The following is a 288,358-nucleotide window of genomic DNA, read 5'->3' as shown; positions in this document are numbered from 1 at the left end:
TGGGCTCAGTATCTTCTAATGGTTTCATCAGTTAACATTAAATTGGTTTCAGATAGGAAAAAAGAATTTTCCTTGCACTGCACTAAATAATATGCCTTTATAGAGACTGCATAAACTACATTTCTGAAGAGGAACAACAATTATTGTTCCATTTCTATAAGTGACAGATTGACAGCTACATCCCATGCTGTCAGTAGTTTGCTGTCTAGTTGACTTTCACCATTCTGTTATTTCCTTACTGCTTACAAATGGAAAGACATTTCATGGTAAAAAGACAAAAGGATGGTGTTTTGTAGCACAAAGCTCTTGAATTAAGGTCTTCCCATCCTCATGACAGCAAGCCAGTCCCTTGTGTCAGGGTTAGAAATACCCATATACACAAAACCACCCATGTAACCTGGACAGTTGATGGGACAATGTGGCACACAATGTATGTGGGGTGGCAGTCAGGTGTCCCCACAGGCACTGTCAGTACCAGTTCTCACACAGCCTAAAACCAGCTCTGATACCCACCTAACCCCCTGTGCCTGTCACAAGGTGGCCGGGAACAACCACTGCTGGGAACTCTGCTCCCTTTGCTGGACAGAAAGGACATTGCTTTCCTGTTTCTTCAAGCCCCAGCTGCCAGAGCCACATCCTCATTTCTGGGGCCAGCCAGAGTGAAATCTTGCCCATCTGGTGCAGCTGCACCAACACAAACTGCAGGAAAGCCCAGGAGAACACTGCTTGCAGCATGTGCCTGCTCCTGGAATAAGCAAACCTTTGCTCTCTTCTCCAGGTCATTATTGTCAAATGGAGACATTGAAGTAACACCCAGCCTGTCCTGACCACGAGCACTCTCCACGGCAAGCAGTGGCTTTACCATGCCAGCTACAGCTTTCCAGGGAAATGACACTTTATCACTAAAAACCTTAGGATGCTGGCCTCATAAACCAATCACTACACCTTTGTTATTATTAACAATTGGATTAAAATTAATAATCACTATTAATGATTAATTAATTAATAATTAATGATTACTTATCCTCCTGTCTGTATTCACTACACAAGGGATGTGAAACCAAATGGACCAAAGAACAACTGCACATTTCTGACTTTTAGCATATTGTGTAATGATCCTCCAGAATTGCCAAAGCTTCCTGTTCTCTGAAGAACTTCAGTCTTTGGTTTAGCAGTGCAGCATCCACCCTTCTTACTTTGTATCCAAGGTAATTAGTACCTGTTAGGGAAGCTTCCCTGTCTGACCATCCAGGGGCCACCCCAGCAGTCCCTCTCACACCACCGGAGCAGGGACCGAGGCTCCTTCCCTGCTGCACGTCCCATACTCAGTCCCACCACACCTCCTCACCAGCTCAGCCCCAGCTGTCCATGGCAGAGCCTTAGACCTCCTCTTCCTGAAAATAATTCAATCATTGTGCAATAACTAAATAACAAAGTAACAGTGGAGCTGGTCCCTCTGAGAAGGGACCCTGAACAAAGGAGTGCCAGGGCTTTTATCCCCTTTTATCCTAAGGGCAGGAAAGTCTGGGGGCTGTGGGCTCCCACCATGTCTGAGTGTCCAGTCCCCAGCTGTGGCACAGGCCAAGTGCCCTTTGTGCTGCCAAGGGTCGGCAGTTCAGGCCCTTTTCCTGGGGTTGAGCTCACCCAGAACTCCCTGTACTGAATGTATTCCTCAGCATAACTTTGGAACAACTCACATCATGTTTGACCTTGAGTGGCGACCTGAGATTTACTGCAGGTTATTTGTTAACATACTAGTTCTTGCTCAAATGTTTCAACACATTCCAGCATCCCTTCTGGCTTTAACAGGAAAAAAAGAACAAAACAAAACCAAAAAGCACCCCTTACCTGTGCAGACAATAATCTCTCAAATACATGTGCACAACCCAAGAGGTATCGCTTCAGATTGCCACAAGCTATATTTTACCATGAAAGTAATCTTTTTCCAGACTGTTGTGGGTTTTCCTTGGGTTTGGTTTTGAAACTTACATGAATGAGACCTATAGATTTGTTAGAAGTTCTGCTACCCTTCATGGTATTCCAGAAGTATATTCCTTTTCTTTCTGCTGTCAGAAAGTTGGCATAAATGGAAACTCTTGCTGCTGGCTAAGAAAAGAAAAATTAAATCCTTATTACTATTCAAAAAATTCTGACTCCCCTTGCTGCTAATCTCAATGATCCCTGCAAAATACTGAATAACAGGAGGTATACTCACAACTTTCTGCTGTAGTTTATTAAACAGCAGTAGAAATTTTCTAATGCTTGTTGCAGTGCTTTAATGATCTGCTGTTAATAAGATATTTTTAGGGAGATGTAGCCCATTCCTACCTCAGATCCACAAGAAACCTAACAATTAAAATTTCTCTTAGAACTCTTTCACGTTCTACCTAAAGTAGGAAAACTTTTGCTGATAAACAATTACCTACAACTTATTAGTTTCAACTTAGTAATGAATTTCTAGGAAAAAATCCATAATTATATAAGTAAGAATCAATGTTTTTCCCCCTTTTTTCACAGCTTTTCATTGTCTCAGCTGCTGAAAACTACTCAGCTCTCAAAAACCAGTGTTCTCCAGTACTGAACAGCTTCATCCTCTACAATCACCACCTCCCTTTGGGAATGACTACACATTTTCAAATTTTGTTACCTTTTCTAATAGATTTGATCAGTTAAATAAGAGCCAGTACCAGAGCTCCTGTGGATATTACTGACAGTGTTACACAGTGAGTAGCCCAGCTTTCATGGCTGCTCAAAAGCTGAGACCCTAAAAATTGTCAGCATGCTGCCTGTGCTTCCAAGCTTTGCCTTTAGCTGTCCCCAGTCTCCCAGCACAAAAAACTCTTTAGTGCCAGCATCAGGCACTTCGGAGTAGAAAGACCCGTTCTCCTCTGCTGAGCACTAACATCAGCTTCTGCCAGAGCTCGCAGAGATGGCCACTCTGGACCAGTGGACAAGCTGGGGGACACCTTTATTCCCACTCTGCTTTATGACTCTTCTTCTTGTGATAAATGTGTTTGGTTTTTTTTTTCACAGCTCCAATATGTAAATTAACAGCTTCTCCAAAGATTTTATCTCTGTTCCCTTATTTGTTTTAAAAATCATTCCCCTTTCTTCAAAATTAGTCTGAAGGAAACCTGTAGCATCTTTTAGTATCATAAGAACAGAATTCATAGCAAGCAACTGCCATCTCCCTTCCAGCAGCTGCCTTCAAATACATTAAAAAATTAAAGGGAGTGGGGGAGACGAAATCTGGTGCAATGCTGGCAGAGAAGACACACATACTGTGCCAAGCACTGTACAGCCCAGGAACTCTGACTGACACCCTCACACCCAGCTGAGTGTGCAGCATTTGCATCCTTGTCAATGCAAGGGTAACCCTGAAGTTCTCCTTTGGCACACCAGCACCTCAGAAACATGACTTTCTTGATTTCTTGTAGCTATTCAAGAGGAGTGCTTTCTTTCCCTCCTGTTTTTGCTCTTATTAGATGTGCCTTGTCTAGTTCATACTTAAAAGCTGTTTCTTAATTCCATAGCAAATCCTTGATCCAGAATAGGTTTGCAGTACTTAAATCTTTTCATGCCACTGACCACCAGTATCACCCAAAAATCTTCTTAATTGATGTGGAACCAAAATACACCAGGTTCCCAAGACACCACGCACTATTTGAGCAAGGACCAGATGCAATCTCCATACCAGGTGTCTATAGTATCAGTGCAGAAAAAGTCTTGAAAAAATTAAACACTTACCTGTATCCTCTGATTCCACAAATAAGCAGAATCTTTTTTCCCCAGAAGTGATTTGTCAGCCCCCTTATCCCTTGCTTTCCAGAATGCCCAAATTTTGTAGAAAAATCTGCTCCTGTGAGCTGCTGGTCACCTCTTCCATCAATCTTGCCAACCGCTTGGAGCCACAACAGCCTGGTTTTCAAACCATGAGACTTTTGGAGTTTATTGCTTCTACAAAATCTCTGTCATTTCTGAGTCAATTGAGGACAATTTCTCAGAACTGCGTTAATTCCTTCATGGACAGCCTACAGCTCTTGAGTGAGGTTTGTCATTTCTATACTCGTGAAAGCTTCCACTACTTGTTCTCAGCTCTACACACTGCTTCTGCTAAAAAGAGAAAATTACAATGAAGATGCATATTTATTTGAGACATTTCTACTTCAAGCTTGGATACAGCTGAAACTTCTTTTGCTCATACTCCGAAACTTCTTGCCAGAGAGAAATCAATGCAAAAAACCCTTCCTTTTGGCTTCTTTGAGAGCCACATCACCAGTGTTTTTATTGCTGTCTGTTCCTTTCTAACACCTCCATTTCCACCAAATAAAAATCAGCCTCTGGCACAGCTCAAGCCATACAGCCCAGCACCTCACATGGACAGTGTTCTCACAAGCAACTCAGTTATTTTACTTCAAAAAAGAATGCTTTTTATTTTATCTTGACTGAAAGGCAGTCATAGCACCATCTCCCATAAAAATGTACCCTGCCTCTGTATACCACTACAGATGAGTGACTGAACAGAGACCAACAAAATCATTTTCAGTTGGTCTTTTTTCTAAGTACAACTAAAAACCAGTCAAAGTACATTGAGTTTACCACCTTCAGCCTTAAAATCATGGCACTGAATTTGCTGTGCAGTGTTCCCTGGGATTAGCACATGGGTAAATTTCAGTTTATTACCCTCCATGGCACTAACATAAAAGGAGTACCAGAGAGCTTTCCTGATGTAAAGCTCAGATCAGGCAGCAGCCAACCTTTCACCTTCTGCACTGGTGGAATTCACTCCAGTGATTCTCTACACCAAGTTCAAGGAATATCCAGCTAATCCCTTCAGTGGCCCTTAGATGGTGTCAAAAGTGGTCCCACAAAGGCGTGGAGAGCACCCTGCCTCCACCCAGCTGGCACTGAGATCTAGTGTAACACACTGGGTTGGCCTGTTAAGCTCAGCTCCACAAAACTCTGATCACTGGACAACCTCCCACAGCTGCAGGAACATAAAAGTTGACAATAGGAAAAGCAGCACCAAGTAGAGTCATTGTTCTCATGCAGAGACCTTTCGTAACAAGTCTCATCCTAAAATAATGCTTTACATTCAAATTATAATAGATAATAATGTATACATATAAATAATCGTAGATATTTACAATGGGAAATTGTAATAAAACATTGACCCAAATTCAATGATCAGCTATATTCTAACAAAGAATACAAACAGATTACTGGTATCACATTAAGAAACACAAAGAAAACTCAAAAGTGTAGCAGTTGCTACCTTATTAGCATGAAATTAAAGCATCTGAGTGCATAATTAACTCAAAACATTAAGGGATTCATCTTTAGAGTCCAAAGAATTCTTTAAATTAATGTCTTTTAGGCAAATTTTTCTGTCACCTTGAAGAGTTCTCTTCACTGCAGGTTAACACTTTGAAGTCAGACAACACAAACTAATATAAAAGCCAGTACATGAACACAGCACAGAACAATAGCTGCAAAATGCTATCAGCATATTTATATTCCAAGTTCCATTTATGTCTATAATTAAGAATATAAACAATCATAACTCTTGCCTAAGATAACAAAAAATTAAGTATACATACAAAATATAAAACCATAGCAGAGTGTTGCCAGCGTTGCATGTGTTATACACAAAAAGACAGGAAGATAATGCTTAGTACTACTGTAAGATATATTAAAGTTGATTCCAGCAATTGCACTATTTCATAATATAAGCAATTTCAGTCTCAAACTCTGGCAGAAATACAGTGAGTGCAACATTTCATCATCTTATTTCAAATGTACTATAGCAAGATTATGTTTGTATTTTCACAGACAAAGCTGAACAAATCAAAGGACACTAGGCTTTAAATCATCCATATGTAGGGTTTATTAAACTATTTTTAAAAGAAACAACATAAACAAAATATTTTTTCCACTATGAAGTTTCTTAAGGCTTATTACAGTACCTCTGCATGTAATTTATACTAATCTCAGTGGGTTTTGTGGGTCATTCACACCAGAAATAAGAGACAAATGCTCTTATTATAGGAAAATGAGATGCAACTACAAAGCCACAAAAATCAGCCTTATTCACAAAACAATCAAATCTACTTTCAGTTATTTTTAATTGATTGTGTCAAGGATTTTCATGTATGAGTTCTTACTGTGTCCTATCCTCCCTGTAACATCAAATAAATTCAGGGGTGGTGGAGGGAGGAATTATTGAGACTAAGTATGAAAAATAGATTAATTCCCAATACTGATGATGTCCCCCATTTATTTCCTTCATTTTGATTCTTCTTGTTTCCTCAACTACTTTTGTTTTCTTCATACTTAATAAGTCAAGGTATTCAAAAACACCAATCAAACCTCAGTTTTGCCCTAAAAAACTTGATTCTTCAAGTTGTCAGTCCTATTGCCGCATCTTTCATTTTAGCCTGATTCTTAAAGGAAACTAAGGTTATACATCTGTGCTGTTTGTACAGAAGCAAACATATTTATACTACAAAGTTTTCCTAGAAGTTTTGAATTTAGGTCATTTCAATTAAAATGAGAGGTTAATAACCTGAAAGAAACCAAGCATCTATAACTTTGATGAAAAAGTTAACAGGTGAAAAAATGCTATTCATACTTTCAAGATCTATGCAAGCAACAATCAATTTACACACAATCAATACCAGGCACAGGGGAATCCACCTGGGAGAATGCCATCAGGAATGTATTTCCTGCAGGGAAGGCTTCATGTGTGCTATAGCTTGGAAACTAGCAGGGCCACAGGAAACAAGGCTTTACTCACCATGCCATTTGAAGAACTATTTATAATACCATGCCCACAAGCAAGCTAGCTTCTAATTTGTTAAATCACCTTTAATTTGTGGATTTCTTCTTCCTTGCAACTGAATTGTCAGATTCCAATAGTTACATACACTTCACTAACTTTTTACCCACTAATGCGTTTTTTCCCTGCTTCTTGTTCTTCTGGATCTGTGCATTTTGCTCTTCTGTGTCTGCTTCAGGTCCCTTGGAAGGCAGAACATGCACCACAGGACCCATTCTGATTCTTGTGCCCCAGAGGCTCACAGGCCAGCTCATCTCTTTTACAATGAATGCAAACAAACCATCAGTTAACAGACAGCTGCAACATCCTTCCAAAAGAACAGCCTTTAAAAATATTGTTTACTTGTCTGAACAGAAGATATCCTCCTACCCTTCAAAGTAAGTTACTGATTGATAGGCAGGCAAAAGAATTTGCTTTAACAGAATCAGACTGACATCAGTTTTCATGTTCTCTGCTGTCTGAACTGTATCAAGCTGATCAGATTTGTAATTCTCCTGAAGCACATCAAACCAAGCTATAAACTCCAGTCCTTTCCTACAGTGAACTTGTGGATTTGTCCAGTGTCAGCTAGTGAATAACAAATTCAGTTATGGTAAAAATCCATTGTAAAAACTGCATTTTCCACCTCCTGAAACACAGCTTCTTTTAACAACTTCATTTGGCAGGAAAATGAGCACAGATCAGGACAGAGCTGCAATTCACCCCACTGTTCCTTTTTAATTGGCTCTTGCAGAATACCAGCTCTAGACACAGAGTTGACCAGGAAGGCATCAAGCAACAAAATTCAAAAAATACATGGGTTTATATTCAAGTGCAACTGGCAGCCACTCACACCACAAATGGCTTTTCTAGTAGGGAGGAAAAGGTTACTAAGTCTGCATCTAATCTTGCAAGAAAGATGATCACACCAACTTACACCTCAATTATTTTTGAAGTCACATGCATTTTGAGATCACACAAGTAGGTGTGCCATTCAACCTGATTCCTAAAATCAACAGACAATGCATCTGGCAAAATCTTACATTTAGTTTTGCAGAGAGATACTGATGATGTTTTCTTATGCTGTACATGCATAGGCCTTTCTTGAGTTTGATACTTGTCAGATCTGTCACACAGTGTAAGGAGAGACCCTCTGCAGCTTTTAAAAACTTTGTACTGCACCAACATACAAATTTTCAACAGATATTTTGGCTGAGAGCAGCTCAAATTCTGGAAACTGTAATTTAAAATACACGTTACTTTAGTATTTTAAAGATACTTCTGTTTTATTCTTCTTTGGAAAAGTAGGAATTCATCTTCACATGCACTTAAAATAATAGAAAATTAGATTTCCTGTCTCTCAGGAAGCCATTTCATAATAACACAGAACAGATTTGTAAAACCTGTTCAGCCCAGTCTCTTTGCTACTGTGCCTGAAGTACTGTATGTGGCAAACATGAAAGACTCATTAAAAAGAACTTTTTTACTATCTAAGTGAATTAGCATCAGTGCACAAAATAACATGCAACATACCTATTTGAGACACTCTACATTAGGGAAATCACCAAACTCCTGAAAAACTTCAGAAACTTTCAAACTATATACAACCTTTTATGCATCTGATATCTCAAACAGTAAAACATAAAATTCTTCCTTAAAAAAGTCTGCTTTAGTTGCTTTTCTAGAATATATAAAGAAAGAGGTATGATCTCATGGTCTGAGCATGAAACAGGAAATCAGATCTTACATAGTGATTTGCCAAACCACACTTTCAGAACTGAACAAATCGTACTGGTCTTCCCCCAATACAATGGAAATAAATTAGTTTATACTGAGTTGATCAAATCTGTTTAATTACAGAATACTTGAGACATTTAGCTTCAGAGACTGAATTTTAGAGAGCAGTAAAGCACATGTTTAGCTACATGCTAAAGCCATTCAAATGGCAAATGGCACTGCTAGTTACTAAGAAACTCATGATTGCAGAATTTTTATTAGTGGATAATTTATCTAGTCTTGTTAAGAGAATGGTTTCAGGTAAAACAGAAACCAAAGGACACACATTAATAATCATAATAAATAAGTATCTGATCCTCCTTAGGTAAACAGAACTTGCACAATTCATAAAATTATGCATGTATTTTGTAACAATATACAGATGTAAAACACAGACTATTGACTAAAAAAGAAATTACAGGTTGGCCAAGGCCAGTGACCAATCCAAAAAAACACAGATAAACAAACAAAAACAACTTGGCAGAAACCTTGAAAAATGGAAGACTGAAGTCTGTATATATACTGCTCCAACAGTTCAATTGAATCAAGATACCTAAAGCTGCACAGACAATAAAACCACATAAAGTGCAAAAAGACATCTGTAAACTATCAAAGAAAATATTAGAATTGGCTTTACTTCAGCTTTCTATCAATTTAAATCCTCCATGTGGCTGTTTTTATCAATTGTAGAATAAAAACTAATATTCAAAAAGACACTTCTAAGTTCTTTTAGGCCCCAAGTGACATGAGCTTTTTCTTCAAATCAACCATCTAGCATTTATAGTCAATTAAAGGGAGAATGAAAAATTAGCAGATTAACTCCTAAGGGATATTAAGTATATGCTGTCCTCACATATTCAAATGTGTGTTTGCTATGTTTTTTTACAGAAATATCTTCATACAGTCTTCCAAAGCTAAATTAATGATGCTTTCTAACAGGCCATTATCAACAAATTCTACCATGAGAGAGAAGAAACAGAACACTGAGAAACAGGGATGATAAAACAGAGTCTGACTAGGAGACTATTTTTTTAACATTGTTTCTTCCCAATCTCTCATGCTTGCCCTGCAATTATCACAGTCAACATCACAGTGGTTAGAAAAAGTTTTTAATACATAAACGTAAAAAAAAAAATCAGTTCTTAATGTATTAATTGCCTTCTTCTTGCAAAGGGATGACTACTACTGGTATTTTTTAACATTGTTTTGCTACATTAGTCCTTTTATCTTCCATCAGCATCTGCAGTCAACCACTGCTTTGGTCAAAAGTCCAGGGCTTTCTTTTAATTTTATTTTAGGAGAGGAGGCACAGACTCAGAGAAAAGAGTTGTAAGTCCTGCAGTTTCAAATTCCTTTTGTAGCTCCTCCGGTGTTGAATATTCTTTGACTTCAAACGTCTGAAACCTACATTGTAAAAGGGAAACTCATGAATATGCCTGGATTTGTCAGAATGTAATTATCGATTCTGTTACTTTTCTATCCACAACAGTATTAAATTATACCTTTTATGCTGTGACTGTACTTCTGTCTCACACAGTACTCTCATCATTTTCTCTTTGCATTTCTTTCCACTTGAGTCCACATCTACCTTAGAAGTTTTCTGAAGAATCAAGTACTCCTAAATGACAAAAAAATTCCCAAAATATTAAATGTCACCTAGTATTTCCAAAGTTTAGTAAAATGCAAAAGCTCACTCAAAATTTAATCTTTTTTCAGAACACTGCAATCAAACATTGAAAGTGCCCATCCCAAAACGCGCACAACTGCTTCTATTCATCACTTTTAAATTAAGTAGGCCTAACTGATTAAGAGAACGTGAGTTAGAAAAGCCAAAAAATTCTCCTCCAACATCATCACAAAAACCCACCTAAGGCAGTGGGAGTTTGTATGCACAGACAAGAATTTCAAAGCCCAGGCATGCACTAGGAGCACCATGTGGTTTTAAGTCAAGGAAAGAGACAGTTAGCAAGGAGTTAGAAATATGTTTGTTATAAATTCCTCATCAAAATATTTTCCACTTTCTGGGGCACTTGGAAAAATACAGGACACTGAATCTAGGCTTATTAAGGTCAGGAAACAAAGGGATATGGGGGCATAATTCCAGTGGGAAGCAAAGCAATACAGAGCACAAGTCTATAGGTATCACTGCAGACAGAACAGAACACTCCCTTTTTCTTAAATACAGAATAAAGTTGCTGGGTCTTCCTACTCCAATAATGATCAATTTGCTTCCAAAATTGTTAATCTTAGAAAAACACACATAAAATATTCAGACACAGAGGTTTCAGTGGTAAATCGATAGAACTAGTCAACATTCATTGTTCCTGCACCTTAATGCTGCTCCTGTCACCCTGAAGAAGAATCAATATTATCTTGCCCATGAACATCAGTCTTCCAGTCAGCCTTAGATTTGAAGCCCATTTTTCCACAGTTTTCACATATTTTGCCTTTGCTCTCATGTGATCTAAATGCAAAAGGAGCATCCAGATACCATCTTCTGTTCCTTTTGACAAAGTAGTTTTTTCATTGCAAACTGTTGCTGATTGCTTAATGACATCTTTAAGATGCTGCTGTACCCAAAGGATCAGATCGTGTACCATGGGTTCAGAAAGATGCTTCTTTGCCTGTTCAAGTAATTTCTCTTTCACATCCATACACTGAGCCCTTGTAAGCTGGTCTGAGTTAACAGAAATATCTGGTAGAGTTGATGGGTAACTGACTGGTAAATGAAATAACAGCTTTAAAAGTATATCCTTATCCAGCAGGTCTTTCACACTGATTTGAATTCTAAATGAGATTCCATGAGTCTCTGGAAAATACAGAAAAAAATAAATGTTAATAGTTTGAAGTTGAAATACATATATATCATTAAATCATGTTATTTTCTTTAACTCAAATAATTCAACTCAAATAACTGACATTTCCTATAAAATATGAGGGAATGATTTTTTTTTCTGCAGGGTGGGGGCTTGCAACCAATAGCTCAAGCTATACCTGCAGGGAATCCTGAAATGAAACACTTCTATAACATAGTAGAAGGAAAATTATTAACACATTTTAAAAAGTATTTGTATCTTTTAGCTCTTTCAAAGTCTAGACAAGCCAGTAATAAAGAACTGTCTCTCTCAAACACATAACTCAGCTTCCACAACTCAATAACAAAAGCAAGGAAAAGCAAGGACAACTGGAAGTAGAGACTTTTCTGGATGGATTCAGCACTGCCCTAAGTTTGCTTCTAAAGAAATCTGTAAGACTTCTAACATCAATACTAACGCAAGGCAAACAGACTTGCACAGGTATTTTTTAAGACAATCATTCAAAAGCAGTTCCACACTAAGCAGAGACTTTGGAAAGAAAGAAGTCAGATTCTTTGTCCCCTACAACTTGCAGAGAAAATACGCCTAATTTTTTTCTGCCAACTCTTCTACAACAGACTGACATGGGGAAAACATCTCTGTTGGACACCTGAATCTAAATACTACATATATAAATATGCATGTATTCATACTAATTTATGTTTATATAACTTCATATCGGCTCAAAATCTGTTGTAGGTCTACTTAAGAATAGAATTATTTTCAGAGTGAAAAGGATACAGTCAGTATGCAGCAGGAAAGGCTAAAGACTACATCATCCTGATAAATCATATAATCAAAGATGCTTTATATTAAACTTATGTATAGTACTTCATGAAATAAAACCTTCTTAACTAGAAGTTTCACAGAAAAACAATACAAAACTTGACAAATTGAAAAGCATGGACAAAGCCCTAACCTACTTTCACTCCTCTGCCATGAAGTAAGAGGGTATCAATCAGACAAAAGATGATCTTCTTCAGATGTTCTCTGCTTCACCCCTTTGATGCATTCTAAACACTTCAACCCTTTTCTTTCAAAAATTGCTAAAATGTCAGGTTGATTCACTCTATGAGGGCAGGAGAAGCCAGATTTGAAAGGCAGATTAGAGGAGAGCTGAGTTTCAGAGCAGGTCTTTTGAAGTGACTTGCACTCTTCCCCCTCTACCTTACCTTACCTTCCTTTACATGACAGTCAGATGAATTATGTTTGATTAGTATTGCTCATGCCAGTAACCAGCCTCTCACAGCGCCTCTCACATAAAATGTATGATTTTATATTTGAAATCTACTAAAAAGTGAAAGAACCTAAAAATGTCTTGGACAGACAGATGTACTTTATAGAGCTTATCTATAAGGGGCTTGTTTCCAAACCTCCTTCCTGGGTCATACAAAGAACTCTCAAGGTCAGAGAAGTCACAAAATAAAATCAGCAAACTCTCTAAACCCAGTAATCAAATTCTAGCAGTACTATAAAGAAGTCTCCAAACATCTACAGGCCATCACTACCTAAGAGTCAAATCTCGTGGTTAAAGCAGTAGGTGCAATTCCAGTGAATTTGACAAAATCACTCCCAACCATGCCTGTATTTATAGGCACCACATGTCAAAAGAGTCATTTCCCATCAATGGTTCCAGACTATTTTCAAGACCAATGTATTCCTCAGAAAAACCAGCCTTGGAAGAGACCCTTGCACATGGCCAGTAGCTACAGAGAACAACCTCAAGCCTTCCCAATCCTAATCTCTGTCTTCTGCTGCCCTGACAAATGTTTCCTCCTGGGCCCCAGCAGCAGCAGCTCCTCTGCCATTACGCCGGGCTCAGCACACAAAATCACAGACACAGCAGAAGACCTGCCCTGTGTGTCCTGGGGACCCAGCACCCTCCTGGCCACCCCGGAGGTGTCTGCACACACAGCCATCACACCACAGTGCTGCTGCCCCACGTCCCTCAGCTGCCCACCCAGGGCAGCCCCACCAGGTACACAGCCAGCAGGCATCCAGCTGAACCGGGTGAGCATTATTGTCCTCCTGCCTGTGAATCGCTTTGTTTTAAACTATGTTGCCAAAAGATTTTGAAATGCACAGACTATATAAGTTGAAAAACATACTCTATCATCAGCTTAATTACAGGGACAGAAAAACACGTTACCTTTCTGATAATCCTCCTAGGACTTTTTCACTAGCTTGTCACAACCGATCTCACCAACTCAGAAGTAACAGAGGGACAGTCAGGCCAACCCTGCCCCTTCGACAAGGGCCTCCTGCTGCAGTGATCTTATTCTTAAACCTGCAAAAATCTCCCACCTTTCCTTGTGATGAACTCATCTGAAGGAAGCAGAACAGCCTCGCATCCCAAGGTGTATCACCCTGAGCCATCAGGAAAAGCCCAGCTGTGCTCATTTACATCTGCATCAGACTGACTTTCTAAAAGAAGAATCAGTTCAGAACCTTTGCAGGGCCACAGCATCTAAAGTTTATTTAAACCTTGCAGCGTCCATTTTCTGCACCAGCGCTGCAGACGCTGGCAGAACAAAGAGCAAACCACCGGCGCCCTGCGCAACCTGGCTCCAAAGAAAGATTTCCTTTGTTTGCACATGCTACAAGGGCCGAGTTGTCTTCACAGCAACGTGGTGATTATTTCTGAAATAAAAGGTTGGGTATGACTGTTCTGCTGGCATTTAATGTGCTAATCAGACTAAACTCAATACATTTTAACTCATTTTCCCCCATAGCTGTATGCTTATCAGTATATTTAGCTCTAGCATACTTCAGATTTTTTCTTATGTTCCATGTCAACCAGACAGATATCCCCCTCCTCTCCTGCCCAAAGGCATTTTATGCAACACATGCAGTCTATTTTTAAATTCAGAAAATGGCACCTACTAACGTACAAGCTTAGAATATCTAAATATATTTTTGTAGCAAGCTTGGTGAACAGACCAAAAGAGAACAGATTAACAATTAAATTATGGATTTCTATCTGTAACACTAATCTTTGCAAATAGGTGTGTGAGGTAAAAAAGATATGCTGTAATTAGTTTATTTAAATTCATCCACACATTGATTTTGATAAAAACACATTTTACATTCTGAATACTTCATAGTTAAATTCCAAAAAGCCAAAGTTTTTACCATACCAAGAGACCTGTAAAAGCACTCTCTTACATTCCTCAAAACCATGAATCCCCAATGGCCTCCTTTTTGATCCCATGGATCTACACACAAATTACTCTTAATGTCTTAGAGATTGCATAACATAACAGTTTTCCTGGAAGTTATGTCCGTGCACCGTTTGTCAATGACGATTTACACGGTTTGAAGAGATAAAGCAAATGTAAGCTAATGACTGGACAAAAGTTAATTGTATACTGGCTAGAGATTCTGCAAGTAAATTCCAACAATTCTAAGAGTAAGAAAAATACCAATAATCATTACTGTAAAATAATCTTTTCAATTCCAGCAGAAAACTATGTAAACCAATCAAATGTACCTGATCCTACCATATCATGAACCCTGGTTAAAGGCCCTCCAAGATCACATAACATCAATATAAATATAAATAAGATAGCCTAATCCCATTGTGCATTTGTGGGACCCCACTTTATGTCCAGGAAGGTTTCTAAACCTTTTAGGTTCTGGTGACCTATAAACACAAAATCATTTTTTCCATATATGGAGCACAGAGAAGAATGTGCCTGTATTTCTCAACAGATTTGGAGGAACAGACGTATATATGCAATGTTCAGATATGCTCACGTTTTTTAAAATTAACATCTGATAAGCCTGGATACTGCTTTTTCAAACTATGCTCAAAATAACAGTCTTGAAATTTTTCACTTAAAAATAAACCTCAGTTGAAACATTTCATCAATCATATTTTAAAAATACAACTCTAAATATCAATTTAAAAAAAATTAAATGGCAGAATTACATGCCTGCACTGGAGCAGGAGGTGTGCCAGATGTATCTAGATACAAAATTCTGGTTTTAGATTACTGTGGTTAATTGTGCTGCCTGCAGACACTAATGCCTTCATTCAACCTCTCCCCTCAAGCACGGTCACCTAAAACAGGACAACTGCCCAGGATAATATCCAGATATCCTGAATATCTCCAGTGAGAGAGACTGCACAAGCTCTCCCAGCAGCCTCCAGCACTCAGTCACCCTCAAAGTAAAAGAAGTTTCCTTTCCAATCCCAGTTCTTTAGGGCTGAATATATATACATGTATATATACAGGGAGCAGCATTCCCCTGGACTTCACTGCAGTCCAGCCAGCAGAAGCTGCTCTCTGTCCACCGCTCTGCTGGGGAGCTGGGCAGAACTCTCCAATAGCTCCCAGACACCAGGGACCTGTGGTACACAACACAGGCATATTCTGTGTGTATACGTGCATGTGTATCTCTCTCTAAATATCTAAGAGCTGTCACATCTGTGGTAGGCATTAAGCAAAATTTACTAGTGGTCTGGATCTGAACAGACACCAACACTGACACATACCACACCTGACATTTAAGCCTGACAGAGCTGCCATTGTACACTGGAACTACTGAGATTTATTCTCCCTTGCTGAAGGGGCATCTTCACAGCACCATACAGCTCAGACTGATGAAAGGCATCTCTTAATACTGTGTTCTGATCAGTGGCCACCACGGCTGGTGCAGAAACCACGAAGGCATCTACACTCCCTGTACTCCTTGCCCACAGCATCCAGCAGCTGATGGGAGCAAGTACTACAGACCTGGTAATTCCACCCACGGCAGACAGACACATCAGCCTCAGTACCGTGTAAAACCTACAGCCGTACACATCTTGCTGAAGCAAGAAGCATCTGGCACATCACAGGGCCCAGGTCGTCAGCTTACCCCAGAAAAACACTGAGATGACCCAGCGGTTCCTATGCATTGCAATAGCTGTACCCCCGCTCAGTATTACCGGATAAACACCTGCTCTTTTTAACGCGTACAACATTCACCTGCTGGTTTACCTAGAGAACAGCCAGCCCGTTCCCTGCCCCTCGCTGGCTCCCAGGGCCTGCAGGGCCCTGAGAAGGTCCCTCACTATAACCGAGCAGGGCCCGCTGGGCTCCGTGCCCCAAGCGAGGCCGGCAGCCCAAATACCCGGCAGGGCAGGGACACGCGACAAGCGACAGCAGGGAGTGCCACAGCCCGCGCTGCCCCGGGGGCTGAGCCCCGCCCTCAGCGGCCCCGGAGCGCTTCCTCCCGGGGCTCTGCCGGGCCGGGCGGCCTCGGGCAGCCGGGGAGAGCGCGGGCTGCGGGCAGAGAGCGCGGCCGCGTCACCTGAGGCCGCCAGCACCTCGCAGGCGCCCGGCTCGCAGTAGATGGCGGCGAGCGCCGACAGCTCCTCCCGCGCCAGCTCCGACATGGCCGCCGCCGCGCGCCGCCGCGCCCCCTGCCGGCCGCGGGACCGGCGCCGTGCCCGCCAGGGGGCGCCGCCGGCCCGCACCGCGCCGCACTGAGGAGAAAATGGCCGCGCTGTGCGGCCAGCACGGTCCGCATGTCCATCCCTGTCCGTGTCCGGGCCTGTCCCGACGAGATGGCGCCCTGTCCATGTGTCCGGCCCTGTCCCGTGTCCGGCCCTGTCCCGTGTCCAGCCCTGTCCCGTGTCCAGCCCTGTCCCGAGGAGATGGCGCCCCGTCCCGTGTCCGGCCCTGTCTCAGGGTGCAGAGCATTGTGCGACGATCTGACCCACAGGGGAGGAGCCGGCTCGGCCTTGGGCTCGCTTCGAGGTTACCAGCCCTCACACCGAGGCTGTGCACTGCCAACAGCACTATTATGAATGATGCCCAAAAGACTGACTGGAAATAAATCCCCATGGACTGGTGTCTATAGAGTGGGTATTTGTTCATTGCAGTGCTGGTGGTGAGGGGGATATCTCCACCTCACTCACCCACCCTTGTCAAGTGCTGTGGTACATTTCTACAGTAAGTATTGCTTAGTATCACTATGTCACCACAACATCATCACATAGGAACCAGAACTAATTTACATTGTATGATCTCATGGATATTAGATAGCTCTTTTGCATTATGCTTGTGTCTTCGCAATTCAGGGATTGTCAGGAGTCTTGGATGAAGGCTTCCAAGGTCTTCACATCTGAACTTTTCAACTTTGGAGCATGCACAGTTACGATGTTCCTTGGTCTGTATGATCTTAACCGGTTTAAATTTTGTTTTGTGGCTAACTGGCTTTGCAGTTGTCAGTTTTTCATTAGTGCTATATCTATCTCTAAAGCTTTCCACCTGGTAAGTTTTTTCTCCTTTTTTTGTCTATTCAGCATTAAGCAACTAGTTAACCATATGCTAGGCATTACATTGCATAAAAACTTATTTATACCAAGTTATATTGGTGTAAAAGTTATGATTCAGGTTATATAGGTATAAAATGCTATGATTCAGGTTATATCGGTATCAGGTTATATAGATATATAAAAAGTCATGATTTAGTTTATATTGATATCAGGTTATATAGATACATCAAGTTATATTGATATCTGATAACTCAAACTATATAAGTACCTTGTAACTTTGATCTAAGGTATATAGGCATCAATTAACTCCCAGGCAAAATCCTCCAGTACCTTCTATTATTGCAAAATCACTTTTAAGAGCAAGGGCTGGGGGTGGTTACTTTTCAGGAGAGTGTATCCTTCTATTTCTAACCCCCTAACTTGTGTTGAAATAACACAAACTATGAGCAAGGGCTGAGCAGGGAAGGAGGAAAATGCAGGGAGAGAGCAGCATCGCCAGGCCACTGTCAGAAAGAAGGCTGTGATGGAAATTAGCCTTAGAAGTGCCTCCACTCTATTATTAAGAACTTCCTTGCCCTGGTCTTTCCCCCTTCTCCTCCGCCACTTTGCATATTCCATTTTACATGTTTAAATAAAAAAGTCGATGTAAATGTCTTTTGAATTGACACTATCACAAGACATGGAGGTCCCTATGAATAAGTTACTGCACTCTGACATTTGGAAGTCATCAAGTGAGACAGTATAATGTCAGCTTGATATTTTTTGCTCTATGAAAATATCAGCTTCATGTCAAAGATCTAAATTCCATCTTAATGTAATAAATTTTCGTGTATTCACAGACGACTGAAAATGCTAAATATTTAAATTTGAAATGAACATCTACAGTTACAATCTGGCTTTCATATTGCATTATTATGAAATTGAAAGTCAGGATCTTATTTCCCCTCTTTCTTTATTTCTTCAAGCACTGAAGGGTTTGATAGAATTTTAGGCATATTCTCTAAATGGATACTTCCCCATCAACACGTGGCAAATAAAGTTTAAAAAGTTTCGCTTTTTAGTCAGCCTATGTTAAACCAGGTCCAACATCCTGTCACAAAATGATTCTACCACCAGTATTTTCCACTCTACCTGACAAGGCAAGCAGAACACAACCCTTCATACATAGGTTAGATTAATCTTCCCAGTGTTATTTGCAAAAGCAGTATTCTTTGCCTTCCACTCACTATAATTACAGCCTCAATTAGGGTTTGTTTCAACAACCACTAGTAAATATATATAAAATGGTGTATTTAGACAAGTTTTACCCTAACCTGAGTGGCAAATCAGACGAGGAATAGACAGACATTTGGACAAAAAGTAAATTTGGAACATCCATCTGTATCTTTTTACCATCAATTCCATGCCAGCCCCTTTGCCACCTCCTCGATCATAACTGCAGGCGGTGCTAGAAGCACATCCTCCAGAAGGCATTAAAGGACAGTGGGAAGTCCAGAAGTCACTGCAGTTGCCCATGTGGGGCTCACAAGACCAACACTAATATGGAACTCATAACCGCAGCGAAGGTGACAGCTGACCAGTGCAGCACAAACCACCTCTGCCTTTTGGCACTGCTGCAGAAGAGCTGCAGTGCCCTGATTTTCCAATACAATAGTGCAGCCAGCTCTAATGCAGCCAGAAGAGCATTCTTACCTGTGAGAACTGTCCTTACCTGAGTTAAACAGCACCACTTGTTCAGACACCTGAGAAAAAGCCACCATTTCCCTAATAACAACTGTAAGTGTTACTGCAGTGGTAGAAGTCTTATTCAAAGTGGCTTGTACAAAAATGGCAGAGAGAAACCAACAGGAAACGTGTAAAAATATCTCCAAATAAATGAAGAGGCAAAAGCTTGAAGAAAACAGAGAGAGAAGCAACCCCAGTAATTGTGAAAATACATGATAAAACATGGCAGTATTTTTCCCCCAGTATTCTTAAGTACAGCTAGTGGAAATTTTTTTTCTGGTTTTTTTTTACAGTTGAAATAAACCCATTTAACAAAAAACTTACATTGCAAATTAAAGCTGTCAAAAGTTGCATGGTTTGCTGTAATGTTAAATTCAGCATTTTCATGAGGTTTTGTTTTTCAGTTTTTGAAAATGAGGTAACAAATTCTCATTGATATATAAAAAAAGACTTAATTTGAGGGAAAAACAAAGCAGAGAAAAAACCTTTTCTATTACTTTTTCTTGTAAGTATTTTAGAAGCAAATTTTTCAAGGATCTGTGATCTAGCGGTGCTTTTTAAAGGCACTTGCATTTATCCTCCATGCATCAAACTGCTCTAAGTCAATTCCCAGAGACACTTAATCTTTTGGCAGATGGAAACTCATTTTGAAAGTGTACTAATGATCAATTAAAGCATTAGCTATCTCTGCAGACAGTAGGTTTATGGGGTCATAGTCTTCAGAAGCTGGAGGCAAGAACAGCAGCGTATTAGCAAAACAGCTAAAATTTTATGTAGTTACCACAAAATTGGCAAAACATCGAAAAACAAAAAACATTATAGTCTTTTTTTTTTTGCCATAATATGTATTTTGCCAAACAGAAAACAAATGTGATGTTTTCTATTTCATGAGAGAGACCATAGTCCAACCTGAATGTCAACAAAATAATCTAATATTTTAAATTTTCTTCATGAAGCCTAATAACTGTCCTCATATTTCCAATAAATTTACATAATCCTTTGAAAATTGGATTCATTCTGACTAAAGTCAAAAATATGCACCCACACTGCAAATATGCAGACCTGTATTGTGGCTAAAGGCCCCACTAAAGGCCTCATGGAAAGGTTTGGAGTACTCTGCCCAGAAGTTTCTATGCCATGTGATGTACAAGGAGTATGACCAAACAGATGTAACTGTCACATTCATAAGAGAATATAAGATTCTTCCTTTAGGAGTTTGATAAGCTATTTTTTCTTGAAGGAGAAGCACGTAGAAGTGGTTAGCCATCTAGTGCAAACCAAAAAGGTTGCTTCTTATAACCTGACATGTCTAGTATGACCACAGATTCCTAATACTAACATTGATGAGAGAATCAATACTTACCTGATTCACTGCATAAAGATCTTTGCATGCAATTTACCTTGTACAAAGGTAGAATAATAAACAGAATATATTTTGTTTCAGTGAGAGTAAAAATGCATGTAGTTGCCTACTAAACATTTATAAAAAGCTGGCAATCCTGTGCATTTTTAAAAAGAATATATGTAAAGATACTTGTGGGCAAGGAAGGGTATAATACTGAAGAGATAAACACATCTAGCATTGAGTACTGTACTCTATCCTCAAAACGTTCAGCTTCCACATCAAGTACATTGGTTGTGGAACCTTACTACATGGATTCTTGTCCAGGGGTAAGCAAAGGAGACAGAGAATTAGCATGCCATATCATTTAGTAAGTATTGTGAACAGATGTCTTTAAAAAGTGATGGTTCTGAAACAGGCATTTATACCCTCTACAAAAAACAAACTTTAGTAAAAGTCCAAATATTAGGAAGTGCTTCTTAGTCTGCCGGTTCATTTTTAGCTGCTGAGCTACAGCAATATATCTGCCTTCATCTTTTGCAATTTGGCACATTAGCTACTCTTGCCCCACACTTTGATTCAAGAGCAGAACACAATGGGAGTGCATAAGATGACAGACTATTTATGACCATTTTCAGAGCACTGAGAGGATCTTTGCCACTCTCACACCTTTTGAGAACATAACAGTATTCATCAGCGCATTTGAGACTTCAAATTTACAGAGCACATTAAAGTCCTGATGGTAAATAAATTATGTAAACACTAGACAGAATTTCACACTAAACTAACATGCCTCTTCCACCTCATAATGTAAAAGTGGTAATCCAGAACACTTTGCTTTGGCAGGACAAAGTAGCAACAATCACAAAAAGACGCATCTTCTTACAGCAACAGAGTCTCTTTCTTCTACAGCAAAGCAGGGCAGAAATTCTAAGGCTTAGCTGAAAAATTCTTAGAGGGATTGAAGCTAGGACCATGAGCATAGTATAAAAGGAAGGAGCTAAAGTGTTTCTAGGGGACAGGGGAAAAAATAAATGAGCACAGAAGAGCTACAGCTTCCAAATTGCCTGCAAGGGCAAAATGTTACAGGATGACTCAAGAGTCAGGAACTCCAGGCACCCCAGGAAGATCAGCCTCTGAATTACTCCCCAGTTACAAGAGCACTCATGATGGCCAGATACTAACAGGACAAAAGGCAGAGAGCTGGTCCCTCCTGACTGAGCAGGGAGGGTGCTGGAGGCAGAGCACCCACTCTGGTGCCCCTGTAGAGTGGCAGCAGTGCCAGGCACCCCGAGCCACTGCAGCCTGAAGCGACACAACTGCAAGCAGCCAAAACCCGTATCTGAACGCAGAATGGCATCCTGCTCCAGGAAATAAAGGTCAGAACCACTCCTGACTGCATGTGCATGACCCAAGGCCTGATTACAGTTAGCAATGTTGTGCTGGAGTCCTTTTCCACCAGTCCCAGAGAGTGCAGCTTCTGGGCACTGCAGCATCCTTAAATACACACCTTCAGGGCAGGCCGGGAGGGCACCCCTAACTTGTTTCATCTGCAAGAGTCAAACACAACAGGTTAAGCAGGGCTTTGATACAGTAAAGAACACAGGTGAACTTTATATCTAAATACAGAACTAATTATAGAAGCAGCCTCTTTTTGTCAGTGTCTGCATTTTCCCTTTGATATGTGCACAAGGTTAACCTTGGTTTGAGATGTGGGGTTCCAAAACTGTTTCAGCCTGACCAGGATTGGGAACCTGATGTCACTGCAGAATTCCCTGAAAGGGCTTGATCAGGATACTTCTTCACTTTCTTGGGCTCCATGAACCCTCCATACCTTCCTATATTTACAAAGAAAAGATATAAAGGTATTTATTTATGCATATACACACATTTCTTTTAATTTGCCTGAACAATAGTTTTTCAGTTAAAACAGCCTTCCTAAGGATTAAACACCCCTAATTTAAATCACTGTTACTCAAATTTACACTGGAATTACAATTTTAACATCTGTGCATCATTCATCAAGAAACCTAAGCCTAAAGAAGAAACTCCATTTACTTTTTTAAGTCTTACTGCCTGTAGAAATTATTTTCATTTACTCTTCTAGGAATTTTTATTTTTTTTAATTTCATTGCATTTCTCTCAAGGTAGCCAGACTCAGGATGAACATATTTCTTGTGATATGCTCTTATTCTGAGAACTGCTGTTAGCAAACACTTGAATTTAGTCCTTGGATTTTGATTCTGTATTCACCTGAAAAATGAGTAGATGTGACAATAGTTAAGTTGTAGTAATATACAAAAATACATAGGAACAATATCCAATATATACTGTATAGCAAGATTTTAGTTGTAATAGACTAGAATCTTGTATGACACATGCAAAAGCTCATTGTAATAATTCTTACAGCTAAAAGCATGATCACCAAAATACTGAAGTTAAGAAAAGTATATTTATTTGATTCTCCTTTCAGTTTGATGACAAAGTAGTGCATTTCATTAACAGGAGCACAGAAAAGAACAATTTTGAATCTGTGGAAAATGGAACATAACAGGAGATAGTAAACACATGAAGTGGCTTGTGAGTTTCCCTAGATTTAGCAGCAATTACAATTCCCATGCTCTCAACATCACACTGCCAAAATCAACAAAGCCAACTCGTGCTTTTGAAGCTTCTGAAGTACTCCCTACAGTGGTGTAGCCTTTCAATATTTTGTTATGAAAAATACAGTGTAGCAAGTTGCCAAATGCATAAACCAACAACTACAAAAAAAATCTCAAACAAAACCAACTCGCCACCCCAAAAAGAGTACTCCTCAATCTTTACTGTTAGAACTGGGCAGTTCCTTCATGAGTCAGACATGCTTCATACAAACTCACTTTTTATTTATCTCACCCATACATTGCCTATTTAGACAGAATTTTTTTCTTCCCTGTTTATAATATACATACATACATATATATATATCTCACTGAAAAGGTGAAAAAGAAGTAAGAAAAGTGGATATGGCTAAGAGCATGGTTTTCCTCTTAGGATTCTGGATAATATTTATTGCTACCATGCACAACAGTTGTCTCTGAACTGGGAACTATTTATGATCATTAGAATTCTAAAGTAGGAAAGCGTCCCTAATTTTTCCCTAAATGGGAAGTGACTTTCCTGAAACATTAAGAGGGGCTTCCCATTTTGGGGGCAGGGGGGGAAGTTCCAATGTGAGTTAAACATAGGCCACTTTCAGAAAATGAAATGTACAGCTAGTTTCCCATTAAGGCTGGGGAGTTTCAAGAAGGCAGCTTCCCCCATTTGAGAAGCTGCAATGTGCTATTCTCATACTCCTTTCCATTCCCAAGTGTTTTGCACAGAGCCTGAAACTCACTGAGTCGTGCAAACTTAAAGCTATTAGTTAGTTTCCCTTACTAAGCACAAATATCAGATCTTTACGCCATGCATCACTCCTAGAAAACATTCCATGGCACCTTTGATACCCTTTTAGCCCTGTATACACCCGCAATGCACCTCGCTATACTCATGTGTGTGACTGTGTAGTCACACCCCCTTGTACAGCTCCTTATTATATAAAAAACCATGCTGTAATAAATATCATTAATGCAGCCAGGATGCTAAATACAGATGCACTGCAGGAGATTCTTTAGATGAGGCTTAGCTCCATCCTGAATTCATTAACATGACACACATTATAGACATGAAAATAATGCATTTTCTTACATCAGAAAACCACGTTTTGAATATTCAAATGAATAGCCATTAAATATCAATTTTATATCCTTTTAGAAATGCTGTTTTAAAAGTGACACTCATTTCCTGCTTTTAACAGATGTTCTTCTGTTCAAAGAAAAATTGCAAATTAAGGCATGAGTATATTCTCCTTTTCTGCATAACACACCTTTAAAATACTCATACCACACTACACCTCCCTTAACTGATTAACTAGGTTTTCTGAGGAAGTATGTATTTGAATAGGTAAAATGTCCATGTGAAAACAAATACATGGCTTCATAGTGTAAATAAAACACATAATTTGAAAGAGTCCAGATCTTTTACCCTTTATTCATCATGGTGGTATCCCAACACTTTAAATATGCAAAAAAATTTATGAAATTTCCAGTTTTCACTTATCAAGTAATACTCAAAACTCCAGTCAGAATCAGAATTATAATGTATTTGGAGCAGCACTTAAGTCATGAAATGAAAAGAAGGCGACCTTATGCAGAAACTGAAACAAAGAAAGGCTTCCCAGTTCTTAAGAAAATTAAGATACATGTTTTTGCCACTGTAACTTTATTATTCCATTTGAAACACCACAAAGCATCGGTGTACTCAGCAAGAGGTTTCCCTGTCCTCCCTTCCCACCCGCTAAGAGCAGCGGTGATGGTGAAAGCACTGCCAGCTGCAGCCAGCGTCCCTCTCGAGCCCTGATATTCCCAGTCCCCTGTCTAGGAGGAAAGCGGACACTTTGGAGTACACACCCCAGGAGCAGCTAGGACGTCCAGCGCCACCAGGCCACCTTGACCCTGTCCCAGACGGCCGAGAGCGAGTCGAGCGCAGGGCGCACGTCCAGGATGGTGAACTGGTAGTTCTTGTCCACGGCGCCGCCGTCGTAGTAGTCGATGACGTAGCGCACCTCCTTCCCGCAGCGGTCAACGATCCAGTCGTGCCGGTCGAAGGGCAGCTCGTACCTGCGGAGGACAGGGAACAGCCCAGGGAGACTTTTGAGTGGATATCATGAACCTGGAGAGGAAGTCCAGTTCAAGATTCATTTGTCCGTGAGATCCCACTACTACTTCTATCTTCTGGCAATACCTGTTCTGAAACATCTTTAAATTAAATCCACACCACGTTTCCAGACACATTTCTCTAGCCTCCCCCCTCACTGCAAGATCTTCCCTACCCACGTACCCCATCCATGAACGCATTCTGGCTCTTGGTGAGTACTCCTTGGCTTTGCCTCCAAACCGCATCAGTGACGGCCCACATGGACACTCCCTGTGCACACAATGTAAAAGGAAAACAGTTTTTACCTTTTAACACAGTCTTATTTTCAGTGCTTAAACCACTACAGTAATTTCTTTTAGTAGCAGACAAACTGAGTAGAAGAAAGCAACAGTAAAAAATTAATTACAAGCGATATAAACCAACTTTTTTTCCTTTCTTTAAAGCTTTGAAAAGTCACACAGTTTCTGCCAGCACTTACTGCTGGTATGATAAAGTATCTCTGATATGCTCCACACCAATACTCCAATTTGTCAACAAAGCAGTTCTCTGCAAATCTAATCCACAGATTTAATAGATTAAGAATACAAAACCATAATCCAAACTACTGTGTAAGAACCATCATGGAATTTCAGAGAAAAATTTATAATACCAAGTGCTTAAATAGCCTGTGTCTTGTAGGAACAGGGACTGTGCTGACCTAAAAAGTAACAGTTTTTAAGCAGTGCTTTACACCAGCCATGCTCAGGTTACAACTCATATCTTTGTCATTACAAATATTCCATATGCAACATTTCATAGGTACCTACATAGCATGCAGAGCTTCCCACTTCAAAATCTCCTTCCAAGCTTGCTCATTATTTTGATTATGAATCTTAATAATGTTGGTCATGTCTTCACTTGTTATGTCATCATCTTTCCACCTCCACCTAAAAAATAAGGACTTGAAAATAGTTTATAAACATTACAGTATAACTATTCCACCTTCCTAGGTTTATCTGATGAACTTTTCAATTGAGATTTAAGTTTGTATGCAAGACACAAGACAAGTACACAAACTTCTAGCTCATCTGCTTAATCATCTTGAGAACCACTTCATTTTCTGTGCAGAAGTGTGGTTATCCAACTTATCATCACAGAGATCCACAAATTCTACACAGCTAAATTAACAGCTTAACTGGATCAGAAAGTTATCAGGGTGTGCAAACATCACCACATCCACAGTATTCATAAAAATGCTTAGGAAAAATCCCACTTGTGCTCCTAATGCACAGAAGTCCTGTATTCAATACATTTTGCAAACACTTAGAAATACTTTTCATCTCTGTTGACACTGCACTTTGACTGCATGTGTGCTCCTTTTCAACTGGCATAACGCTAACACATTTCAGTGTTTACAGGACCAAAACTTGTATGCTCCATACAGGCTGCTTATATCATATTGTGTCATATCAACACACAGAAAAAAGAATTACTATTGCTCCAAAAGTGAACTACCTGCAAAGTTCACCTGTTCAAGAATGACAAATCATTACAAAAGAACAAGGCAACATCAGCACAGGAGGATATTTAGTCTTGCCTACACCAAATTTTTATAAATAGCAAAAATATCTATTTGCAAATTTCCCCATTTTTAGCAATTCTGCAAAGTTAGATGTTCTTACATAGAACTTCTACTGTCATTTTACAGTATAAGCATGAAACCAACTGAGTTTGAAACCTGGCAATCATGCAAACTTTGTCTACACCTGGGCATGGACTTTTAAGAAAATTTTCTGAGCCAGTAGCAGTTGTTTGATGTTTTTTACCATCCTCCTGATCACCAGAAGACCAGTTGGCCTTTGAGACCAACTCACCCTTTAAAATCAAGATGTTTATAAAAATAGTACTTTGTAAAAGAGCTTCTTTATTATTTACTGGTTAAAATCCACAAACTCTCAAAAAAAAAAGAAAGAACAGTAACTAGTGATACTAGTTCATGAATTCCAGGCTCACAGACACATCTGATAATTCACAGTGTATTTACCCTTTTCTTAGCATAGCATTCCAAAACATTTGCTCTGAAGGGTAGACCCATTTCTTGTCAGAATGTGCTCTAGGAATGGAAGACTCTTCTCTAACAGTTGACAATGGAAACGGTTGACCTGGGGATGGCTGCTGGTTGGGAGGAGGCATCTAGAGAACAAGGAGAACCAACAACAAACTAGAGCATTAGCATTTTTTTAAGTTACAGTGTTTAAGAAAAATCAAAGCATAATCAATTAACTCCTACAAAGATCAAGTTCAGCCTGTATTTAAGTCCACCAAAATTATCTTTTTTTTTTTACAGCAGAACTCTTTGCACAAGTTTGTCATCAGAAGACTACAGGAAAGCTTTCTGCCTAAACTTCAACTTTCAAGAGCAATGCTTTTTGTAAATCAGAGGAAATCCTGGGGATGCTAATCAGAACTCAACCATACTGCTACTACACAGAAACTAAAATCCACCAATTTATGTAACTAGTAATTACAGAGCAAAAGGTACTTAGAAACTGGAAAACCACCAGAGATATAAATTTTAACACAACATTAAATGAGATGCAAGTTGTTTTAAATAAAAATTTGCACAAAAAGGAGAAAAACTAGTCTTAAAAAATAATGGTTTTTCCCAGTTTCCAGCTTATTTAGTAACAATATTTAATTTTTGGGTGTAACACTTCAGAAAGAAGTGAGGTAAAGAAAACATGTGAAGTAAGCAAAAGTTACCATATTGCTGGGATCTATGTCATCTTTCATTTGAGATGCACCAGACTTCACAGGACATGCTACAAACTCATAAGCTCTTTCTTGATGTGCAGGAACATTATCTGTATTCTCCGTTCTGTGATCAGCAGTCTTCACGTGCATTGGACAACCTTAAACACAATAGGAGTATAAATTTTGCTACAAGATGAAAATGCTAACACATGAAATGGAAAAGTTCACTGAAGGCTCACGTAAATACAAATGGGTATTTCATTCTTTCTTCTGAGATTTTCCACAGTTTTAACCGCTCTCTCTCCTGCATTTCAGGACCCAAAATCACAATAAGATCAGAGTTTCCTGTGCAGTCCTATCCCCATGCTGGTCCCAGTACTGAACTCTCTACTTCAGATTTTCTCAGGGAAGCTGACCCAGTGTGTTGACTGAGTCAACAGAAGAGCTGACGTTCTTCCCCAGGCATTCATCTCATTCCCCCCTTCTGCCCTTTTCCAGATGCATGGTTTTACTGACAACCAGTCACCAGCTCCAGGGGCTCCCTGACCCTCTGTGGCTGTACCACATCAGGGAGCAGATTTGTAGGGGCCCTGTGAAATGGGACAACTGGGAGTGACCCACAGGTTCTACAGTAAGCACTCCTGTCTCTACAAACAAAGCAGCTGGCACAGTGTTCTGGTGAACAAGTGAGTCCTAAGTAAAATGTACTTGAGAATGACTTTTGTTTAAACAAACCCCTCAAGTTTATTTGAAGAATTTCTCACTTCCCCCCCCTAGATTTTTCAGTCTGGTTTGCAAGCAGAGTTTAGCTCGTTCCGGTTTCAAGCACGATTACCGCTCATCTCTTCCTGATGCATGGGGCATTCGGAAGATGCCGTCTGGTATTGCCTGGATGCCTTCGGTGACTGCTCCGCAGCAGGCGGGGCAGATGCGGACAAACCCATGGCCTCTGCACACCGCCCCTTTTAAGATCAAATTTCTAAAGAAAAAGAAAGCACGCATTCGTAACACAAAAACTGGTTATTTATTAAGGTGAACGCCACGTGCAGGTGCAATGCTGCACCACAAACTAAAAAATTAACTGAAAATTCGATTTAGGTAACAAGCTTCCAGCCCAAACAAAAACTCAAGGGCCCACCGGGGCTGCCCCGAGCTCCTCCCCAGCCGCTCCTCAGGTCCCTGGCACGGGCTGTGCCCGCACGCCCTGAAGGGCAGCGGCCCCGCCGCGCCCGGCCCGCAAGGTCAGGGCAGGCCCGCTCCCCTGCGCGGCCCGGCGCCGCCTCAGCGCCGCCTGCCAGCGCCGCGGGGCCCGGGGCTGCCGCTGCCATCCCCGCCATCGCACCGCACATCCCGCACCCTCCTCCTCCTGCTCACCTCGCCCGGCCCGGCCCGGCCCGGCCCGGCGCGCTCCTCCGCGGGCCCACACCGCCTCGCGAGACCGCGGCTCCGCTGCACGCCTGCGCCGCCGCCGAGGGGCGGCCACGGGCCCGCGGCCCGCCCGCGGCCCCGCCCGCCGCGGGGCACAGCGCTGGGTCCCACGGGCCCTGGGGCTACCCCGGCCTGGCACGGCAGGGACAGGGGCTGGCGCTAAAGCTGCCAAGGACAGCGAACTGTGCGAAGCGAGGCTGGCGGGGAGCCCCGGGCAGCTGCGCTAGGCAGAGCTGTGTGCTCGCCCCCCATGCTGTGGCTGATAATGTGAAATCAGAGTCCCTTACAAACCACATGATTGCTGTAGTACTGAAGGGACCCACGACGTACTAGCAGCACGCATTGATACCGTAAAGGTGTATGTATCGTTTTTAATATCAAGCTTGCGGAGATAGTAAAGTTATTTAAGATTATTTTTAAACAGCAACAAGCCAAGAAAAGTATGGCAGCACTTTTAAGATTTCCTAAGAATCTTACCTTATTTCCAAGCCAGAAGATGCAGTTTACCTCTCTGTGAAGTACAGTGCATAGCACACAGAAGATGGAGCTCAGTGTGCATCAGAGCACCCAACACTACCTTCATCACATCCCTTCTCGACCGACAAGTGATTAGACCTGGCTGTGCAGTAACAGCAGGTACACGGGAATATTTCAGTGTTCATCCCACCACGTGGACTCTAAAAGAGGCTGTCAAGTGCAAAAAGCGGGTGGGGAGCCCAGAAACATTCATTATAAATGTATAACAATTAGAACTGGTTTTAAAAATAACCGTAGTTTTCCCCAAATATTCTATTTCATTGTAGCAATTAAAAGTAAAAATGAAGTGGAAAGGAATTTAATCTTCAAGTGACACAGTTATTACAGTATCTTCGGATGAAGAAAATCCAAATTCTTATGTGTACATACAAAATGAGTGATTTTCTCCCATTTCTTTCAAAAAAGACAAATTCTAAACCACACTGAAATAGTTCTAAGCAGCAGTATTTCGAAATGTATAACTACCTGAATTTAAAAAGCTTTTATATATTCCTCTCAAGAGTGTTTTTAAGACAACATTTACATGCCGTCTTTTGAAGGCAGATCTTTCTTATTAACAAGGACATTCAGTGTGAACATGAAATAAGAATACAAGCATAAAGCAATACAAACTATTCACCCCTTCAGTCATTTTTGCCCTTTTATTGTCTTGATTACTTAAGAGGAAAATGTTTTCTAGCCTTTCTACATGCAGAAATTATTAGCACACCATATTGAGAACCTTAAAGATAGAAATTTAGCTTCATGTCAGTAATTGAATCTCTACTATATGGCCTAGAAAACATTCTGATTGCCTCCATCATTTCCCAATTTAGGCAGATCTGGCTTTGCTGCAGTATCTCAGACTGCACTCAGTAACTGGGTAAACACTAAACAATCATTTTAAGTCTTCACTTGCTACAAGTACAGAACTACAGAACAATTTGGGTTAGAAGGGACCCTAAAGATCCTGTCATTCCAACCCCTCTGCCACAGGCAGGGACATCTTCCCCTACGAAAGGAATGAGAAGGTGTCTTTACAAACTGTGGGCCTGATGGTAGGTAAGGCCAGATACAGAGAAGTGAATGAAGCAATGGGGGAATGCGGGGAACCATAAATTCCATTGGAATTCCACTAATTGACACAGACTGCTACTCACTCAAGACTGATAAATCTCTGGATTTAGAAGAAAAGAACAGGGACAAAAGGAAAAATGGGGAAGAGGGGGTATACATTAGAAGGGGGTCTTAGGTATTAGGCGTTTTGGGAAGTCTGTACCTCTCAAGTACCTCAGCCAATGGGGAAAGAGAGAGGGAAAATGCAACTGGAAAATTAGGATAAAAAGGAGGCTGCGTCCCCTAAAAATTTTGAGACACCCCATGGGGAATGAATGCCCCATGACTTCTCCCTTTCTTCAAATAAAGTTACAGGACTCCTCTGTCTCCTTTTTGGACATAAATCTCTGGTGTTAGTGGATTAATTTTCCTGACACATACACCAGGTAGCTCCAGCCTGGCCTTGAGCAGGGACATCCACAGCTTCTCTGGGCAACCTGTTCCAGTGCCTCACCACTCTCACAGGGAAGAATTTCTTCCTAATATCCAATCTAAACCTACGCTCTTTCCGTTTAAAGCCACTCCCCCTTGTCCTATCACTACATGCCTCTGTAAAAAATCCCTCTCCAGCTCTCTTGTAGCCCCTTTACATACTGGAAGAGGCTCTAGAGTGTCCACAGAGCCTTCTCTTCTCTAGGCTCAACAACCACAAGACACCCATCCTGTCTTCACTTAATGGCAGTGGTTAATAAGGTCCTCCCACAGAGCAACTGAAATCTCCCTCTAAATATTTCAAGTCAGTGGCAGAAAGACTCTATGGTAAAACAGATTTTCTCTCTCTGATTTTCTCAAATGGAAAATTGGTTCTACTCCAATAATACATAATACATAATAGTACATAATGCTATAGATGTGAGTATGCCATCTCCCTGCTTTCCACCATCACCCTCCAACCAGAAGCAACAACTACACTATTCGTCATGGTATAGATCCTAGTTTTCATCCTCTGTAAGATGAGCCAAGGAGCAAATATTTATTTTACTCAATGGAAAGCCTTCTTTACAAAGAACACCATGGTCCCAATCTCAATGAAGCACACAGTCTACCCATATATGCTACCCATAGGTATACTGCACTGTGAACTCCAGAAAAGCAGAGCAAAAGAAGATACCACAGTATCCCCACCTTCTAAAATATGACAGATATCCATTGCAAAGAATGAATTTCTTTTTTTCTAAATCTTAGTGCAAAATTATCACACCAATATGAGGAGAGCAGCAAAGGTTTTCAGCAAAAACACAAAGAGCAATAAAAAAAATTGGGAACAAAATGAAAACCAACTGCACACTCGAGTGTGACAAAAAAGAGGGTATACAAAATACTTCCTATACCCTACATCTAAGGAGGGATAATGTTTCTCACACTTGAAGCAAGATCTGTTGAATGCATCATTTTAAGAATGGCTCACTGAAAGGCATCCCTTGTTCCCAGCCATGCTCAGGCCTTTCCACCACTCACTGTTAAAAACTGCCTAGTGCCAATACCAAAGCCTCCCACCAAGCCCCATTGTCCTCCCTCAAGCAGTTGGAAATCTGACCTATATAGCATCTGACCCCAAAGAATGTCTGTTCCCAGAAACTCCCACTCACTTGCTAACAGACCAACTAGTTAATGAGTAGTTTACTACACTAACAGTGTAAAATCAGTACCTTAAGTATATCATTTACAAATGCAACTAAATACCCTTCAAAAGATGAGAGGGAAAAAAAACCCCAAAACACTGGACTGCTTTGTGGTTTCTTCTAGTAATGTAACCATTGCTTGACACATAAGAAAACACAAAGAAACATGAGTAATTCCTGTGCTTGGAAGTCAGCAGTTAAGATATCAAACAGCAGCAATTTTTAAGGATGCTCAAAGAAACCTGTGGGCTTTACCACACAAATCATGCTTGCATGCATCCATTCACTGCACATACAGAACCTAGGAATTGCCATACTGAGGAACCTAACTGCCCATCTTAGTATTCAGTAAGGGACTGGGTAGTGCATCATATTTATAATACGCTGACAACAGCAGCTCTTCATTGCCAGAGCCTTCAGACAATTGTCCAGCCTATGCCCTGGCACATGTGGCATTACAAGACAATGCAATAGAATTATACTACCAAATATGAAAGTTCTTCCCCAATACACAATAAAAATTCATAGGTTAAGTTACATTCCTGGCCCCAGTGATGTCCAAAATAGAATTTAATCATTCATAATTCCAGCCACCTGGGCAACAGTGGAGGTCAGACCTCATACACCCATCTTCACCTTCTTTAAAATAAATAAGATGCAGCATGAAATCTCAAGATACCATAAAAGCCAGTTGTTTCAGAATTGACCCCCCCCAGACTGTTCATGATGCACTTATTATAGGTACATAAGCTTTTACCATATTAAGAAAGAAAACTTCACAAAATAAGAAACTGTGTTCCTTTCCTTTATTATGAAGTACCAATACCTTGCATACAACATGCAATTTATTGCTTATTGACATTATTGCATATATCAAAGGGAAAAAAATCAGCCAATATCATTTTATGCAAGCTCCTAAATTGTTCAAACAAAATACAGAAATGCTTTACAATATCACTGAAATGCTAACAATTCAGATTCTTTCTCATAATCAAAAGTAAATTTAAGCCCATAATACTTAATAATTCACCTTACTATGACAGATTACTTTTATCACCAATCTTCAGAATTGTTATATTGCATTTTAAGTTCTTGTGCCGTGATAAGGATTGCTACTACAATCAGGCCACATTATTATTGAATTTAATAATGTGATCCTGACATTTTGTGACAGTATTAGAATTTACTGCAAACCAGATTGTCAAGATTTACCAGAAATCAGTCTAGCAGAATCTACAGTTTTTGTCCTTGCTCTGCACATAAGTTAGATAAACTCATCAAGTTTCTTCTTAGACAGAAGATTATATAAACATTTCGAATTACAGGCTCCATTACGTATGCCTAACTTGTAACTCATTTGTTCCAAACAGGTTTTCTAATTTGATTTTATAACAGGTTAGCTGTGCTTATTCTACATAAATAGGTATCTGCCAATATTGAAGAAAACACTGTTTGGTAAATGCATGCTAGAAACAAATCCAGGACATTTGGATGTGTGCATATTAAGTGTGCAAATTATATAGCCGAGCTCATGATTAGCCCTTTTCTTCCCTTCCCCCTACGATTTGATGGATTTTTCTCGTGAAACTGGAATAGGATTACTAAAAACAAAAGGACATTGCATTCAAAATTTTGTATTCTGTATTACAGCTTAGTATTCATATTTAAATGTTGCTTTCAAACCTAGCAAATTTTTAAAAATACCAAAATTTAAAAACTTAGAAGACAATTTACATGCAGTTTGTTCCATTTGGGTGCAGATTCTCATCTACTTAAATATTTATAGGCTCATAAAAGCATGTCCTGTCCACAAGACAAGTACAATATTTGACATCCCACACATAGATTAAAAATAAAGATACAATACAGAATATTTTATTTGCTTTGATGTTTTCAATTTCAGTAAGTAGGAAGTTATAAATAGCACACTGAATCATTATGTGGTTGATAGCAAGCCATGCTGATCACTTCATACTTCACTCTCTTAAAGACTTCTTTTACTTACAACAAGGATAAAAATGTATATACTTCGTATTAAACAGATGTCCTGTCAGTGCAGGACATCACACAATGAAACTGTTCTCAGAAGAAATTTTGCCAAAATATTTCTTATACCAAACAATACAATTTATTCTTCATAGCTACCTTCCATTCTTTACTGAGCTTATAAAGTGCTTGGTTATTATAAATAGAACAAGACTTTCAAAGGAGGTAGCTAGTAGGAATTTTTAATGGGTAGGAAACCTCACCAAGTGTTACCATCTAAAAGTATGACTTGGTGCTTTAACCCAGATCTCTAAACAACCCAGACAGCACATATTTCATCTTCTCTGCCATAAAAACAACCTTCAAGTTTCTTTTGGAAAATCCTATTACCTGTCTAACACAGATTTTATCCAGGTTTGGATGAATGTTAAAAGTTCATAAATATTATCACTATTTCCATCTGACTGCCATCAATCAGAATATCAGCAATGAAGAACTGTTCTTTTTCTGCCTGTATTCAATAGACAGAGAAATTTGACCAGGAACAAACCTTCCCTCGTGGAGCTCCTTGTTGCCAGATAATGCTGCTGTACAGTAGGCTACTAAAACTATGGAAGATGCTCGTGATACTTTTCAAAGTCTTCTACACTTGCACTTTTTCATCTGAAAATTCTAGTCCCTTTCTATTTGCTTAATCAATGGCTTTCAGCAGCAGCCAACACCACACCAGACCCTAAGCTGGAGTAATTGTCAAGCAGCCCTTTATTCTCCTCTGAATGGCCCAGCAGAAGCATCACAAAATGATTTTTCAAACTTCTCTATTAAATGGTCTTCGACAGAAAGCTTGTACATACATATGCTTAAACACACACAAGACCATGAGAAAAAGTCCTCTTCATACAGTAATCAACAACTGGTATTCCATTTTATACAGCTTGAAAATTTCAAAGAATAAAATTCATTTTTCATTGCAAATAGAGAAACAAACACCTAAATCTGTCTGCTACGTATCAGTCTGCTGTTGTCCCAACCACAGCAGCAGGAAGACATCTGGATCTCCATGTGTGTACTCAGTCTCCTCCTCCTCTCCTCTTTAAACCTGCCTGAATACACTTGCTCACTTGTGTAAGCTTTACCTTAGGTTGTTAGTTCTGCAATATGAGTGATCTTTTCCCACAATATTTTCAGTAAAGATGGAAGTCATTCTCTTCCTAACACTGTAACTAATTTAACTTTTAATAAACTTTAGTACAAAATTTGGAATTGTTAAGAATTTATATATGACGTCAGCTCCCTACATTTTCTTGTACATATATTTCATCATTCAATGGATTGTTTTTTAAGCAATTAAGTTATTAAATTATGGAGCTCACTCAAGATAGCATGTATTTATAGAGGTAGAGTAGGCTTCAGAGATGTAATTCTTACCACTGAATAATTCACACAGATAACCCATACAGCATCCCTGTTGTGTGACTCTCCACTGAAACCCACCAAAACCCTCTGAGAAAACGAGTATTTGAAGTTTACTTCCTCTCTGCAAGTACTGATTCCACAAATCAGTTACAGAACACCTGCCCTACCATTCTCCTATAGAGTTCTGAAAGTGGTATTTACTCAACTTCTGATGAAAAATTGAAGCCACAAAAACTGGAAACTTGCATTTCTACATACAGCCTAACTGGTACAAAGTCTCTCCCATGATCAGTAAGCTAATTTAATCAGCTGGTATTGAAGGATGGAAAAGAAAAGAAAAACATGCTATTTTATACGAGTCACTCCTTCCATTTGATATGCTCCCAGAAAAGACACCAGGTGACATGCCAAGAGTCTGCCTTTACAATGCATCTGTTAAAAATAGAGGTTTTAAGCCACTAATAAGATACTACATTCAAAAGCATTTTTAATGATGCTAATTATCATGCATTTACTTTTTTGCATAAAAAAGCAAAGACACGAGCTTACAACATTAAATTTTATCAATATTTTACCACATTTTTTAAATTATTAAAGTGCAATTAAAAAATGGGTGCAACAGCTATCTAATTTGCTGTATTATAAGCTTTTAAAGGCAGGTAAAATTGCCCTATATACACCACTGTGTTTAGTACATCACAACTTTGCTGCCTGTTTACTAAAGTCTTTGCTGAAGCCACAGCTGTTAATAGTTTTTTAGCAAGAAAATTTTCTTCTGATGCATCAGGACATAATTGCAATAACTTTAAAAAATTATAAAATTTAAAGCTAATGCATTGCAAAATAAACTTTTAGTTACACTAGTTTTGTGCAGCAATCCAAAATATTAGCTGTTCTAAAAGAATTATCCCACTGCCCTTCAATCCTGGATTGTTGGCCAAAGTGTAGTATGAAGAGTTTTGGATTGTTTTTTGTTTCTAAATCTAGTATTAACATCAATGTTATTATATCCTGACTTACTTTTCTCCCCCTATCAAACACAAGTTTATCTAAAATTGGAAGAAGTAGACCATTTTAATGAATGGCCTCCACTGAGAACAAAATATTTAAAACACTGAAAAATTAAAATCAATGTAAGAAATGATAGATTTCAGAAACTTTTCGGGAATTATCACCCTAAAGTTGCTCTGTATCGTCTTCTCAATTTTTTCATCCTACTTCCTTAAAAAGAAAAGCACACTTCCATTTTCAAGCATACTTCTCCAAAATGTTTGAATTGACTCAATTTTAGAAAGAAATAAGCTTTTACAAAACCATTAATCACAGGGATCTAGAGATTTAAAAAGCAGAGTATGTCATATACTTATGACATATGTACTTATACTTATGATCTTTAAATCATAAAGGTGATCCAAACACAACCTTTTTACAATTTTGGTACACTGTACCTAATTTTGTACAATTAGCTACACTGACATCACATTTCAAAAGATACCAGGTTCTGCAGAGTAGCATAAAAGAGTCTGTTGCTTTCAGCAAAGGAAGTCACAGGACACTCGAAGACTGTGGATTTACTGGTGCCCAAATGAGGCACTGTGCTCACTCAGGTCGCACAGCTCAACAGATTAATTGAGCAATTGATTAATTGCTGCCTCTCCCAAGGCACAAACTGAGGTTTTGTCCATAGGCCTGTGAAGTATTAACAACCATGGGATCCAAAAAACACAAGTACTAACAATCCTGCTACCTCCCTTAACAAGGCAGGATTGGGAAACTCTTAGAAAAAAGCCAGCCGAGCTGGGCAATGGAACTAGGCTTTCAAAAGTGCGTTTTACACAAGTCCCAACAATACTCCCTGACAGCCTTTTAACTGGGGAACTAAACTTACTGCAGCTGCCTTGGTTAGAAGGCACTTTAGCCTGTGCAGTCCTCTTGGGTGTGACATGCAACTTCTGGGAGAGAGGAATGGCAGAGTCCCTCACCAGGGAGGGCAGCACGGGGCACTCACACCTCTGACTGTGAAGGGGAGAGCTCCTGTCACCCAGCTTTGGCAGGGAACAGGACTAATCACCCAACATGGGCTAAATATGTTATCTTTCAGTTTAAAACCAAATTGCTTTAACAGATTGCTACAATAATTGGGAATGTGCACCCAAGTTTCAGTGAAAATGGACACTTTTAGCACAACTACACCAAGAAAAAAACCCAGAAGTTAATCAGTCACAATTCTGGTTAAAAGAAGCAAAACAAAACAAATTTACACATAAATATAGCTCTCAAAATAATTTAAAATAAAACATAACTCAGGATAGCCTCAAATTGTATTACAGATGAGATTTAGGACTATTCCTAGATGGTGAGATTCCTCTCTGATGACCTCCAAGCCTTCAAGTTCACAGAGTAACTGACTATCTATTGACAAATGTATGGTTTAAAACAAATTAAAAATTTGTGTCTACAGAGGTCAACTGTTCCTTCTACAGAATTACCATACAGCTTTAGAAGAGTTTGGCACAGTTAATTCAAGAGTGTTTTTAGTCACACCTCAGATTTCTGACTTGATTAACAAGGAAAATGTGACAAAAACCCTCAACGCCTCGTATCAAATAAGTCATTTTTGTGATAAAAGAAAAAGGTATTACTTAAAGTTACACATCACTTATACAGATTTTTCTTTGCAATTAAACTTTGAATTCAAATAGCCAATGGTTAAAAATACTCTGAGAAGAATTGCAGCACTCCTCAAAGGTAGTAGCAGCAAAGGAAAAAGCACTTCAGTAAGAACTATGCCATTTCCACACATTATCTACCATATTAACTTACAAAATAAGCCCCAAGGGGAATTTAGAAGATGTACTATTGCATGTAACCTAGCACAGCAAATGAGAATCCTTCCCATCAAAGTGAGAATTTTAACAGCTTTTAAGATATCATGTGGTCTTATAATACAGCATTTTAGATAAAATTATTTCATAAATTTCTCAAAATGGTTTGCATTCATATAAGGCAGAACAAAAAGCAGTAAAAGACTTCATAGAATCAAAGCCAAATTTTTAGCTTTTCTTGCAAAAATTAAAAAGTTGTCAAGAATGAAATCTTGATTGTTATTCCTAGAAGAAAACATAGAAACGTGCCTGGAAAATTGCACCATATCAGGAGTTCGGGGAATTTTTTATTTTCTAAAAAACCAGATATGTCAGTATTCACTGGATTTATAAAACATTTTAATCAGAGAAACCTGAGAGAAACACTTTGAACACACTGGTGGACAATAAGCAAGTAACCAGTCTGCTCCTTTCTAATTTCTGATGCTTGCAACTGCTTAGAACAGGCATGTGGACCTCATCTGTGTGAGCTTTTGCTTTTATTCCTCACTGGACAGGATCCGCAAAGCGTGGCCCTGGGAGTGCAGGCAGTGTGGCTAGGGAAAGAGTAAGGTCAGTACAGAGGTAATACCTTGTTTCCATAATAGGAGCATTCCATGGCAGAAATGTGCACTGTTTCAGTGAACCCAAATTATTTTCATAGCAGAAATTTCATTTTATGAATGATTTCTAGGCAGATTTTCCATTTCTATGAGTTTTTGCTTCCTCCTGTCCAATCAGACAAATGACCTTGTAGCATCCTTTTGCAATTTTGACCATCCACATCACATTCATAATATCCAAGACAACACTTGAGATAATCCAGGCGCTCTGGGCTGCAAATCCTAATCTCTGGAAACCTTCTGTTCCAAATGAGGAAATGACATGGCTGTAATATACAGGCATGACGGCAATCCTCACCACGAAGAACACAACTGTCATCAGCACACCATTGATGATGTTGGCCTTTGAAGATTTGGGATATCCCAGTACTTCAAAAAACCACCTGCAAAAGAAGCGTTCACAAATACCAGGGATACTTGAAGTCATCTCATTAAAAATTATTTTACTTAATGTTTATTTTTAATTCATCATGTATTAATTGCTTCTAATTGCTTTATAATTTCTAAATTATTGCACTTTGTCTTGGCTTAGTTACAAACCCTTCTGCTTGGCTGCACTTTTTCCCCACCACTTAAGCAGTGTATGATATCCAGTATACTGCAGAGTAACACAGAAAATCCTGACATGAATTGTGAACCAGTTGACAACCTGCGTGCATTTCAGTTACTACTGTATAATATACAATAATAAAATTATCTTTTAAAATCATAAACACATATTTATTACTGGCTATTACAGTTTATACCAACAGCAGCAGAAATTCTCTGTCTCACTGAAAGCAACTATAAAATTGCATTTGGATTTGGTGTCCAGATAGAGCTCTAATTTCTTGTAATTGGGATTTTCAGACTGCTTCTGTTCAGCCCAAAACCAGAACATCTTCAGAACCAGACACTGTGAACTCTTGATCATGTCACAACTTAGAACGTTATCCAATGAAAAAGATAAATCTAAAAACTGCCTCTCCATCTACTGCTGGGTCATAAATGGTCTTTAAAAAAGAATTCTTGCATATTTATTCCAGAGATAGTAGACATGCTTAACTTATCTATTGCTTAGCACACAGAACTTGAGGGTTGAAAAAGGAAAAACAAACTCCTCTAATCCTTTGTCATTCACACTTAAAGCAGAATAAACAAGTAAAATTTGGGCAGCAGTGGCAGGCAGGACCAGAGCAAAATAACTTACATCACTGTATTCATAATGGGGGATGGGGAAGAGAATGAAATAATCTGGTTTTTTCCAATATGATACAAGGCTAAAATGATTTAACAAAAACTGTTCTAAACCTAGTTTTAGGAGTAGTTTTTAATTTACAATTACAAATTACAATCTAATTACAAATGCACTAAAAAGATTTTCCAGACATCCAGCTCTAACAGAAATATTCTAGAAATTCATTAAGTATGCAACTAGGACAATTAAAATCCAGGCACTCGAGGTGGCAGTCCAGCCCGGAGGAAGGATGCCTCACCACAGAAATACTTACTGACATGATGAAGAAAAAGACCTGATATGTTTGGTCAGATTAACAATCAAAGCTTTTACTTTTAATTATATATACAATGCAAAATCAGAAAGTAATATAAAAAATGCTTTTCAAACATACTACAACATGCCAGTATAGGACATCGGTTTAGCAGCTTCCCTTTCCCAGCAAATTAAAAAATAAAAAGTCTGTAAATAACAGTTACCATTACAATTTCACCCATCACAACTCAGAATTAATTACATAAATGCTGATACTAACATTAAAAGTCAGATGCTTGGCATGGAGACAACCTCCAATTAGAGATCCCTAACAACAAATACAGGAAATACACAGACAGTTCTAAGATTAGAGTATCTTTTTATATTTTAATAAGAGCTCTATTGGTCGACTAAGAATGCAAACAAGAAACATAATGTAAGTCGTTATCATTATCCACTACTTACTCTCTTAAGGGTCTGATTCACTCCAAATTTAATGGAAAAAAATCATGCACTAATGAGATGACATCACTTAGTGCAAGAGACTTTATTATCTCCTGCAGCAGTTTCTGCTTTTCTGAGAGAGTGCTGAATGTCAGTATTCAAAAGCCCACAATCTCACCGCAGGCATTTTAAAAGTATAACACAAATTACTTTTAATAGCCAGATGTACCCAATTCTTTCTAAGGCCACAGTCTGAAAGGTAAGCACCAGTGCAGGAACCCACCTGAACCCAGGATGACATCCTGTCCTGGTAGAAGCTGGGACAACAGCCATTCACTAGGACATGAATATCAATAGGAACCGGGTTTTCTTCATTAAGTTTGAAGAAGTTTATTTAACCTTTAATTTCTCTGTGTACACAGAGCACAGGCTATAACTGACTGGTATCTCCCACTCAGCTACACTGGGGCAAAGGAGAGCAGCCTCGGGAGAACTCCATTATTCCACCCTGTCCTATTGCAAGTTTGAGTTTACCAAACTGATGTTCAAAAGGGACCACAGCAGAGTCTTTTTTATTCCTGAGAGCTCTGAGGAATGCTACAGTGTCATAAAACACTTCAGAGATTACAGTCACAGTGCAGTAATGGGCAATGTCTGCAGGAGGAATACAGTTTTTATTTGCCTTATCCTTTCTCTGCCTGACATCCGGAAAACAGATACCCCACATGTAGAAGCAGTAAAGCAGAAATACACCCCTAAAAGCATGGGTAAGAAAAAGGCATCTGATACACTGGAAGTTCTCATCCTACCTTGCAAAAAATTGGAGGAAGAGGAGAAGGCTGCAGCCCTGCTCTATACCAAAGCCCCTTACCTGAGGTGAAGCCTTGCTGGGGCAAATCCCTACTCCCAGCTGTGTCCTGGTGGCTACAGAGTAAGGGGAGAGGCCACCCTCCCCACAGCACCATGAAACTCCAATGACAGCTTCCCCTTGCTGCAAGATGTGGCATTATCAGCCTCCCTTTGTGGTACAGCAGCAAATAAGGTAAAAACACTTGAACCAGCAGCCAGGGCAGGCTCTGACTCTGAGCTCTGCAGGAGAAGCTTCTGTCCCTTTCTTCTCTCATCACAGGTGTGAAGATTAACCATTTCTGATATACTTAAGTGCTCAAAATAACTTGCAGAACTATTTTTTAAAGCAAACAAAGAATATGCATTTATATTATTCTAGATATTCCTATGCATATATTAATATTGATCTCTGTGTGTGTAATATTGGAAAATATACTTCAAATTATACAGGGCAATGCAATACCATTCTAGGATTCTGATGACAGTATTATCTTGCTTCTTTTCCTCGTCCATGATACCAAGAAAAAACACCCATATTGAAGATGGCTTTATTAAAAAAATTAAATGAATATACAAAAGTTAATAAAGAATATTTTATTTGTGTTTTTTTTAAATTTGGTATTTTCATAAAAAGCTGGCATTTCATAGAAAACCTAGTCTAATCTAAAAAGGAACTTGGGAATGAATACATTAGTTATACTGTTGCAGCTATAGCAGCAAAATGTTTTCATTGCAAAAAAGACTTTCTTATAATAATCCTTAGTTCAATATATGTAAATTCCTCCTCAGCAGACATTCAACAACTATAAAAAACTTCCTAAGTGACAGAAATAGTAATACAGATTAAATGTTAGAAGAACTATGGAAAACCTCCCTAACCACTTACCGCTGATTGACAAAAGGAGTGGAGAACTCTGCAAGGAGACGGAAGTTTCCAAAATAAGCCAGCAGACCTTTGCTCTGGTTAGCAAAACAAAACAGACATACAGAAATCAACAAGGTAGATGTGAAATCGCCATTTGAGTCTTTAAGTATACATAGAATAATACATTATCTCCACTTCTTTAATCAAATTGAGTTTGCCAGCTGTGGCCAACTTTCTTGCACTTTCAAAGCAAACTTTATCACAAAAGCTGCAACTGGCCTTCAGGCATTCCAATCAGTATCTTCTTACTTCAAATAAACCTTTATAAGACTACAGTTAAATGGCCATGGGAAGCTAACCAGAGAAGACTTGCACAAGTAGTCATAAATTATTAATTATCATGATAGCATTACCATCTGAAAGGGTTATAATATTTTTTGATTTTTCAGCGTTTAAACAATCCCAAACAGAAACACCGTATGCTGAAGAAAAATGTCCCTGCATTGTTTTAGGAACACATTTTGCCAAAGCAAAGAGGAATTCTGAGCTCTTACTGGCAGCAGGGAAGGGCACATGAAGCCCTTTCCTCCCCCTGCAGAGGGCAGGGGCAGCAGCTCTGCCAGGGTCCTGCCCTGCCCGGGGGTCCCTCTGCGGGCACAGCCCCTCCAGGGGCACATCCACAGCACAGCCCTCCAGCTGAGCCCCTCCTGCAGGTGGCACAGCACAGCCTTGGCTCTGCCTATCAACTGCCTGTGCTGGAAACAGCATCCACTCTCACCACTGCTGGGTAAGCAGCAGTTTGCAGAGGTAGAGATAAAAAGATTGAGGTTTTTTAATTTCCCTAAGTTTCCTGAACAACCTATGGAGTGTGTGTCATGATTCCTTCTTCCCCCACCAAGCAAGCAAATACCCACTGCTTCAAGCTTTTCATGCCAGTTTGCACTAAACAGAAAATCTGTGTGGTTAACCAAATTCTTTCCTATCCTCAAAAGGCAATTTGGAAATAACATATATGGGGGTAACATTGTCTGAAGACAACACACTGACATCCACAGGCAGAGCTATATCCACATAGTAATAAATGCTTTTAAAGAAATTCACACTAATATTATACTTTCTGTTTCCTCCAGAAACAACTAATGAATTTTCTGTGTGGGGGATTAGCCTTGGTAGTGATATTTTCATTTATCTAATATTCAGCTCTAATTCACTTTCATTCATGATAATATTAGTAAATTTAATTATCTTCTAGATACAGAGTATTTACTTGTCAGTGTACTTCAGCCGCCTTAGACCATTACATGGGAAATCTGACAGTAATCTGGCATCTCAACACTTTCAATATTATAAGCCTGGGATTCACACAGTGGGCAGGGAAAACATTATTAAGGTTGGAAAAGACCTTCAAGATCAAGTCCAATCATTAACTGTGCTCTGTGTTCACCACTAAACCACATCCACAAGCCTTTCCAACTTCCAGGGATGGTGATTCCACCACTTCCCTGAACATTTGCCTGATCACCCTTTCAGTGTAGAAATTCTTCCTGCTATCCAAACTAAACCTCCCCTGGCACAACTTGTGGCCATTTCCCCTCATCCTGTCACTTGTTACCTGGGAGACAGAAGCAGAACACAACCACTTCAAACCATTTCCTTCTAACTTCCCAACTAAATATTCAAGCTTGTGGTTTTATTTAAAACCCTGTTCTATAATCATATGAAAAGCCCTTCTGTCAAAGTCTCTTTACAGCAAAATCTGAGAGAAGTTTTTAAGTTCCACAAAGTTACACATTTTGGTTGGAGTGTGACATTGAAAAGGCATGCACTTACCACAAATAACAGATAAAAACATTTTAAAATAATGATTCAAAGTATAAGTATGCCTTTCATTAATCAGTGAATATTTTTTTCAACATTAAGTGAGGTCTATAAAAGCTGCTTCTTTAATCTCATCTGCTTATGTTACAAGAAAATACAGCACTTACCAGTACAAAATAATAAGCATACAGAGCTGTCAAGTGATGTATTACAAAAAATTTGTCACCAATTGCCTTCCAGTAGTAAATAATAAGCAACAGATCTATAAGAGAACAGAAATAACTATAAAGAACTGTTTATTACACAATCATTGACCTCAGAATAGTTTCTCTAAGTTTTAGAGATATACCAAGATATGGCATCAGTAGAAACTCTGAATTAATGCTCTCTTAAGAAAACATCTTTATCCTAAATATTTTGCTTCAGTCAAATCATTAGGCAACAGTATTCTCCCAACAATTTCCATAAATGATTACTTTCCACATCAGTGGAAATACAGATACAATAACTTTAGCCAAAGTATTTTGGGAGGAAAAGATGGATCCTGAATCTCATAGTGACTTCACACTTATGACCCCAAAAATCTGTCACAAATTACTTGGAAAAAAATTTTAAAAAGGCAAGTCTCCAGGGGCCATAGCAAACATACAAATACATGCAACAAATGCAAGGATCTATTACGGAGAACCTCTGAATCAAAAAGTAAAATATATCGGCAAATTTGGAATAGTTTACCAAAAATATTTTGTAAGAGGCATTTGGAATAAGAAGCATATTTGCTTTATTAAATCCCAATTTTCTAATTACTGCAAAAGTGACATAGCAGACCCAAGTTAGTGTTAAAAAGAAAGCTTTAACATAAACTCAAAAACAAAACAAAACAAAAATAACCCACAAAAAACTCACAAAAAAAGCACCAAACAAAAAAACCTTTCTTCTCCCATGATGGTCTGAGAATTCAGAAGATTTTGTTCTCTGTACTGAAACAAGCAATTTCTGTCCCTACTTTCTGCAAATTAATACTTTGGACTGGAATATTATTGACCAAGGTTCGAAATCAAAGACTACCCCTATGCCTCTCTTAAGTGCAGTGTGTGCCTTTATCTCTTTTATATTAGCTATCCTCAGGCAGGGCCCTACATCATCTGACACAGCTGCTCACTTCCTATTAATAATTAAACATCAGCTATATAGGGAAGTGAGAGAGAATGAGTGGTCAGGTTGAGATGCCTGTTCAAAGGCATTCATTAATTCATAATGAAAGTTTAATGTATAATTATTCAAAAATAGATAGTGATTAATTTTAACATGACAGTTGAAGCTATGAAAAAATCCAGACACTTAAAGTAATGCACAGTTTAACTGAGTATGCTGATCACCAGATTATCCTTCCCACTGGGTTGAGAAATCTAGTATGAGATAACCAAGTCTGTGGCCCAGTCTCTGACCAGAGACTTCATCCTAACATGAGAAGTTTTCACTGAAAATAGTGAAAAGCCACAACAAGTCTTTGCTTGATAAACCAGTATTATCCCCATACAACATAAAAGAAAGCTCCAAAGCATTTTATAGCAGAATTCCCGTGCCAATTTTAGTTGACAGCAAAATTAAGAACATAAAACATATGTAGGAATAAATAACATACAAAGTAAATAATTAAAATTTCCATGTTTTATACATGACTGAATTTTGGCTTAAAGTGAGACTAAGAGATGGGCAGGCAGGATCCTGTGGCATCATTTGCTTTAGCTTGTATTGAGGGTTACTAAAATTCTTCTGCCCGCATTCTGAGGTCACAGGAAAAACACAAGATAGAAGAGCTACGAGTTGTAGGCACAGTGAAGCGGATGAAGGGCACTGCTCTAACACCTCCTCAACTGGCCAAAGGACAAAAGGTGTTGGTGGTTGCACATCAAACCATCACAAAGCCACACACAGGCATTTCCTTAGTGCTTGGGGAGATATTCCATCTTTTACATCTGCTAGCAAGATCCTGTAATTTCACCACAAGCCACAAATCCATTAGCAATTTTAAAAGCCGCAGCAGAAACTGTATTGTATGCACATATCACATCCTCACCACAGTGGCTCAGGATAAACATACAGGTATAGTGACTCAATATAAATAAACAGGTCATGCATGTTATATACATGTTGCATAATTACCAGAAATGAGGTAGCCTGTGGTAATAGCAATATTCAGCTTCACAATTGAAGGGTCACCCCTGTAAACATACCAAAAATACATAGTTACAGCCTAATTTGCAAAGGACATACCCATCTCAAACACAATGCCCATCAGGACACATTATTCTTGGCCCATAAGTAAGAGATTATGCAATCTAATTAAGAAAGGTTCTAATCATAAAAGTGGATTCCTTTTCCACCCAGATAAAAGACACCTACTAACCACCCTAATCAGGATCAGCCCCTGCCTTGGCACAGACACTGCCCCAAGAGCCTTGCTAGAGATTTGAACTGAAACCCAGCAAGTACTCTGAGCTGGCTTCTCAGGAAACTGAGGAGAAAACAGAACAGCCCAGTTGCTGTCTCTTAGCTTTTTAACTGACAGTGTGTCTCCATTTTTGTTCTCTGCCAGTGCTAAAACTTTGGTAAGGATGACAAAAATATCTTGCTCAGCTGGTGCTTTTCATATTCATAATCAGATGGATGTTTATAGGGATAAACAGAGTAGAAGGACACAGGAAAGGAATTACTTGCCAGTTCTCTGGAGCCAAAGAACATTTGAGCAGAAATGCTTTTCAGAGTACACCTTCTATCCCTTCCCTTTTAGTGCCAAACATTCAGCAGGCAAAGGTCTTAGTAGCACACACACTACTTCAGTTCCTCTAGAATGTTCAACAAACCCAAACTTGTGAACACAGCTCAAGAAAGGGAAGCATCCACATTACAGCAAGCCATGTTTGTTCTTCCCTCCACTGTCCTCTGTGCATTCCTACTTCGAGGACTTTGGTAAGCAAGTCTTTTTTCCATGGCATAAGGATTAGTAACTTATTTTTTAAATTAAGTTGTGCAACTAATCTAGCTGTGTGTTACGTAAATATGAATTGAGCTTCAAGTGACAAGTCAAGAGATCCATAAAATGTGGACTGCTCAAGACAAGCTGTGAAAGCAATCCTTGTAACCCTTTCCAGAAAAAAAGGAACCTAACCGTGCGTACAGCCAACTGCAATACAAAGTCTGCCTCAGCCAGAAAACAGTAAAATGCTGTTACTTAACTATTTTTTCTTAATCCTATTGGAATGCAAGCAGTGGTAGAGATTTCCTGTATAATTACAATCTGATCACTAAATTGTAAAGCTTTCTTAGTGTCTAAAACTAACTGCTCCCCCCAGTGAGAGGGTAATTTACAGGAAAATAGGACTCACAAAACCAGAATTCTGCTGTTAGGCAAATAAAAATAATTACTGGGAGAGTCTGTAATTCACTCCATCTCTTAAGATCGGCCATTGAGGTTCTTTTAAATACAGCTTGAAATGGGAACATCTTTCCATGGCTTCAAAACTTGATTTCATGAGCTACATATGTTGTGGGCTGAGTGCTTCTTTAGGTTTAGACACATAGACAGATACGTTCTCATAAGTTTAGCAGAAACTCTTTACGTAGAGCCCTCATGTTAGAGCTCCCAGCTGCAGCAGCAGCGTCATAACTAAGCTTGTAAGGGGTCCCAACACACTTCAGCACATCACCACCAAGACTGAGCCTGCAGTCAAAAGCCTTTATATTCTCCAGAGAACATGCAAAGGACTGAGTATATGAAATTGGTTCCTTGATAATGGTAGACATGACTTAACTGGATGGGACAGAGAATGGTTCACTTCCCTACTTTTTTTACCCACAGAATGGTCTTTGCATCAAATCTTTTCTAGGCTTTCTAAACCAACACTTCAACAACATATATGGCTGCACTGTCCATCTGTCCCATCCCTTCAAGAAGAGCTCATGTGAGAATCCCAAATTATTCTCAATAAATGGAAAACCTAGGATTTAGTCTAAAATATTCCAGATTTCCTGACCTATCTCCTTGAATGGAAGGTGCAATGGAATTAATGAGCCCTGATGTTTGCAGGCCAGTTTTGATGCAAGTAACAGCCCAGAATGACAAACAGGGAGTGACTTGAATAAACAAATGGGAAGAAGTATCTCTTTGGTGATTGCTAAGGAGGTATGTGTGGCAAATGAACTACACATGAACATGCACGGGCAGATAGAACAAACAAAAGTCCATATGACTGACTTTCTTCAAACTTCTTTGCAGATAAAGAGTCATAAAAAATACTAATCCAACATCAAACTTGAAAAACTGTAATGACTGTGAAGTGAACAGTCATGGGAAGGACCCTGTTCTCCTATGAAGCTACAACTTAATCCACTTATTTACATCTTCTCCTTATCTGATCTCTACCACCTCCACATTTTCTACCATGTGATTCTCACCACTGCAAAAACAATTTCTACATCATCTATATTAGTCTCTAGTGCATACATAAAAAAGGAAAAGTTTTATGAGAAGTCCTAGACCATCACAAAAACACACAGCACTGATGCTTCCCTGGAGCCTACCAATGCTCCAGTCTTTGTTATGATCTACTGTATCTATTTTCAGGCATTACCTGACAGTAATACCACATTCTCTCTTCATTGAGCCCAAACCCTTTGCAGGGTTCAATGGAGAACTTTCACACAGATATACACTATCCAGTTCTGCTACAGCTTTTCAATTTCACTTTAAAATGATTACTGTAAATAGCAGAGTCTCAGTTATACTGACTTATAGTTACAGTTTATTCTTTAGTAATGTAATATGCTATTTCATATCAATTGCTTGTATTTTATGTATTCCACTTCATAGGGACACATTGAACAAAGACATTAATACTGACACAACAGTTACCAAATGTTCAAATAGTACAGACATAAAAATGAACACATCACAACTGTATATTCTAATGGAAAATGAAACAATCGTTCAGTACTTGATACACTGCAGGATTTTTTTTTCTTCCTAATTAGGTTATTTTATTATGTAAGCACAACATGTATGTAACGTGCCTTACCAGAGATGATCAGCATTAACAGCATCATCATACAATAAAATATATAGGCAAAACCCTCCAACCACCAAGGCGTGGAATGTGGACACTGTCCTGAAAAAGAGATCACAGTCACAAGGAGGTACTGCCATTCACGACTTCCCACAGTGTGCTTAAGGATGTTTCCAAAGGCATTCCCAACTGCATCCAGATACTTCTGTGTAAGACAATCACCTGTTCTCTATGCTTCATCCAACCACTTACACAATGACAGGTGGGAAAAAACAGTCAAAAAGAAGGAATCTATTAGATTAGAGTGGGATTGGTGATATTAGATAAAAAGTAGAGTCTTAAAAGTAACAGATCTAAATTTTCCTCCAGTTATCCCATATATTAATGAATCCTTAAAAACAGTGTGACATCTGTCTCTCTAACAAATGTTTTCTGTATTGTCCGATTTGCTGGGAAATGTGTATGCAACTTCATACTCAGATTAACCCAGAAGTCCTGCAACAGCAGGTTTCTCCTTTCAGGCACCATATTAAAAGACCCATAATAAGTCTAGTTTGGGTTTGGAAGGTAGCATTAAATGAAAAAGCCTCAAGATAGAATTTCTAGTGCATTTGAAGCAGATTCTGGTTTTCAAAGAGAAAGCTTGTATAACAATAGGTTGTAGCTGAGTACCCAAGGTATAACAGCTACAGGTTTATATAAATCAGCAGCTTTGCATCAAACGAGGGAAATATAAAATAAATGTCACAGTAATCAAAGTTGTCTTGTCCCTACCTGGGTACTAGACATTTTCTTCCCCAAAGACAACAGTCTCCAGCTTACAGGCTCCATGCACAGTGCAGATAAACTCTGCTTGTTAACAAGCATGCACTTCCAGAGAAACATCTCTTTCCAGAAGCCCCAGCAGGGTTTCTGCCAGCTGGGGCAGGGTCACTCCTGCCCTTTCAGTCCACACGGATTCTTGGAAGGTAGAACAATGCAATGGGCACAGGTCCAGAATGTGCAACCTTCCTGCTCTAGCCATGGGTTTAACACAACTATAAGCTGCACCTAACACTGTATAGCTACAGTCTGCTTCCTCACGTGTCAAGTATAACTAGAAAGAGAAAACAATGATGTGAAAAATATCCATAGGGAATCACAGTTTGAAAGATGAGAACTTAGTTCAGTGCTGTGTGATTACAAACACTTCACACCATATTCACAGCACCAACAATATACACACAAATGAACAGATCTGTTTGTTATTATTCTTGTCTTTGTACATATTGAATACATGTATTTGGAAGTCATTAATATTTTAGATGTCCTTAAGGCACTCTCTGGAGTCTAAGCTCTACCATGTAAGATTTGAAGAAAACATCTTATTTCCTGCAGAAGGCTTTGCAAAGAAAGAAGTTTTAATCCCTACTCCATTTCCAGAGGTTATATTATTATCTGTTGGCAATAAAAGATTCTGTAACTTTGCATAAAAGAGACCGTATTTACAATTTGTTTCAAGAGTGTCACTGTGCTATTTTCAGCAGCTTTTTCAATAGTGTTCCAGAAAATTAATGGAGATTAGTATAATATGAGTAGTAAAAAAATGGATGAGAACAATTAATAATCATTACAGCACAGGCTGCACTTCTGCCCTCTCTTCTTTTAACAAAGAAAGAAAATTTAATTATCAGAATTTTAATGATAATTAATAGTTTAAGTAAAAGGTCTACTCTTGTAACATAGGATTTAAAAAGATAGGAACTTTTCTTTCTTTAAAAACAAAGCACAGCATGCAATATTAAGTGTCTGAGAAATACTTGGAATTTTTGAACTTGAGGAGAGGATAATGCTGCAAGAAGGAAAATTTGTCCTAAAATATAGCTCATTAGTTTACAGTTGTAATTTGTCTTTGAAGATGTTGTTTATCTGAACCTTAGTGTTTAGAATACAAGCTATACATAAGTAGAACACTCGATCAAGGGGGAAAAGGGAAAAGGGAAAAGGGAAAAGGGAAAAGGGAAAAGGGAAAAGGGAAAAGGGAAAAGGGAAAAGGGAAAAGGGAAAAGGGAAAAGGGAAAAGGGAAAAGGGAAAAGGGAAAAGGGAAAAGGGAAAAGGGAAAAGGGAAAAGGGAAAAGGGAAAAGGGAAAAGGGAAAAGGGAAAAGGGAAAAGGGAAAAGGGAAAAGGGAAAAGGGAAAAGGGAAAAGGGAAAAGGGGCAGATTTCCTCCTTAACTCTGGACTTTGAAGCTTCTCCATAGAAGACGGGGCAGAAGAAGGGAAATACTACAACAGTCCATTTTAATAAGGAATCTAGGTCAAGCTATCAAGCTCTGTACATTTCCTTGAAATTTTTGTCAAAGCTTGCATCCTTTAACTCCGCATTAAGCTGCAAAAAGTTGCACTGCTAGGTTGCATACTTGCTCCTTTATTGTTGACACTATATATATGTATATTTTTACAACTACTTAATAGTGATATGAGCATGTATTATAGGAGAGGTGACAGGAATATATGCACAGCAATTTGAAGAGTTGTACTCCATCTATGTCAAAATATAGTTTTTAACTCAATTTGAGTGTCCACATACTTTAGATGCCAGAAGCAATTACTTTATTGCTTCATAATTCTTGGAAGGTCAGAATGAATAAACTGACAGCATGGAAAATACAGTCAAGAGCTGCAGCTCAAATGCTTGATTACAAAGCCCTCTAAACTGTAATAATATATTTTCAATGCTACAGCTCATTTCAGGCAGATGCCCTCTTCCAGACCCAGCTGAGCTGATAAAAATGCATAACCATCCTCTGTGCCAGTTTCCTTAGCACCGCCAACAGAATCATTTGTGTTTGCACTCCCTACACCAGTTCAATATAGGACAAAATAACAACCAGCTACTTTTAAATAATTTAAATGAAACCAACTTATTTTACTGGGACATAGTAACTGCCTCTACCTGCAGAGCTCTCTGCAGGATAAATACATACTCATCTGCATTCTCTGAACTTGCAAGCTACTCCTTGAGGCCTCTCTTCATTTTGGTGAAATACTGGAGTGACAGGGCAGTTTGGCAAAACACTGTGGTTAGCAGAGCTGAAGTAACACAAGCACAGCTCGCCTTTCTTTCCCTTCATGCCCTCCTCAGTTAGAACATCCACAAGCTGCTGATGAACCATGCTTTGTGTTTTGTGCTGTCTAACTCCTGAACTGGATGAAGCCTAGGATCACAACCCATCTGTGTGCTAATATCTACATCCTATCAACCCCAAGGGAAAAAAATGTGCAAAGAGGTAAAAAAAGACATAGTCTGGGGTACTGTATCAAGTTGAGCAGTTAAATACCTTATTACAAAGTAGCCCAAAGATTATGGAGCAGCTTATTTTCAGCACACTTGTGATGTGTAAAACAATTCATGTTATTATGCAAAGCACTACAGCAGCAGAGCGCTACCAGGCATGGGGTAAGTTCTCAAAGCCTATTATGCAATTCAAAGCCATTTGATGTGGCTTATAGACAATAGTTCAGCTTCACATGGGAACAGTTTAGTTTACTTTCCTTGTCTGCCTCTATTGTTAATTGTAACACAGACATAAACCTGAGGTGCACTGATACTGTGAACTGGCACCCTACACAGTTTTTCTGGCAGATAGGTAATTATTCAGAGATGGAACTGAAATCAAGATGATGCCTTTAAGAACACTGCAAGTGGACATCTGCCAAATGGAAGGGCAAGGGTATTTGAGTTGCTAATGCTGCCTAGAACAATGGAAACAACCTTAAAAGTATCCACCCGATACTAAACAGTACTGAGGAGGAATAGATATGCAACTAACGCATTTTGAATGCAGTGACAACCATACAGTACATATTTTTGAGCTCTAAATTTAGGAAACATCTGAAAAAAATTTTAAAGATGTAATAGGCTACTCAAAGTTATACTAATGAAATTCAGCTGGAGAATCTTGTGTACTATATATACCCTTTCAGAGTAGCATGTTGCAAATAAAACTTCACTGATCATCCCTTTTTTTCAACTACTATCTTATCCTTCCTTTATGGCTTAAAAGATTCACAAGTCAAACAAGTTTCTAGAAGTCCTGTATCTGAGGAGACAAGTGAAATGCAGGTGGATCCATCCCACTGATGGAAACATAAAGGGAGTGAGGAATGCTTTTGGACTGAGTTTCCACAACTCCTTCCTGCATGTGTATCCTGAGTCTGCTACAGCTTCCCCCTCCTCCTCCTCCTGTAGTCTCCTTCCCCAACAACACACACATGAAACCTGACTCTTCAACCCTACACCAAAGCTTCACAAAATTCCTTAGAAAACCTTAACCTATATAAAAAAAGTTTGTAGTGTAGTAGCACCAGGAGAACAGAGAGCAAACTGCTTTGCTGCCAAAAGCATGACCAGAGATATATTGGGATTTAGAATTAATTCGAAGAGTTTTGATTTTCATACATGTTTGGAAAGGAATTTTTTCTCTCTCCTCTTTACTAGAAGCATCACAGAGCATCCCTTCAACTTATTACCTCTCACCAGTCACTGTTTTATTTTTGTACCGATCTTCAGTTGGACATCATTGTCTAACAAAGCATTTAATGTACAAGTGTTAGTAATGCTGTGTTTCCATGAAGGGGCCTCAACATTTCACATTATTTGTTCAGCGCCTAGAGCCAGCCCTCTGATCCTTACAAACATTTAACTCATAGGGTTTTCTTCAGTCCTACACATACACACACAGGTGGTTCAGGTGTCCATGATTTCAGGCAGGTCAGTAACTGCTGTTGTTTTGAACACTCTACCTTGAATTCCATTCGATTTTCCTTTTTTGGCTGAGATTGTTAAAACCAGGTGTTATTTGTGTTGACACCCAAGAACTTAAAACGTGGAACAGGAGCTGAAATACAGTAAAACTGGCAACAGCAATGCCAATAGTCAGGTTGCTGAAGGGAGCCATTGTTCTTCAGCCTGTGAAGAGAAGAGAAGGAAATTTCACTCTATTCTCCATTTAACTATTTTAAGCAAACACAGAAATGTTTTTGACTGCAAACTTACCAACAGAAATATTATTCACTAAAAGTTTCTACCTGTTCAATGTTTCTACTTAAGCATTAACAGTATAAAAGCATGCTCAAACTTTTAGATACACAAGTTGCATTTTAGGTTTTTTTAACATTTGCATATTATACATTTTTGTGCCCTAAAACTGCATGTATTTTATCTACACAGAAAGGGCAGTGCAGACCACTGACCAGGGCAACTGCCAGCTCTGTAGCCTCCACTCCTGTTCCAAGAACCTCCAAAGTTAAAACTTGTTTCATTATTGCCAGATTGACTGCGGCCAAAAAAATTTTAACAGGCAACAATGAAATCAGATAAGCACAGCAGAGAGGTTTTTGGGTCAGGCCAGGGAAGCAGTAGCCTCTGCAGCTCTGTTTGTACACTTTCCAGAGACAACAGCTCTCAATTCACAGCACGGTCAGTCGAGAGCTCGTCCCTGGGACAGTCTGGAGGCTATCACATTCCAGCTTTCCACCTTCACACAACTCTAACCTTCCACATTTCCACACACAGTGGAAAGCTCCCTGTCAGCAGAGCTGATCCGCTTTTTGCTTGCTGGATTTTCAGCTATTTCATGAGGTCCCGATACCAAAACAATTGCAAACATAAGTGTTGGTCTCTAAATGCTCCAGTCATTTTTCCTGAGTCACCAGTATTTGCAATACAGAATGATATTTTCCCAGAAGCCACAAGCCGCTGACATGCATCTCCAATTTGACAGTGAAGTGGTTTACACTCCAAGACTGGCAGAAGTTCCAAACTCAAAAAATGTCAATTTATATTAAGTTGAACTGCAAAGGGGGAAAAAGCCAAATGGCTTAATTTCAAATATTTAAATAATTATTTAAATAACTATAAAAACACTGCTGTCACTTATTTTAGTTTTGCTTAATAAAATATCTAAAATAAATATGAAGACTTTTAGGACAGCATAATTTGATGATACTACAGCAACCTAACGGTCAGCAAAAGTGATAAAGTGATATAATACATTCATGTCCACTTTTATTTCACATGCATTACAGAATGAGTGAACATGCCTTAGATTTTTGAAATTGTATCTGCATTGCAGATGGTAAGAGACTTGAACTTCAGGAGGAAAAGACAGAGGAAAAAGTCCATCATAATAACAAAATAGTAACCTTTTAAAAAATTAAGTACAATATTCTCACTTTAGAGTGTAAATGATGAGTATATTGAAACACAAAGATCAGAAAAAACATATTTTCATCTTCAAAGATTTAGAAGTGGAAAGTTCAATGTCTCAAATTTTTCCCCCTCTACCCCTCTTTTCTATTTATTCTCCCAGAACTGAAGACAATAAAACTTCCTCTGACTGGTACCCACAGACCTACATATATAAAAACAGAATGCAGGACAAATAAGAGCAGATTTGCTGATTGAAACCTGCCTCATGTAGATTTCAAGTGCTTACTTCAGACCAGCTTTAATTCTGTCCTAGGGACTCCCACAATTCTTGGAACATATTTGATGTGCTCCTAGGGCCTATCTTCCTGCCCAGTTGAACCCAAAAGGAATCCAGTTTGCATGCTCTGGGACAGCTATGCAACACAAATCACAGGGGGTGATCAGAAAATTCAGTTCATAAATGCATTTTTAATCCAAACTAAAATTTTTATGCACACGCACTGCAGTGCATTGCATCAAACTAATTGATTCCAGTTGTTTTCTGATGACCTGTTCTAGTGCAGCAGCATACAAGTCCTGCATACTTTTTAATGTAACTCTCTCAAGACTTCCAATTTCAATTACAATCCTGAATATTCCGTATTCTTGATTCTCCACATACTTCTCCATTTGCCTCCGCTGATCAAGCAGACACAAAATACAAACCAAACTTTATATCCTTTTCACATACTGTAAAGTACCAGAGACAATTTAAGCTCAATTTTCTAAACCCTTACCATTTGAAGGAATAAAGCAATTTAATATCTACCAGTTTAAACCCACCTAGAAGCACCGAATAGTGTCCAGTTCCAGATTCTAACCCCAGGGACAAAACTTTGTTATTACATTATCTTATTTGTAGCAACAAAGTCTTCTCTTGGACCACATAAAGAAAAAAAAATCAGTTGGTTTAATTAATGCAGGAAGCCAAAATCCAGGTTAAGTACAATTATCTTCAGAAAAATAGCAAAACCACTGAGCATTAATCATACCTACTAAATCCTTTTGAGTGAAATATAGCCATTCTCATGATGCTACGTTTTCTTCATCTGCAGTGACTACACTAGTATCTCTGAGTTTCAAAGACACTGACATAATCTCTTGGACAAGAGAAAACCATGTTTTGTTTTGTCTCCTTAGTATCAGAAGATTACATTAGGTAAGTAATGTTTTGGCTTTTGACAGGTGTTCGTTTTAGTACAGATTATGGAATTAAACCTCGCAAACATCCCTTGAAAGAAATGCATTAGAAGACTAATCTTTCTCCTAAGGAGCCTGTGGAGGGAACGCATTTTTACTAAAGGTACTAGCATTGAAAGTGCATGACCTGGCTTTCAGCAAATGCAGAACCAGGATGCCCATGAAGGAGAAAGGTACAAAGGATGGTGTTAGAGAAGAAGAGAGGCAGACAAAAAATTAATCACTACGTCTCTGTGGTTGGTCTCACAGATGCTCAAGTTTTGCAAGCCTGATTTCATACATGCTTATCAAGAGGCTGTTCAAGTACAGTAACTACCAAGTCCAGAATAATTTCATGTTTTACCTCAGCAGTTACTAGTGTCATTTTTTAATTAATTCAAGAACCAGGTGTAAATACAGCCTTTCACATGTGTTCAGCTATAAATGTTGTCTCACATCTACAGGTTATTATTTTCTCTTATCTCTAGGTTGTTTTCAACTGTATCCTGTTTAACATGAAAATTTACTGAGTTTTTACCAGGTTTTCTTTTCATTTACAAGAAAAATTATTCATCTTGCTGAACCTAAACAGCTTGTTGACTTAAAACAAGCACAATTGGCTTCTGATTACCATTTTCCTTGACAGAGGCCATAGTAAGCCAGGCAGCTTCAACTACACTGGGGTTTTTTTTCCAAGTATCTTCTTGTAGCTGTACAGCAAAGTCTGATCAAGATACAGAAGTTCATGGATTATGTATGAGCAGACACTTTATCACCCAAACTGCATAGTCATTGATTACTGTTCTGTCAGCTGATACGGGGTTAGAGCTAATGGGAGGCTGGCTGGGGAGGAGGTTTAGTGTAACTACTTTGTAATGCAGGAAAAACAGTACCATAAACAGGTTGGGTCTTCACCATCAGAATTTGCCTTGCTTACCCAAAATTACTGTCTCAACCATTCAGGTAGACAGTAACTACACATGATCACTTCATGTAGTTACTGTAGTTGATGTGATCAGCTTCACTCTTGTAGCTTTTCAATGGAGTCTTTAGGTAAATAAATATTTGACAAACAAATATTGAAATGACAAACACTTGAAACTAATATTTTTCAGCAAGGTGTTCCTTACATGCCTAGAGTGATTTCAAATGACTCTACTGACCTAATAATTTTTAAAAGGTTAATAACACAAGCTTTTTCACCATACTCCGTAAGAGCTAAAAATATGTTGGTTTTCATTGCTATTAACATGCAGTGGTTTGCTGGCAATTTTGTTTCTACTCGAAATTTAGAAGAAAAAACAATATCCATTCATCCCCAACATGATGACACTATGAACTCCTGCTAGAAACTAGCCGGCACTTAACGAAACAGGATAAAGGAGCAGGAAGTTATCAAGTGTTGTACCATCAAAAGCATTTAGAATTTACATTCTCCTCATCTTACTGTTTCCACATCAGTTTTTTACATCATAAAAATAAGAAATTTAACAGCATAGCCACAAGACACGGTAAGAAGGTGCAGGGTGCCTTAAACCCACAGCCCTTACTTTCTTCCAGGCTGGATTTCAAGATGAGTTGGATCAATTTCCAAACAAGATTACATCGTAAAGCTGCTACTGATACCAGGACATCGCATGAAGTAAGTACTGTGCTCTCCTGATCCGCTTAAAACTGAAAGCCAAATCCAATAGCTGTAAAACTTGCATTCTGCAGAGAGCAACACTGGACTACTGACAGTTTCCACATTTTATAATAAGCCCAGTAATAAAACATCTGCAGTGCTGGAGCTTGGCTGTGCTCTTGGTCCTGAATTGTAATTCTATTCCTTTAATATCTTACTTAGCTCAGTAAGCAGCGTTAAGGAGAAACACAACAAAATTCAAGCTATTCACGCTTAAGTCTATTTAAGGCTATTCGCACCCTAAACTCCACTCAGCTTTCTGCTCTTAGAACACCAAAGCGACCGTCAGATGAAGCACGCTTCTTACAAAGCCAGGGTACTCGGGGTGAGGTGGCGGCTGCGGTAGCATTTACCGAATTTCCTCACACCCCGCAAGCAGTCTGCAGTCGCAAAGCCCCCGAGAGGGAACCCGCCCAGACGCGGTGGGCGCGGAGGGCCCCCAGGCTGACCCCGAGGGGCGCTGCCCCCGAGCCGGGCATTACCTCGCCGTCCCGGTCACCCGCCGTTCGCACCGCCCCGAGCCCGAGCGGCCGCCGGGCGGGCGGGCAGGAGCGCGGAGGCAGCGGGCAGGAGCGGCCAGGAGAGCGCGGCCGGGAGAGCAGGGCAGCGGGCGGGCAGCGCGCTCCCTCGGCGCTCGCTCCGGCCGCGGCCAGGCGCTGCCGCGGCGGCGGGAGGAGGCGGCCCCGCGCAGCCCTGCGCTGTCAGCGCGCCCCGCGCCGCCGCCTGCGGCCCTCGGCCCCCGGGGGCCGCCCCGCGCCGAGGGAGGGAAGGGGCCGCTCCGCGCAGCCCCGCGGGGCGGGGGAAAGGGGCTGCACCGCCCCCGCCCCGCCGGCCCCGGCCTCTCAGCGCCCCAGCGCCTTCCCTCCCCGCCCGCCGCACCTGGGAGCGGGGCTACGGGGGCTGCGGCGCCGCCTCCTCCTCCTCCATGCCTTCCCCGCGGCGTCGGGGACGGGACAGCCCTTCCCGGGCGCAGGATGCTCCGGCGGGGATCGGGTTACGGCAGCCGTAGCCTTAAAGGGGCCGAGCCGCAGCCGCCACCTGCCGCCGGGCTCCGCTCGCCTCCTCGGAGGGGCCGCGGCCGCCCCGGACCCTCCCTCCCGCCCGCCCCGCGCTGGAGGCCGCCGCCCCCTCTGGCAGCCGCGCCCGCGAAGGGCCGCGCACAGCGGGCTCGACAGCCCACGGGAACGGCCCGAGCACCCGCGGTGACAGCGACCGGCCGGGACCGCCCGCGGGGGCAGCGGGGCCCGCCGGCCACCCCTGCTGCCACCGCCGCCCCTGCGAGCTGCCACCGTGGGCGCACCGGGCTCTAGCGCTGCTGAATGTACGTGGGGTTTGTGCTGGGGCAGGATGAAGGCCAGGCAGGCACAGCACCTCACCTTCCAACAACATTTTAGTCACTGCGTCTTTCACTTACACAGCCCGGTTGTCTGAAATATGTCAAGGGAAAAATGCTGAGGTGACCGTTCGTGCCCTAGGACTCCATTTATGCAGCACTGTACAGCACAGAGTCATGGGGAACACACCCATCATAGAGAGAACAGGTATTGCTGATACTTTGCTATTTACTAAATCAAATGCGGTGATTAATGACAAATTATTTTTTATTTTACATTTTTGAACTGTTGTGTTGAAAAACAGAAGTAAACTTATACTGACAAAATTAGATATGATAGATAAACGTAGTCGTTCACGAACTAGATAATGTAATGGTCATGACTGTTCCTCTTGGCATCCTTCTCCTGTCATCCACATCCTAAACCACCTCAACTTTACATTTCCATTAATGGTTTCTGATCAATAAATTAAGAATTCTCCTCTAACAAAATAATGGTGAAGGTATTAATATCTATCTCACCCTACAGTTTAAGCTGCAGCTGACAAGTGATCTACCCCACTATGCGCACTGATCTCTCTTGCAAAACATCTCCCACAGCAGGAGTGCTGTGGCTTAAGCCTGAACAGAAACTGATGTTGGCTTGCCTTAGTGTGCCGACCTGCAAAATGCAGAAACCCAGGTGCTGATTAATGAGGCACTGAGCCATTCCTGCTGCAGAAGTGGGAACCTGTGGGAGGTGGGCAGGGCACGCCGCCAGCATCTCTAACTGTTTCCAGCCAGCTTGGCGTAATCCATTGCTGGGCATGAACCAACTACCAGGTGTTTGTGTAAACATCAGAACTACTGAGGTTTGATCTCCTGTGGACTTGTGTCTTATGACTGACCAGCTTTTGAATTGATTTTTGTTAACAAAATTTTACAACATGTCCTCAGACAAGTGAAGGGGATCCCGTTCCTGCTTCCAATCTCCTTCCATTTCAAAACCAAATGGACAAATAAAGACAGCAATACCATACCAACACAATATCAACACAGACACTTAATTTCTTAGTGAAATTAACTTTAAACCCTCATGTTTTACTCTGATGTCATATCATTCCTGATATAAATGATTATTTCAACCTATTTGCTACTAAATCTGCAATTTTTAGTGAATCAGAACAGCCACTAAATCCTAAGAACTCCATGGTAGGATCATAAACCACTTTGAAGATGACATAAAACATAAAAATTCCAAGAGAATTTTTTTCTTCATTAATTCACTTTCCAAAGAACAGCCCTCATTTTTTGCTTAATACAGTATGAGTGGCTTTGAAGTTTCTTTTTACATAATCCTTGCTCTTTTAAACTGTAACAGCTGTGACACCAGTAGTCCCTATGGACCAGCAGTGGACTTCTGGGGTGACAGAGGACCTGCAGTGGTAGTAAAGGCATGAATGGTTGTCCTCAGGCCTGCAGGCACTGGCAAGGACTCTTTCCTCTCATGGCTAAGAAGCAAAGGCCAAAGGCTCTGAACAACAAGCTCTGGCAGATTTAGCTGCTGTGTTTTAAGATGTCAACTGCCTGCAGTCATGATCATTCTAGGAGAGTACAACAATAAAAGTAGGTATTATTTTAACATGCCAGCCTGTGACCTGGAGTTTCCACCATAAGAGTGTGGTAATACCTAACAGCAGAGTAAAAAAGACACTTGAGAGTGGTAGTGTCTTAAACTGAACTGGTAACTCTGCCAAAGACCACTTATCAGGGCTCTAAGCCTCAAAACAACTCATCACTATTATGCACTTAGGTTAGGAAGCATCTAGAAGACAAACAAGGCTCTTCCCAAGCCTCTGTATCAGGCCTGTGTAGCACACAGCCTACCAAAGAATTCCTTTTGCCCAGCGTGCTGCGTGGGTGAAAGAAACGGGTTTGTCCTGCCTCGCTGCTCTCTGCTTGGCCTGAGATCAGCACGTTGTTGAGCACGCAGCAGATCATGACCAGAGGCAATGGCCTCTTTCAACAGCCCCAGAACATGTGCTGGGTTGAGAGCTGCTGACTGTGAAGCTGAGAATGGTGATGCACTGAGGATTCCTGACTGGCAACATGAGCATACAACAGGGTACCTCTCGCACTTTTGACAAAAAAAAATTGCAAATAAAAAAGAACAATCTGGCTTTCACAACTAATACACCTCTTCCTCCCTCCCTCGTGATGTGCAGCCACCACCTTCCAGCTGCTGCAAACAAAAGCTGGCCCTGCTAAATGGCAACTGTCAAGAACTTTCCTTGGGAACAGCTGCAACTTCTGAAGTCAAGCTCCAGAACAGAAGTACTGGCTTGCTAAGGTGAGCTGCAGAACAGAGATTTAGCAACACAAGGCAAAAAATAACAGTATATTCCATATCAATACATAGGCATAGCAAAGGTTGGGAGGTATCAGAGTAGCATGTGCAGGTAGCAGCATAATTCTGTTGGCTTCTGCTGAATCATCTTATTTGTACTATGTAAGAGAAAAATAGGCTGCGCTTTTCATCTATCCTTTAATTACAATAAAACTTCTTGATTATATTGATGATTTTCAACTTCATGTCAATTAGACCCACTAATTCCATTAATGAAGAGCAAATTTGGATAAAATGGATGGGATTTGTTATGACAGGGTAGTAACTGGAAGGCAGCCCAAGGTAAGTCAAAGTCTGCACTAATCTATCGTCAGCTGAGTTGCACACACCTGTTCTGTACCCTTTTCCTTCTGGAATTACTTTCAGAGTGGCACTTCAAGTATGGTAAAAATTTGTTGTCAGATGACTGCTCCCACTAAAATCTGCAAGAGGGATGTGACCATGAAAGAAAAATACACAGTAACCTTTCCAAAGTATGCCTGTAATTTCAGAATCATGCTTTCCCAGAGCTGAGCCTCCTTCTGCCAAGAATGAAGCCTTTATCATGGCTGCTGTACTGAAAAGAGAGACATGGGTCAGAAAGAAAAATGCTTTTAGAGCATTTGAAGATTATTTCAGTTGTGGTTTTAAATTTATGCAGGATGTAACTAACCTCTCTGTCTGAATTTACCCACTGTAGTAAGAATAGATCTTAATGAATGTTTAAAACCTCAACAGTTTATGAAAGAAATTATATAACATGGTATTGTAGAAGCAGTGAATTGAATTCAGTGACCTAAAAATTGCTTACATTTATTTCTGTCTTAGGAATTTCCAAGGTCTACCTGCCAGCAGCAGGATATATTCCCAGAAAATCAATTATACATATAAGCAAAAATATCATGGAGATTAAAGAACATATGAAAGAGCAAGCACAACTCTTTCACAACACTGTGAATCTAGAGTAACTTCACTGAAGCCAATGAGTTACAGTGGTGTGAGTGAGAAAAGAACCAGCTCCATTGTCTGAAAATTACTCGGGCCACCCATGGAGTCCAATCACAGGAACTGCAGGCAGCTAATATTGCAGCATTTAATTCAGAAGGCCCAAGACTGAAAAGAAGAGACTGAAAATAAAGGATCTGAATTTGGTTTCAGATAAAAAAACCCCACTGAAAAATAGCAGGAAAATGGTGAATGGAAAAGAAAAAAAAAACAAACCCTCAATTTCTAAAAAATCCTCCTTCTCCAAAAATAATTTGCATAGACCAAAGAATAGATCTGTATGCTTTGGGGTTTTTTTTAACACCCTGCAAGTACCCAGTTAACAGTGGCTGAGCTGTATGCTTCCCTGAAGGGAAAGTGTTATCTTGGCTTTCCAAACAGCAGACACATTTTGTGAGTTGGTGCATACTGTTCTACACCTACTCAGATGAGTGCTGCAGAACAAGGTGTCACACCTTTCTAGCACAGGTCACTCTAATATATCCTACCACATTTTTAGGTAGTAATGTACCTTCACTTTCCCTCCTTTAGTTTACTCCCTCTAAACACACACTCCATTTTTTGTCTGAGGTCAGTGAATTTAACTTTTCCAGCTCCTGTCACCTCCCACTTGAGAAAGCATTTCTGCCAGTAGTACTTACTGTCCATAAGAGAACAAAGGCTTGTTTCTGCAAAGCTGTCTGTTCACGAACCTCTTCCTGTCCCTTCTTCAGTTTTCTTCCAGTTTTTCTGTCTTCTCCATTTATGTCTCTCGTCACACGCTGTCTCTTTCATCTATTTACACCTCACCTGCAGCATTACCCTCTCCATTGGTATTATTGTCCTGATTATAGCTGTCCAGAAGCTACTGAGGACCTGTAAAACAGCACATTGTGAGCTTACCATGCTGCACTAGAAACCCCCACACTGATGCCCCACGTCAGCATTATGACAAGACATCAAACCACATTAAGACAGATGTGCTGAGTATTATCCACAGAATTTGCAGGAATGCCATCTCTTTTTCTTTTCCAGGTCATTCTATCTCCTCTGCTTTCCCCTCGTCTACTTTATATTCTATTTTACTATCACCTTTTCCTTTTCTGTCATTTTATTTTCTTCCTCCCCACAGTTATCCTCCTCTGGCTTTCTTCACTGTCCACCTCACATCCCTCCATGCATTTTCTTCCCTCTGATGTGCCTGCACAAAGGAGTGTAATGGAGGCAGTACTGCAGCTTTGTTAAATGTGTCCTTGGCTTTTTAGTAAACAAAGCTGCAACTGGGTGCATCTTTGGGCTCTGCAAACCAGAAAGGTCTAGAGAAAACATTTCATTCCCAAAGGCTTAAGCCAGAGAGCTCTGAGATTTAGAAAACTTCTTGGTTCCCTAATCTCTGACATGAAGCACACCACAAACAGCAGGAGGAATCTTGAAATAATACTGGATTCTTTTCTTCACATGCACATATTTCCTTTTGCTTTGTGAGTCGAGGCTCTTAGCAACAAGAGCACTGTAGAACAGGGTAGTGACTAGAATTTGATGATGTCAGAACAGCACAAAATGGAAGAAGATGTACTTTGTAATGGCATACAATTGGAAAGAATAAAATTGGTGCCAAGCAGTGCTAAAACCAAACAAAATGTTTCCCAATAATTCAACATCCAGAGGGTCAGAAAGTGATCTGGGTTTCAGCGTTCTGACTGGTAATTAAAATCAGCATAATTCAAGAGCAGAACAATACAGTGCTTGTTGATACAAGGCATTTTGTTTTATGTGATAGCATCAGAATTTCAGGTAAAAAGACAGAGCACGTGCTTAGGATGGCATTACTCATCTGTATGCTAAAGATAGCTCCTAAGCCTGGCTTAGCTCAGTCTAAACTTTGGCACACCCCATAGCAGCTGCACAGCGTGTCACTGTGCCTCTTTGAGCACTCACCACAGCGTGGAAAGAATGGATTGTACGGATATTTTAATGGCAGATGTATTAGCCGGAACAGGTCAAGCAGCTTCTTCAAACAATATCATTCCCTCCGAATGTTTGTTAATTTTTTCCAATTTTTCAAAAAACCTTTCTATTCGTGTTTAGTGATTTTTTGCTACCTCTGTTGATCTGTGAAAGCCTTGAGGAAACAAGGAAGGAAAAATTGCTTGATGATACAAGGAAACAATAAAACCTGGGCCATACACACTTTATATATATCTAAATGCTGTTGAAATCTATTTTTTGAAAGCTGAATAAGAAAGCAGGAAATTGTTTTCCACATAGTTCTTAAATGAGTAGTCAATAGTATTTGTAATAATTATATATTTTTCAGAGAACGTGACTTTAAAATTTATATTTCTTAAATATTAAAACTTTTTCATTTCATATTTGGGGATAGATATGAAAGCAGTGTCATACACAATTTCAAAAGTAAATATAATTTATGTCTTAATTTTATCAATTTAGGAGGTCTAGAATGCATTCTTCATTTTTCCTTTATTACTAATAATGAATTCTAGCAAAGGCTTGCTTTTAGCACTGCTATTTGTTAATATTCTGATTATTTTCTAATTTTGCATTGGCACTATTACAGATTCTTACCTAGGGCTTAATTGTTAGTAAGCAATGACATCAGGAGCTCTACTGATTCCCCTCCCAAGGCCTTGTTCTGTATATTGATTCATACAGACACATTTCTGTTCCTTTGTACAATTCTAGTCATAGGAAGGATATCACGCTCTACACTGTTCTTTCAAATCTAAGACAGCAGTCCTGGTAAAAAAATACAAAAAGACAAGAAACTACATCAAATATGGCAGTGCTAAAGTAGAGAAAGAAAGCTTGCCTTTCAAATCAAGTGAGGACTTCTGTTTAGGCTTCTACTTCCAATGACACTATTCAACACCATACTTTACTGATTAGACAAACAGTAGAAAAATATTGACTATAAAAACCAAGAATACCTAAAAATAAAGAAAATACAAAGTCCTAATTCAATATGTGAGATATATAGAGATAGACAGAGATTAAAAAATGCCAAGGTGGAAGAATTTCACCATGAAAATGTATCATGCAAACATTATAAGTGGATTTGAAAAGTCACTGTGAATTGCACCAAATATATTGTCTAACTGAATAAACTGCAGAAAAATTGCATTATGATATACACACAAATTAGAACATCTTGGTTGTGGGGTTTTTTTCAGTGTTGCCCATTTCCTTTTATTTTGTTGTAAACACATCTTTCTTTAATCTTTCTACTGGGACTGCTTGAAGAGCCACATTTCAGCACCTGTTAATCTGAATTGCTGAATAAGGGACATTACACATCTGGAGTGCCTCTGGCAATGTCCTCTTTTTCTGTTTGGAAACTGTGCTGCAGTGGAAACTCACCACTGAAAGTGGAAACTTTACAATTAAAGGTATATTGGACAACTGGAGCTGCACATACACAGAGAAAACATTCCAGTCCAATGCCACGTTGTGCAGTGCCAGGTCAGTGCTGGCCACACTGCACTCCACACGTATGCACCCTTCAGCTTCACTTGGAACAAACCTGTTCTTTCTTTTGTGTGTACAGTACTCTTTGAAGGTGATTGCAGTTAAAAACAATTCATCAATTAAATAATAGTAAGGATAATAATTATATTAATAATAATAATCATCGTCAAGACTTATACAAGCCCTTGGCTTGACTGTTAGCTACTTAACAATTGCTTGTATTTACAATTGTACCAGTCTTCAAACACAAACATACAGTCAAAAGGACAACATCTTTATTCTTCAGAGTATTCTAAAAAGAGTATGAAATCACATGTAAGGTGGGGTTTTTTAAAAATTATTTCTATTATTTATTTGTTTTAGTCAGTGTTAGTAAATTGGAAGTTGACATTGGAAGCTGACATAAAACTTGTGTTTCCACATGTGTAGAGTTTTTTGTTTCAGGTAATATATTAATCACAAGTCAGCTAAATAATTGATACCATAACTTAACTCTAAGCAATTGTCTCATTATCACTGTTTAATTCACAGGCACTGGAGTCGACCAAGTAACTCTCTTGACACCTTAACGATGCATTAAATTCACAGTAACTAATGCAAATGGTTTATAATTTCCTAACATTCATTAAAACTGTAATAAAGACAAGGACATTCTTTTCTTGCACTGTCAAACAGGGAGGGAACAGTGTTACACATCACCAGTGGCTGACGAAAAAAATGTGAGGGGTATCTGGTTTTAATTCTTATGTTATCACATAATTAAAGACAAAGTACAGTGCAGAGGACAAGTTATATTGGCAATAGCTGGACTTTAAACTGTGTCAGCTTTTTCTTAATTGGGTTTGCTGTACTTGACATCTTACATATTTTAACTGAACAGATAGAAGAAAAAATAATTTCATATTTTGAAATTGTAATATTTTGTCTTAATTGCAAGAATTATACACAGACATACAGAAATTAAACACTGAGATACCTTTGGCAGCCCTTGCAAACTCTGCAAAGAATTCAATTTATCTCCATTGAGAGCTAGTGGAGCCATTACATTCAATTGACTTAAATAGTACTTTATCAAATCCCCAAATCCACAGCCATACCTGGCAACATCCCCAAAACAACAGTCAATAAATGACGTATTTTTAAACACAACTGCATGAAGAAAAGATGGAAGAAAAATGGGACAAAAAAAATGAAAGACAGTATAGGCCAAACCAGAAACCATCTTCCCTTCTCTTTTAACATGACCAGTTATTTCCAGCTCCAGCATGGCATTAATTCAGTGCCAGACTTTTAGAAACCTAAACAGCTCAGAAGTCTGTCCTCACTTTCAACTGAATAGCGTTTCCTTACAGAGGAGGGTGTCAGTTCTGCAGCATTTTGAATTCTCCTAAGGACAGGAGGGAGAGAACGCAGAAGGATGAGACGCCCTTTCCTCAAGCCTAAGAATGCTGAGGGCTGAGCCCCCAAACCCAGAGCTGTGGCAGCAGCAGCCCCACAGCTGCCTGGGTTTCACTCTGAGAGAAAAGCTGTGCACACACAACAAGCTGATGGCCTAGTCCCATCTGTCTCCCTGCACCAACACTGGTCAAGTTTTCTGACAGCAGGATGCCAGGAAAGGCTAAAGCAATGTGCATTTCTCCTCACCCTCCTTACAGATGCCTGGGGAAACAAGAAACCTTGGGAAAATCCCAGTCAAAAAGCAGCAGTGAATAGGTAGAGAATCCTAAATCCTAACCCCAAGTATCCTGCAAGTTTAATTTAACATTACAGATCAGAAGACAAATTTCCAGGAGATTAAGAATAGACTTCAAATCTATTTTTAGGCATGTTTTTTAAAAAGGCCTTATTTTTACAGGCCAAGTGGCCCGAGGCACCCAGATGACCTCCAGGCCACTCAGTATTTTTAATAAGTGAAACAGCAGTCTCTTTCTCCTGGCCTTTTGAACAGACAGAGGAGCATTATTCTACATTATGTTACAGGGACTGCTCCCTGAACGCACTACCCAGTAATTACAAGAAGTTGAATTTTGTAATTTCAGTGCTGTCTACTACAAAAGTTTCTGCTTTATAAAAGCACACTCAGAATGCACCCAAATGGTTACGACACCTTGTGTCATCAAAGCCACACATAGCAGCTCTCCAGACAGGCTCTCAGATGCAGCAGGTTACAGAAACATCTGCTGGCAGCATGGCTCATGCCTGTTAGAGAAAAACAGTCTCCTTACAAATTGCTACTTTGATTCTAAATTCGTACCTGGTATTTAGACCCAAACAAATTTCTACAAACAACCTCCTCTCCCACTTCCAAAGACTATTTTCAGAAAACTTGACATTGCCAACAAGAGGGAAATGTTTAAACAGTAGGAGAGAAGGATACCTTATTTATTGAGCTGTTGTAAACTCACAACCACTTTGCTGTCTGTCACTGAAAATTAAAGTGTAAAGAAAAGCAAATGTAAAAGGGAAAAAATAAAATTTAAAAAAGTTTTTAATATGGAATAAGTCTCATTATTTGGGGAATTTGATTCCACTTTTTTTGGTATTTAGCATGAGCATTAAGTGTTTTCAAGTGCTGTATTTTTATACCTAAACAAAAGAGACTCAAATATATATGAGAAGTACCCTTATACCAGGAAGCACAGCACTAACTGTAATGTTAACATAAATATTACAGCTGTTATTGATTGCAAATACAAATCAGGACTTCTAAGATTACATTCCTTTAATTCTAATGACTCATAAGAACGTGAAACTGCACTTGGCCCAAAGCAATTGCAAGTAGCAGCTGTCTAAAGGGTCAAATTTTGCCACAGACTGGCTCTGGTAACATCCTAATTCTGCCTTCAAGTGAGAGCAGCCAGTAGCTTGTCTCCAGTTGATCCCAAATGGTCTACTCCACTGATTAATTTAAAAATATCTTTTCTTCCCAACCACAGAACTTGTTACAACACTTAGGACATTAGGACTCTTCTAGTCTTCCAGATGCAGTTTGCATTTCTAATATTAAAGAAGAACCATGAGAAACCCAGTTAGAAGCCTTCAAATTTTGTGCAAAACCACTTCTCACTTTCTAAAAACACCATAAAAACATAAAAAGAAATAATTGCTTCCTGCAAAAAAAAAAAGTTTACTTATGTAACATATCTGTTCTCACAAATCACTTCTATGAAAATATCATGCAGAAACTAAGAATAATATTTAGATACATTTAATAAATTACTGAGGCTTAACATGATAAATGGTTCCATATTACAATTTTTCCAGTAGCAAAGCCCAAGTGGTTCCTGTCCTTTTTCTCACCCAACTGCTTCTACCATTTTGCTAGTTTACTCATCAGTAGTGCTGATGCAACTGTTTGTGGAGCTGCACTCTAAACCAAAACAAGAAAAAAATGATCTCATTTTAGAAAACAACAGTACACTCACTCTTGTTCATAGATGTAATTTTAGAACCCATAATTAGAAGGAAAGAAAAACCCAAATATCACAAGTATTCAAAGTGCCAGTTAAGAAATCATGAATATAAGGTGTATTTCAGTTGAAAAGAACGATTCTTGTTTAGCAGTTAAGAGTGATCTAACTCTACAGGTGGAAACTCAGAAAGGGAATAACTGTCAGATAGCCAAAGCTGTCTGCATTTCATTTCAGGGAAAAAATAGTTTTATTTATATTCCAATTACAGCCTTTCCTGTTGGAGACAAAGGAACCTGAAACACAAAGAGCGAGCTTTGCTCAGTTCCCTTTAGCATCCAGCAGTGTAACTTTCAAAGGAAACATGCACCCCAGGTACCAGGAGGCTTCCACAGAGAATATTCACATACAAAAAGGAGAGCAGCATGTCCTTCTTTGGAACATTGTCTCACAAGCCATACACAGGAAAAATACTGTACCTATTTTTTCCTATTCAAGAGTTTCAGAGTTGGAAAAGTGAGCGATTATTTAGCACAAATATGGTTCATTTCTCCTTCAGTAAAGAAGTTCAAAGCTAACTTCCTGCATCAAGTAGCAGAGGTGTCAGAGGCAGCCTCTTCACCTGCATCACATTCTGTCAAATGCTTTGCAGACCAAGTGCACCACTTCCTCCCAGACATACAGGTCACTCACCCACTTGAAGACTGGACAGCAATATCCAGCACTAACAGAAATTCTATATTTCACTTGCTTCACATTACTTAGCTAACATGGCCATGTTGTGCTAAACTTTGCTTTTCATATTAACTTTTACTTGCACAGCTGATGCAGAGACAAAGATTTATCAAGGCATTTCCCAGATTGGCACCAAGCATTGTGCACACTCCTGGAGGAGTAGACAGCAACCTGCTTTCTTCAGGACTGTTACAGTTGTTGCACTGAAGTCTCCAGGTTCAGAACAAGGTATCAAGGGAGCAGGGAATTGCCATGATGAAAAACCATAAATACACCTATGTGCTACTGAGAAAAGGGACAATTAGCAGTGTTACACTGCAAAGGGGATCTTCATGAGGTCTGCTCAGTTTTCACAAAGGAAAAAAAAATCCACAAAACTTTATTGCAACTAGGTATCAGACTGTTACCTCAGTCTTTAGTTGTTTTAACCAGTCTTACCAAATTCTGAATCCTCTCTCAAGCCGTGCAAACTTCTGTGGATACTAGTTGAAAACTATATCCCTTACTCTTGCAAATTTAACAATGAGTTAGCAGACTTGAAGCAGTAGCTGTAGCAGTTTATGAGGCAAACTCACTGCTTAGCTTTTGAGACTCCTTGAAAATCAAAACCTTTGCTTTGCATCCAAGAAACTGTCTACACCAAAGAACAGGTCTGCATCAGTCTGATTTTTTCCTTATTTTTAAATGCCTTCCAAATTCCCTGCTTTTAGGTCAGTTTCTCATTAATTTCCCTTACAAAAGAATTCTGTATTAGAAGGGGAAGTATGTGCTTACAGAATAAATAACATGAAAAGGAGAAAAGAAGTTGAAGCTTTTTATATCAGTCTCTACTGCTGAGCTTCCAGGACTGTTTCTTGGAATAAAATGCCTAATAAAAAGAAGTTCTTAAACATTTACGGTAGGAAAAAAATAGGAGCAAAGATCTTGAGAAGTCTTGGAAAAAACCCACCTTAAATAAAACAATTCATAGCTACACCTGCTGTGGCAACCTCGATAAATTCTATGTCAATGACATTCATTTTCACTGAAGAGCCTACAAGTAGGGAAAAGATAACCATCGACAAAATTAGTATTTAAATTGTCTATAGAAGTTACTGTCTTGTTTGAACCTGGTAGTTCATGTCCTGAAAAGGTATTGTGGTACTTTCTTCTGTCATTGACTCGCATCTTATTGTCCCTACTTATTAGTTTTATGTAGTTCATTAAGTGGAAACCAAAATGAATTTTGGAAATTTATGCATCGTCAACAGAACTTTTGTTGCTTATGTCCATAATAACTAGGCAGTGAGATACTTTTCATGGGGTTACTCATTTGGGTGGAAGACAAGCTTACCATGGTAATACAGTTTTTAATACTCTCTGCTTAAAGCAACGGCAAAATTATATGTTACAGTGATGAACAGAAAAAACCCATAATCTGTAGAGCGTGAAGCATGAATCAGAAAGATTCACTTCAGATCCTAGGATGGCAAAGGATTGCTGGAGCTTGCATCTTTTACTTGTATGACATGCAATAACCACTGGAATCCACAACTGGCACATCTTTGTTAAAAATGACAAAGAAACATTAAGCTTCCAAAGCTGCTAGGGATACAAAAAGTCCCATTTGCTCAGAAAGAGTAAGAGGCAAAAATACAGCCAGAGAAACCATGGCAGGCAGATGCAGAATTGCAGTGTGTTTGATCTATTGTGTTGGTGCACTCGAGGTACAAGTGCACAGCCGGCACGTTTCATGTCTGACAACTCACCCCATAAAGCAGTGGCAACAAACCTCTCCACAAAGCTCCAGAGTTCATTGCTCCTGATTCACTGGCCAAGAGCAGGGCCTTGCTCCCTGGCAGATAATTTAAGGACAATGATGAACAAACTCTTTCCTAATCATAAAATGCAGTTATCTTACTCTTTCTAGCAAACACATGTCGCATCTGAGATTAGCCCAGGGGCTGAATCATCGCTCTCTCCCAACAAAGGCCGGACGCTGACAGAGGCAGAAAGAGTGCTGATCTGTTGCTCCATGCTTCTTACTGAAATAAAAAGCTGAAGTATTACCATGAATGAAAAAAGAACCACGACAGGCAGTGCAATGTTAATATTCTTTATTTTATGCATTGCTGTACTGTGTAACATTAGAGCCGCATGTAAGCAGACATACCTGGATCAGCATCGTGTGCCTGCAGCAGTCGCGCTCCCGCAGGGCTCTGTGCGCCTCACGGAGCCGCACGGCCCCCGCCGCAGCCCGTGCCACTGCAGCCCGTGCACAGCGGGCAGCCTCTCATTCACCCCGAGCTTACGGCGATATTTCGCAGCTCCGGGACGCCGGCTGGGGGCCAGCGGGCGCTCGGAGGCGCGGGAAGCACAGGGCGGGCACACGGAGAGCCCCTCATGCCGCATCGCCGCGCCCCGGGCCCGCCGAGCCCCGCCCGCCCGCGGCCCCTGCCAACGCCGGAGCCGCCACCGCGCTCAGAGCGTGCGGAGGTTTGAACCGCGCCGGCCGCCGTACGGGGGAGGTGCCACTGCCCTTCCGCGAGAGGTGGCGCCCGCCGCGGATGGAGGAGCTGGCCGTCGTTGTCCTCCTGCTCCTCCTCCTCTCCTTACTGTTTGTCCCGCTGGTGCTCCTGCATAGGAGACACCGCGGTCGGCGGACGCCTCCGTTCAGTCTCCTGGTGGTGGCCGGCTCTGGTGAGTGGGGGCTGCTGCCGGCGGGAGCGGGTGGCGCCGTGCAGCTCCTGTCCAGGTTCCTGGAACTGCGAGTCCCGGCATTCAGTGCGACGAATGCCGCGTAACGCCCCGATCTGCCCTGGTGCATGCCGGGAGTTGTAGTCGCGGTTGTGTGCCAGGGGCCGGTCCCGGGGCCTCGCCACGGCAGCTCCTGCGGTCCCCCGGGCCGGGCCGAGTGTCCTCGGCGCCGCCGCCTGCCTTTGGGCGTTTGGCTTCTTGATTTGAGTCATTGGTGCGCGTTTCACCAAAGTCACGCACGAAGGCATCGATAAACTGGTGCAGGACTGCCCTGTGCCGCTGCTGGGGCTGGTGGCTGAAGATCACTGCTGGCGGTGCCGGGCACGGCGTTCCGAAGGCGGCACGGCCCGAGCGTACGTGGCGTTTGCAATGTACCCAGAGCACGTTGCTGTGATTTACTCTCAAAAGTCGCTCCTGGATCCGTCAGGGACAGGAATGACACCCCTCGCTAGAGGCCGTGTACATACCTGCTGCTCCTTGTTATCAGAGTTGAAGGGTAATTAATTTACCTCCAAACAATGCATTTGAAAATTTGGAGTTGACAAATACAGGCCAGCTGTTGATTTCAGCACCTCATTATCCCTTTGGTTTGCACACCAACTAATTGAGTAATAATCCTGAAATCTTTCTGCATCTGAGTTTGACTGGCAGATCGTCTTTACTCCCACTAGGGCTGGAAATGTGTGTATTTTTCTTCAGTCCTTTGGAATCTCGTTTGTCCATATTATACTTCCACTATACATAAGCTTACCAGCTGAAATAATATATATCAGTTAAAATTCATGTAATGTTCAAGTGTATTCTTTGAGACTTTTAAGTAGAAAATTCCTGCTCTTCTCTGAGTGCTCAGCTGATTGCATTAAAATATGTGAAACCTTTAACAAACACCACTCAGGAGAAAATATCTCCAAACATATCTGAAAAATATGGCATGAAATTGTATGGAAAGGTGGCAAAGTCTAGTGCAATGCTGCAACATAGCTCTCCTTGTCAGTTGTACATCAGCTATGAGTGTTCAGCCTGTGCAGGAAAGGTCTCTTGGGAGCTGTGTAGTGACACAGAACAGCAGGAGGTAGTAGGAATACATTTAATTTACTGTTTTGGTCCACAACTTCCAGCAGAGTGAAAAGCAACCTACCCAGTAAACACTTAAATTGTGTATTTATGGGTGCGGTTTCATGTTGGTGTGATGCAGTCCAACAGATAAAAGGTGAGACTGTTACACTTTACCTACACACACAATCTTCCTTCTCCCCCCCTTCCACTCTTACAATATCCCTTTAACTGCTTTTCAGAAAACTCAGATGACAAAAAAAAATTAACCCAGCTCCCAAAAAGCACAGTGTGTACAGCCTCCCCTTCTCTCTGGTTCAGTGCCAGTTTAGCTCCAGGACACAGTGACCCTGGTTAGAGGGTTGTGAAGGCCCATTGAAGGGCAGTGCTCAGAGCAGAGGCTGGAGCAGGACTGTTTGTTCTGCACACCCAGAGGCTGACCCTGCTGTGGCTGCAGGGTGACCCTGCTGTGGCTGCAGGGTGGCACTGCTGTGGCTGCAGGGTGGCACTGCTGTGGCTGCAGGGTGGCACTGCTGTGGCTGCAGGGTGACACTGCTGTGGCTGCAGGGTGGCACTGCTGTGGCTGCATGGTTGCACTGCTGTGGCTCCAGGGTGACACTGCTGTGGCTGCAGGGTGACCCTGCTGTGGCTGCAGGGTGGCTCTGCTGTGGCTCCAGGGTGACACTGCTGTGGCTGCAGGGTGGCACTGCTGCCTGGCTGGTTTCAGTGTGATGGGCGGGGGTAGCACAGCCCCTGCTCTGGCAGGTGACAGCACTGGGCACAGGGCAGGGTCAGGGACAGTTCTGCTTCCCAGGTGCAGCTCTGAGGCAGATCCTGTCCAGCTGCATTTTGGCCATCGCCCCATGGGGTGGCCTTTGAGTGCAGACCAGAGTGTCACTCTTTGCCCGGTTGTTCTGCACCGTGTACAGGACATTAAACACAAACATCAGACTCCTGTGTGACCCTGGCTCAATCCCATTTCACTGGAAAACCTCTGTCAGTACCAACTTCCCTGGGAGCTGAGCTCCCTCCATGCTATTTAAAGTCTCAGCCATCCTCTAACTGAATCCTTTACTCAGAAGATGCTTTCTCACTGGTAGTAGTAATACTAATATGCTTTAAAGTGGAAAGTGACTGATTCAGCTGAACTAATGGAAAGTTATGAAATGTTTCACATACTAATTGCAGTTTATTTTGTTTTACAGGTGGGCACACAACAGAAATCCTGAGGTTACTTAGCTGTTTGTCAGAGTCATACTCTCCTAGACATTATGTTTTGGCAGACTCAGATAAGATGAGTGAAGCTAAAATACGTTCTTTTGAACAAAAAAGGGCTGAAACATTCTCCAAGTCCCAGGTAACTTGTTAAATAGTCATGTAAGAAAAATGATCTTGACATTCTAATTCAAGGCAATTTGGAAGTGATTCTTTGAAAGGCCATTTATACCAGCTAGCCCAGATAGTTGTAACTGAAATGTTACTTGCAGCTATAAGAATACTGGGGCAAAAATATTCCAGAGGGGATTTTTTTTTAGTTTGGCAATTCCCTCACATAGTATTTTTTTAAAATAAGTTATATATAAAAATATTTTATCTAAGAAAACCTTAATATAAATTGTATTGGCTTTGTGTGTTTCTAGACTGTACCTTAGTCGTATTTTTAAAATAAAGTATTAAATGTGTGTTTAAAAGGGATGCAAGGCCTCAATGTCAATTTTCTGGCTGATCACCTGAGCCAATGCTGAACTCCTAAAAATCATGAGAAAATCATTAAAATATCTTGCTTTTTTTTTCTCAGATGTTTGCTTGCTTTCAGCTAGTTTGCTGTATGATTAACAGACAGCAGCATAACTGCTGACCCAAAGTGTCATCTGACATCCCATGAAATTAGCAGAAAGTATTAGTAGAATAAGTAAAATGGAAATGAATGTTCTGACTACAAAAATTTGAAGTCCTTTTGAGCAAAACACAGTAAATTAATTATTTGCATGGTGTTGATTTCATATGGTGCACTTCCATTGTTTTCAGCACCACTGTTGGGACAAAAGACTGTTGGACCCAGTACCAATGATTTTCAGAATACACCTTTTTAGTGTAAGGCAGCTGCTGCTCAGGTGAACCACAGGTTCACTAAGGAATGGCATTTTTGAGTTTGTTTACTGCAACTTTCACATCTCATTGTGCACCAAGGATGAATGTTTAATAAAGTGACCAGAGGTATTTCCTGTTCAGAGACACCTTGTTGGGTAAATAGCTGTTTACAAGTCATATTCATTTACCTGAAGAATGTCCAACCCTAAATTAATAGATTTCTTAAAGATACATATTTTCACTATGAAAAGGTTATGTGGTTTTCATAGTTCACTTATTTTTGCTAAGCAGCTTCTCCTTTATAACCCCTCCAACTACTAACAGATCCTAACAGATATTTTCCCTCAATGCTGAAAGCCAGAGGAAGATTTTTGGCTGCATGTGAGTTTGATGTCTGGATAACAGATGCTTATTTTCCTTTGACCATTCTCTTTCTACTGAGCAAAAGTATTTAGAGTGAAAATGAAAGATAAATTTTGGAAAGTAAATATCACATATTTAATATAAATATCACCTGTAACATATATTTGCTAGATTTCAGAGTGTGCTTTCACACACACACAGTGTGTGTTTTGTTATTTGGGACACTGGACATCATCTAACATTTAAAAATTATGTCTCAGTAGCTTCTTAAAGCTTTGCATAAATGAAAGTGAGACATCTGAATGCTTCAACACATGGTCATTCCCTTCCTCATTCTGTTAAGGAAGTAGATTTTTCCAGAACTAGGGACCAGATGGAAGACAATTTACAATAATGATGTAACAGAAAACCAGTGATGTAAGAGAAAATTAAACACACACACAAGAAGAAAAATACTGCACCTCAATCCACTAAGTCTCTTTAAAAAGAAATAAAAAATGCCTCCTCTGAGAAGTCTCTGGTCCTGCTATCACTGGCCTCTTTGCTCTCTGTTGCCCCTCACCTGTAACCACAATTATTCCACACGGATGCCCCCAGAGCTGTTCCTTAGGGAACCTTCTGTGCTCACAGAGAACCTGTTTCAGCTGCTGGCAACACACTCTAGCAGCAGAGACAACTTGTAATTGTTGGCTGAAGAACATGAATTCCTATACCCCCATTGGTCATGTCTGAGATGAGCAACCAGATTAAATAGCCTTTACATAAACCTCTTCTGACCTTATGTTCTTTTCCATTTCATGAGAGGTACTATGCTAAGAAGTCTTGTTTCTCATCATGAAAACATATTTGTATGTTCAGCTGAGCATATTATAATAATACAGAGCAATTGCAGTTTTCCACCAGCTTTTCCTTGCATCCTTCCAAAACAACAATATTAACAAGGTAAAGGACTACATCACTGGTTTTGAAATTACATTACAGACTTGCCAGTTTGGAACACTTGTTTTCAAATTAGAAAAAAATTCTGAGTGCATTAAAGATGTAAAGAAAAAAGATGCAGCAATATGTCACCATAGTAGATAGGGTAGAAATCTTTTTCTGGTATCAGACATACTATGCAGTATTCCAGCAAAATATACAGGATGTACCTTTGGAACGTTGACAGTACTTCAGGAGATGAGAAGCTGGCATTACAGAAGCATCTGGCAGTGCCAGATTGTTTAAACAAACAAACAACAGCAAACCCCCCCAGTTTTGTTTTTCTCACTTTAATACTTAGGAGTTATTTGATGTCTGATGTCATCTGAATAGTTCCACTGGACCCTGCTCTGCCTAAAACCACCTTATCATACTCATATTTCTTGCAGGGCTGAGTGCTATGCAGGGGTCTAAACTCCACTTAGAGCGTTTTTTATCACCTGAACTCTTCCAAAGCTTTAAGAAACAGAGACAGTGATAACCAGAAGTCTATTGAATAGGGAGCAGGGGGCATGTTTGTTTTTCTGTATTCTGTTGTCAGAGTAATGCAATCTGAGTTTCAACACCTGCAAATAAAACATAAAAAAACCAGTTTGTAACATCTGTTAACGCCTTCCAGTATCACAGCTATTAAAGAAACGTATCACAGTGAAACAGGATAATCTCAGTCAAGAAGATTAACATTCTGCATTTACAGGTGTTGGGGTTTTTTTGATTCTTTCCACCTTATATGTTAATAATAGTCTTAGTTATTGCTATTCAAGACAGGTTTGTAGTTTGTGTTTACCATACAGCTTTTGTTAACATCCTCTTTTAGGGGCACAAATCACCAGGACTAAGCTATGACAGTTAGCAATGTGCACATGAGGTAATTGGGCAATTTTCAGTATTTAGAGTTTCTTACACTCCATATAAGTTCTTCCAGAGTGGTGGTGGTCTGGTGTCCCGTGTGAAGTGAGGTAACAACCACTATCCACATGTCAGCACCACTGAACACTGCACTGCAGCCACTACCTTTGTCTTTCATTTAAACAGTCAAAAATGTCATTGGCATCAGGAGTGCTGTCGGACGTAGCAATAATTCTTAGGTGCAGCTCCTCTCCATTGAGGGAAAGGCACTTGCAAGGAGGGCAGGCAGCCCAAACAACTGTTCTGTGCTCCCAGACGAAAGGAAAACATCCTTGCTTTATTAATTTGATACCTTTTACAACAGTGAATCATCTTCATTTAGGGAAAGAATGAAGACAGGTACTTCTTTACCTATTTTTTATGTAATGATGTTCTTTCCTGTTTCTTTACGCAAACATTTTGCATTTTGAATATGCGTCGTGCATATCTGTTGAATACTTACTGAGTACACGTTTAAAGGATGGTGATACCTGCGTTTACATTTTTGACGGCACTCGGGGGCAGCAGCCGAGCCAAGCGCTGATTTCCTGCAGGATGGGTTGGATGCCCGGGCAGTGCCGGGAGGCCGGAGCGGCTCCGAGCGCCGCCGCCGCCCGCCAGGGGCCGCCCTCGCCCCGCGCTCCCGGCACAGCGGCTGCGGGTAACCTGGGACAGACAACAGCTACAGAGTGCCGGTGTTTCTCTGTACTTTACACTTTACTGTGTGCTTTTTATACACAAACGTTTCCTGAACTACGCTAAGAAAAGTAAAGGAAAAGAAAGTTGGCAGACAGATTTAGTAAGAAAGAGCCACAACATTCTCAGCAAAGTCACAGCTCCGCTCCTCGTGCTCTTTTGCAGTTCAGCCTTGATCGTATTCCCAGGAGCCGGGAGGTCAGGCAGTCTTGGATCTCCTCTGTGGTAACAACACTCTACTCCATACTTTACTCTCTTCCGCTGACCTACAAACGGAAGCCAGATTTGGTAGGTAAAGAAACCCTCAATTTATTGAGAGCTTGCTAATCCGCATCACGAAAGCACTTGGAATATGCAGACTGCATCTCATTTGTATGCTTAGGTTTGCAATTCACAGGAAAACTATTTTTAATGTTAAATTAAATATTGTAGCAATACATCAAGAAAGAGAGAACAGGTTTCACTGCTGGTGAATTAGAATAGCAAGTACCACTTTTCCCTCTCAAAGTTTGCAAGTAACTTCAGAGAGTCACTCCCTTGTTATGCCGGTAGAGCTAGCAAAAACAAGATTGATGCTTCCTGATAATATCTTTTCAGGATTGCAGCAGCACAAACTATGCCTGAAAGCCTGGTTATCCTGTTGGCTGGACTTGCTTCTAAAATGGTATGACCAGTCTGGCACAGGCAGGTTCAGACCAGCACAAATATATACAGATTCAGTTCTTGTGCTTACATGGACTTTTGAGCTACAATGCATATTTATTTAGTCTTTGGCTGACTGACATTAATTATCTCATCTAATGACAAAAAGCATCACTGCTGAAGTAGCAACTCCTCAGCACTTCAGTAGCTTCTTCAAGCTGTTCAGAAAACTGCACTCTCATGCTAATTACATTTTTTTAAAAATATTCCACACAGTTAAACAAGTCAGAAGCATCCAGGGTTGTCAGATGGTAGAACTACAATGGATATATTCAATCAAGAAAGTTCTGTGTTAACATAAAAGGTAGGGCACTGGTCTTCTAGCTTTAAGTCTTACAATTTTGTGTAAGAAAAAATTTGGTTACAGCTGGCTTCTTGCTAGAGCTGTTGCCATCTTAAGGGTCAGTAATCTAAACTTGAGGGCTTTTTAAGAAGTATTAGTTTAACAGAACTTCAAATTAATACTTTAGGAGGTTTAAAATACTTAAATGAAACATGTAAAAACTAGTGCAGTTACGAGGTATGTTTCATAATTTAGTAGTAGCATCTATACACACAGATATTTGTAAAGAGACTTTAAAAATCCCTCTGTGAACTGTATGGCGAATTCTAAAGAGGCTTTTAAATGTTTGCAATATTTTGAATGCTTAGAGAGGCTGATGTGAGTAATGTGATCTCATTTGCTTCAATAGTACTGGTCAGTTCCTGTCAGATCAAAATCTTACTTGCTTGCTGGACTTTTCAAACAGTTTAGTGTGCAGAATAACAGGGGTAGGTTTTTTTGCAGTTACTGTTTTTCAAGCCTATTCTGAAAACTGGAGATAAAACTAGGAGAGGGGAGAAGGTGGCATGCTATTCTTTCTACAGTGGTTTTGATTGGGGCAGTGGTAATAGTCAAGTTTGTTTACATGAGCAGACAGAAAAATGTGAGTAACCTATTTAGTAATCACTTTGCTACACCACTGTGTTAGGTTAGTGTATATTTTTTTTACTTATTGCAAAAGAAATTGAGTGGAAAAATCTCACTGGGTAGCTTAATAAAGGAAGCAGAAAGGTACTAAACTAATTCCATGTTTTCTGTTTACCAAAGGAATTTAAAGTGACAGTGAGATTTACACAGAGTTATTGGAAATGGTGTTGGAGTTGATAAACTGTGATAAGCTATCAGAAGACTAATGTTTTGAAAAACACTTGTGCTTGTAAAATAAGGATGTGTTTTAGCAAGGTCTTTAAGCCCTTTGCCCCAGTCTCAAAATGAGATCCAAAGAGTCTTTATCCATGGTTAAAGAGCTGGAGGGGAAGGCAACCCCAATTACTTTTTGCCAGGTACTATTATCAACCAAAATAGCAGCTGGCAGAAGCATCCCTGGCATTATGGCAAATCATGTACCACGTGAAAGCTGCTTACATATTACTACTTGTATGTATATCTTAGTTTAAGAATTCTGTAAAATATAATAACTCAGAGAGCTGCAAAGATTTTAAAACACTTATCCAAGGAGACTGGTTCAGGGATTAAAATGCCTCACATTGCCAGTAAAAAGACTGAATGGTATGTGAAGCAACTGGGAGTATTTAATTGCCTTTCAACAAAAATGTTTGCAGTGAATTGAAACTCAGTCTATTCTTGGCAAAATGTAATGCTTACTAATGTAAAGACCTAGAAAGGCTGGGACAAATACTGGCATTCACAGGAGTCATCCATAACTTTTGGCATGGAAATCAACAACCGAGTTTAGAAACAAGCACAGTGTTACATCATGCTGAGAGCTTCATATTTTTAAACAGGAGAGCTTATGGGTGCTGTACATTTTCAGTCTAGACACTGTTTTGTTTAACTGCAGGAGGGAAAGACAACTTTGAGTTGCTTCTAAGTCATTTGTATGTATGAGAGATCCCCAAATCCTTACACTTGCTTTCAGAAATACATGTATGTATGAAGGTATGACTGAAGTCTTCTCTAGGCAGCCAAAAGCTGGAGAAACACAGAAGTGTTGCAGTTGTCAAGAAATGCAGGACAAGAAAAGTACTGCAAAGGGAGCCCAAAACCATTAGGTGCACAAAGGCAAGATTTGGAACAGATAGGCTGGTTATGCCAACCTAAGCCTGTCTGTGGAGTGCAAATATCTGCAAAATGGAAACAGCAAATCCAGCTGCACAGGAGTTACTTGATGAGCACTTGATATGTGCTTTACTTGATGAGCACTGTGTCCCTTTTGTGTCTGCCACTGATGTGTCAAAGCTTTGTGGTTTACTTTGCATGAGAAATCAGTTCCATCTAACCCTTCTTCAAGACAGTAAGTTCAGAAAGAACTGAACAACTTCCAGGAGATCTTTGCTGTCTTCCAGGACTTGACCCATGCTCGAAGAGGGCCTCCAGAAAGTTTAAGAAATGTAAAAGTTAGTTTAGTTGTTCAGCTTGAGATCATCTTCAGGAGGTACATTTCTGAGTTACGAACATCTGCACTCTGCAAAGTTAAATCTCTTTAGAGATATTAAGTCAAGTAACAATTAAGATGTCGGAAGTGATGATTGGCTTGTGTTTCTATAGCCGAGAATTGTAGAAATGTGTCAGAGTGTTTTGCAGGTGAATGTATGGTGGGCAGTTTTTACAACATCTGTCTGTTAGACAGGCTTCCTATACAGAGACCTAGAATTCGAGGGAAGGAAAAGCTTGTGCCAGCACACACTGCCAACACCCACCTTTCCCCAGAAAAGCTTTTAAAACCGTTCATCAGCTGCAGCCAGATTTAGCATGCAGTCTCAGAGATTGCAAATTCCTACCATGAAAACAGGCAGCTGGTCAGAGAAGAGAGACTTTTGTTGTCTTCAGTGAGAGAAAGGCTAAGAAGAAACATAAAACCAGAACAAGCTGTTATAAGATATGTTATCTAGAAAAGGATGCAAATCCTTATTTACAAAAAATTACACAAGCTGCTCAGACATTTTTTCCCAAATATAAAGAAAATTACTGCATCTTACTTAGATTATTTGATATACAAGAAAGACTAAAGTTACATCTTTCCTTTATGCTTGAATATGCTCGAAGTCAGTCAGTAGATACAAGTTCCAAGGGAACTGGTGTTCAGTTCTCTTGCTTACAGAACCATTGTCCTTGGGCCAGTTTGCCAACCCTGCAACTAAGTTTTCATGTGATCTAGTCTTTTGTCTGGATCATGATTACCCTGCTCATTCTGGCATACCTGAAATCTAAACTGAAAACAAAGGCTGTGCACCTACTACAAAGCAGAAGCTGCAAAATATTCTATCTAGTACTTGTCTTCAGCCATAGATGGGTTATGTAATTAGATCAGTGATTTGCTATCCTTCAATATAATTAAATTTCACCTACAACTGTGCAGAAATGCTGCATAAAGCTCTGTTCATTAGTAGATTACACATCCTGGACCCTTAGGACCAGATTTCCTTTTCTGGGGACACTTCTCAACAGTTCCTACTGCCTCAGGGCTCTACAGAGCCTGAGATAAGTAGATATTTTCAGATGACTGCTATTTGGAAAAACCTGGGTTAAATCAGGCTAGGGAAGCGGTCCTCCCACATTAGGGCCTCCTTCCTGTGGGAAGTCTGTAGTGAGTTTACATTTGCAGCGCAAGTACGTGCTCTGCTGTCTCTCCCTCCCCACCAGCTGTCAGTTGAATGAGTCTCTCCTTTTTAAACTTCTTTCTAGAAGCCTGAAACCTGCACAGCTCATCATGCTTGTAGCAATCACCTCTTCTTTTATGACTGCACATCCCACAGCCTGGTCCTCTGACTGGTTAAACTGACTAAGGCAGCTTCTGCTTACAGAAGTGTTTGCACAGTAAGCTAAATGAAAGGAGATCATTATTTCATTTAGCTAAGATTTTCCATTCTTTGTGCCCTGCCCAAAATGTTTAAAGTTCATAATACTCTCACAAACTACTGTGACAAATAGTAAGCTATTGTCCCTTATATCATGGTTCCAATTGGAACTTTTTGGAAAGCTACAAAATCTGGGCAGTGGCATTTTTTTCTTTATTCATTTTATAACAAGTGAACTTTGTATAATGCAATATTAGGACTATCTGGTGCATTCCTTTGAACACTGAATCTTTCCACAGTGTTTAGAATTCTTTTGGACCAGATTGACTGTATGTCTGATCTAATAATTTTCTTCTAGGATCAACACAGTCAAAATAAGCAAGAGGAAGAATATTGGATTAAGAACTTCAGCAATACAATTTTTTTTCATCTAAAAAGAAAATAAAGTGAAGGCATCAAAATTTAACTTCTCAGTGTTGATGAAAATGAGTCTTATTCACCCCTCCTACCTTGTGTACTGTGTACAGCTACCCTGCAGCCACAATGCAGAGTTGCCCCGTGGTGAGCACAGATAAACATCTGAAGCTGTTCCAGTCAGCTGGTTCAAAGCTGCATTGTAGCTCTGCCCTTTCTGTGACTGCTAAGTAGACTTGCCTATAGACACTGCATTTCAGACAGAGGACAGGAATAGCAGTAAAGATGAACTGAGATCTTAGCTTAGATGTAAGGAGGCATTTTTAGATGTAAAAATCAGGTTCATTATGAACGTAATGAACACCCTGGTCACACTTCCATGTATGTTATAAAGTATAACAGTCTTGCTAAATCTAACCACTGGTATGCAGATACAGACTGCCAACACCTCTAGGTTTTACACTATCAAGATATTTCAGGCAGGTATTTGATGCACATTCTTGCTATACCAACTTCAGTGATTAGGCAGTAGCCCAAGAGATGTTTTATGAACATTTAAATATCATGTTTAGTTAACCTAAAATACTGCTTTCAAGTTGAAGTTAAACAAATGCCTGATTATTGAAAAACACACTGAGATTTGTAATTAAAGGCTCATTTTAGGCCTCTAGTAGTAACATGTATGTTATGTATGAGTATATTTGAAAGTCCTTGGGTTTAATTTCTCCCTTCAAGTAGAAGCAGGCTACCAGAATAAGCAATACTTTTTATATGAGGAGATATAAAAATTATTTGTAAAGAGGGTTGGAGGGTATTTGTTATGGTGACTAAGAGACAGTGGTCAGGTTGAGATTCAGCCAAGGTGATGGTGAAAGCCATCTAGTACCTAGTGTTGTAGCTAGAGATGTAGTTCAGTAACTACCACTTAATTTACTTGGCAAAGGCTTTTTACTGAATTCTTTTACGACCATTTTTTTCATCTACACTAGGTCAAATTTCCTCTACTTCCTAGTAATTTGTCAGCAGCAATAAACCACATACCCACTCCATAGTAATGGAGGTAGGGAGTTAGTTATTCTCCACCCTGTATGTGCTTTGGTAATCTTCTTGGTTTTTAACCAACCTATCCATCTCCCACAATTTCTCAAAAGCCTCAATGGTTGTTTTGTTGGTCCCACTGACAGCCTGGGTGTTCATGTAATGTTTTAATAACCAACACTAACATTTTCACAGACTTGAGCCTTAGTACCAGTCTCACAGCTGTCATTTATTATTATTTTTAATTGATCATTCTATGTTTCTCATTTGACATTTGGAAACTAGGCTGGGAAGTATGCTGATGGAAACTGCCCCTCCAAAGGCCTTTCAGTCCCAATGACAGGGATTGATGACCATCACCTGGCATACAGGGGCAGTTAGGTGTGGTGCCTAAGGTTAGACTCCTTAGAAAAAAATAAAGCCTGCATGTTTCTTTAGGCATCCAAATGAAGATTCTCAAGCCTTCCTCACGAAGCTGTTGCCTAACTTTTGACACTCTTAGTGACCCCAGGCATATCTTTCTTTTCATCAGTAAGCCCTTGGGCATACCCACAAGCAGACCTGAGCTGTTTTAAGTCTACAATGTGAAACAACAACATGCACAGCTAAGCTCCTGTTCTCTGCTGAAATCCAGGAGCTTCCCTCGATGCTTTGTATTCAGAGGCTGATGCAAATCACATCAGCTGGGACTCTTCCCTTGTCTCTTTCCCCTGAGGTCAGTGGGTTGGTAACTCTGAGTCAAGCCTAGAAAAAGGGTGTGATAATGCCTAATGCTGTTACTATTAAATCCTTACATCTAGTTCTTAGTGGTTTTGCAGAAGCTCTCCTTTTCTCCCATAAAAAAATCCACTAGGTAGGACTTTTTTCTCTCTCTGCCTCCAAACGTTTAGAAAGTGAGAGCTGCATAAAAGGTGATGCTTCCCAATCTATTTTGTTCTATAATGAAAGTAATACTCAGAAACAAATTGAACCCCAGCTGTGTAGTGTACTAATTTAAGTCCTTTACTTCTCTCTTCCTCACTCTGGCATTCACTAATTTTATTTATCCTGGTTAGGTAATGTGCCTGTAGGACCACACATGTCTCAGCTTGTTTTGAAGAGCACCTCACTTCCCGGCTGTATTGTATGATAATAACAACAGCTACTGTACCAGTGAGATCCAGAGGTGAACAAGAAAGGTTTTCATGGCAGTGCTACAACCTACAGCTGCTGACCAGCCCCAACCCAAGCTGCTGCTGTAGGACACTGTAACTACCTTCTTGCAGCCCTGATGATTCAAGTGATTTAGACAGCAGAAGATAAAAGTGTACCCAGGCATAATTCAGTTCTACCTTAATTACCTGATTTACATCAGACTATACATGTAGTTTTTTGGCATGTTTTTGCCCTGCCTTGCATTCTGCAGGTAAGTTCAAACAGAAAATAGGGTGTGAAGTTTTAGCTGGTTTTAAATGCAGGTGGTGGAGGAAAGTGAACTGGATAAGATCTTCACTCTTCAAAAAGGATAAAGCAGTAGGTAGTTTAATGACCTTTCTATTGTGCAAGCTGAACCTGAAATTCTGCTTTCTCCTCATCAATAACACTAATAAAGAATTACTGAAAAAGGTTCCTGCCTTTTTTAAACCATAAAAAGTATTAACATTCTAAGCTAATTTTTCTCAATGTTCCAAACTTGAATTTCAGACGTCCTGAAGACCAAGAGCAAAAGCTTCCATAAGAACATTCCCTCTCAAAATGCTTAAGTATTTCAGTGTGAAGTTTTTGAAATAGCAGTATAATATTAAAAGCAAGCAAGCGCTGATGAACTCAGGAGGTGCTGTAATTTACATAGCAGAATACAAATTAATTCATTGAAGATTCTCTCTTCTTGTGCCACAGAAATAACCACCTCCCCCCATCAGAACAAAAAACACACCAAAAAAAAAAAAATCATTATTCCTATAACATAGAAATATCTAACAGTTTTTTTCCCACATTGTTAAAAAGTAGGTATTGCATAGCAGTTAAAAGGCAGGACTTGCATAGATATAGATAATTCAGTTAACCCAGCTTTGGTCCATTTTGTATCACTCCACTTGCCTTTGCCTCTTTCAGTAGCTGTCTATCACCATCACCTCCTATTCCCTTAGTCTTGTCTCCAGGTGTTCAGCACTGTGGAGTAGGGAGCATTGCCAGAACGAAGGAGGCCCAAGCAGTGTCCTAAAGGTACTCCAGAGGTAGCTCCATGCCTGGTAAGCAGCAAAACCTTCAGTTCACACATACACATCACCCCCACCAGCAAACATTCTCATACTGGGAATGTTGTCTCCTCTGGGAGCAGGGCAGTTTTTCTGCTCTTGACCAAGTGACAAAAGGCCAATCTCTGCAGAAGTGATTAAGGAGAACAGCAGGTGTTGCCAGTTTCCTATGCATAGCAAATTGCAAATTAGTTTTCCACTTCTTACTAAATTTAGGGGGACTTATGTTGTCCTCCTTTTGATTGTTGTAATTTGGGAACATTAGTAGTAAACACTTGTTCTTTAAAAGATACAGCAATTCTATTAAAAGGCACAGCAATTCTGTTTACATACATATGAGAAAAACTGCAAGTTTACTGCTTTACTCATTTTTGCTTTGACCAGTGACATTTAACCCCAGTGAAGCTGCAAGCTCTGTTTCAGTGTTTTCCCTGGTAAATGTCATTCTGCTACAGTGCTGCATTCACCAACTCAAAAGTAGCTTTTATCAGCAGTGGTACCATGTGCCAGTGTTCGTGGTGTTCCCAGACTGCTGGCTTAGCTTATTTTCTTTCAACAGCTGTGGAAAATATCTGAAACACAAAGGCAAAGCTATTCCATTTTTATATAAAAAAGTGGAATAGCTGTTTTAAATTTTATTTTCCAAGTAATTGGAAATTAGATTTACAGAGTTGCTGAAGGTAAATGTTGTATTCTGATCCTTTATTTTTAAACCACCATTAATATACAGACTGATTAGTTACTTGTACTGTTTAGAGTTTGGTTAGATTGAATTGGCAGAGAATTTTAGTATGTAGGACTTAGTTTATAGACCTAGCTGTGAGCCAATTTAACAGTGAGCTGGATATTTCCTTACATTAGAGGAATAGTGCATATAGTGCATTAGTGCATATAAATGGTGTAGGGAGACCTGTAGCACTGGCTTCTAGAACAATCTCTTACAGCTTCTTGGCAACTAAGTAAGGAACCCCCAGTGACCAGGAAAGTTCTTGGACAACTGCAGCTCAAGACGTCAAAAAAGTGACACAAAAATTGCCTTTGGACCCCTTTTTCCCCCGCTTTCTGCTGCCTCATTAGGAAGGCTGAACTCAGAGATTTTCAGAGACATATCTCATGCAACACAAATATTCTACAGGCAGCCTTGTAGCTAAAGTAAATAGATACTGAGGGAAACAGATAATTGTAAATAGACACTTGAGGGAAACACCCTCAATAGCTGCTTGACCTTGTAGAGGCCCTGGTCCCTTCTTGTCCTATAGATGCCTGCCTCTTCCCCAGAGCATACTGATGATTGCCATGGGCTTCCCTGGGAGATACTGGAACTCTGCTGGCAAGGCAAAGCAAAAGCCTTGGTCTTTTCAAGGTGTAAGACATCAATCATTCTCCAAAATTTATTTTTGAATAGCATTTTGAAATTCATGAGTAGGACTTCTCATCTTTAAGGAAGGCTGTAGGTGATTCAGTTCCTTTTCATCACCCTTTCCAGTTTGTGTACAGGCAGGAGCTGAACAGCAGCATTTCTACCTTACACCTTCTGCAATGGTTCCTATTCTTTGTAATGTAAGTATTTGTTTTCTCAGAAGATTCCCCTGTTTTCTTTGAAGAGTGTGTGATGTTGGACTCCTAGCAGAAGGCCACTGACCTCTCTTCCTGCTGGCAGTGTGAGAGGGAGTAAATAGGACTGGTCAGACCAGATTTTTAGAGGAGAATTTCCACTGCAATTGCAACTGCACCAGTTCTAAGCAGGACATGCCTGTAGACACGCACTGAAGGTTAACTGAAGGTTATTTTTTAGTTCTGACTTACCGATGACAGCCCCCAGTTCAGATAGGGATCTTTCTGTGGGCTTCAGCAGGTTTATAGCAGTCTCTTTCAGGGGCCAGTTCCTAAATCCAAGTATTTTGGGATAGGAACATCTATAATCAGAGTATTATATGAACATTTTGCATACAGAAATCCTATGGAGCCACTTCTGCTTTGTCCTGTCTGAACTCATATGTGTAGAAGGGAAAAGAGCAGAGGACATGAGTTACAATCAGACCGTGTTTTTTTAAAGATGCCAGGTTGTTTGTTTTCCTGATCCTTTTTCCTGCATGCAAGTACTTTTCCAAAGATCAAAGGGCATCTGAGAAGCACGTTACAAATTATGAACAGTCAGTAGAAAATACAAACTGAGCGCATCATATCAAAACCTGAATATAGGAGAGGTATTTTATTATGATTTTAATTTTGATTGCTGTCTTCCTGTTTTGCACCTCAGCAAAGTAATAACAGCAGCTCAGTGTGGCCTTCAGAGCTACAAAGAGGTTTACAAATAGACCCAGTTATTGTTATTTCATTACATGATCTTTTGTGAGTACACATACTTCGGAATTCAGTGTGGCATTTACCTCTGTGTGTGCATCCAGACACAAGAATACCAAAATACCAACAGGACTGGAGCTGCTGGCCAGGCTTAGTAAAAGGAAGAAGTAGCATGAAGTCTATGGCTTGATAAAGACCATGATTGTAAAAATTCAGCTTTTTCTAAAACCTCTTCGACAATTCTCAACTTCTGGGCTCAGTAGAATGTTAGGATGACTACCTGACCTAAATTATAGATAAGAGAATATGTGTACTCCAGGTATCTCTACTAAAGGAAAGGGAAAGTGGAGTTTCTGTTCAGCAGTGGTGCACATTTTTGTCTATTCCCTTAAAGCTGAATTTTGAATAACAAATCAGTAGTTGGACTGTATTTTCAACTCACAAAAATAGTAAATAGTAAATAATTTTGGGGGGCTTTGGGTGCTTCTTATGCACTTATCTGAAACAGCCCAGCTTCTGCAGGGATGCTGGTGGGTTTGTCTGCAGACATGGGAGAACATGTTGTTTCCTACACCAGTATTTACAATACAGGAACAAATGTTCCTACAAATAGAGATACCTAAACATGCCTTAAGTTACATATCAGTAGCCATGTACCAGTACTGCAGGCAACATTCATGCAAATTAATCAAACTTTCCAGGAAAAATGGCAAAATGCATTATTTAGTTTACAGATACAGAAAAGTTTCTCTGAAATGCAAAAAGGCAGCATGTGTGGTTGGCTTATGCCCTTACTCACCAAATGTATAAAAAACAGATCTTCATTCTCAGTAGATTGTAGAGTAGGATTTAAGGTCCCAGCGTGGATGTGCTTGAAATGTTCAGCAGGAGGTTTGAAACCACAGTATACTACTCTGATTTCAAAATTCTAGGATACAAAGATGATGTCTTCACCTTCGTAGCTATCTAATATAAAAATAATACAAAATAAGTACGTTGTTGCAAGTTTCAAAGTGAAGGATCTGTGGATGTTGATACCCTAAAATTTCAAGATTAAAACTGCATACAGCATACTACTTGTAAGGGACTCTGAGAAAACATCAGTGAAGTCTTGCATTAATAATAAACAGTTCACTTAAGATCAACAATAAAATCAGAACGATTTTAGAAACAGTATTAAAGTCTGTTGATTCTGGTCACAGAAAACACAACATTACAGTCATCACACCCCCAAGCTGGATTTCTGGGGCTATGATCAAGGCAAAGAATAGGTGAGAGAATTTGGAACTCCATAGCACCAAATCTGTTGCTGCTTTTAGCTAAGGCTAGGTGCTGCTAACCAGTTTATCAGTGGGATCTTACCATGAAGCAGGAAAGGAAATGTCCTGAAGCAGAAGTTCAGATTTTTCCTCTACCAGTATAATATCTTTCACAAGCTGGTGAGCTTGGAACCAAAAAAAAAAGTGAGTTTATGGGATATAGGGACATAATTTTATAAAAGAACTCTTTATTTCCATGTAACCCCAGCTGTGCAGAAAAGTGCTGATTACATGGTGGTATTTAAGTTTAGTAAGAAATTTCTTGCCTGAAATCAATTTTAACACCAAGCTGAGTGCCTAATATACCCTGGTTTAAACCTTTTACTTTTTAAAGCAATATGTTTTTCAGTTGAACAATGTATAATTTAGAAGAGTTAAAAGAGTTAAAAAATTAAAAGAGTCCTTTAACTGTTAACTTTTATAAGTGAATTTGAGCTCCTCTGCTCAAAGGACATGACATGTTTTTATCACACCTTCCTTCTGTATGCTTTTAACTATTTCCTAGTGTTTATTAAAAATAAAAAATAAAATCTAGTCACACATAGCTAATAGACTCTTGTGAAGGTCATAATTCATCAGCACATTTTTCATGAACTCTTAAGTGTTTTCTTGACTTAAGCCAAGGTTCAAGATGTTTATAAATGGATTCCAAGTTTAATCCTAATTAAATTTTGGGCTTCATTATGTGCACAGATTTTGTAACTGATACAACACAAAGCTGTGACTGAGAGTGGAAACTGTTTTGGTTATATACCCACGAGTCAAGGAATTGTAAACTTTTCCTTCATAGAAATAACTGTGCCATCTCAGAGGTCTTTTCCTCCTTCATGACATGCAAAGAAATGTGGTATTTTTTGACAGCTACTTTAAAATAATGTTTTTTGTTTCCCCCCCCTCTATTTTTTCATATTCACCTGCCTTTTCCATGTTTTTTAAATTATATTTTGAAATACATTCTTTGTGTAAATGTAATGTTAAATGAATGTACACTTAATTTTTTACTGTAAGAAAAAACTCATTACTTACTTTTGTAATGTGTTTCATTTCTTTTAGATATTGTGCAATGGACCAGGAACATGTGTTCCTGTCTGTTTATCTGCTTTTCTTCTTGGCCTTCTACGAATAAAGAGAACAATCATTGTGTATGTAGAGAGCATCTGCCGTGTGGAAACTTTATCACTGTCTGGAAAGATTCTTTACTACTTTTCAGATTATTTCATTGTTCAGTGGCCTGATCTAAAGAAAAAATATCCCAAGTCAGTATATCTTGGTCGAATAGTGTAACAACAGAAGATAAGCTAAGCTTTACTTGAAAAGCTCTGCAAGCTTCTCATTTGCATTCCTGTAGTAATTTATTTCCAAGAATTTCTGTTAATAAATTAGGCTGGTACTTTAAAATGAGACAATAAAGATTTCTTTACATTTAAGTAAAATTTTTGTGTATTTGTATTCATTGCTATCATGTAGGTCTGTTTGCCAATAACCCATAGTGCCTCTAAGTCTATGCTTTCTCTGTTTTCATCTAGCTTTCCTGCTATGTGAATGGTAATTTTTGTCTACAAATAAATATGGGAATTTGTATGAATGTAACATTTCCTGTAAGGAAACTTTGTGTCATTTTTAAAATTGTAAGCAACAAAGTCTTTTTCTAGCACAACAGACTTTATTTCCCTTATGCTAGCAGTGAAGTCCCTTGTGAATCCTTAGAGTATAAAGGAAACAGTTATATTAAGTTGGCTTCATGACAGTTTGTACTTTACAGTCTTCCAAAACCCCCAGAGCATTAAACCAGTATCATTTTTCCTCTGGTCTTGTCAAAGCTGTTATAATCTGTTGTGCACCCTTTGAAAATTGTTGCTTACTTCTTAAGATAAATAAAAAGGTGACAAGTGTCATGCTACAGGCGCAATACTTACCCGTGTAAGAAGACTTTCTTCAAAGCTTATGTGCAAAAGCCTTACGGAATCTACATCAAACAGAGCAAAACTGTCAGCTGGGAAAATTGAACTGGTTCAAGCTCTGAAATAGAGAAAAAAAAATCAGTAATAAGGGAAGGAACAGAGTTACCCTCTTTTCCTGATACGGTGAATTTGACTTCCAGTATATCCTCTTCTCTCATTTTAGCACCTTACTTTCAACAGTACAATATACACTTAAGACTTTGCCATGAAAAACGGTATCACGTACATTGGAACAACTTTTAAAAGGCATTTTGTTTGTGGTAAGTATGTGAAAGCATACTCCAGCATTTCACATTCATCTGGCAAAATGTAATTGTACAACTATCCCACCTATAAAGCAATATAAACACATCTGTCATCTGTACACACACAAAGCTGTGTGGCTGGCTGCAGAAATATAAACAAAGGAAAAAAGCTCGAAGGAGAATAGAAACGCCCTCCAGAGTGCACAGCCTGGCTCTGGTGGAGCCCAGAGCAGCTCATCCTGCGGCAGGAGGAGACTCTGGGAAGGCTTTTCCTCACATCAGATGTCAAAACATTGCAGCAGCTCTTCTGGTAGGGAATGGGGGTGGAATTTAGCTCAACAGAAACAATGGTTCCTGCTGTCAGGACACAAGGGCCCAGAGGAATAGGCTACTTTGTGCAGAAAGCCACTAGAAATCATCAGAAAACGCTGTGCAGAAAACTACTGTCACGATATTGCAGGGCCGTGCGGGGAGCCAGCTGTTACAACCTGTCCAACAGGCTTAATGATCCTCAGTGTAATGGAGCCCTTGATGTGGTCACATGTGAGAACAGGGAGTTTTTGTGGGTTTTAACCAAGATTATGTCTGAAATTAAAGTGCAGTTAATAGGTTAAGGCTATATGAGAAGGATTTTGTGCAGCACATACTGAGGTCCTTGAAAATGACTTGGTTGAAGTAAATCTGATGTGTCCAAGGGCTTTTATCCCTGAACCGGAGTGAGAGCTATCTTATCATGACTTTCTGCACAGTTGCAACTAGTTGGATAAGTTGGAGATACACTGGACTCTATTATGGCTAATGGTAGATTATTATTTTTATTTATTATGGCTAATGGTAGATTTATTTTAGATCAGTGCTTTCTCTGCTGAGTGTTGCTTTCTGCTTTGCAAGGGAACTAGAGCAGAGGGGAAGGGGACAGAGGCAGCCTGTCCCTCTGCCCTGGCTCAGGGGCAGCAGCAGAGGCTGAACGCGCGGTGGTTTGGGGAAGCCTGAGGGGAGCCCGGCGGTGAATGGCGCCGGTCTGGGGAAGCCTGAGGGGAGCCCGGCGGTGAATGCCGGTTTGGGGAAGCCTGAGGGGAGCCCGGCGGTGAATGCCGGTTTGGGGAAGCCCGAGAGGAGCCCGGCGGTGAATGCCGGTTTGGGGAAGCCCGAGGGGAGCCCGGCGGTGAATGCCGGTTTGGGGAAGCCTGAGGGGAGCCGGGCGGTGAATGCCGGTCTGGGAAGCCTGAGGGGAGCCCGGCGGTGAATGCCGGTTTGGGGAAGCCTGAGGGGAGCCGGGCGGTGAATGCCGGTCTGGGAAGCCTGAGGGGAGCCCGGCGGTGAATGCCGGTCTAGGAAGCCTGAGGGGAGCCGGGCGGTGAATGCCGGTCTGGGAAGCCTGAGGGGAGCCGGGCGGTGAATGGCGCCCTCGGCGCGGCACAGCCGGGCCTGCGGGAGGCCCGGGCCTGCCCCGCCTTGGCGCCATCACAGCCGGGCAGGGCGGGAGGACCGCGCCTCGTCCTGCTCGGGGTTTGTACCTCAGCGAAACCACCTCCGCTGCTGTGTTATGCCTCAGAGCCCTGCCCAGGGCAGGGTTTGGGGTTTTGGTGTGCTTCCCGACTGCGGGTTCATAAACTTTGTGAGTCTGCCTTTGAACGCTGTGGAGTTCCAGGAATTTTCTTTCACCTGTCACCTGCATGGCAATGACTACTGCTAAAAGAAAGAACTTGCCTGTTCAGACTTGTAACCTCCCATGTAAACACTCTGAAAGTAACAGTAGATTTCTTCACAAGAGGCTGTCCTGGAAAACTGAATTGCTCCAGGACATCTGGTGTGGCGAAGTCTCATTTTCAAGGATTTGCGAAGACTTTTCCCACTTTTCTTCACTGAGGGCCTTCTGGGGGAGCAGTCAAGAGTATCTCAGCCTACGTTTCCCCAACAGCATGTTCTTTACTCTGGTAAACCTGGGAAACACAGGTTAAAATAGCATATATAAAGTGGTTTTTAATGCAGATTGTTGGCTATGAGGGTGTGAGATGGTACCCATTCCCCGGGACTGCTATTTTCCTTACTGGCTCAAATGCCTACTTGAGTTAAGGGCATTTACTTTTCAGCAATTTATAATTAGTTCTAGCAAGTGAAAACTTGGATCAGAAATGACCCAGAAGTCTCTAGAGTTGAAGCAGGTAGAAATGAAATAGGAAGGAAGATCACAGCCTGACCAAAGCCTTCAACAAAACACTGCATCACAGTCATACTAGATAGTTCAGAAAAAAAGACTTCTGGCTCAAATTCTCCTAAAGGAAGTTTTGTTATCAACCTGAGTGACTTTTCCTTGAGAAGATTATCTCAAATAACTGCTAGTTCTCTCCAAAAGTACAGTGGAGCTGAAGTAAACTAGCACTTTGTTATTGAGAAGCTCTTTCTTATCTTTTGTTTTTAGAAAGTGGGTACAACCAAACAGTCTATTGTTCTAGGGGAAAACTGCATTCTTCCTCTCCCAGCACAGAACAGAAAACAGCCCTCTCAGGGTCTAGCTAAAGAGTTAAAGGTCACTGACTGGGCTCCTTAAGTTTAGATTCTTGGGGTTTGCTATGTCTCTTTTCTTTCTCTTAAATATTAATATTATGGCAAACACATTTGCATTACATGCAAGGAATGTTCAGTGTGAAATACATTTACCTCTTTTTCTCCATTTCCAAAAGAGGAAACTATAATATCTTATAGATTTGAAGCAAAATTGGGAAGAAATACATTCTTAAACAAATATGACTTTATGGAAATATCATCATCAAAATTGGCAAAGATTTTCAAAGAGAACAGAAGGTATCCAGAAATTCGTTGTCTGAATCGTAGCATGGAAGCCAAATTCTAAATTAATTTTCTTTATCAGATTGTTTTATCTAGATATGCATTAGCTGACAAATACTAAATATTCAAAACCTGATAAAACCTGATAAAATATAAAACCTGGTTTTCTCCTACTGGAGAGTATATAATGTACATCTAAAAATGGGTTAATTTTATTTTAATAAAGGAGGAAAGGAAGGTAGAAGAGGAGCACCAGTTAGAATGTAATAAAATAACTATATAAGAAAAAGGCGGACTCTTGCTAAAAACAGTTTAGGAGATTATTTCCAAGTTATACCAGAAGAAAGCTAAACAGACAGATCTACTTTCAGCCAGTGATTCAAATTTTTACAACTCAGCCATGACCATTCCAATAAAGTTAATGCTGTTCTGTTATGTTTTGCAAGATATTAAGGATTTCTGGGAAGAGTAGTCGAAGTCTCAAAAACAACTTCTGAAGTTGTACTCACACAATTCTTCAGACACCTGTTTTTCCGTGCAAAATCACCCTGTCATAACGTAGGACAGTAAATGCCGTGGATAAAAAGACTGCTGTATACAAATACTGCATAGATAATTTAAAACATACAAATGCAAGTCATGTTTGTAAAGCAAAAAGATCCACTTAAATCTGTGCAAGGGGCCCCAGAGCATATCCAGACCCAAAGTGATCACCTTTTCCATCCTCCTTTTCAGCTCCTAATGAGTGTGCCTTAGCCAATGAGCAGTGACAGAGTGCATCCTGCAGCGGGCAGTTCCCCGGGACAGGAGAGGAAGTAGGATGCCACAGGGAAGAGCAGCTCAGAGGCAGTTAGAGAGTGGCACTTGCACAGAAACCTTTATTTTGTTTAGTGCCAAGTGGCAGAATCCAGTTGAAGACATTTTTGCTCCACTCTTCAAGCAAAAAGCATAAAAGACTCGCTGTCACCATTTCTCTGTAGCAATGGTGTCTCTTACATCTCCTTAATGGAAATGAAGGGTTCTAGCAGACCCTTGGTAGATGTCTCCATGGCTGTTCAAACATCTTGCATACACAGTGCTTGTGTCTCCCTTAAACCACATTTGTGTTGCCTTTGCCCCTCCTCATCACGGCTGAAGCCAAATCACTGTGCTGGGCTGGGAGTTACTGCCACAGACACCAACTGCTGATCTGAGAACGGCTTCAGTTCTCTAAAGGAACTTCTGCTCTCCCAACAGGAGGCACTGGGAATGAGCATAAGCATACAAGGACTGTAGCCATGGCAATCCCACACTGTTTCTGGTAGCTGTGCACTTAGTAAAAGCCTGACACAGATGACTATTAGGTCATACATGTCATAAATGTTGGAGTTTTAAAAAGTCGCTTTAAAAATTTTAATTTATAACTTAACTGTGCAATTCAGAAACACATTTTTATCTAACACTGGCTATTTTAAGTCTATCACAGGCTTAAGTGGTAAAATTCTCATAATAAATGTTTCCTACAACAGATTACAACACCCCCTTTAACTTTGTATAGATAAGAGGAAAATTTATTTCACATATTTTCTTGGACACAGGTAGAGTCTTCTGTACCCGTCAAGCAAGGAGCATCAACAACCACAGTACACAAGAGCTTTGATCCTGGGGTATGTATCAGACCTAGCAGCATTGGGGATAGACCATACAACCCTAATCTATTATTTCCAGGCTGACTTCAGGAAACTATTTCACACAGGTAATAACTAGTTCCCCAAGGTTGTTGACTTTAGTGTTTAGGACAAATGTTACCTAGGACATTGGTTTTTAAGTTATATTTCAGCAAAAATAGTCTTCAATAATTTATTAATGAATGAAGGACAGCCTACATGTGAAGGACAGCAAACACACAATGATTCTTTAACTGAAGCTTACATAATTGGCCATAGGGTAATGTGGTGGGAGGAGGGTGTCTATATTACGGGACAGAAAACCAAAACAGCAGAGCCCTGGCAGCAGGGGGGTTGAGGAAGCTGCCTGGCTCTCAGTCAGTACTCTGATAGGCCTCTCCTTTGGCTGGCCATGCTGTGCCAACAAACTCCTGCTTGTTCCAGGAGCTGGATGAGCATCTAGGAAAGTAAGCATTGAGCCCTCAGGCTGCTCACAGCACAAACTGGACCCTAGACCTTTCTGAAACTTGAATTTGACTTTTTCCAAAGACCATACTTGCTGATAGCAAAATGGTAGTCTCATGACCAGTATTGTTGAAATCAATAGGAAGTACTCAGAGGCAGAGGTCATCTTGCATAAGCTGCTTGGCAAGACCCAGAATTTTGCACATGAATTCAAAAAAACCAGTAGCTCTCACACTAACAGCTTTGGACATTTTTCCTCTCATTGCTGTTTCATGCTGCAGTGGCAATGGAGAAAGAAATGAAAGTGGCATATGATACATGAAGATGGACCTTTGTTGACATACTTATTTTAACTAAGGTCACTATTCTGCAGAGTGTAAAATTTCCCATTTAGAATTTCTTGTATCTATTTTACTCCCCTGCCCAATTTTTTGTTAACGTTTTTTAATCCAGTTCATTAACTAGTCAGACATAAATATGCATGCAATAGAAATAAGCAATCTCACATCTAGCTGTGCCAAGAACAGGCTTTAACCATGCATGCATCTCTAAAAAATGCATTTTGATTGATAATGTGAGTTTTACACATACCTTGTCCTATCTTTGTGTGGACCTGAGGAACAAAGCTAAGCAAGATGTTTGGTGTGTTTGTTATTCTCTAACAAGAGACGGAGTAGGGGTAATAATACTTAACAGAAAATGGGGGAAATGGGGATCTCTCTGAGGATTTAAGAAAAACTTGTAACATTTTATCAATTAAGATATTATGCATAATAAACATGTGTATTTTGAATTGATGAATTAATGAACAGTAGCATAGACATGAGTCTACTGTTCCACCCAGAATGTTTCATTTGCAGGTTTGGGGTTTTTTGGGTTTTTTTTGAAGAGTGTTGGGGGTGTGGGTTCTCTTAATGCAAAAGTCAGGTATTGATGACTGTGCAGCTGTGCAGTGAGATAGCCTGGACTGTACTGGGTTTGAAAACTGCTCAAAGGGATTTTGTATAAATCAGAGGAAGAGAAAGAGAATATTCTTAGATGGATTAAACTGTCCTTGTATTATGCAGCAAATAATTTTTAAAGGAGTCTATAAAAAAGTGTTTTGCTTTTTTTTTAATATTGTGATTTAAGAAGTATTTTAGACCCTACAGTGAAGTTGCTGTGCGTAATCCTACCCCTTTTATGCATGGGTGCACAGTAGGTTCTTAAAATCAAAAAAGCCCTCTACTTGGTTTAAGAAAGAGTGGATATTTGTAATGCTATATCAACAGTCAGATCTGCTCAGTTAGCATTACGGTAAATTCTACTTTCAGCTGCCAGTAGCTTGGCAATTAGAGTTTCCTGCTTTATTGTTAAACACTGCAATTGAACTCTGCTGCTTTTCATTTGTGATCCAGCTTGGGATGTCAGCTGACACTGAAATGAATGTCCTAACCTCCAATACAGCGGCTTAAAGGATATCTCCCCAACATTCACTGCCAAGATGACATCCAGAAATTATTATTCAGCAGCAGTAAACAGGGTCTGTTTTTGCAGGCACCCATTTGTAAAAAAGCAAGCATGACAGCTGGGAATCATAGTTAAATGTGCTTTTTATATCCACATTGAAAAGGAGAATATTAAAAATAATGTAGCTCTATTTGTAACAAAGCACTTAAGTGATATCTTAGCAGCTCTGCATTAATACTTGCAATAATTCCTTTATAAAGTAACTTCATAACAAGGTACACTATGTTAGATACAAAATAAATACCTTCAAAAATTATTGGTGGAAGAATCTCCACTATTCTGTCACTTCGAGATAGAAGATGACCACTGACAAGCAAATCTCAGAGCACATCCCAGTTCTAAACACATTTTTCATTTAACTCCAGACTAGAGATAATTCATGAAAATCTTCATCTAACTTTTTCTTTGAATAACACTGGGGTTAGAATAGGAAGGCTGAGTAAATACAGAGAGCTGCTTCCATGTAAAGTATTACTTTGGAAAGGCTGAACAGGTGTTTCTGGGAGAGAAGCAATTATTACTGCTGCCTTGCTCCCCTAACACACCTCCCCCATGAAGTTGTTCCAGGCTGATTGAAGAATCAGGATCTATGACAAAGCAATTAAGGTTTTACACTGGTTAGACTGAATTTAACAGTTCAGCACTATGCTGTCACGTAATGAATATTTCTTTATGCTCCTTTGCCAAGCTTTTCCTCTGAAGAAAGTTTATTATAGACCACAGATATAACTTTATTTCACATCTGTTTACTTGCAGCTATAACTCCTGTGACCAGAATTTTCCTTTGTTTTTACAAGTAAACTGTAGCAGTACTTTCTACTCCATCCCACAGCCCCTTTTGGAGATGGGTCAGCACATGTGGGAACTGCAGATCCAGAACTGAACCATCCCAGTACTGCATTTACTACTGAGAAAGCACACCTAACATGCACTAAGTACATCATATTGATATCACTGGGTTTCAAAAAATAGGTATTGCTCGCACTAAAACTTGAGCAAATAATTATTTTAAATATTAAATCTTTGTTTCCGTTTGGAAGGAAAAAAATGACAAAGGAAAAAAGTACTTTTCCATAGCATCAAAAAACCACAAAGCCAAAATAAACAAGCAAAAAACCCCTAAACCATCAAAAACCCCCACACTCAACATCTTCTGGAAATTCTGAAGTTTTGTGGGATGCAAAGCGAGCATAAAATAGACAAGATTAATGATCTGGGATAAAGTGGCTAAAAACCTCAGCATTCTGTGTTCTGGTACAGTCTCAGTTATCTGAGCATCAGCTATTCCTAATTCCCTTCTCTCCCCCAAGTCTGAATCACATCCTCTGACATGTACTGAAGTACATTAACAGTGACATGGATTATTTGAAACCTCTCTTATTCAAACAGATTTGGGATCCAAACCATTGTAATAACTGAGTTTCCATGCCATGGTAGCCAGCCTCTGGCTAAATGCCACTGTATCTCAGCCAGTCACTCATGTGCAACACTCAGCATTCTTTGCTTCTTTGCACCAGTCCAGTCCCAAATAACCCTATAAAGCATTCTGACAATCACTTGCTATGTTTTGTTTTGCTCTTGAAATTATCTTAACTTCTAAGTATAACTTTATCATGACGTTTCACAAAAGGATAATGAATAAAGTTAACAGGCAAAACCCAGCACATTTTATCGAGCTTGTGAGAATACCTTGTCAGAAGTGGAAAATGTTTTTGACAAGGAATTAGTCTCATTTAGAAAATACTGCCTAGATAATTAAAATTGGAAGAAGTCATGGAATTAGGCAGCAAGAAGAAAGGTTTTATTCCTTTTTTCGATATTAACATTTTGATTATTAAGTGTGGATTAAGATTATTATTACTGGATAATTAACCAACCTTTTAAAATATCAGCACTGCTCAAGAATAGTCTTGTTCCAATAAGTGAGCATGAAGACTTTAACCATCAAATAACTGATCTGTTCACAGGTCAATTGTGATTATTTTGTGTTTGGCATCCAAATTAATAAATGTGAATAATGTAACATGAAGTTGCAAGAAAAAAGTTACCATGTACTATCTTGAATCAATCCTCTTGTGAGGTTATTATTGGGGAACACAATGGAGAATGAAGAAAAAAATTGGTATTAACACACCAGGCCTCAAAAGACATGAATTTGTCCAGACCTGTTAAGAGCTGCACTGAAATGAAAGCAAGGAGAACGTGCTCAAGTAGCGCAAAAATCAAGTTTGAAGGTTCAGGAAGGGCAATAAAGTGTTGAAATCAATCTTAGATCGTGCTGAGCAGGCTTCAGCCAGATAGTAAATGTAATAACTTCTTCTGCATCCTGGAGAGACAGAAATTGCTTCTTCAAAATATCTATGTGAAAATCTATATTTCGTATGTATATATGGAAAGTTAAAGTGCTAGCTAGAAACCAAGAATTACAGAAGCACAAAATACCACAAAGTTACAGTTTTGTCCCTTTCTCTGATTCCCTCATACAGTCACTTCCTCCAAAAGAGAGGGCAAAACTGACTCGTGAAGCTTCTTAAAAAAATAAGGAAAGTTTCAGGCTTCAAAGTCATTCTGCATTAGAATTAACCTGGTATATCATTAACTTTTGCATCCATTCAGAGCCTAAGAGTGGAACTTGTCCGTAATATTCAGTGTTTATAATTTTGAGGCAGCAGGCAGCAGCCCCTTCTCACCAGGGCAGAGGTGCCCGTGGCTCAGGGTGCTCCCTCAGCTCCCGGAGCAGCAGTTCCCATGAAGCTGCCAACAGCAGCAGCTCATGTGAGGACCACTTGGCCTTTCTCTCTGTCATCACAGGACTGCAGTGCAAATACAGCTGTGGCAGGTGTGTGTGTGCTCATCCTCTGCCGTGGGCAGGAGCAATTCTGGTGTGTGCTGTTGGTTGGTCCCAGCCTTGGCTCATCCAGGGCTGCCGAGGAAGTGGCCCGGCCAACCTCAGGAGCTACAGTGTGACTGATGGGAAGTTTTAAGAAAAGCCATCAGAAGCAAAATAATTAAAAAGGAAAAGGCCACTCTTAAGAGTTCTAATGTTTACAAGTGGCCCAAAGATACAGTGCCAAGTTATTTTCCTGCCAAAGTCTGCCTTGAGATATGAGAGCTGAGTTGGTTTTTTTCTTCATACACATGAAATAGAACAAAGAAGAAAAACACAAAAAGTCTTGTCTCCCTTGCAAGGAACAGTCTGGTAGCACATGCTGTCCCTGCAGGTATTTGCTTTTGTTATAGGTAAATATCACTGTGAATAAAACTGATAGCTGTTAACTGCGTCAAACACTTCAGCACCAGCATGCTGGTGACACAGTTTGGCTGCAAGTGTTTGGGTGCCAGTGATGGAGAAGTGAAGCCATCAAATGAGAGGGAGAAAGGGCACTCTGACAGACAGCTGTTCCTGTGCCTGAGGAACAGAATTGTAAAATATGTCAGGCATTTCAATTGCACAGCAAGCAATCTGAAGTCCTTTGTTGTCTCCTGCTTGTGTACTGGTTTTTGCAAGTTAAAAACCAACACCAGCAGCAAGCCTTTCACCCAGGTAGGGAGGGGCACATGACAACACAGGACTCCCAACAGTAATCAGGTTGCAGGTAAATTATATTTCATTTTTTCCCCTATATTACTATGGAATGTACTTCAGCATTCAACTGTTCTTGAGCTATACCTCCACTGATAAGAATGCAGCTCGCACATTTTAAGAGGAAGTCATGAGCCTAAAATAAAATTTAAAGAAGCAGGAAAGTCTGCCTTAAGCTTATTTATGAACAGCTAGCACAAGCAGGTAACAGCCTCCCTTCTCATAAAAGTATGGAGGACAGAAGATGACATCAGTGTTAGAATCAATGAAAAAGTAATGAACTAAGAAGCAAACGTTTAGATATGTTAACAGACTGAATATATTATTTTAGTTTAAATACAGCTTAATCTCTAAAAATACAAACACGTAGATAAGTCTTTCCCTTCAGCAAGTTATTTTATCATAAATATGAGTAACATTTATGTCCTTAAAAATTAGTCACAAAGGGGAGTCTTTCCCAAAGTTGAGACCTAGGCTCCCAGTATGACAACTGCCAGAACTGATGCTTAAGTTCCCTTCTCAAAAGAGGGATTTCAATAACACACTTTCAAGAAAAGTCTGTGTTTGAATTTGGGGTTTTTTTCTACTTCAGTATTTTAGTTTTGGTCCTATGCGATTCTCTGAGCATTTTGGCATCATGTGCATCTCAGAAAACATCTCCATATAAGGGAATTTACTCAAGCAACGTAGGGAAAACACAGAACAGAGATATCAGATAATAATTCCATCACGACTGAATTTAGCCCCATGATTCAGTTTGTGGTATTTGAAAGAAGTCTCTGTACTTCGTTTTTCCAGATGTTGATTTTAAGACATTTGCAAGCTACTTTTAGGTAGAATTAATGACTGTTGAGAAAATGCTGTCTTCTGTAGTCTGGTACACAGGAAAGAGGAGTGGGCTACGAACACCTCTTAGTGCCTGTAATTTTTATACAAGGCAAGAGGAACTCTCATGGGATGCAAATGGTCTGGTGAAGTAGTTGAGAGGCAATACAGCACACATACAGCACGACATGTTTAATCAAAGTACCAAGGGCAATGCTGCATACCCTCAGAATGTTCCAAAGTAAGTAGCAGTATGAGCACAGCAAGGTTTTAAAGGAGATATTTGAGATAACGTATGAATAAACATTACAACAACTTACCTAGGAACAGTTTTGGGTAGTACTTTGGATGTTCTGTAGAGTCCTTTCTTTGCAGTTTCAATGTTACTGCTAATGTTTGGTCTTGACCATCAGTAAGATTCAAGTCTTACTGGAGTCACAAGTTGTATTTATCCTACAGCAATTTTAATAACTTCAGTCACGTAAGTTAATTAGGCTAAAACATTACTGAGTGTTACTGTCACTACCCTGGGACAGGCCATTTCACAACACTGGGAGTAGTTAATACAACTGACATGGCAGCCTGAGAAAAACTCCCCCAAATTCAAGAGAATTGCACAAGGGCTTAGCTAGCTCCTTGCCTCAGCTGAGGCACATCAAAGGGGAAGCAAACAGCCCAGCCTGCCTTTGGCCTCACCAGGTCACCTCACTTACCCACTGGTATTTTTTCCTTAATCCTTAGAAGTAACTCAGAAATTCTAGAGTATCCTTGCCCTTCCTAAAGCACCAGGCTACTGGCCAGCACTGTCTTTAGCCAGCTCCCCCAGTTACCTGCAGGCCAGAGAGCTCCATCGATGGCAGAGCAGTGCAGGGCCCCTCTCCTCACAGTCACCTCCTGCCTGTACCAGGGCAGCACAGCTCCTGCTTTAATTCTTCCTGCACTCCTCTACTTCCAAGAGTAGCCCCCACCTCCACCCAGGAACCTACTCCTCTGCTCCAGGCAAAAATCACACCCATGACCACAAATATGTGGTGTATTTCTTCATGTGCTTCCACCCAGCCCCGTGGCTGGTACCACCATTCCCCAGTTCAGAACCCAATTCCTCTCCCTCAGACCAGCCACACCACGCAGCAGCGCATTCCTCCTTCCCTTATGGATCACCCTTTGGAGCTCATCCTGGCAAAGTATCTCCCTGTACACAGTTTAGCTCTCCCAAACTCCCTCCCTTTATCCCTTAGGGAAATCATCCCACTCCTCAGCTGAGCCAGCTGATAAAACCAAGGCCCTTTAGATCAGATGGGTAGGAAGGAGACAATGCTCCACCTCAGGGATGGCTGGGCTCGCCTCCCCTGTGCACATCTTCAGTCATTGAGTAGAACACAGAAATCAAATGTATTTTAGAAGTTTGATTGAGCCACATTAATTCTATAGATTATGGTGGAATTACACACAGGATAATTTAAACTCGGGGAGTTTACCAGGACTATACATGCTTGTAACGATTCATGTGCAAGACTAATTGTAAGATTATGGTCCATGTTTCCAAGAAAAAAGACTTGGTCTATTCAGAGCTCTTTTTCTCCTGTTTCCAGCTGAAGTCATCAGCGCGTGTTTATGATATTATGTGCAGTGGCTGAAGAAGTTATTACAATGTCACAGAGAGGATCAAGATTTCAGGTGGGGAATAATTCTTCTACAAATCCTCTTTCCATACAAACAGCCTTAGTAATAAGAAATGTGGAAAAATAGGGCAAAGATAAGAGATTTACCCATAATGAGCCAGATTGCCCAGTATGCTCCAGCTGCTTTGTAGTGCACTGAGGGGCTTAAATTTGCTTTGTGTTGTCAGAGCGATGCAAAACAGAATGTGTGTTTAACTACTCTCAAGTATTTCTTGTCCAACCTCTTCCCACAGGGTGTGAGCATATTCCTGGTCACAGAATAGAAGGCAGCAATCACCTCAAAAGATCGGTAATTTTGTTGTCAGATGTTCAGGATCAATATAAAAACAACAAATGGTATTTGTGCCCTGTTCAGATGAGGTAAAACCCCCACAAACTGCAGGATTTATTTGAGGATAATTTAAACCTAATTGTACAGCAAGAAAATGGTAGGGCGTATTTTTGTCTGCTACTAATCAGGACCATTTTATTCCAAAATTGATGAAACATATAATTTATGGAGCTGAGAAAATCATACCAATGGTATGTCTCAATGGTAAATGTCTCAAACTTCCCAAGCCACTGTGTATTGCAAGCAAAAATGATTGAGAGCTTTAACAAACAGTGTCCTGATCCAACATCACTCAAGTCAATGGAAACATTCCCAAGGACTTTGGAGGATGTTGAATCTGGCCCTAAATCACATGTTCTCTTAGGTCATGAAAGATGAGTTTATCCCAACATGAATGTCTAAAAATTAATGAACTTTCATTATGTTTATGTGAACTGCCATTTCCCTCACCCCATTCTTCAGCTTCCTGCTTCTCTTGCACAGTTTCCTTTTCCCAATGGGTTCTTGAGGCAGTTCTGCTTCCTTTAATTAGGAACAGCCCTGGCTCTTTTCCTTAGAGGCAGTGCAGTGGAGAAGCGGTTTGAGCTGAGCTGATCCACAGCACCGCAGTTCAAAACAACCTCGGGGCTGCCCTGCGAGTTCCTCAGGACTGTTACAGCCCCACCGCAAGTCTTTTGAAAGAGCCCCGCTGGTTTCAGCCCGAGTTAAGGTCACTTAGTCCTGGTATTTTGCTATGAAATCGAAGCACAGACCTGTTCTCTCTGTGGGATACCAAATAGGTGGCTAAGCGGGCTACAGCTCCAGCAGCCAGCCTTATAGCCTGCTGTGCCTTATACAACCAGTCCTACCAGTAGATCATCTTATAATTTTTGTTTTCAAATCTGTTAAAATTTAATTGTATCTGAAAAGTTACTTTGCATGCCTGGGGTTACTCCAACACTGAAGGAAACACACTGCTGTATTTTCGGGTCAGGACTTCACTCAATGGACCAAGTGTTCACTGTGTACTCGCTTTCCAGAGAGGCTTCAGTGCCGAAGCCAGCCGCGGCCCGCCCCTGGCACCCAGGAACGAGCGCGCCCTGCGCTGGCTGTGATCCCGCTGGTGTGCCCACCACGCAAACCTCGTGCGCGCCCTGTGCTTTCCACAGAGGGACAAGAGCGCTTTCCACTCCCGCGGCTCCCAAGGGCCGCTAACACCGCGCAGCGCTGTCCTTCGGTGCCTTAACGCCGCGGGGAAGGGGTGACCCGGACCAAACTGCGGAGGTGCCGGTCCCCGCAGATCCGTGCCCAGGACCACATGGTGCACACGAACCATGAGATCGAGACGAGCATGAGCCCGTCGTCCTGCTATACCTCAATCTCACTTCGCCAACTTGCACACGTCTTTGCTCCCTCTTGCTCCGTCTCCCAGGGTTGTTCCAAGTTTCGTGATAATCGCTAATCTTTTAAAGGAATTTCACAAGTAGCTCAGGCCACGGCACAGCGCAAGAGAGCGGTTCGCATGAGCGGCCGAGCGTTTCCCCCAGCATCCAGTCCTGCCCGCGGCCGGTCCGGCTCTGCCCGGGCTCCCCGAGCCCTCCTCTTCGGCGGCGGTCCCGCACCGCCCGGGAAAGGCCCGAGGGCAAGCACTGCCCCGAAGGCAGAGCCACCGCCGTCCTCCGGGCTTCCCTGTCCTCAGTGCCGTGATCCCGGTCCGGCGGGGACATCCCCCCGCGTGCGGCAGTTCGCTGAGGGCGGGAGGGCCCCGTGAGCAGCCGGGCAGCGCCGGACCGCGGCCGCCGCTCCCTCGCCGAGATCCCCCACCCCTTCCCCGGGGCCGCCGCGGGCCACAGCTATTCCGCGGCGGCGCATTCCGCGGCGGCGGCCCTCGGTGCCCGCGGATTCCTTCCCGCTGACGTCCCCCCGCTCCGCTGCGCTCCCCGCCCCGGCCGGACCCCCGGGCGGCGCCCGGCGGCGGCGGTAGCGGGCGGGGCGGGCGCCCCTCCCCGCGGCCCCGCGCCCCCTCCCCGGCCCCGCGCCCCGATTGGCGCACGGCGGCTCCGGCGGCCGCGGGGCCGGGCCGGGGGGGAGGGACTAGAACTTTCCGCGGCCGCGGGCGGACTCTCGTCTCAGCCCGGAGCCACCAGCGCCTGCGATCAGCGCCCCCGAACCGCGGGAGACCACCGACATGACCCACTTCAACAAGGGGCCCTCCTACGGGCTCTCCGCCGAGGTCAAGAACAAGGTAGGGGCGGCGCGGGGTTCGCCGGGCTTTGTCTGCACCGGGACGGCGGGGCGGGACGGGACGAGGCGCGACGCGGGGCTCCGCTGCCTCCGGCTGCCGGCGGGTCCCGCCCGCCCCGCGCGGTGATGGCGCGCACGGATGCGCCCGCCGCCGGCCCGGGACAGCGCTGCCCTTCGCGCACCGCTCACGAAACTCGCGGGCATCGAAGAGCTGTCAGCGCCGGGCGGCCCGTGTGCGGAACCGCGATTCGCGCCCTCGCCCGGGCTGCACCTGCCCGTGCCGGCTGCCCTGGCACGGGACATCCCGCTCGTGCCTTCTCCGCCCGCCGGGACCGGGCGGGGCGCGGCGCCGGGGCCCGCAGCCGTCCCACAGCCGGCGGAGCGGCGCGGCGGGGAGGCGTTCCCCGGCGGGGCAGAGCCGGGCACGGTGCTGGCGGGCCCTAAGAGCGGTGCGGAGCGGTGCGGAGCGCTGTGGTGCGGAGCGGAGCGCGGAGCGGAGGCCGGGGCGGTGCGCGGGGCGGTGCGGAGCGGGCGCTGCGCGGCGCGCGCCCCCCGCGCGGCGCATTCCAGCCGCATGACATCATGGGCACGAGCGGCGCGCGGCCAATCGGCGCGGGGCCCGCACAGACGCGCATTGTCCGCCCGCCCGCCCCGCCTCGCCCGCGGGGGCGCACAAAGGCGGCGCGGGCGGGCGGGACCCGCGCCCCGCGGGGAGCCCCGCCGGAGGGGCGGCCAGCCCGGAGAGCCCCGCCAGCCCCGAGAGCCCCGCCAGCCCCGCCAGCCCGGCCGCCAGCGCGGCCGCCAGCGCCGCACCGGGAGCTCCGCTTGAAAGCGGCAGAAAAGGCAGCGCTGACAGCAGCCGGCTGTGCGCGGCTTTGCTGGGGTTGTTCTCATACTCTCAGGAACAAAAGGTGTCTCACGTTGCCCTTGGTAGACTGGCTGCTGCCTTGCAGCGAACAATTACCTAATAAGAGGGAAAACCTTTACAATAAAATTACACCGCTAAACAAGCGGAGAGAAGTTGGTGCTCAGTGTCTTTTTTCACAGGCTTAAAATTGAAACGTGGTCTTTGATAACCGGCTGTTTCAAGTCTGGTTTCAGGCTTCAGCAGATCCCCAGATCCTGTTCTACTTGTAGCTGAGTAGAAAGGAGAGCAGGGAGAAAAATAGTTACTTTAAACACTATAATTTATGCTTTACCAAACATTTAGCTTTGTTTTCTCTTTATTGGCTTTCTCAGGATGGTTGAGGGTTCTGCTGCAAAGTCTGATGACATCATGTAACCAAATGTCTTCCAGAGTGGTTGCTTCCAGCATTTAAACTTAGTGATTTATCTACACCATTGGAGCCAGAAAAACCCCCAAAAACAACCCAAACCTAAAAAAAGACTAAAACGTGTTGTATATTATGGCATGTGAATTAGGAAGAAAGTAGATGATCTTCTACTTTGAAGATTATTGACAAAATGATGGAGGTTTAACCGTGATCCCTTAATGGGGACAAGATGGGAAGATGTTCTTTGTTCTTGCTTTCAGTTTCTTGTTGCCATCAGCTTCCTTAGGGCCTCCTCGGGAGCTGTTCCAAGCCTGTGCATTAGCAGAGGGTTTGAAACGGGTGCATTTCACACCTTTATGCAAAGGGCCTTCTGCTTCATCTTGCCGAGTTTTGTTTTGCTGACATTCTCTGCCTTCAATGCAAATATTGCAGAGGGGTGGATGTTTTGGGGCAGCTCCAGTTTACTTGTTTGCAAGTTTCCACTGCATTCTTTGAAAGTGTCAATGCAGCACTGCCATAGAAAACAATTCAAGTGCACCAAAGATGAATGAATTCATCCCCTTTCAAAAACCCCAAGCAAATAAAAAATACCTCCAATGAACAATAAAACTCCAGAAGAGATGTAGCTTTGAGCTTCTAGAATGTTGTTTTCTCTGTAAGAGATCAAGTTTGAAAGCAGTTGTGTTATATACAGTTATACTGTGTACCTCCAATCCAGTATGTTGCATGGGTTTGTGGGTTAGATGTGGGTTCATCTGTGTCATTCTGGAGGATCAGCAGATACTGTCTCTGCTGATCTTTTCCCAGATTTTTCTGTCTCATGAAGATTTGAAGAGTTAGTTTTCAACTCTTGGAGGATCAGGTTTTGCTGCCAATTATGATCACACCTTCTAAAGTATCAGCCTTTTTGCAAACTATTTTGTTATGGGTTTTAATGTGCTGTTGGGGTAATGTTTGTAAGTAGCTGTAGAACCTCCCTGCTTGAATGACAATTACTCCTAAATACCCTTGTTTGAAATTTTCAGTGCTGATCTCCAAGCAGTGTTCTTCTGCAGTAAACAGACAGCTTCACAGCTATGCTGCCTGAGGGTCCAGCTGTGCTGGATAAAAAAATCCCTTGGTTTTGGTTTTTATTCTTTATTTTTTCATTTGACATTTTGTTAGTGTTCAGAGAGACCTTTTGTTTGCTATGGTATTTGAATAGATGAGTATAACATGTCCTGATACTTTTAAAGAATTTAATTTATTTGAGGTTCAGGATTCAGTCTCTAAACTTAAAATCTATGTATAGTTTGGTGTTCAGGACTTTTTTTTTTCCTTTTGAGGCTCCACCCTTCTCTTGTTTTTCCCCTTACCTTAGTTCACACTAATATGGTGTCTGGTCTCTGTTAGGGATCTCTTTTCCTCATTCCTGCAAAGAGAGCATGGAGTTTGTGTACTGGTTCCCAGCTGTAAGGAAACTTGTCTGCATGAGAAATGTGTAGGTAGTCAAACTAGTGTAATCCCTTTGAAGCTGATTCCCTGTTTACTTGAGATCACAGAAGATAATTGATCCAAAACAAATATTCAGTGGGGAGCCCTTTAAACTGGTGGAAATGGGTGGTTTCTTCTGCAGGCAAGAAATAATTTTCTTCTTGAGCAATGGAGGAGTTTCTGCAGCCCGTGAAGTTGACATAGCCTGGGATGATGAGGCAATTAGATAAAGCTGCAAACTCGATTTTATATTTGTCTCTGATTTATGCTCCATTGTCTCGCTGCAGAAGGTGTGGAGCAAACAGGAACACTGGGCAGCAGGAGGAGAGGCTCCAGTCCATTCAGCTGCTTCCTCGTGACTCCACCCTTCCCATGGAAATGTTATTTGTGTTGGGCAGGCATTTATCTTCTCCCTCCTCTGGTGTTTGATGCAGTGCCAGTTTCATCTTCATAAGAAAGTGAGGGTGGGCAGGAGTCTGGTTTGTATGGGGAGCTGAATTTTGCATAGCATTTGGCTATTGCACGTCCCTGACTTTCCCTGTGAGCCATCCCTGGGTCAGGGAGCTCTCGCTGCTCAGTGCCATTTCCAGACTTTTTAAAGGCAGCAGAGAAACGAGGGGAGTTATCCCAGCCCTGCAGCTGCCACCTGAAAGGTCAAGCCCCAGCGAAATGGAAGAGGAAGGGAAACAAGCTTTTTAAAGTGAAAGGTCTTAAACAAATGAAGCCTGTAAACAAAATACCTCCCTATTTTGCAAGTGTGCAGGAGGGCAGTAGTGTTCCCTGCTTTCCTTCTTGAGGGCAAACAACAATTAATGAAAAAGAATTGAAGTCTGTGGTGACTAATGCAAACTAGTCCTAGGTATGATTATTGTGTTCCTCTTGAAACTGCTGAGGAGAAAATTCTTGTCATCTATTTGACCTGCTACAGGCCAAATACTCTGATTTAATTGCTTAGCCCAGAAATCACCTTTTTTTAAAAATAAATATTTTTATCTGGGAACCAGATTAAAATCACTAGCTTTCAAATTTTTTTATTTAGTGATTTAATAATAAGTGTTTGCTGTCTGTGGTTGAATGGAACCTCTCCTTCCTCTTTTTTACCCCTCCTTTCAAAATAGAAATAATACTCTTTTCCATTCTTACAGTGCATCTCTTCCTACAAAAATATATTTGCTTTACCATAGAAGTTTTACCATGCTTCCTCTAGACTATTTTCCTTTAACAAACCTTTAGGTTTGGTCACCAAATTTGTGAATCCTAGGTAAGAATGTTTGCTGCTGATAAAAAAGTGCATTTCAGTTAATGTTGTCTGAAATGATGTAATAACAACTGAGATTGTACTGGATAAAGGCAGTGAAAACTTAGGCTTTGAGAGCAGGGGAGAATAAATTCTGTCATCAGAAGTGCCAGTTTAAGATCTCTGAATTCCTATTCTCTTTTATGTAGACATCTATGTAACTTTTAAAGAAGTAATATCATTCATTTACAAGTTTTGAATTAAATTCAGATGTTTAGTTCAAAATAAAACCAGCCTGCATCACCATTTGCATTACACAAATCTTCATTTTGTTGCATGGGGAATAAATTAAAAAAACCCTAATATTTTGGTGTTCTTGGAAATATTTTAATAGAAATATATACTGAAAAGGAAATTTCAGAGGAAATGGCAGAAGAATATAGGAGTAAGCATTAAACTTCAGTTTGCTCCAGTTAATTCATGGTTTCTGATAGTTGATCATGGCTCTTGAAGTTAACATTTTCTAGCTACATATCAATTTCACTGTGGAAAGCACTAAAACTTTTCTCTTTGTGTCCAAATTTGGTATTTTTTTCAAAGAACTGTGAATTTCGTCCAGCTGGATCCAGGCATTGGTAACAGATCTGAAGTTCAAGTGAACTTCATAACTTTGTACTTAATGGCACAGTTTTGATAACTGAGTCCATAGCAAAACAGCCCATGAAACATAAACATGACTGTGGAATAGTTCCATAGCTAAACTTAGACTTGATGTTTGGCACAATAACTATGTGCATCACTAAAAACAAATTAGTGATATAAAAAATGAGACCATCTCTTTTATCAGTCTTAAGATGCTTTTTTAATGTATCAGCAACCAATTTATGAGAATTCTCCAATTTGTTTACAATTTTCTGCTGGTTACTTGTTTCTGATGCTTAGTTTCACTTTGACTGACAGTATTAAATTAGAGTTAATTGTGTTCAACAACACTTGCTTGACCATGGCCCTGCTGCCCTCTACTTCCAAATCACACCGTGTTCCTTTTCTGGGCAGACTCCTGTGCTTTTGAGAGTGTGTTTGCCACCTCAATTGCTGAAACATGAGTTTAGCCTCTTGCTGGAAATTTTGCAAAGGATTTTTTTTAAGAAGCCCAGTGAATCACTGGCTTTATTAAGCTGTAGTAACCTATTAATTTGTATTCTCCTAGTGTTAGGTCCTGTGTGTGAAGAGTTCTTATACTGACTGAGAATTGGTTTTAATGCAGATGAACTAGATTTTTTAGTTGTGTTAAACAAGGAAGGTAATCCAGCAGTGGAGAATCTTAACTACAGTGTTTCCACTTGTCTTCATCCTTTACTGCCTGTCTCAGCATGTCTGCTCTACCTTGATGTGTCTGATCCATTTACCACTTTCCCTGTTACAGTCTCAGGACAGGTCTGTTCTCTTAGGCATGATCAAGTACAGGTTTCCAGTTCTGTGGCTATTCAAGAGAAGTATTAACAGCACAGCAGTCGTGAGTAGCCCTTCTAAGAGGTACAGGCTGCTGGTGGTGGAACCCACGTAGCTTTGGGTTAGCAGTTCATAGCAAGGCTCTGTCTCTCAGCAGAGCAGAAGCTCCATGGAGCCCTCCTCCTGCAGCAGCTTGGACGTGAGCACCGTGCCTGCTCTGGAACCTGCCCGAGCCCACCAGCAGCGGGACTCGCCTCAGGAGCGCTCGCACAGCCCCAGCTGGACATGAGCCCTGTCCCCGTGTCACAGCCCAGCAGCCCCTGGGCACATCAAACACACGGGTGGAAGTGGCTGCCCCAGGGACACCTGGCAGTTGCTGTACACCCTGACACAGGAGCTGGCTTCCTCTGCCCGGGGGTTTCAGTCCCCAGTAAAGCCTGGCGCTTCCTTGCCCAGCTGACAGGTGTCTTTTGGAGGCCTCAGAGCTGAGGCCGTGCCTGAGCTGCAGGGCAGCTGTCACTGCCTGTGCTCAGGCTGAGTCAGGGCTGTCACTGCCGGTTCTGCCTCATCCTGCACCATCTTCTGCAGGAGGAAGGTGATGGATGGCACGGCACAGCCAGGATTAGCCACTGCTGCCTGTGAACATGAGGCAGAGGTGGAGCCCCTCTGCTCCAGTGTGTGGGGGCAGCACAGACCTGCCAGTGCTGCACAGCACGGGGCACAAGTGAATGAACAGTGAGGATGTTTGCTGAAACTTCTGTTGTGTCTGACCTTAGTAAGCACCCTGTGTCTGCTCTTTCAAATTTAAAGCATTTTCTGTCTGTGTATAAAGTGTATTACAGTGACCTTGTTTATGGTGGATTAATAAACTTTTAGTAAATCTTACACTGGTGATAGAAAATCATAAAACTTGCCAAGGTTAATTTTTAAGGACATGAGATAAGTGTTTTGCATTCTTTGAATGCAAGCTCACAGTGTACCTCCTATGACTAGAACACTTCTGAAGGAAGCAAATAGAGCTTGACAGTCATGACAATTAAATGGGATTAGCAGCCTCAGAAAATAAAAACTATGATTTGCATTACAGTAATGCTTGCTTGTTCAAAATTTACAAATGAATGTGCTCTTTGTGTGGTTTCAGAGTTAGACTTAGTTTAAAATTTGGATAAAAATACTTATTATAGTCCTGTTGCTGAGTCAATACCCATGAAAGATAGATAGATGGATGCACACATTTTTGTGGGACAGCAGCACATACTTGATTTTTGTCTCACCTTGTCTTTTTATGACAGATTAATTTGGATGTTTTTTCTTGCCTGCAAATAGTTTATAATTTGCCTCGGAGAATAAAGGATAGAAACTTCTTTGTATTTAGAATTGTTAGCTTCTGGAGCTGCATAACAGGGTGCACACTGGGCATCTGACACGTCCTTTTAAGGCAAACTTTGTAGAGATTCCCATCCCCTATGGAACTGTACAGGAAAGGCCTTCAGTAAAAATGGGCTGGAGGCCAGGACACGTAGGGCAATTTGAAACAGATTTTTTCTAAGTGAGATCATGTGAAAATCCTTCTTTTTTTCTTTAAGAGGGACTCTTTTGCTTAAAAATGCTTTTTGTAAGTATCTGATTCTAAACAACTGTTAACTTGTATAGCTGTGTTCAGCAGCAAATACTTTCTTTTGAGTAAATACATTTGGTTCTGCAGTAATGCCTCATACTAACTTATGTCATTGTTTCTATTTAGTGGGGTTGAATGACAGTGATTTTCTCAAAAACTGTTTTGACTTTCTTCAGGTTGGTGGTTCTGTGTTTGGGACTTTTTTTTTAAGCTGCAGTAACCCTTCCCTCTTCCCCCCAATCTTGACCCCCCCCTCCTTTTTCACCCCTCCTCTTCCTCAAACCAGTGCAGATTTTAGTAGATATTTAGAGGAGAAACATAATTAAACTTCTTGTTGCTTGTACAAAGCTCTCTCTTACCCAAAGTGGGCTCTGTTCTGGATGTGTAACAGCAAAGGCTGGCAGGCGCCGGTGCCCCCGGAGGAGCTGGCAGCAGGGGAAGGCCACCACAGCGAGGATGAAGTGCTGCTGTCACAGCCACCCTCTAGTGCCCTGCTTGGACTGTCCCCAAAGCCTTGCCCAGGCCCAGCAGCTGCACCAGCAGGCTTTAAGCCTTGGGAGCCTGAGCTTGCCCTGGTCACTGACACTCATGGAAACCAGACTTCAACCATTCAGTGCCTTTGCTGCTTCCCTTGCAAGACTCAGCCCCCTATTCTGGGGTCAACACAGGATTTTTCTTGAGGACTTCATTTAGGCAGACCTTTATTTAGACAACCTTTTGGTTACCAAGTAATCCCTAGGAGGTACAGAGAAGTGAAACGGTATGTGGCTTGTGCATACAGAAAGCACTAGAACACCAAGTATTTGCCTAAATATTTCTGCACTTTCTTGCTGTTCTGAAATGCTGGTATGAGAATGGAATCTGATCTATTGAAAATCCTAGCTGGCTGAATTATAGATGGATTCTAAACAAATATTCTTGCCCTGCTTTTGCATGTTTGTACCATGGCTCTTCCCAGGATAACACTGGACGTTACTATTGCAAAAACCTTACTTTGCTTTCCTGCTAAGAAAGCTCTCCTATTATATTGCTTTCCTGTTGATATTTCCACTGCTACAGCCTCTTTTTTACAGGCAGCATTATCTTAGTATCCCTGATTTTGCTTGAATAAGAATAATTTAATTTAAAAGTATTTTTCTGTTGTCCCTAATCTGTTGACTATATACTAGGAGTCTTCACAGAAAAGGGTAAGGCATCAAATACACATGCATTTGGGAAGGGATTTGGTTAAAGTTTAGTGTTGATGGTGAAAAGCAGCTCCTGCCTTGCTGCTGACATGGACCCCAGCAGAGCATTTCCCTTCTGTGTTGAGCATGGGCAGAACACAAGTCAGAGCTCAGGCCACAGCAGGATGTGGTGGAGCAGGACCTGTGCTGCAGCTGCTGCTGAGATTCCCATGCATGACCAGCCGGAGCTGCCACTGCTTTGGTTCACTTCATAACACTGCGGGGGATCAATTAGAAGTTCCATTATGTGTCATAATACATAATGTGTTAAGTGTTAAGTCATTGAAGCATGTGCAGTTCAGGCACGTATCTGGTGTGCTAAGATGAAATACTTTTTGCTTAATTTTGCAAGAAGCTGTTCCCTTACCTTACCTGACACTGTTGTATTAATCATGCCCTATACAAGTAAAAAGTACAAGAAACTTCTGAAGAAAATAAAGACTAACGCCTTTTTATTATGGTCTGTCTTGATGGCAGCCTTTATCACTAATAAATGATGGTATGAAAATGTCTTTGATACAGAAAGCTTCTTCTGTTTAAAAGAATCTAGCTGGTTTTAAGAAAAAAAAAGTAAACAAAGATGTTGAGATTAAATATCAGTGATAAAGCACTGGTGTTTGAATGGATGGAACAAAATTAGGACAAAATACAACTAACAAAGTTAAAGTTCAGTCAGCGCACCTGAGCATTTTGTTCTGCTGAACAATAATGGAACCTTAAATAACTGAGGATTGAGACCTCTCAGTCATTTGCAGCACGGCCTTGCCCACACCTTCTGCTGGGTGGGTATTTCAAACCTGCTCTCAGTTCAGGAGTGCAGCATAATGACACCACAACTTGCTGTGTGGCATCCTGAGTTGTGGATGCAGTGTGTACGTGCATCTCCTCCCCCCCAGCAGTGCCAGCTGTTCTTTCTGCTTGTGTTGAATTGCTGAAAAATAGTGCTCTGAATGTTTCTACAGGGTATTGAATCAGAACCTGTTACTTTGGGGTTTTACTGTCTTTTCTACTGTCACACTTATACTTTCTTCTTTACTCATAAACTCCAATGCAGCAGGCTTATGGCTTGCTTTGTATATTCCTAAAACTACATTTTCATTGAATAAATGGTTGAGGTTTCACTTTGCCTTACTTTCCTTAGACTTTCTTCATAGGGTGTATATTATTAGAAAATTAAATAAACATTTTCTAATGTGTTTATGGTCATCACCCTTTTTAAAAAAAGTATTGTTATAGCACTTCGTATGTGGTTAAAGCACAACTTGTCTGGGTGGCCAAATTCAAAATATTTTTGAATGTTTCGTGGATTATAATCAACCTTGTGCATCACCTACTGAACTTTAGTTGGTCAGAGATAAACGTGGGAGGGGGTGAGGTGGAGGGCTAGGAGGAGACTATCAGTGTCTTTCATTCTTTGTGCCAAGTTCATTCTTGCAATATTTCTGCTGGCAGTAAAGCAAAACAAGAGTATGAAGATGTTGATAGACAAGGTCTTCTAAGCTTAGGGTGTAAAATCTGCACTACTTGTGCTTCTGCTAAGAAAACTAGCAATGGGAAAAATTACCTCAACCAGAAAAATGTGCTATGCATGAATTGAAAGATTTTGATCTACTACTTTTATGAAAGATTAATCTAGGCAGCTCTTAGTACCTAGAGAAGCAGCTAAGGAAGTTCCCAAGAAATCGTCTTTCACCTCAATTACAAAAAAAAAAGAAGCCAGATTGAATCATTATGTGCAAGGATAGTAAGAATGAGAGGAATTTGTGTTTTCTTTATGAATCCCTGTCACAGTCAGCCTGTCCAGCTGCTGTGAGTCCATGCAGTTAAACCAGTGCAGGCTGACAGGGAACCACGTGCTATGAGTGCAGTGGTGGGAAACGCTGAGCGCTGTTACCTGGGAAATGCTGTCACCTCAGGACCTGCCATCCACTCATTTCCCAGTGCAGCCTGTGCCGGCCATCCCAGCTGGCAGCAAGGAATCAAGCACGTGAGCTTACTGCGTGGGGCAGACTAGAGGAATGAGTCTTGAGGTTTACCTTTGGAAAAGGTGCTGAGAAAATGCAGCATGGACTGTGCCTTTGCTGGAAAGGCAGAAGAAATGGGAGCTTTGAGTAACTTTTACTGCAACACTTGCAGTGACAGACTTCAGCTTTCTCTAGCCAGCTTTCCTGAGAGGTACCTTTGAGTTATCAGTTACCTGCTTCCTGCTGTAGAATGTAATTACTCTGGTTTGGGTAAGTGAAGAGGGTTTGGAGAGAAGAAAAAAGGTGTGGAGAGAAATGAAATAATCAGACTCTGCAGTCCTATTTGGAAGGTAAATTTGAAAGACTTGTCAACACAGTTGGGCCTTGGGGAAGGGCTACCGAGTCACAATACAGTTTGCTTATAAAATTACTTATTTGAAAGCCATTCTATAGGGAAGAAAAGTGAATAAACTTGAAAGAATATATAAGTTCCTGGGCTTCTTCAGTAGCAATAGATTAGAAAAGAATTTTGAGAAAGATTGAGTGATCATTGATGTTACTGTTTCTGTTTACAGATTCCTTCTGGGCTTTGAGAAGGACTGTTCCACCAGAGTTACAGTAACAGTTTCCTCAGGAGATGCTTCCTGGGTTACTACTGGAAAAACTAAATTGTTTTCAGATGCTTTGGAATCTTTTTTTCTGTTTATGCATCAGATTGTTCTGTATGATTTTTTTTTCCTTTCCCCCACAAAAGAAGATTAACCGAGGTCTGTCAGGTTACCAGGATTTTCCATGCAGTACTCAGTGTGTTGTCTCAGGAGACATTATTGCTCGTGATCTCAGCGCCTGTCCAGATCTGCTGTGTCATATCAGTCATACTGGAGGTGGGTTTCAAAGCAAGGAGAATTCCCTTCCCATCAAGGACTAGCAGGCTTTGTCCATTGGGTTGCATCAGCTGTGTCTTAGCTGAGAACAAATTTCATATCCCAGTGGTTTTTTGAAACAAAACCAGCAGTGGTTTAAAATAATAGTGGATATTACTGGAACCATGTTAAATAGTTCAGCAATATATGGACTAAAGAAACTAAGGAAAGAGCAAAGGAACTCGATACCAAGAAGTGTAAAGTACGGTGGCATGAGCAGAAGGTGCTGCAGTTGACAGTGGAAGCTGATGGCTGAGGAGAATTGGAGGTACCAGGAGAAAGTTGTGACTATGGCAAAACAGGATAAGAGCAAAAGGCACAAGAAGAACTGAGGCTGTGTTTGAGTGAGTGAGGGCGTTGCAGCAGCTGCTGAGAACAAGGGGGGAGCAGCGTTCAGTCCAAGGGCAGGCGTGTGTCCGAGCTGCTGGTGCACACTGGGGGCAGAGATGGCAGCACTGGCTCCTTGAATAGCTTGCAAAATGTCATAAAGTCCTGCTGGACAGCCAGGGAGGAGAACACCCAGTTCTTCCAGCCAGCTGATCTGGCAACATGCATGACTGCAGGTATCTGTCCTTGTAAGATGACTTGGAAACTTTGAGGCATGGTTTGTTCTCATTTCACAGAGTTTAAACTGTTGCCTATGGGAAGAGTGCCAGGAATTTTGGATTAATGCTCATCCATCTCTTCTTTAAAGATTGTAGCCGAAATTTTGATTTACAGAGGAAACAGTGAGATGTTGGCAGGGTATCAGCTACACATAAAAAAATACAGTTGAATATTAAGCAAAATGGATACAGCTGTAAAATTTTTGTGCTAAGTAGCATTTTGGGATATAGTGAGATCTTTCAGTAATGTTAATGCAGTCTTCTCTGCCGTTCTGTACAACAGTCCATAATGACAGAAAAAAAATGCATCTTCAAATACCAGCCATACTGAATGGTGGCTTTGAATTTTTGAAGTCCTTTCCTCTTTGGTTTTCATCTGGATTGTCACATTCTCATTTCATTTGGGGTTCTTGTGCACAAATATGCCTCCTCTGACACTTGCTTTTGCGTGTAATCCAGGTCAACATACATGAAATTAGCAGGGAATTCTAATTTGTCCTTATGATGAGAGCTCATTGGGCTGGTAGTTCAAATGGCAAGAAGCTCCCCTTGATAATCACCTTGGTACCCCGTCATTTCCCCTTCTTAACCACTTCCAGTAAACCCCAAAACTTTATATTTTTCCACTCTTGAGTTCTCTCTCTCAACTTACAGTGTGCTATTTATTTACACCATAACTAAATAATCAGTGATTATGTCCTTGCCACTCTGTCACCTCTGAAGCTGAAGATTAGATATGTACAGTAATCTATTTACACAACAGAATTTTAACCAGAAAGTTTTAGCTTGCTTGTATAATTTTAAAAAAAATTCTTCTCCCTCTTCTCTAATGAGAAGAATTTACTCTTTTATGCCTTTTTCTTGGTTATTCACATAGCCCCTAAGCTCTTAACACTTCTTCTCCTAGGTATTTTGCTGTGTAAATTTTAGATAGGTGATTCAAAAGTGTGTTCTGGAACAGCAGGTGATGAACAGGAATTCTGGATAACAATGCCTGACTCCCACTTCCAAGCAGTAAGAGCTGTCAAGAGCTTCTTCTGCCCTGATAGCAGGAGAGAATTTTGCTTTCATCTTTCCCCATACCATCATAAATCCTTAAAAAGGGGAGGAAAAAGATTTCATCACAAACTAGTGCCAAATAAAAAAGAAGTATCAGCATTGGTATCTTTGGCCTCTGCAGGACAAATCACTGCTGAAGGTAATGCTTATTTCAATGCAAAGGGTGTTTGCAAAGGCAGCACTGAAACCACAGCAATTCAGACAGTTCTGAATTAAAAAAGATTAAAAAGTTGAGATAGGAACAAATTGCTGCTTAAAATTGAAACTCTACAACCATAGGTCCTAAAACCTGGAGTTTTTCATGTGTGGTTTTTATTTGCTTTCAGTAGTTTATGATCTAAATGTATAAAAGTAAAATTAATATTAAACCCCCTGGCTAGACATGGATTAAATTCCATACAAGATGAATATGCTTCTAAACTTATTAAAAATTCAGTAAGCTTTCTCTGCTCAATCTTGTTTTTTAATTGGAAAGTTAGTAATTTTGTGTCACTATAAGCAAGAATATGCACCATACCAAATTTCTGCCTGTGAAGAACATTAAAATACAAAAGTTAGGGCTCTGTCTATTTTTTGTCCACTTTGGTGAAAAAGCATTTTATGTAATCTCTTCTAATGCCATTTTATCTTGGATTGAAGTCCTGGTTATTTCTCTTGCTGTACATGGCCATGTACTTTATTTACCTTGGAAAACCAAAATGTACAACCTACTTTGCTGCAGTTTTATATGTATATACATCCTAAGTTTTGTCGACAGACACAGTTCCTATAATAGAGTTCTTGATGTATTTTGATAAGCACGTGCTTTTCTGGTTGAAACTTACGACTAAAGAGCAGTTTTTTCAAATGCCTACTAGTAGTTTAAATTTAGCATGCTGCACCTTAAACTTCTGACTCCTGCTGGGGAGGGCAGGAAGCCTGCAGCTTTAATCAGAAATCTCATCAGAACTAAGAAGTGCAAGCTGTTATAACATGATGTTTAACTTTTATCTTTCATACCTGTTTTTTAACTTTGTAAGATTTGTGTTTGCTAGTCCAAGTGTAAAAAGAAGTGCAGTGTGCTTAAACTCTTCCTTGAGATCCTGTTACCGTATTTTTCCAGAGCAGCAGCAGTACAGCCAGCTGAACTCTCAAACTGCAGATCTGGCATACACACAGCCCTCAGCGTACAGTGCGTACTGTGGAATTTGGAAAAGATTAGTATAAAAGGACAACTCCAATCCATATGCTATCAGTTATGGTGTGAAGTACTGGTTAACATCATCACTCGGACTAAACATGCCACAGGCACACTGAGTAACTTCAAGGGACACACAGACAGATCATGAAAGTTGGCCAGCAGAACTCAGCTGGCTTCCAGGAATTTATGAGCTTGATAAAAACAGTGGTGATTGTTACTGTCCCTGTACTACACATGGAGGGAGGATTTTTACACTCTAAGCTCTCCCAAACAGGAAGGTCCTGCCTAAACAGAACTGGGTGTGAGGATCAGGTGTGAAGTTGGCAGAGGTATCAAGTTTAACCCAAGGATTCCAGCCTGAGGCATGCACTGGCATAAACACCTGTAGATCAGTTTGTCATAGCCAAGTAACACCCGGCCTTTTCCTTCCACAACCTTGGATCACCCATAATCTTGACCACTTGTATAAACATTAATTTCCTTTCAAAGGTATTTCTATTAAACCTGTACCTCTGAAGCATCAACAGAAAGAGCAACATTGACAACTTTATGTATCTTTCAACATTTGTCAGAAGAAATGAAAAGTTGGCTTCCTGCTATCTTATATTAAACTTCTGTAAAATTTTATATCCACTGCTACAACTGAATCATTTCTACAGTATTCTGAAGCTGTAGGCTTTTTTTCATGGCACTGATGGTACTTTGAATGAAGCTGCTTAGCTACTGTTTTCATCTTCAGTAGACAGTATTTTCTTTTGCTGTAGGCTTTTAAGATTTAAGTATCTTCCATGAAAGTTCAGTATTTATAAAGGATTAAATGTTGACATATTTTTGATTAATAGTAATGGAAAAAGACTTTTTTTTTACATTCATATCAAAGCCTCTGGCTTCACCTCATAGATAGCAATCAAATGAAAACTGGAACATCTCTGATATCCACATGTGGAAAATATGAAATATTCAGTAAGATCGTTACATAACTTCTGGTTGTGCCATTGGGAATAGAAGAGCTAAGGATTCAGAATAAATATAATGCCTTATTTCTGTTAGTATCTGACCTGTCACTCTCCCTGTTTAATCCCTTTTTCTCACATGTTTAAAGCCTGATTCTAAAGATTCCACATCTCTGGCTTTTCAGGTAGATTGAATATTATTTGCAGAGAAACTAGCACCAATTTTTACTTTTTGTAACTTAGTTTCCCACCAGCTCAAAAATCAGAACAGAAATAACATTTTTAGTGCTGTGAGAAGTCTCTTCATGTGTATAAACATTTTTTACTTCCTATCTCTAGATAACCACTATAGTGATACCCCAGGGCAATTTAAAACCTCTTGAAAAGCTCAAGATTTGAACACATGGTAAAGTACTCCAACATAAAGTAAATATTTTTCAGAACTGATAAAATTCCACCTGATTACTTCTAAGGTCCCCAAGCAATGGGGTCAGTATTTTAATATTCAGTTCAGTTGTAGTCTCACATAAGGAATGCACTTATTAATAAATGAGGAACATTTGTCTTTTTTTCTTTTATGTGCCTGTGAAGAAAGATTAAAATAGCCACACTTGCAGAAGTCTTTAGGGTTCTCACTCTTACTGGCTTCCATATTTACTTTTTTTTTTTTTTTTTAATTGGGAGAGAAAAGATTAATCTTTAAACCATGTCTCTTGGTGGTATGAACACAAACTTGATTTTCTTTTTTTTTTTTTAACCAGTGTTTAAAAATAATTTAAGTGGTAGAAACACAAGTCCAGTTCTATTCCAGAAGATTTCAACTGTAGGATGGCTAACACTGTCTTTAAGCTACACTGAAACTGCCTAAAATTTCAGAAAGCACAATGTTGATTATGTACATAACTAAAGGATTGTGGAGATGAGCTCAGCCCCTGCTTTGTACCCACATGAATGCTAGAATGGGGATTTTATCACAGTGTGAGCTGTCAGCATATGAATGACCAGCCCAGATTATCTGCTGTCTTCTGACTGGAGCATCAGAGTACAGAAAGTTCTGGCCTCTCTGTAAATCCTGTTCCTTCATTTGAAGTGGGGTACAGAAATAAATTATACACTGTACATCTTGCCTGTACACATAGCTTAAGGTTTTGTGAGTGAGGTCACTTTTGCAAGATTTTAATAGGTTCTCTAATGTGTGAGAAGAGTACGATGCTACAATTCGATGCTACAGTTCTTTTGGTATCTTTCTCCCTTGCACATATATTTATTTTCACACAAATCTGACTCAATTCTGTCCAAGACTGCTTCTTTTCTGTAATTTTGAACAAGCTAGTTGGGTTCTGCCAGATGTTGCTGGGGAGACAAATTATGGCTATGATCACATAAGCTTTGCTTCCATAGGAAATAAAAATATCCATGAAAAGTCATTTGTAAGCTAATCGCCAGGTTAGGAAGGAGAAAGATGACAGCTGACTTCTTCATACAGCATTTTCAAGATGTTACCCATCCCTTGCTGTTATTACCATCACTGGCAGTGAATGTGGTTCTGCTGCTGCTGGGCTAAACTTAAGGGAGGTGCAAGGGGGATATCTGGCACCCAAGAGACAAGACCATAGCCATGTCCTTTGGAGCTGTGACCTTTGGTTAGCTTTTCTAGTCTGCTTCTAGTCCTAGCTAGTATCCAAAAGGTGTGATTAAAAAATAAAGTCATGGCATTTTCCTTGTCATCTTGTACAGAATGCTGCACAGAATTTTACACCTTGTTCAAGATCTGAATGTAGGAATGGGTTAGTCCATTATCCTGGTCTGTAACTAAGGCACCAAAGCACTACTATTACAAATAGTCTAAGGAAAATAAGTATTACTCAGACAAGTTTCTGAAGTAAAGCCAGAGATACAGGAATTTTCCATTCCCCTCAGAAGAAAAATAGGGAACAGAGTACTGTAATTTGTAGTTTGGTCAGTTTGGAGTCAGGGATTACTAATGCTAGCCAAAATGTAGCAATTACCTCCATCCAAGTAATTCAGATATGTTGGAATTATAATCTCCTTCAGTATAAATATAGCTGCTAATCACCGGCCTTTCTTGGCTGAAGTCTTAAAACTGTATGTAAAAAGTCTCAAATGTACATTTTCATCTAATGTGAATCTAAAATGTACATTTTGATCTAATGTGCATGGCTGAGTTTCTTGTTAGGTGTTTGTAAGCAGCTGGTGTAGCTGAACTGACTTTCCACGGGTTAGAAATCCCACAGGGACATTCTGTGCCTGCCTGTCAGGTTTCCCACGGTAGCTCCCTCACTTCCCACCTTGTGCACTGACCCATGCAGGACAACTATTGAAGGTGGAAGTGTTGCCAGCCTCTGCCAGTGGAGGTTATTTATCCCTCACAATCTTGTGCTCAGATAACTTCTTTTGTTTGTGGAAAAGGTAGTGATGATTTCAGTGATAGAATCCATTTTGTCCAGCTTGCCAGTATTGAAAAGGATTGCAGAGGTGGCAGGTTCAGCCTGAAGGAAGTTGGAGCTGGTTTTTGGTGCATTCAGGGGAGGAGAGCAAAGGGCAGAGTGAAAGAACACGGATGCTGTTGACAGCTGGTGGTGTTGAAGTTCACTGCTTTTAAGCATTCCATCCACATGGATTGATTTCTAGTGACTGAAGCATAAATTTACACACAGAGTAGAGAAGTCTGAACATCTGGAAAATTAATTTTAAAGTCATCTTGCTAACAGCTCTGGGCCTCTGCTTGATTACTTAAACTTTAAAGATTTTTGCAGATTTTCTTCCTTTGCAATTAAAATATGAGATCAGAGTTTATTTCAAAAGAGTCTTCCAGGAAGGTCAAAGAGAAAAGAAATAGCAGGGATACAAAAGGTTAATGATAAACCAAGACATGCACACAGCCCCCAGAATCCCCAGCGAGATAATTCTTAATGTTGTAGCAACAAGGAAAAAACTTACTAGCTCATCTCCATTAATCATAAACTAGCTATAAAAGCAAACCCACTATAATCTTCAGATGAATAACTTCAAATCTGTTACATAAAATTTCTCATGTAGAAATCTACATGTGAGCAGTAGTACTGGTGGCATGGCAATTCAGAATTCTTGTGTTCATAATATACCATTTCCTTTCCTTACTTCCTGCAACCTGGGTCAAATATTTTTTCAAAAATCATTCCTCTGCAGCTGTCAAAAGACTTTTCAGGAGCTGCAGGAATTCTTACTCAAGGAAAAACTGCTACATGCTTAAAAGTGTTTTTTCCAAACAGACCTTGAGTAAAGCCATGAAAATTATAGTTAAAGGGATAAAGTACTTACATCTGTACTCTGATGTATAAAATAAAGTATAAAAATCCAGCAATGAATCTACAGGATGACAGCTGTAGCATACTCTGAAATGGAATTGGGGTGGGGAACAGTTGGAGATTTTTCTCCTGAAGTAACTTTATAACTGCTTGTGTTACAGATTGCCCTGAAATATGACCCCCAGATAGAAGAAGATCTCCGTAACTGGATAGAAGAGGTTACAGGGCTGAGTATTGGTGCAAACTTTCAACTGGGATTAAAAGATGGCATAATTTTATGCGAGTAAGCATTTATTAAGTAACCTTATTTTTAGGATTTTTCTACTTTCAAGGAACTAAGGGACTTTCTGAAGATTCCCCTTCAAAAGACATCATCAACTACAGTCAAAGATAGCTGACTGTAGGGTGGGAGACAATTTTTTGGAAACTGTTGAGAGAATGAACACTTAAATCTCCTTTATATGTCAGCTAAGATTTCTAAATTCAATGGCATGGCTCATTTCTACAGTAATCAAACGGCACGCAAAAATTTTCACAGTCTGTTAGACTTGTGAGACCTGAGAACTGAGCTAGCCCACTGTATGAACCAAGAAATTAACCATTTTGATGAAACTAATGCAACTAATAAAGCATGAGTGGAAGTATTATATAATGCCTGACAGTTGGTATAAGGATGAGATTTATTGTTTAAGCATTTCCCTTTTTTTCACCTCCCCAGGCTTATAAATAAGCTGCAGCCAGGATCAGTGAAGAAAATTAATCAATCAAAACTAAATTGGCACCAGGTAAAACAAAAAACCAACAATCCCAGAACTACACCTTTAACCCCTTGAACCCCTAAACAATACTTTTGTTCTGTATTAACAAATTTGCTGTAGTAGTGGTACAACTTAAATCTTAGTAGCACCGAGTTTACATATGATACATATGGAAGAGGATGCTGCAGACATGAACAGTGTTTAACAGAATGCAGCTACAGCTGAGGTGGTTCTTCAATGGCAGTTGAGTACCTGTATTTAATAGCAGTGCTTTAGCTGGTCAGGGAAGTGTCAGATGGAAGAATAACCTAGAGCCCTATGGCAAGGCCTTTTCCCAGTTTAAAAAAAGAAGAGGTTTTTTTTTAATTAAATCACAACTGAGTTTTCCATCCAGGCAGTGCTGCAAGGTATGCGGTCAGCTTGCGTGTACCTAGAACTCTCTGTATGAAGTATCCTCCTGAGGTGTCTGGAGAAGATGCAACAAGAATTTGGAACAAGCATTGGAAGGGTTGCTGCCTAGAGTTACTGCCTTTGTTCTTTCTGGGTCCAGCTTAATACTCTTATGTCAGCCTGCTTGTTTTCTTGGCTGAACACTTCTAAATATGGGCCAGGATTTTTTTTTTAAGTTTTAATACCTCTTAAGACTTCAGAAGGAAAGAAGAGCTTCAATCCTTACTCTTTGTATTCTGTATTGCTTTCCAATTTCTGCAGCACATAGTGCTGATAAGCCCCAAAGCTTATTTGTCTCAGGAGGTGAGCAAGATAATGCCTTCAGTCCATATAAGGATCTCATCCACATAATTATGGTTTTATTTTCTTCAAAATTATCAGTTGCTGCAGTCAAATAGCATGGATACTATGTCACATTTTCTAGTTTTGAAGCAGATTTTAGACTAGAATTTCTCTTGGAAGGGACAGACAGTTGAGAGAAGTTATCTTACCAAAGCCTACTCTAACAAAGTATATGGTACTCACTGATGGAGGGATGCCAGGCTGGATAACCTCTTAGTCTGATTTCTGAAATCAGTATTAAAACTAACAAAAAATAATCCCAGACTTCCCACCAGTTACTCTTAACCATGTCAACTGTATTGTGCAGTTTGCACAAGGCAGCAAACTTCAGTAAAACAAGCAAACCAACCAACACCAGAATGCTTTAAAATGATTTCATTTATGATTTGAAACACTGTGTAGAAAACTGGCTTTTTTGTTTCTGTTTAGCTGGAAAACATTGGGAATTTTATCAAAGCCATCCAAGTCTACGGCATGAAGCCACATGATATTTTTGAAGCAAATGATCTTTTTGAAAATGGAAATATGACTCAAGTACAGACTACTCTAGTGGCACTGGCAGGTCTGGTAAGTATTTGTACCCCTGGAGCTGGCCCAAATCCACATCCCAGTTCAGATGTACCCTTACAATCCATGGAAATATAGAAAACAGCATCCAGCCTGTCAGGAGAGGACAGACAGTACTGAGAATCTGAGATACTGCAGAGAGCTGTGTGCTTCCACATGCCCCAGGGAAGGCTTAGAGTTCAGACTGAGGGTTCCTGGCTGCTTCCATGTGCATACACAGAGCAGGGGAAGCTCACAGAACACTGATCCCTGCAGAATATCCTTTTGACTTGGGTAGTTTTGGAGTGCCACCTTCACATGGTGTAGGGAACCAGCACCTTCTCTCAGCCCTGAGACACATTCTCATGGAGATAGACCTGGTTGTGGCATCATTTCAGAGCCCAGGCTTAGGGGGTGGAGACAGAAAATACAGTTCAAACACTGAATATTCTATTTTCCCTCTCCCTAAATAGGCAAAAACTAAGGGTTTTCATACTACAATTGATATTGGTGTCAAATATGCAGAGAAACAAGCACGAAGTTTTGATGCAGGAAAACTAAAAGCTGGTCAAAGTGTAATTGGCCTGCAGGTAAGTATGAAATTCAAGTTGCAGTTAAATTGTTACTATTGAGAACAACTTTCTTGCTTTGATTAACTGATACATTGTTGATGCAAAACCAGGTACAGAATAACAATGTATTCTTATCAGGGAAGGAGGAATGAGGTTTTAATTCTTGTAAGTAGTTGATTGGCTTTATAAGCTCAAGTCACTGCCTGGAAGGTTAGTTTGTTTGTTTTAAATCTGCTGTAGGAGTGATAAGGAGGTAAGGAACATCTAATATTAGCAGCATCATCTCTGTCTTTTAAGGTGGTTTCAAAATTGGAGTCTTTGGATAGTTAAAGTTCTTGGTATGGTAGACACATTTTTCTCTCCTCTTTCCTTAGTAATCATAAAAGCCAAAGTAAAATCTTAACATTCTTTTGGTAGAGAAATTGTGGCAGTATAAATGAATCATTACTGTCCAAGGCAAAAGTTACTTTTTACATTTTGAGGCATACATCCATCCCAATTGCAATGCAGTTGAGCAAATGACAGTCAGTGAAATGCCTTAGGATGACAGTTGCCTTTACTTTTCCTTTTGAAACTCAGTAAGGAGAAGGGGTAATTTATTACAGGTAGTGGTCAAACTCTACATGAGGAAAACAAGCATTGAAATTACTGGTTTTTTGGTCAGCTATCAGAGTTACCAACCATATTTTTTTCCTTAGACTATGCTTAATGTACAACTAAAAATAATTTCTTCTGTCCACCTCTTCCTTTCCCAATGAAGATGGGCACCAACAAGTGTGCCAGTCAGGCAGGCATGACTGCTTATGGAACTAGAAGACACCTGTATGATCCAAAAATGCAGACTGATAAGCCATTTGACCAGACAACGATTAGCCTACAGATGGGCACTAACAAAGGAGCCAGTCAGGTAAGCAGGGCTGTGTGTGACGTGCAGGATGGACACAGCTCTCAGGCCAGTGGGACAGCAGAGCCTGCAGTGGGGCCCAGTAGCAGAGTCTGACAGGCAGCAGTGAGTGGGAACAGTTCAGCTGTGCTCTTCTGCAGTAATTGAGGAACTTGAATCTCTTATCATAACCAGTGTGTTCTGTGCTGAGTGTCTTAAGGCATAAAAATGTCCCAGTGCTTCTAGAATTTCCTGCTGGCAGTGTTATACCAGGAGAAAACAGTAACTTCATTTTAAGTATTAACTAGACAAAGGCAAAAAAGAAATTGCTTACTGGCACTACCTTGCTCAGTATTTAGTATAGTCTTTCCAAAGAGGAACATAAGTTGTGGACCTTTCTGCAAGGACTTTCTTCTGTGACTTATCTACTAGTGAACACGTGTTACTGTGCTGTGTTTAGTTATAATTTAATTCCTACTTTTCTGCATTTTCAGTGAGGCATACTAGTTGAAATCATAAATCTAGTAATCACAGCTCTCGACCTTCTTACTGAACCTCTACAATCCTGTTTTATTAGGCTGGTATGCTGGCACCAGGTACCAGGAGAGACATCTACGACCAGAAGCACATATTACAACCTGTGGATAACTCAACTATTTCGTTACAAATGGGTACCAACAAAGTAGCTTCACAGAAGGGCATGAGTGTGTATGGGCTTGGACGGCAAGTGTATGACCCCAAGTACTGTGCTGCCCCCACAGAACCTGTCATCCATAATGGCAGCCAAGGAACAGGAACGAACGGGTCCGAAATCAGCGATAGCGATTATCAGGCAGAATACCCAGATGACTACCACGGAGAGTACCAAGATGACTATCAAAGAGATTACCATGGGCAGTACAGTGACCAGGGCATTGATTACTAGCTTTGCATCGAAAGTTCAGTATTAGTCCATTATTTTATTCAGTAAGAACGAAACTAGCCTTGTGGAATTGTTACCTGTCCTTCCTACACACTACACTTAATGTACCTAAAGAAATACTGCCTTACATACATTCCTTTCTCCTTTTTCTGCCCTTTCCCTGTCTAGTTGCCTTTAGTGCTGTAACAGTTGTAGTCTACAGCATAAACAATAACTGCATATGAAGTAAAAGGAATACTGTGAAAGGGGGAGTGCTCTCATACAGCCAGGTTGTTTTATAAGGAGCTATGCATTCTCACAATCTCTACTTAAGTAGGTTTTTACATACCAAGTTAAGCCTTCATTTTACATATTTACAGCTTTTCTCCAGAGGAGATAAAAGAATCTCATGCTTAAAGTTATATGTGGTCTTTGCCAATTAAATTTAAGATATCTCATTAGTGATTTAATATCATTGCTATGTTTTTAAGGTATTGTTTGCTAATGGTAAGTCCTGCATTAGACATAAGTGTGCATTTGTGATTGTGTATTCATTCCATTATCAACACTGACCAAACTTAGAAATAGTTGTCTTACTAAAAAGGGAGCTTGTACAAAGTCTTGAGCCAACAGAAGTTCCATGATTGATGGTGCATTTACCTTTTATTGTGCCATAATATATCCATGTAGAAATGCTTTTTTCTTCCTTGAACTGTATTTATTGCCACACTTCTCAAACTGATCCCATTGTATTTTTATAAATAAATATTTTTTTCTTAAAGGTACGTAGATGATCTAGTCTCATTTGTTATGCTACAAGTCTTAAAGATGTCATAAGAATTATTCCCAGATAAGCATCACCTTTGCCTGTGTTAAGGGTAATGTAGAACTCCGGTCTATTGCAGTTTAGGTTCATTCTTTTCCATGGGATTTAATCTAACAATCTTGTAAAAATGTCACAGGAAAGAGTGACACTGACTTCATAGGAGAGAAATGTAGGTCCTTCACAGCCGGGTTCACTTCCCCTCTTCATGACTCTGAGGTTATGACCAGAGATCCTTAGCTGTTCACTAAATCCCTGCCATTTTCTCAAGGCAAACAAGGATTGCACATATTTATTGCTGCCTCTATTTATTGCCTATTCATTGTTCCCTCAATACCATCACTTGGAGAACTCAAAACACCCTTGCCTTAGATTATGTAAAGAGACACACAGTTCCTGCTGGTCTGCAATCCCAGGTACTCTGTTACTGATAGCAGAGCTCTATTCCTAAATGGAGGAGGCTTTCTTCCTCACCATGGAGTGCAGAGAAGGTACATTAATTTACCTGCACTGTTTTTAAAAGGAAAAAAAGAGCATGTGTCAATGGGGGCCAATGTTACAGTTTCTAATGTCTGTAAAATAATTCACTACAGTTTAAACTTACTGCATTCACATATGAAATGTTTTACAAGTTCTGGATCTATGAAGGATTTTTTCGTCAAGACTGGAAATTGTGTGTGCTCCATTAGTTTCTATCATCTTTGAATGTGATGTGGTGATCTGACTTTTAGCTGACCTATTTGTTATGTAAGTCTTAAGCTTATTTATTTTACAGAATTTAAATTAGAAAGGCTCTCTAGAGGTCACTGGTCCAAGCCCTGTATCTGAGGCAAGAGAATTATTAGCAACAGATCTGTAAAGACCTGCTCTTCCTGAATGATACAATTTCTCCCCCTTCAAAACAATAGTATTGAATTATTTAGAACTGTTGTATTGAATGCTGAAAAGCAGTTCTACAATCAACAGCAAAAGCTTTGTTGTTTTTATAGGTAGGGTGAAAACAATCTCTTTTTGAAAGCCTGACCATGCCTGCCTTCCTTCTGAATCCAAAACTTAGTCTTTAAACTACTTGCACACCCTTATTATGTACTTGAACAGAAAAAACAAACAACACACAAGCTGTCAATATGTGCATTTTCACAGAATCACAGAATGACTAGGTTGGAAGAGACCTCCAAGATCATCGAGTCCAACCCATGCCCTAACACCTCAACCAGACTATGGCACTGAGTGCCACATCAAGTCTTTTTTTAAACACATCTAGAGATGGTGACTCCACCACCTCCCCAGGCAGACCATTCCAGTACTTCATAATTCTTTCTGTGAAAAAAAAAATTCTAATATCCAACTTGTATTTCCCTCACCACAGCTTGAGACTGTGTCCTCTCCTTCTGCCAGTTGCTGCTTGGAGAAAGAGACCAACCCCATCTGACTACAGCCACCTTTCAGGACATCACAGAGAGTGATGAGGTCACTTCTGAGTCTCTTTTTCTCCAGGCTAAACAACCCCAGATCCCTCAGCTGTTCCTCACAGGGTTTGTGTCCCAAGCCCCTCTCCAGCCTTGTTGCCTCCTCTGGACGCGCTCAAGCGTCTCAATGTCCTTCCTGAACTGAGGGGCCAGAGCTGGACACAGCACTCGAGGTGTGGCCTCACCAGTGCCGGGTACAGGGGAAGAATGGCTTTCACCTACAGAGAGATCCAGTGGAATCGCAACTGCATTGAGAGTTTGAAGCAGACACCGTGCAAGACCGAAATCAAGCTGCCTTGCTTCAAACAACAGGCTGCCATACTATGCCATTTGCTGGTTAGCAGACACCAGTAGTCCCTGTCTCCTATTTTTGAGGAACATAGTTATAAAAGTACCTTTTGTTCTGCTGAATCTAATCTTCCATAGCTGCAGGAAAGATGAGTCCACACTTACTGGGCTGCACTGCAGGGCAGACCTCAAATCACTGGAAGTGGCTTAGCCCACCCTCAGAGCCAGCAGGAGCTGTATTCCCAGGAGCTGTGCCTACACACAGCCTCCTTCACAGTGCCTGACTACAGTACCCTGCAGGGGAAGGCAGCCCTGAGAAACAAGCACTACACAGCATCAGCTGCTGTAGGAGTGCCCTATCCCTAACTCAGGTGAAGGCTCCTGCCACACAGGAATGCTACGCCTTGAGGTTGTTGCTCGTGCAATGTTTGTAAGATTGGAAGGTCTTGAGTTCTAACTGAAAATTATAAAGCTATGCTTTCTTTACAAATCTAATCAAAAGCTATCTATTTGGAAGTCTTCTCTAAAAATACACAGATCTCAAAACTTATTTTATAATGTAATTTCTGGACATATGACAATACAGTATTCCTTAAACAGAATAGACTCAAATACTGCTTAAGTGGCATTTTTCAGTACCTTCCTTCTTTAAAGGTTAACCCAGAATTTGTAGGAAGTGTATGATTCCTTTCTCCACTCAAGCTGCAGTGAAGGCAGTGACACTGCATAAGAATTGCAATGAGCAGAACCACAGAGTTGTTGAGATTGTAACAGAAGTGTCAAGGTCATCGAGAGAAAACAAGGATATACTTAGATAAAAATTTCCCTCCCTTTTTTCCACCAGAGTTCCTGAGTCAAAGGCCAAAACTTGCAGTGTGAGTATCAAATACAATCAGGAAAAAAAACCCCGAATGTGTAATAAGAATTGGGAGTTTTTAACTTCAAAGCAAACCTCTTATGCTTTGTAAATTGGTAAATATCACGTCTACATTGTGAAGACACTGCCTCTTGGAAGCAATCTTGACAAACATTGCAGAGGAAAAGTTTTGTTTCTTCGTAATTTCCATAGCTGCACACTTCCTCAGGGTTAGAGAGCTATTCCTTATTCAGGACTTTTCAGAAGTTCCCACACCATCTACAAGCCGAGCACAAAAAGTATCCAAGGGTACAGATTTAAATAAGGAGAGGTGGTGAGTCACAGCCAGTACATTATCAGCTTCACCTGCCAGGCAGAAAGTAATTAATCTATTTCTTCCCTTTTTCATCATTTATCCTAGATTCTACTTCTTGAAGTGGCTCATATTAAGGTAGACTGAAGTTAATTAAATGATGGATAAAAAGCAAGTGTTTCTTAGTATTTCTAGATAACTAGTCTCCTTTCAACAGCAGGAGACCAGATACAGTATTTAAATAAAAATTCAGGCATCAATGAGCTTTCCTTACATCACTTCCAAGCTGTGACTAATCAAGGGTTTATCAATCTATTCATTAGGACAGCTCTGAGTCACTTACCTGCAGTGATGTCTCACTTCCTATATTGATACTTCACTGAAATCCCTGGTTGACATCATTTTCCCACCACAAACCTCTTCTCAAAATTTAAAGGAGCTTTTGAACAAAGAGAATAAAATGTGCCACCATGTAAAATCTAAAACTGCTCCATACTCAGAACAAGGTGGAGCCCATAAAGTGTATTATAGTCAGGATCCAGGTACAAAGTTTAAATAAGCTTTAAAATTGCTCACAAGAAACTCCTGGCAGACTGTTACCAAGTTAAGTTTTTTAAGTGTCTACACTTGTGTTCTTCTGACTAGAGCCCTGACAGTCGCTCCATTTCCTCCATTATATATTTCACACCCATGTTACAGCTAACATTTCTATAAAGTATTATTTATAACATTTTAATCTCATGTCTGTCCTGTTATCTCTGTCATCTGCTACTTTGTCAAGCTCTAAATCCAGATGCAAATTTTTCTGCTTCATATTTTCAATTGCAGAAAGAAGGAGGACTATTCCTCATCTGCCCTTTGGAGAGGAGCTGGACAGTTCATGATACTAACTTGTAAAAACCATTCCCAAAAGGGTATAATTAAAAGAAAGACACCTACCTCATAACCACTAATTATCTTGACTACAGAGAATTTTTATCAAGGGTAATTTCCATGAGTGAGCTCACTCTGTTCCTTAATTGGCTGTTCAGATATGCAGAATAAATCAGGACGGTCATCTCAAAGCGCCTCCCCTACAAATGTTTCTGCATTTGCTGTTCTAGGGATGACTGGCACAGCATTCCCAGAGAAGCCTGAAAAAATCATGTTAGCTCCATGACCTTTTTGATTTACTAATTTAGTCTGACAACATAGAAATTTACAAAGAGTGAGTTTATTACCAACTTTTAGACCATCATAAAAAGTGTACTAATACAAATCAGATGTGATGACACACTAAATATTTTATTCATACAAGCATATTGTGTGTCATTTTACCAGTGCATAAGATACAACAAATTTAAAGAACTAATACTTGTCCTGGGGTATTGGTAACCTTTACTGATAGGACTGTTTTTGCTATTGCTGCTCTGCTTCCAGACTTCCTGGTGTACTTCATGTTCAAGTCTACAAAGAGAGAAAAAAGGAGTCAAATAATGTGTAGAAGTATTTCTGTTTCTGCATTTAAATGTCATAAGAGTAAACTGGGAAAACAATTAAGGTTCTTTTGTATCTCCAATCCACAATCTTCTTGCAGGGAATAACACCCACCCAGCCTCTGGTCTCTGTGCTTGGCAAAAAATTGCTGAAGAATGCAATAACAGACCCAAACAATGAAAAAATTTAGTACAGCTATCTCACTGTAGTAATAAACTGGAGGAGTGTCCACAGGATAGTGTGAGGGCTCGCTAGAGCCTGGTACCTTTTGAAAGCAGATCAAAAAAAATCACTAACATCTTTTACACTTGCGTAGGTATCTGTGACAGCAGAGGACCTGTAGCAGAGCCCAGCAAGCATGGGTGCCAACGGAGCTGTTTCTGCAGAATCTTGCTCAAGCAGCCCTAGCTTGGTCCCCACAATGCTTGGGGAAAATCAGTCCTGATTCTAAACTTGCTGGGGCAGCTTCTCAGGTTGGGCAATTTGCAGTATTTTTTCAGATGTCAGTGAGTGAGTGTTGACTCTGTGGACTTTCCCAAGCCTGGGTGTGGGGAAACACTCCCTTCTGTCACCTCAGCTTTGTTACCCCATCACAAAACAGAGTAAATAAATATATATACTGATAAAAGAAAAAGAAAAAAAGAAAGAAAAAGAAAAAGAAGAAAAGGGGTGGGTGGGAGAGGAAGGGCCTCAAAGCTCTGATCTTAGAGGTCTGGAACTTCAGCAGTTCGGGCATGAAATTAAGCAGCCTACCACTCTTCTGACTTTGATACAGCAGGCACATGAAAGATTATCTGAATATGATTTATCTCCCATCACTTTGGCACTGTTCAAACTTTCTCTTCTTCTGCTGGGCACAATGGGGAATGTGAAGAAAAAGGAGAATAATTATTTGATTCACCCATTTTGCACTAGCAGAGGTTTCCTGAGGAGGGAAAGCAATAGAAGAAAAGAAGAGGATACTAGATACAGCATGTTGGTTGCTGTGAGACCTCAGGAGATACATGATAACCTCCATCCCTTCTTGGAACATAAAGGCAAACACATTAGCTGGCAGGTAAATACATATCCCACGTTCCTGTCTCACCATAGGCTGGAGCTCTGTCCCATCTTCATTATCCTGGAATGGTCTTGTGCTTCTGTGGTTTTGCCCTTCTGTTAACTTGGTACTCTGACTCATAAGGGTCTACAAGCAAAAAACCAGGGTGTGATAGTTTGTGAAAGGAAACCATTATGCTAATAAAATTACCTGGGAAAGGAAGATAATTAGCCCAGGGCTAAGAAACTGTAGCTGGTTCCTGGCTGGATGACACTAAGTGATACTCAGAGGGACTGCAGAGACAGCAAAAGTGATGAATGCAGCTGAAAAGGATGAATCAAAAATCTCTGTTACATCTCCTACTGCAGAACGATTCCGGCTGTATGAAATCCCTCCCCCGGCTCTCCGCCCACTGCTGTGTATTGTCCTGAGGGCCACAAAGCCTCCCTTCCACCCCCGGGATGTTTGTAACCTGATTGTAACACAGACAAGTCAAATGCCTTCATGTGTTGGGAAACTCCAAATTCTTGTCTGCGTTAGCAAACTTGCTCTTGATCATACAATGAGGAGGAGTTTGGATGTGCTGCCCACAGTTTTTCCATGGAAGGGTACAGAGCCTGTCCTGCTTGGAAGACTCCTTGTCCCTGTGGGAAATCCTCTCTTCACCCACACCTCTAGGGCACTGCTAATTACACAGAATTAACACCAGAGTTAAAGAGAAACTACCACAAAGTTTGGAAGTGGAGAAAGGAGAGCCTCTGTTTCACAAAGGAAAATTTGCTTAAGAAGTATTTTAGAATCTGGCAAAACAGAGAGGGAAGAAGAGGTCGAGGCTTCAGAGTTTTCCATTTGGTTTCATATTCCTAGCCAGGCGATGTGCTTAAGTACTATTCTGAGCCAAAGCCCGAGAATATAGATCTGCTTTCTTCTGTAAAAGGGTTAAGCTTATCTTTAGGCTGCCTTTTTGTTGAGCTGTTGTTTTTCTCCACAAAATTTTATGATTATTACTGCAACTCCAACAGCAACATTAAAGAAATAAATAAAAACCAAAACTCCAAAACAGTTCTGACATTGTCCTGAAGAAATCCATCCAGAACACTTGTATCATATGAGCTACTCTGGCTGCTGGTTATTCGTTTTCATAGATCACTAAGATGTTCTTTGTTGTGTAGTTTGTGAAAGGAAAGACAGAAGTGTCAAAAATAGCACAAAAAGGAAAAAATATCTGCATCTTCTAACATTGTCTTAATTAGAAAGGGCTGACATATATTCAAAGGCTTCAGTTACTGCACTACATCACTATTAGCTAAGTTCTGAAGGTAATACAATACAGTAGTTACAAGGGTAAATATACAGATAAATCTGTCCAGAGGCAGGAAAGTTTAATCAAGAGATAGAAGACAGTGTTTTGGCCAAGGAAGCTGTAAAGGTATGAAGCAGAGCAACTCAGATTTGCATGAAATTTGTTCAGAACTACCGCATCTGTAGGATGTGGAATGGATCCCTGATCTGCTACTTGTTGATTTTTTTCTCATTAGTGTACAGTGAATCACAAGAAATATAAGCATTAATCTTAGGGCACCCCATGGATCATTTTCTGCAGCTAGCTCATCTATTTATTTATATCTTTAATTACCAACAATAGTTTGAAGATATATCTAATTAAGCCTCAATAGTCAGCCATTACTTAGAGAATATGATGTAAAAGAAAGCAGCAGGTCGTAGCTAGCACATAGGAGTCAGAGGGAGACATTTACTTCAGTTTATAAATTAATGTACTTGTATCCCTGAGCCCATCCTGTTCTAAGGTGTTGGAAAGGAAATATAGGAAAGAAAGGAAATGAGTTGTGGGTTCAGATTACTAGGTCTTGGGGAAAGAAAATGTGCTTAAAAGCTTAGAATGTCCCAAATATCTTTGCTGTAATCAGTGGGGTTTACCAGCAGCTCCTGATCCACAAAGTATGGCTTCTCTGCAGTTCCATCATTTGTTTCCATGTCAATAGCAAAGCAAAGGAGCATGGCATCTGCTGTCACTTCAAACACAGACAGAAAGCTGTGGGACATCAGGTAGGCAAAAAATCCAACCAGCAACAGAGGAACAACCCAAGCTTGCAACTCCCGGTGGTAGTTAAATGCCATCAATCCTCCAAAAACAGTAAAGCACACAACAAACACCTGTAAAGGGCAGTGAGAGAGAAGTGCAGTCTCATTAATCAAGTAGAAATGTTTCTCATGAAAATCCCCCCAAACCCTGAGGCAAGTACATTACAGCCAGTATTTTAAGAGCACATCTGATCTGGGAGATAGCTAAACAGTTTCCAGCATCACACAGTTGTGACACTTTGTGTTCAATTCCATGTAAATGCCACAGGGCAGAGGAAATTTTTTGCCATGTATTTGCCAAAGACTTGATGCAACTGGAACTGCCAGAGTGGCTCCAAGGACACTGCTATCATACAACTAAATAACTCTGCAAAGTTACATTCCTCAAATATTCTTCTCTCCCAAGCTTATTTTATAGCATTGACAACACTGAATTTAACAAAGATAAATTTTATTTACTTTAGGTATGTGAAAAGATAATCAAACCTGATTTTTCACTTCAATTTTACAGAATAATTATTTTTATTTACTCTTACCTTTCCTAAAAATAGGAGAAAATCTCCAAAACAGCTAATGGATGCAAATTTAGCAGAATTCCTTGCCAAAATACAGACAGCATCCTTTGCTGATGTACAAAAATTTGTCCCATTTATGGCTGTAGTTGTGTATGCATGCTGAAATGATATAAGATAATAATGCAGTGAGATAGCAAAGACTCATAATCTAGATTTTACTTCAGCAAAATGCAAAGCCTTAAACTCTATTTGGCATTACTGACTTTATGAATATAAAGAGTTATTTTGCATAACATGGCAATTTTATTTAATTACTATAATAGCCATGCTTCTAAATTCAAAGAGTTTTTCTATATAATTTCCACCATTAGCAAACGCTACAATAGTGACTAAATAAATTCCTGAAGCCAGATTTATCCAGTTTATTTTAAAATACCAAAGTTCTCTACCCCCAAATTTGTGAATGAATATTACACAATTATCAGAGAACACCTGGAGTCACACTATCTGAACTTACTGGCTATCTCCAACACTGCTGGTAAAGTATATAAGTGGAAAAATTACTTATTTGCTGGGTCATTAAAGGTTGATGATTGAAAAGCTTTTATACATGGCTCTTTCAAACCCTTTAGTGAAAATCAAGCTTATGGTCATAGCCGTTAAACAAACCTTTTCATGAAGGATCCTGGACTAGAACAGTGACTGTAAGGTCACGTGCCCCACCCCACTCTGAAGAGAGAAAGAGAAAGAGAGGAAGAAAGAAAGAAAGAGAGAAAGAGAGAGAGAAAGAGAGAAAGAGAGAAAGAAAGAGAGAAAGAGAGAAAGAGAGAGAGAAAGAGAGAAAGAGAGAAAGAGAGAAAGAGAGAAAGAGAGAAAGAGAGAAAGAGAGAAAGAGAGAAAGAGAGAAAGAGAGAAAGAGAGAAAGAGAGAGAAAGAGAGAAAGAGAGAAAGAGAGAAAGAGAGAAAGAGAGAAAGAGAGAAAGAGAGAAAGAGAGAAAGAGAGAAAGAGAGAAAGACTAAATGCTAACGAAGATTTTCACCTCTTTATTGTGGATATTATTTATATAAAAAATAGTTATTTTTCCTCTGATAGTAAAGAAAAAAAGTGACATTCTGTAAATACTATACTTACATATTAGCAAATATATCCATAGATGGAAAAAGTATAAATAAAGACCATGGATTTATTGCCTACTTTATGAAAACATCAGAGATCCCAATGAACTCTACAGAAATTCGAAGAGTATCTGCATAAAAATATGTTTAAACAAGCAAGTTAACTTCATTCCTAAACAGGAAAAATGCTTTCTATGCTAACTTTCATTTATCCTGATGCCTTCTTGGCAGGATGCTGTGACACCAGAACATCCCAGGATGGGTGGCAGGAGAGCTGCCAGTGCCAGCCGTGCTGGCCCAGGACACAGGCAGAGGGGAGATGGCCTCACATCACACTCCCTCTGTCTTCCATGCCAGCTCTCACTGCCTATTTCAGACACGGACAGATTTCTCTTTAAAGCGAGCTGTGAGTTCAGTCTGTTTCGTCACTCCCATTAAACAGACGGGACTGAGACACAAAGTAGAAAAGTGGTTTCTAAGTTTGTTTTTGTCCCTTATGAACTAAATTCACAGAACAGTTCCTGTTTTGGTGAGGTCAGTAAAAATTTTGCCAATAAATTAAACAGAGATCCTGTATTCATTATAAATTGCAAAAAATGTGTTTTAAAAATGAAAAAGAATGTTGAAAAAGCACGTAATCTTGTACAAACATTGTTCCCAAACTCAAAATAAATACCCATTTGTTTGCACTCTTGAAGTAGCCACTTTGGTATTCAAAGAATGTGCAATGAAAAGAATTTCTGATATTTATTAACTAGAAAGGTTATCTTGGAAAGACTGAAAATGACGCTGGAGACAATACACTACCTGAACAGGCATTTGTTGCATTAGAAACCAGGTGATAAAAAATGGCAATTACAGCAGTTAAAACTTAAACAAATCATGTAAGTATTACCTAATGATAATACTCAAGTAATAAAGGCAGCCAGGTAATAATCTAACATTCTAGAATGAAGAAGAGAGAGACAGAAATTAATGAACTGCTAAGGCTACAAAACTCTTCAGACATATGCTTTAGCTACTGGAAGTTCATATGAGATCAACAGAGACAGGGAATTTCAGGGAAAAGGAATCTGCCAAGGGTTATTAAATACACAGAAAACACACAGCTCAAAAAGTCCCTTGGCTGAAAATAGATTCCAAAACAGCACAGAGGTAGGGAACTATCCTTTTGTTCTACCTTAGCATTTACTCACAGTCACTGCTGAAGGTGGGTTACTGAGCTAGAAAGAGATTCAGTCCTTATAAACACTCTTATATTTTTATCTTTGCGTAATGATCTTTTACAATGGTAGTCTCTGCTCTGGTGACAAGCAAGTAATGATGGCATTGATAGCACAGGGTTGGTCAGAAAGCATGGGAGACAGTGGGTTGGGATCAGCATTTATCCTTGGCCCAGCAAGTTGATCTCGTATTGCCACCTCTCTGAAGAACACAAGCCTCTTCTGGCTTGGGGCCTGGGAACTAGACACTGATTTCTCAGTGTCAGGATGAATAAATAGGGAATGGGAATGTTTACATATTTCCAAATACCACAGTATGCAAAAAACCCTATTTAAAGAATATATCCTTCTGTGCCTCACAACACAGAATGTCAAAGGTCTTGGAAAAAGTGACCTGGTAGTTTCATGAGAAAGGCGCTGTGGCTCAGATCCAGGCTGTAAGTTCCCCAATTGTTGAGAATAATTGCTACTTTGTGTAACAGCTGAATTCAGTCCTCCACTCTAGGGCTTGCTTTCATAAAATGAGCTTGGAGAAGAGAAAATTGCCATAGCAACAGAATCTTCTTAAAAAGGAAGAAGGAGACCATGCTGGTTTCTCATCCCAGTTCAGCTTTTTCTGCTCTGCTGGTAGTTTTAGCCCAATCTGATCTTATTGCTGCCAACTCTCTTGGGGGCTGCCCTGGTCAGCTGCCCCCAGTGCAGTGTGGTGCAGCTCAGGCTGGACCTTGAAGCTTCTTAGCCTGCAAGGGTCACTGATGCCAGTGGAAGCCCCTCAGAAAGCAAAATCAAGAGGCAATGAGTGTGGCTGCTGTGCAGCAGTTAATGGTCTGGTGAGAGAGTTGTATCGTGACTCTCAGATGGTGGGAAATGAGAGCAAGATGGGCCTTGGAAGGCCCCACTGAAGAGATGAGGACATACAAGACTGGAAGGGACTTTCAGCCACCCCAGTGCCTATTTCAGAGTAGCTTATTATACAAATCTTCTCTTAAGTGGAAAACCCCCTCTTTAAATCACTTAGGACTTCCCCTCTCTCAGAGCTTATGTTTGGAGCTGTTCCAGACAGTTGTCCCACTGGTCCTTAGGAACCTTCTTCCAACTTCTAGACAACATTTATTCATGAACTATTTACATCTACTCATTTTTCTGCTGATCTTGTCTGGCTTTTACCCCTCCCTGCTGTCTCATAGATGGCTAACAGGCTTGCTCTTACCCTTCATTTGTCACAGGATATTCCAGTCCCCACAGCGAGATAAGCCTGAGGACATAACAGCAATTTGTACAATGGCATTTATCCCCCTCTTTCCAGTGCAAGTGTTTCATCTCGATGCTTCCAGGAATGACTCTGTGCTTCCTGCATCCTTGTCAAAAAAAGGCTATTGTCCAATGGCTGATAAACACATGGAAAATATTCTCCTCCTGCACTTCTAATCAATAAGCACACAGTTAATACAAAAATGGTTGTTTTCTGTTCCTAGGCTAATTACTATCTGTAAGAAACCTTCAATAACCTGAATTTTCCCAAGCAGTCCAAAAACCACTGCTTTTATTTCTTTCCATTCCACCTTATATTTTCAGTCTGGACTTACTGGAGAAAATTTTCAAGTCTCCTTGCTCCCTACTCTCTGTGTCACCCACTCCTTCCATGGCTGTCATCCAGTGGGTGGGACCAACACAAGTTTCTCCTCAGAGGGTAGCTGGGTGTCCTTTCCTGCTGCGTCACAGTGTTACACCTGGGCTCCATTTCTATGACAGAGTTGGATCAAAATGGTCCTGCTTTCTGTGCCCATTGCATCATGATTACATCATTACTGGGGTTGCTTTCAGTGCTTCTGTATTCTGTGAGAAAATGTTCTTATTTGGGATTTCTGAAATAAAGCAAACTGAAGATCTCCGGAGAGTTGTTCAAAAATTTCTCTGCTTAAAAGAACAGAATTACTAGTTGCTTGCTTAATTGCCTTTAATTTTCTCTCTTCCTCTCTTTTTTTTCCCTTTTGGTTCTTCTTGATGGGATAGGGAAGAAGAGAAAGGTATCAAAGTAAGAATTAGTCAGCTTTATTTAACTATTCCCTACATGATTCATCCTAGAGAACAAGTAGACCTAAGAAATTTTATTTCCTGTTATCACATACAAAAAGTCTGTAGAGAAAAAATAACCATATTTAAAATATGATTTCACTGCAGAACACTTTATCCTTGTTTTTTCAAGAGGATTCAAAAATTAGCTCTATATCTAGAAGCAATTTTGCCAGTAACATTAAAATGCAGTATTGTTTTTGGGAGGAAAAAGAAGTACTTGATGGGGTGAGGCACAATGTGTTTGGCATGCAGAGAACTGTGCTTTACAATAGCATGCATTAATTTTGGTTTTATCTAGGTGAATTCTCCACAAGGCATTTAACTGAAACCTCTTGATAGGCTTCCATCCAAAGTCTGAGAGACAAGCAACTGCCATGGATATACAGCCATTATACAGACCTGCTTTTGGTTTATTACATCAGACAATCGCTGTCTTTCAGTCTCAGGGAAGGGTCTCTGTCCCGGGGAATGGGGCTCACACATTGCTGAATCCACTGACAGCCCAGAAGGCTACACTCAGCGAGCATGCTGATGAACACAGAAACCACACCCTGCTCAGCAAGCCCTTTAGAAACCCAGGCACTGCACTTTGGAGGAGTCACTTTGCCAATTGGCTGCAGATAAACCCAAAGCAGACACATGAAAGCAAAACTATCCAGTTGTATTGTTTTCAAAAAAGTCACTGCAACAAGGCTGTAAAGGGAGAACATGGGAGCACTTTGATCTGAAATTAAGACTACCATTACAGCTTTAAAAAGCAAGAGAAACACAGACTTGTAAATCCCAAACCACATTAAAAACCAGTATATTCTTTTAACAGAAGAAAAAATTCAGTCTCCTAGATTTTACTTGAGATGATTGGATATATTTATCTGGAACATACTGAAACCATCAGAGCCAGATGAAAAATCTGTGGTAATTCTGACAAGTGTTGGCAAACAGAACTGTCAAGTAAGGATAGTGACTTTATATTCACAAAGCACTTTTCAGCCACAGAACCCAGAGTGCTTTACAATTGTTGCTAATGGATTATACACACACATGAATCACTTTGCCCATGACTGAAGTGGAACAGCTTAAGCAGTGAACTGTTTAACAGCACATAGCAACACTACACCACAGTTTAGCACAGGATCCAGTTGCAAATCCAGGAGAAATTTAGGAAGGCTGAATGTAATTGTGCATTTTGCAATCTGCACAGGACACTGGGCTAACACTATCTCTTCTCCAACAACCACCCCTGCAAACATGACAACTGCCAGCATCGAGCACAGCTCTCTGTCATGACGGGAAGATGACAGGGTAATTCTTTGGCATGTTCCAGTTCACTTCCAGGAGAACTCAACAAAACTTAACTGAGCCTGCAGAGAATGAGTCACTTCAGGGATACGTGCAACTACTGAAGTCAGGATTACATCCCACATGCGGGACGGTACTGCAGCCTGAAAGGTACTCTCAGATAACATAGTGGAGCACTTGGGTGATTCTGCCTGGGAAGAAAGAAGCTTGCGTTCTGGCACCAGGGTTACTTCCTCCAGCACCTGTTTCTCATCTGCAAGTTCTCAGAGGGAAAACAAAGTACTCTGTTTAATCCTGATTAAGCTTGTGAATGAAGGAACAGAAAGAATTTAAATTACCTAAGTAGTTTAACAACAGGTTGAAGAAAATAGTGCACAAGTGATTGGATCTTTTTTTTTTTTTTCAAGAGCTTCAGGTAATTATATGCTTTTCATTATAGCGAAAGTAATACTATAATAAAAAGCAAGGAATGCTGATGTACACAATGATATTTCGACCAACTTTTACATCAGCTGTTCCACATTTTAGGTTACAAAAAAACCAAAATCTGAACTTAAAGAATACTTCTTTAAGAAAGCATTAGAAAAATAGGTAAAAATTTTAACCCCTCCCTCCCAAGTCCTACCCTCAAGTCCATTTCAACATCTGTGGGAAATTTCTAGGTTGCTCCCAGCAGCTTCTACCAATCTTAGTATGAGCTCTTAAGAGTTCACTAATTCTGTTAATCAAGAAATATGTCAAAGCTGCTTAAAACTGCAGATTTTTTCCTTCTTTTTTCTTTTCTCTTTTACATTTGGCCACAGATTTTACAGAATCAAAGACTAAGACTTTAAATCGTAGTCAATTTTTTTTTTTTTAAGAAATAGTCTTGAACAGATTAGTTATAGGGGGCAAAAAAGAGAAATTAATAATTAGACCCATGAATTATTGTATGAGATGCAATAACCCAAGACCAATGTTTAAATTTCATACAGATAAAAGTTCTATTAAAATCTTGCTGCCTGTTCTTGCTTTTTTCTTCTCTAACTGTTGCCCAAATTGCCCTGGATTTGGAATATGTGGACTACCATCACCTTTGCAAAAAAGATATTCAAAAAACAAAAGAAAAGCAAACACTGTATTATATAATTAGATTAAAAACCACAACTCATATAAAAACAGAAACTTGCCAACAATAGATTAGGAAACAGGAAATCTTTTAAGGGAACAAGAGCTACAATACAGCCTTCTGAAACAAAAGGAAGAACATTACAGTAATTAATTCTTTTAACAAACGCATAGCAGACAACAGCTGGAGAAAGTAAACACTAGGATGCTGGATATCTCTTTGAAAGGCAGGAAGCCAAGCCAAAGGGAAAGGGTGACTACAAATGGAAAGCCTGGAGGCAAAATGAACTCTGATATTCCTCACCAAGTCACTAACTATAAGACCTATCTGGAGAATGTAAGCCTGGAAATTTGAGATTTCACTGCACAAGCATTTAAACTAGGATGAACTAAATTGAAAACTTTCTCTTCCTAACTGTCCAAGATTAAACCTAATTTATGCGCCTACTTAAGAGGAGAAAGACCCTTTATCAGAATTGTCTTGTTTACTTCACTACTACCCTCAGCAACGAGAACAAAGAACTCAGCAGTCAGAGGGTGGAATCAGTGTGAACCTTTGACTCCCCTTCACATTAAGAATGTCACAGTCCCCAGAGATAAAAACAAGGCAATGACAAAGACAAAAACTAACTATTTACAATTATATATGTAAATCGGGAACACATTTGAAGAAAAGAATTGTGAAGGTAAAAAGAGGTGTCAGGTATCTGTAAAACTGCTGTATGTCAGAAATCATCCATTTCCAATTAAAACACCTTTTAAACACTCATCATGGTTTATATTCCCAGATCTACTGATACCGGCAATCACTAGGAATTTAAGTCTCTTTATTCAGGACTTCCAGGTGGAAAACACTGTAACTAGTTTAATGTCACATCTCCAGGTATGTTTCTTCATTGCTTCCTCCTACCTGGATTCTCTGTGTTTCAGCAGTCTGTCTGGCACAACTCAACAAAATGCCAAGTCTTCCCTACAGAAATAGCAAGTGGCCCTCTGGAAGAGCTGACCATCTCAAGCTGTATTAACAAGTTTCCTAAAATTTAGCACCTTGCATATTTGTCAATTCCCTGTTTCTTTGCACCAAGTTTCATCTATACATGGAGGCTTATTTGTTTAATTTAGGTGGCCAGCAGGAAATGTTGGCCTGCATGCACTGGCTGTGGCGTTTTAGCCATGCTAAGGGTCAGGCACCAACCAGACTGCACTGAGGGACAGGGATGACAGAGCATACCTGGTTGAAGCATCTTAGGCAACTTTTCTGGAAGCAAACCCAGCAGCAACAGCAGTTGAACAGGTGCTTTGCATTCTTCTGCAATAAAATGAAATGATTGGTTACTGGACACATAACTAGCCTCAAACAAAACCATAATTCTAAAAAACCCTTGCTTTATAGGTAACTGATTATTCTAAAAAATTTTTCACTTAGGCAGCAGATATTTCCATTAGGATTTTACGAATTGTTTTTAATTCAGACTCTTCAATATTAATGACTGAAGAGCTGTGCATTTTTTTCTTCCTGTGAGTGGAAGATTCTTCTCTGGGAAAAGAAGTGCTGCAAGCAGCTTTGTGAGCTAACAGCTGCCTAGGGAGAAAAACAGGCAGGCAAGTCAGTAATCCTTAAAGCACTTCACAGTGATCAGGGAGTACAGAGACAGATTTTTAACCTGATTATCAAAAACCTTTCAAAGTTCTGAAATGACCGGTATTCTAATGAACAAAAATAAAAGAATGGGTAGAAGGGCTTATATGAACATACATGTGTTTTGACTCAGAGCATTATATTCGTTTTGCAGGTCAGAATGAAAAATCTTCTATTAGAACAGGCTATTCATAGACCATTGACCTGTATTAATTTCACAGCAAAAATTCAGCACTAAAGCTTAAGGTTTGTTCCATGCTCTCCATCACATAATGAGCTCAGAACTTCTCATCACAGAGATGATGCAAGACAAAAACAAAACATTTTGGTATCCAGAGTAGCCTTCCAAATTTAAGTGGGTGTTTTTCTCAACAAAAGGAAATTCAATTCAGGGATACTTGGTCTTTTTAATCTTATTTTTCCAGAGGTCAGAATGTTTTTATCTTGTTTTGGAAAGCAGAGATCTTCCAGTCACTATAGAAAACTCAGGTCCCAACAACTACTACTATTTAAGCAGAAACCACAAACCTCCCAACTTTTTCCAAAAAGGTTCTTAAATCCAGACCACACTTTTCAAGTGTTTTATTACAAGGGGTTTTTATTTAAGCATTCATAACCTATACCCAGTACATCCCTCATAGGCACGATCAGTGTAAATACCCTGTCATAACTATACATAACATGTTCCAATGGACACCCTAGAGGAAAAGACCTACATTTAAAACCTTTGCTTAAATCTTCTCCTAAAATCAGAGCTGCACATTCCTAACAGTCCTCCCTCCTTGCAAAAGTGCCAGAATTTCCTACAGTGGTGTGCTTCCAGCAAAAGTAATAGATGTGGAGATGCATGAAAAGTTAAAAAAAGGCAAAAAACATTCAAACCCAGCCCAGATCTATGGTTTATGTATCTTAAAAGATGTGTCTTGGATACTACACAACTCCCAGGAACAGTTCTTATTCCACATATTCTTTCTATAAAAGCATATTACAAGGCAGAGGAAGTATTTTCTATAACAGATCTTAAACCTAACAACAGTATTCTTACTTTTGCTTCTTAAATACTTGTGATGCAAAAATTATCAATAGAGCAGTCTGACAATTTTTTCTTTATTCTTCACAAAAACCTATATATAAAAACACTAAATATAGGTGTGTTTAATACTGGTATTTTCTGCTTTTAAAAATATTGGACTTGAGGAAAAAATGAAGCATTTATATCTGAGTTGGGAGAGAAAAAGCTTTCCTAATGAAGAAAACATGAAAAAAGATAAAATATATCTATCAATACCAATATCATCTATTTTTAAGCAAGAAATACATTCTTCACGTCTTTGCCCCATAGTCTCATCTTTAAACTACTATTTTTATAGTATTACAGAAGTATTTACCTACCTTTTGGTTTAGAATATTGTAAAGGTACAGGAGAACAATCCTTGGTATTCTCAGTATTGTGATTAGAAATGAGCCTTTTACAGCAGTTCCTAGATGGTAGCAGAAAAGAACTGATATGGAAGACAGAACTGGGTGAGGTGGTGGGTTATTTTTATTTCTAGAAAGAAAAACAAACAATTCAAAAATGCTTTAGCACCTTATTTAAGATGATAAGCATTATGTCTTTTCAGTATTTGCAAATTTTAAGAATTAAGTTATCTCCTTTCCTAATTGAACTACTCCAGTTTTTCTGCTGACTTTATCTGAATGTTCACCTTCATCCAAAGAAAAGCAGCCGAATTTATAACTTCTGGGTTAGTTTAATTCTTAAGCAATTACTGTTTTCTGGAATGGAAAAATACTAGGAAAAAAGCTACAATGGAAAATAGAAGAAGTAAGTGAACAATAACTGAGAATACTCCTTGAACACCTCTCTCCAGTTTCTGTCACTTCTCTTATTCTCTGCAATCTTTTATTTGACTCTTGGCTCTGCAACATTTTAGTTTGAGGGAATGAATCCACTATTTCTTCTTTAGTGGTAAAATTAAAACTAGAAAATAAAATCACAAGTTCTCACATGTAAAATTGAGAGCTACTATCTACTTTTATAATTGCAATTTGGCCAAATTGGTTTTAAATATTGTTAAAATGATTAATGCTTTTTTTTCCCCCACAGAACAGGCTTTCTTTTAAAATGGAATACAGCAAAAAAGGAATATCATACTACATGTTTAGGATTATAATCTGAACAAAAAACTTGTAGTCCTAGTGCACACTAACTTGCATTGTTTTGGAAAAATAGTCTCTGCCAAAATCAGAAAGCAAAGACAAAAAATATGGCCTAAATACAAGTTTTTTTATTTTGCTTCCTTTATAAAGGTCAGTTTAATGTCAGTCATTTACAGACAGTAATATGACACAACTCTCAAGAATTTATATAAACCTCAGGAAATCCACTTAAAGACACTCCCTCACCCCTTGTCAAATGCTGTAGAAAATCAACTAGATTAACACTCTAAGTACCTTTAAAAATGTTTCATAGGATAAAAAACCCATGCTGATCAATAGTCATAATTAGACTTACCATAACGTAACTCTTAAGCAACTGGCCCAACCCTGAGTTATTTAGTTAGGCAACAGCACTAGCAGCAGTTTGACTAAGTAGCCACATAAAGATCAGACCTAATGTCACAAATAAAAAACCTTGTTTTCAGAACTGGTTTCTTCAAAACCTTTGTTATCTTGAAAAATCAGTAGTTTGCACAAGAAATTAAAAAATAAAAAGGCACCAATAAGAGAGTGACTGGTTTGGGTTAAGAAGCTCTAAAAATATACTTTTATAAAATCCTCATTTCAGCAAGGATTTAAGTAGTATACACTATATTCAAGAGAGAGATTAGAGTTCTGCAAGAATCCTGAAGGTATCACTGTAGTTCATTCAAAACACAAAAACTTTGCAGTGGAAAAGCTGTATTGAAATATGTGAATATCCCACATTATTTGAAATAGGAAATTCCAGTAAAGCAGTTGCTACATTTATTATTTTTGTCGTAAAATCAGGGGAGCAGCTTGGGGGATAGTGGAATTTTGTACTGAATAAGGCAGTTTGGGTTTTTTTAGAGTCGTCAGGTTTTTGTGTTAGAAACACATGCATTTAGTGTGGATGAAATATTCCACTCATATTGAGCTATTTTGTTTTTCTCCCCAAAACACTTCCTTGCATATGACAGTGTCAGTTTGATCTCAGAATACAAAATATTAAGTTTCTGCAAGTTTAAAGTTAACTAGTGATAAGAAACACAGAAAGGAAAAAGTTTATTCCTATGTAAATAATGTGCTTGTTACTGAAGGGAAAAATGAAGAAGGGTTTTGATATTTATAACATGACTAAATAGTGAGCAAGAATGTCAAAATTTAAAGCTTAGTTTAGACAATTTTTTACATATTTGGATGTTTTTCCACACCTCCTTTTCCTAGCAAAGGCATTAGCACAAGAACAGGGTCTGACAAGGATTTTGCTTTGCCTCCAAACAATTTAGAAAAAGAAGAGATTTTCCTTGTAATTCTGGTTCAGAGTAGGAAAGAGGCTAAACACAGCAACAGGTGATGCTTATGACTACAAACAAACTCAAGATTGGCTCAATCATCCACCTACTCCCATTGCTCTCAAGGCTCGAGTTTCACCCACCTTTGTGCACTATATGGCTGCAGTCCTGAAGTGACTTTAGCACAAGCATACAATCATTATGCAGTGCACTATCTTCTTTTAACACTAAGTTTTAACACTAAGTAATCAAATAATCAAACATGCATCTTGGCTTTCATTTTAAAAACATTTTTTTAAGAGGGAAAAAATGTCTTGACATGCCCAACAGACATAGACATTTGAATGGGAGAAAAGGATATCTCTTAATTTCTTTTAAATCCTCTTCTCTTAAGAGCTCTGCTTACAGTTTTCTTCACTCATGCCTTACCAATTTCAAAGTTTGTCTAAAAATAACTTTAATATAAAATAATTCAGAAATGTTAAGGAATGAATCTTCTATTCCTCAATTAAATATAAATCTCAATTTTTTAACAAATAAACTACAAGATTTGTAATAAAACAGACATTATGAGACTAACAGAGACTACATAGACTGTATTTCCAACTGCCCTTTTACCTTATCTCAAAGCCACACGGGACTGGTCTGACTGCATACATGCTGGTGGCTCTTTTAGGTCAAGTACGTAAGTAGGGCAAAGGATGTCCATAAATATTGCAGATACATTTGAAGAGGAAGCCTTTAAAAGTTTGTTCTAGTTCATCTCTCAATGACTTTGGTGCTCATCCATAAACCTTCACTTTTGACTTACTGGGAGATGTATTTCACTTCTCTTGGGAACTGTGGTACTGAACACCTTAGCCAGGTAGATAATCCCAATCCTTAATTTCAAATCTGTGCACTGATATATGTGCCCTGGAGCTACTAAAGAAGCTCAGACAAGGACAGGACAGTGGTGCCTGTGACATGGGTCGAGTTACCATATCACCTTCCTTTACTCCCAGAGAGGGGAAAGGCTCATCTCCCTGCAAAGGTAAATAAATACATAACACCAAAGCACACCAAGGTGAGAATAAACCCTCATGTAAAACAGCAGTTGTAACAAAGAAGGTTTCTTAAAAGACCAAGCCCTTTTCACCAGTTGTGAAATGTAATTATTAAGCAAAAATTCTAAATATTTATATTAAATTAATGAAATATTTTGTGAATTCATGTTTCATCTAAAATAAAAGAAGGCAAAATCCATTTTCAGTCGTGCTATTACAGGCCAAATATATGTAAGTTGTAAAGCTAATCCAGGTAAAATGACCCCCTGCCCACCCCATTTTCAACTCAGCTGTGGTTGTGGGTCATGCAGAGTGTGGCTGAGTGTGCTGTGGAAGGAGATTTCCGCTTGGAAAGGCCATGCCATTTCCTCAGAGCACTTACAGGACAAGAAGAAAGCCTGTCTGTAAGATCCCATAAACAAACTCTTGTGACATGCCTTTATGATGCTGCCCCAGGGAATACATTAAAAACACACAGCAGACAAGCTCAGAGTTGCTGGAACAGCTCAAGATAACCCTTGCCCTTGCTGGTGTGGCTGCTCCTGCAGCTAACCACGCTCTCCCCATTGCTGCACTGCTCTGCATCTCTGTGGATCTGTGCCTAAAGGCCAGGACAAGGGATTACCACCACAGAAAAGCTGCATCTGCCCTTGCAAACACAGCTCTCTCAACACAGTACAGGTCACCTGGCAAGCAAGAGGAGAGCTCAGTGGTATTGTACAAAATGATAGCAATACAATTGGGAGCAGGAACCTTCTGTACTTGGCAGCCAGTTCCTGCAATGGTAAAAAATAGCTGGAAGGCGGAAGCCCCTAGCAGAGCAGTAAATGTCATCACAGCAGTTTCTACAGGTGCTTCCCTGCTCTGTATGAACAAGATATGGACAGTGCCTTTGCCTTGGGGATTTATGTGGTGTACTGAACCAAAATGCACTGTAGCACACAGCCCAGGAACTCAGCAGAACTACCTTACTTCTCAGGAACTCAGCAGAACTACCTAACTGTCCTGTGCTTTCTCAAGCCAATTCAAACAAACCTTTACTGTCTCAGCATTCAGCTGCTAAAACTGAGGTGCATCAATGTGCTTACAAGAGAAGAGCAGCTTGCTATCCACAGCAGCACAGCTGTGGGAGCTCCAGAGCTTCAGTAGGAAAAAAAGAGATGACATCAGAAATGAGAGTTCTTCCCTTTTCAGGTCCTATTACAGCATGTAAAATAGAAGGGTGAGACTATGTCACTCTTTCAAAAAGATTGCAACCTTTATAAAAGCAACAATTTAGGTTTTATTTGCTCTTACCTAAGCACTATTTAAGTGGCACAGCTGTTGTGTAGTTAATTCTCTCAGGGTCAGGCTCCTGATACACGTGTTAAACCTTGTCCTGCCTTGGCTTTTAGCATGGGCTGATGAAACACTGCTCAAACCAGGGGTGGCCACTGGCAGTTCCCAGATCTTCCAGCTGTGCTTTGGCTGGAACAGCACAGCTCCATCGGCTGCTGCGGGAAAACCCCATGGAGCCCGTCCCACAAGCAGAGCCTGTGCTGGTGTCCCTGCTGGGCAGTGGGGACCTTCCAGCAGCAGCCTCTTGATCAGTAACACCCAAGGATGCATTCTGGAGACCATCCACAGAACCTGCTCCCTAAGCTTTGGAGAAGGACAAAGCCATCCTGGGCAGCCACCACCAGTGCTCCAAGGGCCCCAGGCTCCCCACCTCAGTCTCACATCTCCTTCCTCAAGGGTTAATCTTTCAATAAATTGAGGTTATTATGATATTCCTCTAATACAAAATGAAGAAATGCATTAAAATGACAGAGTTTTTCACACAAAATCTCATCACTGGCCATAGAAGAGCAGAGCACTGAGGATGACAGAGCTCATAAAATACTCATAAGGATTTTTTTATCAGGAAAATGCTCTCTCTCCATTGTCAAAAAACTCAACAACATATTTTGAGATTTAAATCTTCCCCTGCAATGAGTGCATAAACACAATTTAATTTCATTTTACTTTTCCTCACTTCCTCCACATTTACATTCCAGGGTATACAACATTCAAGGAAGTTTGTTTGCACATGTCTAAACACTTTACAGTGTTAGAACTTATAGTTTTTTTATGTTTATAGTTAACTGAAAATATCTGCTCAGAATGAAAAAAATGTATTAGACCAGCAGTTATGCAGGTTACTCCATAACAAATGGAATCCCAGAGCAGGGATGAACACTTACAAAGAGGTCAAACTGCCCATGAATACATGAAATTACCAAGGAACAATATGTTGCTTTTCATTTGGAGCTAATACAGTCTCCTGGAAAAGGGTGCAGTGCAGCCTGTGCCTTCAGAATGGTAATTCCCCCAGAGCCAACAGAGCTCTAATGGATTACATCAAGGCCCAGTTTGGCCCAGCATCTCCACCAGCAGGGGTGAGTCACATGATTATCATGCACATTGTAAAATCTTACTCAAAATCTTGCAACAAGCAACATTATTTTATAGTAAATTGTATTTCAGATATTGACATAAATAGCAGTCTAATTGAGATTACTTCTCCTAGAAAAATATTGAAAGTAAATGCTGGAAAATCCCCAAAACTATCAAGGGGAAATTCTGCACTCACCTGTTGAAATAACAAGTAACCACTGCCCCAGCAATCACCATCTGCTGACAGGCAAGAATGAATTCACTAGTCCAGATAAGGCCAATGAAATGATACCATGCCATGTAGCAAATTCCAGACAGAGCTCTGTATTCCACTTGTCCTCCTGAAGTGGACTGTGCAGTACCTGAGGTTGGGATTACACACACCATTGTATCATTATAACATGCCAGACAAGGGGGAAAGGGGAAGGGGGAACAGGGACATGTAAAGTACATGGAAGTGCTTCTGCTCATGTTCTCTTAACCTCTCTTCAGTAAAGTTACAAAAAAAAAAAAAAAAAAATTAGATGCTATTTTATTCTGTCCATTCTAACAAAGTTGGAGAAACAACATTTTATAATTCAAATTGGATTTTGAAAAATAAAATCTCACAAAAAGCAAAAGATTATGTTTAAATTGGGATTGAGACACAGCTACCAATAAAGGAAAAAGGAAAGCTACATATTAGTAAAGCTATCTGGGAACTTATTAAAGCTATTATAATTTAAGCTTTAGTACTTCATGTATTCATTTGGTGGCCTTGACAGTGTTAGGTTTACAGATGGACTTGATAATCTTAAAGGTTTTATCCAAGCTAAATGATTCTGTGCTCTCCTACAGGACAATACACCACCTTCAGGTTTAAAACCACCACATATACAAAGCTATCTAGGAAATGCTTCCTTTCTGGCCTGTTTTTCTACAGCCACAGAATTATTCCTCAACAATAACTAAAAATAGAAACAGTAAAGATTTGTTTCAGCAATACCATCAGGTTTAGACGAGCTTTATAAGTTTTCCAAAGCAAGGTCTTTTTGTCTGTAAATTAAGAAAAATATCCCTCTACCCCATAGTAGCACTGCAACATTATTTTAAAGTGCTTTGAAGGATAAAAAATGCTACATGGGTACACAATATACAAACATATGTTCTAGATATTTTCTTTTCTGACAGGTTAACAATATTGGCTGAACAGGCAAGCTCTCTCCAGTGCTGTATGGTTGGTCATGCATAGAAATACTATTGTACTTCCAATATATTCAAATGAATTTTAAGTCTGTGAAGTGCAAGATATTTGATGGTTTTAAAAAGCTACTGCTCAGATCTCTTCTTACAGACTCTCGCTCATTCCTCCCCATCCTGTGCCTCCCTGGTTTTAAGTTTACAAAAGTGAGGGGTTTTTTTATGGGGAGTTTTTCAGGATATAATAATTTACTTAAGTCATTAAAACAAGTGAGGCACTATATAACTCTGAATTTAAGAGATTTTTCATTTCCCATATTTCTTCCAGAGGCTCTAGACTGCCTTTTCCTGCAGCACACACAACTAGACAAATACACACATTATCCATGGCCTACAGCCCTCACTAAGGGAACTCAGGCAAACAAGATGTCAGTGAGATACAAGGTGTCCCACCTCTCCATTTTCATGCAAAGACATTATGCCATTTGGCAGCAGAATTAAGGACATTTTCCACCATACAATCCACCTGAACATTTCTTTTTCCAAAACAGACCTTTTCAGGCTTTGTTTCCGTAGTGTTGTCATGAGGACTGATAAATGTACATATGGCAAGTTAATTCTGTTTGCTTTTTATCAGCCTACTGAAATAACGACCTGCAGTAACAACAGTAATGGCTTTGTCTTTCCTGGACAGCCTTATATTTGTGCATGTGCACAGTGCTGTGCTCAGCTGCACAGAAATCAGGCAGAGCCACCTGTGAGTTCACCTTTGATCACCTTGCTGGTCAGGTATGGTAAACCAGTTTTGTTACTTCACAAAAGTCTGTTTAATGATATAAATGTCTCTATCTGATTCCCTGTCTTCTGGGCCTACCAGACATGCATAATTTTGTCAACAGAACTACATGCAAGGCTATTTTTCTATATCAGCATCTCAGATAAACTTTAAAGCTATCCTAGATGACCTGTCAAGAAAAGTGTATCATTTTCCTCATCACTGTACTATGATCTCTGTTCATACAAACTAAACTTTTTCAACAAGCCCTAAAATACAGTTTAATCTGTCAATAGAATATTTTTCTTCAACTACACAATCATGAATCTTCCCAGTGTACCATACACTCTTACTGATAACATTGACAACTCAGTAAAGAACTGAAGTGCCTACATCTGAATCACCAAATCTGGAAGCCTTTGATCAGTACAAGTGTTGATCTGCTGCCAATACTTCAAAAGAAGTGATGGTAACAATGCAAACAGGCACAAGTGTTTGCAGCAGAAGCCAGGAGAATTTCTCCGTGGGACTCACAGCCCAGTGCAGCTCTGGCAGCCAGCACAGCAGTGCAATGAGGCACCAGTCAGTGCTGGGGGTGTGCAGCACCTTCAGCTGCATTTTGGGACTGCCTGACTTAGGCCAGATGTCCTTACCCAGCAGCTGCTGCTGCTGTGAGGTTTTGCTGATGTCTGCAGCAACAGGCGGCTGCAAGAGACAAAAATTCCCGGGAAATGTAGTCCAGCAATTTCCTTATCACAAACAAAGAGCCACTGACAAGAAAATACTGACAGCCTGTTTATCAGTTCCTGTTAACATGAAAATATGTTGTGCTCCTCCCACTGCCAAGTGAGGAAAGGTTCTGGACTCATACACTGAATCTTAGTACTTCCTGCAACAGAATTTGTTTTGTTATCTTATATAGTGTTTTTTCGTGTAAAAGTATTTACAGGTAAGCTACCTGACTGTAATTGGAATGCCAAGGCCCCTGCAGGAAATACATTTTTATTGCTCATTTTGCTGCTGCACAGCTTTATGTGGCAGTTCTGTTGCTTGTAGGATGCACCTCATTACACAAAAAATCACACCACCTTCTCATCCTACATCCACAGTATTTACATCATATGGACCTCACAGTTCCTGCACTCTGGAAGGCTGAAAGTCATGCTCTGCTATGCCACACGGCAGGTTCAGCTCTGCAGTGAAATACCCACGAATTAGCAAGCAATAAAACTCAATAACCCTAAGACATATCAGCTTTTCCAAAGAACAGCTGAATTCCATTCCTAGCCAGCTAATGGTTCTAACTGGTGCCACTGCTTGTGCTACCTAAACTCTCATGAAGTCTTGGCATTTCTCCTAGTTTTCTAGGTCTGGAATTCGCTCAGGCTCTGCTGCTCTGGCAGATTCTGAATTATCAAGGTACTTAGGCAGGTGCCTACCCTAAAATGTGTAAGTAGTCCCACAGATTTTAATAGGATTATCCACATGTTTCAAATTAGTTGTGTGCATAAGCACCTTTCAAGTGCAGGCTATAGCTTTCTATAGCTCCCAAGAAGTTAGGGTTTTTTCTCGCAGTAACACTGACTTTTGGAGGAGATGTAAATAAGGTGCCTGTGTGGTCACATAATGATCAGGTGCACCACAGCTGAAGCGAGGATCAAGTGCTCCAGAACCACTGAGATGCAGAGACACCATAAATACTGTGTAACTAGAGCAGAGTCAAGGAAAATGTTAAAAGCAGGTGCAGCACAGCAGCAAGCCAATTTCATTTACCCATCTTTCTCTATTAGACAAAAGACTAGTGTCTTCGTAAACATTTCAATTTTTTAAGCTTTCTTGGTATATTTCCATTTAAAATACAGGCTGCACAGTCCCAGAAAATGTATTTGGGAGAAGAAAATGTCGAAGTGTCAAACCCAAGAAAATCACCACCTGTATTTTACAAGCTGAATCCTAGACAGGCAACAATTTGTCAATGAGGAAAACAAACTGCTCTGTAAAAGAAAGCATATCTTTGGAGATATTCGGAGAAGTACTCTCAAGTGGTGCAAAAAGTCCCCAAAACTCAAAATAAAAAGAAATGTCTTACAGGACAATTGTAGAAAACTAATTAATAATACAAAGGTGTCCTGTCAGTGCATTGTCAGCCGTACAGTACCACATGCACTTGTCATTACAGAAGTGTGGGTATGTGATCTTAGAACAGCAGAACAACCCCCAGCTCATCTGATGGCGAGCTGCTTCAACACACAGCATTTCAGAGGGCTCATACTTGGGTTGGAAACTTGAAAACCACCTAGCGGAATGTTCTCAATACCAAATCTCGTTGGTATCTCGTTTGAGCGTTCGTCGTCCAAGATCTGAACTACAGAACACATCTGAGGCAGAGCAGGGGGCTGGAAACGCAAGCAGCAGCGCTGCCGGCAGGCCCGTCACAGCCTGAGAGCCGCCAGGCCCCGCCAGGCCCAGCCGAGCAGCGCCGCTGCGGCCTTTGTGTGCTCGCCCCGCCCGCGGCCCCTGAGCGCTCCGCGGGCTGCCGCGGCCCCTGGCGGCGCCCCGCCACACTGCCGCCGTGGGCACGGCACCCACGGCACCCACAGCACCCACACAGCACCCACACAGCACCCAACCCAGCCAGAGACACCACCGGACACAGAGCGGCACTTCCCCCCGCCACACTGCCGCCGTGGGCACGGCACCCACAGCACCCACGGCACCCCCGGCACCCACGGCACTCACGGAACTCACGGCACCCACAGCACCCATAGCACCCACGGCACACACGGCACCCACACGGCACTCACGGCACCCACGGCACCCACGGCACACACGGCACTCACGGCACCCACGGCACTCACGGCACTCACGGAACCCAAGGCACACACGGCACACACGGCACCCACGGCGCACCCACAGCGCACCCACACGGCACCCACACGGCACCCACACGGCACCCACACGGCACCCACACGGCACCCACACGGCACCCACACGGCACCCACGGCACACACCGCACTCACGGCACACACAGCACCCAACCCAGCCAGAGACACCACCGCACACAGAGCGGCACCTTCCCGTCTGCATTCATGTTTAGTTTTAACTAATAAGTGGTTTGGGTTATTCACCAAAATGCATGCGTACTCTTCTAAACATTAACATGCTTCTAACAGGAGCATCTGATAAGGACTGACATCTGCACTAAAAATGCCTTGCCAGAATATCTTCATCAAAACCTATCTTTTACTAGATTGCTTATATAAGCAATATATTGACAGTTAAGTGCCTGGAAATGACCTTTTCTTCTTATGCTAAATCTGAGAAAAGTCAATACTTTCAAGTCTGAGACTTTATCATCACTCTGCTGTGCAGCAAGCTTATGCTGCCCTCTGTACTGTACTGTTTGCATCACTTGCTGGAAACATCAGCATTTCTATTAAACTAGAGAGAAGGCAAAATTTAAAATACCTTTGAGTCAGGAGTTGTGTGCTGCACTATGAATTTAACAGCAAGTCATAAACTGTTTGAATCCTACTCTCCAAGAAGGCAGAGGGGAAGGAAAAAAAAAAAAAGTTGAATGAAAATGCCTATCAGGAAACACAGAATATAACCAATGAAGAAACATGGAATAACATGGAAAAAAGCATGAAAAGCCTTTCAAAAGCAGTTTTCATTGAGTTTTACTCCCCTGTGAATATATGTGGAATTTGCTTTTGGTTTTAATGTGCAAGTCACTATTTTCCTGCAAAGTCGATAAAAGCACACAGACATTTGGCTATGTTAGGTCTGACCCTTTTGCAGGAAAAGCCAGTTAGCAGCTGCTTCAAGCAGCCACTCCTGACAGACAGGAGCTACTCAAGGCAGCAGAAACAGAGACTGGCAAATCTGCATGACTCTCCAATGAAAGCTGGAGGGAAGCAGTTCCCAGTCCAGTCTAAGCAGTGGGTGAGATTTGAATGCCAGCATGGACTCAGACAGCTTCTCATGTTAGAAGTGAATTGGTCTCTCTCTAAGAGCCAGAATCAACTGAGATGGAAGCGGTTGTGATGGAAGAGGAGTGAGGTACCTGATCCATAGAGGTAGGGAGCCATAGAGGGAGCCAGCTTTGCCAAATGGGCTCAGCTATGGAAAGGCTGGAGGCTTTCCCGGCCCAGCAGAGATCTCTAAGCCTGTCCTAAGAAGTTACTGCAGCCACCATCTCAAGCTGTGGTGGAAACACAAAGTAAAACCATAACAAACAAGCATTTGAAAAATTAGGCTGCATTTGGTTTCCCACACAGCAATCACTGTCAAGTTTCTGACAAGAGAAAACCCATAAACAACAGTCTTTGTCCACATTAATTCTTCATCAGCTTTAACCCAAAGAATAACAATTTGCTCCTGACAGTGGCCCTAGAAGTTTAAAATTAAAAAATACCAGTCCCCAAATCCTAATGCTTTCATGGACAGAGGCTGATGTGTACATGAGGAGTTATCCCCAGAGCTACACAGAGTTTAGCTTCACTTCTTTGGGTAATGTTCCACAGAAGGACTACATCTCTCACTTGGGTGGCATGGTGCTGGGCCAAGGGACAGCATCCAAATTACCCTGGTTCAATCAGTGACAGTGGTAAAACAGTAATACAGTTTCAGTAATACCATTTCCATACTAAAAATCTGTTCTGCCAGATCTTTCATAGTGCTTCACTCTTTCCACAGAGCACCTCCTCTGCAACTGCAAGAACCACTGGATTAATCTAAATACTCTTGGCAGTAGTCCAAATGATAGCAATTGTCACTGAACTACTGCTCTGAAGCAATGCTCTGCCTCTGTGACAATTTAACACTGTTTATAGTCAGAGGAGACTAATGCCCTCATTTTGTAACAATTGCACTAAAAGCTGTCTCCTCCTTCTTTTTACTTTCCTCATTTAAGTACACCAAACATATCTTGTACCTACCATCATCTCTGAGCAAATAAATGAGAAAGAACAAAACTCAAGTTCACATATGGAAGCAAAAGGGCAATGTAGAAGACTCCAACAAGTGGGAAATAAAATAAAAATAACAAGTAACTCAGCTGTGTAACAATGCTAGCCCACATTTTGTACACCATCACCAAGAGGTTCCATATTTAAGAAGAGAATTTAGGAAATGGATAGCACTCAGTCAAAACCACAAAAAGCATACACTTACCTGCAGTTCCTAAGCTAAGTAGTACAGCAACCCAAAATACCCAGAACACAATGAGAATCAGAAAGGTCCAGAGTGGTTGGAAGAGGAGGAAAGGAATTCTGCCAATGATTTTACCAACAATTCGAAAGAGTTGTACAGCAAACTGAAGCCTCTTTCTTAGTACAAATATAAGGGAGAGCAGAATAACCTGTTACAGGAAATAAAAAGACAAATTGTTGGGGGTTTTACCTCAAGAAAATTATCAGAGTTGTGAAATGTGGGATCAAAGGATACAGATTTCACAAAGACATGACAGCAAAGCAATTTATACAATCTTACTTCACATTAGAAAATCCTGCTGAAACACTGCCTATATTCTCAAAGAGCCTGTGGATTAAAATCTGGTTTCCTGCAGTAGTTGCTGCTGGTTTTTTAAACAAAATAGGATTCATAAAACTTTAATTCATCTAATGGAAACAGTCTGTTTTGCTTTATAGCAAACATAAATGTACATAGCACACTACACATTACTTTCACATAGCCTGCATGTCATGAACTTTTAAACTTTCTTTCTACTCAGGTCAGCTTGCCACTGTTCACTTTTAAAATGGTAGGAGAACCAATCCTTTCCTGCAGTCCACAACCAAACAAGTTTGAGAGATATGTATATATGGGAGCAAAGCAGACATAAAATGAAAACTTATTTAAATAAATTCTTGTCTTCCCAAAGTAAAAAACCCAACCTGCCAATAACAAAACCCCAAGTCAAAAAGCCCACAATATCCCCAGCTCTTTGTATGTGACAAGGAACTATGAACAGCAATTAAAAGAGAGGTTGATATCTTTAAAACAATAAATCCAACCAGTGACAGTTGCTTCACTAGTTTTCTTGCCGGCTCTAGAAAGAAGCCACCAGCTCTGAAGAGAAGCATAACCTGCAGCAGTGGATGTTCCCATAGTTCTGCAAACAACAAACAGTTGTACTGGAACACACAAGCATTCAAAGAAACTTTTTCTTACCTCTTTAGTATCAGCAGATGTAGAAAGATCATAACTTACAGAGGATACAAAAAAAATTTGATCTGTGACACATTTGTATTTGTCACTGTAACCTGTCAGACTGTTCATATCTGTCAAACTCCATATGGATCTTACTCATCTCTAAGACAACAGGACAATCACTTTGACAAATGTCTCATGAAGTACAAATTGACTGTACCCTCAAATTGAACAATGGCTCCTTCTAACATTGCAACATCAGAGTGAAAAAAATCACGTAAGAAGTTGCAAGCCACACTCAGATTTTCTGTTGTAAAACAAGGTCAGTGAGAGAAAAACAGAATTTAACCCCATAACTTGAGGTCTAGGCACCACTGTCTGTGTTTCACTGCCCCTTTCATTGTCTAAAAGAACTGCCACTCCTTTCTCTTGGGAAAGGAGTGGGGATATCTCAGTGGGATAAATCTGCAGATCTCATGTTCATTCTCAGCCAGGGCCCCTGTGTTTATTCAACATGATCTTCCAGTGAGCTGATGCAGAATAAAATGGGGATGGAACACAATCCTTGCATTTTTACACCAACAGCACTAACACTGTACAGGTTTGAAGTATGGCAAAGCTGACAAGTTTTACAATGAAGATACTAAATTATTTTCGTAGTTTTGATGGGAGCCTAAAAATGTAGTTGGAATTAGGGATCTTTAAGGGCCCTTCCAACCCAACCATCCTATGATTTTATGATTATATTTGAATGAGTGTAAGAAGATCTTAGAATTTATTCTCATTTTCCAATTTGAAAATAATTAGGAATTATTTTTACTGTTGCAGAATCACTGTAATTCAAGTTTTCAAGTTACAGCCTCTGCCATTAGGGTAAAATGCTACTTACAGTAACTATTGTTGAGAAGATGGCATATCCAAGAAGGAACTTCACATTTTCCTTTTCTGTTTCCAGTTCAGTGCTGGGATCATTCCTGTAGTCGTAGTGGAGCCACCAGAGAACACCTGAGACAACTGAGCAGAGCAGCGCAGCATGAGGCGGGCAGGGCGCGCTGCTGCTGGCAGGCTGATCCCTGCCTGCCTCCCTGCCCCTCTCCCGCCCTCCCCTAACCACACTCAGCTCGGGAATGCTGTCACTTAGCAAAGGGAGGCACAGCATCAGCGAGCACAGAGAAACTTCCCATGGCCTGTCAGTCTGAGGTAAAACCACAGCAGAACATTGGGATTTCTTGCAGTTATCCTAAGGCTCAGGCATGTAATTTCATTGTGGAGATACAAAGCTGACTTTCATGGAATGACAAGCTTTAGCCAGACACATTCCTATGGTTCTCCCTTCCTAAAGCAGGCAGCATAACAGTCCACTAAGCATTCTTTGAAACAGTAGCATTTTCATAACTGCATTCATCTGCCAAAAGAAGTGTTGTTTCTAGGCATCTATAAAACAATAAACATCACCATCATCCTAACACTCAGCAGCTGGAGCAGCACAGCCAGACCTCGACAGCAAAAGGCAGGCAGGCCTCAGCTTGGAAATGACTGTGGTTAGCTGAAGGTTTCTGAAGATGATCATAGAAACAAAGGATAGCTGCTTATTCAGCTGCTAATCCCTCAGTGAAACAGTAAATATACTTACACAACAACCCAAATACAACCAGTGCAATCAGAGTATGGACGAGGACGGTCTGAATGAATCTGAAGGCTAAAACCAGTACCAAAGAGAAGGCTGAAAAATACATAAAATAAGGTTCAGTGTTACAACCCTTTTTGTTTAAAATATAGATTTAGGGTTCTTGTAGAATTTTGGCTTTTATTTTTAAACAGTAATCTTAAAAGCAACAGCATTTAGTAAAGCTGGCAACCTTTTTAACATTTAAAGCACGCAGTTACCTCTAACTTAAATAATAAGGAACTTATAGCTGATAGATTTTCACCATGGGAAATACCAACTTTTTAATAACATTTTATGTAAGAGTTAAGTTCAAGTATTCATGCTGGTGTCATTTTTTGCATCAACAATTTCTTACAGTCCCCCCAAATGAGGTATATAACCAGGTCATGGAACACAGAATCTGATAGAGATCTGCATTTCACCAGTCTATTAAATGCCTCCTGATAAAACCCGATCATTCTTCCTTAAAAATAACTCTGCGCAGAAAATATGGGGAAAAGTCCACTTTTGAATTAAACATATAGACTTATAAGAAACATTTTAACCTTTTATTGAATATCATAATTCACTTTTTACTTATAACCTTACCTAGTGCAAGGACACTCAGTCCTATCACAGTATCTCTTCCTGCCAATATTCCACTCAGAATTCGGTGAAAAACATCCATTTCATTAACCATACTTATTAGGACAGATGAATATTTGGAATAGCATTCAGGATTTTGTGGAACACATCGATTAAACAATGGAAAGGACTTACTGAAAGGTTAAAAACAAAAGTGGTAAAAAATATTAATTACTGGACAAACAGTTTAAAATCTACAGTGATCCATCCTACCACCTACAGTGATGCTCCTACCACAGAGAGCATTCTGTTACAAAGAGTAGTTTTATGTCTCATCTCCAAAATAAACTCCTAATAGTGTCATGCCTGTGTCATTATACCAGAACAGATCCATTCAAGATCAGCCTGGGGAAAGAAATTAATAACTCTCATTAACTATCACCATCAGCACATGGCTCTTATTCCCATTCTAGTTTGGCTTCACCTGCTTTGCTCCCATGTGTTTATGTAAAAACAAAGTTCATGCTAACATAGCTGTAACCTATGCTGCTGTAGGTAATTCTAGATCACAAACACTTTGTATTGTTTTTATGATATTTAAACATTCTAAAAGACACACCAAATCAATGCTCACAAGGTACAAGTAACGGCACCAAATATTTATACAAAGTTATCTGGCACCCCCAGCCAAGCTTCTTGCATATATTTACTGTCCCACTTTGGCAGTGCTGCCTTAGAACAGTCAATGGCTTAGAACAGTTATATTCACACCTGAAAAGGACAGGTTTTGTTATCAACAATTAAAAATTTCACTAACTAGCTCTGCTTCTACTAGGTAATATTACTCTGCAAGATGAATAACTTTGCTGAGTTCCTTGACAAACTGAAAAAGGCCTGAAAAATAAAGTTGAGGAAATAAGTGAAACATGACATATTTTTCATCAATGTACATGCAGTCCTTTGATCTACTGTATGTAATACTTTTACATGTCTTCTGCTCTCCTCTCTTCACTTTGTTCTTCCATTTTCTGCTGTTCAGGAGACAAGTTAGCTCTGCAAACACAGAGATTCCAATTCTCTGCTGTATTTTCATGACAGTGGAAATAGTGTATTTTCACAGTGGAACTTAAAATCATGGATTTAAGAATTTTGACTCACAAATACCAGATTTGACAAAGACAGCAACATCCACAGATCTGTGCTTCGAGCCATCTGGCTATAAAATTACTCAGATGGAAATTTCTGGGCTCAGGAGAAGAAGCAAGGCTGAAGACCACATCCTTGGCATTGAGGGAGAAAGCAGAAGTCTGTGCAGGAGCTAAGTTGTTCCTCATGTGGAGTGCTTTTTCCTAATTTGGAGGGGGAAAATTCTCTAAAGAGTAGAGGAATGGAAGGAATGCAGTCTTTGTTTATTCTGTGGGACAGGACACTGGCATGGTCACAGGCACATAAAAGAACTTGTAAGGATACGTGGACAAAAATAAATAAACAAAGCAAAACCATCCTGACTGTGAAGCATCGAGCCAAATACGAAATCTGAGAAAGTAACAATCCATAAGAAGCTGTTTGGACTCAAGGAGGTTGTAAAGTACCCAGTCATTCTTACCTTGGTGGAACTGGCAGTGTGGGACACAGTTGAGCTGCCTTTGGATTTAGTGTGTAACTGGAAACATTCAGGTTGTAAACACAAAGAAAAGAACCTAAAAAATAAAATAAAAAAAAAAAGTAACTTAAGATTAGTAAAAAATGGAGAGAAAAAACAAACTAACACATTTGTTTGCACTTCTGATTTGATCCCTCAGCAGACCATTTTCATCCCTGATATTCCAGTGTGAATGTGAATAACAAATTAGGTAGTTGAGTAAATCTAAACCAATCTCTGCAGAATCTTTGCCTTCTAGACCTAGCTACAGTTACCACTTATGTTCCTGGAGGGCATGCAGAGTTTGTTCCACAGTGCCATACTTGGCTGTTAATCCTTCCTTACTAGGATAAGAGGAAAACCCGAAACGATGGAAGCCATAACAGAACTAGGCCCTCCTGAGGTAGAATAGAATATATATATATATATATATACACATATATATATATATATATATATATATATATATATATATATACCTCCAAAAACCTAACTTGTGCTGGGATCTAGGTGAAATATTACCAGGTACTCTGCCAACAACACTCTGCTCCATTAGACAGCACTTCAGGGAAATAAAGGCTGCATACATTCAAGCCATTCAAAATGCAAGACCTCTCCCTGCCTTGACAAAAACATGAAAGCAGTTTTAGCTGGAATTTGATGTAATTATGTTTAGTTAGACTGAAAATACTTATATAATCTTACAGGTATTTACGGCTTTCTGCACATACAAAATTATGTCAAAGGACACCAAAATTAAATCGAAACAAATATTGTCAATTCAAATAGCAATCTCTGCCAAATAAAACATCAAAACCAAAAAAGAATGGGATACTGACCTCCAAAAAAATAGCCATTAATATTCATATGGCCTGAAGTTTATACACACCCCATGAAATAAGGCTTGGGCTACAGATTATTTTATTTACAGGTAGGACATGAATAAACTGGAGCCTCTTTGAAACAACAGCTACTTCTGACAGCATTTTCATCTTGAACACCAAAATCAAATAAAATTTCTAGGTGTGTCCTGGTTTTTCTGGGAAGTGAGTGGCTGTGTGGTACTTTGTTGCCAGCTGGGGTTAAACTACAACAAAATGGAATAGCAGACTTTGGGGTCTGATGTCTAGAGGGATAAATCCACTTGCATCTTCATAGAATTAATAATTCCACTACAGTTTTAATTACATTTAGAGGAACCACTTGGACAAGAGTCTCAAACAGCATATGAACTGTGGTTACCTACTAGCACCCCCACCAAACTTCATTAGTTCATTCTCACCAGTAGTTTTCTGCTAGATAATCTCAGCATTGTGCAGAAATTATTGAACAACTTTCTAATTTGTATAAGAGAGCTGTAACATTTCTAGAAACGATGATTTTGAAATAAAGCAGAAACAAGACATTTTATTTTCTGTTACCATGAACTGTTCAGGAAATTAATGGTAAGATATGACTCTCTAGTGTAAGAAACACAATAAAAATGAAGTGGAAGCTGCTCAACTGTTCTACAGATACACTAAGGTACTCATATTCCCCGTGGCACACCATTATTCCTTGCAAAACTCTGGAGATCTTCCAAAGAGTTGAGTTGCTGTTGTGGACAACTTGACACGCACAAGGAAAGTGAACTGATTTTGAGGCTTTGTATTTCCAGGCTGCATGAATTCAGAAAGAACACATACCTAGAAAGAAAAGAAGATCCTCTTCTCAAAAAACAAGCTTTCTTGGTTTTTTATAAGTTTAAATTTTGAACCTTCTTTCCATCTTTTTAAAGTGCTACAAAGCAAGGGAAACTTTTTCCAAAGGAGTCAGTGGAATGACTGGGAACTGCAATGTGCAAAGCCCTTGAGTAGAAAGATTTGCTCTATAGAATGACTGCCTGTTTGGCGGACGTCTCATTTAAGATCCTCTTTAAGAAGGCAGCTGCATAAAGCATAACGATGCAACACATTTGCTAATTCTATCTTAACTTCTTAATTTCACTCACTCTTTTTGCACTATTCCCACCTTTTTTGCCTTTCAATACAACAGTGTATAGATACGCAGATGTATATGACTGACAGCTAGATGTGTATTTTACTAAGTTCTCAAACATTTGATTTATTTAGACATTATCTGATGTACTTACTTTTTATTAGTCATGTCCAATCCAGAAAGATTTGCCCCTTCTACAGGAGTGTTCTTTCGACCACATATGTTCCCAAAGCTGTCATATCCAAGCACAAGCCTTTCTGCAGCACCAGCCACCACAGCATAGCCACTTATAAACATCTGTTAAAATATTTTTTAAATGTGAAAGCATGCTACCATAGTTTTTTCTTCCAACTCAATGAATATTCCTTTAAAGTCATACATTTTTTCCTTCTAGTTGCAAACAGTTAAATCTAAAATTCATCCCTCTGCACAAGGCCAGAGGAAGTCATATGGGCAAGTTTAGCCCTTTTGCTTCCTTAGGGCTTTTCTTCATCTATTGTTGGAAGTATATAAATTAAGCAGAATAACACAGGAGAAGAAATATAGAGATCCTGATTAAAATAAGAGGAAAGCATTACTAATGTGCTAAGCACTGTCCCTGGTGATGTTCATGTGTGTCATCACTCAAATGGTGATTTTTCATGTGCTCACTGCATCTCATTTCATAGGGTGAACAAGACACACGTCAAGACACACTTGGACAATATAACTGCTGCCATGATGGGCCCTTGAAGCTGCTAGTGAATCTAATCAGAGGTATTTTTAAACACAAAATATATTTAAAATGGAGATTACCTGAAATTTCAGGAAGGAGCACTCTTTAACACATGTGAAAAACGTGGAGAAAGCCACATTGCACACTCAGGTGACATTGCCCTGATCTTTTAGTTGTTCTGCTGTCAGATCAAAGTTCCAGTGGATCATCTTCCTGTAAACTCCAGAGGCAGCTAAGTACCTCTGCTGGCCAAGGAGCAGCAATCCTTAGTCAAAATAAAACACCTTGTCTAGGAATGCAGCTTAAACCTTCCTGTATGTCATGAGGGTCAAAACAATCCTTGGAAATAACCTTTGCAAGTGCCAAGAAGTAGCAATTCTTCTGTGAAACTGGTGAAGTCCTGAGTATTACTTTATCCAAGGCTTATCACCCCATCACTCCAGCTACTGAAGAACTCAGTGATGCAAGCCTCTCCTCTGTCCCATGGGGACAAGTCACATTTCACACACACCAAGGACAATCACTAAGCTCTGTGGCTATGTGCCAGCTGCTGGCAGCAGCCAGACATCTCAGTCCCACATTAACCACTGCTGCTTTGAATGAATTCAGCTGAATATCGGCCGTGCTTGGGACAGATTGCTCATGTCAGATCCAGCACAACTGCCTTCTTACTTCAGCTTTAGAGCCTTTATTTGCTTTTCTACTTTTAGCACTTGTGACTAAAGATTGGATTTGGGCAACAACATGTCTCATGCACAAACATGTACGAATGGGCTTCTTTAGTCCTGAGAGCAATCTCATTTTTCTTATAGTAGACTCTATTTTGCAATCTTAACTAGTTCAGATTTTTTTTTAAATTTTTTAACATAACAATCAGCATGCTAATGCTCTCTCAATATGGACATCTTTGTAGAGACTCCTCAACTCAAGCTAACGTACTACTTGTGGATGTCATTTGTTACAAAAACAAAATATTTCCAGATCCAGTTTGTTTACAGAGTAAGTATTTGTTAATAATTAAAATGTTCTCAGAAGGAAAACAAGAAATAAGCTGGCACTGTAACTCAGCTGAAACAGCCTTTTAGAAAAATTCTGGCATTCCCTTTAAATATGGGCATTAGAGGTCCACTGTGTATGTGATTTGTGAGTTTGGGGGCGTGGTTTTGTTTGGTTGGTTTTTAGGTTGTGGTGATTTTTTTGTTTTGTTTTGGAGGGGTTTTTTTAAGTGCAGAATTCTGGATAAAAACCATAACTATTGTTAAGTAACAGAGTAATAGCTGCAGGGGTGTATCTGCACATGGCCATGATACCCATTTCCACAGAGCTATTAATGTGATTGCAATTTTTTTCACTATGTGAAAAAATTAGTGTCATTACATTTTCTTAAATGTTTTAAAAATAAGATCAAACACACGTAAAAAAATACATGTATGCAAAAAGTTATTTCACAGAAAGTGAGCAATAAAAATAGTGAGAGAAACCAAACAAAAATCCTAAATCTTCACCATTTGACAAGTTGCATTTGTGGCATCCCCTCCACTGATCAAAGCATTAGACAGCAGCTAAAAAACCCCTATCCTGCTCATAAAGTTCACCATCCATTAATGTGGTCTTCAAAATGCTTAGGTAATATTCTGCATCAGCCTCCATTTAAAAAGTTACTATGCATGGAATTAAAAAGTGTATTTATGATAATTCTGAGTAGACTGAGACATATCATTAAAAACCCCATTCAAGCTTCAGAAAGACAAAGCCTTCTCCCAAAAGTCTGCACACTGTTCTAAGAAAGTGACTTAATGTAGCATCGGATGGACATATGTTGCAAGATCTCAAGGCTACAATGAATAAGCAGAATAAAGATCTCAGTCAGAGCCTGGTCTAATCTACAAAAAAAGCGAATTCTAAATAACCGAGCCCTGTGTATACATGGGATCTAAAGCACATGGGCAGAACTTAGAAGTGTGACAGACATCACAATAAAGCACTGCACCACCATAAATGTAAGATTTGTCCCTGGCCAACCCTGGGGACTTGTGCCCGTGACAATTTCAGTTTAGATTTAGTGTAACACTATGCAGAACCCAAATAACTTTGGATCTGACTAGTCCTTCCAGGAAACAAACAAACAAACATGCGTGCTTACCAAACCAGCCCAGAAAAGACAGAAGAGGAGCAGCCAGAGAGTGTCTGTGCACTTTCTGTAAGTGACTGGTCTCCATTCCTGTCGTTCAGAAATACTATCTCCAGAGTCCTAAACAGAGAAAAGTTCGAGAAAACAACAGAACAAACTTCCTGTGAAATAAACTCAGGTTCCGAAGGGCGGAGGTTTCAGCGAGCCCGTAACTTGGCACTCAGGGTGCCGAGCACCTGGCAGCGTGTGCAGCGCGCTGCCCGCTCCGTGCCCGCCCGCCCCGCGGCTGTCCGGGCGCGCTCCGGCCCGGCGCTCACCTGCCGCCGCTCCATGGCCGGGCCGGGCCGTGCTCCGCGGGGGAGCGGGCGGGCCCGGGGCGCAGCCGGCTCGGCGGGGCTCGGCTGCCCGGGGCTCGGCTGCAGCGCCGCGGGGCCGGGCCGGGCCGGGCCGGGCGGGGCGCCCTGGCCGGGCGGTGGCACCTCCGGCGGCTCCGCCCGCCGCTTGGCCGGGCTCTGGCGGGCTCCGGCCGGAGCCGCGGGGCCGCCGCGCCCGCGGGAGGCGCGCAGGGAGCGGCATCGCTGCCCCGGGCGCTCCGCTCCCGCTACCGGGAGAGGCGCTCGGGGGTCCGGCAGCTCCTCCACAGCCGCAGGTTTCTGCAGGCCAGGGTGGGAGGTTTCTATTTCACCCTTCATTAGCTTGTTTCTGGGAATAGCTGAAGATTTGTTACTGCCGGTATAAAATGGGGGCTGTCCCGCCCTGTAAAGCCCACTGACTCTCATACCCGTTCGGCTGTTCCAGCTGCGTTATCAATACACAGACAGTCACAGATCCTTTTCAGCTTCTGTTTGGTCGTTGTTTGTACAGTTACATCACGTTGACATGCTGTATTATGATATGCACACCTCTCATCTATGTCCATGTGCATTCTGCATGCGCAGGAATAACCTGCAACAACAGGAATAACACCGAGTTAGGTCAATCCTGTAACTCAGGTGAACAAGGACTGCGGGAATTGTTAGCCACTTTTAATAATATGTTTTCTCTGTGCTCTCCCTATTTATTTTTATGTTCACTAAATTCAGCTCAATAATCTAGAGAAAATTACAAATTGAAAGAATGATAAAAGTGTGGTATTGTCCTCTTCCAGACAGTCAGCAGAACAAATAAATGTCCTCTTTAAGAAATAACATAACATCTGCAATTGCAATAAAATTGAATTAAATGGAAGCTGTTTTGCAAAACTGTTTAAGAATTGGCCCATCTTGTATTGGAGACAGAGCACTAGGCTAGTCTTGTCTAGAAAAAGAAAGCAAAACAAAGCCAGTGTATTCTAGTTCTCTGGAGAAAATGCAGCATGAAAGAAACTTGGTGATAAACTAGCCTAGATGGACATAAATAGGTAATATCAGAAAGTGGGCTTTTATAAAAAGGAATGACTCTCTGTCCCAGAGCATTTCAGAGTCCTTCTAAGCTGACTGGAAATAACTACATTTTTCCCAAAAGGCCAAGTCATACAATGTTTCTGAAACTGACATTTTAACTGTTTTGACAGAACTTGCTACAATTCCAATTTAAATTTACACACACCCTCAACCCCTCCTAAGGAGTGGTTCTGAAGAAACACAATAGGAAAGATTTCTAAAACCTCTGTCTTACAAAGGATTTATTAAACCATTTAGTTTCCAGCCAGCTCATCGTTCTTGTCTTTATCTGCATTCTGTCTTTTAATGCTCATTTTCCATCAGTTTCTGGGAGTTTTCAGAATTTGGGTTCAAATTAGAATAAACTTCTAAAACTGAACTTTATACAACCTAAATAGAGGTTTTATGAACATAAAACCAATAGTTTTTCCTTCACTTTGTGTTGTTGCACCTTAAAAATATGTGAGAGAAGTAATTTTCGCTTGAAATACAAATGTGAAAATTCACATGAAATGTAACCTTTTCTTCTATAAGAGAAGTTCAATTTTTTACTATATCAAGAAAACTAACCAAAATTATTAATAACCTTTAACCTAGACAAGAAGAGTGTTCTGAGACAGAATCTTTATCTGATTAAGAAAAATCATCTTGAAGAACAATTCAAGTGATGAAGGCCTATATTGGAATCTGATGACTTGCTGTCATCACATACTAATATTTTGCTGTTGATCTGGCACTTTTTGAAAGATCCTCCTTAAGTTTTGTGTTCCTTTCTTACTGTGAATAGAGGAAAACAGGAAGTGGAACAAATATTTTTTAATAAACTCCAGAATACACGTAACTGAAGTTCATTTCAAAACATTGGAACCAGCAGTAGAGACCCGATTTTACTGAGGAATATCAATAAAAATTCTTGTATTTCTTCAGCTAGCCAAGGAGCATTTATCTTAGAAATGCTAGAAAATAACTCACAATTAGAATAGGATTTTTGAAAAAAATTTGTAAACGAAATTATTTTAATTGTATAAAGTTTTTTCTCTGGGTTTCAAACGGGATCAAATAAAACATTCTTATTAGTAGCAGCTGAGCACTTTTATCATGTGTCACTAGGTGGGGCTCAGCTCCCAGTTTCGAGCTCCAGCTCCGCATTTGGGATGGGTGCCCAGAGCCTCACATCACGGTGAGCCCGTATCCACAACGAGGAGCCTCATGCTAGAGTGGAAGAGAATACCAGGAAGCAAGGTTCAGATTGGATAACAGATTAAAACACCCACATCCAAAGTGTAATACCAAAAACTCTCACTTGTTATTTGTCCAATCCTGCCAAAAAATTTGCCCAAAAGATCAGTTTTGGATTTTCTGTCTTACCACTTTCACAGGATGGAGCCTGGTTCTGCAGTTGGGTCATTTGAGCACTCAGTGAGGTGCAGGGAGTTTTATAAATGACATTTTGTAGAGTTGAAATAGAAATAAGATGAAAATGAGTTCTGGAAAAAGAGTATCAGATTAGAGAGCTAGTCTTTTTGTGTGAACACCAATGACTTGGCCAGAGAGGTGTCCACTGGCCTGTGCTCTCTCTCAGGTGAGAAGCCCATGTTGGAGCCTTTGGTCTCAGTCCCCTGGTCTACACAGACAAAATGCCAACTTTATAATACAAATATCTTCATTTCAATTCTGTACCAAACTACAGCCACTTTCACGGGACATTAGTATGGTGAGGATCCACATTCACTCCTAAATCTGAATTCACTCCTTCACTGAACTCTCAAGTGTGTCTTGTTTCTTGTAAAGGAAAAGAAAATATTTACAGTCTTGGAGTGCCCAGGAACTCACAGTGGTTTACTTGGGTTTTAAGACAACAACCATCCAACCTGCTTGGTGTGTTGAAGTGGGGGAACCACAACAAGGGAGATTAACATTTACACTTGTGAGACTACTTGTAGTTTTTAAAGGATATTTTACATGTTAACCATCCACAGACGTGTTTATCAGCATCAGCAACAGAGATGAGCAGCAGTGTAAACTCATGGGCATTTTTCAACTCTCTGTTTTTCATGATGTCACATAGAATATACAGAAAAAATCAAACATGAAATCAAGCTTCCTGACTCCAACCCTGAATAACAAAGTTCTTATTATTTCTTTATATTGTAGTGTTTATTCACTGAGAATGAATCCTGCTGCTGCTTGCACTGAGGGCTCAACTTTCTTACCAAGAAACTTACCTGGTTAAAACTGGAGCAGGAATGTGGAGTGGGAGAGGAAGGTGCCAAATGAAAACATGACAGTTCCTTGCCAGACTGGTTAAGTGAGATGACTATCCGTATCTGTATCCCCTTCTGGGTCAGACAAGGAACAGAGACCAATTACTTTAATAACAGGACACAGCGACTGAGAAACTCAGCTTAAAAGCAAATGTTTTCTGCCTAATTAGAGAAGGTGCAGCTGAGCATAATTTCCATTGCTCTCAAATGATCTTGCTTATGTACAATAACTTAGCAGGCAGGCACTGTTCTCTGTATGTAGCTATGCTTCTTGGAATATCCTGAACTGTAACACCCAGAAACTGAACATAATGCCTCCTATTATGTTCAAGCTGCTAGTCAGGTTTGCATTCTAAGACCTGGTGTTTATGACCTCATCTCACTTGAACCATTCAGTCTGAAATTTCTCATGGCATGTCCTGAAGATTTTTGGAAAACATCGGCACATATTATTCAGTCACTTTGAAGAATTAAATTAAAGAAGCAGACAATACAGTGTCCCTTCTTGGATAGTAGTAAAGAAATACTTACAGATTATTTGGATCAGAGATTTTTAATGGACAAGGAGAAAGAAATGCTTTCTGCATTTTCCCATATCTGAGAAACTTCATCCATATTTACCCAAATCACTTTCGTAAATCACAGTTTATGTTCAGCCATCTTGATGAGTTTCATAGCTAAAGAATCTGCAGACTGAGCCTGCAAGTGTGCCCAGGGCCTGTCTGAGACAGTCTGGACAACCCTGAAATGTGCTTCTGGCCTGCCACGTATTTTCACTGTTTTGCCTTCACATCAGTGATTGTCCTGATGGAGAGTAGGCACAATGGGCAAAGATTGAGAGAAATGTAAAGAGAAAAGGAGAAATGAATATTGCTGCAAAATAGGATCCTGGAATTGATAAGGACTACGTTGGTTGATAAGGAAAGCAGCTCTAGCAGCTCTCTGAGAAGGATTAGGGATTCAAAAAAGGTCAATATCATGAAAGCATTTAACCTAATGTTGTCAACAGTGGGCCATTATGCCTCTGTTGAGCTACAGTGACAGACTGAAAGCCAGGACTGGCTCAGCAAAGACTCCAGAAACAGAAGCAAAACGGAGGTCTAGGACAGTAGGGGAATGGCAGCCAGAGAGAGGAGGTGGAGGGAGGACTGGCATGCAAGGGACAACATGGTAGATTCGAGGGAAAGGTGGATGTGAATGAGACTGAGAGACAGGGAAGAATGGCTGAAAAAAGGAGGCTAATATTGAAAAAAGTAGGAACCTGAGAGCTAAGGGAGGCTAGAACTGGTATAGGGAGGCATAAAACTGGCCAGGGAAGAAGAAGGTAGATCATGAAAGCTGTGTGAGGATAAACAAGCCATAGCACAAGTCCTGAAGGTATGTAAAAGATTAAGACTGTGGGCAATGATAAAAGAATCTGGGTCTGCCACCACTCCCTTTCACAAGCAGAATATCACCTTTCCTCTCCCGTCAGCAAATATCCTCAAGGTTGAGTTGAGAGTGCCCTGACAGACTCAGGCCTGGGTAACAACCAAAGCACCCAGCCAGATTTCTGATCAGCCTGCCAGTACCGTCACTGCTCCACTGGATCCACTGGCAGACTTCTGTCCCATCCATCCAAAGAATCCAATCCCTCTGATGACCTGAGTTCATTTCTTTATGATGCTCCATGTTAGTTTTCTGTTTGCTTATCTAGAAAATCCCATCGGATCATATATTTACAGCTGGACATTTAAAATACTCTGTTATAAATATAATGATGAAAATGCACAAAACATAAAATAAGCAGGATTTTTCAAGTAATTTGATGATTTTTGAGATGTTTCACTTCTCAGCTTTCTCAGCCTTCTCACTTGGATTTAAAAAATTAATAACCAAATTCATTAGCCAAATTCTTCAGGATATTTCCAATGCATTGAGAAGTTCTATTTTTATTTCAGGATAAGGATTATTGAATAGATTAGCCAGTGGTCTAGAAGAATGGAGCGTGCACATCTTACTGCCTCTATAGTTTTAGGTTACTGCTGCAAAGCACCATGCCTCCTGTGATTTACCAAACATATGAATCATTCAAGGAATGAGTATAATACCACAAAGTTAATTTGTTCCACTTGCCACACAAGTATGCAGAGATCTGCACAAAGAGCCCTTTCATTCCCGTCAATACACAAACTAGAGCACAGCCTGACCCTAGGAAAGTGTTTGCTGAGTTGAACTTGATAATAAACTTTAGAGGTGACTCATTTCAAGGTTTTAGAACAGAGCAAGAGGATCAGTGTTTCAGGATCACATGGTACATTACCTACCAAGCCAGAAAAGGCTAGAGCTGTACCTTTGTGGGAAATCAGAATTACGATGTACCCAGGGTTCTAACTGGTAAATAGTGTGGGTAGCATAAGATGAAAGAACTTGAACTGGAACAACTTCTGTGCTTCAGGACTGTTAATGTCCGTCTCTGGTCCAAAGAGCAGATATGCCAGTACATCTGAGTGTCTCAATACAGAGAACAGACAAGTAACCCTGCTCTTCAAAACATCCCCTCAAACAGCCAGAGAGAGAATTGCTTGAGTATCAGAGGAATTGAGAAGTGAAAGCTGTGGATTTGTAAGATGGGGGAAGACTGGCTTATTCTGTAAATTATATACATAGAAGGAAGGATGGAAGACATTCTTGAGAGCAGCAAAGAGAATGGAATAACCTAGGATAAACATGAATCACACAGAGTTGCAAAAGGCAACAAGCTGGACTGCATGGGGTCTGCAGAAATATCCGTGACCTACAGAGTCAGGTCTAGTTCTGAATGAAACCAGTGAGATGTTTTCATAGCTGGATGGAGACCAGGGAAACATAGGTTTTATCAACACTAAGATGAGTAGCAGAATCATTACAAGAACTAGAGGGAAGTTTTCTCTGAAAGCATAAGAGGCTTCATTAATAAATTAGTTCTTGTAAGGACAATTCACATTAATGGAATCAGCTGCTGAGTTTTGCCAGTGAAAAATAATCGTGTTGACTTGTTAGGCCCTTCGAAGTACGGCGACTGCAGAAGGAGCGGCTGCCCCTGCGTTTCCCACTGGGTGTCACTCTCGCTCAGTTCTGCCAGCAGAGCCTTGCGAGCTCCACAGGCAAACCCAGGCAGAGGCATTGCTTTGCTACAGTGTCTGCTAAGAGGCTGAAGTGCAATTTTGTTGTTGCTTTTAGTTTTGGACTTTCTGAGCAGTGCTTTTCACTGGTTCCTCTAGTGGAAATGTCGGCCTCATTTAATGGATTTATTGTGTCTGGATGTTTATTGTATAGAGGTTTAACAGCATGTACAATTTTCCCTGTATTAATTTGTTGTCTTTTTAAAACAAAGCCTGCCAATGTCTAGTGAGGCTTAGGCAGCAGCATATATTATTTTGCTTTTCCTTCCTTAAAATAACACAGGTTTTATATAGAGAAGGCATTAGACCATCTAGTTTATTCAAAAGTAATTCTGCAAACAACAGCACAGGCAGCCAGCACAGAAACTACTCTAGTTAGTAGTTCATTTGTAAATTTGATTGTATTCACTGCACAGTGTGGCCAATTACTGCAATCACTTTACATGAGAATAATCATTATTTTAGTCAGGAGCTCCAGGAAAAGGGTCTTCATGGGCAATAATGTGTTCCTGCATAAATTTTATACAACTAGACAGGATCCAAAATTCCGCTGCAATGCACGTTTAAAAGACTTAAAGCATCTTTATTGCTTGAAAAGGGAATACTGAACACCCTGCTTTGCACAGCCTGTTAAGAGCAGGAGGAAAGGTGATTATCTATTTACTTAGTGCCACTATTCTTCCTTGACAAAGAATCATCAATCTGCTCTCCAAACACTGACATTTGAGCAGCACATTTATAAAACCAGTATGTGGCCAGTCATGCTGAGTCAGATAATGGCCCACAGGTGTCTGTTATTTATCTGACCTAGTCTGTATACTACCTTTGGTTTACCTTCATTTTTTTTACAGAGACTTCTCATAAATTTATGTTTCATCTTAATTAGTCATGAGAAGAAAAAAAATCAACAGTGAGTGGAATGCATTCACGGAACCAGCAGTCACTGGTGTTGTTACAGAATATGAGATGGCATGACTTACGTAAACAGTTTATTCATCTTCATAAAAGTTACATTGAATCAGCACTCTCTCAGATGATTAGCTCTAACTCATAGAAATTGTTCAGTCATTCTTATAAGCACACCTCTTTATAGGGTAAGAGCACAATAGCTGAAATATTTGCTAAGAACTGTGGCCCGGTTCTGCAAAACCTAATTAAATGGGAAATAGCTAGAGACATAATTCCTACTCTATTAAGAATTCCTGGAATCTAATATTATAAACAACTTTTTCAGAGAAAGGAATCCTGAAATCTAAAGTCCTTTCCATGGTATTTAAATTTTTTCCATTATCTGAAAAGATACAGAATATTGTTACCTGTTATATACCAAATTTTCTTACAAAATTTTATCCTGCACACGTGCACAAAGTTCAGCTAGGCAGAGCAGCTGGATTCTAAAATCAAAAGGACGGAGCTCCATGTCACTGGCCAATCCTACTCTGCTTTCATCCATTTGCCTGCTGGTACTTCCAGTATCAATATAAAGTTTAATACAATACGTAATCAGTTTGTGTCAATGTTTCCATCAATCATTTAAAGTGAAAGCAGAAATAGTTTTCCTATAATAGCAGGAAGATCAATATTAACTAATTTTGAAGCATTGTCCCTCATTTGTCCTACCAACTGTGTATCGTTACAGCGGAGAGAACTATTAGGCAATGTATGATACAAAAACACTCAATGGAAGGTAAAAATATCTTCTTTGAGCAGCTATTTGAGGAAGCAACATTTTGCAGCAATCATTGCGTGTTTAACAATGGAAAGATATTTTAAAAAAAGGATGTTGACCCTCTTTCTAGTGACTAAAATTTGAAGTTGTCAAACTGACATGAGCAATGGCAGTATAACAATTTCCTGTCCACGTAACATATTTGCACAACATAATGTTGCTGATAACACTAACTAGGAAAGTGTATAACCCAAAGGATGTGGATGCGTCTGGGAATTCCCATGGTCCTTCCTGTGTACCAGTAAAGGAATAAGACAAAACAAACATCTCTGGGCTAATCATGCAAACTCTTATTCATAGAGCTTGCTAGTCTTCACCTTGTTGACCTGTGAACTCTACACTTCAATTTCCCTCTTTAAAGTCAATTCAGAGTAATCCAGATTTCTGTCAACACTTGGCTCAGAAAATACATGCCATTAAAAAATTAGAAAGGATTGCTTTGGTTATGCAACTGTTCTAGCAGAGTAAGAGGCAAAAGGTGACTCTCATCTCTTTTTGGCTTTTCTTTGAACTCATAGAAACCTGTGGGTTGTAGTGGTCTGGCAGGCATGGACTATCTGAAAGCTCACCAGGACACACCAGAAACCCGTACTCACACTAGGCCCCATATGATTACTCATTTGTAGTAATTTGTTTGAGCATTACTTCAGGCAGAATTTGCATAAGGTTTGGGTTAAATGTAGGGATATGTCCTTTAGATAGTTTTCCCTTTCTTCTGTGCCTGACTTTCTGCTGTCCAGCAAGTATTTTCAGCCCTCCTTGCCTCAGTCCTGCCTCTTGCTTGGTGAACTGGCAGCAGCTGTTTTCTTCTACTCTCCTAAAGCACTCTCCAATGTATAAAAGCATGCTGGCTTTGCCACAAATGGCTTTGTTTATTGTAATAATCTGTGGTTTGCTGTGCACCATACTCAGTATAAGGAGAAAAAAATATATATTGCATATAACTTTGATAGTACTTGTGTAACAAGACTATTGAAATTTTAAAACTAATGGCCAGTGTATATTTCCACCTGATTTATTTTTAAAAAATTCAAACATTCCATTTTTACTGGGGTAGTAGTCACCAAAACCAAAGTATTTTTAATTTTGATAATGTAATCTTAATAAAAACACTCAACTGAGATATGTTTCCCTCAGGAACCAGCTATCTGCAAGGAAGTTTCAACAACATCATCAGGAGTCACAATTGGAGCCAGATTTCCTTGAATTATTTTGAAAATCAGCAAAAACCACAATAGTTTTGTATGCCATCTTTCCACAGAATAATGCAATTTCCATTCTTATCTCCCAGATGATGATTCTATCTCCATCTCCCCTCAATGTGTATCTGATATTTAAAAAAGAGAAAAAGTCATAACCCACAGAATTTTAGCATGTGTGGTCTGAATTTCTTATCACTGCTCTTCTAAGAGGGTTATGAAACAAATACCAGGGGCCAAAGTAAATAGTGTTTCACCCGATGTATAACAACATATGCCATGGATGTAGCCTGTTAAACAGACCTGATCAGATCTGATGGAAGTAGCTGTAAGTTTTCCTCCCCATATTAACAAGCTGTATTCCATGTTTCAGTTTGTGTTGCTGTGGAATGCTGTAAAACCTTAAATTAAAACTTAAAGTGTAAAGATACTTAATTTCCAAACATGGCATTGTGTTCCCGTATACTTTATTTTTAAAAACTCTTTTGCAAATATGTTTGTAAATCCAGCCACTAATCACACCTTTTATGTTGCTTTTCAGGCTTTTCCATGAGAACCCAATGTTGGTATTTTATTATTCTACAACACTTCAGATTTTCAGAAGTATCTGTAATTTTGGTAACTGGAAGGAAGCTCCTCCTTGCTCATACTCAAGTTTGTTGCAAGTTTTTATAATTTAGAAATCCCCATGTGTAAATCTCACTTCCTGTCTACTAGTGGTAAGTGAAATAGCTTTTTAATTGTGGCTAAATAGTTCTATTTTTTCATGCACTTGTCCATTTTTCTTTCGATTCCATCTCTATATATCATGTGGCAAAGAGTGCTAGGTGTAGCACAGAAAATTTAGTGAGACAGAGACAACAAAACAACCAATGTCCCAAAAGTTCCATGGTCAGAAGCAAAAGCTCCTGCAACAGGAAAGTTAGGGAGGGAGAGAGAGGAGAGAGGAGAGAGGAGAGAGGAGAGAGGAGAGAGGAGAGAGGAGAGAGGAGGAGTGCCTCAGGACAATGATATTAAGTGCTTGAATCACCAGGGAGAAAACAAAGTTTAGAAATGTAGACAGCAAAGTTTCTCAGACAATCTCTTGCGATTTTTCCTTTGTTCTTACAAGTAAGAATGAATATTATAGACAGAATGAATTCAGAAATTCATGAGTCTCGTTCCTAGTAGTTATTTCAGTGGCAAAATACAGAAATGGACTAAATCCTCTCTGTCTATTAAGAAGCATTCAGAAGGATTAGAAAATATTAAACAATGGAACAATAAGGTTTGGGGGCAAAAACAAAAGCAAATATTCAATATGACTCTCATCTGTCATTTCTCATTGTGATAAAGGAGAAAGGGAGATGTAGAAAAACTTACACTGGTTGCTAATATTTGCTGCCCTTCCTGATGTCTCAACAAATTAATTCTGTAGCTGTCACACCTCGTGCCTAGACCTCTCCAAGGCTGGAAGGAGAGAGTCAGAGCATCCCTGTTTTCTGAGGTTTGTGCCTGTTTATTCAGGGGTTTGGATCAGCCGTACTGTGAGTTACTGCTGCCCTCCAGGCTTTGATGTTCTCAGAGCACAGACCTCGTGGTAACAGCTGCTGAGACACCCACCCTCTGTTACAGTAATTACTGTGTATACATTTTCCTCCTAAAATGAAACTAATTGATGATTCCTATGACTGATTCAGCTGTTCCTTCTGTTTATGAAATGACACTGGCGAAGTTCTTTTATGTTGTCTTTTTCAACTAACACATTTTTTTTTAACTTTTTCTTCTTCCTGATGACCAGGTCTAAACCCAACTTGTCTGTTCAGCTGTGACAGGGCTGATCAAAAGATGAAGTGTTACTGTTATTTTCCAAAGATAAGAGTCTGTAAACAAATACCGAACAGATAATTTCATAATAGACATTCCACACTGGTAAATAGAAATGCTCAAACATTCTTGCACATAAAATGGATGCAAAAAATAGATAAATTTCTATTATCAAATTTCTGCTGATAAAAAGCACAGACATTTCTCTCCCTGTGCTTTGGTAAATCTGACTGGTGTATGGCTAGCAGCACAAATCAGCTGTAATTACCAATATACTGCATACAGTTAGTAACACTGAGGAGATAATTTCCTGTATTGTCTGTGTTTAAAAAATGATGACAAAATAATATCATAACCTGCCAAATAAAACTATATTAATAGTTAAAAACTATAGTTGAATAATGGATAGTTAAAAACTATATTAAACCTAATAACTGATGCTTAAATTTATTTTGATTCAGGCCCATCCACTTGCCATCATCTTTTCCAGGGATATATAGGCCTGTTTACAAGTATGCTGGGATCATACATTTAACCTGAAAGTCATGGCTCTGTGAGGACAGAGGTGACCAGATATTTAGAGTTACAGGGCATTCCTGAAAGCAAACATGAGAAACCAGTTGGTTACCAGCTGGCTACATGGCCACAGGTACCTTGTACAGTTCTCCAAACTGAAATGTGAATTGTTAGGTTACAATGCTGTGAACCTTCAGCACAAATGTGAACAGCTGAAAGAGCAGTAAGGAGGGGGGGATATATGAGCAGACAATGGACAGATGAGCAGACAATGCAAAACTATCCATCTGTGCTTTGATTCATAAAAATGAGTGGCCCAGGCACAATGAAAGATGGGCAGAGTCATCACTTGGTTTCATTCTGAAAGGAAGCAATATAAGGAAGACAGAAAATAGAATATACAACGCCTTCTCTTCTTTTGTCTCTAATATAGTCCTCTCATGGTTTATTTAGGCCATTACACCAGTGTTGAAAAAGAGAAAACAAATTAAAAATAGATAAAGGACAAATGAGTGATGGAGACTGACTCACTCTGATTCACAGCCCCATCAAATGGGGCTTAGAGAGTTCAGGTGGGCTAAATTAGAGTAGCTCTGAGTTACAGCCTACTGGACAGACAGAAAATGTCTCTGGAACAGCCAGACTGGAATTTCTGTAAGAATTGAAATTGACTGAAGCCAATTGTAATAAGAGATGAAGTGGACAAATACACATAGCAAAGTATTAAAAATAAACCTTGTGGGTATGCCTATACTTCCAGTTGAGCCCTAGGCTGGCAGTAATCAGCCTCTTACTGAGAGGTACCACGGCAGGTCAGCAAGACAACAGAATGCAAAATGAAAAATGACTGCAAAAAGATTATTCCTCTGTCCATCTCACACATGCACAGCAGTGGGTGCAGTTAGCAGGGCTGTGCCAGTGCTTCCTAGCAGACACCGACTGTACACAGGGTCCTACAGGCTCAAAAGTCACATTATGTCTATTTTCTCTGTATTTTTCATTAATATGTGTAGAACAGCTAAGCTGTAATATTCTAAAGCAATAAATAACAGTGTGCTTACCCAAACAATTAGAACTTATTTGTCTTCCCTTGAAATACCAAACAGTAGTGGGTTACATAATGGCTTTTCCCCATTGCAGTCAAGCAGCCGCCTTACCAGAAAAGGCAGCCAACACCAATGTGGACTAAATAGTGTGATCACCCCTGCAGTGACAGGGCACAGCACAGGAGCAATGCTTGTCCTGCTGCAAGGGTCCTCATGAGACAGAGAAGGGGCCCCAAAATATATTCCAGGACCTGACTTAGCCTCTCTGGAAGGGAACAGAAAGATTGATCATGCTCCAGCTCCTCCAAGCCATGGTGCTTTGAAAACATAGCATCTGGTCCAAAATCTGGTAACTCTGGGTAATCTAACTGAGTATACATTTCTCCAGCTGCATAAAATGTATTTGCTGTGCTAATTGTTCTGCTCTAAGGCTTTAAGAGGATGCCAGACATGGACAGTTGAATGTGGGTCTGTGTTGACCAAGGTGATCTGATCAAGGTTTTGACACTTTTGCACGATATCTTTGGTATTAAAAATGTTATTCTGTCATTATACTGTAGATTATTTATGGTTCCTAGAATTAGACTACTAATCTTTTTCTTTTCCATTCTAGTATTTGCTGTTACAGTGCTATTCCACTCCCAGATTACAGATTTGTCAGTAATTATCTTACTCTCTCTGTCAGTTAGCTGTTGACTGATGTAGAAAACAGTGTAAAAATGTCTGAAGTCAATGGGGCTGAAAGTCTGTAAACAATGCAAGAAGGAGCTATGCAGTATCTTCACATTACAAAATATTTACTTAACAATCATCTCTAAAGTGTATACTTTAGGAAGCAGCTGCTCCAAACAGTCTTCCCTGATGATGCCTTAGAATTAACATAAAGTAAACCCATAAAAGTGGAAACAAGAGACATTGTTAACTCTCCTTCATTTAAATGATAGAGTCTAGCCTTTTTCAATTTAATGAAAGTCTTTATTCTTCTAGGGAGATCATGCCAAAAATAACAGTTTGATGAATGATTAGTAACAGTAAGACTTGCTATGCCAGGATCCATCTGAGCATTATGATACTTGAAATCTTGTCCTGCATTTCATTTCATGCCTATCTGAGAGATTAACAAATAGATTTCTACACTCAGTAAAGCATAAACTTAGTGTTCAATGTTTAAGAGAATAAACCAAATTAGTGAGGTTTGGACAGTATCTGTAATGAGTTTTTTGTGTGCCACCAAGCAGCCATGAAATGGGACAGTTTGTGGAAAGGCAGACAGGAGACATGGAATCTGGAGTACTGGTGGGAGGTGTGTACAAGTGTGGGTGCAGCACAGAGCTTTGGGGCCCCGGGCTGAGAGAGGTGGTGGGACAGGCAGGGCAGCGCTGAAGAGCTGTGAGCTCGTGTTTTGGAAGCAGAGTGGATATGGTGGGGTAAAGCTTAGGGGCTGGGAGGATGATTTGGCCCAGGTGTGATAAGAAGGCAGATGGCAGGGCAGGGTTCCAGGGGCAAGGCAGGGATGGAGAAGTGAGACCTGGGGCAAGGGAGGAATATGGGAATGAACCTTGAGCATAATGAGGAAGTGCAGCTCACGGCAGCATTGCAGATGTGGGGCAGGCATGGAGGTGTGGGGCTTGGGGTTGAGGAGAGCCACCAGGATGGGCTGGAATTACAGAGAGTCCCCAGCAGGGCTACAGAAAAGCCATTCCCCAGCAGCACTCCTGCAGCACGGGTGCTGGCTGAGCTCTGGGCTCGAGGGGAGGCTGCCAGGCCCAGCAATGCTGCCAGGCCGGGGACAGGACAGGCACAGGCGCGGCTGGGGCGCGGCGAGAACACAGAACAGCAGAGCTGAGAGGCTACGGAATGTCGAAATGCACAGACCTTGGTTCTGTGCCCACAACAATAGAGAGGAAGGAGAAAGCAAGAGCTCACACTGAGCAAGCGGTGACATGCATGTCCCATGACCCTCCCTGGAAACACTTGGCAAAACATGGGTTGCTGTCTACAGCGATTTGTGTCAAGTGCCAATACATGTCTGAGGGGCCAAAAACTGTCCTCAGTGCACCACAGAGCAAGGCAGGAGACTGCAGCCTGATAATATGTTTTTCTTTGTGGCAAAGTTGATTGAACAACTTGTCATTCTTTCCTTTTCCCCTTTTCCATCTACTTAGCTGAAGGGTTGCTTTTAATATCTCATCTGCCATGGGACAAATTACATTTCTAAATTATTTTAAACTAAAGAACTGAAAGAGTTCATGGCATCATTATTATTGCTTTTATTACTGCTATGCCTTTTTTTTCTCCAAAATATGTCATCTCCCCAATTTAAAAAACAAACATGAGTTATATACTCCCTATGACAAGCTAAAATTTAGCATCTGAAATCCCCAGAGAAATTAAAGAATTGACTCCAACATCTGAAACTTGCTGAGTAATGCTATCCCTTAAAAAAATTCTACTCCGACTCTTACAAACCACATCCTTTATAAACAGACCTTACTACTCCATGTTGCATAATGTCTGTGGCAGTTGTGCTCGTTATCAGCTTTATTAGCACTTAATAATGATACAAATATTTTCCAGTACTTTTGCTTGTTATGTCTGTGTATGGTTATACTAAACGCTGTGTCAGAAATTGCTATGAATAGGACTGCTACATTCCTTAGCACTGAGCAGTAATCCTTCTTTGGAAAGAGGAGATGTAATCCTCAACTGAGCTTTTTGCCTTGTGTGGTGCATGCATATTTACACATACACATAGGTATGGGGCAAGTATATGTATATGTAGATATAGATTAGATATAGCTATAGCTATAGATGATACAGATACAGGTACAGATGTAGATATAGATATAGATGTAGATGAAGATATAGATATATGGTATAGATATAGATATATGGTATAGATACAGATTATAGAGACAGATATAGATAGATATAGATATATCTCAATACATACACACACTGCTCTATGCATGAGCCAAAATATGGTATTTCTGAATGTTACAGTTCATATGTCCTATAACCTGCATACAATACCTTACACATAAAGGATTGTACAACAAAACAGCATCAGAGACACATTTTAAAGTTTAATGCCTACTCCAAAGAAGACAGAAATAAACACCCAAAGAGTTACTTTTGTGTCATGGAAAACAAACCTTTATGCAGAATAATAACAGTGAAATCAAAAGGGAGAAGCTGCTCTCTATCTACCTCACTAAAAACATACCATATCTGAGTTCTGCATTCCTTGTGAACCTTAAATTCCTATTAAAGCTGATAAAGCACAGTAAAGTGAAAGTTGGGACTTTAAAATTCTATTCATACAGATTTGTGAATGAATATTGACATGACCACAGCAGTTATTTTAGGACACTAGAACAGAGAGATGATAGCATGTTTACCTCAGAAACAGATCTTACTGTAACAAAAAGAATTTGTACAATCAGTGATCTTCCAAGTCTTGTTTCTTTTGTTGGTTAAAAAGTTTCATGACTAAAGATGTCCAGAAACACGGTATGATGTGGAAGCTGTGGATCGTATACTATCTAGTACATGACCTCTAAACACACTGGAATGGGTTTATAAAAATGTGAACCTAATTTTCTAACATTTATCAAAAAATGCAGTGAAATCTCAAGTCTTAGCATATGAAACAGCAGTTAAATCTGGGATGTGTCCAGCTGTGACAATAAGAGAACACAGTTTTGTATGTTAATAGAGGAACTTTTGAAGTCATGTAATGTTTAGCCATTGTCTCTTATGTAAGAGAAACTTTCTTTAATCTCCCCATCAACATATATTTGTTGATTTCAATCCCTTTGCCAAAGGCTTTTCTCCACTGACCCAGAATTTTTGCTTATTATGCACATGACTTAATGCCACTTGCTTTGATGTGTCACTACAGTCAATCAAACAGTATTTCTATTTCATGGGACATTTTACACACTGTGAGAAAAGATCATGGCTCTCACACCTACATTTGAGCTGAGCTAATATGGAAATGGATATGACTTATCCTTACAGATACGTGTTTGTACATATAAAAAAAAGCATCATAGCTGTCAGCAGAGCTGACAAATAAAGCTTGCAGGTGTCTTTGACCAAGGCACTTCGCTCCCCATGACCCAGTTTCCTTATCTGAGAATGAAAGACAGACCACCTAGACTTCTACCTTCTTTTTATAGTGTTTTTCAGTTGAAAAAAAAGATAGTCTAATTACTTTGGTTTGCTTTCTCCAAAATTCCTTGAAATCTAAGAACAAATATATACACATGCTCCTTATTAGTGGTCTAGTAGTAGAGAAAGAATACTAAATACCTTTACATCTCAGCATTTCCTACTGTACACTACCACAGGGAGGAAGTCCTTTATGGAATATTATCAGTCATTACTACAGTGCTGAACTACTTGAAAATAATTAGTTTGGGTTTAGAGGCAGGGACAGCTAAAAACGTTAAAGTTGAAGATGATTTTAAATGCAGAGAAGGTATTTAACTGTATCTTTAAACTGTTGGAACCTACCAAGATTCTGAAGTCCTGCTTATCACTTTGTGAAAAGTGATTATTGTCCCCAAAGCATTTCTGACAGTCATATTTGCTTTTACTTGAGATAGAAATAACATAAGCACAGTATTTCTCAAAGAATTACAATGCCTTTGGTTTTGATGCTGGTCAGAAGTCATAAGTCTCTGATTTAGGCTGTTAAAGCCTTTTGTAGCATATGCAAATAAGGTATGAGATAGTACAACTAGCATGATACTAATATGGATTGGATTTGCACAGTCATGACCTCTTAAAATTGAGATTGCAATATTTCAAGTACTCTTTCCTAAGAAACTAAATTTTTAAACAATGTGGTTTAGTAATGATGGTATAAAATATGTGTCTGTTTGCCTAATGATGCAAACCATAAAGAATGCATGGCGTTTATTCTCTGGTAATTTCTGAGCATTATTTCAGGTAGTGTTTGAGACTATCTACATGCTAGACATTCTGGAGCCTGACTGCTTACGGGACGTCTGTCTTTATGCAGTATTGTGATAACCGGAACCATCCAGCACATTTTTGCCAACGAAAATGTCATAGATACAGAGAACTCTCAGCTTGGAGATTTGTTTTGAGAAGGTCTCGTCTTGTTGACTTTGAAGGCATGAATCTGTTTTTGTGGGCTTTTTGCACAGGGTTTGTTGGTGGGAATTATGTTGACTTCTCCTGTAATGGCATCTGTTAGGTATAAACAGTTGTCTACACATTCAGTCTACACTTTGTCAGCTTTGCTTATACAGTGGTTTAAAGATGAGTGTGTCTTTATAATTAAACTGTGTATCCATACTCCCTGAACACAAGCACAGCTATGCCTGCTCAGCCCATGCCTCCCACTGCACACCCCTCCCACCCTGCAGCAGTGTCAGCTGCCAGGCAGGGTGCCATGCTGTTTCACAATTTAATCTTTCCCACACAAGTGCCTTACCAGAAGGAAACGTTACCAAACCTGTCTTAAGCAATGCAGGTACCTAGAACACATCAGGCTCCCATCTCTCCTGGACTTGGGACTTGTTTTTCCTTTGGCAGAATAAAAATAGGCTATATACCAAAACAGGATTAGAGAGTGGTTTCATACATGTTCCCAAATAAATAAAGAAGAGATCTTTCTGTATAAATACTTTGCAACTTTTCCAATAGATTTTGTTTTGAAATTTTTTATTTCCAAATACTCTGGAAGAATCAGAAATTCAGTAATTAATGTCTTCCTGTAGGGTCTTGGAACAGATTGTTGGAGTGGGAGGCCTCTGGCAGGGTTCTAAGTACACAGGAATCACACATTAAGAGCAAAGTTCCTATGAGTTTGGAAAGATTTTCAGTCATATATATGAATTTTAAAAACATCTGTCTTCATTTATTTCCAGCATGTTTATTTAATCTGAGACAGATATCTGTTATTAGCTGCTTGGTGGGGCTTGGCTCCCTGAGGCAGTGTCATGCTCTCCACTGCTCGCTGTAGCGTTTTGAGTTTCTCAATGAAGAGATTTCAGAGTTCCTCATTAGAACAGAAACAGGCAAAACAGGACAGAATTGTTTTCTGCCGTAGAGTTTATCAGTCCACTTACCTATGTCCAAGTCTCTATTTGGATGGCATATTTTAAGAAATTGAAAAAAATATCACTGGATGCCAAACCCTTCCTATTTCAGAAGTTTCTGCTAGTGCACTTTCACCTCATTACTTGTCTGGTTTCTTTTTGCAATAAAGCTGCAATAAATCAGTGCATTCCTGGCAATGATTGGGTCCACCTAATTGTGGTTGGACCAGCTGGGTTTCTAAGAAACTAACAAGTGAAGTGCTGGCCCTATAGCCAGCAGAAGAAGGGATCAAATTGCTTTGTTCAGCTTTCTTTTATCCAAACAGTTACTGCATTAGGGGAATATCAGCGGAAACACATTCTGCCATAATAATTTATCTGTAATTAAGCTTTTGCTTTCACCAGTGTGGGAAAAGACATTTTGAACTGGCTTCAGTGCTGGCCCCTGAAGTCTGACTATTCGATGCAAGGGAGTCATTAGGGTTACTTTTTTTTTTAACTGGAATTTTGTGTGGTTGGGAATAGAGAAAATTAATCAAATGTCTCATCTGTGGCTTAAAATCTATGCCAAGAAAATGACTGGAAAGTTATTAAATTAAAATTCACAATCACAGAAATAAAATTTCTTTGTATCAAAAAAATCTGGTATTTGCTTTTTGGTAGTTGTACACTTTCAGTTCACAAATTTACCACTTTATTTTCAGAGATTAAAACACTACTATTTTTTAAAATTCAGAACCTTTCATTACTCAGTTCTCAAATCCTTTTTATTTCTTTGCTCCATGAATCTGGAAACGATTGATACAAAAGTGGGAGGCTATGGAAAAGGAAGAACATCTGACTCACACAATTAGAAATCATGGCCAAACCAGTCTGCAAGGAGGAGGTAGAATGTCCTGGGAAAATTGAAAACTATTTGTTGGAAACAAGAAATGCCAAGTGTGTTTAATGGGTTTGTGTGAATCTGTATTTGGTGTACTGCTCTAGATGTGTACTCACCTACACACACTTAAAATCAATGTGAGAGAAACCAACACAAGTAACAAGTGAATTAATAAAACCAATTAAAATAAATGCATACTTACTAAGGTCTGTTTTTGAAAGAATAGTTCAGATATTTATATATTAAATTATGTGTATATATGTAAATATTAATAAGATTGATAATTACATAAGTAAAATAAAAACTTTCTTTTGACTAAAAGCTCAAATGATGCAATCAGTTGTTTAATTTAATGTTTGTACTCAAAGACAACTGTATTTTGGAAAAAGAGGGATCCTTTTTTTGATATTTGGAACTGTTACAGTAAACTGCAGTTATGCCTGTGACTTGAGCCATTTATCATCAATTTTTCATTGTTAGATAATTTTTATAGCTTATTTGCCTTTATAGTATATATGTAAGACCTGTCTTTAACAAGAAAAAGTTTATATAGTGAAGTCCACTATTAAATGTGTTGACCTGAGGTTTCAAAAATGTTTCCTTCACACGTGAAAAGTTAAGTAAGTAGGACACTGTAACTGAGAATTTCAGCAGGGCAAATGGGACCTCTCCAAATGTGATGGAGTGGAGACGCTGATGGGACAGGAGCTGCACAGAAACACTGCCAAGTGCTGGCTAAGGTCCCAGTCCTCAGGGATGGCCACTGTCACCTGTAGCAGTAGCAGTGCAAGAGGTGCTGGATAGAGGGGCAGGCACTGAGGCTTATTCCCTCCTTATAAAATCCCAGACTGGCTAAGAAGATTATTTATTTTTTTATGCAGTCAGCTGAATCACTTCATTCTTTCTGATCTGACTAGCAATAAGGGCAGAAAGGTTTTCTGTTGGATCTGTGACAAACATTGCTTGGGCTGGGTTACCTGACTGCAGTGGAAAACATGAACAGCACAGCTGTGGGAACACAGGGATCCTTGAAGAGGTGGTAAAGGGGAAGGAGCAACAATGTATCTTTGAGACAGATCGTGGACCCACTAGAGGTTTGTATTTCAGCTACAAAAGGCAAAATATCTGATGAAAAATTACTTGAAAATGGTACTGGGCTACCAACTGAGAGCTGGGAGAGCGAAGCATCTTGTAGGGTGCAAACCTGATAGTTAACGTTTTTTGGCACAGTTTGGTTTAAGTTATCCTAAGTGTTGTCAGACAACATGAAGACTTACCAGTTTCAAGAGGAATATGGATGAAAACAGAGGTCTTTTTTTGTCTAGTGATCAGGACATGACAAAATCAGAGGCTGCCTCTTTGTGTGGCATCTCATTCTGTATTTCAGAGCCTAGGGGAGATCCACCCGATAATGCTGTTTGTCATGTCCATGTATGTGTGTTGGCTGCCACTGTGATGATGTTCATTTCTAGCCTATGCATAGAAAGATGAGTAAGGCATTAACTGGGACTAAGCAACTGTGGTACCCTTTAATATAGACCTAAGTCTGGGCTGCAGGGGCCTGGCTACTGAAAAGAGTCTTGGAACATTCAATGGAAAAATGCTGTTCTTCTGACCTTCCTCACTTGTTGATTATCCAGTACACAGCTGAAAACAGTGCTGAGACAGCAGATGTCTGTAGCCCAAAGAACCTGAGGGAGCAATAAAAAGCCTTGGAGTGCAGTGTAGTACCAAAGTCCTGGGGAAATATCATTGGAAGCAGACCATTCCTGCAAACCCTCTGTGACTGTGTGAGACTCTCTGGAATCCAGACAGATTTTGTCCAAGGTCAGAAAACCTTGTGTTTTGCACATGTTATTCAGCAGATGGTTCATTTGCTTCCTTTATTCTGAGGTTCCCTGGGGATGAAAATCCCTGACACAGTGGACAGGGAATTGAAAGTACCCAAAAAGAAACAATCTGTTCTTTGGGCTTTTCACCGTTTGAATGACTGTGTGGAAGGCAGCCCAGCAAAACACTGGAGTCCTTCTGGGAATATGATCAGAGGGTCTGTTTGTCCTTTTGTCTTTAGTAGTAAATGCAACATCCAGAGCTAATGTTTACTCAACATCCTGGATGGATGAAACACTAGAGGGGTCCAGGAAGGCATGGTATTATATAACCACAACGACACCAGCAAACAGCATGGATGCCAGAATTCCGAGATACTCACTGCATGTTCTAGGCCCCGACAGGTTCATTCTCCTGTTTAGAGACAGTCCTACTGTCTCTGTAGAAACTGATTTCCAGACAGGTGATACAACTTGATGGTCTCTAACAATTTCATGGGCAGAGCAGGGCTTTTGCAGAATGTGCAAACTGCCCAGGAGTCTCTACGTCAACTTGGCTAAATGGCGACTCAGGCATGAATAGACAAAACACATGAGGTAAAGCCTGAAGATTAAACTGCATTTCATCAAGAATTAAGATAAGCCCTCTTCAGGTCAGGTAAGATTTTCACTGGAATCTCCTGTTCTATTAAGCAACAAAGGAAATTTTTGGGATGGTTTCAATGAACATGAAACCATTACGTGATTTGCCCACAATGCGAAAGCAGAGAGTAACACTGCAGTGTAGACAAGGCCTGTATAGATGCACTTGCAAGACACAAAGCCAATTATAGAGCAATCTGGAGTTTACTCTGTAGGTGTGTACTTCTAAATGGTGTTCTTATTCCTGTTAGATTTTGCCTGCTAATTGGTGACTGACATAATTAATTCCTGCTTTACTATATGTGTGTGTAATGCAGTTAGTATAAACTCACTGAGAAAAACTTGTATGTAAAGCTTCCAAGAGATGCTTGTACTTTCTTTGCCACAGGTAAAATTTACTTAATTTTTGGTGTTTCTTAGCATTCTATTGCATTTTAATTTATTACTAAACAGTTTTGAATAGACTGTGGAGTTCAGTGGCACACTGTAAACTTATTCCAATGAATACATATATAATAGAACAGGGCTTTCTGACAGTATTTTGGTTGGAATAGTGCACACAGGCCAGAAACAGCAAAGGAATGCAACCCTGGCACCCCTTTCCTTCAGTATATTGCTTGCAGATGATGATGATTAGAGTAATAAAATCTTCACCATTTCATATGATAAGAAGGAAAGAAATACAGGTTTGTGTAAAATATCTGTGCAACAGAAATGTGCATACAGGAGATGTTAACTTCACCTAAGATGGCTGTCTATCTAATAGAGCTGCTTGGAGTTTCCAGAGGGCTTAGGGCAAAGATTGTAACATTTTCATTGCAAAACGTATTCCATAAAGTAATGCATTTCAACCCTTCAAAGGAAGAGCCTGAAAGCAAACTAATTTCTGCCCTTTTTTCCTTCCCCTTTGAGACACAGAATTATACTGATGCTAAAACACAAACTCCAGCTTATTCTAATCTGTTTCACAATATAAAAATTCAAGTGTTTTGCTCTAAAACCTGTCTAGCAGTTTAAATGGAACTGTTGAAAAGGAGTGAAATAAAGGTGTATCTTTTGCCAACAAGCTTTACTTTTTGTCTAAGTAGAATTTGAACTCCATCTATACCATCTAGAATTCAAGAGCAGGAAAAAAGAAATTAAGTGGAAAGATAACTTTCTTTCCCTCCTAGTTCTGAGGGCTAAGCATTGTCACTTGACAGATGTTCCTGCCATTTCTGTTGTACACCTAAAAGAACCAAAGAAAAACAGAATACCCAGAAGAAATAACAGGGAGTGCATGATGCTTTTATGATGGAGCAAACTAGAGTGCAGGGTTAGCTGTGGTTTTTCACCCCTATGAAAGCATGATCAGCTGAGAAGTTGAGTTCCAGGGACCAGGATATCCTTAGAACCACACCTGAGGAAGTTCACGCTTGGGAACTACAATCAGTAAGACATCCTTGGCAGTTCAGCAATCTCCAGTCCTGAAACAGATTGCAGATATTCTCCAGATATGAAGTTCTGAAAACCAAGGCCCCACAGCAGCAAGCGGAATGAGTTTGAAAAGAAGCAGACAAGGCTTCTAACAAGGTAATGCATGGCATCATGAGCCCTTTAAAATACATTCTTTTTCTTTGCCAATTACGCATTTAAATACATCACAGTTTAGTAGTGAAAATTTATCTGACAGAAAATTGTTGACCATTCCTATTATGGCTTTTTTATAAGGCCTCCATTCACAGTTGGAATCAACATTATTTCTTACATAATTTGTTCCACTTGGCCTTTCAAAGTAAGATGTAGCAGATCCAACTAAAACTAAAAAACTAAAGCAATAAAAAACCTAGTCAAATGAATTGAAAGGAATAGAAATTTTACATTCCATGTCTTCCTCTGGTGTTATGAAACCAAAATCATCATTTTTTTAGCCTCTATTGATCTCTAATAGGTTATCTCTAACAGACACACAGCAAGAGCTGCAACATCTATTGACTTTATGCTATAAATGCAAGGAATATACCTCTAATATTAATTTGTGCTCTATTTTAAGAGCGTATGTAAATTCACATGGTTCTAAACCTTTTCTAAAGAAGTAAGCCCCAGCCCTAAACTCTGTGCTACCAGATAGACAAAACATCCTATGTGGATAGCAATCTAATAACATAATGTTCATTTCTGGAACAAAGCCTCATGCAATTCTTAGGAAAGCAGCGCTTCTTTCTGGAAGGGATATGCATGACCTGATGGCTTACAGATGTGTACAAAAACTGCCTTTGGCCTCTCTCACAGAGCCCCAGATGGTCCCACATCATGAGATTCCTCTCACATATGAGTATTGCTGTCTATATGCTTACTCATTAGAGCTATAAATAGTCTAAATCCTACTTATTTTTTCATTTTAAATCAGCAACATTTATCAGCCACTTTCAGAGGGAGATCTTCCTCAAGGAATTAGCAACAACTTGAACACATGGCTGGTTCAAACAGCATTTGTTAAAACTTACAAAAATGCAAGTATATCAAGTAGTTTCCAAAAAAAATAAAATCTTGGATTTTCTGCCCTGCGCTCCCACAAAGGAATTTAGCTTTTAGTGGTTGGTGTGGGAGACAATGGTAGGAAGGAGAGGGTAACAATTTCTAGTCAAAGTTTCAGCCTTTGCCTAGTCTGTCTTCTTTTATAACTCACCACACGTATTCTTTATGGCAGAAATCTGTTAATAATTATAGTTCTGCAGAAAGCACTCTGGTTTCTATATCAGATTCCCATGGTTTCTGCTGGAAATGGTTCTTAAAACAGCAGAAAGGAGTCTCTCGTAACTCTGTGCTTACTGCATTATTCTCAGCATGTTGCCGATGATATCACATTTCTGTTACATTGTGTTTTTACCAGAAAGCCATGAAGAATGTCAAAAGACTATGAAGTGGTCAGGTCTAAAGCTCATTGAAGAAATAATTGGAAAAAGACTAATGTTAACTTCAGAGGTTTCCATTTCCAAACGATTCTTTTCACCCTCCAGTGCATGATTCCTCCCTCACTTTTCTGAAAAATGGTGAATTTGAAAGGGACTGAAACTTAAATTCCAGTCCCAAATTCTTCACATATTTTGGGGATGTACTAACTGAAGTCTGAATTGTGCAGCTGACCCCACACTAATGGCTGAATCAAGCACCTCAGTTACAGGCACCTCTAAGGTCATAAGTTATTTGTGCCTTTTAAAAAACTTGACCTATTTGATTGCCATACATATAATGCAGTGGGCGGAGGGAGGCGGGGGACGGGACGGGACAGGGAAGGTTACCTGTAAACTAAAAAGTTTAACTAATGGCTTGCCTGCAATTAAAAACAGAAAATCCAAGCCAGCAACATTTCAATTTTGTTTGACTAAACCAAACTTTGTCATTATGGAACGATACATTATTTGGTTTCAATTTGTTTAAATGAAGCCTTCAGGTTTAGAAAAATTCAGATATCTCTTCCTTCCTTCTTTTTTTAATTAAGAAAAAATATTTTCCTTTACAGGCAGCACAATAAAATATCCGAATATATTTTGCTAATGTTTAAACATCAGTTTGAATTTTCTGTATTGTTTTTGGTTTTGCTACAGATGAAACTAGTTAACTGATCTTCACAGTGACAAAGTAGCTCCATTTTTAGAGGACAATTTCTCTCAAATCCCTTTTAATTTCATACACATATCAAGCAGTAGCTCCTCTCCCATGACATTGCAGATTTGACTCACATGCTATGATGATGAGTGGGAAGCACTCTGCACACAGCTGTGTTCTGTGACACATGTTGGAACTGCTATGAAATGCCTTATAAGGTATTGCCCTGGCTTGGTCTTCAGAGTATTTTACTGAGATGGTTTTGCATGATTTGTACACAATAAAAAAGTTAAGTAATCCACAACCTGCAGATGTACGATGAGGAAAAGGCTTGCAGGGATTAAGTGACAGAGGGTTTTAAACATATAAACTAAAAGAACAGTTATCAGTAGTCTCCAGTGACGTGACTTAATTTATTTTTTTATGAGAGATTCTTGAGCCTTTATCTTTTCACTTAATGAGAATAATAAAGATTTTAGAGAATAAACAGAGTCATAGGTTCAGCCCTGAGGAGACTGAGAGGAGACAGCATTGCAGTCTTCAAGATCCTCATGAGGGGAAGCAGAGGGGCAGACACTGCCCTCTGTTCACTCTCTTGACCAGTGACAGAACCCCAGGCATTGGCTTGAAGTTGTGTCAGGGGAGGTTTAGGTTGGATATTAGGTAAAGGTTCTTCCCCCAGAGGGTGTCTGGGCACTGGAACAGCTCCCCAGGGCAGTGGTCACAGCACCAGCCTGGCAGAGTTCAAGAAGCATTTGGACAATGCTCCCAGGCACAGGGTGTGACTCTTGGGGAGTCCTGCACAGGGCCAGGAGTTGGACTCGATGGTTGTAATGGGTCTCTTCCAAATGAGCATATTCTGGGATTCTATGAAATCTTCATTCCACTTTCTGCTTCATATTATAGTCAGAGTCTGCATAATCCAGGTAAAAATACCCTTCAAACTGGGGAATGACCCCCATTTGAAGAAGCACAAATGCATGGCTTATAGATTTTAGCTGTATGTAATAGTAACTATGGATACAATGCAGAAGGTAAAAATAACTACTTTCACAAAGTCCCTCCTGTACCTCCTAATGTATACTATACCAGTCATGTTGTTTTAGGATACTTTGACTATACTCTTTATAAGTATATTTTTTAGTTCTTCTGAAGAGCTGCTTCATTCAGTCTATGGTGTGAAATATTGAAAGATCATGGTAGTATCTCATTGTAAATAACTGGTGGATAGCTAAAAATATCTTTACCTATACCATACATACATAGGTTCATCTGATCATAAACCATCTCTCTCTATATAATTTCTACCTTTTTTTTCCAAAATGCCTGATTATCCCAGTGAACACCAAGACCTCAGCATGGTGCCTTCACACTAGCTGTAAAAAGATGCCTCAGCCATAAAGAGCTGTATAGATGGGACACTGTGGAGGAAGGAGACACTAGCTCCACAGGAATATATAGGAACATGAGACACAGGACAATGGTGGCCTTGTTTTTTGGACTTGGTATAGCTTATGTGGAACACACAAATATGCCAGAGTTCACAAATCCCCTTCAACGCTTAACAAATGTTCAGATTTACACTCTGAATACTCTTGTCCTTTTGCTGATTACGGCTTTGCAGCTGGACCTCTGTTCATCTTCTCCTCTCTAGTCTCGGGGTTCTAGGATCATTCCCTCTGCCCTCCAGTCTCTCTTGTCCATTCCATTCAGTATTTCTTCTCCTTTACTCTCTCCCTTTTTGAGTACTTCCCCTCTTAGTAGAATTTCATCCCTACTCCTAAGCACTCATGAGCTACCTCTCTCTTCCCCCAATAGTCCTTGATTTCTCCCACTTTTTAAACCCACTCCATTTCTCTCTTAATAGGAATCTATACAGAGCTGCTTCTAGAATCGCTTGATTGCAACTACCAGAAAAACTTGTACTTCAAATACTTTCAGATTTAGTGCTGCAGTCCAAAGACCTCATACCTATTTTTCAGTTGCCTTCAGTGCTCTTGTTAAGAACAAGCCTAGCAAACATTTATCAAAAAAACCAAACACCAATATAGTAGTTGCACACAACTATCATTTCCAATAAAAAAGCTAGCAGACACACCCTCTGGTAAATGAGACAGTCCTGACAAGGAATTTGAAAAGCAGAAAATTACCCTTCATGTGACAGCACCTTAATGTGAAAAAAAATCCCATATCTGTGACAGTTTTAACAGTTCAGCACTTTCTCACTGCCAGCACTTTTTATGTTGCCAGGACACCCCTTGTCCTCTACTGTTGGCTTTAAAGCATTTTAATCCTAAAATTTTAAATGCTAAATTAGAAAAGAAAATCATATCTTCATCAAGAGTACCATTTGTTTCAGTAAACAAGATAATGAGAATGTTATTATAGCATCTGAGATGGAAAGTCACTGAGGATGAGGATGCCAGGGAGCCTAAATGGCCCAGTGGGGTCAGTCTTAACATCTCCTGACTTTATTTATTTCCTTGCTGTTGATCCAAATTATATCCTCTATACCAGTTCTACTTTTGATCAGCCACTTCCCATCAGCATCAAAGCTGAACTTCACAGAAGAGGCATGTAACTTAAAGCTGCAGTTCAAACCCTTGTGTTAAAGGATCCAACTGTGCAGTCCTCTGTTTGTTCAGATGTGCTTTTCTTCTTAGCTGCTAGCTCATTTCCCCAGATACAATGAAATATCCAAGTTGCCCAATAAGTCCTCTGATATAATGTTATTTTATGGAAGCTTGTATAAGAAAAGCCAGCAGTTTCTAACCTTTCAGGCTGACTAATTTCCAGTCCCTTTCTTTTTTGGCAGGGGTGTTAGTCATTGCTCCTCACTGTTCTATTCAGGGGTGTTGCCAAGCTAGTTTATAGTAATGCCATATTTTGGAAGACAGCTGTATAGGTCCCAGATCACTCTTCATGCCATAATGTTTTTGCAAAGAAGGCTCCATTATTCCCATTCCAGCCATGCCTAGAAACAGGTGCATGCAAAATCAGATTTTTCCCCTTAACACTGGGGTATCTGCTGGCCATGCTTATGATCTACATTCAATGCCAAAAAGCTACAAGTGCTTCCAGGGCAGTAACATCCGAATTCTGGGTTCACTTAAGGAGAGGCATATCGAGCATTCTGTAAAACAAGTCCTGTGACCAGATGAGGAACAGCTGCCTGTTTGCCTGGGAAAGGGGAGCACTTCATCCTGACAGCAACCGGGCACGCTCAGAGTGGAAAAGCTGCTGCGGTACAGCCTGGGGCAGCGAGAGGGAGACAAAGTGAGACACGGTATGGACCAGGAGACTCCTGTGAGAAGGGGATCCAGCTGCTGCAGGGAGCAGCTCCAGTATGAGCCATGATGGGTAGAAGGCAGCTTCAATAATGGGAGGTAGGAGCAGACCTGTTCAGTTGGTTCTGCAGACCAGATATCCACAATGGTTTTACAGAGAAGTTCTAGAGTAGTCCTGTGACCAAAAAGCCCAGCTATAGTTGGGCACATACAGACTGTCCAGGAGCAAAACACAGCAGAATGGTGTTTTCTATTATTGCAGATTTACATTTTTCTGTTTTATTATTTGTGTAGCTAATGATATACAATTCTAATGATGTACAACCTATCTTAAAGGAAAAGGCAGATGTGGCATGGAAGGGCCTCTGGTACTCCTCACATTTCTGACTAGCACAGCTCAATATTGTGCTTTCCTATTTTCTATACCCCTGAGGACATTACTGAAAAGATAAGACCACAGACTGTAGGAGTAAAAGTGGATTTCTCAATCACCTGAAGAACAGCCATCTTGTCCTTCCCTTAATGAACCAGTATCCCAGGAAATCTGAGCTGATGCATATATAACAATATTCAAGATAATTCCATTGTATTACTAAACTTACAAACATGAAGAAATTGTTTTTAGTATTAATAATAAATTCCAGACCTTTTTTTGTGCAGTCAGCCTCTTGCCATTCATTTTGTGATGCAATGATAAAAGAAGGAAATGATAAATAGAAATTCTGGCACTAAAAGACAAGCTCACAGCAGGATGAAAAGGAAGTATCTCTACATAGTGATCATTGAAGAAGTGTGTTACAGGAAAGCAGTGTCAAAAATCTTCTCCATGAATTCATATCTGAGGATAAGAAAGTTTTCACCTTATATTCTTTCTAACAGCACAAGATGTGAACTAGTTTATTTAATCAGAAAATTGCAAATGCATTTTATAAAAATTTTGAAATCAGTGTGTATTTATCTGATTTTATTTTTACAGTGAAGCAACTTTGTTTCCTTTACTATGGCTTTTTTTTAGATCTTGATCACTGTTGAAGAACGGAGAAGCAAACTGAACTTCAGTTTAAAAGCCTTTGTCATCAGTAATAGCAGACTTCATCAGCTGGACTGTTAACACCCAGATTTTGTTTCCTCCTAACACTGTGTCAGTTCTGAGCCTTGTTGCCCTTGCACAGCCAATTTGATCACAGGAATACAAAAATTGATAGTTTGGGGGTTTTGTTGGAGTTGGTTCTTTTTTTTTTTCTTGTCATTGCACAGGCTATAGGAGGGAAAAAATAATTCCATATATTTCTGCTTACTCTAATGAAGCACCCTTGACCCTAGGAGAGATGTACTAGCACAATAACAATTAAAGCCACAATAAATATTTTCAGCAGAAATTAAGTCATTGGAAGATCTTATTCATTGTGAACAGGACATATTGTGATACATTCCCTCCAGAGATTTTCAGCAGTGGAGTTACACAAAGATTTAATGTGGCCAAGGACAAGAAACTTGATCATGCCAAGAGAAGTGCCATTTACTGTGTTAATACATACATCAGTCATCAGCACAGGAACATGATACAGCAAACAACTTCAAATGCAGCTAGACTGTATAATCCCTTGAAAAATGAAATTATGTGAGCTCATCTGTAAACTAAACCCATCAGAGGTCAAGGAGTGTTCCACAGAAGCAGTTATGCAAAAGGAATAAACTCTACCCACCTATGAGCAGGCACAGAAATATGCACTGGGACATTTCCCAATGTGTAGGGGGAAAACGAGCAGAAGGAAGGCAGAAAAGCATTATCAGGCCTTAAGCTCTACTTAAGGATGGTGCAAAGAAAAGATTTCCAATGACTTGTCCTTCCTCTTGGTTGGTGAGGTTCAGATTGCCCGAGATTGAACAAATGACCCTCATTTAGAGAAGAGTGAAACTATGAGGACAAAGAGGTACTGATAAAGCCTATAGCTTTATGGGCTTTACCACAGGAGACAGCTGGGATGCCATAGGGCATTACAGCTCTAAGTCACTAACTTGTTGAGCCTTATTAGCTCAGGACTAAGCCTTTCACACTTAGTCTTCCTGATTAAAATAGACTAACTACTAAATTACATTTCCAAGATCCCAGTATGTGTCATGAAGCTTGCAACCACATAAGTTGTTTTTACAATCTGCCTCTCTATAACATTTTGAGTGATTTGCCCATAAACAGCGAAGCCTTGTTATTTGTACATGGCACCTTTGCCCAAACAACACAAGTTTCATTATGTGCATAGAGAAGATGCAAAGATTCATGATCAGATTTTTTTTCATTTATCTGAGATTAGCTGACATGAGAGATGTCACTAAAGCTGTTTCTGTGAAGCAAGCAGCGTGGACCAGTCCTAGAGGTTTTAAACTTGCAGCTTAAGGAAGTATCTGAGTAATAGCATCTGCCTCATTAAGATATTTTGCCATTGTGAATAATCTTAAGTGTTACAAATCCCATAGTAATATTTAATGTTCTGTTTTGCAATGGCTGTTTAAAAATTGCATCTTATTACTGATTTTTAGTTTATCTAGCTTTAATTTTCAAGCACTATCTGGCATCATAAGTATGTCTGTGACTTAAGAGTCACTTTTTCTGCAGGCAGTTTCTGTTAGGTTAGCAGCAGTGGTTTGTTGTTCTTCACATCAATAAGTAAACAGCTAGAACTAAGTTATTATCAATTAAAGTTATTATCAAAGGAAGGCATAATTTTCTATTAATTTTTTTCTGTTATTATACTTATTATTTTTGTTATTACACTAAAAAGAAACAGTTAAACTCTCCATTTATTGCTTATTGTTTCTAAAAGTGACATTGGATAGTGACTAAAAACAATTGGGATAATTGAGTAATTAGAGAAAGTAAAACAATAGGGAGAGATCATAATTTTTCTGATTCCATGACTCAAATCAGTTCATCTGTCTAGCCAGGAAAGAGACTGAAAGTATTACAAAACATAATGCTTTGTTCTTTTTCCTTTTTTTCTTCAGCTGGAAGGAAGGACTACAGTTATTTCTCTTGTAATCACCAGCATTATTTGTGCCTCTAGTGCAGCACTGAAATGTTTTACGTGTATGGTGGTACCATGCTCTGATCTATGGGGAGTCAACTCTAAGAGCTAAGCTAGTAGAAAACGACTATTTTATACTATTAATTTTCTGGCAGTTTATCTGTCAAAATCTTACACCAGATGTTTATGTCAAAACATATAAGTAGATAGGGCTGTGGCAAAACTAAATTAACTTGGCTGAAGTCATTCTGGAGCTGCAGTTTCACTGTAGGATTGATCAGAGTCTAACATCTGCAAATGAAGGCATCTCCTATGAAACTATTTACTCTGTACAACAAGAATGCCCTTGCAGATGACAATGATTCAGCAAGGTTCTTTCCAGCAAGACAAAGCCAGCAAACAGCTAGAGATGTGTGAGTTAACTCTAACCTTGCTTCTTGGTGTACTTGTAGCAGTGATTTTATAGAAACTAAAGAAATACAGCATATTGAGAAAGTTCAAAACTTTGGAATAAAACTAGGTCAAAATTACTCTTGTGGCCTCAGGGGTGAAAAGCAACATTCAGCTTTGCAGTGGCAGAAGATTCCAAGAATGAATTGGTGAGGAGCTAGCCAAGTCTGAACAGTCTTGGTGTAGTAAATGGGGTCTTTGGGACATGCTAGGGGTTGTCAGAGGGATGACAAAGGTTGACAGAGCTTCTCCAGGAGAAGGAGGTTCAGATGTTGCCTTAGACACACAGTGAACTGTGTAACTGTGGAGGTGGCTGTGGTCGTGTGACTGAATAGGGATTCCCACCTCTACCTGCTGCTTCCTTGCATTTTCCTCATCCTCTTCCTCCTCTCCAGACCTCAGTACAGGACCATCCTCCTGACCAGTGCGTTGTCTTACCCTCCCCCCTCATCTGGCCCCTCTCGCACTTCACTCCTTGGTGCCCCATGTCTGGCTCAGCTCTGCTGCATTTCCTCCTCTGTCTCCTTCCACCACTAACAGCATGTGAGACACCAAGGGAAGCAAGAGACTCTTCCAGCAGCATTAAAGCTTGGGATGACATTAAAAATGGCTCTGCATGCAACGTACAGTGTAACCAGCTCAGAGAGGGGTCATACAACTCCAGCAGAACAGGAGGCACTGTGCAGGCCCTGGGATCCCTCTTGTGCCTTCTCAAAACCCCTTACTGGGCTCTCCTGCTCCCTTTCAGAGGCCTCCTGTCCTCATGTGCCACATGTCAACAGCTGCTCATCCCAGTCAAAGATCCAGGGATGGAAAACAGAACAGGGGCAATTGGGTTTAGAGCTCTTTTGTTTACAGCATTCTGTTCTAGTTCCTAAAAGCTCTGAGTGCCTGGGCCAAGGGAATTCTTGCAGCCCAAAAGAGCCTTTCTAAGCTTCACAGAGAGATGATAGCCTCAACAAAAATTACAGAAAAACCAAAACCAAGCTTGGCTGGCATTGGCTTTTTACTGACCCAGTTTGGATTGATTTCTGCCCAAACCATCCACTAAAGAAAATATCATAAAATCTTTCTGCACAGAATTTGTATGTCATGTCAGACTGGGCTTTGACCCAAACTAAATAAAATACTCTGTACACAGTGTTTGTACATCACACATCCCTTAAGCTAGAACATTTATAGAATAAGTAGTGGAAGGTGACAAGTACTTAACATAATTAGTTTTTAACGTCTCCATTTAATACCCATCTGTTCACTCATAGGTAAATAGACTCATCTCTTTTAGTAAAACTCTCAGTGTTTTGATTTAAACATTTTTTACTGTTTTTCCTTATATGTTTATATTATGCATTATGTTAATATATGATACCTTATGTATTAGCAGAAGTAATTACAAGTGTTGGAGACAGCTGGAAGGTCTAAAGAGAAATAATGGCCAATGTTTTAATAATAAGAACTTGAGAGGACTACACAACTACAGACCCATTTTAAAATTCTAGAGACATTTTAAATTTAAAATATTGAATTAAATTTTCAACTCATGTGAAGTTGTATAAGTGCAGAATATAATGGAACTACCATGAATTTATTTCATCTGAGGATCAAGATGATAATGATATGGGGAAATAACCATCTGTGAATTTAGATTTTATGTTATTTTTGACTCTGGTGATGTTTTGAAATTGGGTAAATCAAAAAAAAATTAAAATTACAAAATCTTGAAAAATCTTTGCATGCTTTGCTTGTACGTGACAGCATACTGCAAGAAAGTATTTAAATGAAGACATGTTTGTAATTTCTGAAAAATTGTGCAATCTTCCGCATTTAGAAAGCCATGTGTCAAACTGACACTTCCTCTGGTTGGAGATGTGACTTCAATGATCTGGCCATCCCTATGACATCATTTTCAGGAGTGACCACTACAGGAAAGCCAATTATTCTCTTCAGCTTGGTCTTGGAAAGTTAACCCCAGAGGAAGCACTCTCAGTGCTCACAGGCAGGACATCACTGCCTTTGTATAATGTTTGCAGTTTCACCATTTACACTTCACCTAAGAATCTATTTTCTAATTCTAAACAAAGAAATCTGAGGATCAGCATATTCCTTCAGCAATATTACTACTTTCAAATGGAAAGATCATAAAGTTGGTATGTTTATTTGTTTAGAAAATAACTTCTAAGGCCTCAGATTTTTTAATTAGAGGAAAAATTGGTCAGTATTACGGGCATACTAACCTCTCTCAACAAGCCTCCTCCTCCTCGTATCAGCAGAGTTTCAAAAAAGATATCTTGACATTTTTAATTTAAATATTTGAACAGCTTTCTCTCTTTGCCACATTAGGTGACTAAAATAACATTGTCCAGTGTAAGCTGCAGGGTCACAGGTTCAGTAGCTGAGGAGATTTTTGTGAAGTTGCTAAATCCCCTGGTTTTGTTTCCTCTACTCCAAGCCCACTGTGCTCATTAGACAGTGGCTGCGTGTGACCTGCCATGCTTAACCCCGGTCCACATAGCACACGTAGTCATATCCATGGCCCCATTTCTTTTTCACTTCACTTTTTAGTACTATCCCTCTTTCTTAGTATATTCAAAGACTGAGGAATCAGTGACTTTGTCTTCTGTGTCTCTCCTTATCATTAGACAATGAAGCATACCAGTTATTCACCACTTACAGTAGAGTACAAGTGCCCTTACAGCAGAGTGCATCTTGCAGCAAGTCTACCAAAGATGCTTGAAAAACAATCTCAGTATTTTCATAGCAGTAACTATAATCTGCTGACAGCATTAGTAAAGAAATCTCCCAGCATGTGTTCCTCACTGCCTGAAATGAAGAACTTCCGAGTTAAACCAATTTCCCTGCAATAGGACCACGCTCACTGTGTCACGTCATCAGAAGCAAAGCAAGAGCTGTTTTCCATGCAAACTTCCTGAAACTTTGTGCAGTTTTTCTCTTTCCCTCATTTCTGAAGTTATGTAATTTTCACAGTGATGGCAGATTGCAAACTGCAGATTCTAAGACTAAAGATCTAGTCTGTTTTAGTTTCAAATGCTTTCATGTTATGTTCTGTCTGCTCTTCAAGTAATTTCTATGGACATTCCACAGAATACCAAAGAGAGAAAGAATAAACTCTTCTCTAAGACAAATGCAACTCTAGCAATATAGTGATAGCATCTTTTTCTATCTTACCTAAATAAGTTCCTTCTTGGCTGTAGCTACAATTCAGCTATTTCATAAAGACAGATGTATTTGAATTTTGACACTGAAAACTTCAGACCAAACTTCTGAATTTTTATCACACTTGTTCCTGTATGCCTTACACATCTAGCCAAGTTTGTGGATTTGCACACGAAGAATAGCAATCATAACTCACTCCTGGTCTGCCCTGCCTTATATTACAAAGTCAATATTACAGCACCAACCAGTGGATTGAACAGATGGGTGTATTTAGATTAGTTCGCATTCAACTTAACCCTAAATTATGAGGCTTCTTTCATCTTCCTGTTTAATGATTAAAATTAAGTTGGGCTGCTCTGGAGCGCAGAGCACAGGTGTGTTCTATCTCCACTGACTGAAAAGGGGCTGAGGTGAAAGTCCTAATCTCAATACTTAAAGTTAAAAGTATGAAGACAAACCATGTGAATATTCTCTTATCCTCATGACTGTGGTACACCCAGTATTGTTACTCACATCCATCCTGATCCACTTCATTTGAAACACATATTCATTCTTCATTTTTCATTCAAAGTAACCACTGTATTTCAACAGCAATTGAAGATACTCAAATCAGATTGAAAAGAGTCAAAGAGTTTTATACATTCTGTATGTTGTTGTTACCTTGTCAGAAACACTGGCCTTTAACTCCAGAAATGTTGTTCCAGGTTCAGGTAATGTATAGTAAGCAAGGTAAAAAAAAAGTTATGACAAAACAATCTAATATACCTTACCTCTTTTTAACAGTTTTAGCAAATCTATTGGTTTTCACTATAGTTTCACTATGCCTACATAAGATGGTAAATTGACAAGTACTAGTCATTAAGTCCTACTTTAATCTTTTGTAAGGTTTTACAGTAGACAGAAAAAATGTAAAAAAACCCACTGTAAAAATAAACAAACAAACAAAACCACCAACAGACATTTAATTAATCCTGCCCCACCAAATGCCCAGTCTTTTGGCATAAAAGAGGGCCTTATTGGAAACAAACCATAGGATGAAAAAGCCCTAGGATATTCACTAATCCCAGAATAGCAAGCAGACTCTAAGGCTCTCAGACTGTTCCAGTCTGGATGAGATACATGTAACTCTGTGATGTATGAGAAGAGTTATTTCCAACAGAGAATTATTAGTGGCTTTGTGCAAGTTATCAACCACATTAAAGACAAGAAGCCTGAAGTTCCACAAGTGCTAAAAGGAGCTAACAGTTTGACCAGGAGATCAGAGATCCCAGCTGACAGCAAAACCTCAGAGAGCTCACCTAGTTTAAAAGTAACACATGCAAACTCCCAAACTATGATCTCTGTGCCATGTGCACAGAGACAGAACAAGGACAAGCTTAAAAAAGGCAATTCAGGTTAAAACCAAATTTGAGTACAAGAACCAATGAGTACAAGGTGACTATCAGTACTCTTAGGCTGATTCTCAAAGTAATTAAGTAACTATTAGTCACATTTTAGAAGAGTCCTATAGTGAGAAAAAAAACCCAAAAACAAAACCAACCCAAATCCAAACTAAATATTCCTCAAATAATTAAGCACTTTATGAAAGATTAGATGATACGGTATCTGCAATAGTCTCAAATTCACACAGCTCTGTGTTCCAACTTTCCTTTGATAATCATCCCAGTATAGTAACATTGTATAACAGCATATTCATCATGAGCTTATAGTCATAGCAAGTATACTTACTGCTGCCTTTTGTCAATGCTTTTAGGGAAAGTATACATAGGATTAAAATGATACAAATCAAGGGAAAAGTGGCACTGTAACAAAATCTCATTTGTTAGACTTCCAGTATGTGCCTTTAAAGTGTTACCATTAGTAAACTTAAGTGGCTATGATCACAATTAGGCTATGTGAAGCTGAAAGGTAATTAATGTGCTGCAGACAAAGGCAACATTAGGAATCAAATCAACAGCAGATTACATTAAGTCCTTTCTTGTTACAATTAGTCTAGTCAAGTTTTGAATTGCTGCCAGAAAGCCTATTTCAGGACAAGTTCCTATTAACTCCTTTTTACCTGTGTTAGTCGTAATTCCAGTGCTTCAGCAGTCATTGAATTCATTAGTTTTCTCTTTAACTCTTTTTCTGTCTTTATCAGGCTCTCTCAAGTTCTCCAAGGAGAGGTGAGATACATAGAAACTACATTTTTTTACTTGCTACTTGATTTTATTTGGTGTGTAAGCAGGCGTGACTGCTTATGTTTACATACCACGAGGAAGGTAACTAAATAGTATCTGCTGTTGTTAATCTGAGTTACCAATACTGTAGATTATGTATAAGAAAACCAATTAAAAGAAAGGCTTTTAAAGTCACAATATGGCTGTATCTCCTACTCCCACCCTCATCTCAGTGGAAAAATCATTCTGAGGAAGGGCACACAAATGACCAGCTATAGCAATTGCAATGCATACAAGAAAAAATAAATAACGAGAGAGAAAATGATACCACTGGCTTTGGAGATCAATGCCAAAGCAAGCAACAAAACACATAACTCTGAAGAAAGAGAGACAAATACATGCTGAGAGAGCTGCATGATAAACAAATCACCAGGAAATAAAATCTAAAAGGAACCTAAGTTAGCAAACTGCAGCCAGGCATTTTGGGCTAGACTGTACAGTTTACATAGAGGCCTGTGTTGAGGGTGAGACTTAGTTGCATTTTATCAAGCAACTGTCCCCATCAGTTGCATAGTCTTTTTGAGGCTCTGAAACTCACTCTTACTTCTCATCCTGTCCCCCAAGGTGAGGGAAGCTGGGGTACTTGGATTTGACAAGCCTTAGTCTGTCTGGAGTACTTTACTATTTGTTCACTGGAAAAAAAAATGTTCTTCAGTCCTATACTTCAGTTTGCGACATGCCCTTGTGTGAGTCATGAAGCAAGGCTGGATACACTCGCTCCATGGACCCACCCATACTTATCTCTGGAGTGTCTGCTGCAGTTCTACTGAAGGGCACAGTAGTACCTCTGAACAGATGCAGAAGCAAACACACATCATTAGGCAATAAATGCTACCTTGATCACTTTCCTTATTAGTGCCAAGAGCTTTAATCTCCTCAGTGGAATGTGAGTATTTATTACAACAGTACACACCCAGAAGTGTCTCACTGGAGTTATGAATCCCAATCAGCATTACATTAAGTAAATACGATTTCTCTATCTTACTAAGATGAAACATTTCCTATTGGTCTATTTGTCTTGCTGTGTAGTGAGACACAATCTCATTGTTTTGCCATACTGTTTTAGAATTTTATCTCAGGTGATCACAAATTCCTTGGGCTTCAGCCTACTTTGATCACATGGGTCAACTGGCTATGTCTTCCTACAAATACACAATTTCTGTTAGAGTGATGAAAACTTTTGTTTTCAATTTTATCAGCATGCCAAGACTGGAACTACAAATGTCACTCAGGAAGGAAATGACCCTAGATAACATTTAGATTTATCAGAAGTAATAAAAACTAACACCTTATAACTGCAGTATTGGCTGAAGCTATTTCCTAATAGCTATTTCCATTGAATTTAAGTTTGTGCCATTTTACTCAGGGAAGCAAGGAAACTTGTACTGACATGACTGAGCCCTAACATTTTAACTGTAAATTAAGGGTGAGGAGAGTGCTAGTGGATATTATAAGATAGGAATTCTTTACCAAAAAAATCCAATCAAGTAAAAAAAGAAAAGAAAAACATTAAATGCAGTGCAGATTTGTAGCTAAGAAAATTTACCCATGTTATGCAGTCCTACAGTATGCCACAGCAGTAGGAATGCTGAGAAAGGGCAGTCAGCAACAGCTGGGTCAGATCCATCTTTCCATGTGCACACATGATGCTCCCTTCATGGCTTATTCAGTTTGTATGTCATGCCTTAGGAGTCCTAGAAAATCCACGAGATCAAGTGTTCAACAAGGGAAAACATGATGCTCATTCTAAGATAAATCTTGCTTCCTCTAAAGGTTTGCTATAATTGCAAAAAAGTGCCCCTGCTGTTTTCATATATTATTAAAAATACATAAGAATTAATTATTTGAGTGGGATATATTCTGAAATTACTTGCATATTTCTCAGTTTAATGATTTTTTTTAATAAGGGGGTCATATTCCTTAGTTACAATTCCCAGTGATGGTATTAGCTGTTCTCCTTTGGTTTTTTTGTTTGGTTGTGGTTTGTTGTTGTTGTTGTTTTGGTGGTGCTTTGTTTTGGTTTTTGTTTGTTTGTTTGTTTTTTGGTTTGGTTTGGGTGTGGGGTTTTTTTGGGTTTGTTTGTTTGTTTGTTTGTTTTTGTTTTGTTTTGTTTGGGTGTTGGGGGTTTTTTTGTTTGGTTTTTTTTTGTGTGTCTTTTTTTTTTTGTGTGTCTTTTTTGAAGTTTGTTCTTCAACACTGTATGCTATAATACTGGCTGAATCAATGGTTTAAGTTTTACAAGTAATATTGCATAAAGATTTTCAAGCTCTTATAAATTAATAGACTTAGCTCAGTGATTTAAAAACAAAATTTCTCTCAAAATCAAGAATTCTTAGCAAAAGAACTTCTGAAAAATGGTTGCTTTCCCTGTATCCCTTGTACTGCAGGTACAGACCTAGTCAGTCATGAGCTCAGCTTCCAGGTTTTGAAGGCCCTGTGTTAATAACATTGTTAATTGAGCACAAGTCAGGAAGTCTGGAGAAGAGTGTAGGACCAAAAGCAGTGGGACAAATATAATGACATGAACCATGTCACTAAAAGCATTGTCTTTATCAAATCAGAATTCAAGCAAGGGAGGGCAAGCTCTTAGCTGTGTATTCACAGTGCTACTAAAAGGAGAATGACTAGTTTGGTCTTGGCAGTCTTCAGCTAAATAATACTGATCACACATGTGGACAATGTCACTTCTGGATATATTCCTGGGAGTTCATGCCTTTGAATAACATCAGTTTATTTTTATGTCTGGAAATACCCATATAAATCAAGACTTTATTCACAGGGAGCTGTCCTTTTTTGTCTTTTAAAAACTGCCTTTTTAAGAAAAGAGAACAAGGACTACTAGTAGTAAACAGAAGTAAAAATAAGGAAGGAATAAAATCACATCACAAATAAATAACTGTCACAAATACAACACATATAAAAAAATTGCTATGACTTCATTACCTGCTTCTATTCCTCTTCATAGAAAAGCAAAAAATAAAATAGTTCAAGCTGAATCAGCTAGATACACTTTTTTACAAATTTTCACAGGCACTAATAAATCGAGGCCCATTTCTTCTATGTCTCACTGCTTTCAGAGCCATTTACACATTAAAAAGCAGGTGATGACACCACCAAATCAAAATGGTAAATTTCATAATCAAAATTTAGTAATAGGCAATAATTGCATGTACACTACTGTTTCTGAAAGCATGTTGATTACAAGAGGGAATAGTAACAGGCGTAGCATAAATCAGGTAAAATTAGGGTCCAGCATTGCATTAAGGCACGACAGAGTGTCTTAATGTGCTGAAAAGCTACAATTTCCAAACTTCCCTTTTTCTGATGTCACATCCGCTTCTTCAGAAATCCTTTCTCTGTCTCTCAAGTACTTTTCACCTGCTGCTGCACATGAGGAAGTACATCAAGCAACACCACAGCTCCTAGAAAGGCACAAAAAGGAAAAGTTCACTTGGCCTCAAATAGAGACCAAATGAAAAGCAAAAAACATCAGAGTTTTGAAACAAAACCCTATTACACAGTTCTGGTGCTGATTACTGGTGCTGGTGCTGATTACTGGTGTTGGCTAGAGTTTGAGAAGAATAAAGCAAGATAATTTGGTTCTTCAAATATGTTAAAATACGTGCTGTGGAATTTCAGAGCATCAGTTTCAGAGCATCAATATCAGAACATTTGAAATGGATGTTTTGCACAAAGCTCCCCTGTCAAGCTGAAAGTGGTACTTAGCAATATCTCACTGCATTCTGTGTTAATATAGGTACCCACTTGGGAAACAGAAAAGAGCTGGTCCTTGGGTCAGGTTCTGTCCCAAAGTAAATGCAGACTCATTATAAAGCCCATATTAAATGAGAACTAAAGTTTCCTTCCTTTTCACTTGTAGCAGTGCATCCTCACTGGTAGTAGCAAACATGAAAATGCACAGGTAGGTTTGTGTATTTTTATGCTATCACAGAGACACACAAACAACATGAGGCTTGGAAAGTCTGCAAGATGCACTGTGCTGTGTGGTCATACCCTGCCACCCCACAAGGGTTAGCACTTGGGAGTGCAGCTGTTTCCTATCTGGAAATGATCAAGCTCTAATATTTTAACTGTGGATAAAGTAGAAAAGTTTTGTTGGCAAATTTAAAGCAGAATTGGTGTGATTAGCTGATGATCCCTTGACACAGAGGTACTGGTCTTGAGAAGGAAACAAAACCTATGTATGTCTGCTTTAAGCCTGCTAACAAGGCAGACACTATTGATGACACATGCAGGTCTTACATGTCTATATCTCATACACTTCGAACCTGATTTTCCTCTCTTTTCTACCATAAATTAAATCCGTAAAGCTTAAACTACTATACAGACAGTGTAAACAAGATTAGAATATGTATCCTTTTAATAGAGTTGCACAACTACACAAAGATTACAAATAAATGCAAATTAAATAGAACTAAATTATGTAAACATTCCAGGTTCTACAGGTTCAGACTTGTTATGAACTACATATCATCAAATTATAAATCTAGGTTGTGATTGAAAAATCTTCTGACAGCTTCTCTCAGATCTAGAGAGAATTAATGCTTCTTTAGTAATGGAAGTGAGTTTTTGATCTGCCTCAGTAGTAAACACTTTAGCATTCAGCCAGCTGTGTAAAGGAAATTCTCTGAACCTGAAGGAAGATACAAACAACTGACTTTATTTGCTGTCTTTCTCCTGGAAGCATTCTTGAAGCAAAATTAGTAGAGGTCTGGGTCACTCGTCTTCAAATCAAAGACTTGAAAGAAAAGAAAACAAAACAAGCCATTATATGTTGCAGAGCTGGAGTTGGGTCTCTGGGTATATCCAGTTCAAATATATTTTTTGCAATTAAAAAATGTCATTAAGAGAAAATGAAGCCTCTGAACAGACAAATATTTGGACTGTGAAGCTGGATTTATGATGAAAATTTTTGTAATACAGTTAAAAGTGTGTCATTTTCTTGGTCAAAGGATTTCTGTAAAGTTCTCTGCATACTCCAGCCATATTGCTGTTACAGGTCAGTTCACTTATCTGGCAGGAATAAGCTATACAGGAAACAACAGGTTAAAAACATATGTAATAAATACATATTAGGCATAATTTTTCCTATAATAATCACCCCTGTCTCTGAAAGCAAGTTCTTATAAAACATTTCACCTGGGACTACTCTTCTGGAGGATAAATGAAGTTAAGGATACAAAAATAACCTTATGTTAACAATATCTCCATTCTCTGTTACTTGCCCCTTTGACAGAGAGAGAACGGGGAGGGCTGGTGGAACAAACCTGAAAGGAGATGGAGAACACAGCTGGGTGAAGGCAATTAAACCCACTACTAATAGGGGAATTAGTTGCTGGGCAACAACTATGGAAACATGGAAAACACGCCGTATTTGCCAAGTGATCAAGGCAAAATATAGAGCTGTTATTATGGGTAATAACTAGAGCAACAGTTTAACTTAAGAGCATTTTTAGCTGCAACTTTCCTTCTCAAAAACAGAGTTTCCCTTCAGAATTAAATTGGATCAAGTTATGAATGTAAGTTACAGGAGACAGTGAAGGGGGAGGTAGCAAAAGAGATTAATAAAAGCTGCTCCCCTGCCTGCCTTTCTCAAATGGGAGTCTACTGCTGATTGCTGGCAAAAATTCCAAAGAGGCAGAACAAAACTTGCCTGTTTCTTTCCTGGCAGCAAGAAAATATGTTTCCCTGCATAATTCTGTTAGTTTCTTTTGACTTTAAATTTCTCCTGTGTCATCAAGGCTTAGTCCAAAAAAGTGTCTGACCCCATTCTTCCTTTCAAGTAGCACATAAAAGCCTTTGTGAGTCAACCTTTCTCAGATTCCTGGTTCAAGTGAACCATGGAGCAATGAATTAGTTAATTCATGAGCAAAGCAGGCTGTATTTATATTCTGAAAGTGTCTGAGTTCCAGTTCTTAGCACTCCCTCCTTTTTTTCCCAGAAAATGAAAGTAGCATAACCTTTATCGTAAAAAGGCTTAGGAATTAGCACAATCAATGAAAGAAAGTTCTCAATGCATGCTGAATTCAAAAGCTTTGCTAAGAATCAAAACTATTAGTTATGTATTTTGCACACCACTACACACGACTTCCCAATTAATTCATTCCGTCTTTTCAAACAAGTAACAACGAATAAACACTGCACTCACTTTGAAAAGTTTGGAGTTTGGACGAGAATATGTAAAGTATTCAGAAATATTGAAGCCAGAAGAACAGAAGAATTGGATACAATTTTGATACAATTTTTCGGATTCTGGGGACATTCTGGGGACTTAAGTCCAGCTTTGGACTTAAGACAAGATAGCAAAGTCTGCATTTAAGCAGAATTGTGCAGTAAGAGTTTAAATACTACATTAAAAGAGTTTGGAAGCTGAAATTCAGCCAGTTCTGGCCTCTTGCACTGGAATTCCACCTCCCCCACTGTACTGCCTGGCAGTACTACATGTTTGAAAAGGTAACACCTCAAGTTCGAATTCCTCCTGAGATTTTAAAATTCCAAGGTGATACAATCTCAGCTCAAGCCTCTGCTGTTTTTCAAGAGGTGCCTATGTCAAGCCTGTTTTTCAGAATAAGAGGAGAGAGAGAGGAAAGCATCCTGTGAAACATCTGAAAAATGCAGTTTAAGATTTTGTTTGCCTAGCCAGGTTTAATTGAAATGTTTAATTGAAATACCTGGAAGATCTTAAAGTTCCAACAAAGTTATTAACAAAATTAAGTAATATTTAAGATTGGAAGTGAGCAATCTAGATGATAATACAGGCTTCTTTATTTTTAAAACATTCGAGGAAAATTTATCAGGGCTGATCATGAAACAAAAAAGACAGGAAAATAGAAATACTATCAAGGACCGCACCAGCAGGTCCAAAGATTTTTTACTATTCTTGGCATTGCTAATTAACCAGTACACTGTTAACTGCCTTCAGTGTTTTGCAATATTTCACAATATTGTATTTGATAAAGAAGATCAGCACAGATCCTACAGATTATTCACAAACAAGGGCAAAGCTATCTATATCTAGCTAAATCTTTCCAAATCTTTCTTTATCTTTCAAAACCCACTGTGCTGCTAGCACAGGGAATTGTGATTGAGTTGAGACCCAGTGCACACCCTGACCCTTATCATTACAAAGGCACCTTCTGTGCAGAAACTATGCAAGTTGTACAGTCAGGTTTTTCCCCTGCATCCAGGACTTGCACTAGAAAATGGGAAATACCTCCAACAAGATTAACTTCTGGATATGCAGGTACGTGATTCAGCACGAGGCACACTGCACTGTATCTATCTACCTGAGTGAACAGAAATATGATTCTGCATTATTATCAGACTCAACCTTCCCTTCTTGTGTCCCTCTGCCAAAAGACCAAGTGAAAACAACTGCACCCATTAACAGGGAAAGGCTATCCCTGCTTTGCATACTTTTTGATCATTAGCGTTATTGGTTTCCTGAGAAGTTAGAAAAGGAGACATACAAGTCCAGCCGTCCTTTTTTTGTCTTGTACATCATGTTCTGCTAAAAAGAAAAGAAGAAAAGGAATGAATGAGAGGCATAGCAAGGAGGAGCCTGCAGTAAAAGCAGAAAATAGAAGACTGCTGAGAAGATCAGGAAATGAATATAAAGCAAATTCTCCAGCTGATTTTAATTTTTTTTTTCCTATGGACCTAAATGAACTCTTCAAGTTTTCTGCAACCCATAAAAGATTGTGGGGAAAAGCATGAGCCTAGAGGACAGGACTGTGTTTTGTAGGAAAGAATGAGTAGAGAACTTTAATCTAATTAGAATTTTCATTTTTCTTACGTCTTACGCTACTTTATCTTATTTTAAAGGTGTATAATTCTGATTTTTGCCTAAATGCAAGTTAGCTTTGAACTAATGCAAGTTAGTTTATGAAACCCCTTAAAGCACTAAAGTATGCACCATTTGGAAAAGAAATAGTTCAGAGTTTGCACTAACCTGGGTACCTGCCACCAGCAGACATGCTCCTTACTACTGCTTCACCAAAGCACTGAGGAACCTGAGTTTGTCTGGAATCTTACAGGAGGATGGCTTTGACTTTCTAGATGTCTTAGATTGCCAAGAATTATTTACTCTTCATTTGAAAGGTACTTTTCCTTCTATTCTAACAACTGTTGTACCAATCAGATACCATCCACACTGTTCGGAACCAAATCCGAAGGAACCAAATTAGGAGGTGGGAGGAAGAGATACATAGTCCAAGATTTTCCTGTGGGTATCAGCAGGAGTCAGTGTGGTTTAGATAATGGAGACAGATACCAGGAAACAAAGACCGGTCTGACGATATTTTGAAGTTAAAAATCATGGGGAAAGACAAAGATAACTGGACTAAAATAAAATCAGTTTTTCAAACTTTAAATCCTAGACTATCTAGCTGTTAATAAAATAAACTGGAAGTACACATTCTGGTCATAACTGATCAGTGTTATTAATCTGTAGTTTTTATTTGTTGTAAGGAAAGCACTCAACGTAAGAATGTATTTCCTGTATGTACTTTACACTCTTTTCAGTTACACTCACAAAGCTCTATGCACTGCTAATCAAACAGCTGAACGTTCAAAGGCAGCAGTTTGGAATGCCAGCATTCAAGCTTTACAAGAGACCCTAACTTGACTCCTAACACATCAAAATACAAAATACAATGACACAGTTGTTTTAAAATCCTTGAGACTTTCAGGGTTCAACATTCAGCCCTTTGCTACAAGCCACACAGCTTTTCTAGCTCAATGCTGGTTACTGGATGTTTCTCCTCAGCCCTTCTTTACTAACTCCTCAATCAATTCACACAGTCACCACAAGTGACTGTGCTCTCTGTGCCCCTGATATGGTGAAAGAATGTATTTGGGTGCTGGCAGCCACGGGAGGATTGCTCCACACACAGGAACGCAGTGCTTTAGCACCAACTTATGCTGTAGTCATCCTGCCCTTAAACTGGCTGAGTTAAAATTGTTCTTGCATTCAAAGAGAGCGAATGTGTCTGTAAAAAACAGGGTAGAGATACTTGAGAAAACTTTCAGGCTTTGTCCTTAAATCAGATCTAATATGTCTCTTTCCCTTTATACTGGACAGATAGGAAACTGTTTAGCAGCAGTAATGTCCTTCCCTTTGCATATATTTTTTTGTCAGGACTAAAATCTTAAGTTGTTTACACTGACTTCTACAGTTTGAGTTGTCAAGTAGCCCAAAGTGGCAGAAAACATCTAGTAAGTGATATGATCCCTGCCAGTATTTTGTCAACACTAACTGGCATCAAGGGACAGTAAGAACCCAATCCCTCTTTAGCTCACACTAAAATATTTCACATTTTACAGTGAAGTAAAATTCACTCTTTCTTGTCATGATGATGAACTCAGCTAAAATCATGCTGCATTAGCCTTTTGTGTATTTTAATACTTGCTTTCTTCCTTGAAAATAAAATTTCAAGTCTAGGGGTACAAGTATACTAATTTCAGTAGATATTATGTCTTGTTTGCATTGTTGTATTATTTTTTAAAATGTCATTTTACAGTGATATTTAATTATTGAGTAAACTGTGAGCAGTTATGTCAGGTTAAATAGATAACTCTTGCAGCATTTGAATAGTGTTCTATTGGCATAGCAGGCCAAATATATCCGATCATCAAATCCAGAATTATTCTCCAATAGTTAATCTGGTCCATTTTTCAATTTTCTTCAATCTACTGACTCCCACCTCAGCAAAAAAAGGCAGCATCAATGAAGTAATGTAATGTCAAAGAATAGAGATACAGGATATTAAAAAGCTCAACTTAATTTTGCTGGCTAGTACAGAAGAGGGTTTTTGTTGCATCAAATTTCTCCAAAAGAGAAAGCCATTTTACGTGAAGATTAAACATTACAATAGCAAGGTCAAACAGAGTGCTGTTTACCTTTTCCTCTCTCACAATTCCTAAGAATAAGTTTAATGACAGCCTAGTGACCACATTTGTTCAGACTGAAGCTTTGTTTACTTTACCCATGTAATTGCCTAATCTTCAAGGCATGCTCATACCAAATATTTTTAAAGAACACGGAATTTGACTAGCACTACCTTCAATGAGAGGTTATATATGTTACATCTAATATCAATAAATCCATATTTTTTAACAATCTATGAGAAAGAGGAATAAGTTTTACTAACAGTTAAACTTAAAGCATTCTAGGAGAATGGATTTATTTCAGTCCTGAAATTCAAAGAGTCATGACCTGACATTGGATTTAATAGGGAAAAAAAAAAAAAAGAACTCTACTCTTCATGCTCTTAATGTACCTGCCTCTTTTTAAATATCTTTCACTTATTGTTATTTAATATTTTTCTTGCTTTTTGGTTTTTTTCAGTTTGGTCTCTTCCTCACAAACTCAGACATGAGAAGAAAACCTAAATAAATAAGGTCTGGTAGTTGCAGTTGCACCTACCAACATTTGGGAAAATAAATCTTATGAGGAAGATGTATAGGAACCTCAAGAATAATTTATGTCATTAAGATATAACAGGGTAAGCTAAATACCCCAAGAGGATACTTCACAGTCGGGACAGAACACCTGGAATAAAGAGAAGTCAGACTCCATCATGGTGTCAAACATCGGATTCAATCTTGTAATACTTTGGTCTGGCTAAAGCCTCTGGGCACAGAAGGAACCGACACAATTTAGAGTCTCTATCTCTAGTTTCTGTTGTGCCCCAGTGACATTTATTACTAGTTTTGTAATTGCTTGTTCTCTAGCAGGAGAGCGTCACTGGTAAACAAAGCCAGCTGTTCACAGCCCTGGAGCAGCACCTTGGCACTCCTCACAGCACAGCTGTGCTATTGCTGCAGCCCCTCGCTTCCCAAAGTCCTCCATGCGCCAAATCAACCAAAGCGTGCTTTAAATTGTTGTTTACACAATCCCATTTACCACAAGGCATCACTGAAGATCACAGAAATAAAATACACACAAATATGTTGATCATATTCTTTTTCATGAAATAGTGCTGCAAAACAAGATTTTGAAAAGGATAATAAACGCATCACACATTCTGTGAGTGGGAAACAGGAACTTGGAGATAACACCAAAGCAATGTTGAAAAGAATTTTCAGAGTGGAAAAGGCTCAAAGCCTTCCTCCCTGGGATGCCTGTCCTGCCTCCCAAGCAGGCATCATTTCCACACAGGATCCCAGAGCCTATCCAGACCCAAAAACTCCCCCAAGATTTGTTCCAGTGCTAGTGTCTCTTTTTAAACATATCCGTATGACAAGTGAGGAGAAGTGTGCATGATCAATGGGGTAACAACACAGACTTTGAAAGCAGAATATCAGAAAAACATACTAACATATGCTTCAGGATTTCACTATCAACAATAACCCTGATTAAACAATATGTTTAATTTCTACTATCAACAATAATCCTGTTGATAGTAGAAACTAAATATATTGTACCTGTGATTCCCCTGTAAGAAATCTCACCTGCTAATTTCAATTTTTCTATCAATTTTGTTTATTCGTTTCTTTTTTTCAACAAGTGAAAGGAAGATCCAATAATGTCAGAACTGGATTTAAATTTTTAATTCGTTCTATCCCAGTGAAACTTTATTATTTTCTGTTAAGCTACATGTGATTTTGTAAAATCACGAAGTAACTTTGGAATCACAGAATAATTTATAATAGTTCAGACAAGTAAATCAGAGATTCAAAATAAATCCATGATACTTGGGCTTCCATTTGTATGGAGATTTCAGGGAGAAACACAGCTACTTTTAGGTATAAAAGTTGATTCTTCACTCCATTACACCAATTTAATGACTTCGCTCACCACGGGGAGACAACAGCAATTGAGTTTCTGAGCATCAAAAAGGGAACTTAGTAACTAATTTTACAACATTGTATAAGTCCTCTTAATTATAAATACTGTTTCTCAGTGGCATTTGTGAATCTGTGTATGCATTTATAACACAGTATTTGATAAAACAGCTCTGCAAGAGAAATGTTAAGATATTTATGGAAGCAGGTACTAAGTCACAGTTGTTACCTAAACTCCTGAGGTTTCTAATGAAATATAATTAATTGTATAATTACATTATTTATCCAATCATATGGGTCACTAAGACAAATTAAACAATGGTTTAAATCCAAGATAAATATCAGGAGAAATTTCATTGTGGAAAAAGTTCTCATGATTTCAAATCCTGCTCACATAAGTATACTTTACAGTATTGTATATGATGATATTGCTGACTTTTATATTAGCACAGGGTGATGAATGTTTTACAGCACTACAGAATTTCAAAACGTTATTAATTATTACAAAATTTTACTTTCAGTCTTGCAAAACCATCAACGTAAAGAAACCACCTATGTCACTGATGTTACCTGAGGCATTCCACTTCAACAATTATATATGACAGTACAGAAAACATGATGTGGCAATTGCTTTGCTAAGCAAAGAATTATTTGTAGCTCTCTCTAAGCAAAGCAGTTTAGAGACTTGGCAGATCATACATTTAAAAAAAGACATGCATCTCTTTAAGAAAAAATGGAGTTTCACAGATTTAGTTTTGATTTTCTCCTCACTTTTCCCATAGTCAATTGGTTCAATAGCATACATATCAAGGAAATAAAATCTGTAGGATCTGCTTGCATTCTGGCAAACCTTCCAAATGAGGAACTACCATGATTCCTCTCACTTCACCAGACTGAAGATGTCACAGAGAGGAAGAAGTCATCTGAACTAAATTGTGCAGCCAGGCTTATGCTCTTGCCTGTCTCCCACATAGTCTAAAAAGTCACAGCAAGATCCTGGTCTCTATCAATAGAAATGTTCTATTTATTTCAACACTGAAAAAAATCCATTTGACTTGCTTTAAAAGCCTATACTAGGAAAATATGTACTTCACCTTAAGAATGAATTTTTTCTCAGCTGATTGTAAAATGAGCACAGGATGACTAAATGGATTAGAGACATGTACAGAGATGATGCCTACCTTTTGGCATTCCACTCTAGGAGCCAAATTCTAATTTTCTAGACAAATTGCCAGAGCTCTTATGTCAGCAGAAGGCTCGCCTGCATGTAGCAACATATGTTTGAAATAAGGCACAAATTTTCTGTGTTAAATGAGCTGTTGAAATACCATGAATTGGGCAGGAAATGTGACCAGAATGTCACAGTTAAGTCACTGGCTGCTGAGAAGCCTTCAGAGGCATCGGCCTGTGTGAGGCTGTGCGAGGTTCCACTCCTCTCCCACGCTGGTTGGTGCCTGGAGCCAGGCAGTGCTGAGCAGTTCTCATTCTGTGGGCAAATCTGCTCTTGGCCAAAGAAGAGAAAGAACAGCAGAGATGGCAGCAGCTGCTCCCCACCTTAGTGCTTCTTCCTTTCCCATCACACCTTTGCCCTGCCAACCTGATCTAGCTACACTTGCTCCTTTGCATTCTGTCTTTCCCCCCCATCTTTCAAAATTCCCCTCACATTTTCCTTCCCTCAGAATGGCTACCTTAAGTTATCCTACTTCCTCTAACCACACAGTTGCCCTCAGCCAGTAGGCAAGCTGTTTTCAACTCTGGCAAAGTGGTGGCCTCCTTCTCTCTGCAGCAAGGAGAGAGACATCTAAGAGCCATGGGTTAGTGAACACTGAAATACCTTGCTAGAAACTGGAATAAGCAGTAGTCACACTGGTTAGTCTGGACAAGGTCTGGATGGTTCCTCAGCTGTCTCAAGTGTGGGAGCTCTTGACAGAAGAGATGAGAGTAAGAAGGAATGGGCAGGAGAAGGGGATCCTGAGATTACCTTCCATAAAAACTGGAAACAACTGCGGACTCACTTTACACCTTTCTGACTGAACTACATGAAATTAAGTGGAATTAAAGCCTAAGGGTGATTTTAAAATTTTATTTAACCATCTCTTTCTTTAAACATAGGAGTACTGTTTCTCTTCTTAAAATTCTTTGAAAATCATCTGTGATCTTATAAGCTCACCATCTTGAAAAGCTGGACACACAAGATGTGTATTCCACACCAAGTCAAAAGCACGCAGTATTTTTGGTTGATGTAATGTTGGCATACAGATAGTGCTGAAATTTCATCAAAAACAAAGCAGGAAAATGAAAAGGTATATGGCTGGATTTTAAAGAAGGTATTTCAATAACTTAAAAATCAAGGGTTTAGAACATACTATATGAATTCTGAGGCAGACTCTGGTTGAATGGATGTTGTAGTTTGTTCCATATGAATTTATTTTGCATTATGAGAGAGAACTGATTGCTGGCAGACAAGTATGCGTCAATCATGAAAATTAAAGGTAATTAAATATGAAATTTCCCCATTACTCTTCATCTCTTACCTACATGTTCCACACACGTTGTACCAAGTCAGCATCAAAATAAAAACAAGAGTCAGTCTAAGACTGTAAATGCCAATGTCCCCATGAATTATGACAGGTTCTGCTGCACGCTCTGTTTCTCCCCTTGCCGCGGCAGAGCCCGGAGCTCCTGCGAGCACGGCTCCCTCCAGAGCTTGGGCATTGCACAGAGCCGCAGCCCCGCCCGGGGAAAGGCCTGAGGGACACCGGCATCGCCACACGCAGCCCAGGAGCCCGGCGCAAAGGCTGAGATTCGGAAAACGTGTCAGAAACAGATTCCCTGTTCCTCTGAAAATGGCATACCTTTCCAGTGTTGTCTTGTAGGAAAAAGGGTTAACAGCCCCTGGTTTATAGCAGAGGTGAGGTACTAAGCCCTGAATACCCGAAACTCACTTTCTGTCTAGTGTGACTGACGAGCCTTGACAGCGTTCACTACGCACGGTGTGAGGGGATCGAGGATGTGAGCTAGCTGAGCAGTTGTGTCCAAAGTCCTGTGTGCTGAGGCAACGACTGACATATTTAGCCCTTCAGAATGTATGGAATCAAAGTTAATTAACCCAACATCATTTCTGCATGACCATCTCCCCACAGAGCGGCCACTTCCGAGCTGAGGTGTCCCTCGACAGCCAGCTAAAGGTTTGCAGCCGTGAAGCTGGCTACCCAGCGGTGTCCAGTTTCACCAGCATTCCAACAGGAGAAGGGAAGGGTGGTACAAGTGACTGATGATAACCAACAGGCCGGGGGACACGGACCGCAGCCATGCCCAGGTGTGCCCTCACGTCCAGCTCGGCCTGCGCCGGCGGACGCCGTGGCGGGGCTGGGCCCGCGGGACACGCCAGTCCCTCCGCGCCCCTCCCCTCCCTTTCCTCGAAGATCCCCCGCTGTGTTTGCTCTACCCGGCGGGGCCCGAGCGCTTCCGCCGCGCTCCGTCCCCTCGCCCCCGCTGGGCGGCCCCGGGGCGAGGCCTCTGTCCCGCCTCTGCGCTGCCCTGCTCCATATATGCCGGCGGCGGCCGCCCGCCACAGCTCCCTCGGCGCGCCCAGGATGCTGCGCGCCGCCCCGCGACAGGCGCTGCTGCTCAGCGCGCTGCTGTGGCGCCTGGCCGCCGCCGGTGAGTGACGGCCCGCGGACGGGCGGACGGGGCGGGAGGCACGGATCGGCGCCGGGGATCGGTCCCGCGGAGCTCCAGGACGGGCTGTCCCTGAGGGAGCCCGAGGAAGGGGACAGCGACGTTCGCCCTCGAGCCGCGGCGGGTCGCGGCTCCGGGACGACCCCGCTTCAGCAGCGCTCCGCCGCCCGGGCCCCGGGGGCTGGTCGCTACTGCGGGCTCCCCACTGGCCGTGCTGGGGAGCGGGGGCGGCCTCGGGGGTCGGCATTTGCTGGGAAGTCGCGAGATTTCCTCCCCTTGTTCCTAGCTCCGAGCTTGTCGAAGAGGTAGAGAAGGTAAACCGTGAGGGATTCCCAGGGGTTACGGGGTTGCCAGGGGTTTTCCCCTCCGGCTTCGTCCCAGGCGTTTCCCCGAAGCAGCTGTGGCTGGCCTCCCATCTGCATGAGGGGGACACCAGCGCATCCCGCGGTGGCCCCTCTCAGGTATTGTGGGTGTGTAGGGTAACCACTGCTTTTTAAAAGTACTTTATCTTTCCGAAATATGTAAATGGGAACCCAGGAGCTAACGCTTTCTGCAGAAGATACAACTAGGGATGATTCTGAAATATGCCTCATTTGTTCAGTGCTTGAACATTCTAGTGCATGTTCAAGCTTTTGTATCTTCTGCAGAAGTCTTGGATCAAAAAGGAAGCATTAAACAGAACTCCAAATTAACTCATCCATTTCGGAGTTACAAGACAGAAAATAATTTTCTTCTCATTTTTCACTTCTGCCAGGACACATTCCTTTTGTAAAATGAGCAGTCCTTTCATAAGGGCAGGACTGAACCTTTTTCCTAAAGAAAATGTTTCCGAGTTGCAATTAGTGGCAACTGCTTCATTTAACCGAACAATGACTGCAGGGAAGCGGGAATTGTATATAATATGACTGATGGCACTCTTTTCTGTATTTAAAGGCAATGTCAATATAACAACAGCAGTCAATATAACTTGGTCTTCAATCAATTTTAAAACTATACTACAGTGGCAACCAAAACCATCAGACTACTTCTATACTGTAGAAATACATGGGTAAGTAGATACCACCATGATATGTTCATTAATGGCAATTGAAGAAAATGAAAAGAGAGTGAGTTTGAGTGTTTCTGGAAGTGAATGTAACAGGAAAGTGCCCAAATGTTAGGATTTAGGAAAATTGCCAACCCAGGCGTTAATACTTCTTAGTGTCCAACTATAAAAATATAAGGTTTAGACTTCTGCTTTTGCCCTCTCCAGAAATGGAGAGATGAGCTTTAGATCAGTATTTCAGTTTGGGGTCTGGTGCTGTTCAAGAGACCCAGCCAGGATACTTTGAAGGAGTTGATGCACAATCTGACATACCACGTATTAGACAGAATTTCACCTTTTTATGTCTTTCAAGGTGTCTGGACTTGTGTCTTCAGTCTTGGGAGGCGTCTAATAAATGCGTCTGCATTTTATTCTAATTGGTGAATCACAGTAATTAATAATTTTGTCTTGCTGGGTAATACTAAAAATTACCTTTGTTCGTTAAGCTCTCTCAAGACTTCTTCTGATATCATGTTTTATGTAAGCTGTAAAATATTGTGGACATAAAACATAGCTAGTTTATGTGAAGTGCTTAATGCTTCTTTCAGAACTGCATAAAACTTTCCATGAAGTTCAGTAATAAATCTGTGCTGGTTTTAGCTCTCATTTTAATATATAGAGCATTACTAAACATGCCCTAAAGGGAAAAAGTGAAAAAATGGTACTGTAGCCCCTACTGTCTCTAAAAGGGGCATAGAAATGAGTGTTCTCTCATGACTAACGGGTGAAATACCAGTGTAATGGCTTAATGTGCTTTCTCATTCTTTAAGAGAGTGATTAGATTAATGGACTTAAAACACACGCTTAGCAGAATAAATTTTATTAACTTTTTGAATCTGGAGTTTCTTCCAGACATTTTGCTTGCAAAACATTGAAATCGGTTTGCCTGAGATTCAGTGTAGAGTCAGGTGTCATTCTTCAGCAGAGGCAGCTCTTTGAATTAAACTTGCTGTTCTGGAGGAAGTGGGGTTAAATGTTTGCTTTCTTGTGTATGTATATTTCCATTTGTTTCCTCGCAAAGATCAAACCCCTGTCCCTTTTCAGTGCATCTCTTGTGGCACTGTCCCTAACTGATCTGTGACAAAAGAAATCCGATGAAGTGAGAAGGGAGTTCAGGTGTCTCTGAAAAATGGAACTTGATCTACTTTGAGGAAATTCTGTTTGTTAATATTCAGTCAGCACTTGCTCTTCTGGATGAGATCACACAGTTTTTGTTCTCCTTAATTCACCAGCAAAAAGAGGGAAAAGAATTGAAGGAGTAATACCTAATCTGGGGTTTTTTTCTTCTTGTGAGGAAGTAAAATGAGAAATTAACACTTTTCATAGTCTCATTGCTATTTTGCAAGTTAATGGACCTGCTTTCTATCATTTAAAAATCAAGAGCAGTGCATCACGGGTCATGCTTTTTGTCAATGTTTTTAAACTGTAATTCTGCATTGAAATTTGCTGCTGCTGTCTGGTTCTTAATGGCATTTGCATAGATGCAAACCCAAATTACATCTACATGGAGACATTGTTGTCACATTAAACAATCAGTGTCAATAGAGCTTCCTATAACAACTGATGTTTCTTCAGGCAACAGTTTTCAAATGCATCAAGGATAACACCTTCAAAGTGATTTATGCATCTTACGTTTTTTAAAATACATTCTGCAATTCCAGGAAAGTACAAAATCAGAACTAGTTATGGCTTCTCTTCAATTCATGTAAAAGATCGAATTTTTAATTCATATGTGTCCTACAGCACATATAGGACATTATTAATTATAGCACATATTAATTTTACAGAAATTAATTTCTGTAATTATTATGAGTCATATTTTGATTGATTTTATTGATCATATCAATCAATTCTGCTTTGAATTGTGAAATACAGCTGTACAGGATAGTGGCTTTTGAGGTTTTCTCTTCTCCTTTTAGCCTAACACCTGCAAGGCTTCTCCTGGATGAGGGAAATCTATAGAGTTTGAGGGGAAAAATGTTTTTCAACGTATATATTATATATATGTCTGGTTTGAAAGCGTTGACACTTCTTTCTTGCTCTTTTCAGACAGACATCTGACGTAAAGAGAAAATGCATACTGACCTCAGAAACAGAGTGTGACGTTACCGACGCGCTCAGGGACGCGAAGGAGACGTACACCGCTCACATCCTGTCCGTAAAGCCTGCCCAGATGGACGACTTTGAGGAGCCGCCTTTTGCAGTCTCTGAAAAATTTACACCTTATAGTCACAGTAAGTAGGATTGCCAATTAAATCTTACTACAGATTTCTTTTCAAGATCGCTTCTGTTGATTTAAACAAGGTTTAGATTGAGCTTAAAGGTTTTTTCCATAGATTCTTACAGTAGCCCTGCTCATATAAGAGAAGATATTCAGGCATAAAACTTTCCCTGTTGTAGGGGAGGGTCTAAGATTTTAGTTGCCATTTGTTTCTCACTGCGCTGAGTACACCATTTAGTTAATATTATGTACTAGGTGAAGATACTTGTTTACAATCTAGGCCTTGACTGGCTTTGTAAATGTGTAATAGATTTGAGGAGGGAAGGTAATGGAGGGAGGAGGGAAAAAGAGCACGTCAAATATAGAAGATGATGTCAGTTTTTTAATTCTAAAAATCTTTGTTTAGCTATTATTGGAAAACCAGAGATAAAGGATTATTCACAAAAAGGTTCCAAACTGAATGTCGTGTTCAAAGATCCACTTACACCGTACAGATTTCCTAATGGAAGCTTTCAAAGTATTCAAGATATTTTCCAGCATGACCTGGAATACAAACTCTACTATTGGAAAGATCAAAGTTCTGGAAAGGTAAGGTCTAACTCTAGTTTTTGTTCTGTAATAATTGTTATACTCTGTGTAGTTACACAATTCCTGTGCTACCTTAAGAGCTGACACTTGAAATATTTTTTTTCGTTTACAGAAAGATGTAACAACAAAAAGCCATAATTTTGAAGTAAATGTTGACGGTGGAAAGAACTATTGTTTCTATGTCCAGGGAATCATTCCCTCCCGCAGAGAAAACCGTAATGGCCAAGAAAGCATGGTGCTCTGCACCAGTGTAGGAAGGAATATCTTAGATGGTGAGTATCAGGTGACGTTTGTCACTCAGTCTTTAATACTCTAACAAAAACCCCACGTCTTTAAACTGTGTGTGAGAATAAGACTTTCTTTCCTATTCCAAGGTCAGAGGTTGGCAGATTGACTTCTTTACTGGTAAATAAGTTAGCAAGTGTAGGAGAATCAGCCAACCATTTCAGACTAGCCATGTGGATAACACTTTCTTCAATATAAAGTCATCAATATTATTTAAACAAGATCACATTGCTGTACTTTATCTTTCTTCTCCTTGGGTAAGAATATTTGCACTCTAGCAAAGCTCATCTAAAATGGCAAATGAACTCAAATCAGCTTCCTTATCCAGAAAATTTACCACAAAAGTGATAAATTGCAATTTCATTACTATCTAAATAGAAAAATCTTCTCTTGGTATTTTCTAGGTTATCTAGACTAGATTTTCACTTGGACAGAAATAATGTACAGGCAGGGGGAATAGTTTGACTTATGGTGTTAGCATGGTACTCAGTGCACTAACTAAACTAAATTAAAACCTAGGGTGAACTGGGTGAAATAAAGCTTTATTTCAGTTCAACAAATTCATGTTAAAATGTATTCAGTTCACTTTGAAGTGGTGACTCCACTTCTGTGAGACTGTAAGATAAAGAAATCATTTTTCATTCAGTGGCATGAGTGCTAGGATTTTGTAGCACTGTGGCATTGTGGGTTCTGATAACTGAATCTTGGATTTTTTTTCCCTACAGAATATGGAACAGAAGTCTTTATCATCGTAGCAGTGATAGCAGTTGCAGTCATCACTCTTGCCATTGTCCTTCCAGTGGTTCTGTGTAAACGCAAGAAAGCAAAGAAAGCAAGAGCTGTGAGAGAAAAGGAGCTGCTTAATAGTGTCTAAGGAAAAAAGTATCGCAGACACTAGTGGCACTGCCAAAGCAGAAAAATCCCCAACAACAAAAGAACCTAAATCGGGTAATTGGGTGAAGCCTTTCAGGCTCTCTGGAACCAGAATTCTGAAGCCCAAACTTTATGTGGATTAAAAAATCCACTAGACAGTACAGACGAAAAATCCAGATCTCAGGAAGCCCTGTGTCATTAGTGGCGAGAGGCTGGAAGAGCATTCTGGTGATCTGTTACAGTCATAGAATTACAGAATGTGCTGAGTTGGAAGGGACCCACACAATCATCGAGTGCAAGTCCTGGCCCAGCACAGCACCATCTCAGCCCTGTGCCTGAGAGCATTGTCCAACAGCTTCCTGACTCTGTCAGCCTGGTGCTGTGACCACTGCCCTGGGGAGCTGTTCCAGTGCTCAGACACCCTCTGGGTGAAAACCTTCTCCCTGATACCCAACCAAAACCTTCCCTGACTCGGATGCTGTTTTTTTGAGTCCTGTCACTGGTCCCAAGAGAGAAGAGATTGGAACTTGCCCCTCTGCTTCCTTTGGTGAGGCTGTTGAAGACCACAGTGTCTCCCCTGAGTCTCCTTTTCTCCAGGCTGACCAGACCAAGTGACCTCAGCCACTCCTCATGCAGCTTCCCTTCCAGACCCTCACTGTCCTTGTGACCCTCCTTTGGCCCCTCTCTAAGAGCTCAGTGTCAGTTTTATGTTGTGGCAGTCAAACCTGCCCCCAGCCCTGGAGGCGAGGCCGCCCCAGCGCAGAGCAGAGCAGAGGGGACAGTCCCCTCCCTCGCCCCGCTGGCATTGCTGGGCCTGATGTCCCCAGGACACGCTTGGCCCTGCTGCTGCCAGGGCTGACTCACACCCAGCCTTCCCCTGAGCAGGACCCCAGGTCCTTTCCGGGGCACTCTCATTCCCCAGGCTGTCTGTACATCCAGGGCTGCCCCATCCCAGGGCCAAACCCTGCAGTTTTCCCTGTAGAACTTCCTAGGGTTGGTGATTGCCCATCTCTAAATTGTCAAAGGTCTCTTTGCAGAGAGATTGCTCCTAGGCTGTTCCCAAGCCCCTTCTACTGTCCTGTCAAACAGGATTCTGAACTAGAGGTACTTTTAACTTGATCACTATGGCCTTATTGAGCCAGAAAATTTACGGTACGTGTGAGGGGAAAAAACACTACTTTTGAAAAACAGGTGTCCTTTACCTAACCAAAAGGAACATTTTTCTGTTTCTATGAAACAAACCCTGTATTTATCTGCCTTTTAACAATATTAACTGGTGAAATGATCTGTTAGTTCAGATGTGACAAATTATTTCTGCACTTCTTGGATAAAATTAATTTGGTCTATCTTTGGCTGTAGACAAAGGTAAACAAACTGAAACTACTCCACTGGCAACTTATAAGAAACACTATTAAAGCAGGTACTTGCTATTTATCTGGAATGTATATCCAATTACACTACACCTAGATTTATATAGACAGGGGAGTCTGATAGTTCCAAGTAAGTGTTAAAACAAATACTTTGTAGGCTTTGAGTCAGTAGTAACTCACTTCAGCAAGCACTGAATAGGTAGCAGTATTTACTGCATTTTGAACATCTTTTTTAATTAAACAGGTGATGAATGGTTTCTGTGGTATAGATTCAAATCATCTTGGTGATGGGATTTGGAGATACCTCTTGCTTTGACTTTTAGTATTTATTTTATAAATGAGACTCTAATTTTTATACTGGTGTTATCTGTATTTATGATGGTAATTTATACTTTTCTAGTGAAATAAAGGTGACTGGAAACAAAAGTCTTTCTTCTCCTTTTCAAAACAATGTACAGTATTCGTTCCAGAACTAAATTAAATATACATTTGGGAAATTTATTTTAGGACAGCAGCATAGGCAAGCTGCCACAATCTAAGTGTGTAAAGCAGACTACCAGGGCACCTGGTAGGAGAAGTCATAGTTCACAAACTGGAGGTTTTGAAGAGTCCTGAGTCACATTTCTGCTGTCCACTTACATGAGCAATTAGTCAGGGTTTGCATTCACAGCCCCTTCCATTCCAACAGTGGTGCCTGTTCTTGTGCCTGTGGTACTGGTGTTCACTCAAGGCATTATGGGCCTGCCCCAGAGACGGGAACTGCTAATGATTGATGATGGTCAGCATACACAAAACACAAAAACTCAAGAGAATAGAAAAAAAAACATCTTGTAGTTGGAACTAATTGGCTGTGGATCTCAACAGCTTATACATGCCTTAAAAGAAGATACCCATTTGTGTTCATGAGAAGGAATACCTTACGAAATTAATATCCCCATCTAACAATTTGTACAGAATTGTATTTCATATTTTTCATCCCTGCTGTGCTATAGCTACCATCTGTGTATGGGTTAAGGCTCCTGGGGATGTGTGAGTGTGGTTTATGGGGGTTTTCTTGGGTCTTTAATTCCTCTTTTTACAGAGGGAAGAAAACCACCAGAATTCCCCCCCCAAAACCCTGTTTACTTCATGTTGAGCAATAAATGCTTAATGCATTTTCTGCTGATGCTAAGCCTTGTATGGAGAAGGAATCTTACAACAGCCATGAGAGCTCGTGGGAGTCAATTTAAAAACATTCCAAAGTTGTCATCATTACTTCCCTTCCCCGAGGCACTCTGCTTCCTCAGCTTCATTCAGTGCCAGACTCACAAAAGGGAAGAGCTAATAGGAAAAGGAAAGCCTGTAATTACAGCATAGCATTCCTTAAATTAGACGATGCAGTTGCTTGTCATAAACTACAAAGAGTGATGCTATAAATCATACTTCATTACTTAAAGAGATTCTTGGTTTGTTCCGAATGTTGGGGGGATGGAAGGAGGGGAGAAGAGACACCCACAGAAATGCAAACACGTGACTTAAATGGCAAAGGAGAGACCCCTGACTACATGAGTTCTGGAAGCCTGAAGCACTTCTGTTTCCTAGCTGCAGTATGTTATCATCCAACAATGCTGAGTAATCCGAGTCACGGGGCTCACAGATCCTGTGTCAAAGAGGTTTTTTTTCTGTTTGTGGAGACAATTGAGAAAGGGGCTTTTTAATTGCAAACTTATCTAAGTTCTACTCTTTGGGCTGATCCCACGCAAAATGTTTTATGCAGAGATTTTCTCAGAGTATTGGGTTGGGCAGAAGTTGTTATACCAATAAATGTGCTGTCCCTAGGAAGAAAGATTAGGCCCACACATGTGGTCACTTCAGCATTGTATGGATTTAAGATGTAACCAGACACACAGGGAATGGATATGAGAAAGGGAAGGCTTTTCCTATGCACCTAAGTTCCCTGGCTCCTCTTCTAACAGCTTTCTGTAAGCAAGTGTGTTCCTACTGATGCTCCCTATTCCCCTGTTCCACTTTGCTCCCTGTCATCTGAAAAAGGTATCCAACTATTTCAAGTGGATAAATACATCTGCATCGTTCCCTCACACAGTGTTGGTGTCCTCTCCTTGTACAAGTGAATGTGTCACACTGCACACTGTAACAAGCCTGCTTTAAAACCTCTTCTCCACATCAGTGAATAAAGGCTGATACTGTTCTGCTACTTTTCTGTCAGCCCTAACAGCAATACAGACAATAAAATTCCTGCCATTACTTAAAATGAACAACTGTAGAGGACTTCATAAGTGTATGATGGATATGGCAGCAAACAGATGAGCTATTTCTAGCAGACTCAGCTTTCCAGTGTGAGAAGGCTGCTGCTGAGAGGCATGTAATGATAAGAACATGATTATGAGCTTAACTTGGATCACTAGTTATGTGGCAACTCAGGACAAAGAGTTTCTGCCTGAAGTGAGAATAAACAGCTGTGATAGATTACCCTCTCAGTTCAGTTTTGCAAAGCTGATTATTTTGCAGGTTAGTAGTGAATGCCACAGTTTCAGAACCTTGTAATACATATTATCAGACCCAAGAGTTAATTGAATAATCATCTAATTACACAACACTTATCCACATACAACTAACCATGCTTTCTATAGTCTATGTTTGTCCTGGTGTTCATGTTTGAGAATGACAGGAAAAGAACAACCTGCTGGACAGGACAGAAGCAGGAACTGGTCAGCTGAAAATCTTTCCACAACCCTTAAGTGTGGTGTTACTCACCATGGCATATGCTCCCTCACAAATACGCCCAGTCAGTCCCTCACAAAGATAAAATGCCACAGAGAGCTGCCCTTCCCTTATTTGATGGTGTGTGTCCACCAATGCTCTACAGCCTTTAGCATTTAGCTTTAAAGACGTGCTGCAGATCTCTTCCTTACAACATTTGAGAAACTGTTCCACCAGTGAGATCCTTCTGCTTCCTCAGGCACAGGCTCTCATTCAACCCACAGAGCCTCTTGCAGCATCCCCCCAAAGGACCCAGAAAGAATATCTTTCTCTGTAACTCCTCAGCCTCTAACTGTAGCTGAATTAGCCAAGTTCATAGCAAGATTTCCCTCAGGGGTGATTCCTTCCAGTAAAACCTGCCAGTACATGCTTATAACCATGCAGCCACATTGACCATCTCCAGGGTTTCACAGCCAGGCCCTGTCTCAGATATCCAACTGCAGAGGTTGTGCCTGTTTCTCATCTTGTCAAAATCTGCACCCTATTAGTGACATATTTCAACGACTGGCTCCTGTAAGAAGTCTGAAATGCTTCTGCTCCTGACTTCCCCTGGCTCCTCTGTTGATGTTTCCCTTCCTCTCCCCTCCAGCCCCTACTCATTCCCATTACTTATTCTTCACAAGATGAAGAATACTTCATCCAGTAAGACAATCCACTGTCTTATTTCTTCAGACAGGATCTCATTTTAATCAAAATATAGAGCCTGAATACATCTATAGTCCTTAATCACAATTAAAACCATATTAATAGCAAGGAAACATTATTTTTTACCTTCTACAGCTCCCCTTGGTCACTATTACAGAGACAGTATCTTCCAGAACATTCACTAGCACTGCTCCAAGTACTTTACTGCACCTAATTACATTTAAATGTAATTTTCTTAGTGTCTTGTTTAAGATAACAGTGAAGTTATTAACATGAACGTCTTTACAGTTCCAGATCTCATTTATACTCCCTGATGTATTTTCTTCTACTGTGATTTTCAAGTTTTCTACCATATTACTTCAAGAAATATTTAAGTAGGAAAGTACTGACACTGTTAAATTAAAAAAAAAATCATTAAAAGAGGTTTAATTAAAGCTCACCTTCCTTTCGACAGAGAAATATTTTCCCCATGAGATCACATGGTAATTTTTTAATTAGTTATTCAGTAATTACACAACTCAATTAAACAGCTAGTTTACTAGAAGAGCTAGAGTGACAAGTGAGATTTTAAAATCTACTCCAAAAGGAAGCACTCATTATTCCATGGCGAAATGAGGGTTTGTGAGTTGAGGTTTTTTATTTTAAAGAGTGCATCCTTGATTAACATAAGTTTTCCCTCTGTTGCCTTCATACTTTACCATCCATTCATCCCCAATACGTGTATCTCCAGAGAGATAATACTCAGTCTGATTTCCCAACTTTCCACTTGCTTCCAGAACAACTGCACGGGTCACCCCGGTGGGACAGGGGACACCACACCCGCTCCTCCCTCCCCTCGCAGGGATCTCAGAGCAGCAGCCCTGCACGTACCACTTCCATGTAAGCCACAACAGCAATTCTGCAATCGGGGTCTGGTCTCTAGGCTTCGTGTGCCTAGAAAAGGTGACACCAAGTGGTAAAAAAGGGCATAATCAGCATATTAACAATCCAAATGTTTCTAAATTACTGACACACTGAGATCCAGTTTGAATCCAGATTTCACCAAAATTTGGAGGAAAAGGGCTAAAGAAATTTATGAGATCTTTTCTTTTCTAATAATGAAAAGGAACAGAGACTGAACAGCTCAGTAAATCTGATACTAATGGTAGGAACTGCTCTCTTCTCCTGAACCCCTCCCATGTCCTATTCAGTGCTTCCCTCTGACAGCTTCTCCAGGAATCTTGGGCTGTATCATACCCTCTGTTGTCCAATATTCAAACTCTGCTGGAAACAAGGCCCCAGTTAACAATCCATCAGTACTTACCTATTGTTTGCATGTTGATGTTGAAGCCTACATAAAACCATAGTCCCTTCTCCTGACAAACTTCTTTCGTCTCAGAAACTCAGGAATAGCTCAGAATTAGATGTTCATGCTGACTGTTCAAGCTTCTCACCACACTTTCTTTCCTCAGTATCCTTCAAACACAAATCGGAGTTCTCTTACTGCCTTTTTAGCTCTTGGAGAAATGGATTAAGTACCTCACAGAAAGAAGTGAAGCCTTCTAGAAGTACTGGAAAATGTTTTACTACTGCTGCATGTCATAAATTAAGCTGTAGAAGCCCTGTGAATGATGTTGAAGTACAAGCTATGTTTGGAACTGTGATAACATGTTATCTATTGGAAAGGAAAAAAAAAGGTATGAGTAGGAATAGCTAGAAAGTAGCTGTGTTTGAAACCAGGGCTATTTCAGGCTGTACATGCTTTGAGTTCTGCTGAGCCTGTCTTGAAAAACCAGCCCCAAAAACACCTTTTGAAAACAATGACTCCACAGCCAGTGATAGGCACAAGAAGTCAGAACAGGTCCCAGCTGAGAGGCTGCTCTGTACCTGTCTCTCAAGCAGATCCCTACAGAGAAAACTCAGAGACAATAAAATACATGGTGCATGCAGGAACTACTACTGTCAGACACATCCCTACTCCAGTACCTTCCATACCACCAGCACGAGGCACCCCAGGGCCTGAGGGGCAGTTTACAGAGGCAACACCCTAAGCATTGTGAGAATGTGCACATCTAACCTCAAGTAGCCTTTCTAAAACTCTCTGCATAGAACTATTTAAATACAACTATCTTCATAACTGAAAAAAATGAAAGACTTTTTTCTTAATCATTTCTTAGATTTGACCTTGGCCCTTAATTCCCTACTATGCTCCAAAAAGTATTTGCAAATGGTTCCTGGCTTTTCAGAAAAGTCTTGTTGCAATATATAATATTGCATCCAAGTTTTAAGAAGCCTCTGGCACACCTGCTTTGCTATTTAAACATTATTTTTTCCCAACACATTGACCCCTCTATAGATACTTCATCTTTTAGTGTGTTACCACATCTGTCCCATCAGTTGCTTCTAACATAGCTGTGTTTAGCTGTTGCTTTTCTGCTAACACATTCCTGCAGTAAAATACTACAATTAAGTAAAGAAATAAAGGTTAGCTTATTTTGGGAAGCACCTTTACACCTGTCATGATTCACAGTGATCAAAAGTAGTCAATTGTTTTTTAGGACCTACTTGCACTAAACCACTCAGGATAAGGAGATTAAGGGTGTATTTGGTTACATAGAATGCCTCTTCAATTGCACACATGGAATGTGTCTTTCAGAGCAGCATCCCCCAAACTTTCGATAATCAAGCTTTAAAAATTAACTTTGATTTGTGCCAAACTCTAAAGCCACTCTAATGGAGAAAATTTGCTTAGTCATGTAGGTGGAGTTTCCTATTTCTACCCAAGTAAACCAGTCTCAGCATTTTTTTTTTTTTTGGTCTAGACAGAATTGACCTCATTTTTCCAGTTCTGTTCTATTTTGGTTCAGCATCATGTGTAGATGCCGCTTGTTTCCCAAAATGAGGGATGGGTGGGAAATAAAGGATGTTGGTTTGTGGACAAGCAGAGCTGGGAACAGGGCTGGGCACTAACAAATGTTCTCCTTTCACCAGTAAAGGCAATTGTGTTCCATCTTCGTGGTTCAGACTTGCCAAAGGTCACTAAGAGAGAGGTTTCTAAGCAGTGTAAGAGAGATGGTGATTAAGCCTGGTTTGTGAAAGATATATTCCACATAAGTGGAGTGTCCAAGTTTCCCTTCTCTCCCATTTTAAAATGCCAGCTGGATGACTATTCTTGCATTGTAGCATTCATTGCAGGATTACTGGCAACATGTCTTCAGTTTCCCAAGTCAACCCCCATGGAATTTGTTTAGGCATATTATTCCAATTTAATCCCTGAATTTACTGTATTTTCCAAGTTACTCTCTTAAAACAGCTTCTGTCTGTGAAGTTCCAGGCTGCTTGTCACCTGATTGCTTTGAATACAAGGAAAGAAAATTACCTAGAAGTTCAAAGAAGGCTTTGAAGATAACATTTTTTCTAAGGTTTTTAACATGAAAGACACGCTCCTTTCATAATAATCTAACTTGGCTATATTTCTGTTTCAAGATGAATGGTGGAATGGTTTTAGCTGAATAAAACCAGTTTCATCCTCTCTTTGAGTACACATGACAGGATGGGTTTCATCAGAACAAATAAACAAACATAGGAACCTGCAATGTGCACAGCCACTCTCAACTTCCCAGAGAAGTTTCAGGCATCATAATAAAATCACGGTTGAGTGGTCTGACTGTGTCCAGAGCACCGGCAAGAGCCTTGAACCACAACATGTGAAGGGAAAACCAACTCACCTCTTCCTGACACTGCCGCACGTGCCTGATTAGTAAAACCAAAAAACCTCTTTCCACGCTCAGGAAAAGGACTGCCACAAAACATCTGGCTATGTACACCTAATAAAGAAGTAAATAGATTATACATAGAAATAACTGCTTTGAACAGCAGCTTTGTAAGCAGAAATTTGAACTTGCATACTGATTTTCTTGACAGATAAAAGGTGTGGTTTATTTTCGCTATAAAACCTAGGCAGCCTTTTCACTCCACTACTTTTTGCAGTGGGATTTCAGATGATCATTTCCATGGATGTTCCTATGGACATCTCACAGTACCAATGGCAGTTAAATTTAAATTTTAATACTGGATTTTTAACTCCTACCTTGACTTAATGTATCTAAAAAATAAATCTATGTAATAAACACCCCCTCCATAACACCAAAATTCCTTTCTTTCCTCCTCTCTAATTCATTAACCTAATTGAACAACACTTAAGATTTTTAAGACTGCATTCCTGCTTGAGAGATTTTCCTTCAAAGGGAGCTCTAACCCTTTAAGAATGCTTTACAATACACTTGTTGCACAACTAATCTCAGTTAAGAAAAAGAAAAATCTGTACTAGTTAGAATTAGAAAAGGCTGATCACTTAAAAATCAGGTAATTCCAGCATATCTTGGCTGCACTTTTACACTACTGTGTTTCAAGTATCCTGATAGCTGGCATGGCTACAAGAAAGGGAAACAATTAAAAATTAAAAACACAATAAAGGTGGAAAAAGATTAACTTATTATCCTCAAAGTACAGAGATTAAGGAGCATTCAAAAGAATCACATACTGATACTGTACTAATCTTATTCAGGCCCTTCTAAAATCAACAAAGGGAAAAGAAGTGGCCAGGAGACAAAGGAGAGAGTGGCCAGGATCACAGAATATTCTGAGCTGGAAGAGACCCAGAAGGATCATCGAGGCCAGCTCTTAGGTCAATGGCTCGTTTGTTATTAGCACGGTGCTAATACAGCCAAGGGAGCCAATCTCAGTGCAGACTTAAAGCAGATGAATGCATCCATAATCCCAGTGCTCTAAGTACCTGTCTTTAAGAACTGAGCTCATGTACTTGGCTAAGCCTAAACCAGATGGCATCACCTGGCTGATTACAGGACAAATTACAGACAGCACTGCAGATTTTCAAAGCTGAACACAAGACCATCACCTCATTGAGCAACTCAGCATTTGTTGTGTATGTGTTCACTGTATTATTACAGAATTTCTCATCGCACCATTAAGAAACATGAAAAGCCTAGATATATTTTATCTTTAGATTTTTTATTATTATTATTTCAGAGGCACTTAATGTCTTACATTTACATAGCGCCATTTCCCCCTCCAAAACACTTTACAGTATTTACACACAGGAATGTTTCCCACCGTTGAAATGCAGCCATCTGACTACTTCCAGTACCATCTTCAAAGCACCAACAATTTGAGACAAAGTATTCATCAGTATGTTGTCTACTAAGATAGTTCAGAATTCCATTTCATGAACTTCCAACTTGTGCTATTCAAGAATATAACTAAAACACAGTATCACAGTGCAATTCTGCAACAGAACAGACCTCGATCATTTTCATTAGATTTTTTTTACAATCTCTCATTAGATCAAGTCTATCTCAAACACTTTAATGTAAGGCCTTTTAAGAATATAATTCTAAAATATCATTCTTTTTTATATTTCCTTTATAAGCCTCCCTTACAATCAAACACAGAAGAGTATTTTTCTTTCCTTTCAGGTTATTTAGAAACACAAGTCCTGGCCCTAAGGAGATACCAGCATCCTCAGTTTCAACAAACTTCATGGCACCTAAAGGCAAACCGATTCCTCCTTGGATTTGGAGATGGATTTGTTTGCTTGTTGTTAGTTTTAAAAATAAATACAAGATTACACAAAATTCTGTTACAACCAGTAAAATTGTAAAGTACAATTGGGATTGGCTGCTGGGGGCAATGTAAGTGTGCTGTGTATGGTTTTGCTTATTAGCATTAAAAATACATTAAAGTATCCCAAGGTCACTACTCCACTGCAAAAGACTGCCCTAATCACGAAGATCATAGCAACTTTCTCAGTTTTGAGATTAATTTTTTGTCTCTCTAAAAGGCTATTAAAACATCCCTTCTAAGAGAAGAAGTTGCATTTGTGCTGAGAACTTCCACAAAAAAACCCAACCCAAACCAAAAGCCCTCCCCACACAACCACCTATCTGGCATCCCTATTTCCATGGTTACACTTTGAAAAAGACTACAACCTCACACACAGCATGCTGCTACCTGCTACGTTATGGCTGATGTGAGAATCTGAATGAACAGAAACAAGAGATTAGTGAAATCAGGCACCTATCTGCCTTCCTGTTAAACAAGCACAAAAATTATTCTGGTACCTTATTCTCTTGAATATGCTATACTTCAGAGAGCAGCTTTTATGATCCTCATTAATGCATTATACTCTGATTCTGCTGTGGTCGCTAGATTCTTGTACCAGGAGAGCTGTTTGCATTTCAGTACTTTGAAAGGATACTGACAGCTAGGGGCAACAACTATGAAAAAAAGAAAAATATTAACAGGTAGCAATTTCAACATGAAAGAAAATTACTAATTAAACTGGGTAAAAATTAACAAATAGCAGTGCATCCAAGTACCTATTCATTTTATAAAAACTAAGGGCTTTTTAAAATCTAAACCCTTGATAAAAGATGCACAAAGTACAGACGTATTGCATATTTTGTGCATGCCTTCATGTAGTGCATTCCTATATTATATCTTACATGGAACACTAAAAAACTACTAGACCTTCACTGTACTACAGGTATTGTAATTTTTTTGTTTTAAATCCTAAACAGCAATTCAGTTTGAATTATACCTTCCTATTCCCTGATCACAAAAAACACCTTGCTGCATTTATGTTTGTCAAACAACAACCACAGTAATCATCTGCATTAAAAAAACAATAACAGAAAACTATTGTAAGAGTTTGGCTCCTTTGAGGGGATTTGGAAGCTGGAACAAGAAAACCAGCAAAGACTGGAGATCCTTACAAAACACAGAGAATCACTGGTAAATAATTTGTGTCAGAAATCAAGAAACATCATGACAATTAGAGAATAAACATGAAGAATGAAAGCGTTGTTTCAGACTTCACAAAGAAGACCAAACAGAGAGTGCCATTATCACTTCTTTCAAATTCAGACCTGAAGGGGAGCTAAAACTATAAGATCATCAGATTTTTTTGAAGAGGGAGAAAAGGAGGAACATGGCAAAAGTCACTGCTGTATTACAGGACTGAACACAGGACAACCGTCTGCTATTTCACAGATCCTCTACTGATTTGAGGAATGACTGGACCCACATTCTTTTCTCTGTTTCTTCTTGTGGGAGTCATTCATTTCTTCAGAGCTAAAAGCATTCACAGGCTTGTTTGATACAAGGATCATGGCTTTTCTTTCCCTCCCGTTTTTTCTTGTGGGTCAGTCCTTTCCTCCCTCAACCTCCTCTCAACTCTTCATTATCACAATATTTCTCTGACAGAAAAAGGACAGTTGGCCTGGAGGATGGATGAAGCTTTTGCTAAATTGGGAGAGAATGGGAGCTGAGCTGCAGAGAGAACTGCATGGACAGACAGATGTTAAAGATTAATCCAAATCCCAGCAAAGAACAACCTTAAGTTTTTTTTAAATACCAGAAGGAATTAGTTTTGTCTTTTAGTTTCAGTTCATCCTTTTTCAGCAAGGGCACGTTGGCTACATCACAAGGCTTGGCCAAGGAAAAGGCTCTTTCATTTAACAGGGCACAGATCTGAAGATGGGACAATGTCCTGCACCATGCGAGATCGCTCTGAAACATGCACAGAACAGCGCAAAAATCCAAGACCACTTTGCAGGAACAAGAGAGGTAGCAACCCTAATTTTAACAGGGCTTTTCACTGAAGGGAAAGAAGGTCTACAAAAGTCAAATCAGCCGATTTCAAATGGTTTGCATCCCAGGATGAATCAGGTTACACTAATTTAAGCCCAATTTAATTTAGGCAGGTTTTTAAACCACAAGAATAAGGACATTCTTAGTACGAATCAATAATTAAACCAACATATACACAATTAGCAATATCCTACATAATAGTAAATGCTTAACAAGCTGAGTAATTTTATGGTACACTGTCTGACATTCTACACACTTCCTGTAATCATCAGTCTCTAGCAGTTCAGTTCATGATTTTAAGATCCGAATTCAACTGTGTCTTCGGTTATTTTCTTGAACTCATAGTTTCCTCGGCCATCCATATGCAAGTAGAACTGAAAAAAAACAACGTATGTTATTAACCACCTAAAAATTACCAGCTCTATAAAGACCTAAATAAATTATATTTTGAAGTACTTCTAAAAATCTTCTAAAAACATTTAAAAAGTCTTAGCAAAATCTTAAACTCAGAGTAAGCTGCTCCCACCTCACACATCATTAAACTCATCTGGCTCTGTAAAAATGTTAAACTTTACTTTTGCATATCATACATCAGTGTGCTAACAGCCACATCTAGACTTAACACTGTTCTCTTGGTTTTTCTGACAATATACTTAGGGCACAGATTCATCCCTGTGTATTAATTCAGTATTTTTATCCACATGTACAGTCTATCTGCATAAAAAGAACAGTAAAATTTTAGTTTGCAATAAAAAAGCCCACATCTTAGAGACCTTTTTTAAAAAGCATAAGTGTATTAGACATAACAAAAGCAAAAATATCCATGCTGTTTACTGAATTCTAGTCCAAGGATTTTTTTGAGTCTAAGAAAGAAGACTTAAGCATCTAGCAAGCCTCTCATATTTTATAGATACATATAAAAATTTTGGATAGCATTCTTTCATAACTAAAAGCATGAGAATACTTCAGAGTAAAATAGGATTATGAAAAGTAAAACCTGATAAAAACAAAACCAGCACATGACCTATTAGGATGTGAAATGATAACACCTCCAATCACCAAGTCAACTTCATAAGTCAGTCAACAAAATCCACAAATATTCTTAAAAAAGCAAAGATTACATACATCATGATGTTTCCAGAGTGACTTCCTGTGGGAAACAGTGAAGAGAGTGATTCCAACCTGTATGACAAAAATACCCACAAAACAGTTAATTCTTCTCATGGGTTAGGTGTTACTTGTTTTTCGGTATTATATCAGATAAAGATCTTAAACTCATAACCTCAAACTTACAGATTATTATTAACACTATACAGACATAGCTTTTTTTTTTTGCAAAATCTTGTAATAAAATGCAATCAGGAGCGAGTTATTTTTAATTGATTTCACTATTCTTTTACTCCTAAAGATCTGTCAAACATAGAATTAACTGAGTAAAAGAGGCAAAGCAGCAGGCAGGTAAAACAATAAAGCTGCTGAATAAAGCAATTTTAACAACAACAAAAAATTCCAAACCCACAAAAGCTGTAATGAATTACAAACTTGGAGTGACAATTTAAAGTGAATAACCTTTGTTTCCTTTCAACTCAGTCAACTATTCAGCCCCAACAGCAGCAGCAAGGACAAAATTACTCTGATGATAAAGCAAGGCAACATTTTTTCTTTCTGAAAGGACAGCCTAAGCAGGAATTCTATTTTTCAGTAACATGCATTAGCCACTTGGCAAGCACAAACAAATACTTAATAGAATATGAAGTATATGGAAAATAGAATTTAAAAATTGTCAGGTTATTGATACTGATGTGGTAAAATCAGATCATGAAATAATGCTCCTTCTCCTGGCAGAGTCCTCACCCAATGTCCATTCACTACTGCAGAGGGCTCCTTTAGTTTCAAGCACAAATTTCAATGGAAATGAAAGCACAGTTTTGTTCCATTATCATTCTGGAATATTGCTACTCAATAACTAATGTCATTTCAAGCTTTTTCTTTCCCAGACTAGGGTGTGAAATTGAATCTTATTGATTTCACATGGCACTACAGAGAATCTGTAATGGTGACTTTAAGAAGACAAGAAAACACAAATCCATATTTAGCATCATCATATTTTCCTAGAATGCTTGGCTTTTTGTATCTCAATACAAATGGAAATGTTAACTTCCAGCCTTTCACTTCTGTTGCCCTGGCCAAAAGAAGCCTTTCGAACAAGAAAATATTCTACGATTTTAGATTATTTGGTCCTAACTTGACATTCTAAGACTCTATCTGGCAAAGTAAGGTTACTTAGCAGTTAGTAAGAGTTCTCTGTATATCATAGAGGCTACATGTACATCTAAGTCATCCTAGGACTGCAAAATGATTACTGAATTCTAGTGTGTATAAAGCTGTATGCCCCTCTAAGCTTTTTTCAGATTTTTTTTTTATGCACCAGGCATAAGGAATAGTGAACCTTGTACCATTTTAGATTTCTTTTTAATGCACAGAGATAATTCCAGAACCAAAGAGCTCACCTTTCGGCAGTGGCTGTAAATGTAGCCCTCTACATCCACACTAACAGCACTGGTGCACTCATCCAGAATTGCAAACTGGGGCTTATGGTAGAACAGCCTTGCCATCTGGAATGCAAGCCAAAAAAAAGGATACTGTAGATACAGAACTACCAGCAATGGTGCAGTGTTAGAAGTTAAACTAAGAATGAGTGTCCAAAAATCTACTATAGAAAGGGAATGAAGTTGGTACCCCCTGAAACCTGAAAATCCCAAAATAGCACATTATCTTATACTTTTTTTATTCAAGAAATAATTATTTTAGAAATTCTGTTTATACAATGAGATCACACGACATGGTGAAAGGATGTTTAAAAGCCAGAATTTTCTTTTAAACTTTTGGTTATTTTCTCAATATTTACATATTTCACATTTTGGGGGTTTCTTTAAAGTCAAATACTAATATTTAATAAATAAAAATAGGGTACAGTTGAGATTTTGTTTTTTCTCATGTTCTGTATTTGTTAAGCATTTGTATTTTGAGACATACTGCCATTCTCTGTTTTTCTCCCCCGCTGAGTACATCCATCCAGTCCTGAACGCTATCCCAGCCTCCTTCACGTTCCAAGATTTGACCCAGCTGGACATTATCCAAGTACTCCTTCAGCACCTTTAATGGAAACAGCAATGACAAATAAAGCTTACATGAACTCAAAAGGCAAGTGGTTGAAAAAAGCTATAAAGGATTACACCATAACACTATCAACCCTGCTAAATATTAAAATCCTATTAAAAGCAGAGCTTTTCATAGCAGTTTCAGTATTTCTGAATTGGAAGCATTGCTCATCTTGAGCAAGACAAAGACTTAATGAACTAATTATCATTACCTGGTCAGAAATCCCTTTCTTTTTCTGATCTTCCAAAGTATCCGGATATATAACTTGATCTCTGAGCGTTCCTAGGGTCATGTACGGTCTCTGAGACACAATTAGAACCAAAAAGAGATGTCAAACACTTCTAAACACAGTCCAAGTACAACGAAAGAGAACATTGTTGTCGAGTAAAGTACTTGGTCTCACCTGAGGAACGTAGAACAACTTCCCTCTTACAGGTTTTGTTAAACGCCCTCCAAACAAAGGCCACAACTGCAAAAGGAAAAAGATCAGAACTTGACAAAAAAGTTCAATTCCAACTGTGCTTTGCATTCTCCCGTTTGATTTATAAAGTTCCCTTACCTCACCAAGAACACGGAACAGGGAGCTCTTCCCACACCCATTTGGCCCACAGATCAGCACATTTGCACCAGATCGAACCTAAAATCGCAATGCCAACACGTAAAAAGGCAGTGAGGAAGCATTGCTGAAAACTTCTACAATCACTAAGACAATCAGGTATCATCACATGGTTGTACACAACTTTCTGACTTGACAACAAGCAATTTCCAGCAAAAATTAGTTTTTTCCCCAACAGGTTTAGCACCAGCTGCAACTGGAAGAAAATGCACTTGCAACAATAACAAAAGCTTATTACCTTTTGTTTTTTAAACTAACGTGATGATTTGTTTGCACTTTTCTTATAAATAGGATGACCTTTGAAGCTATCATCTTCCCTTGAAAATTTTATATTGATGTTGTTTCCTATGACACTAAAAACTTACCTCAAAGTTAAGGTCTTGAATCAAAACATCTCCATTAGGTGTCACCAACGGAACATGGTCAAACCTGTACATATTGCAAAGTTAAAAAAGTAAAAACAAAAGTTGCACAAAAGAAGCCAATAGTGCATGTTTACTTGAGAGATTTAAGGCACTGAGAAACACTTCAGTAGTACTTCATTTGTTTTTCCAGTTTCCAGCTATTAATAGCTAAAGAAGTTCTTGACCTGAAAAGGTACCCTAGCTTTTAAATATCTCCATATTGGTTTTATCCCCTGTATTTTTTTTTTTTTAATAATCCTTCTAAGCCTTTGGTCTCCAAAATATCCTACAGATATAAATCTACATTTAAGAATGCATGGCATTTTAAACCTCGCAGTGAGGTGTATATCACTAGCTCTACAACACGTAATGAACGACTTCTCTGCTCACCTCTCCCCTGCCTTTTTTCAAATGAATAAAAATAGCTATACCATCTCCTTTCCTCCTTCCTTCCTCTCTTTCCCTTCTATTTCTCTATCTGCTTTCCACACTGTCCAGATTGAGATTATTTGATCTCCTAACTGCCTGTATTTTATGCCTTTAAGTAGTAAATACTATGCCAATGCTACATTCCTCAGACTGCAAAGAATGAAGGAATTGATCACAAGTACATCAACAAAATCTCTAAGCATGCTGAATTACAAGCAAGTACTTTGAAAACGTCCCCCGATTTTTACATCTGAATTATACATCTGAATAAAAGCCATAACTAACATATTTCTAAAAGGAAACAACATGGTCTGAGAAATCATATTCTAAAGGACAGTAGGAATGTTACCAAAAAGCCCAAGTCCAGAGAGCAGAATAAGTCTTCTGCTAATTTGGGAGGATAAGGATTGGCTTACAGAACAGAAATGCTGAGTGGGTGTGAGGTAGAGTTACTAGTAAATAAAGTACAACAGGAACTGCAAATTGTAATAATGGGTATTCAGACCTCTATTAGTGGTCATAGAAAGACTTAAAAAAAGTCTATGTTAAAAAAAATTGAACCTGTGGAAACTTTGCAAACATACTTGATAAGGTTATCACTGTTGATAATTTCTCCAGATCCAGGTACCAAAGAGAGAGGTTGTTTTTTATCTCCATCTTAAATAAAGAAAAAAAGTATTAGTACTGGAATGCTACACAGAGAGGGACATGTTGCATATTATATCACATCTACCTTTTTCTTGAGATATCATAGTACGCTGATATTTGCCACTGTTCAAGTCCTTCAGAACCTGCATCAATTCTGTGATTCGAGCTGTGAAACTTAAAAAAAGAAAAAAATCCATAGAAGCTCTAATGAGCACTATCAAACTGCTAAAATGACAAAGTTATTCAACCCAGCACAGAAGCAGAATGTTTACATTTTAGACTTGCACCAGGCTGTCTAATATGCACCATATTTACAAGCTCCTTCTCCTTTTGCTATAATAGCCAAATTTTACTTCTTACAATGTAAAAAAAAGTTTGCTAAATAATCAACACATAACTGATTTAAGAGCATTTGACAAGGTTTCAACTCAACATTCAAACTGCATTCTAGTAGTATCTAGATGTGTGAAATTTCTAGCGGATATAATCAGCACATCTTCAGATGTGTTTTCAGTATAAAAATTTTTTTAATTGTTGAATTTTTAGCACGCTGCAAGGAACAAAGCTCATAAACTTATTTTAATTCTACAATCAGTTTCTGAAATTGAGGTGAGAAAGATTCTTACTATTAAGCTTACCCAGCCAATCTTGTCATTTCACGGCCTGCTAGGACTATTCTGCCCAAAGCTTGAGACATTCTCAGTAGCATTCTTCCACTTTGGTAGTAATCCTAGAGTAGAAGAAAGTTTCTTTACATGGACTAACAACATTTAAAATCTAGAGGTTGTTTTAATTCTGGTCTATTTACCTCCAAAAGTTCTGCATGAGTGCTATTCTGATGACGAGGATCAGACAGGTTCAAAAATGGACGACTAACAACCAGGTAGCCAACCACAGTGGCAAGGTCTGCAGTTAAAGAATAAATATTAAGCTACACATCAATTGAAACAGTAAGAAAAAACACATTTCTTATGTAAAAAGTTTATTTTGTTATTTATAGAAATCCATTAGCACTTGACACACACTTACATTTGGCAATGATAGTGTCAATGAAACCCATAGAGAACCGGAACAGGATGAAATTATGCAAGTGTTCCACCTGGTAAATTACACAAGAAAGAAGTTCAAACTCTACCAGTACCTGGTTTACTATCTTTTCTTACACATTTGGTTCCAAACAGTTATTTTTTAGTACCTAAGATGCATTAACATGCTTTTAAGTGTGCTAAGCACTGCACAAGAGTCCCTGCTGGCAAAGACTTGCATTTGTGATCAAAACAACATACACATGAAATTAAATATTGAGAACAATAATTGTGATGGGTGACAAGAAAGGCCATTCTAACAGAAACATCTGTTCTGCTTATAGCCTACCAGCTAATTTTTTAATCTAATGAGTGTAGCAGCAAAAACACCAAGCTAGTCTAAGACAATTTATATAAACACAAGTCAAGAATCATGATAGAATTAATTAGGTTTCACTTAAAATGTTTTAAGAGATAAAAGAGGCTTACCAGCTTACGGAAAGTCTTGTGAATAGTCTGTTTTTCTCTCGAGTTTCCATTATAAAAAGCAATTTCCTCACTAAAAGAAACAAACAAAAATAATGCGTCTTCATTTTGTTAAAGACAGTTTTTGAAAAATGTCAGCCCTCAAATATGGGAATATAGCACTTTCAGTTACTTTATAAAATAAGGGCTTGTACTTTTTCAAACAGTAGAACATAGAATTATTATATCCCACTTAGTCTTGACCATGGAATATAATGCACATACAAATTACTTTACAGTACATAAAGATACAAATACTTGGCTGAGATTTGATAGCACCACACTTCCCAAGTCCATTTAAACACACAACTTCCATCTACTCCTCAGTATTGTCACTCATATCTTAGCATCCAAGTAAGTGTATACCTGTTAGTAATGAGCCGTGAGTTGACATATCTGTACTCCCCTTCATACTTTTGCTCTATAATAGTCATCTTGCCAATTGGTCTCCTTAAGCGTGTAAGGAAAAACCCTGAAATAATCAAGTATGCCATCATGCTAGCTGGACCCTGTGAATATAAAAAAAAGAATAAAAGCTTAGGGGGTCTCAAATGACAGGATCTGTATCCAAAATGCCCAGAAAGCAGGAATCCCTTGGTTCTCATCTCCTATGTGCCTACGTTGCCAATTCAATTATATGTGCAATTCCCATCACGTCACCTCCTTTGGTGTTGTAGATACTACTTTACTAATTTTACTAATTCTCTGTCCCTAGATGTCCTTCCCACCCCCGCCTTCTATTCAGGTTATCACCACCCAGTGTGACCTGTCCCCTACTGTCCTAGCTTATTCCATTAATGATTTACTGGTACCCTTTCATTTCTTCTCCCTCCTTTCTGCCTACTTCTTTTTCTTTACGTTTGCTGAACTGTCACACAGCAGTCAATATTTCAATCCCACTGTCCAATTTTATCTATACATATTTCCTGGATCTCTCAAGAAGTCCTAGATCCTAAGTTTCCATAGACGAAGGACAGATTAAATACCACTGCAGTGTGGAATGGCACAAACTGAATTTGGCATAAACTGCACATAATAACTACTACAGAGAGCAGAACAAAGACGTCCGAGACTGACAGAGTTACCAAGGTTTAGTTAAGCCTTACTGCAAGTCTGTCTCAACAAATTTTGTGGCATGTGACCCACAGCTACTCCTTTTCAACTCCTGAACATTTTTGATAATGCATCATTTCACTAATTTGAAGAATTAATTCTGCAATTATTCAGCTTATCCAGTCTTACAGCTCAATGCAAGAAAAGATTCCCCTTCACAGAGGCTGCACAGAAACAGTACATTTATTTTCAGCCTTAAACAGAATTCATGCAAGACATAAGCAGTCAAAAAGGTGTTGTACTAAACAGGATTTCCAAATAGGTACTCAAAGAAAATAAAGAACTTTCTTGGTCCTTCAAATTGTTGATCAAATGCCTGAAAATACTGGGTTTTATTTTGCTTGCCTCAAAATAGAGGGCACTAAAGCCCACAAAACATTAAGTGTAAATGTACATTTTCAGTATAGCCCTTCAAATAACGTAGGAATCCACAACTACTACCTAGAGTTTTCCGCAGATTCCAAACAGATACAAGGCTATAAGCAAAGAAGGGAAAATGTGCTTACAGTTCTAAAAAACCCGCTCAATTTACCTGTGCTCCTATTGCACTTGTTAGCTTGAAGATGTACAAAACTATATCCAAGAAGGGCTGTAAGAGAAACATGAGGGAAAAAGCCTTAGAACACAAACACAAAACTAATATAAAATGGTCCAGAAGCTATGTACCACCCCAAGAACATTACAGCTCTGTACTAAAATACTGGCTAGCCTTTTATACCAACTAAAAGCTAAAATAAAAGTAATCTCAGCCACATGACTTTTTCCTGAAATCACTGGCTCAGGAATTGAGCATAAAAACATCATGATCTTCAGATAAATACATACCACATAAGAAGAGTACTTTGCTGGTTTAGGTCTGTAATGACACTCACTTATCAAAGGTGGACTAGAACCCATAATAACTTAAGTAATTATGAGAAATTGTTGTGAGCTGACAGCCCCATCCTAAATGTGTACAGCTACTACTGAAAGTTCTCTTAAAAGACTTACCTTGCTAAGGTTTGAGTAGAGGTCCACTACACTATTACAGAATTTTTCCACATCCTGTGTCAGGAGTTGATCTGGATTAGCTATTCTGTTGTCCAGATTTCCCATTTTGTAGTATGTATAAGCTCTGAAACAAAACAATTGCTAAGTGGTAGAAAAAAAATTTGTTACCTGAGATCTGAAATAACTGGAACACCCTTGCTTCATACAACTGAGATGCTAAGTACTGCAAACAATAAATTACTGTATGGAATCAACACAGCCTGTGCTTCTACCTGACTAAATCCCCATTAAATGCTGCAGGGTTGTTTAGGCATTTATGCTGCAGGATGTCTGAGCTGAAGCTCAGGCTCATGCTGCTACTGAACTTAGAAAACCCTCACACACTGCTACAGCACACCTGACAACCAAATTTCAGTGCAGAAAGACAGAAGGAGCTACTCAAGTTCATGCAACCAATTCAGCCTTCACCTTATGAAGGCACCTGAAGTACTTTGGAAGCAGTACAGTGCACTTTTCCCCCAACTGAGCCAACTTCACTGTCTTTGTATCCATGGCAAATACAACCTGGATAAGCCACTCACCCTCAACTGCAAGCTAATTGCAACCTTCTTACTATGTACTTAAAATTACTTCAATCAACTTTTAAAACTGTAGACAAGGTGTTACTTACTTAAGATATTCTTCATAGAGGTATCTGGTAAGTCTCACTCGGAAGCAGAGTTTCAGCTCATTTAGACCATACTTCAGGAAGTTATTCACTAAAGAGATCTAAAAAAAGAGACAACAATATTTAACTAACAAGATCAAATATACTTTGATCAATTTGCAGCATAAATGAACTTGCATAAATTTGCAGCATGTGTAAACACTTCAAAACAGATCAGTTCTCTCCTTAAATCAATAATGCCATAAACACATCTAAGATCAATCAGACTGTCTACAGGACCACTGCTTAGGTTTCTGTCTCCAGGTCCCAGCAGATCTCACCACTTTAGATAAAATATATTCATATTGTGTATTTCCAGCTCTTCTGATAAACTCTAGAAAAGAGCCACCATTTGGCAACCATTGCCTTACATCTGTCTATTAGTTTTAAAATCTATTGCAAACCAGGTAGCAACAATTATTTCTATCTGGTGCAGAGCAGAGATGTCAACGAACTGAAGGAAAGTTAAAATGTGGAGGAAAGCATAAAAAATCTGTGAAAAATGTAAGAAATATAAAATTTAAAGTCTAGTAAAAAATCTTCATCTTCAATGGTGCCAAGAAACCCCAAACCTACAATTAAAATTGACATCAACAAAACTAATCTGAAAACCTGAACATATCTGCTAAAAAAATAGTTGCTACCAATAAAGAAATATGCTGATAAAGTCTCCCACATATTGGAGCCAGAAAATCAAATGTGTTTTCATACAGACCAGTATGTAAAACAACTAATTTCCATAGGTTTTAAGACACTCCTTTGAGATCTTTTCCTCAAAATCTTAATTTACATTTAAAATATGTTCTACTCATAGGTCAAGCACAAGAAGAACACTTACAGCAGGCATTGCAGCAATGAAGTTGAACAAGTATTTCTTGAAATCTTTTCTGCTGCGGCCAATGATAGCACTGTAAATGACCACCAGCTAAGAGTCAGTCACAAGAGAAACAACAAAGTATAAACTTGCATGTCTTAAGTAGATAAACTCACAGAGAAAAAAAAATCATCACGGAAACCTGTAGCATCAGCTGAAGGATCCAGCCTGACACCCTCGGGTTAGCTAAGCGGCAAGTGGCAGACTGAGCAGGTATCTCCTTTCTGCTCCTCTGGAACTGCCCACATTAAGGGCTCAGAAATTCACGGTCACAGAATACCTTCTCTGCTTTCACAGATTCTCCCAAGAGAAACAAAGCAGCCCTTCCATTCTACAAAGCACCAAATGTCTCTCCTCAAACACAGTATCATTTTGAATTCACAGTCTGGGACACATTCTGACTTGCTTCAATTAGCAACAAGACCAGAAAGAATGATTTGAGTTCTAAAAATCACTTTCTCACATATTAAGACTGAAAGCATTGTTTTTGTCAATCTCAAGAGTAAACAGCTCAGTGGGAAGAAAAGTCCTAAAATCCACACAACATGTCTAAGTCTAAGACATAAATCCACTATTCTGAAGTACCTCCTTGGACATTCAGAACAACAGGATTTAGAGTCTTCAGTGTATAAAATGTTACCAAATGAACATTTAATAGTTTTAAAATATTAATTTAATAAACTCATTGTACTGATGATCAAAAATAATTTAATAAATGAAATTTTACTTTTATTTACTAAAATAGAGTGGTCTCCCCCCAAATTGCAACTACACCAGTTTTCCAACATTTTAAACAAGCAGGCTATAAAATGTCTGAATACCTATTCTGACAACTTTCCCTGTTAAACACATGAGAGAATGTTTAAAAATAATAAATGTTAGGTACCTTTCAATGACTGTTCCATTTTGAATCATCCAAATGTCACAGTAAGTGCGGAGTACCAGCATCACAGCAATAAGCAGCAAATAACCTGTCTAGTACAACCACAGAAGTGGAAGTTAAATAATGGCTAAAATTCACCATTTTTTTCCAGTAAGTCATCTAACTGTATCTAACAGAAAAGTATTACCCTGTTAACCTAGCTAATGTAGTATTTGCTTACTTTGCTGGAAACACATTAGCATACAGTACTTTTAATAAAGTACTGACTACATTTTTATGGACAAAGTTTGCCTTTAAAAAAGCTGTACTTGGTTGATACATATACTGAACACACACTCTAAGATGGAGGATTCCAGGAATAAAGAAGTTACTGCTATTCTGAGACACCTTTCTGCCTTAAGGTTGCAAGAAACCCCTGAACATCACCTGCTTCAACTCCCTACTCAAAACAGGGCCACCAGTCAGAGCAACAGCTTTCCATCCACTTCACTGTCCACTCATCCAGCCAATTCAGTTTGGCTATCAGATAGGGAGATCTGATATCAAAATATTCTACATCCTCTGTTCTTCCAGTATCCACACAGCCAGTTCTCTCATCACTGAAAGCAATCAGGTTAGTAAGGCATGATCTGTCATTGGTAAATCCAGGCTGCTTGCAATGATGTTTTTGTCCCTTGTGTGGCCAGAGTTAGCTTACAGAAGTTTTACTCAGTCTTGCCAGGAATATGGTGAGGCTTACCAGCCTGTAGCTTCCAGTAAACTTGTTTTCAAATATGGGAGCAAGGTTTGGGTTTTTTGGGGATTATCTGTAACCTCTTCTAATGGCCATGACCTTTTAAAGCTGATGAAGGCCAGCTCTGTGAGCACTCTCACAGGCATTTCCATCCATGCTTCTACTTTCTATGTACCTCCTTTCTGGAGCTGGGCTGCTGAAGGTCCCTGTTCATGCAGGCTAAGCTGGCTGTCATGCTTGTTCTACATTCTGGACATTGCAATTCACTGCTCTTGTGCCTGATGTAGGTTTAAGTCCTTACAGTTCATTGCTTAACCTCTGACCTCAACTAATGCTTTGCATTTTTTAAAGTGTCCTGGAAAGATGGGTGGTCCTAGAAAGATGAGAAAGATGGAGGCACTGATTTCTACACTGCATAGCTTTTCTGAAATGATACTGAGACTTTCTGACAAATTCATTTTCTAATACAGGTTGGCCTAGATATGTTACTAAATCAAAATAATGAATGAACTGCATCCTATTTAAAGACAGGAAGCATTTGCACACAGAAGTGTACTGCCTTGTACAAGACAAACCCAGATGCCATTTTAAAAGTTATGCTACCACAGTAGTTATCAGCTGACAGTAAATGGCTTATCTTGTAATTGAAACCAGAACCTTTAGTGATATAGCAACTGAGCATAACCTAGACTCTTATATTATGATGTTGCTATTTTAAAATACATAGCACAATTTGGTCCTATTAAAGTAATGTATATGCAATTGTTTAAATTCTGATGTAATTTCAAAAGACACTTGACTCCAGCTTTATTTCCTTTTTTAATACTGCAAGCAATGCTTACCTCTTTGCAAAGTGTTCTAGGGACCATTATTTTCAGGATTCGACATATTCGTGCAATAAACACTCTGTCCACCATTGCTCGCTCCTTCTTTGCCTCTTTCTGCTGCACACAGAACAAAGAAAACAACACAAGAAAAGCGAGAATTTTTTGTATTATTGAACTGTTGATGTGATATTTTCCTTACCCAAGTCATTTACAGCCACCTTCCTTCTGCAGAATTTGCAATATTTCCTGCCAGCTTAAGACTTGTTCAGACAAGTTAAATAAAGAATTGGGAGCTATCAAAACAAACTGCAATAAGATGCTATGATATAAAATACCTTTTATTTCAATTCTGTGTTAAAGAAGATATACAAACAATGCAGATCACAGCACTAAAGTACATCCAAGTGCAAGTTGTAATGCAAACATCTCTTAATATTGCTTGTCTCTAAAACACACCATCAGCAAGTACTTTTAAAGATGCCTTCCATTATTTGTCCAAACAATCAATGGTTTAAACTCTTTGACTGTATAGCCCAAACTTGCTTCAAGTGAAACCAGAATTTTTTATTGCTTTACTTCTACAAAATGGTGCAACACACTCGTATTTAGTTATATCTACCAGACTTAAAAACCCTCCTGTATCCAAGCACCTTTTATTTGAGTCAGTTCCATTTTTTCACTCCATATAACCCTATCTTTTGTCCTGACTAACCTGAATACTTTTTAAATGCTAATGGTCCACGTTTCTTTTCCTTTACGTAAGAAAATGGCAGAAAAATTCAGTCCTGAAGACCAAAAGGGCACATGAGTACTTTGTACAACTCCTGTCTAATCAACATAATCCTGCTACCTTTGCTACCCAAGGCTCATGTGAACCATGCTATCAATGCCTATATCAATATTACAAGGTAGACAGGAAACCTGAAAAAGATCCACTCTGAATGCTCTGTGAAGAAGCCTACACCTGTTTTTCATAGCATGAAGTCAACAACAGTCCCATCCCTTTCACAAACCTATGTAAACACAAGCTACAAATAAAAATTCTACACAAACAGGATGCTATGCAGTAGATGATTATAACACTTTAATTAAAATTTATTTACACAAAAATCCAAGCAATCCAAACAACTAAGGCTACTGTCCAGTCCTAATGAAACATGATCCTACACACATTATTGCTTTCCTGTAATAGAAATTACTAACACTATGTCTGATGGCTATATTTCCACATGACTAAACATGTGAGAGTTGAACCTGTTCTCCTTTATTCAGCCCTTCTCCATTTCTACACTTCTGTGCTGCACTTATATTCATTCCAATATCTTCTTGCCTAAAAGATTTTTTCCCTTAGACTGTTAATCCCATTCAGCATAGATGGGTAGGAATAAGAGACAGATAGTTAAGGTTTTTACAAATAAGTATAGCTATCCAAAAATAAGTGTTTATGGTAGATAATACAGTCAAGGTGTGTTAAAAGCTAACATGATGTTTGCATACACCTTTCTATTTATCTAGTGCAAGCCTTTTTTTCAAGTTTTCAGCAAAGATGAAAATACATAGAATCTATTCATACCATTGTAACACCAGAATCACAGGCTCTGCCTTTTGTTCTGTCATATTTTATTTGAATACAAAACAAAAAGCTTAAAGGTATAGTATATCCCTTTCAAATAAATGAATTAACGGACACACAAAAGATATACAAGTTATACCAAATCTACACACAGCTGTTTGTTTCTATCTGTACAGAAAAACTTACAACACTAGTCCTTACAAATTCATAGGGCGATAACAGATAAAGAAGGACATTGTGCACATCAAGCATCCATCATTCTGGAGTCAAACTTCAGCCTCCTGTGATTAACCTGATTCTTCCATTTGTTTCACCAAGGCAAGTCTGAATATATCATTCAAACCATATTTGCACCATAAGCAAGATTAAACTATAGTGATAGGGCTTAAAGTTTAAAAAAATCAGATTTATTTAAAATTATTAAAGAATATTCAACACAAAGAAAGAATTACCTCATTATTCTGCGATGCTTGTTTTCCACTTCTTTTACTGCAGAGAAAAGAAAGAAAGTATTTATTTGTTATTAAATACTTTTCTTTGTCTTGACCTCTACACACAAAAGACAGAGAGGAAATCTTGGGATTATATTCCTACCTAATTCTTTGAAAACAATACAGTGTCTTCAGCAGAGCTACCTTCTATGTCAGACCTATGTGCTGCTTTTATACAGCACAGGTAATTCCAGTGAAACCCTACTCATTCCAGCAACCACTTTCACATAGGAAAACCAAGACTCACCCTTTCATCTCCAAGTTGTGCTTTACCGTGGCTCTGCATTAGGAACTCCACAGGTTTTTCTGTTTCTCACACATACTTTACAAGCCTGGCTACATGGTTCCACTGACCACAAACGAGAACTACAAGAATGCAGATTCAGCAATCCAAGCAACTCAACTTTGATGTTTCACACTATCTACATAAGCCAACCAGATTTGTTTTGCATTGTATTTGACTTCAAAATAACGTATTTACTATGCAGAGAGATTATTTGTTCATAAACAGGAGCTGCAGGGTAGAAAAAGCCAGCTCCTGTGAAATTAAGTTCCTGCAAAGATGCCCATTAAAAGGGGAGCTAGTTTTTACTCTGTTTTCCTTCCCCTGCATTTAACAGGACAGTTAGTAGAAATGTTTATCAACTGGTGCTAACAAACATTCAAAAGCACAATGCTATTCTTCTGTCTCTACTTTTGAGAAAGAAAAGCTGACAAGTAAGACAGTTCCAGTTTGTCTTGCTACCTTTTGGAACACTCAAACATCAGACAATCACATGAATCTGTTTGGAGAATTTACATAGTTTAAAAGCAGCCACCAACCATATCAAATTGCAACTTTCCTAACCATGATATTAAGACACTGGGCTGCCTTACAGCTACATTCATACACTTTCAAGGCAGAACCTAGGACACTACAAAAAAGCAGAAACCATGAAAGGCACTGCTCCTTCAGTCTACAACACAAAACAGGTGCAGACTGCCACACAACCAGCTGTGCCACAACTTCATCAACAGCACCATTTCACACTTGTGTTCTAAAGCTCTGCCAAGAAAGGATCTAGAATGAAACTGTGCCTATTTTAATTTATGATGATTGGAAAGATCTATCAATGTCACTGACCACTGAAAAGAAATAACTTAATTCATAACTTCTGAAAGGAACTGGCAAGGTAGCAGAGGAACATGGCAAAAGAAGGGAAGGAGGAGACCGTGAAAGCAAGAAGGGAGATCTGCCAGTTTAGCAAGAACTTAATTAAAGGTAACAGAGACAGAAGTCTGAGAGAAGATAAAAATCTTGTAAGGCTGCTTGTGCAAATAACAAAACAAAGAATATGAAGGGCAGCAGGGGCCAGATTGGAGAAGAAATAATAAAAGTTCAGGAGAGCTATAACATTTAATCAGGCTGTGATGGAAGTACATCTGTGGAAATGGTAACAGGGTGTAAAGTCTAAGAAAATCTAGTTGGAGACTACATCCTGGTGATGCAAGAGCAATGTGTTTCTGGTACAAGAAACTTCTCAATACATCCTGTAATTTTTTGAAGTAGAAAAGATTGACCTAGATTTTTAAAATTTAAATATGGATCAGTCCAAACACATTTGGTTTGGCCGTAAGAGGAAAGTAGTATTCTTAAGCATGAATAAGTAGTTATCAAACTATATGGTAATTTCTCTAGATGATTCATGACTTGTCAAAATGTAAGATGAAAGCACACCGCTCTTCCAGACACGCTGTAATAATTCCTATGAGCTTTGCTGCTTCAAGTTCTGCCAATGTTTGAAGTCACAACACTTATAACACACAACTATTTCAGCTTTAAAAGGATCAGAAGTGAATATATTAATAGAGTAATCTATTAGGAAGATAAGGCCCAGAATTATTCTGGCAGTTAGCTGAATATCTTTGATGTATTTATTGATACATTTTTCCTACAGTAGCTGCTGAGAGAAATTGAGCAGCTGAAATTACTGACTCAGCTGAAACTGATTATCCATTAAAGAGAAAGAAGGATTGTTCAGAAATCAAGATCTTGCATTTAATTATGAACTCACACTTATGTAGCATTTATATTTATAAACTTTAATATAAAAATTAAGCACTTGTAAATTTAAAATCTAATGAAAAAAGAGCTTTAAAAATGTTCTGTTCTCTTTTTTCTAAAAAAATCTGTGCAAACTCAAAACAAGACTAATACTTCAAAAATAACGGAAACAATCTTAAAATATGAAGTCTAGAAGAAAAAAAAATTAAATGTGCCTACATAGCTCTCATTTTATTTGTGAATAAAGACTGTGCCATAGTTCTGCCTAGAAAAAAACCTTTCCAGTCCAATTGGCACCACTCCAGACTCCATTGTACTGCTCTAGAACATTTTTGTGAGAATGGTGGTTGCATTCTCAATGAATTTAAAGACTAAATAACATCCTCAATTAGTCAGCAAGAATACAGCAAGACTATCTGGTTACAGCAGAGAGCTCTAACACTTGGAATAGATCCAAGCTCTCCATTATTCCACACATCTCATTTACTTAATGTTGGAGCATCACAAGCCTCAGTGGTGGAGGCAGGTAAGTGCTACACGCTGGCCAAGCTCTCCACTGCAATTAATTCCCCTGGTACAGAGCCATTGCTCCTTCCTGCCCTCACAGACAAGGGGGATGGCAGTGAAAAGGTTTTTGAAAAGGGTTATCCAGACAACATATAGAAAAAAAAAAAAGAAAAATACAGTAATAAAACATTTCTAATAGTGAATCAAAACCAGTGGAACTTGTCACCATATATTTTCAAGATCTAACTGCACAAAGCCCTCAACAAAGCAGTCTGAATTCAATGCATAAAATTTTTTTAAGAACATAAAGAGTCTAGAGGTATAAAGGAACACACATCACCTGAGGAAGTTTCAGGAAAAGCAGCATCTCAGATTTAGCCTGCTATCCATTATTTAACTGCCCTGGGCTTTTACAGCAAACATAGATGTAAAAAGCAGAGAAAGGTGTCAGCAGTACCTGGGATGACACAACTACACCAAGCTTGTCATTCATACATGCATGGTAACTGAATGGCAACTCTTTAAAGAGAAATAAATAGGCAAGTAATTACCCAGTAGACAGGAGGCAATACAACAAAACCCCTTTCTCCTACCCTGAGAAAAATGATCAGCTCAAACCAGCAAGACATTTTAAAGAAACTAATAGAGTTTCAGGACTCTGTACAGGCATTTGACAGCTGATCCAACTTCAAGGGCAGTATCATAGTACAGGGGAGGGAGAAATCATGCAATTCCAGTCTCCAAATAAGTATTGGTCAGAGCACACGCTCTTTTGACTATTTACATACCAGTGAGGCTATTCTCTCTAAAGAAACATGCGACAATGCTGGTTACTCAAACAGAATCATTCTCAACACTGCTGAAGAAGAAAGTGATTTGAGAAACTGCGAAAAGACTTCAAGAGGCCTGAGTCTTCATACTGAAAGGTCTCAGGCATACTGCTTCTGTGGTATTTAATAGCAAACAGGAAAAAGTTAAAGGATTACTGTCTTTAGAAATACCTGTCTCCATCCAGAACAAAGTCCAGAGGAAGCAATCTACACTGAGCTAAGCATAACAGGGATTTGCAGATGAAAAGTGTGATAAGCAAGACTTACTGTTTAATGACATATAATGAAGAAGGGCTTGAAAATGTTACATTGTCTTAACTGAAAAAAAAAAATCCTACAAATTTCAAGTCACGCCACCCTCCTTCAGCAGGGTTAGGACAACTTGCTTCTGCTCAACACAGTGCAAAGAAAGAATATCTGGTTCAGGATTAAGTGTAGCATTTTTAAGAGTTGTTACCTCTAGGCAATCTTTGTATCATGCAGACTTTACATGTTGGAATGGCACTGAGCAATTTTCACAGCTTCCAAAAATCATACAAAATAAACAATTTTGCAATAGTTCATGATTATTTGTGCAGTTTTCAGGTTAGTTTTGGAGTCAAGATACTACTGAGACAGAATAAAATTCAAATGACTAAAGATGCAATGCAACAGTGTGCAGACATTACAGCTATAGTGAGAAAAGTCTGATGTAGCTCACTGGCAGGCAGAGTTTCATAGTGCATATCTCATACAGAGGGGTAGAGAGCAACAGTACAGTTATTTCAGGTCAAGGGCAGCAGCCTTACTCAGAAGCCTGGGCACAGTCCAAAAGCATGCCCATTTACACAGCACACTCAGAGCACACACAGAAACCAAGAACACAACTTTCTTGGCTCTACATTGGTGGCTAGTTGCAGCATAACCAAAAATAATGTGAGGGGAATGTATTCAGGCAAGCAAGCAGGGGAGTCTGAGAAGGTCACAGAGAGCCATGTTACTGCAAACAGGAGCTCTGCATTGCTAAAGCTCAAAAGGTTTCTACAAACCATTGAGAAGAAGATAACAAAGCAGAACGGTTGGAGAGGAAATTCTAAGTTTCAGTAGAAGAATGCACCTCAATAACATATCCTACATATAAGAAAAAGCTCAGCACTATTAATTTTGACTTAGGCTGTGCTTGGGCCTGAGCTGTGGCTGCAGATCTCCCTCATGGATAACAGCGGAAAAAGATTTCTAGCTAGTTTCCTCAAAAATTAATAAGTTTTACACTGTTACACACACTTACACTACATTTTGCCTTAGACAGCAAGCATTTTATGCAACTTAATTAAGAAAGAAACCACTAATTAGCTAGCCAGGCCCCAAACAAAGGCAGTCTAAATGCTAGGATTATGGCTGAGTCATCTGGTTTCTCCTGTCTCCATACCCTCCAGGTGAAGACAGGTTTCCTGAGCCCCAGGCAGGTTTTCCTACAAGATTGCATTTTTGATTTATTTTCTAGTAATCACATCTGTAGATTTAGTCTTTTTTTTTTTTTTTTTTTTTTTTTTTTTTTTTTTTTCCTTCAACACTAATGCACTTACTGCAGGCAGTAGACTGGACAGTCACATTCACATCCTGGATAAATTTACTTCAATGTAGTTAGCATAAAGATGTTTTTGTTACCTGCCCCCTTTCCTCCAAGTAACACAGGTTCCCTTTAAGGCTTTTACATATACAAAAGCAGTCTATTAATCTGCAGCAATATAATTTCACCCTTCCTGTCAAACAGCCATGACAACTAGAACAGTCCCTCCATTTGAAGTACACCGGCAAAACCCACCCAAACATATTCAGCATCTAGAGAAACTACACAAACTAACAAGAGAGAAGAACATCCTAAATACACACAAATGGAATAAAAATGCACCATCTGTTTCAAGCTTGTGAAAAAGGCATATTGTATATGTGGCTCTACGCAGATATTTACTATATGTAATCTGATAGATAGAAAAGTTATACTATATTAACATTAGAATAATATAGTGAATGTAGTTTTGTAATTAACAGTAAGTTATAGTACAATAGAAGCTGTGTATGAGTGTTATATTTTTTTTTGCTCAAGAAGAGAAATTCCTCAGCACAGAGATAACATTCACAGAGGCCCCTAAACCTTACAGAGGCCTCTAAACCTTCTAGTGAAGAAGAATTTATGGCCTCTTATCCACAGAACCTAACTTTCTCAAGGACGTATGCTCTCATGCGTTCTTTTAATTAACAGAAAACTTTTGTGACAAGAAACAGCTGAAAATTACTCGTTTTACGTAAGATATGAATAGTCATAAACTGAAGGCTTAAAAAAGAAGACTTCTCTTTGTTCGGGGCCCTTCTCCTTCCTAGCCTTTGTCTGGGAGGGAGGGGGGACAAAAGCCCGGGCTACCTTCTTTGCTCTTGTTGTCTCATTCTTTGTCCTGTCTCTGAAAACTTTTTTTAAACTTTTATTATTGTATTAATATTTTTTGTAACCAATTTTTATTCTTTATTAAATATTCATAAATTTCAAAAACAACGAGTGATTGGCGTTTATCACAATTTGGTAGCAGAGGTCGGTTTAAAATACCCCACTGCGGGTGCTGTGGGAGGATTAGAGACCAGGGAGACGCGTCCCGCCTGCATTAGGCGGCCCCGGCTCTGGTCCTCGCAGAGTACCCCAGAAAGGGGTAAGATCCAAGGACAAAGGGAGACAATAAGGCAAAGAGAAGGGAAAGAATTCCCTAAAAACCGCGGTAACCAGCTCCTAACATCAAAGTGTGCACGAAGAATAAAGACCCAAGAACAACGGAGTGGTAAGAATTGCTGGGACTGGGGGTGGCGGCGTTTGGCGCGGAACGGGGGCTGAAAGTGTGTGTGACTGAGAGGCGGGCTGGGGTAACACCCAGACCTTCCAAGCGAGTGCGGAGTCCCCTACGCTGCGGTTCCGTTGTCCCGCGAGGGAGACGGCCAGTACGGGGACGAAAGTGAATGGTAAAAAGGAGTGAGAGAAACCCCCCCCAGGGAAAAAGGTGAAGTGTGTGAAAAAGGGGACCCTAAAAAACTTTTGCTGGGATTGAGGAAAGTATTCCAAGAACACCCAGGTTTGTTGTTTATTATTATAATTATAATAATAATAATAATCAGCTGGATTGAGGAAATTATTCCAAGAACACCCAGGTTTGTTGTTTATTATTATGATAATAATAATAATAATAATCAGCTGGATTGAGGAATTATTCCAAGAGCACCCAGGGTTGATAACCAGCTGGATTGGAGGAAGCAATTCCGAGACATCCAGGGTTATGTTAAATTCTGCAGAATCTATGAAATAAACCCAAGAGCACCTGGGGTTGGGAAGGGAGAACCCCCCAACACTGTCAGATTGAGGGTTTGGTGAAGGGCATTGTCTGCCCGGGTTGATAACCAGCTGGATTGGAGGAAGCAATTCCGAGACATCCAGGGTTATGTTAAATTCTGCAGAATCTAGGAAATAAACCCAAGAGCACCTGAGGTTGGGAAGGGAGAACCCCCCAACACTGTCAGATTGAGGGTTTGGTGAAGGGCATTGTCTGCCCGGGTTGATAACCAGCTGGATTGGAGGAAGCAATTCCGAGACATCCAGGGTTATGTTAAATTCTGCAGAATCTAGGAAATAAACCCAAGAGCACCTGAGGTTGGGAAGGGAGAACCCCCCAACACTGTCAGATTGAGGGTTTTGTGAAGGGCATTGTCTGGCCAGGTTAAAGAGTGTAAAAGTGTGTGGAAAGTAAAAGGTACCTTGTAGTTGTGATTGTTTTGTAGTGTGTGAGATTAAGTGAAAAATAGAGTGGAGTGAATGTGGACGAATGAAAGTATAGATAGTGTAGATTTTTATTTTATTTTAAGCTTTATTATAGTTCCTCAGAGAAGGTAAATTGTATTAAGAAATAGTGTGGGAGAAAGGAGAAAAGTAGTTTTTGTGGGGGTAAAAGGGAAGGTGAACAGAGACAGGGATGGGTAGAATAGAGAAAATTTTGAAAGAAAAGGGATAGAAGTCCAGTGGGGAGAAATCATCGACAGAGATACCACCCTAGGATCGTCCCCTGGGAGTTGCACTGCCGGCTCCGGTGTTGGTGCCTGTCTCAGTCCCAGTGCTTGCCCCAGGTTCTGGCTTGTCGCTTGTTTCTGCCCCAGTTTCCATCCCAGGCAAGAGTCCGCTGTTCGCAGCGGCAGCCCAGCCGGTTTCTCCCCTCCCCCCCCTCGCTGTTCGCAGCGGCGGCTCAGTCGGTACCCGGCCCCCACCCCGGTCCCTCTCGCTATTTTCCCGCAAAGGCTTTTTCAGCCTCATTCCCAGTATTTTGTTTGTTTGTTAGTTTGTTTTAGCAGCGCTGAGCGTTGCCGCCACTGCCTTGCTTTTGTTGGAAGCGGCGAGTACGGTCGCCATGAGCCACGCGGGGGGGTGGCCGCGTGGTGGCTTAGCCGACCCTGGAGGGTCCCCCCCCCCACGGCGGCGGTGGCGGCAGAGCGGCCGGTTCCCCTCCCTCCTCCCCCCAGCAGCGGCGGTGAATCCCCCTCCGCTTGCGGCGCGAGGGGGGGGGGCTTTTCCCTCTCCCCTCCCCCCCCAGCGGCGGCGAGCCCCCCTCCGCTTGCGGCACGGCGGCGGCAGGGCGGCTAGTTCCTTCTCCTCCCCCCCCCAGCGGCGGCGGCGGGTTCCCCCTCACCCCCCTCCCGTTCGCGGCGGTGGCGGCGGGGCAGCGGGCTCCCCCTTCCCCCTTCCCCCCTTCCCGGCGGCGGTTCCTCCGCTGTCGGCGTGTGGCGGGTTGGTCCGGTCCCTAGCTGCCTCAGTAGCGATTCCAGCTCCGGTGGTGCTGGGCGTTGACTGCCGGAGGCGGCTGGACCCGCCAGCGTGGGCCATGCGGAAAGCGCGGCCGCATGGAGGAGACCGGAAATTGCTTCCCCTTCGGGAATTCCGGTGGCAGACCCCGCCCATGCCCCGTCCTTGGAGGACCAAAAAATCAGTGATCAGTCCTCCAGAGCTCCCCACTCCCTGTTGGGGAAGCCGTTCCCTTGGAAACCGCAGTCAATGCAGATCATCTCAGGAAGAAAGGGAGACGGGCGGCCGCACAGCCGTGCCATGGCAGAGGGGCTGCCCGGTGGAGGCGGCGGCGCCGAGCCGCGCGTGGGACGCGCAGCTCCCTGCCCGCCCCTCCTCCAGCTCGCTTATCAGCGCCCGCAGCTGCCCTTTTCCTTATGACCGAGAGACTCGGGTCATAGAAGTTTTAAAGATTTTTTCAGTGTTTCTCATGCGCTGGCCTTCAGTTTCTTTTAAATAGGTAGCCTGTAAAATTCAGACAGCGTGCATGTGTTCTGGGATGTTTTAGGAAGGACTTGTTTTTTTTGAGAGGAAAGGAAACAATGTCTGAAGTTGTGCTTTTTTAAATGACTGCTGCTTGATGTGCTAACATTTTTTTTTTCAAGCGTTTTTCACTTGGTGAGAGAGAGCTTGGCCATGTGAAGTCAGTGTTTAGTGCTTTTTAAGTGTCTCTTTTACAGTTGATGAATGAATGTGTGTGAAAGTTGAAGGAGGAGGAGTGAAGAAAGAGAAGTATTAGTGTCCACTGAATTATTTGCTTAGTCTATGTTATATTTTAAAAGATGCAGACAGGAGGAAGAGTTGGAATTTGTGGAAGGTACAAAAGCAAGAAAAATTTGTTTGGTAGATATTTCAGAGAGGCATGGTGTAAGTAAAGATGTGATGGAGTGCAGGAGCAAGAAAAGACTTTTGCCTGTCATCAGGGATGTGGTGATATAGAAAGATACCAGAATTTAGATAGGAGATGTTTAGTTAGTCCCAGGAACAAGGAGTAATTTGTTAAGATGAGAATTACAAGTGAAATTAGAAATAAGAGTGGCTCCAAAAGATGAAATAATTTGGCAGACCAGGAAGCTAAGGTGCAGCAGAGAATGAAGCTAAAAGGGTCATGTTAATATTAACTCCAAATAAGGAAAATTGAAAATTCCAGAATTTAGTGAAACAGAGGAAAAAGAATTAAAGGAGATAAGAGGTAAACCAGATGAATCAAAGAAACAGAAATTTCTTAATAGAAGGCAATTACTTAATAAAGTACTTACTAGAAAAATATTAAAAGACATGCATCAGAAAACTCACTGAAGTACCCAAGCTTTGTGTGATTATTTCCTAAGAAACTATAAATACATTGAGATTTGTAAGATAACAGAGAAGATAACTGAAAGATGTATAACTTGTCAAAGGATAAAATAAAAAGATAATGAGGAGAACTACACTGGAAGGTAAGGAATTAGCCTTTAGACCATTTCAAAGTATCTAAGTAGATTTTACAGAACTTCCTCAAGTTCAACGATGGAAATATATATTAGTAATAACAGACCATTTAACTCATTGAGTGGAGGCAGTTCCCACTGCCAAGGCTACTGCTAATGTGGTAAGTAAAACCCTTTTGAAACAAATTATTCCAAGATGTGAGATGGTTAATAAAATAGATTCAGACAGAGGAACACACTTTACATCAAAAGTGTTACAACAATTAATTCAAGCTTTGGGGACCCCAGGCCCAGCAGCTCTGGCTTTGTAAGAAAACCCTAACAGAAGCTGTGAGGCAGCTGTACCAGGACCCCCCTGACCTTAGGCCCCTCTGAGCATTGGGGTCTAAGAAGAGAATGAATATCTTTGTCCCCAAGAGGGAAATCCCAGAAGCCCCAGGGTGTCCTTGGGGAAGTGTTCCTAAGTTCTGCTTCTGTTTGTCAATAATGCTGGGGTTGGTGTTGTTTGTTAACCTGTGTATACACACCAGAAAGGAACTATTATTATAGTCCCAGATCTTCGCCTGAGAGGCCCCTAATTTTCAAAATTACAATAATTCAGAGGGAGAGAATTTGAATTCTTCATTACAAGGGTGGCTCCAGCTTTTCTGTGGCAGATACCTGTCTTTCAGACTAAGACAGGACCATTTTTTTAGTTATCCTATAAAACTTAGGTGTGATATTTATAACAGTATTTTAGCATTGTACAGCTTGTATTCCAAGATTTTGTTAAAACCTATGATCAATTTAATATGCTGCCGTTTCTGTCAGCTATATGGTGCACACACAGATAGATTATGTGTGCCAAAATGCAATTCAAAGGAATTATAAATTGCACCATATCAAAATTGTTGTGATTAATATCTCTAACTCCAAAATGAGAAGGTCCTTTTCAGGTATTGCTGGCACTGAGGCTGCGATCCGGACCAGGGAACGAGGGTGGATCCACGCCAGCAGAATCAAAGGACCTGTGGAAAAGCCTAAGGAGTGGACAATATCATCGGAACCGGGTGATACGAAATTAACCCTAAAACGGGAATGAGAGGTGATGAACTGGGGAGATCCACATGATCCAGGAAACATACGCAGGATCACACCTGACTGAAAACTTAGACTGAGTTTTGCATCAGTGGTTTCAAATACCACCTGAGAAAACTTTAAGACACCTCCAGTACCCTCCATGGGGAGGAATACTTCCACCACAGACAGGAGGATCGAGATTGTTTCGGACAGAAAACCCCTGTGTTTTTGCCTTAGCCTGTGATTTATATAAAGAGGAGGGGGAATTACAACCTCATATATTGCCAAGCCAAATACCCTGTTTGATTCACCCAAATACTGGACATGCTGGATGGTTTAAATGTGTTTGAGCTGTGGGAAAAATTGGTACTGTAGTTCACCCAAACGACACTCTCGTTGCATGAAGTGTAGGGTGTCACCTGAGCCCCCTATCCAAGCAGAATTTGAAACAACTAAAATAATAACTTTGTTGTGTAGATGGGAATTATTAGTGCCTGTTGAACGAGAGGTGGCTGAGGAAAAGTGGGAGACCACGGTTAAGGAGTGTCAAGAACGATTTGCCTGGAAATTAGCTAAGAGAAAGTGACAATAGAGGAGAGGGCAAGACCAGATTGGCCTCTATAATCGCCACCGAGAAGATCACATACACCTGCTGTGGGCTGCAACCCCATAGGCATGGGAGGTGGGACTATAAGCCATACTGGACCTCTCCTGGTTCTGTCACTCATTTTCTGGCTCTTCCCTTTTGGGATGTCGACCCAGCCATGCTACAGGTGTTACCAAAAACTGTATATGGAAAAGACACCGAGGCTCCTTCTTTATTTCTCACACTCATATCAACAGTCACTGTTATAACCCTTCCAAACTGGGAAACTGCATACACAATAGGAAAAAGTATTGGATTGCGGAAAATTTAAGGGGAAGTGAATGTGCAAAAGGGGACAAATAGATGTGTTTCACCCACATTACTGAGAGTAAAGCAAAGGATTTGGCCCAAAACTCCCCCCACAAGTGGAAAGGGAGCTGTACTCTGGGTGTCATACAACCAGGATTTTTTTCTTTTGCCTGGACCTGAAGGCGATCACTTAGGGATACTAGTTTATAAAGATCTAAAAAGAAGCAAGAGAGATATAATTGGAAGATTATAAAAAAATTGGGGAGAGGATGAGTGGCCCCCTGCACGCATACTGGAAACGTAAGGGCCAGCCACCTGGGCACAAGACGGGAGTTGGAGATATCGAACTCCCATTTATATGTTAAATTGTATCATAAGGCTTCAAGCAGTCGTAGAAATAATAACAAACAAAACTGGTCTGGCAATGGAATTAACATCCAGGCAACAAACTCAAATCAGAGCCGCTGTGTATCAAAACAGATTAGCACTAGATTACCTATTAGCTGAAGAAGGGGGCGTTTGTGGAAAATTCAATACATCAGATTGTTGTTTAAAAATAGATGATAATGGAGATACTATCCTAGATATAATCAATGATATCAGAAAAATCACCCATGTACCAGTTCAGAAGTGGGAATCCATGCTAAGTACCAGCTGGTGAGATAATGTGTTAGGAGTAGAATGGTGAAAGAAACAAGGCTTTTTCCTCTTATGTGCTACAGCTAGTTTAATATTCTTTCCTTGCTTGATCCCTTGTTTTATTAGATTAATCACTAGTGTAGTTCAAGGTATGCAATTAGTAACCTTAGATCAAAAGATGGATACAACAAAAAAAACGGTGCAAAAGATTATGGTATTAAGGAAACAAAATAAAGTAGAAGACCCCCTCCAAAAAGCTAGACTGATTTATGAAGAAAATAAACATAGAAGGGATGCAAGAGAGCAGTAAATATCCGCTCGAGCCAATGTATTATAACAAGAAAGAGGAGGGATTGTGAAAAAGGCATATTGTATATGTGGCTCTACGCAGATATTTACTATATGTAATCTGATAGATAGAAAAGTTATACTATATTAACATTAGAATAATATAGTGAATGTAGTTTTGTAATTAACAGTAAGTTATAGTACAATAGAAGCTGTGTATGAGTGTTATATTTTTTTTTGCTCAAGAAGAGAAATTCCTCAGCACAGAGATAACATTCACAGAGGCCCCTAAACCTTACAGAGGCCTCTAAACCTTCTAGTGAAGAAGAATTTATGGCCTCTTATCCACAGAACCTAACTTTCTCAAGGACGTATGCTCTCATGCGTTCTTTTAATTAACAGAAAACTTTTGTGACAAGAAACAGCTGAAAATTACTCGTTTTACGTAAGATATGAATAGTCATAAACTGAAGGCTTAAAAAAGAAGACTTCTCTTTGTTCGGGGCCCTTCTCCTTCCTAGCCTTTGTCTGGGAGGGAGGGGGGACAAAAGCCCGGGCTACCTTCTTTGCTCTTGTTGTCTCATTCTTTGTCCTGTCTCTGAAAACTTTTTTTAAACTTTTATTATTGTATTAATATTTTTTGTAACCAATTTTTATTCTTTATTAAATATTCATAAATTTCAAAAACAACGAGTGATTGGCGTTTATCACAAGCTACAACTACCACTTGCTATATTTAAACTCCTATTTTATGTTTCAAAGCACCTCCAAACACTTGGGCATGTGTCTGTTACCTGTGACTGCACTTCTGTCAATCACTGTCTGACTGCACTTCTGTCACTGCCAAACTGCATGTTCACAGCCTGTGCAGCTGAGGACACAAGCAGTGACATCCACTGAGTGAGTGACATGTGCTGCCACTCTGCCAGCAACAATGGCTGGGGAGCACAGTGACAGGCAGGAGCAGAGGTTATGTGTCACCCAGGATGAACTGTGCAAAACCCTGTTTGATACACACTGTCTGCAACTGCACTTCACTCAATGAGCTTTCCCCCTCACTTTAGGCTTGCCTAACCTCTAAGGCCCCAAGCGTGCATTATTCTTGCTTTATTCATTTTTTCCCTCACAGGTGGGATGCCATCACAGCGGTTTCAGAAGTTCAGTTTATATTAAATTTTGTCCACGTCCAAGCATCTTCTTGGATTCTAATGAATGTAGCTAGGTGATAGGAAAGGCCAGTGTGTCTACGAGCAGATTCTAAAATATTTTGTCACCTTCCCATACACTACAAACGCCTTCCTATTACTCTAAATTGTTTATTCCCTTTCCCTAATCTTGCAGTTTCAAACTCTTTACCCTAACTACTTCTATTACTTCTTTCAGTCCCTCCTGCCAGCAGAAAGTTGTATGGGTTAAATACCTTCTTTTTGAAAGTAAGCCAAGCTCATTCCCTACTTGTATTAGTACTTTATTTTAAACTACATGGATACTCAGGAAAAATTCTTATTAGAGGGATAATGAAAAATATTCAGCTCCTTCATGTAACACTCCTTAAGGTTTTAATTCTGAAGCAACCAAATCTTAAGCAAGAATTCTGTTGCTTCTTGTTTGAGGCAGGATTAGGGAAAGAGAATAAACAGACATCTTTCTCTATTATAAACCCAGGATAATGTAGTTTCTCAAAGAACTTCTCACGACTCTAAAAAGCCCAAATACTGCAACCAAAGTCATAATTGCATTTAGATATAACAACTTCCCCCCACAAGAGAACATGAAGCTTTTGTAAGGAAACAGACTTTTTGAGAGCAACTTGGAAAAAGAACCAATGTATTTTTCTCCATGTTTTACTCCAAGGAAATAAGATGGAAAACTAACAAGTTACTATAAGCAAACAGCTCTACATCACTCTACTTTGGAAGATTTCAAGAAAGTGTGGTAATAATGCATTGTAAACTACAAGTAAAACCACCTCTCAGTTCTGTAAAACCAATGAGCAGTGTAATACCTCTTACAGAACATCTGTGACTAATCCAGGCAGTACTAATTAAGTGATCTTTGACCTAGTAAGGCAGCTTGGCATAACACATACAGCTTAATTATTCATACATTACTACTCGATAGGAGTTGTACTGAACCTTGCCCCTAGTGTTTGACAGCAGAAAAGTAGGTAAAAGTTGCTACCTCTCCTTTCTGCTATCACACCTGTAACTGGTTATTCTACATAAAAATGAACACATACAACACAAAGAGCCTGTCACATAATTTTCTTGTTACATATTCGAACACATCTGATTTGCTAAGAGAAGATTTTCTTTCTTTTTCTCTACCCGTATGTTATTTTAATTTCGAAGTTCAACCAGCAGCAGACCTATTGCTGACATTCCAGCAAAACTTAAAAAGCACACAAAATCCAACAGAAAAATGGCAGTTACTCCATAACACATGAAATAATAGGAAGACGTGAAATGTTATTTTGAACACGAAGTATGTGTAAGTGTGTATTCTGAAACTATGTGAGGAATGAAGAAGTTTTGCAGGTACAGTTTACAGTTGCACTAGAACACTTCAATCATTCACCTGAATGTTAAGCCCAGCATTTTGCTGGTTATATTCAGGTCTGCGACATTTACTTTTGCCCTTACACAGCTCAAAACCAGAATTTCACTTTCCAGAATTCAAGAAGTTGAAATTCACCTCACACTAACATGACACCTCATTTTCAGGCATTATACACCAAGGTTAACAAAGGAATTCACACACACAAAACTGAATCACCTCACATTTTAGCCAGTTAACCTCAAGCAGCAGATACGCTACCAGGCCTCTTCCAGACTATCTAGATTGCCAAGTGAAATTCTTCTCCCTAGAAGTAAGTACAAAAATTTAGGACAGCCATGCCCTCCCAACTTCTTCCTCTTCCCAAAGAGTCAGGGAAATACAAAACAGATGCTAAAGGATGCACTAGGCCCTACAGATTTCAAAGGTTGTGCACTTGTTACTGTATGTCAGCATCATACACCAGCATGAGAACGCTGAAAATGTAAAGATTTGACACGATGACAATACTTTTCAAAAGTATGCTATAATTTACATTAGCAACAACGCATGAAGAAATGAATGGTACATGAACTAATGAGACTAAAGGAGGATGAGGCAATGGTAATAACCAGATGCTTTTGTCTAGGCTGGTGATATAGGCAATGTAGCTTACCTACTGCCTAGTCTTGATGGGTAGCATTCTGTAAGGCTCCTGGCAAGGTTTGCCTCACAGGAAAACATGGAGAAAAGAACGAAGACCAGTGGGCAAAAACCATCCTCACAATAGCATTCAAGCAGCAGCATAGCTATTATTGAAACAACCGAATGTTGGATGTTAGAGTTTGGAATCCACGGCCACAATACAGTACCAGCAGTAAATAAGACCTAAGCTGTGGAGGGACTCAAAAGTGTAAAATAACACATATACATAAGCGAAAAATCAAGTTTGCAAGCATGGTACTTACTTTAGCAACAGCATTTCTAGTAAGTTCAAGAGTGCAAAAATGACTAAAGAGATTACAGAAGTAAAGAATAAGGTATCAGAAAGACTGCAGTACAGAGAGAGGAAAAGGAACAGATCAGGTCAGGCTCTCACAAGCCCATGCATACGCTAAATTAGCTGGAATGCAATTCATAAGTTATCTCCCCTTCCCAATTCCCACTAATCTTGTTTGGTCCATCTAATATATATAAATACCTCAGATTTTTAACACTATATCTAGCAAAATTGAAACTCCACACAGGAAAGACACGTTCCAAATACTCTTTGGTATTTAGGCTAACACTTTCCACACACTGACCCTCAAGCTAATGCACGCATTGCCGTTGTCAGGTCCTGCAGATCAACATCAAAACACATGAAAGGAAAATAGTTTAATGGGGACAACCCAGGACCCACATAATATCTATTTCAGGTATAGGGAGATTACTCTGGACAAGTTCTAGCCTGTTTCTATCAAATGAATTTACTAACAGAGGGAATACATTAAATGCACTTCAAAACTACACTGGACCTGCATCTATGTTTGAAGATGTGCTCCAATCTGAATGTAACCTGGTTTATGTGCTCCAAGATCATTCCTCAATGAAGGCAGGGCAAGGTAAGCGTGGACAATTGAGATTCACTTCAGAAGAAAACTCTTGGTCTGACTTAACACGTAAGTGCCCTAGAACATCTGCATGGCCCAGTATTTCTTACAAATACCACAATATTAGATGTGAAAATCTCAGCTCACCGTTTATGTGCCCTTCCATACAGCTTTTTTGCTTTTTTAAAGTGGTATTTCACTAACTTAGTCAGAGATATTTGAAAAAAATCACCCCTCCCTATGAGCTTGATAGAAGAGTAGCTCACAGCCATAGTTTGGGATCTTGTTTTAACTCTTACGAAAAAAAACCATGTAAGGTGGCAAATGCATGGCTTGTCAGCGGCGTATCAATGTCTGCCATGTTGTGCGACAGTTACCTAACCCCATGAAACTCCTACAGATATTGTGCATGTATGGAATTGGGTAAAATAAAAACTGGATCGTTGCTTAATCTCAGGTATGTTATTACTTAAGTCTGTTGAGTAAGTCCATTTCAGTATAATTCTGTAGTACCTACAAGATACCCAACAGTAATATCGCAACATACCAGGTGTTAAGCATCTGGTCAACAACCTACAATCACAAACACAGTAAAACCGTGAAAGGACTGAGCCCGCGATATATTCATGTGCCACACTTGACGGTACCAGTGCTCTGTAAGGTACACACGCCCTATGCCATATACCTGTAAGGCAACTTCATAGAGAACATCACCAGATTCGGCCCCTTTGAAATCGCTGCCCGTGTCTCTTACTGTCACACGGCAGCATTCAAACAACAGCTGAGTCTATTAATTGCCTATGCAGACACGGTCACCCCTAGAAGTCAAGTGTTCATACTCGTTCCTAGTCTGGAAAATAAACAAAGCCGATATAATCTGGGTAACAAGGCGGCGGTGGCTGGATGCTCGCAAGAGCGGCACCGACCTCACGCCGGGGAAGGCGTGGAGGCAGCAGGGTGACTCCTTTGCCCAGGAGCCGCCTCCCGGGCACAGGGCGGCGGTGGCCGCGCTCCGTGCGCCGCACAGGGACGCGGCCGCCCCTCCGCCGGGCCCAGGGCCGTGAGGGCGAGCACAGCTCCCGCAGCTTCGGCCTCCCGGCGCCGGCCCCGCGGCTCGCCCGGCCCCTCCCGCCCCGCGGCCCGGCCCGGCCCCGCGCTCACCCGTGCTGCGCGGCCGCCCGCCGCTTGCTGAGCAGGCAGAGCAGCGCGCAGGCGGCGGCGGCCCCGGCGATGGCGGAGTGCCGCGCGGTGAGGAACTTGCTGTAGGCGGCCATGGCAGGAGCAGCGCGGAGCCGCCGACCGAGCGCAGCCGAGCCGAGCAGCCGAGCGAGGGATGCCGGGAGGGGGCGGCGCCGCCCGGCCCCGCGCCGCCGGCAGGACGGGCCGCGCCGCGCCGGTAGCGGGTTGAGCAACGCCGGTAATTAGCGCTCCCTGGCAGGCCCTGCCAGCGGGCGGACCCGCCGCGCCGGAGGGGAGCGCAGGGGAGGGAGGAAGGGGCGTTTCCTGCCGCGCCGGCGGGGCCGGGCCTGTCGCCGGCCGCCCTCGCCCGGAGGTCGGGCCGAGCCTCCCCCGCGGCCCGCGGGGTGATTTTCCCAGGCACCTCCTCCTGCCGAGCGGGCTCCGACCATCCACTCTCCCGGGGCTCTTAGGGTAGGGCTACAGTGTGATTCCCGAGTGTGTGCTAGGAATGGCTTGTAAATGTAACAAGACGGAATAAAAATAAAATTATAAAAAAATAATAGAGTTTAAAACTTTTTAAAATTTCAGAGAAAATTTGATGTCGGTTTTGCCACACCTTGTCTTTTTCTTGTTGGTTTTTGTTGGTTTTTTGGTTTTGGTTTTGTGGGGTTTTTTGGGGGGGTTTTGAATTTTTTTTTTTTCTGTTTTGTAAGTGCCATGAGAGGAGCTGCCAAGATTGGCTGTCAGGCAGAGACAACTCATTCCAATGAGTTGTCACCCGTGTAAGTACAGGAAAATAATGCCTATAAAGGGTAGAGCCACGCCAGGTACAGCAGGAGATACCAGCTAGCCTTGTCCCACACAAACCAGTTATACTGGCACAGGTGCTTTTTCTAGCAGGGTTAACAACAGATTGGCATGTGGAGCTATACCAGCAAAAACACCTATGCCAGCATAGCTGTATTTACACTGGATCTTCCCCTGTGGCCATATCCCTCAGAAAGATGCCTGATAATGTACATGAAGTGTCTCTGCTTTCTGTGGGAACTGATCAGTCATATACTGAAAGCCTATATTGGTGCCATGGTTAGCACTGAAATTACAAAACTATTTCTCTCAATGAACTTAAATGCAAATCAAAATGCCTGTGGAATCAGTGTATCTGTTTTTAGTCTTGAAATACATTCTCATACAGGCTTTTAAAAACATTTGAATACCTGTGAATGTTGTGCTATTTTTACTGTAGCAGAAGAGTGTGCACATATGTCAGTCCATTTACCAGATATTCCTATTTCTTCCAAGTATTTGTGCCTGGAATAGCAGGTCTGAAGCTGCAGTTTGAGAGGTAATCCCTGGTTCTTCATTCTAAATCACTGCATATATTCTTCTTTCTTGCTCCCTTTCCATATCCTTGGTATCATCAGGCATTTTAAAGCAAGTTTATGTTTTGGTGTAAAAGCTGGAGTCTCAGACTATCCAATTGTTAGTATTTTTTTGGGGCGTTAGAGTCACAACTGTTGAACTTAGTTTTCTGCCACTTGTTCTGAGAACTTGGATAAATAATCTCCCTGCTTTAAAATATGTGCTGTGATTTTGGTGTGGGTGGGAGGAATTGTAAACTATTTGAAGTGTTTCAGATCCTCAGGAAAATATATAACAGAATCACACAGCATTAATTAATTCATGTTTTATAAGATGAATGTTTGTGAAAATACCTTGGTTTTAAAAATCTTAGATGCTTTGAGAGTAGGTTAGTATGAGGATCTAAAGAAGAGGTACTTTTGGTATCAAAATAAACTTATATTAAAATCATTGCAAAAAAAAAATCTGCAAATTTTCAGGTTTACAAATCTTTGTAGTACAGTTTTGCTGGTACTTTTAATCTCAGTATCAGTAGAGAGATCAAGAATGTTGTGATACTGTCTGCTTTTCTTTACAAGTCCTCTTCCCTCTTTAAGCTTAGGTTGGCTGTGCCCTTCCACAGCAGTTGCTATCTAGTACAGCCTAACTTTGTTTCCATGAACTGTCCATCAGTTTGGGCCATGCTGACCTTTGTTGTTTGCATGTCCCCATGACTTCTGTTCTGCTGTTTGTCTGCTCAGTGTCCTTATCCCACTTTCTGACACTAGCCAATACCATGACCTAGTACATATTTTATTTCTCTTCTAACTTCTTAAATAATTTAACATATGCCTATCATTTTCTGAGAAACTTGTCTCCTGCATCCAGACTTCCACTTTGTCTTCTGCTGCCTTGACTCTTAAAAGTTGCTTTTTTTTAGAATAATTTTGTGAGCATGATTGACAAATGGGCACTTAGTTCAAAACATGAGATTTTTATTGATCCATTATTTCATCGGTTTCCAACAGCACTCATGGCTAAGCATATTCTTCATAAAATCTCCCACACTGATCAAATGCTTTTGTGACAAAAGCTCCTTTTTTTCCCTTCAGTTTGAAATGTGCTGCATTTCAATACTTTATACACTGCAACCATATTGCTTTCTTGCTGTTCTTGGTAAAGTCAACTGTGAGGGTTTTCCAGAGTAGCAAATAAGAGCAACGCTAATTCAAATGTAGCTCAAATGTAAAAGCTAGAGGTGAACAGGTAGGTGGGAAGAAACAGAGAAGCAGTTCTGTTACCTGCATTAATAGTACTGTATGTAGTTTCTCTGATAAAGGAGGGTCAAATTAACAAGCATCTTTTTAGTACAGCCCATGGTGTGGTTTAAACTTTTTACTAGGTAAGCAGGAACATCCATAGCAAGCAAGCTATTGAAATGAGAAAGTGCACTCTGGAAGACCGAAGCCTGTAGGAAGAAAAATGTACATTTACTAATAAAGTCTTAAATCCCTGTAATGGACATCAGGAGACCTCATAACAAGAAGTGTTAGGCTGGGCTCCTGTGTCTGAAGTGTTAAGCAATGGTATCTGCCTAAGCAGTTCTTCCATTTCCCAATTTAAAAAACAAAGTCTAATAACAATAAACAGTAATAAAATTGGTAAACAATTCAGATTTTCAGTTCACGTCCTCAGTTACTCTTGATTTTAGATGCTTGAGTTTTAAGGAGTCAAAGTCAGAAATATAAGAAACTATTATGGAGTGAATACTTGTCCCACTAATAGTTATGTGAATACATTTTATTTAATGAAGTCTAGGTTAACAAATAAGAAGATACTCCTATTTGGTTTCTCCCAGAACAGGAAGAACCTGTATTATTTGCTGTTGGCACTTGGCATACAACACCCAGCTATATTCTGAGAACAACATGTCGTCTAATGATTAAATGAAAAATCATGTTGTTTATTGTAGGTCCGATGTAACATATAAATATCATGGAGTGCACTTTACAAATGTTGTGAAAGGTGGCAGAAAATGAGATTAATTTATGTAAGCCGAGGTAAGCTGTAAGATGCACACTGTATCACATGTGTTCATTAAGTTTGAAGATGATTTGTGTATTGTTGGACTCTATTCTGAAGGCTTACATTTGCTTAATTTTTAAGTCTATATAAATTCAGTAGGATTGTTCACTTTTTAAATTTTAAGTAAACTCCTGTGGTATTGAAAACTTAACTACTGGAGCAAGAATGAAAGTTTCAGGGATTGATGTGGTCTCTTTTGCAAAATCTGTGTTATCTCCTAGATATGTCTTTTAGTAGTAGCATCTGGCATGGTTTGCAGGGAAATTAATAAACTGTTCTGTTAATGTAGTCATCAGCATTAAGTGATAAGGGTTTGTCGTTTTGCTGAAGTGCCACAACAGGGTATTAAGTTTGTTGCTTGATATTTCACAGAAGGAGGTTCTCCATCTGAGGTTGAGTTACATTATGTCGTATCAATTCATATATGTGCAAATGTCTTCATATGAATAATGATACAGATTATGCTCAATATAATTTAGCCTTATTAATACAATTTATGTCTGCCAACTGGTATCATTATATGTTTAGTCACTTTGTAGAACTTCAGACTCCAGTGCAGGTGAAGTAGTGTAGATCTGGTATCAACCACTCAAAACCCATAAGCCCCCACTTCTATATGTTGATTATAATGCAGGTTTGATCTGCAGAGTGGGGCCTACAGAGTGAAATTGAAATGGACATAAACATTCTTTGATCTACAGAACACAGACAGAAGACAAGCTTCCATTTCTTTGTACCTCCTGTTTTCTCTTCTTGTCCTTGCCCTTTTCTTACCCACCCCCTGCATGCCCCTGAGAAGACTGGGGTGTTACAGGAACTTTACATGTGAGAAGATAATCTTTCTGAGCAGTGAGTAAAATCTGGGAGTAGCATGGGCAGAAGAAGATAAAAAAACTGCTTAGATGTACAGAGCATTACTTTTCAATTGATGCTTGCAGACCTTCTGTGCCATTACTGCTTCACTTTCCCACTGATAGGGGTACTTTTCCTAATCTTTATTAATGGATATTGTAACCCACAAGTGCTTAATTGCTACACACAATTCTACTTTGTGCAATTCCTTGATTTCTGTCTGTATTTTTGCTTTATATACTTGGGGTTTTTGATATGACTGTGATCTAGCCTCTGTACAAGCAACTCTTGCCTCTGCTTAATACTTCATGTCTTTCCAATATACAAGACAGCAGATTGCTTTTTATAAGCAGAGCTCATAAATTTATAAGTCTGGATGAAAATGTGAAAATACACAGGAATTACTGTTATTATACCAGACTCAGGAATCATCTGGTCTTCTTTCTGTATGTGGATAGTACCAGATACTCTTAGAGACTGTATAGACCCCACATATCTGCTTTCTTAATGGGTTTTACTCTGATTTCGAACATTTACACAATTATTTCACTCTAAATTATGGTGTTTGACACCCATTCTAATTTTTCATGACAATAAGCATAATCACTCATATTCTGCTGGTCCAGGAAACACACAAGTAATGCAGAGAGAGAAAACACCTGATTTGTACTAAGATTCAGTTTTATTTTCCTTACTGTTTTTATTGGCTTTTGTTGTTAATTGGCTTCTGACTTTGACATTTACAGAAAGATGTCTCAATTGAGCTGTTCACATTGATGCTTAGAAAGCTGATACTCCTTTTGTGAGTCAGATTAATTGGACAATCTGTGTAAAGCACAGAATTAGATTTTCCTCCAAAATACAGTACTCTGCATTTATGAACAGTCAGTTGCAGTTACGATTTCGAGCTTCACTGGCCTACCTTGTTAGGACTGGGTGAGTGGGTAGAAAAATGGTAACTGAAACTAGATGTTCCTGTTCAGCTTGTTCTGAAGTGGATCAGAGTTCAGTTTGATCTTGATAGCTTTTGGTGATCTGAAAGCCAAGGTATTTCACTGCTCAATATTTATTTCTAGCTTATCTCAAATATTGTATTGTTTTATGTTTTATTAGATACATAATAAGTAGAAGACCAGAAGTCATTGATGTTAACTTCCTTATCATACCTAGAATAATGCTTGGTTTAAAAAGTGTTCAATTTTTCATACAAAAGTGAGAAAACTGAAAGAAATTCTTTAACATATTATGGAAAAGGCATTCATGAACAGTATTATGGATCTTTGCAAAGTCAAGCTGTCAAATTTGTTATCTGAATTCAGTAATTTAAAGAAAGGCATTTAAAATATGTTTACAACTAATACCTGTTTCATAGGTAGAGTTCTAATTTTTTATTGAGATTGCCTCATAATTTCCTTATAAATAGTACTTCTCAGCTGATTATATCTTTGTTCATTAATGTATTTGCTGATTTATAATGATGCAAACAGGAAGTTTGCATAAACTTTGTCTCTGCTTAGATATCAATTTATTTAATACAAGATTTTGTGCCAATGTGGTCCAGTTATTTCCCAGAATGAAGCAATGGGAAAATATTTTTTTTTCAACATCTTAAGAGAATGTAACAAGCTTTTAGATCATTGTATTTTATCACCATGGTTTGCAGCAGAATTGAATTTGGCAGAGACTAGCTTATATGAAAGTCCCAACTTTTGGAAAGCTGTGTCATCATCACTGTTTATGTCACAGATCCTTCTTATTTCAGGTGATAGAGCTTAAATTAGTAAAGTTGTTCAAAAGGAATCATAATCTCTCTCTTGTATTTGGTCATAAGATATCAGACTTAGGTTTTAACCACAATGACTTCAGCAGATCCATCCTCTTGTTTTCCAGGAGCTGTGACCACAAATATGATGTCACGATGACATGTTCTTTGAACAAATATCATTTGTTTTTAACATTGGTAATGCAGAAAGAATGCTAATAGAAGAAGGATTTTAATACATTCTATGTGCAGGTCTGTTTTCTTAGCATCAGGAGTGAGGGTCTAGTTTTACACTCCAAACTCTTCTCTCTATTGGCATATTCCTGGAAACTTGTCTCCTACTTCCTCTCGTTACAGGAACTTTCAAACTATTTAGTATTAAGTGCATGGTCCCCAATAAAGTTCTTTCCTTGATAAGCACAGTAGTCCTTAATCATTGTTTTATATCAGTATAATTCAGATTTCTTTTTGAGAATTAAAGTAAAATTGGAGTTTCTCCCCTGTATGCAATACTTTGCATTTAGTAACAGACTCAATTACCATTTTGCTACACACTCGCCAGCTGAAGAAAGGTAGATGAAGAAGGAGCAGTGTTGTAACTTGAAATGGATTTCTAAAATTGAAGTCTTGTCTCCACCCATTATTTCACAAGTTGGCGATTATTATAGCAACCCTTCTGATTAACCATGTCAGAGACACTGAATATTCTAGGAGCCTAATGATCTGGTTTTATACCCTAGTAACAGGTCATACATGATGTTCATGTAGCATTATTGAGTAAGTTTTTCATTTGTTCCTTCACACCGACAAATTCCTGGCTTTTCAGAAATAGATTTGTATGTCTTCTGGAACATTCTTGGCTTTAGGCTACCAACAGTGCTGGAGATTCCATCATTTGTTATGTTCATGTCCCTCACAGCTCCTGCAGCTAAGCAACCTGCACCACACTCTAAAGCAACCATGCAGCATCTGTTTCCTCCCAGATCATATTGGCCAGGTTCATAGGTCATGTTATCTGAGTCTCTGCAGCCTTTCTCCATGGAGACTGAGCAGTCTGCTGTTGGTCAAACACTGTGCAGGCTCCAAGGCTTTTCCTGCAAGGGGTGTTTTGTGCCAAAATGCAGCTTGAAATGGTGACTGAGCACAGGTAACAGGTTTTGACTTTCAGAATTATCCTACTGATCTGAATGCAAGCAGATAAAACCACGTTAGGAAAGTGCAGAAAATTATGAGTAAAGCAGTTTCTAGTATTTTAATTGTTCATCAGAATGGGGGAGATGTTGGGAATGATGAAGTAGAAAGACCTTGCAAATATGGTGGTTTAGATTCTGGGAGTATGAGTTCAGCAAGCGAGATAGAAATGAAAGCAAGCTTTGAGATTTAGGGTGTGGGGTACAGGGCTAGTGAACAACGATGTGCCAAGCTGAGGGCCAGCTCCCTTGATTAAACAATACCCTTCTGCTTGCCTTAGGTGATGGGACAGTTCTATTGGCTGTATGTAAATGTTATCTTGTATTAGATTGTCCAACACAGACTATTCAACCTGGAAAGATATTTAATGTATAGTATTCAGAACCTCCTGATCTTATCCCCTCTTCTCTTTTCCCATGCTCTTTTTCCCATCTTTTCCTTCTTCTCTTTCCCCTCTCTCTTCTCTCTTTGTTCCTGCTCTCCTGGCCTGCTTTAGCTGTGCCTAGCAGCTACAAGCAAGGCCCTCACAATAAACCACGTTCAACCCCTGCTACTTTGCTTATAGAGATACTTTGTCGCCAACTCTACCATCACAGAGTAACTCCTTCAGGAAAGAAAGGAATGCATTAGGATGGAGCAAGGCTGAGTGGAAGAGAAAGAAATGACAGGGAATCGGTGAAGAAGGGGTACAGAGACTGGAGTGGCTTAACAAGATGATATTTAGGAAAAGAATCTGAGCCATGTTGGGTTAGGAAGGCATAGGAAGGAGGATCTAGAGACCAGTTGGACAAGGAGATTACATGGGTTGGACAACGATTCTGGCATTAGGAGGGAATTAAATGATTAGATGAGACAAGTGGAGTGGATATGTGTTGCAAAACAAGAGAGTTACATTTAGAGCTACTGAGCAAAACAAAAAGGAGGGATTTAGAGCTAATTTCCTGGAAAAATAAAAGGCTGAAAGAAGGTAACCTAATGACGTGTGAGATGGAGTGGGCTGGACCAGAAGCCTGTGGTACCTGAGCTACCAATTTTTGGTAGAGGAGATGGGGGAAACATGGTAGGAGAATTATTTGACAGGCAGTTCAAGTTCAGTTCTTGGAATCATAAAACCATTTAGGTTGGAAAAGATCTTTAAGATCAAGTCCAGCATTAACCCGACTAAGTTCACCTCTAAATCATGTCCCTAAGTGCCACATTTGTATTTTATAATCTTTTATACATAGTGTGTGTATAGATATACATTTTTTAATATAATCTTTTATATACCTGCAGAAATGGTAACTTAACCACTTCTCTGGGCAACCTATTCCAAAGCTTGACAGCCTTTTCAGTTAAGAAACTTTTTATAATACCCAATCTAAACCTCACCTGGTGAAATGTGAGGCCATTTTCTCTCAACCTATCACTTGTTATTTGGGAGACCACCAACCCCCTTTTAGGCAGTTGCAGAGAGTAATAAAGTCTCTTCTCAGCCTTATTTTCTCCAGAATAAACAACCCCAGCTGTGTTCTTGCAAGAACCTGTGCTGGATTCTGATGGGATAGGTACGTAGGCTGTTGCCTGCAGGCCTGCTCTGTCATTTGTAACATATGAGGCAGGAGATGATGGAAAGAATGACAATTCTACAGCTGAGGCAGATAAATGCTAATAGGATGATCTGAACTACAACTTTAATTCTGTCACAGTGTAAGTTATCTAACATGTTGAAAGTTGGCCTACAATTGCATTTTTTCCCATTTTCAGAATGTTTATCATGAAGTGATAAACATTCTGAGGTGTGTGCTGCTGGAAGTATTTGCAGAAGTGCTGTGCTGCTAAACAGTTGCAGCTTAGTGGAGCTTTCTTTAAACACAGTGTTTTAAAAAAGAACTAGCATTGTAATATATTTTTAGATTTTGTATCATATTTTGATGGTATTCATTAGGTCTGTTGCTAGTCACTGACTGCAAATGAATTCAGTATTACAAATTAATATTAAATAGCTGTCTACTCACTGAACGAGGCAGCAATACTGTGATAAAAACCATACAAAGCTATATAAATAAAGGTTGCATCCTGATATGGCCTTAATTCATGTACCTTAGGCAATTTTAGATCACTTTTGGAGCAAACTTATTCTGGACTATTCCAGAAGCCACACATGCAGAATCCATCTGCTTTACTTAACAACATTTCCTGCTAACAGGTGTTTTACTAGTGCAAGTACTGGTTCCAGTAGTTGTACTAACTGAGATGTTGGTTTAGATCCATAATCTTTGAATGCAAAAAATCTTCCAAGAGATTGGATCTAGTTGCCTTTTTCCTCAAAGCATCAGAGGAGGAAAATGTGCTGGTAACAGAGTAGAAAGCAACAAGGAAATGTGTGTCATGAACAGCTGATACTTGTCTAGTGATGAGAAATAGAGAATGCAGTGGAACTGTACAGAAGGGCAGAAGTGGTGAACCTTTAAATTTCATTGAGGAAATCAAGTGATACTTTAGTTCTCAGTGTTGATTAAAGATCATATAATCACAAACAAACAAACAAACAAAAAAGACTGGAGGATACCTTCAGGATCATATATGAAAATATGAAGAAATATGAAGCTCATCTTCATGAATATATGTAGAAAGAGGCTGGCAGTGTTCTACCTTTTTTTTTTAAAGAAAGGATGTTACTATTACATGTTATTACTAATACTACAATACACTAATATTGCTATTCAGATATGGTAATAATAATTTTTGCTACTGATATATTAATATTACATCTTACTGTAAACAGGACTTCTTAGTTGAACTCATGTCCAGTGGAATTTAAAATTTGAAACTGAATTTCTTGGGGATCTGATGGATATAACTGTATAAATGTGACACCCATCAGGATAATTGCTTTAATGCTATGCCAGAGCTTTACAAGTTTTAGAAAAAATGGTGGAAGTTTCTGTAGGTATATGAATATACATATGTATGCATGTATGTGTATATATATATAAAACAGAGATTCACTGACACTTTTTTTTTTTACTTTTTTGGTACAGAAAAAATGATCTTTTACTTTCATAGGAAAATATGTGAAGTTTTATCTATTTCTAGCAGAAGGAAGGAGAAAAATTACTCTTCAGCTTTAAGGAATAAAGTTGCATGTCTGTAAACAACATGAGAAAATTCTGTGTCCCTTCCTACAGAGCTACACCCTAAGCCACGGGTGAAGCTCATCCTCTGTGCCTGCCAGCTAAGGCACAGTTTAGAATGTAGAGCAGGATTCTTCACTGCAGCTGAACAAGACTGAACCCAGACAGCCCCTCTTAATGCAGAACATATAAGTAGAAGATACACAGTTTAAATATGAAGTAAATAATCGTCCAAATTACATCATTCCAATTCAAAACTCAGCTGCCAATTGCCCTGTTATCTGAAATGAGAGTGACTTTTTACCACAAGTAAAGACACGTTTCCTTGTCATTATCACAGCTTACTTAATGTACTGAATGTTCACACAGTAGTTTATTTCACAGTAACTTTGTGGGAATAGCATAAACAGGCAGCAGAAGTAACCAAATACTCTATGGACCAAACCTCTAATAGTTGTGTATAACTAAGCAAAAAGA

General features: G+C 39.8%; 8 protein-coding genes and 1 long non-coding RNA gene across 25 annotated transcripts; 4 read left to right on the top strand and 5 right to left on the bottom strand.

Moving 5' to 3' along the window:
* Positions 1–9,685: 9,685 nt before the first annotated feature.
* RWDD3 (RWD domain containing 3) lies at positions 9,686–16,898 on the bottom strand. The gene is made up of 4 exons (XM_063407566.1): positions 16,747–16,898; positions 10,924–11,402; positions 10,096–10,211; positions 9,686–9,997 (listed from the first exon to the last, which is right to left on the bottom strand). The coding sequence occupies exons 1-4, from the start codon at positions 16,829–16,831 to the stop codon at positions 9,883–9,885; spliced, it is 795 nt and encodes a 264-aa protein (XP_063263636.1). The 5' UTR covers positions 16,832–16,898; the 3' UTR covers positions 9,686–9,882.
* Positions 16,899–23,216: 6,318 nt separating this feature from the next.
* On the bottom strand, positions 23,217–29,777 carry LOC134555688 (holocytochrome c-type synthase). Its single transcript, XM_063407564.1, has 7 exons — positions 29,625–29,777; positions 29,086–29,229; positions 28,260–28,408; positions 27,541–27,689; positions 26,324–26,443; positions 25,701–25,787; positions 23,217–25,480 (listed from the first exon to the last, which is right to left on the bottom strand). The coding sequence occupies exons 2-7, from the start codon at positions 29,192–29,194 to the stop codon at positions 25,282–25,284; spliced, it is 813 nt and encodes a 270-aa protein (XP_063263634.1). The 5' UTR covers positions 29,195–29,229; positions 29,625–29,777; the 3' UTR covers positions 23,217–25,281.
* Positions 29,778–33,724: 3,947 nt separating this feature from the next.
* On the bottom strand, positions 33,725–66,233 carry TLCD4 (TLC domain containing 4). Of its 4 annotated transcripts, XM_063407562.1 has the most exons (8): positions 59,912–60,299; positions 56,814–56,940; positions 55,120–55,285; positions 50,347–50,436; positions 47,435–47,493; positions 45,436–45,530; positions 43,472–43,545; positions 33,725–40,204 (listed from the first exon to the last, which is right to left on the bottom strand). In XM_063407562.1, the coding sequence occupies exons 3-8, from the start codon at positions 55,272–55,274 to the stop codon at positions 39,889–39,891; spliced, it is 789 nt and encodes a 262-aa protein (XP_063263632.1). In that variant the 5' UTR covers positions 55,275–55,285; positions 56,814–56,940; positions 59,912–60,299; the 3' UTR covers positions 33,725–39,888. The 4 variants fall into 4 exon arrangements, with proteins under 4 accessions (XP_063263632.1, XP_063263631.1, XP_063263630.1 ...); XM_063407561.1 differs by lacking the exons at positions 56,814–56,940; positions 59,912–60,299 and adding an exon at positions 64,774–66,233; XM_063407560.1 differs by lacking the exons at positions 56,814–56,940; positions 59,912–60,299 and adding an exon at positions 60,309–60,462.
* Positions 60,553–64,767, top strand: LOC134555687 (uncharacterized). Of its 3 annotated transcripts, XR_010081474.1 has the most exons (4): positions 60,553–60,750; positions 60,848–60,970; positions 62,967–63,091; positions 63,956–64,767. It is a non-coding gene; the product is annotated as an uncharacterized LOC134555687 (long non-coding RNA). The 3 variants fall into 3 exon arrangements; XR_010081473.1 differs by having other exon boundaries at positions 60,554–60,970; XR_010081475.1 differs by having other exon boundaries at positions 60,646–60,970; positions 62,967–63,430.
* Positions 66,234–74,269: 8,036 nt separating the features above from the next.
* On the top strand, positions 74,270–93,795 carry ALG14 (ALG14 UDP-N-acetylglucosaminyltransferase subunit). The gene is made up of 4 exons (XM_063407563.1): positions 74,270–74,421; positions 76,737–76,888; positions 80,713–80,835; positions 93,416–93,795. The coding sequence occupies exons 1-4, from the start codon at positions 74,289–74,291 to the stop codon at positions 93,644–93,646; spliced, it is 639 nt and encodes a 212-aa protein (XP_063263633.1). The 5' UTR covers positions 74,270–74,288; the 3' UTR covers positions 93,647–93,795.
* A 15,655-nt stretch (positions 93,796–109,450) lies between these two features.
* On the top strand, positions 109,451–133,131 carry CNN3 (calponin 3). 2 transcript variants are annotated; one of them, XM_063407556.1, is made up of 7 exons: positions 109,454–109,623; positions 128,056–128,177; positions 128,613–128,679; positions 129,874–130,011; positions 130,464–130,580; positions 131,323–131,469; positions 132,023–133,131. In XM_063407556.1, the coding sequence occupies exons 1-7, from the start codon at positions 109,567–109,569 to the stop codon at positions 132,368–132,370; spliced, it is 996 nt and encodes a 331-aa protein (XP_063263626.1). In that variant the 5' UTR covers positions 109,454–109,566; the 3' UTR covers positions 132,371–133,131. The 2 variants fall into 2 exon arrangements, with proteins under 2 accessions (XP_063263627.1, XP_063263626.1); XM_063407557.1 differs by lacking the exons at positions 128,056–128,177; positions 128,613–128,679 and having other exon boundaries at positions 109,451–109,623.
* A 4,157-nt stretch (positions 133,132–137,288) lies between these two features.
* SLC44A3 (solute carrier family 44 member 3) lies at positions 137,289–213,778 on the bottom strand. Of its 10 annotated transcripts, XM_063407550.1 has the most exons (18): positions 213,273–213,777; positions 177,077–177,190; positions 174,212–174,375; positions 173,443–173,550; positions 170,739–170,881; positions 170,156–170,292; positions 168,572–168,665; positions 166,990–167,159; positions 166,366–166,455; positions 165,622–165,746; positions 163,755–163,941; positions 156,822–156,987; positions 151,081–151,237; positions 149,281–149,358; positions 141,250–141,387; positions 140,549–140,785; positions 138,659–138,757; positions 137,289–137,541 (listed from the first exon to the last, which is right to left on the bottom strand). In XM_063407550.1, exons 3-18 carry the CDS (start codon positions 174,353–174,355, stop codon positions 137,536–137,538), a joined length of 2,079 nt encoding a protein of 692 aa, XP_063263620.1. In that variant the 5' UTR covers positions 174,356–174,375; positions 177,077–177,190; positions 213,273–213,777; the 3' UTR covers positions 137,289–137,535. The 10 variants fall into 10 exon arrangements, 8 of the variants coding, with proteins under 8 accessions (XP_063263620.1, XP_063263619.1, XP_063263617.1 ...); XM_063407549.1 differs by lacking the exon at positions 177,077–177,190 and having other exon boundaries at positions 213,273–213,778; XR_010081471.1 differs by lacking the exons at positions 138,659–138,757; positions 174,212–174,375; positions 177,077–177,190; positions 213,273–213,777 and adding exons at positions 138,821–138,933; positions 173,748–174,137.
* A 13,012-nt stretch (positions 213,779–226,790) lies between these two features.
* F3 (coagulation factor III, tissue factor) lies at positions 226,791–234,060 on the top strand. Its single transcript, XM_063407555.1, has 6 exons — positions 226,791–227,197; positions 228,149–228,263; positions 230,349–230,533; positions 230,927–231,108; positions 231,221–231,380; positions 232,119–234,060. Exons 1-6 carry the CDS (start codon positions 226,846–226,848, stop codon positions 232,265–232,267), a joined length of 1,143 nt encoding a protein of 380 aa, XP_063263625.1. The 5' UTR covers positions 226,791–226,845; the 3' UTR covers positions 232,268–234,060.
* A 7,970-nt stretch (positions 234,061–242,030) lies between these two features.
* On the bottom strand, positions 242,031–278,179 carry ABCD3 (ATP binding cassette subfamily D member 3). 2 transcript variants are annotated; one of them, XM_063407546.1, is made up of 23 exons: positions 277,517–278,179; positions 259,652–259,688; positions 257,642–257,740; positions 256,070–256,158; positions 255,148–255,217; positions 254,274–254,371; positions 253,604–253,727; positions 253,146–253,202; positions 251,867–252,009; positions 251,465–251,534; positions 250,980–251,049; positions 250,759–250,856; positions 250,589–250,680; positions 250,036–250,124; positions 249,887–249,959; positions 248,835–248,898; positions 248,413–248,490; positions 248,257–248,322; positions 248,065–248,154; positions 247,728–247,847; positions 247,202–247,306; positions 245,817–245,873; positions 242,031–245,065 (listed from the first exon to the last, which is right to left on the bottom strand). In XM_063407546.1, the coding sequence occupies exons 1-23, from the start codon at positions 277,627–277,629 to the stop codon at positions 244,988–244,990; spliced, it is 1,980 nt and encodes a 659-aa protein (XP_063263616.1). In that variant the 5' UTR covers positions 277,630–278,179; the 3' UTR covers positions 242,031–244,987. The 2 variants fall into 2 exon arrangements, with proteins under 2 accessions (XP_063263616.1, XP_063263615.1); XM_063407545.1 differs by having other exon boundaries at positions 257,642–257,743; positions 277,517–278,175.
* Between the last annotated feature and the right edge of the window lie 10,179 nt (positions 278,180–288,358).

The sequence above is a fragment of the Prinia subflava genome, chromosome 10 (genome assembly GCF_021018805.1).
Source record: "Prinia subflava isolate CZ2003 ecotype Zambia chromosome 10, Cam_Psub_1.2, whole genome shotgun sequence".
NCBI lineage: Eukaryota > Metazoa > Chordata > Aves > Passeriformes > Cisticolidae > Prinia > Prinia subflava.
This window is presented reverse-complemented; position numbering and strand designations above follow the sequence as displayed.

Excerpts from the sequence above, each read along its gene's own strand:
- RWDD3 (XM_063407566.1), bottom strand. The coding sequence starts at position 16,831 with ATGTCGGAGCTGGCGCGGGAGGAGCTGTCGGCGCTCGCCGCCATCTAC. Across the intron at positions 11,403-16,746 it reads CGAGGTGCTGGCGGCCTCAG|AGACTCATGGAATCTCATTT; the intron begins GTGACGCGGCCG and ends TGTATTTTCCAG. Across the intron at positions 10,212-10,923 it reads GTGACAGGAGCAGCATTAAG|GAGTACTTGATTCTTCAGAA; the intron begins GTGCAGGAACAA and ends TTTGTCATTTAG.
- LOC134555688 (XM_063407564.1), bottom strand. The coding sequence starts at position 29,194 with ATGGGTTTGTCCGCATCTGCCCCGCCTGCTGCGGAGCAGTCACCGAAG. Across the intron at positions 25,788-26,323 it reads TGGGAAGCTCTGCATGCTAT|GGAGTGTCCATGTGGGCCGT; the intron begins GTAGGTACCTAT and ends TTGTGTGCACAG. Across the intron at positions 25,481-25,700 it reads AGAATGCGTTCATGGATGGG|GTACGAGCTGCCCTTCGACC; the intron begins GTACGTGGGTAG and ends TGTCCTCCGCAG.
- TLCD4 (XM_063407561.1), bottom strand. The coding sequence starts at position 55,274 with ATGGCTCCCTTCAGCAACCTGACTATTGGCATTGCTGTTGCCAGTTTT. Across the intron at positions 50,437-55,119 it reads AAAATCGAATGGAATTCAAG|GACAGTGTCCACATTCCACG; the intron begins GTAGAGTGTTCA and ends TCTCTTTTTCAG. Across the intron at positions 45,531-47,434 it reads CACAGGCTACCTCATTTCTG|ATCTGTTGCTTATTATTTAC; the intron begins GTAATTATGCAA and ends GTTCTCTTATAG.
- ALG14 (XM_063407563.1), top strand. The coding sequence starts at position 74,289 with ATGGAGGAGCTGGCCGTCGTTGTCCTCCTGCTCCTCCTCCTCTCCTTA. Across the intron at positions 74,422-76,736 it reads CCTGGTGGTGGCCGGCTCTG|GTGGGCACACAACAGAAATC; the intron begins GTGAGTGGGGGC and ends TTTGTTTTACAG. Across the intron at positions 76,889-80,712 it reads AAACATTCTCCAAGTCCCAG|TTCAGCCTTGATCGTATTCC; the intron begins GTAACTTGTTAA and ends GCTCTTTTGCAG.
- CNN3 (XM_063407556.1), top strand. The coding sequence starts at position 109,567 with ATGACCCACTTCAACAAGGGGCCCTCCTACGGGCTCTCCGCCGAGGTC. Across the intron at positions 130,012-130,463 it reads TAGTGGCACTGGCAGGTCTG|GCAAAAACTAAGGGTTTTCA; the intron begins GTAAGTATTTGT and ends CTCCCTAAATAG. Across the intron at positions 131,470-132,022 it reads CTAACAAAGGAGCCAGTCAG|GCTGGTATGCTGGCACCAGG; the intron begins GTAAGCAGGGCT and ends CTGTTTTATTAG.
- SLC44A3 (XM_063407547.1), bottom strand. The coding sequence starts at position 174,122 with ATGAAGGGTGAAATAGAAACCTCCCACCCTGGCCTGCAGAAACCTGCG. Across the intron at positions 167,160-168,571 it reads ACACTGCCAGTTCCACCAAG|TAAGTCCTTTCCATTGTTTA; the intron begins GTAAGAATGACT and ends TTAACCTTTCAG. Across the intron at positions 151,238-156,821 it reads GTTACTTGTTATTTCAACAG|AAATAAAAATAACCCACCAC; the intron begins GTGAGTGCAGAA and ends TTTTCTTTCTAG.
- F3 (XM_063407555.1), top strand. The coding sequence starts at position 226,846 with ATGCCCAGGTGTGCCCTCACGTCCAGCTCGGCCTGCGCCGGCGGACGC. Across the intron at positions 228,264-230,348 it reads TATACTGTAGAAATACATGG|ACAGACATCTGACGTAAAGA; the intron begins GTAAGTAGATAC and ends TGCTCTTTTCAG. Across the intron at positions 230,534-230,926 it reads ATTTACACCTTATAGTCACA|CTATTATTGGAAAACCAGAG; the intron begins GTAAGTAGGATT and ends ATCTTTGTTTAG.
- ABCD3 (XM_063407545.1), bottom strand. The coding sequence starts at position 277,629 with ATGGCCGCCTACAGCAAGTTCCTCACCGCGCGGCACTCCGCCATCGCC. Across the intron at positions 251,535-251,866 it reads TCACGGCTCATTACTAACAG|TGAGGAAATTGCTTTTTATA; the intron begins GTATACACTTAC and ends TGTTTCTTTTAG. Across the intron at positions 247,848-248,064 it reads AGAAAGGGATTTCTGACCAG|GTGCTGAAGGAGTACTTGGA; the intron begins GTAATGATAATT and ends TTTCCATTAAAG.